Source organism: Lasioglossum baleicum, chromosome 4 (genome assembly GCF_051020765.1).
Source record: "Lasioglossum baleicum chromosome 4, iyLasBale1, whole genome shotgun sequence".
Taxonomy (NCBI): Eukaryota; Metazoa; Arthropoda; class Insecta; order Hymenoptera; family Halictidae; genus Lasioglossum; species Lasioglossum baleicum.
Window position 1 is genome coordinate 19224559 of NC_134932.1, and position 229316 is coordinate 19453874.

At 43.7% G+C, this 229316-nt stretch overlaps 1 protein-coding gene across 2 annotated transcripts; it reads right to left on the reverse strand.

Moving 5' to 3' along the window:
* Nucleotides 1-666: 666 nt before the first annotated feature.
* Knockout (Stork-head domain-containing protein knockout) lies at nucleotides 667-146731 on the reverse strand. 2 transcript variants are annotated; one of them, XM_076421948.1, is made up of 8 exons: nucleotides 145963-146731; nucleotides 81800-82054; nucleotides 61742-61937; nucleotides 10966-11421; nucleotides 6689-6895; nucleotides 6013-6176; nucleotides 5005-5478; nucleotides 667-4777 (listed from the first exon to the last, which is right to left on the reverse strand). In XM_076421948.1, the coding sequence occupies exons 2-8, from the start codon at nucleotides 81998-82000 to the stop codon at nucleotides 3635-3637; spliced, it is 2841 nt and encodes a 946-aa protein (XP_076278063.1). In that variant the 5' UTR covers nucleotides 82001-82054; nucleotides 145963-146731; the 3' UTR covers nucleotides 667-3634. The 2 variants fall into 2 exon arrangements, with proteins under 2 accessions (XP_076278063.1, XP_076278062.1); XM_076421947.1 differs by having other exon boundaries at nucleotides 6013-6197.
* Nucleotides 146732-229316: the final 82585 nt, after the last annotated feature.

Here is a 229316-nt window from a genome sequence, read left to right on the forward strand (position 1 = left end):
ACTCAAATGAAAATGCAGGGTGAAATCAAAAAAAATATATGAAAAATGCTACATCGATTCGACTACCACAATTCTACTTAGTAAATGTCTTCATTTTCTTGTGGAAAAGTGAGAGGAGAAATGAATTACAGTAAACTTATGATAAATGTTGTTAATTTATTCGAACTGATGTCTACCTTAGTAGCGCGTTATAACTAGTTGGGGCCTTGGGCAAAGTAGAATTTCCGGGCCCCTAACCCCAACTAGATAACTTTATGAGAATAACGTAGAATTTGAATCTTGGATCTTGGTTTGTGTTCGGGGCCCTCTTTTGCTTGGGGCCCCGGGCATTTGCCCAAGTTGCCCATAGGGTAACACGCCACTGGTCTACCTTCTGATAGATTCAATGTCTTTCTTCTATATTTTTTTAATTCATTTTCCGATCATTTTGTCTCAAAATAATCAATATCGAAGTTCTCCAATAGCAGTGCACTGATTAAACAATTAATAACCATATAGGGAAGTCGAATATTATCATAAACGTAGTCTAACTGACCTGTCTTTAACCTTCGGCGAGTGTTATCATCTCTAAAAACTATTTAATTTCTTTCAAATAATCAACGAACACTGAATTGTTCAGAGTTATAATTTACGAACTAAAGGTAATTATAAAGTGGGAAGTTATATAAAACCAAGGCGGGTAAAACTTTTTTCCATGTTTTTTTTATTATCATACGCTTTCGTTGTTATAATTATAATAGAGCAAGATTACACAATGATACTCTACAAGTTAGTCTTCGATAAGAAATAAGGGCGTAAAAGGCTCGTGTCCTTCCATTTTCGTAAAAAGTGGAAGACGTGGAGGTGTATTGAGATTGCTAATCGGTTAATCGGCAATACAATGTATGAAATGTACAAAGCAGGCACGACAAGCTGTGTCCAGGGGTCTCTCATAGCCTGCCGCCTTACGACTATATGTTTTTACTTTATTTTAAGGTTAATAATAATTATGATTCGAACGTTAGACGGAGAGTCCACGGTTTAACACTAGAACTACCAGAACAGGTCAAAAGCGACCCATTTCGAATTTCGTACATCTCAGTGACCAGAAACACAAGAGTTAATTTCATGAAGAAATGATGAAATAAATTCAATCTGCGCCAGCTACAACCAAAGTCGATCGAAATTTAAATCAGCGCGCTCTAGCAGTTCACAAAAGAAAACTCAAGCCAACTTTTAAACCACTTTGACTCGGTACTTCTAGCGTTAAGACGTTTTAAGTACTAACAACGGTTTTGGCACTTAGATTTACCATTGCACTAATCGATAAAATGGTACCGCTTATTATTCGGAAAGGGGAATGCACCTTTCTGTTTCGTGTCTCGAGAGTTCGCGTGCAACAAACGAAAGGCGGTCTGAATTATGCAGGCGCGCGCGCGTGCGAAGGGCGTTCGAAGGTCGTTCGAGATTTAAGGCCGACCTGTTTTTTATTACGAGCGACGATTTCGATCGAACACTTTTCATCAATTTCGTTGATCGCGTGTCGTCAGAGGTATATGTATAAACGCGTACTGTAAGTAAAAAATTTCTTTTCGAGGGTGATTTATAGAATGAATTTCGCTTTATATATAAAACTCACCCCTGTCATGGGGATGGTCGTTCGTGAAGAGAATACTCGTGGTACGCTTGATTTTCGATTTGTATTCTATATTGTGTACGCGTAGTCAATCACTATGCCTAAATTCTATCGTAAAAGTTGACTGCGCTACGCTTCCTTCCTACTTTGGCATATCGACCGAAACAAAATGTCGTCTGATTAATTATAGACGTTCGTCCTTGGGTAATGAGAGGTGGAGGTTGGGAAGGAGGTTGGAGGTGGGAGTCGTTGGAAACGAAAGAATGGTGCTTCTTTAAATTACCACTTTTTACACATCGTCCACGAAGACTCACGAGTCTTACGCTTTTTATCACTAATCTATGTCGACGCTAGAAAATTGGCAGTATTTGGATTCGCGCAAAATATTTTCATAATATTTTCTCTTTCTCTCTCTCTCACTCTCTTGCTCTCTCTCTCTCTCTCTCTCTCTCTCGCGTTCGATTAAGGCAATTGTCAGGCTATCGTACGTGAAGTATTGCTTTAGCAAATCGCTTTAGCTTCGTAAAGCGATGCAAAACTGGCAACGTCACGACGTTGTGGTACCCGTTTATAGACGATTTTTTAGAATGATAAATTAAAAGAGAAATTATCAGCGGACGAAATGCGACTCGCTCGATGCATTGCGTTTAGATAAATCAAAGATTTTCGAGTCGCGAGAGTTGATGCTTCCGGTGATTTTAGAGGATACTGCTCGAAATAATTGGATGATCGTGCGCCTTATGACGTGGACAAAATTCATGCGATGTCGGTGTGCGAATGAATTTTGAAACATTGATCCTTTCGTTCGGAATAAATTCTCAATCGTGTGTTTCTTTATTTTGTTATCGTTTATTTTGTATTGTTTTATTCAGCTTTTCTGAGATACAATTCAGTCACTCGAGTTCAAAGTGTAAATTTGGAAAATTGTACAGTTGTTTCAATTACACAGTGACAATGTTCTCGACTGATTCCTCGTGCACAGTCCTACAGAATCACTAGTTACATTTGTGTCTCGTGTTGGCGTCAAGACCAACGATATCTTCCATTTTGATTTCACATATTACACTATTTGCTTGTATCCTACATTAACTAATTGTAAGTTCTGACTATCGTTTAAAGGTTTCGGACTATTTATCTGAACACCACGGTTGCTGGTTTCACGCGAGACAGAAATATGCTTTTCTGGATCGAGAAAAAATATCTTCCGTACGTAGGTTAACGATCGAATTCCAATTACCATTAATACTTAGAATAGTATACGAAGTAATCTATGAGGCACCGTAGATTGAACATTCCGTGAGAAGGCTATCGTAAATATCAGGCAGTGTTTCATTTCCTTGTGGCGTCAATTCCTCGAGTTCTAGGCGAACTCTCCTCATCCCCCGAATTGTTCCGAGCAGTGCAGAAAATCATATTTCCCTTGAATATTCGTCGGAAGGTATCGAATCGCGTGCAAAACGTGTTACGGAATGCAACGACAATGCAACGATCGTGTTCGAACCTCGTACGCGACGGAAGTGTTTGTGTCGAAAGAAATGGGGCTGCTGGTTTTCGAATGCGTTGTCATCGGATTCCTGGATATGCTTTAAAACTTTAAACAACTATAGATAAGCTAACGAATACTTTCTGTGGAATGGCTGCCATTTATTTATACAATACTAACGAACGTTCAGCCGCGTAAGCATATAGATGATCATCAATGGAAGCACGGGCGGGCTGATTATCGATGCAGATCGTAAACGATGTGTGTCGAATTGCAAAAAGACTGTCGGGTGTAAATAGAACGCGTGTGACAGCGGATCGCACGTCGGGATACAACGAGCGTTTCTTTATTGGTAACTGTTTACAGTGCTCTCTATATGCTTAAGCAGTACAATCGTTCTCTCTGTATACTATTTAACACGTCTACCACGACGCGGCCGCACGAGATACGATCACGGATCGGATCCGTCCTGCTAAAGTTCAATCTTTCACTGTACGAGGTGCGCGAGAAACCGCTGGTCCGACGAGACAAAACCGTTAAACGAGTCCAAAATCGGTGTGAACGGTGACGTCGCAGTTGTTCGGCTTCTCGGCCGCTGCCGTGTTCACCTCGACCAAAGTGTCCACGCTGTTGATCGGGCAGCCTTTCAGGATCTTCTGCGCTGCCAGGCTGGTGAACTGCACCTGCATGTCGCTCAAGCTTGGGTACGTGTAGAGGTCGCCTCGACTGACCGTTTTCTCGAGGTTCGGTTCCGAGCCCTGCGGAGCTCTCTGCTTCGTCACTTCCAGGTTCTCGATGTAGACGTTGTTGAACGATCCCCCGAAACCGTCGAAAGATTTCGTGGGCGAGGGCGGGTTCGAGGCGATGTTGTTCTTGGAACCTGGGCGCAACAGGTTTCTGTAGCTGAGCGCGTCCTTGGACAACGAGAGACTCAGCTTCCGTGAGTTGTTCATGGCGTCGTTGGTGTTCTTCGTGTTCGACAGCGTTGTCGCTGGGTGCTCGTTCACCAGAGAGTTCTTGTCGATGTTGTTCGTCGAGCCGTCGATCAGGTGCGCCTGGCTGTTGTTCAGGCGGTTAGTTAGCTTCAGTTTGTTAGGCACTTCCTCTTCGGCTTTAGGCTTGTTCTCCTTGTCGGACTCGGACTGTAGCAGGCTCGGCTTCGATTCTTTGGACGCGTACAACGAGGACGGACGCTCGAGCTTGCTCGACTTGTTCAGCTTCTCGTCGTCTATCCTGGTTTTGTAGATCTTCTCGCCGAGCAGCTCCCGATCCTGCTTCTCCTTGCAGTCCTCTTTTTCAGCCACTTTCGTCTTCACTGTACCGTTCTCGAACGTGATCACCGACCTCATCGGCGAGTTGTTCTGTTGCACGTAGATTTTCGTGCCCGGGGATCCAGAGATGGTGGTCGTGCTGGTCGCGTTCGACGCCAGGGTCACGCTGTTCTGTATCGCCCGTTGGTCTTGCGACGGGCTCACCGGAGTCAGGTTCGTTGACACCTGCAGCGTGATCGAGTTCTGCGCTTCCTGAAGCGGAGTCAGCGAACCTTGCTGGACCACCTTCAATGGAGAAGATTTCGCTGGTAACGTGGACGTTTTCAATGGGGACGACGAGAGTTTACCGCTGGAAATCGACTTTCCACTGGAGTGGGACGAGTGGCCGGACGACGTCTTCTGCAAAACCTGTCGATATACAATTATTTAGTCGCCTTTCACTGGGTACTGTTTGCTAAAATCAATTCGTCGAGCACAACCTCGACTCTTTTATATTATACGTATCGCATTATTACATTTTTAACATTATAAACAATTTTGAATGCTGGACTGACATCAAACAAGCACGAATGGTACCTTGCTTTATTAATAAGACTGGTAACGTTCTGTGACCAATGCAGTTTGCAAGCTTTTACCTTGTGTTGCGGTGATCCATTCGACTTCGTGCCGCTGCCAATGGAATCATGGCTGGGTCGTCTAGAGTTCGATTGTCTCGTGCTAGATCGGCCTAGGGTGGCCGTTTTCGCAGGACTGGCATTCGTGGTTCGGACGGATCCAGAACTTCCGCCGCTTCGGCTGGGCGACGAGTTCGCAGAGTTCTTCCCGTTCTGCGTTTGATTGCGAGCTTGGTAGGACTCTTGGTTGCCGGTCGGTGGTAAAACCGACGCTCTGGAGGTGCATCTGCTCAGACTGGAGCACTTCGATCTCGGCAGAGTCGAGCAAGGCGATCGATGCCGTCTGGAACTTCGGGGCGTCGAGTTCGCCAACAAGCTGGAAGAGTCGCCGCTGGCTTGACGTCGATGTCGCCTAGGCAAAGTGGCGGATCGCACGGAACTCGAGTCGTCCCAAACTTGGAAACTGGCTTGTGACTGGTCCAGACCCTCCATCATCTGCAAAAACATTCCTTCATTGTGGAAATTGCTCTCTCGTCGTTCGAAAAAGTTGGTGGAACTTATGCGCTGTGCTGAGGGGATTGAGGGGTTCTTCTGGTTTAGAGCGTGAAAGTGGCTTATGGTAAAAATAAAGCAGAGATGCCATTAAGGTTTGTTGATATAGATGTATCCTTCTATAATATTCCAAAAGTGTGCAAATACCATAAATGCATAAAGATCGCGACATCCCCGATATAGAAATAATATCTCTCTTCAACTCGGTGAATTCAACAACTGGATAAAACTAATTGTTAACAGGTTTGTGGAAGCATAATTGCTGACGTAGCTACAAGCGAACGTTTCTAACTTATCGATCTGGCCGAGTACACTGCATAAATTCAATCCTAGCCTTTTCGGGCAGCTTGTTTATCTTCCTGCAGTAATTCCAGGGATTCAATTTAATCATCCGGTTTGCTTTCAATTCCCGACTGTTTGCAGAAAAAACACGTGTATGCTTTTCCGAGGGAACACGTCCGACTTTATCCAACTCACCGAAGGGCTGGCAGCTCTCGTTTGCGTGGCTACGCTGTGTAGGTGAACGACACGTGGGTTAAACCACTCGGTAGGAGGATACTGAGCGCTGAACGTGCCCATTAACGGTGCACCCTTCCTTCGTGTGCTGCGCCGGAACAGCCTGGAGAGCAGACCTATTTTCTCTGAAAAAATCCCAGAGAAACCTTGAGAAAAGACGGACCGATGTTGCATTTCGTTATGAGAGATCGGGAATCGAGGAAGGGCTTGCCAGCTAAGGGTGACTAAGAAGCTTCGTTGAGGTGTGGATGTTCGATCGTGTCAGCGAATCGTCTATCTTTTCGCCCGATCATCGGGGGCTCAGGATATCGGAAGAGCTATCGGCTGGAGTTTACCATTTCGGTGGTGAATGCGGGTGATGGCGGAGAAAGCATGGTTTAATGATTTGCTGGCCGCGAATAAAGATGCTTCCTATTGGCGCGAGAAGCATGATTAAACGACTCGAAGACGTTCAGCGTGGGAGTCTCGTCCATACTACAGCTACCCTGTCGAAGTGTTTTATTGTTTCACGCGATAGAGAATAAGTTTCTCTCCAAGCGGCCACAAGCTGGAAGCTTGGATCGGATTCGAAGGGATGGCTAACATATTTAAGTTGATCATCCATCACCAAAACAATCCCTTCCCCGACTCGACTCACTGGTTGGGCTATGCGGCGCACTGTCGGTGCTCGCGTATTCCGCACTCGATGAAGTGTCGCTTCTTTCTGGCCTTCGTGGCAAAGACCGTGAACTTCCACTTCTGTGCAAACGCCTGGCGGAACCCCAGAGCCGGAGAGAGTGTCGCCTTTCGAGGCGTCCTGGCATCGATCGACACCTCGCGAACAGGACCTTGTCATTCGGGTTACCTGAAAAGATCGGAATTCATGTCTGAATACGTATAACACATACAGATTCGGTCGTATGTATAAAACATTTGATACAGTATGCATAGAGGATGAAGTATATAGCATAACTAGTATCTACTGGTAAATACTTCAATACGCATGCGTAATACGTAATATTTACTGAAATCTTCAAGCAAATATCACTGTTATTTTGAGTCCGATGGTCGCGTATCTTACTTTCTCCTCGGTCATAATCATGACGTTGTTCATGCAAATTCGTACTCCGAAGGCTTACAAAAGCTTTAACACTAAACCCACTACTGCCGATCAAATGACCGGTTTTATATTTCTGATTTTACAATTATTGTAATTATAAAGTTGCTTACATAGAAATTGATTCCATAAATTTCTTTATCCAAGCACGTATTGTGATAAAGATGGCAGAAAATATAAATCAATAGAGCCTTGTGATTTTTATAAGCTAAAACATTTATATCGCTTTCAGTGTTAACATTCTGCTTCGCGTACTGATTTTCCGGCGTCGGAGTTGACAGTGCCGGGTTCGGAATTCGCATATCGCGGTTGGCTGTCAAGTCGTGGGCTCCCACCGGGTTCTCAAAAAGTGGAACACCCTCGTCCCTGATTTTCATCGTGGTACACAGCCAGAGGCGGTGGCGACGACCGAGTGGGTTACCAGCGTGAGAATCACTCGAGAAACGAGTCAGAGAAAAGTAGGAAGATTATATACGTGTGGCCCCCCACGTGATCCCAGCAGCGTGTGTAACGGTAGACAATGTCGTGACCAATAGCTAATATATCGGCTGTGCTAAACGCTTTCCAGGGATCGCCGAGTTGGCACGGTCTGTTCCCGCCGCTATATGTACCGATACTCGCGTGTACGTCCTCCATACACGTCCCGGTGTACGGAAAGAGGCGAGGTGTGCAAGGTGCCGGAGGTGTTTCCGTGTCAACGCGCCAGAAAATTCCAGTTTCAACAAGCGGCACCGAAACTTCGATCAACCAGCCGCTGCATTTAGGCTGCGCATGCAACTTCGTGCGCTCGCCGCGCTGCAAGAAATATAGGGACTCATTCGAACCCCGTGCTACCGATCTGCTCGCCGATAGCTTGTTCGTTGCGCATTGCAACGATCCTTGCAGTTTATAGTTTATAGTCGCCCGACGAACGCCACCGGTGGGCCACAGCTATTCTTCTTCTGTACAATTTTCAGCGTAAAACGAAAACATTTAAATCTTGTCTCTAGAATGCTCTAAGTGTCACAATGTCCGTTGACAATATTCTTTCGATAATTTACTGATTGACATTACCTGAATTCGCAAGCATTCTTGCTTAACATCCTTAGTGAGGATTAATACAAGAACAGTTTAATACGGTCGAATGATAATCGTTTATGGTGGATCAAATGGAAATGTGCGATATTCCCACGGTGTCTGAGCGCGGGCAAGCAACAAGCATCGCGGGGAAACAATGCCGAAATGGTTCACGGGCATGAATATAACATCGGAGAATTTATTAGAGTGTTCTCGAAGAAGCTGCATTTCTTGCATCGAGTATGCGCACGATGTGCATGCCTAGCACGCGAGCCAACAACGTGGCATCGTTCGGTGCAACATTGTGCCAACCGTCGCGACGGCGCGGCATGGCCCGGTGATACCGCAATGATATACGGGAACGTATTATCGTACAATGTTGAGATCGCGTTTACCATATCCCGGTTTGGGACGGTCCAGATAAAGAAAATTGCCGAGTTTCCTTCGCGTTGATGCGCGAGGGGCTCCATTTGAATTTCTAATTCGGGCCCGGCCCGGCCCGTCGTGGTGGCCGGAAGGGGCATAAATTCGCGGCCGCGGACGACAGAGCACTCTAAATGCCGAGATAACGCCGCGCAATTTAAATCGAATCGCGACAATTTTTCGAGTCGATCTGCCGCGGTGGAATGCACGGTCTTCCGGCGCTCGCTGCGTGGCTGCCAAGGACGACAACAACATAAACGCACCGGACTCGTCCATCGAGTTCGAGAGAAAAAGGCACCCGCGCGCGAGACCGGCTAGCGAACTCCTCCTGGACACTCGGAACCATTCCCGAACACGTGCCGAACGAGTCTGCTGCTCTGATCGACCAGTTTGTCCCCGGGGCGGGCTCCTACGGTTTTACGAGTCTCTCGTTTCCTGGCCGTCTTTTCGCGGGAGACCCGACAAGCAATCCCGCCGTATGTGCTCGACTCGAAAAACTTGGGCAAATGTCAACTGTTTAGTTTAAGCGGGTGCACTGGTTTTCCATTTTCGAAAAATCGATTTTCTTACATTTTCTTCAATCATACACTGAGGAGCAAAATTAAACCAACGAAACCATTGGTTGCAAACCAACGTCATCTCAATACACATAGATATCCAGCTTTCTGTTTTTTACCCAAAATAATATCAAAAACTCATAATTTCATCTTTGACTCATCCTCAAACTCTGTCTTATCCTCGACCTCTCTGAAACTTTACCTAGCCACGTCATCTTCAAAACTTTGACCTTACCATGCCAGCTCTTACAATTCCTAAACTTCCACCATTCAATTTAGAATCTTATATACGCCGTTTTCCCTCTACAGGGCAGATTTTCTGTTCTCCGACTGTCTTAGACTACTGCATATACAATTTATACTAAAAATGATTGTACTACGTACAATCTATTATATTGATATGTTATATTATACAGACTCCTCAGCTGAAGGATGCCACCTCCTCTATCTCCTCTATTTTTAATGAATCTTCTATTTTGAATAGAAGAACAATTTCTTTTGTCTGGTTATTTTTTCATAGTTTTTTCAAGCTCATCGTTATATTTTTTATCGGGAAAACTTCTTTTTTTTTATTCCATCTTATAGCGGTTGAAAAACTACATTTGAATATGCTTAAGTCATTAACAAGATGGAATAAAAAAAAAGTTGTCCCGATAAAAAATAACGATGACCTTGAACAAACTGAAAAATAACCGGACAAAAAAATTGTTCTTCTATGGTATTCCTCCTTCGATACCATTTAAATTATGCCAAAAATATTTTTTTTGTGCCATTTAAAATAAAGGAGATATTTAGGTGGCCTCCTTCAGCTGAGACACCCTGTACATTTACAAAAATATTGTACTGCGTACAATAGATTGTCAACATGTTTTCGATTATTCAGGAATACAACACATTTTTCAGAAAATCATTATACCTGTGTTGAATAAAACGGGCCAACAACATACTCAAGAAGAAAGGAGAGAATCTTCAATACATTACTAATTACTAGAATTGAGTCTAACAGAATGTGATTATGTAACACTTTTCACTCCGTCGAATTATCAGACCTTCAATGTATATTTATTTGCAGACAGATTGACTTGTAAATGTTAATCTACTTAATCAGAGTGTAATTGCTTGATAAAAAACGTGATTTTCAGTATCCACCGAGCGTAATCCTCAGTTGGCGCCCTGAATCTCGGTTCAATCTCTGAAAAGCAGAGTTGAGGAAAAAACAGGAGAAAACAGACTGTTCAAACTAAAGCTGCAGCCCCGAGTACCACCTGCATTTGCATCTTAACGCCTCGTATCTAAATTGCACATCGTTTCCGCGTTACTTCGTGGAAATAGTAACAGTGCTGGCGCGTCTAAAGTTCTCCGTAAATATCTGCGCAACTCCATCCCGAATATGGAGCAATCTGTGCAAGAAAATAATCGATAAAGATCGGCGAGCGACCAATTATTAAACTTTTACATTCAATTGTTTTCTAGAGAAAAATAAATTTGTAAATAATAAAAATTGTTTATGTTATAATTTTCATCCCTAATCCATTCATAATAAAAAAAATATTGGGTTGGCAAATAAGTTGGTTTGATTTTTGTGATTTATTCCACTCGAAAAAACCGAACGAACTTATTTGCCAACCCAATATATAATTTAACAATAAAATTTCAAGTATAAACTGAAAAGATGCTATAAATTCTTCCGCGAGCTTTTGTCCAGCTAGATTGGGAATTTTTCCCACGGTGCGTCTGCAGCTAAAATTTCTTAGAAAAAGATAGAGCGACCGTGGTCCTTACCTCCGCAAATGACGTCCGCCAGATTGGTCTGCACAGCTTGATGCGTGACATCGCCGTCCCTCAGGGTCAGCATCTCGCCGTGCACGAGCGCCATGGCCTCGTCGTTGGTCATCAGCATGCTACCCTGACCCCTGGACCCGCTCACTTCCCTGGAGCATCGCCTGGAGTTGCTGGAGTCGCGCCTGAGCCTCCTGGTCTCCGGTGTAACGACGAAATAGCCCTGGGACGTATGATAAATCTTCCGTTCCTGCATCAGCTTCGCGAGGGCGTCGTACACCAGCTCGCGGTTTGGTCTCTGCATCGCTGGAAAAGCGTTCCTCAGAGCGGATCGTAGCGTGTCCAAGGTCGCTGCTTGCCTCTGGGACGTCAGCTCCAGTATCGCCCAACAAAGAGCTTCCGGCAGCGGCGTGAATTGTCCCTGGGCAACCGGGGCGACCAGGCAATCCTCGATGTCCCCTGCAACAGGAACGAAAATTGTAGCCTCGCTGAATGATGGTTGCATCGAGTGACGACGTTGTGGGAATTATAAGGGGCAGACGGAATTAATGCCCGCGCCGTCGAGATTGCCGCAGTAGAAGAAATTGACGGTAGCTTCTGCATTCTATTATCCGTGACTGAGACCGAACAGCTCCCATCGTGGTCTCAGCGCGCAGAAAACAAAGCACGAAGGGCAATTCTGCTTCTCTGATTACCGGACCACGCCCTTCGAGCTTCTTGCCGAAGCTTTCTTTGATACTTGACAATTTAGCTGGGCAAATTCCAGGACATTGTAGCTTGATGCGAACAATCAGGATGCTGAATTTAGAAAATAGCCTAGAACATTGTTCTATTACCTCAAGTTTGAAACATTCACAACTGTAAAGTGCTTACAGCTCCAAGTAACCAACGACGGCTAAATGCAGAAGGTATTCCAGAAATGGGACAATTTCTCGAGATTGCAGAAGCGTGTCTAACGCTTGCAAAATGCCGAGCGAGACTCGCTAAATGTGTAACAAGGTGATCCGAAGGCCGCCGAGAGGGCCGGGAAGCGTAAAAATTGTGGAAAGCCCGAGCTAAGCCAAGATTCCGACGATTATGCAAATCGCGGGGCGAAGATCGGAGATACGATGGCCTTATTGGAGTTTCGAAGTTCTTGCGTTCATTGAAATTCACCCTGCACGTTCGCCCGGCAGAATGAAACCGTAATAGTAAAGCTGGCTGCCAGGAACCGGCGACATTCGAGCGACTGCCTTTCTAGCGTCAGCCGAGACGGTTCGGGTTTCCATGCATGTCTCGGCTACAAACAAAGTGTTTCATTAACGGGCACATGTAACGATCAGCCCCGCCGTCTAACGTAATATTTAAGGCGTTCTACCAGGAACAGGTTGCGTGGCGTTGCCTTTTGCGAAAATTATGCGGGATTAGCCGCCGTCCAAGTGTCCAAAGGTCACGGTTGCCGCGATATTCTCGAAATATCGATCCCCCTCGAGAAAAAAACGCCGCCACGGATTTCCAATATCTATGGAAATCGACGATCGAGACATTCTGTTCCAGCGCGGCGCTTTTATACCGTGTGAATTTTAATTTCAAATTTCTTTGGTTCCCGCCAGTACAGCTGCAGCAGGTTTATTTGGCGAGCCCTTTGTAACGGAGATATTGTTCTGTATAATCCCAAGACAGTTGGGCCGCTGAAACCTATTTACGGAGAGAGGATTCAACGCATCGAGTCACATTGAATCCTGTTTTCGATGGGACGGGCATACGAGGCCCGTGGCTAGGGCTGCCATCTGTAAAATCATTGATCTAGGACGGAGAGCATGAAAGTCCTGGACAGGCTCGTCGAAAATCCGAATAAAAGATGCAGGGTGGATGACGAAGCGTGATCAGCTTAGATTATCCTGCTGTTAGTGGCTCTAAAAGACTGAAGGCGACTTTGATAACTCTGGAAAAAAGGGTTGACGAAAAATTTGGTACAATCATTTTAAAGCTCTCCTTGAACCATGTTATTTTAGCTAAAACACCTTCCGATCGAACCACTAGCAGCAGAATAATCTAAGCTGATCACGTTTCGTGGTCCACCCTGTAGAATCAGAACAAACTCGAATATAGGCTTTATTAGAAGCGTTAACAATCAGCAAGTATTGGAAAACTAGAATCGTCACCGGATGTTGTAAAAATTATGAGAAATTCGGCGAAACCCGGAGAGATGACAGCCCCAATCGCCGCAAGTGCATTGCAGAGAATCTGCATCTGCGCTCGCATGTTCGACCGAATCTCGTGAATCCGTCATGGCCATGAAAGATGGAAAGTTAAGGGATTGCGTGGATCGTGCATCGTAAACGAGCGCTTTATAGTAAATGATTGAAATATCCATTTAAAGGAGACCTCTGCGGACACCAGTTTATGTAACGGAAGTAAAAGTAAGGCGTAAAAAATCCTTAAGTGGCCGAAGATAAAGTGAAAATCCACTTGAACCGTTAAGGGAGATCGGTTTATTGCTCTCCACGTTTCACCGTTTAACAGACGCCGATTGCCTTCTTACTGCACTTTGTTCGTTAATATTGTTATTTAATTCGACAATTCGTTGGACACGATCGTTTCAGTTTTCTCCAATTACAGCATTGCATTGCTTTATTTTGTAATAATGGGTTTTTAGAGCGGTGGCGAGAAATGCGCGGCACGAGAAACTGGACCTTGCGTAACTTTGGGAATATTCGGCTTTTGATTGCACTTCGTATATCTTTTTATAGTGATCTTTTATATCCCCAGATTTTTTTGTTTCGCTTGTAGTTTTATGCGATGCGTGGTAAAGAAACCAATTTGAGAAAATGCGGCACTATTTGGAACTCGAAAGATAATCCATATATCAAAGGGAAATAACTTCGACAACTTTCATTAGTCCACTAAGAATTGCTTATTTGACAAATGACGAACTATAAGTTCAAGGTAATAGAATATGTTCAAGTTAAAAGAATGTTCTTCATTTAAAAAGAAGAATTTTTTAGAAATATTAAATAGGTTCGGCGAGGTTCACAAAAAAATGAGTAATTTTTGAAATGAAAAAGTGTGTCGGCTTTGAGTACCGCGTTTTGCTAGACACCTAGTATACAGAAATGATACTGTTGCTTACATGTTGCGAGAGTCCCCGATGACAAGCCGCTCGCTTCACATTGTGCTCTCGTTGTCATTAAATATTCCCGTCACGGTGGAGCGGGTACCACGAGGAATTTCGGAGTCCCGCGGAGTCGCGGGCTTAGAATAATCCATAGTCTTTTCGTGGGCGTGGACCAGATGTATGAGAACGCGGGACCTTGGGGGTCCGAAAGTCACCTTAAAACGTGACAGGAAGCACAAAGAGAGTCGAATTTCGCCGCGAAAACCGATAGACGGTCTCCCTCCTTCGCGCTCTCTTTCTGGCGGCGTCGAAATTTTCGGTTTCCAGCCGGCTTAATTACCTCTCTCTCCTAGCGTGATTACGGATCATCGCTTGGTCGACGCTTAAGACGCTAATTAAGCATTGTTAACCGCGGCCAGATTTGCTCCGGTGTGCCAGTTTCCTCCTCGGAGCCGAGAAATTCGCTACTCCAGCTTTTACGCGTGGGAACACGCCGCGCGGTATGCAACGGGCTTTTGAAAAATGTGAATTGCATGTTCGCTGGACGCTCTGCAATTAGAATAATTGTAATGTTCTCTAATTTTCTCGACATCGGAACTCGCGCTATACGTGCAATTACGCGCGGTATTTAATTTGAAACACGATATATGAGATCGCGATTCATTAACGATGAATGCGCGGTAGGCTAATACACGGTAATCTATCGTTGATTGAAGAAAGTTGCACCGTGAACCTGTACTTCGAGGCGTGCGGAAGTATACGAAAGGAAATCTAATAAATTTATCCCCTCGCTAAATAGACGTTTCACATATTTCAATCAATAAAAGGCGGCAGTCTCGAATAACGATTCGAGTTACAAAACGATTGTCCACGCGATCATTGTAATTGCGATGATTCCGTATGATCGTTACGTAATTAGCGATTATTAACTCTTTGTCCCAACCATGTTCCATCGCGGGAGGGCAGCGCGGCTAACGACTTTCGCTTGCAATTAAAAGCGAATTGACTAGGCGAATTAGTGTAGCGGCTGGAAGTTAGCCAAATTATGTGTCATTTAGATTCGAACAGATTTTCGCGTCCAGCGATAATGAGAGAATAATGGACAAGCGTCGCGGGTAACACGAAGATCCTAGATGCAGCTCAGCAAGTTGTTGTTTAGTAATTACAAAGGGAATTATTTCGCAGCTCTGCGTTGACAGCCGCGACACAAAATATATCAAGAATTTCATAGCAATATTCAAGTTATCGTCCTACATCGTCCTGCATGCAATTTATTCGCCAGAGAATAGCACCTTGTTAAGGTATCATAGAATTGCGCAATATCCGCGCGGAACGACCCCGCGTAATTTTTTTACGCTTGGTGAATAAACCGATAATGGCACAGATGGCACGCGAAACCGTCGCCTCGAGATAGTGTTCGACGAGAGTTAACTATCAGTCCCGTATATCACACCCCCGTGACACAATAAACGTAAGTTGAATACTCTCATCCATTCACCCTCGTCCCGGGCCGCGTCGAATGTATTTTAATATATTTCACCCTCGTCTCTGGGAGCCATATGCGAATTTCGAAGGGCAGCTACGAAAGATATTGCGCTGACCCCCGACAGATATTGATCGGCTATTTCGCCTATGAAAAATCTACTCGGTTAATGTTGCACGAACCTATCATTCAACCAGTGAATTATCGTTTCCCGATCGTTCAGAAATTAATTATTTATACCGAGCCATTCGAGCGATTTTCTCCTGTGAGACATTCGGCATCATAGGCGGGAGACTTTCTAAATACAGTTCGTTTCGGTTCTCAATTTATTTACGAGATTTAATTGCGTGGTCGATTTTACACGCAACACGTTTTTTTCTGAATATTATTCTTATTTCTTACGTGGCAAACCGCTTCGGATATTTTTAGAAAACGTTTGGACAAGTGGAATGGGTGTTTATAGAATTGATTGTCTGGTGCGCTTTAACAAATTGCACAGTTTTAAGTATTGTAATGTCTGTAAGAACAAATATTTTAAAAATCCCATATTGTGAGCAATACATTCTTATTTGCAAATTAAAAAGAATTTTTCATTTTAGACTTTCGGTCAGCAACCGATGCTCCCTGCACGCGGTTTCAGAGTTAGTGAATAACTCTGCCATTTCGCAATGTTTCTAGATCAAAAACTTAGAGAATAACAGGAGAAACAGAGTTGTTCACTCAGCCATTACATAGAAAAGAATTCCACAAAAAGGTCGATCTCTCGAGGTCCGCCTAGGTGTACATCTTGAGAAAAGTGTACGCGGCGTTTCGTGTTAAAGCTAGCCTCCTTCTCCGGAGAAGGGTAAGCATAATTATGTAAATATGCCGGGAATACCGAGGGGAAGTGTAAAACGAGCCGCCCTTTCCTCTTGGCGGTGAATTTCGTATCGCGAACAGTAGGTTTGCGCATGGAAACGATCCGCCGCGCGCGGAATCGTGTCGCGTGAAACCTCAGAAGGTCGTGCTTTATAATTTGGTTAAACGCTCGCGGCAACAATGCATCTACCCTCCTGGAACAGGTCGACAGCCACGGATCACTGCCATTTCCGATGACGTTCTCTCTCTCTCTCGCCGTTCTAGTCCCCCAGTTCCTCTGAATCCTTGTTTGCGGACAGGCAGGAAGGAACAGAGCTGTAATTACGTGTCCGGCTACGCCAGAAAACGCCTACCGGTGGCTCTTGTTAAGGGGTTGTCGTAAATAGGCCAAACAGCCTCTCCGGCGGAATTACCGCGGAGGTCTAACGCAGAGTTCTTGCGCAGTCGTGTTCTCCACTCCTCGTGTTTGTTCATTAAAGCAGCGCCGCGGTTGTCCATTCCCTTCAATATCCCTCGAAACGAACACGGGAACCTGTTTGCGCTCCGGCATCCTCTGCCCCGACGCGCGACGCTTGTAATGCGTCGAATAATATTAGATTTTCAATTTCTACCGATGCCCAGACGTCTCGACGCCCTTAGCGGTTTTCGGCTCAATTATCGAGAAGAGATACGAGGGAAGATACTCCATCTGCGCGAACCAATCTCTCTGCGATGAAGGAAATTTCATTTGGGGATTCGAGGCTTTCACGTCCCAGCATCATGCTGACTCTATTAGCAGCTAGTTCTACTATACTAGACGCAAAATATTTTAAGAAGTAGGGAACTACAGGGAATTTTGCAGAGAACTAAAATCTGACTAGATTTTGGGTCGAAACATGGGTTTGCGGGCGGACGTTGTTTGTCCTTTTACGAGCATATTTTGAGCTGCAAAAAAGTTCATTTGATAGAGGAAGGTTCATCGCGCCGCGCTGTGCCAAAAAAGTCTTTCAGTGACAGAAAAATTGATTGGAATCTGCGGGTGTTCTCCCGATTTTTTCCCTACTTTGGACACTTATATTATTAGATATAGAGCGCGGTGCAGTTAACCTTCCTCTTTAGAATGAGCGCTCACCCAGCCCAAAATCTGCTGAAATAAAGACGAACAACGTCAGCCCACAAACCTATGTTTCGACCCAAAATCTAGTAAGGTTTTTGTTCCTATATAGCTCCTTCATTCGAGGACTTCCCTTTTAATTCTAATCTTCTTCTCTCTAACAATAAGAATTAAATTTTCAGCATTTGAACGAAACTTATATGAAACTGAAATTCCGTGATAAATGGGCGAGGTAAAAATGAAATGCTGAAGCAGATGCAGGAATGAGTCAGCAGACATAAGGGACGACAAATAATTGTTTAAGAATGCTTCAAACTAAAGGAGTAACACATTTTCCATATTTTGTGATTGGAACAGGTCTAGCATCCACCCCGTTTAGTATTCTCCCATCGTAAATCGTAGTTCCGAGCCTAAGCTGGTTTCGAAGGTGTTAAGGCGGACTGCGCGCGAAGTGCACGAACTCATTCTCAGCGAATTCGATCGCCGATTATGAGACCGTCGCGAGACTTTCTCATGGAATATTCATGGTCCGGCTCGTTTCAATGGAAAAGTTGGAAACGGTCGTTATATGAGGTCCAGTTGCCCACTTCCCTGGAATTTCTCCGCAGCCCACGGAGGGAGCTGCATACGTAATTATGCAAGGAGGTGGCCACCCACGCGCGCCTTTTAAGGAACCAGGCCGAGACGGGTCGAGGCGCGTACGGAGAGGTACTGGGAACAGTACCGACAGGTGCGCGAAACCTCGTCTTTACAGTCCATCAAAAGACACTGTCGCGAACCATTTCCCACCCCCGTTAACCATTTTCCACTCCGTCCATTAACCCTTCGCGATCCGAAATGTTTCCTCTCTTTTATCTCAGAACCTGCTACGTCGCACAGTGGGGTATTTGGCCCGAAAAGTCTGAAAAAAGTCGATTTCAAAATTTTGCGTAAAGTTAAAGATCTGAAAAATAAGGCTTCGGTCTTGTTTTTTTTATTTGTACACCCGTGAAGTACTCTGCTTCTCATCGAAAGTCAAGAGATTTTAATATATAGATTTTATTAAAACGTTACCTTCGTCCGTGTTCGAAATAACGGGGTTTTCAGTTTTTCAAGGTATTAGCTATTTTTGACACAATCCCGGTATCGATTGAGATATCACAATTTCCAAACGAGGTCTACGAAAAGACCTGTGGTGCTTCGGACTAGAAGATTTCCACTTTGCCAGACAGATCCAAAGGATTTTCTTACCGTAGTCGGCCCACAGCCAAGTTTGGAGTCTCCGCTTTCTATCACTTGACCCAGTGAAGACCGTAATGATAGTCTGGCGTACACAATGCGTTAACTTAGGTTAACTTACGGATTGGCGACGCCCTCGCCGAAACGCATTAGGACGAGACACAGAATAGGTGGCAAGTGGTTCTCTCGTTACACCGACGTAATTTATCGCGTTCCTCGGATTACCGGTCGCCCGCGGACCAATGGAATTATTTCAATGCGATCACGTCGAACGGAAACGTTTCCAGTCGAGGATAATGTATACGGTCCATTGAATAGTCCGCCTTTGGGGAACGAGATTTGTCACTGGAAAACTGTTTATTGCTGTATCACCGAGCGATTTCGCTCTCTTGTCGCCCCTGGCCTTTTCTCCTCTTGCAAATTGCTTCCACAGGCTCATTTATCACCCCTATGACTTGCTGCTACGTGGTTCGGAAACTTCTCGCGAATCTAATGGAATGTTTACCTTGACTAATTTGAATTTTCAGTGCTCGCGGACTCGAATTCCAACCCCTCCTCGGGCTCTGTACCCGCCCGGTCCAATTAAACAGTCGCAGCAATCTCTTTTAATACTTCGAATCTCGAAAGTATTTTACGTGTGGATGTATGTGGTGAGAATGAGAATGAAACATAATGAGTAGACTGCGGATCTCTATGCAAAATAACAAATGTTTCTATTGATTGCAAGACACAGGAGCCAAATAAAATTTTCATTCTTCTTTTGATTATATTGTTAAGGTGGGGGCCATAAATCTTTTTAATCCCACCACTGTTTTAAATTGAACGCACCCATTTTTGCCATAAATGCATAGAATCTAATAATGAGTGGGAGGCAAACATGTATGTAGCGAATTTGGTAGTGTGAAATAGAGAAATGAGTGTGCCCGAAGGAGCGTTTGTTTGAACATTCGTCAGTGGTTGATTGAAAATCGTTTGCGTTACATGTAATGTGACGATCCACTGTATACGTGCATTGTACCGTGTAATATGTTTTGCTAAATACATGGTTCGTTTATAAACATTGTAACCCACTGTTTGAACATTTTAATGCACCAACTCTCGTGCCTCCTCCTTCTTGGAAAATTGGGAAATAATTTCACACATCATTCTTGATAAAAATTGGAGAATACAGTAAAAATTGTGAGTAGTATTAAATTCTCTTTTCTTTATTAGTATTTTACAATACCATAATGGAGTTTACACCTTTTCCATAACTTTTGTCTATTGCTCGTCACACCATGCTACGTTTCGATGATGCTGAGGCGTTCCCGGCAGCAGCAAAGAATCTTTTCATCGCTCGTAGACGCGGCAACGTTCACTTGTCCTGGCACGGCTGGAGTAAGTTATAAAGTCGGGCCGGTAAAATACGATCGTCGAATTTATTCGGGCTTTTCGCCGGGTCGACTGAGGCGGACGCGAGAGTAGTACATACTCGGGTGTACGAGTCCTCTCCCCGCTCGCCGTCCCGTGAAATTTATTTGCGATCGGGAACAGTTTCGTGCGTGGAAGCGGTGTATACAAGCGTGCGGGCAGTAAATGGGCCCAACTAAGACCGCATAATGCCTGCGTGGGAGAGTCCAGTTTCGATCTCGTTTACGAGATCTTATCCAGCGCGGCGCGGTGCGGGGCGGCGCGGCAGGAAAAAGTGAGCACCGGGGATAACACACCGTGTGTCGTTGCAGCCTCGCGCGGAGGATCGCGGGCAAAGAAATCGAGAAACGCGGCGGGTTGCACAATATCGCGAGGGGCAGACACAGAATGAGGGGAGGGGAGATAGGCAAGGGCCCCTCTACTCGTGGCAACTCGATACGTCAGTTTCTGAGGCGTGGAACATCGTGTTCCTCGTGAGAATCTCGTCCCGGACGCGTTTTGAGCGCTTGGCCGGCATGTCGCGCGTGACGGGGCGCTTCGGATTCGTGTATTCGGGTTAGAACGCCGCGGTTCTTGCGTACGAAAAGAGAAGCAGACGCGCGGATAAGGTGGAAAAACGGTGTGTCTGTTTCTCGGTCGCTGACGTAACCGTGAAATTTATTATTACCGAGGGCACTTCTGCCTCGGCCGACGGCGAGGGAACGTATACAGGGAAATCGTTATTCGATATGTTCCGAGGAGAGCGCGTCGTTACATAAAATATCTATCGCCGAATTTCAATCGGTTTGCGTAACAGGCATAGAATCCCCGCGGATCTCTCGCGCGCTGGCTCTAAAGTTTATTGTTTTGTGGCAACGATAAAAGTCAGAGCTCTACGGTCTCGCTCCGCGGAGCCGTGGCCGGGATGAACACCTGCCAATCCGGTGGGCCTCGGCAGTCGGCTATTATTACCGGGTTTCTCATACCTTTCTATCATTCCGCGAGGCCTTTATTATAATATCGCGGACGGCCCACGTAGACGGGGCACTCGGTGCCCTGGTGCCGAGAGAGTAAGAGGCGGAGAGAGACCTCGGTATTCGGTCGATTCGCCCACGCGAGTCATCGTCGAGTATCACCGAGCTGAAAACAGAGTTAACAGAGACACCCCTGCGGTGGTTGCGCACTGTGCTCGCGATAGTACTCGCACTCGACTATGGTCGCGCCGCGCCGGTTCTCTCGAGCTAAGAGTATGTTAGTGATGGGCACTATCGACTAAATTCAACTATCGACTAGTTACTATTTAGTAACTACATACTATCGACTATTTAGTCGATAGTTTTCAGTCGACTGAATTGGCTTATTTGACTGAATTGCGTTATTGGTTCATGTTCATTGCTCTCCATATTCGATGGTTTTCATGACGCTCAGCTTTATTAGAGAGAGAGAGAGGTTCCTAAAATTAAAAATATTTAATGTTATTTTATATTTTACATTTGTCGTAGTAGAAATTAGTAATAAAATTAAATTAAGGTAAAAATTCCAAAATTATAATTAATCTAACCTTAAATGATTATGGTCTCCACTATGAAGTTGACCCAAATTTATATATATATATACATATATTTTAAATGTTGACATTTAAAAAGATCAATTGGTCTAAGTTTTTCGCTGAAAGTCTGTTTCTTCTTTCAGACATAATCTGTCCAGCCTTTGAAAATATTCTCTCCGAGGGTACAGAGGTTGCAGGAATACAAAGATATTTATCTGCTATCTCGAAAAGCTGTGGCATTGTGCAATTATATTTGTTCCAAAATGCGACTGGACAACTCTTAATGTTTTCATATGGTAAATCTATGTATTGACGGATGATGGTTGTTACATTTTCAATATGCGTAGATTGGTTATTTAACTGTGACACTTTTGATACAAAAAAGTTCCAAAATTCATTGTTTTGAGATGGTTCTTCTGCTATGGCTCTATTTGCATTCGTTTCATGACTACTGGCTGTTCTTGCCAAGGAACTTATTTCTTCTTTTAATATATTCTGTGCTGTCTGTGCAATCCTATTGTCTTCAAATACAGCTATTTTAAACCTTGGATCTAATAGTGTGGCTATTAAAGTAATATTATTCTGTTCGATGTAGTTAAATCTTATTTCAATATTATTTAAAATATTATTTTTTAAACGTAGTCCTGCTGTGGTTTCTGGTGTAATCATGTTTATAGCATTTTGAATTCCTCTTATTAAAGGAACAATTTTGGATGCTGTGGGATATTTTTCTGCTGATAAATCAGTTGTAACATATTCTAGTGGTTTCAATAACGGTATGATATCTTCTATGATTTCCCAGTGTTCAGCTGTAAGTGATGTGGGACTTCTGCTTAATGAAACTATGACAGCAGACAAAGGCACTTTTATTGCAAACAGTCTCTCCAGCATCACGAGGCAAGAATTCCAGCGTGTTGCTACATCTTTTTTTATCTTCAGTTCTGGTAAGCCCATTTGCTTTTGCATACTTCTTAATTTCTCTGCTGCTACAACACTTGTTTTAAAGTGCCCAACTAATGAACGGCAGATTTTTAATAAATTTATTATTTCAGTCACACCACTTATGGAATCGTTTACCACTAAATTTAACGTGTGTGCTGTACATGGCAAATGCATATAGCCTAAGTTACGTACAGCTCCTTTAATATTTGCACCATTATCTGTCACGACAGCACAAATTTTATTTGAGATTTGCCATTCCGATAAAATATCTTGAATACAGTGCGCAATATATTGACTTGTGTGGCTATTTGTTAAAAGATTAGTGGCTAATACGTTTGAGCGTAATTTATTTTCAATAAAATAATGTGCAGTGATCGTTAAAAAGGATTGCATATTTAAATTGGTCCAGATATCTGTCGTAATAGAAACATGACTTGTTTTTTTCAAGTTTTCTAAAATTATATTTTTAGTGTCAATGTATAATTGTGGTAAGATGGTCCGTCCCAGTGTTCTTCGACTGGGAAGTTTATATCGTGGTTCAAGCTCCTTAATTAACTCATTAAAGCCTTCGTCTTCTACAATAGTTAGCGGTTGCAAATCTTTACAAATCATGGCTGCCACCAGATTATTTAATTTTGTAATTTTTGTTTGTGATAGATCATTTGAAGTTGTCCTCAATGTTAGCTGCCTTAAATGAACCCGAGACCTCTGCACCATACCTGGTAAGTCTTCATTTTGGATTGCCAAATTTGCATTTGAAGTGAAAGCCACCGATGTAATTCCTTGTGCTTGCGTTGATGTTCCAGGTGTAGCACTTGCAAGTTGATCATCCACGTCTATCGACTCTGCTTCTTCGTGCACGCGACGATCGGCTTCCAGCACTGTGAAATGTTTGCGCTTCAAATGGTCACTTAAATTGGATGTGTTTTTTGCACTTTTGTATTCTCTTTTACATAAGCGACACACGGCACTCGTTGGTGTCTTTTGTTCAAAATATTGCCACACTATTGAGCGCTTTTGTTTATACATATTGTATTATATATACACTATGAAAACTTATGTATACTACTAAACACTATTTTAGAACTCAGAATGTTTCCTCAACACGAGTTTATTTAAGAGAAAACTTGGTGTACGACGCGAGACCAGAGACCAACGACTTGTGACTAAGTGACTCGTCAACGTATAGAAACTCCCGAGGAAAAGGAAAAAATGGAAGAGAGGTGGAAACCCGAATAGTGGGAGGAAAGTAAGGAGAAGAAATTAAGGATAGGAAAGTAAGGAAAATCTAGGAGAAGAGGAAAGACAGGTAAAGACACGTGGAAAGAAGCAATCGCGGAAGGATGCTATAAAAAACGGAAAGAGCAGAGGAAGGCAAGCAGGAGAGGATGTCGTAAAGAAAGGAAACGTTCGCCAGGGCCTGACCGTAAATCTCGAATAGGTTCGAGAGATACCTGGAAGAGACACAGGAGAGGCCGTGGATCTGGTCGCCACATGTATATCAGGACTGACCAGACCCGCGCAGAATGGACAACAATAGGAAAGGAATATGGCAAGGAAATAAGAAGTTTTCTAAAACAGCAGCGTAGGGCAGCGCCAAAAAAGCAGCCACAGTTCATTAAAATTATTCAGGGAGCAGTTTTAAAATTAAAAATGGTTTAAACTATTTGATTTCATAGAAAACCAAGCGTTCGCTTCCTTGCTTGCAAAAGTGTTCGCTGTTGCAGACGCGTTCAAATCTATTTCGTTACTGAACTCGAGTGGTTGAGAAAAATCTCAATCCTTAGCTAGAAAGCCGGTTTATATTGTCAAAGTTATAAGTATATTCACAGTGGTTTCACATCCAAGAAAAGTCGCACGTGAAGATTCTTTCGTTCCACAATATCATATTTCATACCATATAAGTTTTCCTATTTATTATAATTTGGAGAGACTATCTAAAAATATAGTACTTTACAATTTTATATTATTTATAAGTTTATAATTAAACATTAGTGAAACTAATGACTTGGTCGTCTGTGTTACACCTACATTAAATTTCTCAAAGCACTGTAATAATATTGTAAACGCTGGTCTAAAAATATTAGGTTTTATTAAATTTATTGATATGATTGATTTCTTCAATGGATCTATTGATTACTTTAAGAAATTCTTATGTAGGGCACTAAGAAATGTTTAATTTTAAGTTAATGTTTATCTATAATTTCCTCTATTGCGATTAATTTGTTAATACATGCTATGTTACTGTAATTTTTTTATATTTTTATTTGATTTAAGTCTATATATACATATTGGGTTTGTAGCGGCCACCGGCACGTACAATAAAACATTTGGCGTGCAAATGGTCGGGTCGGTTTACGAAGCAAGCGACAATGAAGCTATTTTTAGCGCGTGCAATTTAGATGTTTTATGATATGCATGTCTCGTTACTTAGAATCTTTCGTTGCCGGCCTAAAGGCCTCAATAGCACATAATAAACCCCCGAGTTTCCGAAGGGTCGCGCCGACCAAGATCCGATGGGCCCACACAAGGCCACGGTAAGTATGTATCTCGCGGGCCTGGAAGAAAAATCCGCTATACCTGATCTGTCGAATAAAGTTCCATTCCCACGAACTTGTACTATCATTATTTAGAATACAACAATCCTAGCTTCTTCAGATTTATACATGTATAATAAATAAATAAATAAATAATCCTTTTGGTGTTATCGATATTACATATAATATATAGGATAGGATAAATATAATAATAAAATATCAATTTTGTATTGAATGTAATAAATATTTTATTAACATAAATGAAATGCATAAATCATTCATATTTTCGGAGAATATTTGTAATAATTAATATTTAGTAGTACATACAACAATTGAATTCCGTCAATCTGGCAGTTTTCTCGAAATATCGAATTGTTTATAGGTATAAATTTGCCCGAGACTTCGTGACTTTTATCTTTTTCATGCGAAACACATAACCGAAATTTTAACTCATCAATTTGACTAAAAATCATCGAAAAATAACTAATCACCTGCTTGTTATTTTATCGGTTTTTTACCACTGTGTCAATTTGACACCGAGGGACGGATGGGGTTAATGAATTAATTAATTAATTTGATAATTCAATCAGAGAGGTAACCTCTGGTTTAGTTGGGTTTAGTAAAGCAGTATATATATATATATATATATCAGTGAAAGCAGTCGACTGAAAATAGTAACCTCTACCACTGCGAAATTCAGTCGTTCAGTAAAACAGTCGACTGAAAATAGTAACCCCTACCACTGCGAAATTACTAAAACTAGTCGACTGAAAATAGTAACCCCCACCACTGCGAAATTACTAAAACTAGTCGACTGAAAATAGTAACCCCCACCACTGCGAAATTCAGTCGATAGTTCAGTAAAACTAGTCGACTGAAAATAGTAACAGCTACTATCGACTAAATCGATAGTTTTTAGTCGATTGCGCCCATCACTAGAGTATGTATACTTATACATATGTAAACCCGGCATAAGCATAGGATATGCATAGGACGCAGTGTCCCAAGATAACGGGGTATCTGGTGCCCACAATTCACTTCACCAGATAGTTCAAAATGGTGGATAGCGATATAAAAGCGAGATATACAAGTATATTTCTTCATTATTTCGTAAACATTTTTAAAAATAGTACAAACTTGTTGCATGAAGAATTGTAAGGAACTTAATATCACATATATATTGTTCTTGCTATTCTTTTCTTGAAAATAAAGTATGTTGTGAAGAAATAGATATAGTATATAATAAAATTTAACTTTTTCCAAAGTATAATTGACAAAATGAGTTAGCCATATTTAAAATAATGAGAGTAAAGTAAAAATGAACGAGTAATAAAATAAAATGTATATTACGAGATTTTATTATGAGATACGACGACGATTCCCCTTCTCCCTCTATGTACACTTTAGCTTCGTGGTACTGCGACTTCTCAACAGACTATAGCACTTTGCCCACATCCGTCATCTGGTAGATGAAGTAATCTTGGAACACGGCGTGTTATCTGAAGCCGGGTCTACAAGTACATATGGCCTAAGCTCTCCAGCTATCGTGCGCGCACTACCGCACCGACCAGCGCGCGGCGAAAGAAAGATGGGGGCCGGGAACGAGCGCACTTCGAACTTCGAGACACACGGCCCCGGATCACTTCCGGTGTACTGGTACACGGTGCAGAACACGATGCATATATCCTTATCGCCGTGATCCATCGTGTCGAGGCCGGCCGACCTCCGCCGCTTTATGGGTCTGCCCATGGGAAATGGCAAAGACCACTTGCAAGGAATCACCTCGTAACAAGGCGACCTTTGAGTCCCGGCCTATCCTCTACCAGCCGGCGACGCTGTTCTATGCAAATCCAAAGGATGCTATTCCATACCCTCCCTCCCTCCTCCCACACATCCCACCCCGATCACTACCCGGCGACGGACAACCGCCCTCCTTTCTCTGTCTCTATTTCTTTCTTTCTTTCTTTCCTGCTTTCTTCCTTCCTTTCTTTCCGGGCTGCACCAGCCGTGATTCGCCTTTCCAATTTCGTCTCCGCGACAGGACTCACTTTGTGCCCATTGATCTCGTGCCAACGCGGATCCTGCAAGGGAATTTTTATTGCTCGCGAACGAGGCAGAGATGTGTGTGCGAGTCTACGCGCACAAGATTGAAGCAGCTCGCAAAGGACTTGATCGACGTGCAGGGAAAAAGCCGTCTTACTTATGAAAATTGTTAGCCGAAAGCCTAAATAATGAAATTCACGGCACGCTTTTTTTACACGCGTGCCATTTGTCATGTTGAAAAATCGCAAAAGATCAAAATGTCATAAAACTTATTCTGAATGGTAAAAAATTGGCTTTCATATTCCCCTGAAAAAAAGAAACGACTTTCCGAACGACATAATATATATTGTCAACACTGTATGTTACGAATAAAATACTAATTAACGGAATACAATAGTCAAATGCGTGGCCCGTTTATTTTAACGTTTAGAATTATACCTGCCGAGCTACACAACAATTTTTCTATAACAATACAGTGGTCGAAATTTCTATAAAGTCATCTTCTTTTTCATAGATATTGTTAAAATATCACCATTTTTGTTGATTTATCGTATCTGGTCTTGTGCCTTGTAGACACTCGGATAGAGGGACTGCGTACTCTAGACCGCTATGTTTACTATTTACTTTTTTAAAAATTTTTTTCTGTGTAATGCAGAACACAAGTGCGAAGTTTCTATAAGGTTACTTAGTGTTTCTCTGTATTCTGAGCAGAGAACTACGGAAAACTGCGAATAGTCTAAAAGTATCAATTAGTTTTAGAACTCACAGAAATCCTGTTTGTTATAATTTGATTCACGTGTATGAGAATGCCGAGAGGAAAAGTACTAACAAGTGAAGAAAAAGCATTTATTAAACAATTTAGGAGCGTATTTTGGTTTTGAACCTATTTCCTCGAGTCGTCTTCGAATCCTCCTCCACCTTCCGAAAAGAGGAACGAATGATACACAGTATTTCACCTCTCATGTGCATGAACTGTATTCGACGCGTAATCGCGTGGTCGGCAATCTGCCGAGTTCATTAGGAAAACGCTTTACCTTTCACTTCTGCTTGCGAGGAAATAATGTCTTTATGCAGGCAGTCTAGTATGGGCTATGTTTATGCGATCGGAGAACGTTAGCCATTTGGGGGTGGCCGGGATCTAAATGCGATTCGCGTGAAAGCGTGTTTAAGTTACGCCGCGAAGGGTTAGTATACTGTCGGTGCACGTCTCGAGAGTCGATAGGCCTTGTCGATGGATGTCTTAATAAATGTAGCTTTGGCGGAACACGATTTTATACAGCCGATCGATTAGAGATCAATGGATTTATCTGCGTTTCGTGCCGCAGCAATTAAACGATTTAAGGTAAACTCTGCCGTCTTTAAACCATCTGTTTCTTCTCCCACTACGTTTCTTGAGATATTGCTCACAGTTCGCGACTAATTTCGAAATGTTTCTCACCGTGTCGCACGTTTTAAAAAACAAGCTGAACGAACAGGGAAAGTTTGAGAAAAGCCAGAGGAAAGCTTCAAAGCTACCAAACAAGACAATCATTGTTGAGTTATTTTAAAAGTAAGTTTGATACTTTTCATACTTTTGACACCTTTCTTTATTAGTACAATGAAGATCATAGGAGCGTATGTACCAAACCACATAAAAAATAAGGTCATAGGAAGTTAGGACGTATTATGACATATGATTTTCTCCTCTTTCATTTTTTCCTATTTCTACTTAGAAAAGAGCAGTAACTTGTCTCAGATCCAAGAGTCACCATTTTTTTTCCTTTACGGGATACAAAGAGATCCCCCGCTCCCTTCACAATTCTTTTCTTTATTTTCACCTCGTCGTCTCTCTTATTCCTTCACTCCTGGACAGAGGACTCTCACACTCTCATCCTCTTCCATCCTTTCCTTTCTTTCTTCTTCTCTCATTCACACTTTCCATCCTGCTTTTCCTTTCTCTCTCTATCTGACTAACTGTCATCCATCACTCTCTCTCTCTCCGTTTCAGCTAATATCTTTTTTAACTTCTCCTGTATTTCTTCTTCTTCCCTGCATCTTCCCAACACATGCTCCCATGTTGAAGATCATTAGAGGGTTCGTCCACCGATTTCGCGACGGATGAAGACAGAAACAGCCTAAACAGGACGAAACGGAAGAAACCGTCGGAATGCGGCGAATCGGCTTCGGGATCAGGTCCGTACCCTTTCCCTTCGGGTGCTTTTGTGTAGAATTCTCTCGAGAAAGGCGCGGCTGGTGGCACCTCGGCCCGATGCGGACTACGTTTCTTGCTCATTGCGATCCGATTTATGTATTCCTGTCGGCAATCAATAGTCCGGCGAGTTAACAGCCGACCGTTTTGTTATCCGAGCGCGGAATGCAAATAGATTGCGTAAGAGGCACAAGTCAATCGCCCGGTGGAAGCACGTGTTTGTCCTGCGCACCACGGCGGCGCGGCGTAATAACCGTGTTGCCCGGAACGGTTGCTCGGTTTAATCGTTTAAACAGCTCCGAGTGAACTGTTTATTGCGAATTATGAGAGAAAAGGCCGCAAGGTCCCGAGGAAGTCTCCCGGAGCACACTTCCATTATCTCGAAACGTCGGTTCCTATAGCTGAGGAACGCGGTCGCATCGTCGCCGTTTAACAGCCGATTATAAATTATATCGTTGAGCCAACCGATCCATTTATAGCTCGTCAATGCTTTTTCCTCGGCCGAATTTGTTTATGGCTGCGTTGAGGATTCTGTGCACGCAAGAACGTAATGCATCTTGAACTCGTGGGACCATTACGCAAATCTTTGATGCCGACTGTAAATCTCAAAGTCGGAGAAGCAATCTACGATCCTAGCTTTCGTGGAATACGAATCTTCAACAGAAGGATCTGTTAGATCGTTAGGGTGGTCTGGCACCCCGAGGGAAACTCGCATACCCGCTTTGAACAGCTTTGCTCCGAGGATGGTCGTTCGCGGAGGCTGCTCAGCTTATGATTTCTCTAAAGGCTCCGAAGGGACTTTATTACTTAATAATTGAAAGTTTGTTGACGCAACAAGATTACCGGGCAGCCGGGCGGTAACAATGGAGGCGGCGCGAGGTTTCCCACAGGCTTCTCAAATTCGTTTGCCAATAGAGGCGGGTGAGAGAGCAGGAGAGCGAGTGATCGCGCACACACCGGTGGCTTGTGCAAATAGATATTGATTCGAGAACAATGGCTCGTTGAACGGGGCCCGGTTTGCACAGATGATTGGCACTTCTCGTGGAATTGTCTGATTGCTAGTCCATGTATCTTCGTGCCCGCACCGTCGTTGTCGTCGTCGTCGTCGGCGTCGTCGGCTGGCTTCCTGCGTGGACGGTCACGAGAGATGCTATCTCGGTGAAACATATCGAGGTACCCACGACCTTTCGAGAAATAAAATCGCATCGACGCGACGCGCGGCGCGACGGAAGAGGCCCGACCACCGCGCCAAGACAAAAAGACCTCTAGTTGTAAATTTCATGCAAATACTTGGCTTTCCGTGAATTCGTCAGCTTTCACCGTACGCTCGTGAAACTCGCGGGATCGCGAGACACAATGCCGGGTACACGCAGCTTCCCCCTGCAGCGAATTTTATGAAATCGTACACTGTTTCCTTCCGGTGTTCACGATCGCGAGACTCTCCTACGGTAGAACGGCGTGAGTCGAGTCGCAGCATGAGATAGTAATCGTCCCTTCCACGCTGGAACCGTTAGTTTATCATTTTTAGACGATCCTCAGGTCGAGTGTAAGTGCTCTGGGTCAGGTTACCCTGAAATTTCCTCTTAGCAGCGTGATATCAAACTTTCATATCGAACAGCTAGCTTCTAGGAACGATTCCGGACATTTTCCGGCGACTTCCGATGACGAAAATGTACATACGGTACATGAAACAGTGAAAATGTCAAAAGGGATAATGAGTAGGCCTCGGAACTTGATGCAAAATATATAAAAAAACTTTCTAAAAACCACGCGTATATTAAAATGCACTAAAGAGGAGAAAATAATCTTTTTAGACATTAGTGACTATAAATAAAAGCGTGGAACGCTAAACTATATTGACGTAATCTTCGTGGGCGCTCCACGCTTTTATTTATAGTCACTAATGTCTAAAGAAATTATTTTCTCCTTTTTAGTGCATTTTAATATAAGCGTAGTTATGTACATATTTTATTTTCTACTTTTTAGTCTTTTTAAAATGGAACGTAAGATGTAGTAATACTGGTATGAAATAGTAAGATATAGAAACGCAAGATATGGAAATACGCGAGATAGAATGAGGGGATGACTCCGAGGGACGTCTCTTGATGGAGCCCGAAATTGTCCGAAATGGAACTGAATGAACGGAACACCACACTGACTGGGCTCCTTCGGTGCGAAATGGGTCAGTGGATTGGGGATGAGTCGGAGTGGGAACGCGTAGTGGAGTAGGGAGCGCTGGCGCGCAGAGTGGGGATCGCTGAATGCGATGACGTACTACCGAGTGTCGCGCGACGATGTGTAACGGTTAATATTACAATTTTTTTTTCTAACGAACGCACAGTTTCTTTCAAAATTTATTTTTTAATATTGGATTGTCATCCAGTTCTAAGCTATGTTTAAAGTTTCAAGTCTCTAGCTCATCAGGAAATGGTTTAAAATTCGATTAAATACAACAACAACGACAACTCGGCAAGCTAATATAAGCATGGTAATAATATTATGTCGAACATAATAGGGGAACTTAACTATATGTTAAGAATGGTACACAATTGTTACTATGTATTCAGGATAAAGCTTACGAAACATGCTAATTTTTGTCCCACATTTTAGAATAGTCGATCACCGTGCATTTTGATCGAGAGTTGTCACAACGGTACTTAATTATTTTTCTGCCGTCTTCTAGAGCCACGGCAAGCTGCACGTGTTCGTGGAATATTCGGAAGGAACTACTGACCGACATCATCGTCTGAACGCGAACGGATCGCGCATCCCGGTCTGGAAGGTAGGTGACCTTTGAGTAACGACAGTCACGAGGAGTGATGGGAGTCGTGATGTTCCCCGAGAATTCTGCGATTGGATCCGGGTCGCGACAATGTGGCCAACGTACCGCGAGGACGATCTTCGCGTTCCTAATGATCCTCGGTTAAGGTCTCGAAGGTATCCGTCGGTTCAGGCGTGTTAGGCTATCTTTTCGAGCGGGAGCGGATCGTTAGGCTGCTATCCCCTCTTTCTCCTTCTCTTTCCATGGCTAATGGAGAAATTAGAATTTCACAGAGAGACCCGCTTCTTTTTTCATCTACCGAGAGATTGAGAAACCACTTCAAAGGATTTTTCGCCGCCCACGAGCCCCGAAACTAACCGGCCTGTCTACACTCCACAAAAATTCTATTAAGTTGGCCACGGTGTTTTTTGTCGCGCTGAATCTTAATTGTCCGTTTCTTCCAGCGTCTCGCCGCGGTTGATTGCTGGAAGTCACGCGCGGGAATCGTTAACCTCTTCAAGGATGTTGGATCGCGCGGATTAATCTCTTTCGAACGGATTTCGATAATATTAGATACTTTTCCTCCAGCAAATGTTTTGTAGATTTCAGTCTTAAATACTAAAGAAGATAGCAATTTATAAGCCTCCTGTAAGTCGTTACATTTAGTCGTTTGTAATTCTTCAGGTTGGACAAAGGAGCTTAAAATGGCGACGTTGAAATTCGTTTTAGGTCAGGCTCTAAGAACCATTCTGAAAAATTCGGTTTTCCTTGTTAGGATTCATCTTTTGTTCGATCTTAATCATAGCAGTATAAAACGCGGGTGTTCATGACCTGTCTTTTAATCTTTTAAAATTTATGAGGTGATTATTTTTCTTCTCCATTCTTGTGACGAATGATCTGCATCCACAAGCATCCACAAAAGAATAAGAATCTAGTGCAGACAAGTGTGCATTGAACAATTGACTGTTTCAATGCGAGATCGTTAATCTACGTAAGTGGGTCTAACAATTCGATCACCCACTGTATTTGCAACACAAGGGATCTTTCGTTGGTCCCGATTTTTCTGAAATAATTCATGACGATAGAATACACAATAGAACAGTGGTAACAATGTGTGGTGATTAAGGTCCGACTGTCCACTGTAAACGACGGTCTGTCTTTTCTTTCGGGAGTCGTTATTGCCACTGGCGAGCGTTCCCAAGCGATAGTGCGCGCGAGCGCTTATGTTAGGGAACGACAAGGGTAGCGGTGTGTATCGTGTGGACGAAAATTTATGGCGAGTCGAGGCGTAGGTCGTTTTAACTTCAAACTATCTCCTACGATCCGGACCGCTTACTTCTCATACCTGCCATTTTATGCACTCCCACATGGGGTTGTACGTGCCAGTTGCACAATTCATACCCCGTTCGCGATCGCGGGAATGAAAATGTCTCTGCGATTCGATGATACGGGCCCAGGTGTGCCTCGAATTAACAAATTTATGTACAACTTGTTGCTCCCCCTCTTTATCTATCCAGCGCGTAGCGTGCGCGAAACCGATCGCACGCTACCGATGAAAATATAATGCTCGTCTAATACCGTTCGGTCGGGTCGAAGCAAAATTTTCGCAAAGTTCAGAGGAATTACCGAGCGGTTTGGTCTTTTTAAACCCGTGAACCGGTTGTGTGGGATCAGAGCGACCCGCGGTGCACTTCCCAGGTATTGTGCTCGATTGTCTTTTAATACAGACGCTGATGGAAGAGGAAGGATGGAAGAGCTTGCCAAATTTTTTTCTGTGAAATAACATATAGCGACCTCCTTCTAATTATTTCGATCGTTGCGTCGACATCTGGTTTCGTGTACATACATAATTTAAAACCTTTCTTCCAACTCCTCCCTCCTCGTAAATCAATTCTATTAAAAGCCACTTTCAACTGTCTATAGACTCAGCAATATTTTCTTGAGATTCTAAGGATCTCTCTAAATTTTTATTACACCCTGCAAGCTACTTAAAAATTTCCCTATTTACAATAGCCTCATGCGATAAAGCGGCAGCCTGATTGTGAACGAAGAAAATTGTATTTATTAATGAATATACATATATGTACTTCGAACCTTAGTCCACACACCCAGGGGGTTAATTAAAACCGCGAGAGCATCTTTACCGTGCAGGTCCAGCTTGAGAGCTTCTAAAATAATCGGTTAACTCTCGAACAATCCCATTTCCGTGACATTAAGGGAAGCCGTGGCATCGGCGAGTCAGAAGAAGCGACCACTGAGAGCGAATACGGGTAACCGTAAATATTCCGATTTTTACGTTCGGAATTAACTCGAGACAAAGTGCATTGCTCGCGGGATGACCCGAGTCGGGAATAAATTGAACTCGGCCGTGATAGGTGGGTCAGCCAGGGCAGGAGTGTGGTACGGTAAAATTTAATTAAAACGAGCCACCCGATTCGCGTGATTTTTCGTCAGCCGGAACGAGGATACGGGAGAGGCCATGAGAATCGACTCCTAGCCTGGATTCCGCCGTCTGAGGTTGCGCCGCGTGTACCGGTACCATTAGCTCTTTCCGATAAGGGCGTAGCCGCCGATTCCTATGTATGTATATCTGATGCGGCTCGTTGCTGGAAATGGCGTCTCCTCGTTCGCCAAATACGTTTATTAGCTGCGACGAGATACCTTCTTCGTTCCCTCGTGAATATACCCGGGTTAGGCCCGATACCACCGCCTGTTACCCGCTGAACCTCACCCTTGCACACCTTTCTCTCATTTTATTTCATTCTACTCCATTCCCGTTTGTTGCTACACCATTTGCTATGCATTATTTATGCCTCTGTTCTATCTCCTTCTTTGCTTCTGTTCCTCTTCTTGTCATTTTCTCTTTGCGCTCATTACAGGCAATGCTAGTCATAAAGATGCCACTAATATTATTAGTGGACTGTGGATTTTCAAGCAAAGTAGGAATTGCCTGAATCAATTACACGATACAGCTACCTAGACAATTACTTCTTTTCTTAACAATTTTAATGAGTTGAAAGTACTACATCGTTTCTAAATTCTTTAAATACTTTCACTATTTTGTAATTGATGTACTCGTCTTTGTCGTGAATGTATCAAATCCGCAGTCTAATTATGTAGATGGAAATATGCAAATAGTGTAGCGATATTCTGAAACATTTTAGGATGTTTCTGAGTGTTTATAAAATATTTCGTATAAGAGAATTCTTGAAAACCGAAACCGATCAACACCTACATTTATTGATCTTTATTTCAATTGATCGGTAAATATTTCTACTGGTTGGGAGCGTGCTGAACCGTGCTTATCTCGACGTTCATTAACCTCACAAGCAACAGTACAAACATGATTCAGAGCCGACCTCATGCTAGTTTCATAAGTAGGCTGCATTTCGCACGAAGACGAAGAGGTGTAAAACGAGACGCTGATGATGACGAACCCGTCAAAAGGAGTAGATACTTAAGATAAACTGAACCGATTCAAGGAGTCGACCGATTGGAATCCCGTTCCACTTAAACTGCGACGGACTTAATCACGACGCGCGATTGATTACAAATAAAGTGGATTTAGATAATCTGACGGAATTCCAGGAAACCGGATTTTAGTCTACACTGAAATGAAACGAACATTCAACCAGTGGAGATTTTCGTTCACACATTTTATTCGATCCCTTCGACGACGATGTCCGAGTCTACTCTGACCCAGAGTATTAAAATCGTAATTGAATTAGTCGATTTCTGATGATTCACTTGAATGAATATGTATCTACAAGAAGTACGCTAATAAATGTGTTTAAAAAAAATTTATAATAAAGCTAATTTAAAGCGGATCTTTACTGATATAAGAAACGTGGGACGCGCAACTCGCCTACGGTGTGTTCATGCAACAAGGCCTGTTTAAGACAGTTCTGGGCCCCTTTGTGTCGGCTTACCGGCGCGCCGGTCAACCGATCACGATCGATCGTTTTCGATAATGCCGGTGGAATCGTATCGAGGCGAAAGGGATTGGGCCTCGGTGCCTTCGGAGATAGCCACCAATAAATTCCGACGGATTCGTATCGAGCCATGGTAACGCGGTCCCAGCGATAATTAGCGAGCCTTTTTTCCATCGCGATGAAGCATTGCAGATCGCGCGGCCAGAACGATCCCCTAACCGGACTCCCCGTCATTAGGAACGTTTTATTGCTTCGCTCGCTATTGTTTCCCGGGCAACAGGTTGCGGCAATCGCGAACGGATCGTTACCATTTTTCGCGCGATACACCCCGACCCTGGTTGAGTTATCGAATTCGAAATTATCGGACGATTTACTCCGCGCCGTGGGACCGCAATTATCATACGTTTTTCGCGCGTCCTCTCATTTATACGAGGGTCTGTTCGGCGTAAGGGTTTCTCATGATTAGATTACAGATTTCATGCATTCCTGAAGCAAATGTTCATACAAAACTGGGGAGACATTAAAAGAATTTTTTGCCATATTTTCTTATTTTATCTTTAGGCTGAAGAGAAAAAGAATATATTATAAGGAATTTAATCGTTTTTCACGTATCAAAATGTATCGTACACAGTTTCCTGAACAGTACATTTCAAAGTCTTATTTTTCGTAAATGCAATTACAGGCACTACAATTACAAGTACCATTTATGAAACTGTCGAGGCGATCTAAAATGTTTACAGCGCCGCAACATACTCGTATTTCGAAAATGAAAGATGCTGCAAAATCTTTGATATCGTTCACCTCGAACTGTTACACATGTTAAGAACGGTGCATGCAACGCAAAGTGATCTCGTTTCATTTAAGTACTCCATCGGCTCGGAACATGAAACGTTTAAGGTGTTACATATTTACTGAGAGTGCTTATTGTGCATGCAAGATAACGCTGGGTGGTCTCTTGTAGCGCCAGATATCGCCGATACAATCCATAAATTTCATCGACGATCTCGGCGTCGAAGGGAGCAGCGGAATAGCAACGTTGCCTCGTGGTACATCTAATTTATCAATCTTAAACCATCCGGATTTTCTTGATTTAATGATTTCCACTCATCAGCGACGCCGACCGCCGAGCCGGTCGTATTCTGTTTTAGGAAAACGTTTCTTCTCGCGTTTCCGTAAATTACCACGGAAAAGGTCAAACGCTACGGCGCATTATATAAGGTAAATTATGTACAAACGCGGAGTAGAGACGTTATATGGGCCGTGTTAGCCGGCCAGACGCGCGGAATTTCTCATTTGCAGTCGCGACGGTGTTTGCTCGCCGTACACGGTGCTGGATAGTTGCTAAATTTATGCTCCGGTTATCGCCATTAACGTATCAAGGATAACGCGGTCAACGACAGAACTGTGACCGAGATTAATAACCGCGGCCCCGTGTAAACGCGTGCCAACGATAACAGATCTTTCCATCGTGATCGCAACTTTGTTACGATCGCCTCGAAGGCGCCGGCGTGATCGATGCGATCGCCGGGGCAGGCGTTCCCATCGGAAAAGCCGCTCCAGGTCGCGATCCTGGCGAAACTTCGATAAATCGCTCGGCATTTTTGCCCGACCGAGAAACTACTATTAAAAAAATAGTATTTCACGTAAAGAGTACAATGCTGCAAATAGTTGGCATTTGTTTTGAAATATTCCGTTTACTCTACAAATCACCTTTTGCTTATTCGTTGAAGAGAATGTTTCTGACGTTCTAAAAGCATTCATACAAATTTTCTTGCAGAGAATCGCACTTAATAAAAACTGTATAAACTTCAAAGATAAATGCATTCACTGTGTACACAGACTAAACGTTTCCAGACAAAACGAGTGAAATATATGTTCTTGGACTTATCGGAATAATATGTCTGTACTCTGCGACACGTTGTTCAGCTCGCCACCAAATTGCCACTTCCGCAGTCTCGTATTTTGCACGCGTTTGAATAACCGAGTTGGCGTTATGCAAGTATTGCTATAATTTGCGAAACCGAGGGTTACTTGTGCTCGATCTAGGGTTCGAGATCGTCTCGAGCAGGCTGCAAGTATAGTCATTGCCATTATCGGCTAAATAGGTAGAATTCGAGAGCCGTGTAACGAGACGTGTCGAAAACTACACGAATTCGTGAGTGCACGTTGAACTTGATCCCATCTTCATCCGCGTCGAAACGATCGAAGCTGTCGGTCACGTCGCGACACCGCGCGGCCATTAACTGGAAACTAATACCCGGGGAAAGAATTCTTTCTCATTATACAATTCAATCCGTCGTCGATCGCGGAAAGTGAAATCGACATGGCCGAAGCAGGTTCGAGTTTCTGCGTGTGCAGATAGGCAACGGTCGCTGCTGCTGCTGCTGCTCCTGGATCCGTGCAACGATATGTGTCACCGTTATTAGGACCTATCCTATTCTAGGCGCCACGCCGGCAGAAAGTGTCGGGTAAAAAAGAATACTCGTTAGGTGAATCGTTCGATTTCGGCCGGGGCATTTTTGCGAGCTTTCACCGCGAACGAACGGTGCGCGCTCCTCCGGAGATTCAAATCGAAGATTCGCGATCGAAACGCCGGATTACGCCGGTAACAAGCCAATTCCCCTCCTACTGATCGTGAAGTGGTCTCACGTAGTAAATTGGACATTACAGAGTGGGCGATGACGCGCGTCATCAATCACATCCCGCGCATTCACGCGGCTGTCATGCTTTCTTGACATTAGCCTACATATGGCATTAATGGGGCTTCGCGGCGGAACGACCCGTTTTAACCAACCTTCTGCCACGCCCCTCGCCTCTATGGACAGGTTGGTACACGCCCGATGTAATTACGTCCCTTGTTGTGGTCACACCTAAGGAATTATTCGCGACGGGGCATTTCATTTGCGGATAATAGCAGCACGCAGCCCGATTCGTGTCAATGCTCCAAATTCTTAGCTGTCGTTCTCCTTTCGGGAATCGGTCGAAAATCGCCGTTGTTTTCGCCAACAACCCAGTAAAACAGTTGTGTAAATCTGCAGCGATCATTCGAGGTTCACTAGTTTCATTCTAAATCGCACTGGTCTTTTGCACGATCGTAGTCGTAGAGCCCCAAGCGAAGCGCCAGTCGTTTCAGCTGGAGAGTTCAACGCGTGGTTAGGTGATACGGTCTGTAATGATTAGACGAAACGCTGATTCTTACTGACACAAATTTTTTAAATTGCCTTTTTTCAAATTCTGAAGTCTGAAATCTAGAATAATTCCATTGTATATGATGATTTTCATTTTATGGATATGCAATTGATATAATACCTCTTATAATACTTATATACTTATATCATGAATAATGGTGAAGCAATTTTTAGTGGTGACTCTGAGTCACTACTCGCGTGCTAAGGGTTAATTATACGACAAAATTAGAATAAATTAGAAATACGATCGAATTTCGATATCTTCGGGTTAGCAATATTTTTACGGCTGGCTCGTGTTCTCGCGAAACCCGCGTGCGAGTTTGTCGCATAAAATTAGGCCGGATTTGAAGAAGCGCGCGGATTTCGTTACGAAACCACGCGGACACTTTTCTGCTCCACGTAACAGTCGAGTTAAAAATACGTTTCGTCGAGGCGCGCTATTTTTTCGCCTTGTTTTTCTCGTCCCTGCTGCTTCCCTCCTTTTTCTCTCGGCTCCTTTACTCCGAAACAAGCCACTCGATTTAAAGGACATCACACGGGTGAAAGCAAGACATGGAAATCCACTTCGAGGTGCCTTCTGTGCGCCACGAGTGCCGCCAAGAATGCTTCGCCGCGATCTTCAGACATTCAAGGACGCAACTATGCAAACAGGTGTTCGCTGGTAAAATAAGGAAAGTCTGTATGCGACCTTGCGAGTATCAGTCGAGTTTTCGTCGGTCCCGAAGCCTGCCGGAGGAAAGCGTGTTTCCTATCCGGTGCTGATACTTTCGAATTCGTTCTCTATTCTCTCCCACTACCGTCAGGATAATAGAAAACCACGGGTAGAACAATTTTTCATGAACATTGTAGGCGTGGGCAACTTTCGTCCGTGCTAATGGACGTAGATTGTACCAGCGCGAGCATCCGCTTTTCCTTTTTTTAGAGTGACACCTCTCATATAGACAGAGAAGACGGCTGGATGTTAATGCAAGGTCGATAATAGAGAATTGATGATAGAGACGTCTCAGAATATACTGCTTAATGCGAAGATTATGAGAAATGATGCTGTCGCCGTGGAGTTTAAAAATTTTCGCGAGAATGTGTATTCATTGCATACATTGAACATTGTATTGCGCACAGTGGAAACATTGCACAGAAACGTGGAAGCTGAAATGTCGCAGGACGCGACCAGGAATTGTTACGCAGTGAAATTGCAGTTCTGGATCTCGAATAACAGGTACCGCAGAGGAGATTAAGTAGCATTCTGTGTCAGGTATTCAACAATAGACAGCCGCGAATATTTCTCCAATAGATCATGATAAATCGCGTGCAGTAATTTTTAACGATCCGGTAGAACTTCATTCATCTAAGCCTGTCGAGAGAAGAAACAGGTTATTCATAATGCTTCGATGATTCTTGTCCCTCTGGCCATAAACTATCCGGCCGGTAATGTCTTCATGAATGTACGGCCAACGTAGTCGGTCGCCAGAGGATTCAGGTAAATCGAGTTCTACTTTTCGAGCGTATCATTTAAGCTCTAATATAACTTCGAATTTGCTTTCCACACTATTAAGATGATCGAACAACTTCCACAGGGACTGTTCGCAATGAAATGCAGAACTTCTACAGCGGTGTGGTAAAAATGCTCGATGATTCGTCGTATTTCTTGTATAATGTGTATCATCCTCCTAATTGCCAGGCGTTCTCGATCCTGTTTTACAGATTCACGAATTAATCCCCTAGGCGATGCGTTCACCGTGTAATTTTCTAAAATCCTGATGTATCGAGGATCAACGTGAACGGATCGAACGACGTGGCGGACGATGAAAGCGGTTTAACGGACAATGCGAGGAGAAAATCATAAACTATCGAGTCTATAGCTCGCTCGCTCGCCGAGTGAAATGCAGATAGTTTATCGACAATAACGTACAGGCGTTTAAAGCAATAAAATCCACGGAGACGAGTGAAGATCGAGAAGATCCACGAAGCAGATTCACCGCTGATCTATGGCCAGCCGTGAATCGATGACGCGGGGACGAGTCAAAGGCAATTGTGAGCCCGCGATTAAATCTTCGTAACCGATCGGACATTGTTTCGTGCACGATGACAAGCATCTGATCCGTGACTGGAGATTCCCTACGGAACAATGAAGTACATTAGAGATGCGGGATATCGTTTTAGGACACGTGTGATCTGTAATAGAGGTTAAACGGTTTTCGACCGGATTCGCGGAAACCGTGCGAATACATTATTGAACGAACGTGCAGATCCACTCCGACGATATTTGACTGCTTGAACATCTCGAGAGCATCACAAACAAAGGAGACGTTGGGCGTACGAATAAATTTCAGCCTCCATTTTCTTCTTATCGAATGTTGCTCACTAAACTATGTACAGTAAGAGAGACCGGGGCTAGAAGTTCCTGTGAGGTAAGTTGTTCCGATCATTATTTATAAAAAAGGCGAAGAACGAGCGATTCGTTTTCGTAAAGGCTCTTTGTCGTCCATATTTGTGGCGACCGCGGTAGCGTACCGTGTGTTTTTAACGAAGGCTTAGTTACAGTACCAAATAAGTAAATATAATATTATTCGATGCTTACTTTTTGGTCTGTTTCGATTATTTAATATCGATGTCACTTATTCTTATGGATCAAATGACATTTAGGAATATGTTGTAATGTTATAATTCTTCAAAATTGGAACTTATAGCCCCGGCTTCCCCTACTTCGATTTTTATAGGAGAGAATCAATTCACAAAGAATTCAATATCTTCGAAAATACTGAACATTTAAAAATACTGAACTATACACTATACACAATGAAGGTTGGACGTTTCGAGACGTATAGTTGAACTGTAATTACATTTCCGACGAGTATACTGAAATTATTGTCGCGTCTAGTTCTCCTCTATTTAATCCTACTCGCGTGCCGCGAAAGCAGCGATTATTCGATTATTCGTGTCGGGTGGAACAGTGTAATCGAATTTCCACGAGGCGCGCTTTTGAACGAGCGCGACGCACTTGATCCCATTCGTTGCTCGCGTTCTGAATTACAGAACAGGTTCAAAAGCGTACCAGGTGGACGGGGAGGGATAAGGGCAGGTGGGAGGAGTGCAATTATCCGGGCCGGTCGCACGAAAACGCCACGAACGTGGAAGGGACGAGGCCGATGAAAATTAAACGCGTTTAGTGCGATTTCCTCGTTTGGATCGCCGCCAAAAGCTGCCGAGCCTGGACACTGGCTTTCGGACTCGTGGTCCTCGTCGCTTGGACAATGTCATGGGAAAATAGGCAGAAAAAGAATCGAGACAACGTAGGATGCAGCCAGCGATACAAACGATTATTGGACACGGTTCTCTGGCTGCCCGATTGTCCAGTTAAACGGCTATTCTGGTGTAACAGATTCGGAAAACTAATTTTTCATTTTAATTGGTTGATTTGGGGATTATTCTAAAAAATTTGCAAAAAGCTTAAAAATACATCTGTCACGCGGCACACGACGAATTTAGAAACTCATCGAGAAGATCGGAAGATACGGATCGCGGATCCACGATCTAAATAGGGTATGCGTATCGCCTCGGGTGGTGCAGGTCAGTATCGGCGGACGAGAAGCAGAAGTTATACTGGCAGGCTTATGAATAACAAATATCCATTGCACCGCAAAGTCGTGCGGAATCGTATATAATATACGTGTGCGTGTGTACGCGCGCACACACGCGCATGTTTCAAGTATTCATGGGAACTGGATCGTTCGAGGTACGCGCGTCTTTCTCTTCGTACCTCCTCGAGAAATGTGTTTCCTTCTGGGCTGGGTATGGCACCGGGATTCCATTATTGACCCTTCGAAGGGGATGGCGCGGTTGTAAATTCGATCACCGATAGCCGGCAAAATGGTTTTGGGACCTTTAGCGCGGCAATAATATTGATAGAATTATTCGCGCGTCTCGCAATTTTATTTCTCTTTGATAGCTGTTGCGCGTGTAGCATAGGTTTCAGAGCTTGCGCACTTTTATTCGTACCGTACGCTGTTGGGTGCTCAGAAGCTTTTCTCTTTGCTCGTCTTTCATTTTCTTATTCTTACATACATTTTCACTGTTTTAACTTGATTAAACACAAATAATATCGCTTACCCTTTGTTTGAGATCGATATGAAATTTGACAAAAGAATATTAGTAAATTAAATTAAATGTGCTTGTTGTTGCTATAATTTTTATTAAATTTCATTAATATCGACATTTTCAGCATTGCGAAACATTTAGAACGTAATGTAGATGTATTAAATACCGATATGAGACAAGTCAGTGTTAACCAAATGAACTGTTAGTTCGGCTGCCCGGACCACTGTGAGGAGGATCGAATCGATTTGCCATTTCAGTGGAGGATTCCGCGAAGTTTGATCATGCCAATCGAAGAATGTCTGCCGGAATTGGATGGCATTGCGTCACGAATAATTGGTCCGATTCGACGGTGCGGTGGAAAGCTGTGTTTTCGCGTCCGCAGGAGCGTATCGCTCGTATTTGTTCCTGTACTGTTCCGCGGCACGCTCGATGCGCGGACGTGATTGCCCGACAATCAGAGCACCGTTAACGAGGGTACTGTTTTGGAAAATTTGTATGAATATCGGGCCGTGCCTTTTGAAAGCGTACTTTCACTCTCTCCAATTACGAATCCGCTGGAAACCTGAATCGGCGCATAGATCTTCAGTTTTCATCCAGCCTGTGTTTTCGCTTAAATACGCAAACATTTCCGTCCACTCGGACAACCGCGACCGGTATACTGGGTGGCGTTTATGATGCGAAATGAATTGGTTCTGGACACGTCCAGCCCGCAAAGACCCGCGACTATCCGGTAATGATAGATCACTCGATTTTCTAGTATAATTCATTTTAACTACCGGATGATTACACACGGAAAGACTGATTTATTGCATTGCCAAGCGCGATTTACGACCCCTCCTACGGTATTGTGCTCGAGCTGACTTTGAAGGGAAAATTCAGCTCTCGTGTTCCTGTTTCTTGCATCTCAATACTCATTCTCTTCAAGTCAAATCAAATAATTATCCCAAGGTTTATGTACTTCTTCCTGCTAATCCTCTTTGCCAGCATTACTACATTTTATGCACTATTTTCTTATATTACTTCACTCTTTAAGTTTTTATGAGAACAAGAAACCTGTAAAACTTGAATCATTTTTAGAGGATTGTTCAATCTAAAAACTAGCATCTACTAGCTCTTTGAATTCCAGTCCGGAGTGCGTCAAAAAAATATTACGAAATCCCTGAATAAAATCTTTACACTTCCGTGTCTAATGATTTTAATCGACGGTTTTTAATTCGAACAAAACCGGTCAAACTCATGATTTTATCCACGAACACCCTCACCTCCCTTGTTTTTCCGTTTAATTGCTTCAATCGATATTTTCCGGTGAAAGAACGACAAGAAAAGCACTCGCGATACCTATCGGCCGATTTTAACGATCTCTCCAGGTTTTTTGTTCGCGTGCTCGTTTGAATCGAAGTCCGGTCGTCCGAGGTGGCAGAAATCTGCATAGCAAGGAGTCCGCAACTATGCTGAAAATTCCCAGACACCCTATAGGCCGGTGCTCTGGACCGCAAGGCCGTCTATGCACGACACTCTGTGAAGATTGCCGATTCTCGTTAAGATGCAACGATAACAGTCAACGTGGTCTCGAAAGTAAACGGACGTTGTTATACTCGCGTAAGATAAACCAGCACTCTTTGCATCATGCTCCTCGACAAACGAGACTTTATCCTTCTCTTCTTATTAAGCGAGCACGGGCGACGTGCCCAGATTTCTGTCCAGCGCGCCGCTATTTATGTGTCTAACACAGCAAAAGTAAAAGGCCCATTTATTACAAATCTGTTTCGACCGGACGATAAACAATCGGGTGAAAACTTGAACCCAGCGAATAATTGACCGCGCGCCGTCGCGATTCCGAGATAAAACCATTTTGCTCGGCAGTTTTCGCGGACAAATTATTACTCTACCCGATTTTTCCGACGATCGCGAAAAGTGGAGCTCGGAAGTTCTAGTTTTCTCTCGGTGGTTCTGGCGAAGTTGCTTAACTAGTGGAATTTTCAGCGTGATTTAATAACCGAGTGGGAACTGTGAGAGACAGTACAACTTACGGGGCTACGTACCTCTAAACTGTTGAAAAACGAGAGAAATTCAACCATTCTTTACATAATTAACCCTTTGCAGTCGGAGCTATTTTAACTAAACAATTAAACATTTCTTCTGAACTAGAATAATTCCATTGTACATGATTTTTTTTCAATTTATGGATATCAAATTGTTATAATATCTCGTACCTCATTTCAACATCGTTATTTTTTACTGATTCTAGAAGAACATATTCTTAATTAAACTTATTGACTGATAACCGCGACCACGCTGTGCAACGTCTCACAGTATCCGTACGATTCTGAACGATAAATAAATTGACCGGCACAACAACGATAAATCAAGTTTCTACTTATATGGAGCCTAACTCTGTTTGATTTCAGTTTCCGCAGATTGATACGTAAAAGTGCACCGATTGCCGGTGAAAATCGCGGCTCCGTCGGAATGGCAATTTTCCCAAGGCAATAAAATATGATTTGCGCGACCGGTGACTTATGGTCATCGTTGTACACGCTCGCGGCAGCAACTGCATAGATGCATATTCAAACGGAGCCGATCGATCGGCACGATGTTCGCCGATAACCGAGAGTTTCCCTTTCGCGGACAGAATGCCGCTCGCTCTTCCTTTTTCTCGTGCTGTCGAACCGCGGGCCCTCTTCACTGTAATTTTCCACTCGTTTTCTCCGCGCGTCGGAGATCATTACCCGATGCCGATCGCGTCTGATCGAGCCTGGATTCCCAGGATTCCCGTGGATCTTAATCCCCCCAGATCAGCGCGACGCGGCGCGGCGGCCAGTAGATTTGTTTCGGCTCGCGGACGCGATCGAGAACGGTCTTAAATCGTCCGCGAGGATCGAGTTTCGCGACGTTCGAAGGCCGCTGATTGCGATTTATGTCACGCACAGAAATTTCGCGGCGCAAGCTCGATCCTGATACTCAATCCTGAATCAAGCTGATCGCGCGAGTCGACTCGCGCGATTGTGCTCGCCGGTGAACAAGATATGGAAAGGACAACCGTGTCCAAATGGAATTCCTAATATTTCCCGGGCAGGAAATTTCGCGACTGACAGGTGGAAAATAAGTGGCATTGTCGCTCCTAGTCCTAGGGCGTTACTCTTCGTTAAGAGTGACAGTGGGTGTTCGAGAGTTATGGCCGACAGCGGAGCCGACTAGAATATTCTGTTTCGTAGGCCGGCCCGAGAAAAAACGAGGAGGAAACGCATAGTCTTGACAAATGAATAGTCGGGAGGAATTCATTCCAGAGGTGGTCAACGTTATTGATTAATGGCACGCTCGAGGGAGTGGTTGACAGACCGAGTCTCTTATAAAACAAGTCGATTCCATCAGCATTGTAAAGAAAGCATCAGAATGTATTGGAAACTTTCGTTCGTTTGTTGCAGAAGTCGTCAATGGACGCGATGATTCACTTTCTACAGTGAAATGTGTGAACGTGCGTATTTATAAATATTTTAATATCCCCGTATTTCTTCCATTGAGGGAATTTATATTCTGAATTTTGTATCAGAAATTCGCACAGAATATAAATGTTTAAGCGAGAACGAGCGAAATTCGCGGTGGGCAACAACAGCGGGCAAACAGTCCGTGAGAAAGAGCTCATCCGTTGGAGTCTGTCGAGAGGCTTGAACCAGGCTGATTTACACTTATTATTAATCCAAATTGCGGGGTGAGAAAGTGGGCCGGCCCTTAAATTAGATTGTGGCAATAAAAGCCACCCTTCCGCGCGAGACGCGCCGCTGCACGCATACAAATCGTGTCGAGTGAAAAAAAAAATTGCGGAGATAAACCCCGCGCCGCGCCGTCTTTCTCCTGGTTGGTCATATCCGGCTTGTTTTTCTCTTTAACGAGGAGAGCGGCAATTATTCTTAATGAATGAACGACCGCAGCGACGTTCTCGGAGACGGTTAGACGAATTTAGTTTCCCCGACGCGATCGATCGACTCACAGACATCGACTCGCGATCGGAGTCTCTCTTTATCGATCCATCGATCGGTCCTACTGACCAGATGATACAATTAACGCCGGAGTTTTCTCTCGTCAGAACGATTTCCTTCGTGAACGCGACACCTTGACCCCAGCGATCAATCTCCGCGGCGCAGGGTGCCTATTAGGCTGCGTTTATAGTTCCTGACTCGCGTGCTTTTCGTCTCGCGTGCTTTTGGTCTCGCGAGACAGCGGGTCAGAAATTTCGAGCGGGGTCGACGGGCCCACTGTGCCCCCCGCTGTGCGTGGCACAAAAAAAGGTCTCCGAAGATATCCTACCGCCTTAAAGGAAAGCTATCGGTAGTTTACCTAAACGAACCGTGAAGCCGTAGAGACCTTTTTTCGTGCCTCGCACAGTGGGCCCGTCGACCCCGCTCGAAATTTATGACCCGCTTGTCTCGCGAGACCAAAAGCACGCGAGACGAAAAGCACGCGAGACAGGAACTATAAACGCAGCCTTAGAGGATTAGACGGCACCAGACGTCTCCGGTGGGCGTATTCTAAGGAGATCCAGGATTAATTTATTAGCCGATGCAATTATCCGTTGCTCAATGCAGCAGCCTTCGCGAGCAAATCATGCATACCCGCAGCTCTCAACGTGTCCTGGGCGCGCGCGTACGCGGTTCGCTAATGGCGATGTTGATTTAAGGCGGCAAGTTCGAACGATCTCGTCGAAAGCTGCCCGCTACCGGTCTTAAATAATCGTTTAATTGCGATCTTATTAAACGGCACTCGGCACGGCTCGGCAGCGAGCTGATCGCCGACGATGCGGCGCGGCGCGCCGGCTGTCGATGCCAGTCGAACCAATGGAACATTTCACCGTGGCAAATGATGGGAAATAAACTGACTCGGAATTACCGCGTACTGGAAATCCAAATATGGCCTGTTTAATTGAATTTTCTTCAGCGTACGTACAGCCCGTGCAGAACGCCTCGAACCAAACGCAACTGGAAATTGGTGATTGCAGCGAAAGACCTAGCTGGGATAGCTACCCGGTTTTACGAGGGAAATTTATAGCCGGTAGCAATTATATTGGTACCAATCAAAGAAAATAGTTCCTCAAGTTCAAGCAATTCATTTATGAACGTTTGATGCTTGATGAGTTCGTGTATAAACTTGTAATGATTGGTCGAGCTGTCCAAAACTTCCTCCTAGTAATGATACAATTAGATCCATAAAATAATGAATACACAATCTCTATTTTGTCATAGATATCAGAGTATTCTTTTTAATGTGAAATTATAGTAGACTTGAAAATTGTTTTACAAGAGATTGAATGTTTAACTCGACCCCGCAAAGGGCAAAGACTAACAAGAAACAGCGTTCAGCAGCAAAAGACTATAATTATTCTTTCCCTAAGACCTAAGCCAATCAGGTTGAATCTTCTTGACCTCGGAAACAAAAATTATAGTTTAATCAACGAGTTTCATTCTTCACATCAATGCTTCGCCAAATCCTGACAGGAGTCAAAGGTTCGAACCAATCTTTCACAAAGAAGCATATCTCCTTGATGGGATTGATAATCGCATAGCCGGTGTTCGTAACATCGTTTCATCATCATTACAAAATAAAATCCTCACGCGTATACTAGCCACGGAGTATTAACGCGTGTACACCTATTCATTAGAAAGATGACGCAGTTCGAGCGGAGAAAGTATTACGGAACATCTTCTTCGAGGAAACAAGTTCGAGTAAATACATAGTAGGGGTTGGTACCTGGAGAGATGGAGAGAGAGAGAGAGAGAGAGGGAGGGAGAGAGAAGGAGAGACAGAAATAGGCGCCACGGTTCCCTGTGCGTGGATAATCATACGTCGAAGCTTATTTCGATCAAGCGGACAGCGAAATCGTGAGACGATGGACCCTAGCGTGAGAGGCTGACCTTATGATTGCCCGTGGATCCAGCGATAGCCCAAGGGCCTTGACACAAAGATCCAGAGTCTTGATCACCCCTCGGTACATCTCCCTCTCGCTCCCTCCACGATATTACGTCGACGCCGCGCCGGCCGGGCCCCTTGTCTTAATGTTTTCTCCCGGCGACACTTCTTTCACGCGACCACTGCCGCCACGACCGATTACCGTAATCATTCTGCCGTAATACTTCTGCCAGCCAAGCACAACGAAGGGTATCCGCCGATACGATCCAAATAGACGGATAGAGTGGAGGGTCCGGCAAATCGAAGCGAAAGCAATCTCTTTGACGAAAAACCGGAAATAAGAGCGGTGGAGCAGGGTTGCAATCTCATTAGGGTAGCTCGAATTAGTACTTTCGTGACGCACTTTCTTCCTTATCTGAAGAGAATTGATGTTTCATTCTTTTCTGTAGAGCAAACGTATATGTAATAACGTTTAACCCTTGTGTAGCCAATGGGGTACCCGGGTACCCAGTTACTACATTTCTTTCAACAACTTGTTGACGTTTCTCTAAAAATATTAAAAAATTTCTCTTAATGTCCATTCTTTGCTCGCTAATATATTAATTTATAATCTTAAAATGAGAATTTGTGCTAACTATAATATATGTATAACTTCATTTACTAAATCTTTTGAATATATTTTTGAAGGTACACTTAATTCACAGTTTAATAAGTAAAATTGGAAATTCTAAAGAAATAAGTACTGACAATAGCAACTCTACCGGTGCTGGAGCGTTGACAGTGAACGTGTTAATTCCGGAGAAAATTCGCCGCCAAAGAGAAACGTGATGCGGGGGGGGGGGGACCTTTGTCCGTTCCGGAAATCATCGGACACCTGTAACGGCGAGATCTAAGTCGGCATTTAGCAACCTTTTACTCGCTCTCTCCCTCGGCGAGTTCGAAACCTAATCGTCGGCAGAATCCGCGCGCACGAGAGCGATCGAAGGGAGACATAATTTCTCATCAACACGCGAGGGGTATATCGCATGCACGGGCGAACGATCGCACGCAACCCGTGTGGTGTTTACAGAATTTAGAGGCGATTCGAAAGGGTTTTGCGTTCGGTAAGGCCCGTGCAGGGGGGGGGGGCTGACCTACCTGTGTATCGATTCTATCTCACTCTCTCTGAGAACAGATTTGGCATAAAACAAGACCGATATGAAAACGTTTCGCGTGCAACCCGCTCGCGTTTGACGCGCGTACAGCGCACGGCGTCAAGCATAGATCAGGAATTGCACGGGCCGAGAGCGTGCTCGCTTAGGCAAACGGTGGTTCACAATACGGCCGAGTTATGCAGATAGGGGGCCGTGGATCACTCGCGATCAGCGTGTATCAAATCGTTTCTAGCCGCGTATTTATTTGTTCTGCCACTCGCGAGGGGCCCCGTGGGACGCTCATGTAAATTGCCATTAGTGAGCCGCGCGCTGGCTACCCATAAGACTCTCGTGTACACACAAGCTGAAACAAGTCCCACGGTTCTCTCCCTATCTCTTTCTCTCCCTCTTTCTCTCTCTCGCTCCCTCTGCTGTTTGATTCTTCCGTCGGCACCAGCGTGCACACGAATAAAATAACAGAGCCCCAGCGGTCTCCGCGGAGTAGCTATCTATTTGCCGCTGGTGTAAATGTTTACGGGCCCGTCAGCCTGGCCCACGGCCTTTTCGAGTGACAACTTCCTGCCGGGTGGCAGCTGCTTTCTCACCGTACCGACCGGAGTGACAATTGAACTGATGACGGTGGGATGGTAGCGTGTTCTTTCTTGGTGTCTGGCTTCTGACGGATCATCTTCGGGCTAACGAGCCCCGCCGCGATACTCGATAGCTGATCCTGGGGTAGCTTACTCCGTTCGCAGCCGACAGTCTTCGATATTCTTTTCGGTAAATTCATTTCAGTCGATATGTGCACTGTGTTAGGTAAAAGACGTCCAGCTGAGATGGAAAAGCACTTTCGTTTCCAACATCCCAATGCTAAAAGTCGCCAAGATCTAGTTGTGATCGTCTTTCACCACCGCAAGCTATGATCCCAATAAACACGGATACCTCTTCTAATTCCCACACTGAGTACCCACTGAAACCCAGCTTATACAGCTCCGGGGACCCAGAAACACTTTCATCTGCAGCTCCATTGCTACATATCGCCAGAATCCTGCTTCGATCATCTTTCTCCGAATCCCCTAACCCGATCCAGCAAGCCTCGGGGGTATGATCTTCATAAATTACGGTGGATCATCTGACTTCTGAGCCGTAGCAGATACGTCTGCGGGGATCTCGAAACACTTTCGTTTCCGAGTCCGGATTGCTTAAAATGATCGGAATCCCGCATCGATCATCTTTCACCGAATCCCCTTGGCTTCATCCAGTTTGACGATCGACGTGTGTACGTACCTGCGAGCGCAGGTGAAAGCCGGAGGATGCTTTAATCGCCGGTATCGAACAAATTATCGCAAGAACGAGGCCCGGCAGGGGTGTATTTTTCTCTCGGACGATAATCCCGGTCGATCTAATTGCAACATGCACGGTTGCCAGCCACCGTTGATCCAGCTCGAAATGAGCCATGCGTACACAGGCGAAGGCGCAGCGGCGGTCGTTCTTTCCGGCACGGCGTATGAATTATCTCTGGTCTAACGAGCCCCCTTATCTGGCCGAGGTATTAACTTGTTCGCATTAGCATCTGGAATTCCCATTCGAGCGGTCCACGTGCCCGGGACCTCGAAACAAGTATCTATCGACGTTGTCAGGGACCCCAACGTTCCTACGAACGTACCATACTCGAGATACCTGTGCACAGGGTGGTCCACCTACAGGTAGCCACCTAAATATCTCCTCCAGTTGCGGTGATATAAAATATTATAAAACATACTTTCTACAGATTACTTCAAAATGTGTTTTTTTGATATTAAAAACAAGCTGGAGTTAGGATTGTGTCCGTTCTGTACATATATGTAGTGGGTCATTTGACGTTCTTTGATAAAATTGTGTTATTTATGATAATTTTGTAAATGATACTTTTACCAATCTATTCCTGACGTTTTTCTGACTGAAATGGTACCAAACACTATACAATTTGGATTATGTTTATTTCTTTAATCTACAATGTAGTCGAACCTCGTAAATATCCAAGGTTTCACATTCATACTGGTTAATGTAATTCCTCAGGTAATTCATCAATTTTGATTAACGATGTTCCGAATAAATGTGGTCCCATGGTTTTCTCGTCGATTTTTTAAGAGAACGGTGCGGCATGGTGCGTCGACGGTGATGGCGACAGCGATGGTGGACGCGTTCGCCGGAATGCGCTGATTCCGGGGCTCGTGGTGAAACGGAGCGGATCGCGTTCTCGCGAGAGCAATCGCCGGTATATCGCGGAGAGGCTCATAAACCACTTTCCAAGTCGTGCACCGCGGCTCATTGTTGCGCGATAACGGGGACCTCTTTCCAGATGTCCGACGCCGTGCGTCGTATGCTAATGCCGCCGCATGCCGTTGTCCTACCTCCCTCCGGGGATAAATTTATGGCGAATTGGAGGTTTTCCCCGTTTGGTTCCGGAAGCATGACCGGGCGTGAAAGTACAAGTGCGTTTGTCGCCCGCGAACGATAAAACTGATAATCGATCGACACTGATAGCGAAATTACAACCTTGCGCACAAGCGACGGAAAGCGGAAATACGAGCGAGGGCGGGTGGTCGCGTTACTGCAGTTCGATCGGACGGTGAGTGGTTACGGTTCTTTGGAAAATGGGAAATCGGTATGGTCATTTCCTTGTTTAGAGTCAATGTCCGGTCTTTTTTTTTCGTTAATAGACTTCTAATGATCTTTTATGCCAACACATAAAACACATGCACACAAGTTGATGTCGTGTCGCTCCCGGAATTGGAGGTCGTATCACGGCTGGGTTAACGGCGAACGAGGGTACGTGGTCTGTCCGGAAAGTATCCGACCTTCTGCTGTAGCGGGTGGAAGTATCATTCCTGGTTGATGTCAATGGTGTCCTCTTCAAAGTATTGTCCGTTAGAAGCCACAACTTCTTCTTGCGATCCTCCCATCTACGAAAACACTCTTTAAAATCATCTTTAGGGATAGCGAACAGCTGCCTTGTCGTATTCCGTTTTATTGCTTCTACGTCCGCAAATCATTGTCCATTGAGAGGTTTCTTCATTTTGGGGAACAACCAAAAGTCACAAGGAGATAGATCAGGACTGTACGGAGGATCATACCAATGGTTTCCGAACAAGAATGCCCAAGTTTCTGAATGCATATCCGATGTCCAACACGTTCGGCCATTATAATGCGCGACGCTCAATTGACTCGATGCTTACAAAACTGCGTATCATTTTCAAACGATGGCATGCAGAGATTTGTTGCATGTGCAGGCCACCTATTACAAGGTCGCCTCTAATATAAACATGCGCTGTCCGCCAAACTCCGGAGAACACGGTTCTTTATTATAATCTTGTATAATTACAAGATGGAAGACTTGACCTGCTGTCTCCAAGTCAGACTCGGCTGTGCTTGGAGTTCGTAGTGGTTCGTTAATCGAAACAGTTCAGATATTGTTGTGATCGCATAGAGATGAGGAAAGCTCGTAAGTAGGTGTGATCTTGGAAAATTGTATATAATTGATTGGAGGATGTGTTTTAAAAGGTGGTGGAAGTATTGGAAAATTAGGAAGAGTAGTAGTTCAGCATATGTTCGTCAGCTGCGTGTCCTTAGGGTTTGTCGAATATCCTAAATATGGTGGATACGCTATTTTTTGGCCGTGCCTTTCCCCCCTTAGCAGAAGGTTTTACTACGGAACACACAATTTGTCTTTAAACCGCAGAACGTTCTGAACAGCTTAATAGAATAATCGGCTGCTCCCCCAACAAAGTGTTCAAACATGAATTTTGAGAACGTACACACTCAGCTCCCCCAAGCTATATATTATTGGTCAGAGTAGATGATGCATGTATAACGAGAGAATATTATACTTGTACGGTGGAAGAGGCGATCCTCGGCAGACGTTTACGCATCGATACGTGACTCCGTAACGCTGATACAGCGGATCGTATGCTCGGAAGCGGGTCGACAGGGTGTTCAGTATCGGTAACGAGACGCTGGGAAATTAGATTCCCGTGAAGAGCACTCGAGGATTCGCCGAGCTCCAGAAAAATAACGATCCGCCGCGGGAACTTGCGTAAACGGTTGCGTAAAAGTGGGGCGTCGACTCGATCGACCGACACGGATATTCTAATTAAGGACAGATCGGCTCCGAGACGTTTCAATAAATCAGCCGGTAATCTCGCCGTGGCTTATCAATGAATAATGGCTACCGGCGGCCGACCTTTACCAGCTCGTTTCTTAATACGTCGCTTCAAAGTCGGATTATCAGCAGGCCACCTAAAACGTTCGATATATCGTCGATTGAACATTACGCGGCAGTTGTCGCGCTTACATTAATCCAGTGCAGTACCGGATTAATCAATTGGCCCGGAATGCTGGCGATGTCGCATGCTCCCCACTGATTTATTGCCCCCCCGTACTGTCCCCGCAGAATATCCTTACAGTGGCGAAATTTCCGATGTCTCCTAAATCAGAGGACTACGAAATGCCACGGAGTACTCGGCAGATCGATCGAGTCAACATCGTAGAGACACTATGCCAACTATTTGTCCTTTGGGTAAACTTTCGAATGAATAAAATGTACTAGTAAGATCTACTGAATTTGCGTTAGCACAAATATTATCAATTATCTGAATTCTCCGACTACATGCCATATGTAATCATTTCGTTTTGAATCGATCCATGTAGAAATAACCCACGTAATTTTCATTATCTTTCCTTGAAAAACATAATCGGGGTACTTCAAATACTCATAAATGTGTATGCAAATTCCTGATGCGAAAAGTTGAGTAGTTCTTCTGAAAAAATTCCTAAGTATTGTTAAAAAATGACACTAGAAACTGGGATACCTTCTTGAACTGGCGACTGAAAGGGTCGGCCCTGGTGGTCTTCCGTATCAGTTTCGCTGGCATTTGTGCAAGAGGGAGGGGTGCGGGGGAGTAGGAAGAATGGCGTTCCCGGCAAGGTTCATTGGGGACGTCCCTTTCGCTGTTCCATAGAAAGCGACACGAGGGTTGAGGTCTGGCACGAAAACGTGGGCCGCGATCGTCTCGTTCCTGCGTGCCTCTGACAGGACAGGTTCATGAGGCTGCTGGGGCCGAGTTACGCGGATATTTATCGGCGTGTTTATCGGTAGGTATATGCGGCGTGTTACGACTTGCGGCCGCGCCGATCGAACGCACCGGTCGCCGACGTTGTTAACGTTTCTATGATTAAACGGCCTTTGCGGAGGCTGGCATGAAACTTATGAAGTTACCAGTTAGGAAAGAAGTTTGCCTTGCCGTCAGAACGGCGCGGAGCGGCTGATAGAGCTGTCCGGGTAGTCGCTCGTGTAAAAATCTGCTTCGGCTGTGTGCCCGCGCTGAACGCTCGAGCGAGTCGAACCGACGACGAGACAATGCGGCCGCGATTTTTACGGGTTATTCAACCGATCAAGATACCCGGAGTTATTCGAACAGGTCGAATCTTTTTCGGGCCCGCCTAGAAATATTGCTCCAACTGTCCCGACCGGGCCGGTTGAAGCGTTCTACCGCCGGATAAATAGATAACAGATAGAGATAAGAAATGTGTTGTATAGGGGAGGGGAACATATGGGCGACATAACTGTCGTGTAATGGACTGGACTGAACGAGCTGGGTGTAATGGAGTAAATGGTCCAGATATAGCAGATAGAACCGATGACATGGGCGAAGCGGATCACATTCTGCGCAGGCTGCTACACACGATAAATCTTCCACGTGTGTATTGTGTGCCGTCTACCTACTTGTTCCCGAAATATTCGACAGAGGGGATTTTTGTCGTCGTCCAAGTCAGGTGTTTGCTTGTTAACTAGAATGTTCTCTTCTCCAGTGCACGGGTCAAGAGTATCCATTTTATTAAAAGTATTCATATTGCATAACAAACTACTCTAATCCAACCTTTTATTTTATAAACTCGCGACTGCTACGAATGCACGAACGTTTGCGGCTCGATCGTTACGCGAAAGATATACTGGACAGTGGAGAAGATTCCGATCCACGCGGGGTTAATTCGACGAATCAATGGGTACTTCATAAATTTCGTCCGCGGCACGGGGAGCAAAACGAATGGCACGCGTTCCTATAAAGCGCAATTTCTGTAACGAGCAACCGGCCGAGTCTTCCGACACGAAGATTGCGGATCTCGGTTTATTATCCCGGGGAGGCCATAGTTAGTATTGGCGCGTAATGCGTGTCCCTAATGCGTATATTCGAGGAAGCTTCGCCGGGGACGATGACTATCAACGCCGGGAAGGCATGCGACTACCAACCGCTGATCCTCGGGAGGTGACATAGTCACAGTCACCGTTGGAAACTGGGAAATAGAGAGATCGGATAAGCTTGCTGTCCACCGAGTAGACGACAGACCAATTATGTTGCCCGGCGTGAAACTCGCCTCGCGTTGTGCATTCTATGCTCGCATGCGCTCGCGGGGCCGGAGAAATCGCGACTATATCGAGGCATTACCATAATACAACGCTTCTGTTTCCACGGAAGCGCGAAAAAATCCGCGAAACACGCCGTGGAGCTCGCCAAGAACCGTATCAGAGGAGACGTAAATAATAGGCGATTGGTTCACGGGAGAAAATATTTCTCGGAATCATAGCGAGCGGCCGCCGCGTTTATGCTAATTCACATTCTTTTCGGCCGACCCGCTCGCACGGCTATCATTGCCGAGCTTTTTACTTCGACATACGTGGTTTCAAGAGCTTTCGTTTTTATCGTCTGCTATTCCCTCCTCGCTGCGAAATCTATAGTTTCATCCAGCTACCAGAGACTGTACGAAATCGTTTCAATTCTAAGGTCTTTATTGCCCGTTTACGTTATTTGTGGATATTCGTGTCAACGAATAGAGATCCTCCTTAACTCTGTTCAGAGAAATCATGAACATTGTGAGTGTATATTTTCTTGCGATCTACAGTGCTAGGTAAAATATTGAGACAATTTACGTATTAATATTTTTAAAGGTGTATCATCGCCAAAGTATATTGTTAAGAACAGGTAAAATGAAAAATGGCGGAATTTACGGTACACATCGTAAAAATGGTGTGTAACTTGTTCGAAACCACACTCACTAGAAATAATCGGATTGCTCTATCCTAAAATGATGTCCCCAGCCAATGAATCAAGCGTCCCACTAGGGGATAGCAGCCTAAAGTTTCGGCCCTAAAGTTCTAAGACGGAATTATCGGAAAAGTAATCGAGAAAAGGGGGACCGCGGAGCGTGTCGTTATCGTGGATCATTCAAGATGGGAATGTAAATGAGCCCGGGCGTTAGATTTCCGTTATCGACGGGATCCGCGGCAATAGCAGCGGGAGTGTTTAAATCGCGGTGTTGGTTTATCTCACGGTCCTTATCTTTACGCGGCTGCGGCTCTTGCTTTATCGGAACCAGTTCACTCGCGCCGCGGATAGACGATCTTGCACCCGCTTGCACTCGCCAGCTGCCGTCGTTGCTTGAACTTCGGAGGCACCAGTATTACAGAATGAAACCGACGATCGGTCGTCGTCCCCGACAGGGTTAAGTAAGGATGTCGACAAAGAAGAGTAGTAACTTAATCTCGTATGTCTCGAGCTAAGCCCCGGTCCCATATTTAGGATCGCACAGACACATCGCCTCCTTAATAATTCTCCGCCGCCTCATTTGCATTCTCCGTGTTCCAAATTCCACATTCCCCGGGCCACGGCGCTGCAATTACGCGTATCTCACCGGGACAGCATTCTGTCGTCTATCTGCTCCTCGCGCGCAATTCTTTCTCCACGGCCTTCTCGCGCGGTTGCATTCCACATTTCTTTCTCTCTCTATTTCTCTCTTTTCCCGTCTCTCCGCCAGCCTGTTCATCGGCATTCTTTTTACTCTGTTTCCACGTTTTTTAGACTCGCGGGCCCTGCTCGTATCTATACACGCCTACGCGTGACTATCTCGCATACCAGGCTTATGCAAATGCACGTGGGTATCCGCGCTCACCGCGCGGCGTAGGAGCTCGCTTAATATTATCCCCGGCCTCGTGTGACCTTATTTTTACGAGGCAGTTTTACAAACTTACGACCTGCTCGCCTCCCTTGCTTCGCGGAGCCCACCCCCGCGCTCCTTTTCGCCCCGCACGCCGAAAAAATAGGGGGACTCGCTTGGAAGACCGCCAGCCAACCGACCAAACGAATCTTCCGAACGATCAAACGCTTATCCGGACGACCGTGATCGTTTCATGTGAAATTCAAAACGCGCGCGCACCCCGTGAAAACCTACGCAGCTTTCCGACGCTCAGTAGTCCGTTTCTACATACGTATAAAATACGTGGAATTAATTCAAATATTTTCATGTCGTGAAATAGATTAAAACTAAGTCTTTTAAAAGCTAACATAATTTTTTTAATTTTTAAATCATTAAAAATCAAACTACTATTGATTTTATAACTTGTCTAAAATTGGCGGCTCTGAATAACCCGTTAGTGCAGGATCGAAAGGAAAATATCGACTGAGGGAGACGATTGGTAGAATCAAGGATTGTTTCGGTTCCCGTTCGTTCGCTAAATTAACCGATCAAGGTGTCAACTCCCCAATCCATGGCTTGAAATCGCGCCAATGGCCGGGGCGCGCGAGGAGCCAGAAGAAATTTATACGGAAGATCAGCCGGACAATCGATGGCCGACTATGGCTGGGACCTTATTAAATGCTCGAGTAACTTTGGAGCGCGACACGCGATCAATTTCAGGCTTACGTTGGCCAGCCAGTGGAATGACATTCTTATTACGGCTAGAAGAGGTGGTCGTACGGGAGTTTACGGGGGGTGAGAGAGCTCGATCCACGGGAATATTCGACGCGGGAACGCGGTAACGAACGAGGCCGCGAACAATGTACGAATAATTTTCTAAAGCCGCCTTTAGAAAGAAGTACCCCGCGAGAACAAGCTATCATTAATTATATGCTCGTGTCCAGGCATGTTGGAATGCATATACATTAGCATAAGACCGATACGCGAGATAGTCGCGTGTAGGTGTGTACAAGCGTCCAAGAGCATAAAGCCGGCTGGATTTTAGAAAAAGGACGGCAGAACGAAAAACGAGGAACGTAAGACTACGAACGGAGAGAGAGAGAGAGAGAACGAGGAACGGCGGAGAGAAAAAGAAGTAAGTGGAAGCAAGAGAGGGAAAAGCGATCCTGTAAGGAAAGCGTAGATACCACGGATGCTCTATAATCCAAGCAGATAAACGATGTAGAACGAACGAGGCTATCGTTACCATTTTTCTTCTTCAGTTGGCGAACTGGTGAACAGCAAAGGCGCGTGCAGGAACGCTTGCAGAATGCCCCGCTGCACGATCGAGCACGTTTATCAGCGTCTAAATTCTGCTGATAAAACGGAAATCTTAGCCAGCACGGGATAAGCTCGGGGAGTCCGATGACTACGGTTCCGGGCATTACCGTTACCATTGGCTCGAGTTTCATGGCAGCCGGAAAACCAAGGGCAGTGTAGGTTTTATAGGTGTTTTGATAACTGTTCAAGGCGCGCCGAACAAGCCGTAAAACTGCGACCGCTTTACAACGCTCGTCTACGGCGGCAACGCCGTTTTTCGTCGCGAAACTCGAACGCTGCCGACGAGGTGGTTAACGCGAGATTTTAGGAGCACAGTTTTCATGTCTTAAATGCGAAACATTTAGGACTCTCGAATGCAGAAAACTGCAAAAATGGAGTCGACGATTTTATATACGAAGAACGACCACAAAATTCAATTTTTGAGGGTTAAAAGACCAATTTTGTGTCGAATATTTAAACAAATGATTAAATCGCACACAATGAAACGCGGTCGGTTCAGCAGGGGGGAGAATAAAGACGGCCGTAGACGGGTCGGGTCGGGCTTATTAATTGCGCCGTTACGCCAATGCGGTTCGGGACTTGCGCATATTAGCATACGCTTGGTATGCGAGGTGCAGTGGTGCGTGGGTGTATATAGACACCGGGGAACGCGAGTCGGGAAAAATGGCAAAGGTGGCGAGGAATGCGAGAGGGGAGAGGAGGGAAAAAGCTTTGGATGAGGAACACAGCCCCGGAGGAAACGGTGACGATCGCGGTGGTAAAAACGCGCGCGACACCTTGCCGCGCCGATCGATGTATCGTTCGTGTTTCTATTATGCGCCCGGGATACGACGGTGGGGCCCGGCCGGTTTTATTCACGTTTCACAGCGGTGCGAGAGGCGGAACGACGACAGGTAACAATACTTGGTAGCGCGTTGGAAGCACGTAAGTGCATGGAAACGCGAGGTAACGCCGCCGAGAGCTCGAATGCTTCGGAAAGGAACGCGGTAAAGCAGCGGCGATAAAGCGAGAACCGTGGTTGCGTAAAGATAAAGCGGCCGATACGCGCGCCCGCTCCTCGATTTAAACGTACCAGCGCGGCGCGAGCATTCGTCCGCGCGAGAACTTAACGCCATGTCCAATTTGCATTATCATCGGCTTCCCCCCTTTAACGATCCGAGATACAACCGCGTGGCATGACAATTCCGTTTATTGCGCGCCTCTGCTCGTCTATGTCTGTCGTCCGTCTATGGTGCCGACACCGACACGTGGTCGTCACCCCCTCCAATTTTCATGACACTCGCGCAACATCACATGGATTTACTCTTAGCGTTGTTCGCACTCGCCGGGTGAAAATAACCCCACAAGATTGCATATCCTATTTGGTCCTTTATCTTGGAAACTATTAACCCCTTGTATAACATCGAGTCAGGCTCGTGATGAAGATTTGGAGCGGAACCAACTAAATACGTATGTATACGTATTTCATTCGTCTCCTTTAAACTGAAACAAAATTCTACTCTGTTGTCGGTATACAGGCTATACAGGGCTTCCAAGATCTCCATTTAATTTTATGCCGTTCGAAATTTAGCTTGGCTAAACGGAGACACGATAAGATGTCTCTCCCTTTTACTTAAAATAGTAATATTCGAAAGCTGCTCGAAAAATATACGATTCCTTGCGGAACAGTAAAAAAAGAATATACAACGAAATGGTCAAGTAGTGCACTGTGCCATTCGACCCCATATTACTACTCTATCGATTTACACGTTTAGTGCTGCTGCGTTTCATACTACAGTAGGGAGCTGCTGCCAAAACATACTTTATCGCTGGCACAGAGCACCGACAACGCCAGCCCACAATACAGCTCCAACAATACAAACTCGGATCATTCATTCGGACCCAGACAAACGACTGCTGCTCTAGCCAATTGACCTATTCAAGTCGTCGGATCGAATACTTTTTCCACGAGCCAAATATCTGAATGCAGCTACCGCCCACGGTAACAATTGTGTTTATACCGGTGTATCACGGGAGTTCTATCGACTGTGCAGTATACTCACCGAGACAGGTGATCGCATGATCGGCTGGCGGTCGTAGGACATTCCGAGCCCAGGCTGCCCTCAAGACCTCGAGGGCACAGGGTGGTCCTCCAACCATAAGCACGCCCGGTGACACGTGACCCTTGTACCTGAGTTGCCGGGTTGCGTCCACCAGTGCTGCGTTCCACCAGCATTTGGAGTTTGCCTCCAAGAAGCTCTGAAACAGCAGTCAATGGCAATTTTGTTAATAGTTTCATTTATGGTACTCTTCGTCGTCTTTGCCTTGCAGGAAGGAAAAATTATGTGATTAGGGGACTCTCGACGCCATAAAAAGTACTTTTAATTTCAGATAACGCAGTTTCATTGCTATTTGCAAGCAAAGCTTTCTGCACCTTGACACGTTCTCTAGGATAATAAGAAATCCATCGTCAATTCAGTAGTTCCGTCATCTGCTAAGTTTAGAAATCCAACAACCCCTTTATGGGCACATCTAACTTACATGTGATAATTTATTCTGAACGATGCGTCTTCTCAACGTTGCCGATTATGATGCGCTGCACTGCCTGTTTAACAGATTCGCTGTCATAAAATTAATTATGCGCATGTTATTTGAAGCGTGGCGTGACGGTCAGGCAGTGTATGGTTTTTATTTATTTTAAACATAGAAACCAATGGGACGAATGATTTTCACAAAATTGAGCTCTTTTTTATTTCTTATCCAATACCTTGGTTTGCAAATAATAACTTTGAAAGTCTTAGGAGGGAGTTCGTCACTTCTGTTAATCGTATCAGGTCCAATTACTACAACTTGGTCGCTTCATTGTTCCGTCTAGGCGTTGTTGATCATACCAACTGCAAGTGTGGCCATAAACTGGTGGACCTAGACCATGCTTTGTGGCAATATTGCTTATTCGACGCACTTAGAACTACACTAACTGATGATCTGCGCAGGATGGGGTTATGTTTTTTGTCAGTCTTTGCGTATTTTCACATTTTTGAAAGAATGCAACCTGCGCATATAGCCAGATATCCTAAACAATAATGTCATTCAAACTGTATTCTGCAGCACAATGTTGGGTAAGCTTACATAAAAAAAATTTCACAAACATTTTCGTTCATTCTTGCGGAACGTTAACGAGGACATTGGCGTCAATCGACCACAGTGAACGACCGACCGCCAATCGCTCCCAGAAGAACGATTCGGATGTTTTTCCCTGCAATTGCGCAACATATGGAGAACCATACGAATCCGCCACGAATTGTCGTCTACAGCGTCGTAACAATGATACATCCTCCATTATCGGGATGACGGTCGTAGAGGAGATAGAATCTTGGCGGGAGGATTCATCCTCTGAAATACGGTCGAGTCGGTAAGTGTTTACTGCCAGGGGGCTGCGTTTAGGTTCACCCTTCTCGTAACTCGCCGAGAAACTGTGCCACCCTCGCAATGTCTCCCCCGATATATCCCCGCGTGGTTACTGCCGGTATACAGAGGCGTGGACCCATCATGGGGACGGAATAAGCCAGACAGTGCTCATAAACGAATGGCCCCGTCGGATTTTCACCGACTATTCCCCGTCCCTGCTCTCGCTTTCCCCTTTCTTGCGACCGTTTCCGCTTCCCCGGATCCCTCTTCTTCACGGTAAGCCATGAAATTAGAGAGAAGTGTCCGCGCCGATTGGTCGATACGCGCCGCCGTGATTCATTGCTGCCTTTCTGCGGATCGAACAGTGCATTATACTCCTGCCCCCGTTCACAATGATCATATCCACTCGAGGTAGGAGAGGGCCCCAGCTGTAACTCACGCTGTTCTCCAAAGCTGTTCGCTCACCGGAATCGGGAAATATTGTTTGTTATTACCGTTGAAAGCATTATTGCCTGAGAGTTATTAATGATTTATGTAACTCGATAGAAAGCGGGCACCCTTGTGTAACGCATTACAGAGAACCAGAGAAAAAGTCCTATTGGAATTAAGTCCGGCAACTTCGAGAGAGGATCAGATAGTCCACGGTCTTTCCCGCATTTCTTCGTGATCGTCGATGGTAACGAGGGATTTGGGAGCTCTCGTTTTCGAGTTACATATCCTACCGTTCTTTCCTGGTAGCCGACCCGTCGCGTCGTCGCTTCGCCGCCGCCAACTTAATTGCAGTGCTGTTGATGGTTTCTTGTTTCATTCGAAAGTCCGCCCTGTTCTTCGCTTTCTTAATGACCGCTTCGCCGATGTTCGATTTGAGACGCGCGGCAGTTTGTTTTTCGAATAGTTCCGTTTCGAGCTAGCCTTTTTACCCTGTCCTGTAATATCGATCTCACGGCCAATTTGGCGGAGGCCGGCACAAAGCGATTTTACTTCCTCCCCGCGGTCCCTGTTCTCGCATTGAACACAGACCAGGCTGAAGAGCCCTCCGCGTGGTCTGGCTCGCTGCACCTGACAGGACATTTTTCACCTCCAGCCTCGATTGAAAACACTCAACCCCCGGGACACTCCTCACACAGGCAGGCGTCTCGAATAATTCCACCATGTATCGACCGTCGTGCCACTCGTGTTCACCGGCTGTGACTTTTTCGCTAATGGCACCGAATTTCGAGGGGGTCTGCTCGAATGCGGCACAGCTGGAAACGTTAGTATATGCATCACCTTTGCTGGCTTCGTAAATATTTTCCAACGACCTTCATCTTGCCGCCAAGAGGCATCTGTTAACACTAGAACTACCTCCACCTTTAAACAAGACTGACGTACATCCCTTTATAATAATAACAGGATTGAATTTATTCATATTTCATTAGTGTAGAATAATGTAGTTTAGCACGACATAAAATTGTACACAGAATGATAAGTGAGAAACTGATTCGAACCTAAAATAAAAACCGGAAAGTGTACATGTTTGTCACCTAGAAACTTTCGAACGGTAAACTCTGGGGACACGGAATGTGCCTCATTACGCCCGGCTAATCCAAATGAATGTGACTATTTCCAGCTCGTTATGGCCTTCCCTTCCGACGAGTTATGCGTTAATTAACGAGTTAATCTAAATTCCGGGTGCAGCCTTTGTGGCAAAGTTTTCGAATAAAAATGAATTTTGAAACGTTCCGAAGCAAAAGAGCGACGTTTTCACGAATCGTTGTCGCTCCAGCACATTTCCCTTTCGTTCAATCGACCGTAATAGCGGTCTCCCTATTTCGATTGCATTGTGTTTCACGGTTTTCGCGGCACGTTCACCTAAATATACAGCGTAGAAAGTATTTCAACGGGCGGTGGCAGCGTCCTGTTAACCGCAAGAAGCGTTTACTTTGGCGTCGGCGACGACGCAGCAGCCGTCGAGGCAGCGCTCACGTTTAGCCACGAAATCGCTTTCTTTCATGCGGCATGCTCAGCCGAGCAAGAAAAATGAGGTTTTGCCAGATCGGAAGATGCCTCGTTGCGAGCGAAAGGGATCCGGGAAGGGAATGACCTCGTGAAATCGATCTTGGCGCGCGGTTTGCTGATTATTTATCCAGTGAGGACACGAGCCAATAGCCGGGCACAAGAAACTTTATGCAATCGAACAAGTTTGCACTTCGCGAGGAGTGCGCTACATTGTTCTATCGACGCAAATTGAACAAACACCGGCTGGAAAAACCGTTCATGCATCGGTGACTGCGTCGGCATTACCGGAAACCACTTAGTTGAAACGTGTTTATTATCCCAATCGGTATTGCTTCTGGGTTTTGCTCGCCAATTTTCGAACGGGCAATTGCAATGCCAATTTTCGATCAAACTCTTTACGATACCGCCTCACTCCGTGACTTCTGCTAATCTATTTTCATTTACATTGTGCACAAGGATGCGTTCATTGCGACGGCTTTCGTTGTTCACATTTCCGTCAAACATAAAACTTTTTCTTAACTGCATTTCTCTCTAGATTACAGCCACAAGTGTTCTACTATGTGGTATTCGCATAGTGGTCGCTGTGGCTGGCTAAAATAATTCGTGATTAATTTACTACGAACGTAAGAATAACAATACATCAAGGCTTCTGCTAACCAATTTATCAACCTGTGCTCGTCAATAGGATCCTCTGCGCGCCGAACTGCACCGGTGCTTCTCCAACCCTGAGACCTAAACCCAAGGATTACAAAAGCGTGCATCCTTGAGTCCGCCTTGGCACGGATAAATCTGTTAAATCATCGCGTTAAGTAACGTCTTAATGAAAGGTGAAATGCCGGCGGTACCCTTTCACGGATTTTGTAACGGGGAAACGCTCTCTCGCTTTTCATTATTCCCTGATCGGATTGATTCGCGCACACAGGCGAGCATATCGTGTATCAAACGGAAGAATCGACTTACGGGAGCCGCGTAAATCATAGATAAGAATTCGTTGGGCGCGCGTAACCGCGATAGAAACGACTGTCTCGAGGAGTTTCACCGATCGAGAATCGCGTCTAAATGCAGCATTCGCTCCCGAACGAGGCGGCGCGGCGCGACGGAACGTTCACGGGCAAATTGTATCTCTCCGGTCGAACTAGAGCATCGAGCTCTCTCGGTTTTGTGCCTGTGCACTCGACCAGCGAAGAAATTCCCTTCCCCGCGTGCATCTCGAATCGGGACGATCACTGGACCACGGAGCACGAGCGAATTTTCAAATGCCGTCGGACGTTGACAAACGAATGAACTGCCTTTACGTGGACGGAATATTTCCGGTTTCCGCGGAGATTATGCGGACAACGATTCGCCCGCCTCCTTGGCAAGCCGAACCTTCGGAAACTAGAATTTCCCGGTTATCAAAATGACTGTTTACTACCATACACCGCTCGAAGTTTCTATAAAGTCGCCGTGCGTTTTGAGAATTTTCTTATAATCGAGTCGTTTAATGCAGAAGTGGTGCCAATATTTTTGTCTGTTTTGCTGAACACCGCATCTTGCCAGAGGAAAGTTTGTTACAATTAATTATCAGGATTTACGGCGTAACGACAAAACTTCGAAGGGAACGGTTGCTCCAAATCGCACGGCAGCGTTCCGCAGAAAGAAGGGGCGACCAGAAAGGGGCAGCAACCGCGTAAATTCATCAGGAGGCAAAAAAAGTGCCTGGAAACGGCGCATAAAGCCAGCAGGGATCATTGTAAACAGTACGTAAAGTCGATCGGCGTTCTTCGCGGCAGCCATTACTTACGATAACACCGGCCCCGAAAGCAACAGGAGCAAAAGGAAAACAGGGAGACGTAGAAACACTGGATCGTTCGAAATGGCTAAATGGTCGAAAGGCAGGCGAGGCACAGGGCGGCAGAAAGAGAAAGAGAGAGGGGAGAAAGAGCTTGGAATAGCGTTGCTAATCGGCTCGCTGTTCTCGGAGCACGTTACGTTCATATTGCTATATCCTTGCCGGCAATGAACTTGCGGCAATTCACTGTGCAGGGTATACGGTCGTTGGCTGCCCACTAATTATTATGCAATATGCTAGCCGTGCTCTCGCGAGCATGCTTATCCTTTTAGAGTCTCGGCTACGAGGCCGTAGAAACGTTCGGCGACGAGCCGAACAAATGAACACGCCGCGACGCGACGGGGAACGTCCCGTCGCCTGCCATTCGCGAATTATCTTCTCGTCGTCGTCCTCGAGGACTTTCCTCGGCGATTGACGGCCCTCGGACGTCCACGGAATGACGCAAAGGCTGCGGTCGACGAGGATAATAGGAAATCGTGAATAATCGATTCGACCGCGGATAACGCGGCATTCTTGCGCGCCTGGTCTCCCTAACGACGGAAACTTCGCTCGATCACCCGAACGACAAGAAAGCGACGGAATCGTCCACGACCGTACAGTAGAAAGTGTTCAGGCTTATTAGTTCGATCACTGAATCAGAAAGTCGACGCGTGTCCAACGCGATTTGCGCCTAGATCGCTGAAAATCGTTGGACGCTAATTCGTTTGTGTCTAGGTTTGGTTTGCGCACGTTTTTCAACGGTGAAGGTTAGCCTGGCATACCTAGCTTCTTTCGTCGCAGTAGTTCTTGTGGAATGTTGTACGGTCGAACTGAAGTCTGAAAATGCGACACTCGTTCGCGAAGATTAGCCTTGCAGACCTATGCAGCTTCAACATTTTTCTGGTGAATCTAAAGCAAAAACAAGCAGACCCTTGTTGTGTACTTCATTTCTTAATCACATCTGAATTTTTCCGGGCTTTATTTTAGCAACAATATTGTTATCTGACAGATCTATTTTTTACAACGTGAACCAAGTTTAGCTATGGATCATAGACTTCCAAAAATTACATATATGAATAATGAGTATTGTCAAAAACGCTTGGACACGGACCCGCCTGTTTGCTTTAGATTCACCAGGAAAAGTTTCATTAAAACCTACGACCCCACCACTGTGACCTCTCCTTGTTAGAATGAAACAATATGAGGTAAACGTCCGATACATCATCGGAACAAAGAGCTATGAGAAGAAGTAATAACGGAGAGAAGAAAGAGCTAACAACACGAGAACAGGGTTATTAAGATCAACGTGGAAGCATGCCGGTTCCCGATCCCGTCCGACCAAGGACAGCCATTTCTCCTTTAAAAAAGGAAACTCGAACGAAAATTAATCCATTTGTCGGCGCATTGTCGTCTGATAGTCTTCTAGATCTGACCGTCGTGAATTTTAATCAGTAGCCCCCCCGTCAGTGTCTGTGTGGGCACGCGGCTGGCGAACATAAATCACGATAACATAATTTATATGCTAATACCGCGCGAATGCGGGGCGCGTTCGCGCGAACGCAATGCAGGGCGGGGGATCTAACAGGGTGTAACTACGTGCCTGGTTACCGGGCATAGGCGTACACTTTTCTATTTTGCCCAGTCGAAAAATCTTGTCTCCGAAGCATTTACCGACTCATTCTTTTACTTACAGGACACGGTCAAATTTCCTTCGGTGCACCGAAATATGAATTCCTGAGTTTCAAAATTGCATTCGACTTGAATTCGCTGGTAGCAAATTATTCCACTCTGACAATTGAAACTTCTTTAATGTAGATGTGTTTACATTAAAAAATGTTATTTAATATTTTGCCGTTTATTTGATGAAAAAATGCTCGTACAAAAGGTCACACGATTCTGTATTGTTCAAAAAGATTTGGCACACAATTCAGTATCAATTTAACGAACTGATTTTATTAGTGAGATAACACGAGAGATCGAAGTCCGCAGGAAATTGAAACATCCGACTGTTCAGCAAGTGCCACAGCAAGTTCGATTCCCTCGACGGGAATCTCGAAACAGAAAAAAAGAGCGAGGAGTGGTTAAGTTACCAGGCGTGATAGCATAAACTGCAACCCGAAGAAGGACGCCAATGGTGTTCTCGGCCACGTCGTTCTATGTCATCGTAAAGTTGAAACTAGGGGGGCTGGATACCACGAGGGGCAGCAAATGCTATTCTGAAGGGATTGGGTGGCCAGGGAATCGAGGGAGAGGGAGGGGGTCGGGGGTAGGTAGAGGCCGGTCGATTTTTTCGCAATTAAATTGGCGAACAAATAAAGGAGGACGCGTCTTCGCGGTGAATGGGCATAAACGTGAATAAACGAGTCTTCTCTGCCTCTCGCGTGCATGCTCGATGAAATTCGCGTGCGCTCGCAATGCAGGACCGTTGATTTACAGAGTCGACGACGGTTACGGAACAGCCAGGAAGAATCTCCTTTAATATCCACGGCGTTTCGAGCGTTCTGGATCACTCCAAGAGCAGAACCGGAGGGGAACCGGGCAGTGCAGATCGTTTGATAAAGAGAATACGTTCGCGTACGACCATAGGCGCACAATCCTAAACGGGCAGTCCGATTTACACAAAAATTCGCGAATCTTCAAGAATTAAACTAGTCTTTATGGAAATCAATATTTTCGTAGATAATTTTTTAACAACTAGGGTGAGCAGAAATGTAATTTTGTCGATCAGAAAATTTTTTATGACGAAAGCAAAGTGAAAACCTTATTAAGGGGATATTCAACTCCGCATAAGTCCGCAATTTATAACTGAAGGGGTTGAACGAATCTTTTCGAAACTGTAGTGCTATGTTACCATGCTATTGAAATAGCACTATCTTTTTTAGCCCAAAAAATTTTTGGAGAGTATTTTCGAAGGCTTATTGTGTCAGTGTACGAAAAGAAACATCGATTTTTTCCACCCACTACTTTCGACCACGCTTCAGGGCGACACACCGATTGCTCAACTGTTCCCGGCGACCACTTCTCTCTCTTTCTCACTCTTTCCTGCTGATGCTCTTTTTCTCCTAATTAATATCTGATTATACGAAGCCACCCGTCCGATCTGTTCGTTCTCCTACTCGTTTTTCCTCGGCCGTGTAACGGTCGGATCGGAGATCGGGATGTTACGCCAGTGCACGCGCGGAGCCTCGTCGAGCATTCTAGAGCAGAAATTACGAGCATGAGCGGCGCATTAAGAAGCACACTCGGAACGGCGCGAGGTGATTAATGCGCTCGGAAATTGGATGTTTGACGAGGAGATTTGCTGCCAATTACCGGCTGCTTTTTTATTCCGCCGATGATCGAGCGCTGATCGAGGATTGCCCGGGCGCTTCTTTCCTTTTCGGAGCTACTTTACTCGGAGGGACTTTTCGGGGCGAGAAGTTACGAGTTTTCTCGAGCGAAACTGCAGTATATACCTATTCCAGTCGACTTCCTGTTGCCGGTGAGATTGCGGCATCGGGTACTTGTAAAACTTGATTTCTGAAGCTGGCAATGAGTTTTCATTCAAATGAACCGTGGAGGCTGAGTCGTGCGGGCTCGTGTTAGCAGTCGACTGCGGTTGACCAATAGTTCGCTCACGGATTTCGTTTCTCTACACGGTGCATGTGGGTGGCGCTAAAGCCTGGAGATTTATCTAGTCGACTCTGTATGCAACTGTTTTGGGTCACCATTTTTGGAGACAACGGCATGCGTGTCTCCAGAGCGGGTAATTCGTTTGCATTGAAAAGGTTCCGAAACTAACTGTTCAAAACTGTTATGTAGATCTATTCTGACGGAAACAGTCGTAAAGAATCGAACTAATGTTACAACTGTTACGAATGATATCGGTTTCCATTTCAGTTCTGTTATTTTGCTTCGTCAAAGAACATGTACAAAGACTGCTCGATGAGATCGAAATATGCAGTTCATTAGCAAGCTATTTTTCAAAGAGATCACAGTGTTTTCCAAATCACCGACATTATTCCGATTCTCCATAACTGTTTTCAATCCCTGGTTCGTAGATTCATCGGAACTTATGCTGCTGCAGGACCATCGATCCATAAATTCAAATGCTCGAACATTTCTGGGTCAAACATCTCGATCATAAAGTGATGCGAGCGTCTTTGCACCATCCGTCAACCTTTTTACACTTATTAACTGAATTTCTGAAAGTTGGAGAACTCTAGAAACTACTCGGCACGTCCACTCTACGAAACCGGTTTGAGTTTCTTTACGATATTATAATTTTATTGTCAATTTCAATACATTACGGTGACGCCACGGACGTTTGTACCGTTTTCTAGACTTTCGAAAACTGAAGTAACGGAGAATTTTATTTTCTGAAGAAATATATCGGCAACGAACTTATTTGTATAATGTTATATATCATAGAAAACTTTAAGCAACTTTCTTCTTTCATGCGCTGAAACCGATTCTGCGAATAATTGGTACTATCAAAAATAGTATTGCGAAAACTGGGTTGCATGGTACATGTGCTCAGAAGAATTTGTTTTCTTATATTTGTGTGCTGAATCCATCGCTAATGATATGTCCATATATTATAAGACCCTCTGTGGATACAGAGATTGCCCTAGATCTTTGAAAACGTTCTCGGAAAGGAAGAAAATGTAAAGTTCAACGATTCTTAACCTTTTAGTGCACGTTCTTAAAAACCAGCGAAACAGTTGACAGGTTAAGTTGTTGGACGAAGATTTTCTCGACGGTATCATCCTCGTGGAAGTATCATGTTCGAGGTGCCCGACAAGCATGACCGATAGAAAATGTTTGTAATCAAATATCGGCACGGCAGTTCTGTTCGAAAGAAGTGAATGTAACAAACTGGTATCCTTGGTTACGCTGCGGTTATGGGCGGAGAAGGCCGGGCACAAAGCATGGTGTTTTTGCGGCGCGGAGTTCGTGGCAGAAATCGCCATGCGGATGGAAAGTGTCCGCTCGATTGCTGCACCGGGCATCTTCAAGGTAACGCGATCAACGTATCGTAATAACAGTCATTTAAGGAACAGAATCGGCCGGTGAGCAAGGCAAACAATGTTTGCGCCGCGCAAGGACGTATCCGGGAAGCGAATTAGCTCCTAATTAGGAATCACGCGCCGGTACCCAACGGGCTGTCCGTTTTATGGTAACCGGGATACGCTCGGGACGTCGTCGCCGTCGTTATGTAAATGTTGGTAACAACTGTCGAGGATTTTATGCGCCGTCAGGAACCAAATCGTCGCCAATGTACATGTCTGCGTCCACCGGCCGTTCGCCGGTCGGCTCGCAGTTGTCTCCGAGGTAACACGACGAAGCGTAATAACGGTAACTCGGAGGGGAACGTCTTGCAATTTGCATTTCTTTGGGGCCCGAAGCTCAGGAAGTGTCGCATATGCGCTTATTATCGCCGTCGCCTAGAATCGCTGCGCTCGATGCACGCGACGTGACTTTTTCGAATCGAGTGTACGCTGTTTAACTGTAGTCTCGCTGGCTACATTGATTTGTAACAGGTTCGGTAATTATGCGGAATGAGATTCACCGCGCCGATTTCAATGAAATATGCTGCGACGGTCGACGTCCCGGCCAGGTTTGCTTCCGTGTGTTGCTGTGCTTTATTCTTCTCATAGACCAAACTACATAAATGCCTTTTGTGCGAATGTTGAATGTACTTTGGTCTTTCGATCCGGATAGTATTTTCATCTCCTATAGAATCAGAACGTGAATCATGAAGTCGAGAAGTTATTTTCAGCTTCTCTTCCCGGCGAATATTGTGCAAGAAGCAGTACGCGACGATAGACGAGTTTAGAGACAGCGGAGATGATAGAAGAACATACTGTTCGACCTTGCTTACAAATTGCATTCAATCTTATGATGTAAACACCTGTACGCACTTAACATCGTATAAGGTGTTTGCATAGGTCATCCTGTATGCAAATGAGTGCCTGCAATGGTCTCGTCTTTGGTCTTCCTGTTCCACATCATTAATAATTATTTTCTTTATGGCATCGTAGACCGTAAAGATAGAGACGCCTAGCGGCTGAACAAGTCGCAGACTCGGTTGTAAAAACGAGATTAAAGCGGACATAATATTTCTTCCATTAATCACTTCATAAAATCATGTGCATGTAACGGTTCGATAAATTTTAATGAACTGTTTATTTTATTTGCAGCTTGATATAGCTTTTAACTACTTTTAACTACTGTATCGGTGTAACAGACACCATTGAGTGTCCATCTAAAACCCATCCTGCGAGTCATACCTTATCAGTTGTAACAACACCGATCAATACGAAACTAATTACTCTTAGGCTTAGCTGCAACTATTTTCAACACTACATACTTAGGTTGTTTCTACGTGCGACTTAGCGAATACTAAACCTGACTGATGTGTGCAGGATTGGAAAAAGAAAAATGAGAAAATTGTAACACGACCTTGATATGACCTTGAATTTAAACACGTTATTACATCCGCACAATTTTGTATTTCTCCTACTTGTTATTGTTATAAACGTATAAACGTTGCACGTGGTTCCCCAAGTCATGGTGTCACAAAGGCTTCAGAGTTTCAAGCCCGCAAAGAAAATTATGGCGGAAACGCGTATACCACTAAGCCATTCTCGCGACAAATGCTTAGGGATGTAGAATACTCGGAGCCGAACAATTTCAGCGGTAAACGCGGAGCCGCACTCGAAAAAATTCTCGGTAGACAATACATATAACTTGTTCGGTCAATTTCCGCGCGATATTTCTGCGCGAGGACAAAGCGTGTGCAAAGCAGCTAGATACATATGCTCTATTGTATTCACCGGCGCGGCTCGGCGGCTCGGAGCATTGTTGCTCGGAGACTGACAGGCATACCGGTCCCTCGGAGGTTATGGGGTTCACAGCGTATCAGCCTGAACGGATCCTAAACCGCCGCCGGCTAGTCCTTCCCTCGGTAATCCACCGTAAGCGACCGAAGGAGTTCCTTCGCCTTGAAGAGGGCGTCCCCTTATCTTTATGCATATTTCACGGTGTTTCGCGTCGAGCGAATGCTCGCGCGGAAACGAGGAACTCGGCCGCGTGTACGCCGCATCTTTACGACTCCGTGGACCTTCCTGGAGAGATGCAGCCAGCATCAGTGCACCGGCGTGCCAGTGCAGCGCAGCGCAGCACACGTGCACACGCGAGTGCAACCGCGAGGAACGCGTCGTCGTCCGGTCCCCCCGGCTTTGAACACCGGCGACGTCATATACACACGCGTCCCGACCGGCAATACCTTGCTGCACCGGTTCCCGGGAATACTATTTCCGCGATCGACCAGGAACCAGGGGACTCTGCTGCGGCCTAACGAGCTCCATTCTCCGGGAAATTATCGGCTTATCGAGATCCTCCTCTGGTTCCATTTTGATTGTTTGCGACCGCTTTTGTGAAACCCGAACACCAACGACGTGCACGGACAGTGCTAATAGTTCGTAAATCGACATATCATAAAATTGGCTGAGAGTGGTCCATGTGCAAAACGGTTTCGCTTTGCCTTGCAGAATCGCAGCCTAAAATATTTACTTCAGTTGCTCGAGCAGCCCGTATTCTTTTTCCTCTCCTTTTCCTGCAGATAATATGTCTGTTAATCTGATTAAGAAAGATAATACACGGGTAGCCGGTGGGTCGGATCAACGCACCATAAACGTCAGACTAATTAGAGTCGCGGTAGAGGCCGCTGTAGCTACAGCCGGCGTTATCGTTTCGCAATGCACGAGGCCGCTTTATTTATTGCCGCGGTTAATTGTTGTTCGCCACAATTGACTCGGTGATACCATCGACATCGAGCGATCTAGCCGCGCGCACGCGGCGACGCACACCTTTGAAACTCGTTCTCGGCTTCTCTCCGGTAAAACAACAGCCGTTTCTCTCCTTGGAATATTATCGACGATACTCCAGACGCGTTTAGATAAACATCGCCCCGAATTAATTACGCGTTCCCCTCGGCGACTCCCGGAATCGCTCACTTTGCCGAACTTAGGAACGATAATAATTAGCGGCGGGCGCGATCGCTCGGCCGGGATTAGGCACGGATTAGTTCCGTTTCGCATCGGAACGAATTCACCCGGCCGGCGGAATTAAAAAGGAGAGCGTATTATAATTAGCAATATCTGTGAAACGGTCTAATATGAAATTAAACCTGTTCCGCGGAGTGAAAGCGCGACACACGAGCGCGACGGCACGGTCTGCGATAGATTTTACTGAAACGCGACGAGTGCCGGCGAACTGGTTTAAAGGCATTGAAAACGCTAAAATATGAGGCTGTACATTTTTTCTTCTCCGCCTATTCAATTTATTACGTACAATAATCAAGTCTAATGAACATTGGTTTTTGTAAAGATCAATTTAATTTCAGAAAGATACGCTCTAGCCGCGGATAGTGAACGACCTTCTGTTCTCGGACAAACGAAGCTTTATTGCCTATAGAAAACCTCGTTGTAGGTAAGTGGACTGCGAGTTTTATGTACTTATTGTGCACTCGATTGTCCAACGCTCACTGTTATTCGAAATTTAATGACATATTTAGACTCGGTCCATAAATTGCATTTTAATAAATTCCAGCTCTGTAATTTTACTCGTAAAAAAATCCACACTTGACCGAAAAATTCGCAATCTGGTTGCCTGCGAATGTTAACACGTTCGCTACCATAGACGTCCTTAGTCGCTTAGTAAGAGTCCCGTTATGTGCTCGGAATTTCTCTGTCAAGAACATGGTCGGTAGCGATTGTGTTTAAACACTTATCGAACGTAACACGACTCTATAAAATTACTACTCAATATTTAGGTTCCGATGACAATAAAAATTGCATACACTGAATCAAAACAAATGTATAGGATAGAAAGAGTTCTTCAACTTTGTAAATCTCATAAAGATCATTCAATCTACAAATCCAAAAGCAGCTACGAAGATATAAGCGCTGACAGACGCGCAGTTAGGTGCTCCATCTTGCAGATACAATCTACTTAATGCATGCCAGACAATTAACTACATTGCAAACATTGTCTTCTTCTTGTGTAAACACTCGACTTATATTATTGAAACATCAAACTAGTCATGTTAGTGGCAACGTATTACAAGAGAAAATACCGGGCTCGGCGACATAAAGCAAAGATCACAATCTAGGTATAGTTTGTATAAGGGGTGAACGGTTCGGTCGGGGTCGCCGTAATCAAGATGACTTTTCGCGATCGATACCGTGGCAAAGTTTATCTCGAGTCTTGCGAAGACATCTCTTCGTCTCCCGACGGTTTCCAAACCTGTGACCTTTCGAACGGCAAAAATTCGATTCCTGCAATAAATTCGAACAGGCAGATTTAAGCCGAGGAAGAGAGCGTACGGGAACGAAACAAATTGTGTTTCGAGCGGTTGCATAAAGATGCGCCGAACAATGCGCTCCCGTCCGATTATGAACACGTTGAATTTCAGCGCATAAACAAGAAACGGGCTCGCTCCATTCCGCCGCGGGAGTGAAATCTCGGATCGTTTTATTGCGGATATTATGCCAGGAGCACACATATTTGCAATACATTTTCCGCTTCAACGTGAAACACGATCTTGAAACGGGGATCAGTACGACGAGCGCAGTGTGCATCGTTTGGAAGCACCGCGGAATCGTATTACCCCGTGCACCGGCGAGTCTTATGCGGAAATGGATTGTAAATAGAGATAAGATCATCGATTAATATAAATATTACAGTCGTACCAGCGGGATGGTATCCGCTTCGAACCGGAGATTTAAATATTCAGAAATTGCAGTCAACATAAGCTATTTCTTAGTTCTATCGCATTTCCATTTTCTGACCCGAGCAAACTATTTTGTAGACAAGAATTTTTAATTTTTTCTCAACCTCTCTTGTCTCAAATTTGCGGTTCAATCATCGGCGGAATGATCGTTGGAAACTCGCTTGAACGCCATATCCAGCGATTCAGTAGGAAAATTGATCGAATCATTTTTACTGCGACGAACTGTTCGAAGATTGGACGTCACAGAATTGATGGGACTGGTAATGGCGCTTTCCAGTGACACGAATATTTCGCACCAATCCAGTAATTTTTCGCCAGGCATTTCACTTGATTTAATCAAATACTTTCTACGATCTGCACTAGAAATCGTGTAAATTTATGAATCGACCAGTAATATCTACGCGAAGCCGTGCTTCGAACGACTTCGCTCGCGGAAAAAGAAAAGGCGCGACGTCGAGCTCGTGCACAACTTAATTACGCCGCTAGTATTCGTTATCGATCTATGCAAATTCACCGATATCTCTAATCCCGCACTTCCGGTGGGGAAATGCGAGCGACCGAGCGATAACCGCCCAGATCCTTGAACCAAACCGCTATTGTCTATGCGTGTTATGATAACATTTGTTAACCGTTGTTTTCAGTTAACCTGCACTGGGAAAGGAAATGCTCGAATCCCGAAATCGATCAAATCTCGCATTGAGACGTATTTAGTCAGTCAGAAAAGTCCGATAGACTTTGTTCAGAAGTGGTCTAAACAACTTTAATTTTTTCAGGAATTTAGAAAAATACCGAAATTTCAAGTACAGTAAATATTCGATGGACGCAAGTGCCTCGGGGAGGTTCGTTTGCATAGTTCGTAGAGAGACACCATTTTTTTGTGCTTCAAAGATCGACCCGAACGTAGAAAAGGACAGCGCGTGTAAAGAGAGGCCGCGCGCGGCCGAAGCGCAGCAAAAAATAGCGTTCCGATGAGACCGCATCGTGCAATAAAAGAAACTTGTTTGTTTTTACGATTGGATTAGTAGTGGCTCACACCGATATATTTACCTGTCCCGGGATCAGATTGCGCGAAATGTTTACACTGTGTGCTCGGCGACCGAGGCAGCTCGAGCTTCGCGGCCCTTACGGCATTACCCCGCAGTGGAGGGGATATTTTTTTTGCATGCAACGTGTAACACCTTCTTGCGTCCATAGAATATTTACTGTATGCATATAAATGACATAAATCTATAAGAGAAGTAATAGAAACCACAGGAAATTACATTACTGATTAAAAACGCCACGGTTCATAAAAACGAGCGAAGCACTATTTAACCTAAAAGCACGAGGTGAATTAATGAATGGGTACTTGCGTTTATGACTCTAATTACAGCCATAACAGACAGCGAGAACACCCGAAGCGATAGAAATCCTATAAATAGCATGAAAATGTTTCGCAAATTCCCCGCCGCAAAAAGAAATGGAAAACTGGAGAACGGTTTTACGATCCAGTGTTTTCGAAATGTCTGGTATGTTTTAATGAAACTGGCTAATAAAAAGCGCATTCGTTAAGCCAGTTTTACGAGCTCCATGGTGTCCGTTGTGTTCATAGATTACGTTACGCGTGTCGATAGGTGTGCCAGTTATGTTGGATCCTACATGAAAGTAACATTTTCTATTCGAGTCATTGTTGCTCCCTCGAACCAGCCTCGGAACTCATTAGACGCGCCGCGTATGTACACTGCAATTACGCAAGAGTACGGCACAGCCTATTATGCATGCGAGATGCGCTTCAGATCACATTCCACGGTGTGCGTCGCATATGAAATCAGCCATTGAACCGTGGACAGAAAGAACGCCGGTTCCGACAAAGTTCTAGCCACTTAAAGCTCCGACGTGTGCACTGTACTAATAGATCGCCGGTAATTGGACGGTAAATTCGCGTTTCGTGAAATTCCGCGATAGAGTATCCTTGACCGAGTAGCCTTTGGAGAGACCGTGTTCTTTGGGCAATTGCGACAGCTGGTCCTTGGCGGTTGCTGTACCTTCGAAAACTTTTTCGGCAATTACACCGTGACCGTTGCTTGAATATCAATTCTATATTCGGCGTCCGGTCGGGATCTAACGGAATCTTTACGCTTTTGGCCTTGAAGGCCTTCAGAACTCAGGCTAGAATCACGAACTGTAGAATTATAATGAAACACAATTCATTTTTAAAGCTTGCAATCTACTATCATCGGACGACAACTGTAAAATCAGTTTGCTGGGCGCAAAATCCTCTGTTAAAAAAGCCATCATTAATTTTTGGAAGACCCAGAGCTCTTAACGATTAAGAGCACCCAAACTGTAATACTGTAATAATACACTGTAAAAAATACACTGTAAGTAAATAATAAAGGAACAATCTATTTGTTCGTGCAATTCCAAACAGAGAGTTTCACTGCCGACTAGTCGAGGCTCGTAATTTTTTTTCGTTTTATATTCGCCGTTCAAGACTTTTCATGGAAGCTATCCTAGCCGTTCCTCTTCGTCGGAAAATGGCTCCGTCGGTTTCGGTCAAAAGGCGAAAACCAGCATTCCGACTTTCACCCTCTAAAGAAGTTCCCAACCCCTGGAATCCTTTAAAGCCCGTGGAGTTTCTTCGAAGTATTTCGCCAACCCTAAATTCCAGCGGGATCAATACATACAAAGAGTTCCCCGACCGGCTGAGAGATTTTCATCCGAGCAGGTGTTAAAGCGAGGTCATAGAACAGGTTGAAAAAGTGGCGGGCTATCATGCTCGGTTGCGAAAGAACGCTATTGTAGGCGATTCAGCTGGCCCTTTTCCGCGCAAGCTACCGTTACCGACTCTTTTCCGAAGTCCGTGACGCGTACTCCGGTTAACTTTCCCCCTTCGGGGTGCTCCACCCCTAACGAGAGCTCATTGAAAGTGAAGGGCACTCTCCCATAGAAAGGCACGTTCCAATTTCATTTCCCTTGGTGACGCGAGCTTTGACTACCCCGCATTGATCATTTAGGAAAACGACGAGAGACGTTCGGGTAATTAACTTCTTCAAGGACGAACCCTTCATGAATGGGCGGAGATCGTTTTCAATACTGGTGGATTTATATCAACATTTTAGTTACTCTTTTATGGAACGTTTGCCAAAAATTCAATGAAATTATTTTTAAAACATATGGCATATACCAATAAATAAAAATAAAGAAAGTTACATTGATATCTTACACCGTTATGTTTTTATTTAAATCTAAACAATTTCAATTTATATTGAACTTCCATTATTGGAGATTCCATAATTTGGAACTCCTTTATCCAACACACAATATTATTGTAAATCATTAATTAAACCTACCGAGCCTCAAAAGTACCTGGTAAATACGTGTTCCCTTATATAAACGACAAGATTGATTTTGTTTAGACTTCGGGCGGCTCCTATTCTAATACTTGCTCAACTAAAAATATCTATGCAATCGTTTTTATTATTTCAATAATTGTAAAACCTAAATAATCTGGAACAGGTCATTTTTGACCGGTAATGGTATGATTAATGTTAAATAAAATTTGCTTACCAATGAGTAGAAGTAGAGAATATGTAGATTGAAATGAAGTCCGCGATACAAATAGAAATACGTTCCCGGGTCTCGAAATGACAGGTTTGAAGCCTTCACCCCGGATTACACAGCGAGCCACGTAATCTCAATTGCCGATGGGTTAATCACATTTCTCGAGAAAGGCGTTTTTCACTTATTACACGAGGGCAGGGGTAATATTGAATAGAATTCCTGGAAACGGCGACAGGAACGGCGAAGCAGAAACGTGTCCCTTCGTCCACCGGTCGCCCGCTCGTTTTTACAACTCAGCGTTTCCGAAGTAAGATTGGCGTTGATTGGATGCACCGTTACGCCGGAATGAGACAATATGAATTACGAGCAATTTCGCGAGGCCACCTTGTCCGAGGGATAGGACGAAGTAACAAGTTAAGTGGCGGATGTTCCGCAGTCGCGCCATCTCTTCGACGTGTCGTGAGATTTCTTTTCTTCTCCGGCTTTTAATTTCGCGAGAGACGCCAGGTGACGCATTGTTGAGTTCAGAAATGCCTCATAAGTGGGAAAGCCGAACTTACCGCCTCAGTGTCACGTTCTTAACATCGAAATTTCAATCCTCACCGAAAAGTTGACTGGCTTTTCTCAAGTGTTCGAACTTTTCTAATATACGTGTGTTGTAGTATTGTAATACAAGTTAGGGCTGAGCTTTCACTCAAGGGTAGTAATGACGTACAAAATCATCAACAGTGATTTATCACAGTGATCGCGGGATCACGATCACGGTCGTGGTTAACTTCATTCACGTTGTGATTTCCTAATCTATTTAGGGTGAATTTGCTCATTGTCACCCTAATTCGTCATCTCGATTGAATTAGTTCTTTTTTTAAATACATCAATTAGTTTACATAAAAATATCTGCATAATGATGTGAATTTAAAATTACGTTACGTTTTCAGTACATAACGTAGATTTACTTCATTTAATGACAAAAATAAAATTATTCAACCGTCTTTTCCGTGCCTTATTTTAGTATTTAAAAAAATTAATTCTTTCTATCGATTTCTCGAGAAAATGCAACTGATAGTTTGAGAAACGTGTTACAAATCTAATGAACTTGATAAAAATGCGATGTAACTCGCAATTTTGTACAGCTTATGTCTCTGTGACTTGCGCGAAGAACATTTATGCTCTCTCCGCCAATCGGAAGCGATCATGAAAATTACGAATAACTGTGAAAAAACACCATGAGTTCATGTCCTCCGTACTCAGGGGGCCAAAATTTTCAACTTTTCTGAATGTAATATACAATTCGACGAAAAAAATGATACAACTTTAAAATTTAGTGCGCGGAATCCAAGTTTTAGTGTCCGGAGTGCGGAGTTCACTCGTTTAAAAGTTGTACACAAGTAAAGCAGCTCAATTTCAAGCACGTTTGACAGGCTAGAACGCTGACATATTGGTTTCCAGACATACATAGAAGCGGGTATGATGTGACCGGATCTACATACATATTAGGTCTGGGCTGGGTCTTGGATACCTCGCACTAGAATTTAAAGTTTTATCATTTTTTCTTCGAAAATAATGCAGTGCACGTTGACTCACCTGAAACAAATTGTAACCTTTATCGTACATCCACATCTCGTCGGCTGGATGCTCCTTGGGACTCTCCCGTTGTCCAGCGTTCAGAACCTGTGGAGGCGGGCCTCTAGTCAACTGAATCGCCAGGGACCTTTGTAGGAGCAAGAGGCATCGGGAGGGTCCCGAGCCCCCGGGGCCCGTTCCGTCTCCCAAGATCGAGGCCATTTTTTTCGGCCCGCTGCTAACGATTCCGACGACTCGGCGGTGGCATCACTGGTTCTGGAAAACAGGAAACGAACGTGTTGTAATATTTCTTGCCTCACCCCACTTTGCTCGCTTCTTTCTCCCGTTCGGTTTTTAGCGGCCCGATTTAGTCACCCGTATTCGACACGGTCCACTATCTTCGAGCATCGCACACGGTCTGGCTTAGGTCTGACTCTTATAGTCAATTTTTGACGTGATGGGTTTATTTCCGACTATTTCTGATTTCTTCGAAACTAAAACACACACGACTATTTTTGATCGACGTAAACAAAAACAAAAACAACTGAAGACTTCGATACTCAGTGCTAGATAAATCTTGTTCGTCAAAGCAAGTATCACAGTAATCAACATATTCTGTCAACAAACTCTGGGTTCCTGATTGCATTACAGTGGAAATTGAATTTTTTTATCGTTCACCTTCCTCATTTACCAGACTATAAAATTAAAATCCTAGGTATCATTTATAAAAACCGATGCTAAAAAGAGTTTCCTCTGTCAGCTTAACTGCACCTCAAGATTTATTAAATTTCTTGCATTCGTGTGTTTCATTCCAAGGTGCGAAAAAATCCGTGGTATAGTAGAAAACCTGCGTTATGACAAAGTCCGAAGAAACGTAGACGTCGGAGTGGCCCGAGGGAAAACTTTTTCCGAAAGAAACCCCGTTCCGCTGATGCAATCATGCTCCCCCGGCACATAATTCTCGGCAGGGAACGTGTTCCGCGTTCGCCACGCAGCCTTTTCTCGGGACATGTCTCTCTCGCCGCGTGGATTTTCGTGGATGAAATTCCTCGAGGCCGTTGATGACCAAGAGGGCGGGCGTAAATCAATTAGGCGGCCTGGCGCAGTAGTTGATACAATAAAGAGAGACGTGACGGCCGCCTTATGGCCCCACAGGAAATGAGGGACGATAAGGAGGGTGTATCGAACGTGTCTCGAAGACGACCGGCGTTTCCGCGTCGTCTTGGAAACTTTCTTCGAGATCGTACATCGATTCCTATGACGTTCGGATCTCTAAAGATCTGCGCGATTTTCTCCGCAGAAATGACGTCACCGCATTGTAATTACGGCGACCTTGTTTACAGTCGTATTAATCGAATCGTGTTTAACTCGATGGTTTAACGATCGATGAGTTTCCCGCAGAGACGAGGAAGAACTCCAGACATATCTAGGCCTTGCGTGCCGTTTCACAGCAAGGCTATATTAACTCTGCATCGCTCATGCGAGAAATATTCACGTTTATGTTTAATAACTGTAAGTACACACCCAACCATTCTTTTAGAGTTATGAAAAATTTGTTTGTAATGTTTTCACGGAGGTTTCAATTTATAACGTTTTTTGGGAAAAACGGGTCTTACGTTTCTCGTTTGTTACATCACGTAAAAATATCTTACTCATGTTTTGTAATTTATAGGGGTTGCTAGGGTTCTGCTGCGTAGCGAGTATAAAAATGGGATGCTAAGAGAGGTGATCAGACGAGACACTAAAAAGGGAAAATGGCGATGCAAAATAGCGATTCAAGGTTTATTCCGACCACTGTTGGTCGGTCCAGACGACGTGCTCGTGCGCGAAACTTTTGCGAGCCGGGATAACGGTACGGTGAACTCGCCGCGTTATCTTTCCGCTACGTAATCGCGGATAAGCGTTATCGCGGGAAAACTCGAACGTGCAAAAGAGCCGATAACGGAGACCTTCGAAACGCAGCTTGGGCGATTACAATGGACATGGTAATGAAGGGGGAAATTTAGTGGGATTAACCTGTATAGCTGAGTTGCAACTTTCAATTCCATTGTAGATAGTTTAAAAGCCTTTTCCTACTTTATATAAGAGCATTGCTTAGCGTTCAGCCAGCCGAGATAAATGCGATTAAACTACCTACCCGTTATATTGTAGAGTACATCTGTGGTTGTTTGTAATTAAATACCTTGATGTTCTTCGCTCTACTTTATTAATCTATGCAACTACACAGACTCGCATATACTGTGAACAGAGTGTGCAACTGCGTGTATGGTGTAATATAGAGACTGTTCAAGATTATATTTATCTTTGTACAAATTAAATATTATGCGTTGGAGCTTCCGTGTCTACAAAGAATATCATGCTTCAGGAAACTGAACATGTGGCTCTCTAAGACTTTAAGGATAGCTGGGATGATAATATTCTTCGTGGACACAGTTTCCCAAAGAAGATGCCAAACAAAATTGTTAGATTACGTTACTCAGGCTGACTGGTTTGTTTAGGATTAAAGTTGCAATTGCTGCTGGGGATCTATTAAAAAGTTCTTAGCCATGGGCCGTAGATATTCACAAAATTATAAAACAGTCACCGGTAGATAACGTGTAAGAAACGGTGTTCTAGCTACTTATGGTGCTAAATAGCTGGCTGTTTGGTTAGATAAGTCCGGGTTTAATAGGTCCTGCGTCAGACATGACCCGGCGCGAATGTGTTGAGAAAATGAAAGGCCTCGTTAAATTTTGATAGTCGGGTCGACGTATTGATTCTTGGTGAATATTAGGTGGGACGTCGTGATAGCGTGAGGATCGCGAACGTTGAATCGCTTCCGGGCGTGCCAGGGTACACAGTTCTAAAACGCCTGTAGCCCTTTCCCGAGAAACTGGGCGGCCGTAAATTTGGCACGAAAGCCGTGGCAATTACGGTCGCATCGAATTGCGAGGCCTGGAAGGAATCAACGAAGTAATCTCGCGCCTTTGGCTGGGTCCCAAGACGCAGTCGATCCAGACTATTCTCTTCTGATATAGTGTTGCAGTTTGGCCTGCGCCGAAGAAATTGGGGTGTCGTCGACGGGATCCCTTGCCGAATATTTTCCTCGACCGAGAACTTTTCGTTGTTTCCACCGAGTCGGATCAAATTCGACCATGTTGCCGATGAACTTTCCGACGTCTCCGTACGTAGACGTCAACGACGTTACAGTATTTTCCTCGACGTCGGACAAGTTTCGCATGGCGCCGCGAGTTCTTCTTCCAAGCTCAGAATCCACGGACAATCTTGAAATCTGATTGGAGTGTAAATTTTTATGAACACTTCGTGTTTCAATACCTCTCTTTATTTACTCCAGCTCGTACGATGCCCGTATCTTTCATCGAGGATTTTATCTGATCGCGAGATGGAAAGTTTAATGGACCGTGATAGAGCATTTTATTGCACGGAATCCGCAGTCCACCGACAGCTATTCCGAATTACGGAGTTTTCTTTAACAATTTTCGGAGATTGATAGATGTCTAATAGAGTGTTAAATAGAGCACGTTTGAAAGTCAGTGTTTTAGCTGGTCGAACTGGTCGGACTGGCTCCGACAAACCAACGGCGACTTTTCGTACGAGAATAAAATTATCCACGATAAAAGGGAAAATGTCTGTCTAGGTTTGTAAATGTTAAACATAGAAGCAGCAAAAGCAAATTACCAGGCTCTCCATAAGAACCGTTTAATGCACACCTTGCGATCAATCTTAAATGAAATTAACATTCGGACAACTACCGAAGTGTTGTCAATAATTCTGTCCCCTTCGTTCGAGGAAGCCTGTATAACCCGTTCAATCTCTACTTTTCCGCGGTAGTGGGGATGTCAGGAAAAAAAAAGTGTACAGTAGTTCCTAATGGAACAATAATGTAATTTTCTCAGCATTCAATTAACGAACCGTTCATCATATTTCATTATCGCGACGATCTTGAGAACGAACAAAACTTTTCTCTCTCGAGCAGCGGGATCTGAATGGTAGAAACGCGTGGGCGCGATCGCGGGGATAGACACGCGATCCATGCTTAAAATTGTTCCGTTACGATTCTTTTTTCTCCGGCCATACAGTCGCTTAATTTCCGTCGTTCCGTCTTGTACTAGATCAACGGCTGCAAAACCTCCCGATCAAGGAAAAAAGAACAAGATCACGGATCGAACCGAGGGAAAAAAATCATTACAGAACTTCCTCCGCGTGACTCATCGGCGCATATGTAATATGTACGCTTTCCTCGCGCGTTTAATGGCACGTTTATGCTGGAGATTGCAAACAGCTCGTGAATCGTACAAGGATCACTTCTCGTTTTGTCGGGTTACCCGCCATTGGTGATTACAGTAATTTGATAAATGCACTGCGGATCTCTGTTGAATTTACAGCTAGCAAAAATCAGCATTGGACAGTTACATCCAAAATTCAATAGTGTTTAATATCACTGGTCTTATCACTTATTGGTCGTTTAAAAAAGTGTTATTAGTAGATTCCGGATGTTATGCATTCACGTTTCTCAAAAATTTTCAAAAAAGAAATCATTTGTTAAGTACATATTACTGTTCCGTTGTTCGTCTAAAAAAGTCAGGTATTATTATAGAAGATGAAAGTGTATCTGTGTATTATAGTTTTTTTGAACCAGCAAGTTCAGGAACACGACAGTTAAGTTTATTGGAACGAGACAGCTTGAAAATGAGTTGGGCCATGTAATCGGATCATCGGATCGCACGAGTTCGCAATAACACGGTGATTAAACAACGTGACGAAGTTTGACCGAGATCCGACTTGATTTCGACTCGAATCGTTGATGGACTCGCGAACGCTATGACCGATCGGATTTGTTTCACGAAACCCGAATAATCGCCACTTATAAAAACTGTGCAATCTGTGCATGCGTGTCTAGATACACGTGGCGGAGCGATCACTTGCGAAAGAAGACAAAAAATTCTAATCCAGTTGGTCGTGATTCTATTAGGCTCCTTTTCAATTGTTAAATTATATTATGGGGACGTGGATTTCTTTTCGTGTTGAGATCATGATAGTATCTGAATAATACATAATTTATACTTGTAAGAAACCAAGACCTATTTTGTGTGACGTTCCTTGATGTGTCATAGAATCAGCTTCAGTGTGTTATTCCCAGCTTATCAAAATGATTTAAGTAAGAAAGAAATTTCTGATTGGCGCCGGTTCATTGTTATCGATACAGACAATTTTTATTTTGCATAGAAATCCGCAGTTTAATAATCACATGTGCCACAGCCACGCAAGGGTGCAAAAGATTGAACAGTGGCGATACTAGTGACGAAAACAAATGGTTCAATTGTAAAAAATATTGTTGAAATAATCAGCAGAGAAAGGAGTTTGGATATGCGTGCATATTTGCATGGCCGATGTCACTGACTCCGTTTCACCTCGTGCCGATTTAAAGAACGGAAGACATCCGGTCTCGGTCCGCGCAGGATAGACTTCCTGCGGCGTGAGTCACCGGCGTGTCTTTACATCATGACGGATCTCATTAACTTGCCGTCAGTCATGCCGACTCCGTTCAAACCGCACGTCCCTGGGACCGGCCATCTAGATCTGCCGATGGATCGATTCCAGAAGCGTTCGTCGATCTTTCCAGTTCGAACCAATTTCGTCTGGCTCGCGCGGGCCCGACACGTGTCGAGTGAAAGCGTCGTCCGACGAATGCGTTATTTTCGTCGCGAAATCATGCTTCGTTCGCTCGATCGTTCTTCCTCGTGATCGAGCTACCCAGAAATTCTCAGGTAGATTTCGCAACGAAGGAAAGGGATACGCAAAATTCCAAAAACTGGTTCTTCGAACCTAGTTGAGAATTTTATGCAAACAATTCTACATACAAATCGGTAGTCAAGTGACTATAATCTCCTTCGCATTTCGTTCATCTGCACTTAAAGCGCAATAAAGACGTATTGTTATTATTATTCGAAAGTACTTTCCACCCCGGTACGGAACTTATCTCATCCAGAAGTATCAAAGAGAAGATTGGATGTCGCGGAAGGGAACGTATTTCGCGAGCAGATTTTTCTCCCCGCATTTTTCTTCGCGGGCTCCGGAAATCTTATCGGCATATATAACTCCCCATCGATACATTTACTTCCCCGAACTTGGGGCACGAGCTCTTCCTCTAGCCACGGTTCGGTCTCCGTTTCCACGGGGCTTCGTTCACAATGGACCGATTTAAATGCATTCCTTATGCCAGTAACGCGCCTTTCCCGAAGGGTACCTCGTCCTATCGCGGAAATAACCGATTGCTTCATTTCGCGGAAAACTTCGAATCGAACTCATCCAATATATCTCATCCCCGCTTATCTCGATTTTGGGAGATCAGGAAAATGTATTGACCATATCTTTTCACACAATTGGTCACCAGAGCATTGCACAGAAAAATTCAGAGACTCGGTAGATCATCTTCTAATTTCATCGCGTTCTTAATCAGAGTGATCTTCAATTATGGGCAGTTACAAAAACGAATAAAACTGGCACAACAAAACTGTTGCCTCTATGCTATTGCTCACTATGATACAACAAAGTGAAAGAATTATAAGAAGAAACTAAACTGTTACAGCGACGGGATGAAAAATTATAAAAATTGTCACACAGGCTACCTGAGACCACATTTGCGCAAGAACCAAGACCCATTTTTCGCAGAACAATCTAAACTTTTTTTTCGAGTCTGAGCTTGTTAAAAGGTCCACTAATAATGGCACTGAATATACCAGAAACAAGTTCTGAACCGGGTATAATGTAACTTTCTGCATGAATCACTGCGGGTCTCCCGCTACTGCATGGTCAGCCGTGGTCCCAGGGTTAACGTGAGTAGAATAGAAAGATCGACGCGCAACAAACGCTGCGATATCAAATCGCCACGAGCCCGACCGCGTTTCGAATCGAATTCTGCCCGTTCCAGAAAATCGCGGAATCCGCTCGATCGTGCGAACACTTCTTCATCGTCTTCTCTCGTTTTGCTCGTTTTCACGCGTTCGACGTTCCCGCAGCGCCGCGCCGATCCGTTCCATCCCGGCACGATGAACTTGCAATTAATTGCGGGGTAATAACGGTACGATCGGGGTCTCACGAGCTCCACATTCGTGTATCGTGGGTGGGTTCGGGATCGCTTCTGGTGTTGTGTCATGGTACGGTGAAAAAGTAGGCCGCACGGTTCATCTTCTACGGGCGAGCCACGGTACGGCTTGGGAAAGGTGAGGATGGATCGCCGCGGCCAGATAACGCAAGGCAATTTCTTTCTTATTTGTTCGACGGAAAAATTGAACACGATAATTACTCCTTTAATTGCTGGCTGCGCACGAACGCCATCCCCGTGTTTTTTAGTGCCAGCTCGTCACGCAGCTCGGGCCCCGCGCGTTCCGCATAATTGTTCTTCAAGGACGCACCGGTGCATCCTGCGTGCATTATTCGGTGCCGCGCATTGTTATTAAAATTGTCTGCCGTGATCCGCCGATGGCGGAGTTTTGTTGCCAGCGAATATCGGCTTGCTGATTCGTTAAATGCGCTTTCTGCACTTGATATTCAACACTAATTTGACAATGTATAATTTTGTGATCGTAACAAACACAACACTGTGAAATTACCAGCTCCGAACGATGCATTTATAATGCAAATGGCTAGCTGAAATGAGAAACTGTAAGAACGTTGAAGGACTTTAAAAATATCCATCAATAAATTTGCATAACTTCCGTTTCTTAGAATTAATCCAGACAATTTTTATTCCGCACACACATCCGCAGTCTAGTAATAAATAGACTGCATCCTCTATGCAGAATTGAAAGTCGATCTTCGCTCGACACAAGCGACACGCGATATCCTCTAGCTACATATATTCCAAGACGCAGTATTTGAATTCCCAGCCGACGGATCTTTCGAATGGAAAAGATGAAAATGGAATTTTTTGTCGAAACGTCATCCGGTTTCGTTCTGGATTCGTTCAACCTCCTCCGTCTCTTTCGGTGCTTGTTTTTTTCTTCTTTTAATTAGAACCTGTATGGTATATTTGACGAATATCGCCCCGGGGCGAATTCGATCGTGATTATACACCGGACCGGTGCTTCGTTATATAATTACACCGTGGTAGATTCGGATTTGAGCCACGGCTGCAACAAACCGCCGCTATCTGCATGCGCATACAGTTCGACTGCAGGAGGCGCACGCGGTGCAACTTTTATCCTCTTAGGTGGATACACGTCCCGCTGTATACATACTACGACTTATCAGACTTCATTGCTGGCCCCCGTAGTGCTTACAATGAAGTCACGTTGAATCGATGAATGCAGCGCAGACTGGCGTCGTCGTCCGTCCGTTCGTTATCGTGCTCGATTTAATAAATCACGAAAGCGCCGCCGGATTAAATGCATCTGCTCGCAACAATAATGCTGTTGCTACCCTTCGGGACCGTTCTCGTTGCCATGAAATATCGTGTGTACCCTTTCGTCCTTTCTGTGACTAACAGTATGCCCGTTCTCTTTCGCTTGTACTCGGTACACAAAGCATGCATTTTTCAAACATTAGGGGACGGAAGATTCAGGGCATGTGCTCGGAGACCTTCGTGATTTTTATCGTTATAATAATAACAATTACCCAATACATTTGGGTAATATTCCTTGTTAGTGTCTACTACTATCTCGTATAATGCGCTTCTACGCGAGCTTCGCAAGGACGTTTATTTGGATTAATCATTGAACTAAAATGGAGTTCGAAGGAGGTCGAAAATTCGATTGTCGAGCGTCTCTGGCCCACTGATCGATCGTGTCCGTTATACGGTCTACAAGGAACGGAGTGCTTTCTAGACTGTCTGGACGATGCACCATGCACCGCACCGATCCGTTCTTCGAGCGCCGGTGCTACATCAAAGGTCTCGTGGCCGCGGCTAATGTATGCACAACGCACAACTCCCTGGCTGCGTCCCGCGAGAATGCGATTCGACACCGTCCGGCCAGATGGACGAATAACGACAGAGTGGCAAATTGATGTTACGACGAATCGAAAGCGCGCGGTGATTTATCCCCTCGTAAAAATGACGAGTGTACAAATAGCCTGACGTTGTTCCGTGTACCATACGAGAACACGTTCCGGCCGGGGCACTATGAAATGTTCGAATCAATCAACCTGTACGGGTACATATATGGTTTCTATTTGAAACCTCTAATATACAGAATGTAGCGAAAATCACGGTTGTAAGCGAGGATCACAGGTGGCTGCGCGAAATAAATCGAAAACGTATTTACGACCTATCGGGATGCATTGCGCCGCGCCGGACCCGGCCAGTTTATATTTCTCCGGATTCTTTTTTTCCCGCTCTTTGACATCGGAGCGGAGTTGCCTGCGAAACGATGACGAAGTGTTGTTCTAATCAATCAAACTATACTGATACATGTATGTATATGGTTTCTGTTGTAAAATCCTCGTACACCGAATGCGGCGGGGAATCGTGGTGCAAGCGAAATAGCAGGTGCTTGCACGTGTGAAAATAAATTGAAAATGCGTTGCGGTGTATCGGGAAATATTGCTTCGACCAGTTTATTTCGTGTTTGGTTCGCGCGGATGAGGCATGGTGTTGCTTTCGAAACGATGATTGAAGACCCAGTGTCAGTGTTAGGTAATAAATAAATTTATTTAAATAAAAATTTAAATACCAAGTTATTTGTTATTTGAATATTCAAATAAAAAGCAAAAATAATTATTTATTACTTGAGAAAGTCTAAATGAATTATTTAAAATAATAAAGTTAATTGTTATTTACAAATACAATTTCAATTATTATTTGTATTGCAAATAATAAATTAAATTGTATTTTTTTATAGGCAGCTGGGCCCTCCGGACGGGCCCAACCACTGGCGGTATACCTGAAAAGGTTCCTATAGCTCATAGCAGACAAAAAACGCGCACGTGTTCATTGTATATGCAAAATACAGGAAATAAGAGAAGACCAAAAACTATTTATTTGATTTCCACCTCAATCCAAATCATAAATAATAAATAGATCATTTTTGGAATTATTTAAATTACTTTTATTTAAATAAAAAGTTTAGTTATTATTTGCAATTAAAATCACACGTTTATTTATTATTCAAAATAAAATTTGCCCAAAACACTACCCAATGTCGTGGTGTATGTTTGAACGATTTGCATCATCTTTCCGACAATGGTAGACATTTAATTAATAAAATCATAGTGCACCATTATTGTTAATCATACCGTTCGTGATTTGTTAAATCGACGCCGCGCGCTAGCTCCGGTTTCTATCTAGCACTCAGCGATTCACCGGATGGAACGTTGATATTGTGAGCGTCGTCGTCGACGGAGCCACGGAGAGCTGTCCGCTCCCTTCGGACGGCAACGGGGGAAAAGCCGCACCGCATGCGGTCCGCTGCGATAGCATTGCCGCGGACGCAAACCGCGCATACGTATACATAATGAATAGCGCGCGGTATTATTTTCTGCGGAGCGTGGATAAGGTTATGAATACGTAGCGCCGCGAGCAGATATAACTCTCGCGAGTACGTATCCATCGGGGACCACCCAGGTCCGCGCGTTAAAACCTTGCCAGCAGCTGCCCATTCGTCCCCTACTGCTCGTAGGGTACCTACGCTCGGCGAGAGAACCAGAGGAGCCCGAGAACACGTCTCCCCCCTCGCTCTCCGTTTTCTTATGGTCACCCTCGGAACGTCGATCTCTTGTCTTCGATTCTTCGCTGCATCCTCCCTTCCCCCCCTCTCTAGCAAAAGATCACGCCCTCAGTTACGTAAGAATAATAGAGGAGAGTTGCCTAATATGCGCAGGTTTTTCTTTAATTGATCATGGATTCTATGTAAATTAAAGAAAATTTGGAAATTTTGGATTTATTGATTCTAAATGATGTTTTGGGTGACTTACAGTTCCACGAGTCTTCAGATTAGATTTTTATGTATTGTTAAATAACCAAAACCTTGCGATCTCCCCAAATTGGGAACAGGGTGTCTGTAATATTTACATATAATTTTCATGGCTCAACTACCTTTGTAAGAAAAATCTGTTAGCACAACGTCTTAGAAACCTATTCTTTTGTTCACGTTGGAACCACTATACGATGTAGCAGGTGCCTGTTTTGTCTTCATAGTCTTCGCTCTGTCTTCGTGCAGCGTGAAGGCAAGTTCTTTTGAGACTTTCGGTTTCAAGAGAGCTGGTTTATCATGCACCGTTGGAATTCGTTGTTTCTCTGCACGCAAGAAATGCTCCTCGATCGATGGTGGAGTCTGCGCCAGGTCCGCAAGTAGGTTTTGGTAGGATTCAGGCACTCGCCCAAAAACTGTTACATTGAACACTGGGAAGGCAACAAGTACTCTTTGTTCCGAGAAGGACTTGCACTGCCGTCGCTGTCAACGCTCTGGGGCTCATGACGCCAGAGGAAGAAGAGATTCCTGATCGTGCAAGTTCACTTTCAATTGCAACAGTTAGCTATTGATGTTGCTCTCTCTTTTTGTAGTGTCCTGAGTAGGCGTGGTCCTGAGCTGGAGCAGTGCTCCACGGACCAATCTGTACTTTAACACTGTCTATCGCGTCTTACGCATTGCTTGATGGTTTCTAGATTTTCAAAAAATATTGTTAGTGGACTTTTAAAATGAATTACATATGCCCTTTTTGATACAACGTGAGTCTGACGTGATTACATTGGAGTAGACAGCTGTTCTGATCCTTGCCGGTTTCATCTCGGCTTCCAAGATAATTTGAAACATTAATGAGAACTTGTTTAGACTTCTTCGTACTTTATAAAGTTCTGATTATTTCTTTGGAAATGTCTGTAAAATTTCGTTTACACCAAGATTAATTTACACATAAGTGGACTAGGTTTAATTTGCGATTTTCATTGCCGGGTAATATTTCCAGTTAATATCTCGTCCACTTATTAATATATATTGATTATTCCGAACTCAGATAAGTTTCTGTCAATTTCCGCTGTCAGCATTCTTCCTTTGCTGTCTCTTAATGCGCACGATATATCCGCTTCCGGGGCACAACAAAAGCACCGTGAAACCACACGTTTCGCACCCGCCTATGAGAATAATTTCACACCTATCGGCATCGTTTAGCATCGCCGCGAGAGGAACAGTAAGAATTCCTATTTATTACGCGCCTTCTTGCAGTCTAATTTGCACTTGTCGGTGCTATCGGCGCCATTCCGCCAGGAACTATTCAATTAATGTGGCTTTACACTTTCCGGTCCGACACTTTCGAGGCACACGTATCTCCCGTGCGAAAGCAAAATTCGAATTTATGCTCGTCACTCGTCCACACTGTCTCTTTTTATACTTTCCCGACCGGTGTCTCAATCAGATTTTCAGCAGTTGTACTAAAAGGAAGTTTAGAAATTACCTGTTACATTATAATTTGAAACGAAATTCTTAGATCACGTTAATGGAAGTCCGAATGAAAAATCGAGCGAAAATGGCTCGACATGGAACGCGTTAAAAGACCCAGTGTCAGACAAAGATGGTCTTCTACATGCAAAACAAATTCTTACATAAGCGTACCACTTCTCTTATTTGCTATTTCGTAACCTCCGTACAGCTGTAGAAATGTATGCAACAATCTCAAGGAAAGAGCACAAGAGCTTCTCAGAAGTTTGTAGCAAATTATCAATTTCACAGCAAATTAAGTGTACCTTACATAAAAACGTGTTCCATTTAAACTGTTACTAGGTCGCATAAAACAGCACACATTGCTTCGATATCTGTTTCAAACCTTATTTTTCCCACGGCCGAGTCGACTATGGAAACAAAGAATAATATTTGCGCTGTCCCCGTTGCTAGATCTTCAGTTCCGTTGACTTTCCTTGATGATCCTCGACCACCGGTATCGGTTTCCTGTTCCTTTCGAGGAGCTTGGAATTGCTCTCGCGAAACGTACAAGCCGGTGGACAAGCACTGCGTCGCGTCGGGCCGCATAATTCCATTCCCCTTGAAATTGCTTCGGATTGTCTGCTGAAATGATCGTCCTCGCCGGTGAAATAGAGCGCCGCGTTATCGTTACTCTTACTACATGCATTATGCATTTACTTTCATTTCATTTGGTGTTTTATTTATCCTTAACGCTTTTGCGGGCAACAGTGCCACACGGCACCGGGGCTCTCTTTAACGATATTCGCATGGGAAAGCTAGCCGGCCATTAAAACCGCGATGGTTGATAATTATAAAACACCGATACACGGGATCAATTATCATTCGAATCGCGTCCGTACGTACACCGTAAACTGTATTCCCGTTTTATTAATCTTTAGACTGCCAACGTGATGCTGTACAGAGTCACTTTAAACCGATTTATGTACAAATATTCGGGAAAAAATATTGTGTTTTTAGTGGAAAAATGCGGGCAATCATAAAGTTAACACTTGTCACCTGGCAACGTTCACGTAGAAATTGCCACGGGTTCCCATCGAATTTTACATAGGCCACAGACGATGACGCGGCGCTAATAGACGTCGAAAATCCTTCACAATTTACGGACAACCGCGAATGATTAACACAAAAGTGGCTATCGTTCGCGATACTCTTCTAATAGAAATCGGCGATTCTCTGATTTTCACGTTCCTCGGATTACGTAAACGTAGACGAGCCGCAAATGGTAACGCAGAAAACTGTTGCGAAAGAAAAAATCATATCTATCTGCTCGAATTGTGTTTGCTGCTTTAAAAGATAAACTATTCTTTCTCAAACACGATCGAATTATTAACACTAAACCTACCGAACCTTAAAAGTTACTGGTACATGTTCCCTTATAAACGTGACAAGATTGATTTTATTCAGACTGTGTGCGGCTCCTGTTTTTCTACTAAAGATATCTATATAATCATTTTTATTTTAGTCTCTTATTTTATTTTAGAATTTTAATGTGATTTCATACCGCAATTGAATTTAGTACAGCTAGATCGTGTAAACGCTAGGTTTACGGAGAGCTAACAGTGACTACTTTAAATTACTTTACGAAGATAACAAGAAAAGAAAAATTTCTCAGAACTCAAACGCTGATAGCAGATCTCGTGGAGTTAAGCACCGCGGTGTTTCCTTCATTCTTATTTCGCTATCTGCGGGACCCGTCCGCAGAATCGCGCCAGCATTTTGTTCGACAGAGGCGATACTATTATTACTATCTATAAAAATGCGAAGGGAGTAACAGCTGGCAAACCTGGCGCAACAACAGGCCAGCAAACGCGAACAACTACTATCGCCGGGTAAAGCAGAACGTGCAGTCACCCTACCTATCAATCTCCCGCGGTGGGAAACGTTCGCGAGCCTCGGAGAAAAGTTTCCAGATGCATCGTAAACGATTTTCGCAGTATCATCGATACTCCAGGCGCAGAAAACCTGTTCGTTTCGCGTCGGGCAACACGCGAATCCTGGTTCCGGGCGAACCGTGTTGTGCACGCATGCGAGGGATACACACATATGTGTAGGACTATATGTGTTGCAGCGAGCAAGCCGGGCTCGCCGGAGAAAAATTTCTGGAAGTCAGGATCCGAGGTCACGAGGGGATACCCACGGTACCCGAGGCCTTCGTATCTCCATAATGACAAGCAACGGTAAAACGACGGATGACGAGGATGACGCCGTGAGGAGCTGATGCATTCTCGACTAAAGGATGTCAATTGCGCCGGAGCCGCTAGCGCACGGGTCACTGACGGGATAATGCCGCTCAACAGTATAAATTGCACCGTACGTGAACATTATTGAAATCGTGGGAGAGAGAGAGAGAGAGGAAGAGAGAAAAAGGTCCGGTGGGGTCGGTCGAGTCTGTCGCGACCGCGGGAAACTGCTCGTTTTGTCCAAACAACTGGAGGACAAGCTGAATGCCTCCTATCGACTCGTTCCCTCGACCCCGAGTCTCGTTTCGATGTGGAACTGTGACACAGATTTCCATCTCTATCACATTTCCCATTGCGGTTTTCGTTCGGCTTTGCGTGTGATTTTTTCCGGAATTTCTCCATCGCGGCATTTCCGATAGCAAGCTGGTTTTCGAAAATTTTTTGAAAGAACATGATGTCGAGTATTACATTCGATGAATATACCCAAATTTTGTTAAGCAATGTTCATCGCTTTATTCGAAGTCACTTCTATGTCATCTGACATAGAAAAGGCGAAAGGTTTCTTTTTTAAATCGTCCAGCTTTCTGTATTCCATTTCTGCATACCTTTTTCAATGATGGAAGTACTTATGTGATTTTCCGAAGCTTTAACGTTCTCTTTATGCTAGCTCACGAGCCTCCATTGCCGTTTCTCGCAGAAAACAAATTAATGACAACTAATTTGCGTGTAGGACCACGTTAAGCGGGATTTTATTTCCTAGAAAAATGGATAGTGAAGGAACCGTATAGGAAATAACACGAACTTTCCAGATGCGGGTTGGTTCAAAGTTTCCGAGAAGTATTCTATAAATTACTGGCGAAGTAGGAATCCAGAGAGAATGGTGTTCGTAAGAATACCTCGAGGTTCGGTTAATTATGAGATATTTAATATTTATGTATTCATCGACAACCGAGCTTACCGCAAACGAGTCAATGAACAGCTAATAAGGCTTGAAATGAATTCTGTTATTCTAGCGGGGTATTACAGTTGCCGTATTTATCACTCGCGAATGCGTCAAATTCTTATTTGCAGTTCATGCGATTCATAAAAAGATTATGGCGAATTGTAAATTCAGCACGAGCGAGCTTTCCATTGACAAAGAAAAGGAGGTTTAGTGTTAATGAAACACGCACACCATTCACCGGGCGACAAGAAGCGCATAAAAACATAGATCGGTGTCAGGCGTGCCGTTGGTCAGGCATTGTTGCATAAATTAGAACCGCGTGTCGCGGGCTTGTCCATTGTGCGATCCGCGGAATGACATCGATCGATTCTCACGCGTCTACTAGAGGATCAATACTGAGATCGATCCTGAGGCCGAACAAGAGCAAGGATCGCGTGTGAGCCAGCCTCAATTCGGTCGTTACGGCGGCGTTGAGTTATGGAACTGGGTCTTGATCGGCGATAGGCAAACGTAGCGGTACTACCGTAGTGCATATTATAAATCGCCGGTAACACACGCTACAATGTTACCCGCTAATTGCCTGGTTATTACCATAAAATTAATTCCGTTCGGCATTCTGTCCAAGAGTTTTCAGCAGAATCGGGCAAGATCGTATACCGCCGACTTTGTCGGACATCGAGCTGTATACATACCGAGATAGTATCGCTTCTACAATCGCGTCAGATGATATCTTATGGTTAGCTTCTCTCGTGAAAAGTCTGAACAATCGATCTTCGGGAAGAAAATTTTTCTGCTATTTTTACGCACTGTGTTTCACCGAAAGCTGTACCTCGGAAAGCAGGCTGACGCAATTTGTGGAGAAACGAATATAATCATCTTTAATAATAATTGGACTGCGTATGTGTTTATACACAATAAAAATTTACATGTTTCTTTTCTTAATAAGACCTATTCGCGAAAATGGCAGTGTCCATTTGATCCGACGGAGGGATAGAAGATTCTGAAACATTTGTAAGTACCTATACTTGACATTCGTATTTTATAATGTAGGATTAATATTCTTATGTGTAACAATGGATATAAGGTATTCTTTCACATTTTGCAACTTCAATGATTCGAATGGGCAGGGAGACGATCACTTCTTTTCGGTACGGGCCTATCGACGAATGTCCCTTTAAATTTCGTTTGGTTTGTCTGTTTGGGTGGTTTCCAACACAATAAAATTTTGCAAAAACTTTAACAACTTATATCTCAATAATTATGTGTTTGCGACACACGGCTTCTTTCAAACTTTTTCTCTTCTGACTGAAGAGGCCTATTCACGATCAATCATGTTGCGCAACAAGACCTATTTTTTGCACAACAAACGGGTTGCGCAACAATGTGTACTGTGAATGTTGCACTTTTGTCAGACGAGTCTCATCACTATGGAGTGAAAAACTGAACGATTGCTCAACTAAATGTTGCATATTATGATTCATGGTGAATCGGCCCCTTGAGTGGAAGGTGTCGATGTAAAAAACAACTTTAACAACAATTTTCTTTGTTGTACACAATTTTACGGAAAGTTTCTCTTACAAATGTCCACCGATCCAGAGGTGTAGATTCATCCCTAGAACGGATGACCATTACTTTTTATACACCCTGTACAATAACGAGTTGGTATCGTAACGAAGATCCCATGCAGACTCTACTAAATATAAATGGTATCCAGGTGTCTTTCGGATCGAAATAAAATTTTATTATTTATTTATTGGACCAGCAGGAAATTATTAAGAATAAAAAAGTTCTGATCATTCTAGCTATGAGGGAAATAATTCTGCAACTGTAGTTATTTGACCTGTCTTTGGACGAGCGTCAAGACATTACTTGAAACACCACTAGAACATCGTTAGCTAGTTTAACGATCGCGATGTTGTTGCGAATTATTAGATATAATAAACGTCGCGACGCGTGAATTCAGTGGAATGCAACAGTCGTGGATACAACAACGTGCAGGATGCGGGGCGCGGAATGTCGTCCGAGGGAGAAAGAGAGAGAGAGAGAGAGAGAGAAAATAAAAATGGGCCAAGCGTTTCAGAAAAAGAAAGATAAATCAACGATGCATCGGGGATCGTTAACGAGAGAAATGGTCCGCGAAGGAAACGCGGTAATGCCAGTGAGATCGTTTTATGTACGGGTGATTCTGTGATAGAAAATGTCATCCGTGTAGATCAGGTTCTGCGAGTTGCTAACGAACAAACGTAAATCGAGGAATATGAAGCAGAAACGTATCCTAGCCGAAGGATGTCAACTGCAGTCGAGTGTGACTACCGGTTGACGGGAGAGTAACACTAGCCAGCAGGATAAATTGCACCGGACATAACGAGAGACGAGGTCCTTGGCGTTGATGGTGCAACGTTCCTCGTTCTTTGAACTCCGACACCGAATGATGGAGATGGAGAATAACACGGAGATATCAAAACCAACCCTCGCTACTTATCCATACTTTCACTATTATGGATGTACGCTACAGTTTTAAATTATGCTGACAGGTGACATTTTTTGAGAATCGAAATATACCGAATTTGTGTCCTTTATATTACTCGAACTGGTGGACTGAAATACTAAAAGCTTGTACTTATTTTTCTATTCGTCCAAAGATGTGTATTTCAGGAATTGATCTGCAGAAACTGTCCGTATCGAAGTTGCATAACGTTCCACAGAATCGACAGAATAATTATGTAAATATCACAGACACGTATTCGAACGCGTGTTTTTATTTGCACACCATTAAAAATCCGTCTAGCGTTATATAACATCAGCTCAGTATCACTGTATCTTTATGAAAGCAGCACGTGTCTCGATACTTGAAACGTATCCTCGGATGTATTCCGACCTTTATACATCGATTTAACCCTTCGATGGTACCGCCTTTACTCGTCAGACTACGAAGTGTCATATTGGGGCTTTTCTAAAATTCCATAATATTTTACTCAAACAGTTTAATGTAATTTAAACAGAAATACGGTTGCAGGCATTAGTGTTTTTTGGAATTTGATAAAAACGATAAAGCAAACAGTGAAAAACCGTGAACAGAAAAGAGAACCTAGGATACCCTTCCAGAGTGAAAATGAAAACTTCGAATTCGAGGTGTTCGGTACCCGAAGGGACGGTTTCAGTATAAATGGTTGCGCGCTTCAAAATGGCGTATCGGCGTCCAATTCCGCGGCGGCGAAAGGGTTAAAGGCAACATTAATTCGAATGCAAGAGGCATCGCGATAATTGCTAATACTCTCGCCCAGCGATTCCGCAGATTAAGGACAGGCCCGGAATGCAATTTTGCAAACTCGAACGACAGACAGAGACTAATTATGGCAGACACCTGCAGGCAAATTAAGACTGGAAGGAAAGTACCGACGGAAACTCGATGCAACGGACGACACGGGACGGCAAGACAGAAATTTACGAGGGTTCTCGTGCGAGCGGTTACCGAGACGCGTTTCTGAGAAATTAAAGGCTTCGTTTTTCTCGCCGTGTGGCACACGGCGGCCGCGCGGCGAACGGAAACCGGTAGTGGAGAGCCGCAGAGAAGCGTCGAACGCGGAAACGAGGGAGTCATTAGTTTATCATCGTGCAACCGCCGGGAATAATAAGTGTCACGAAGAAGAAAGCTCTCCGGCGCTGTTGCGCGCGGGTCGGAGTTCATCGGCGGCGGATCTTTAAAATATCTAGAATCGTGAACACGAGGCCGCGTGCATTATTAATTGCGGGAGCGCGAGACGCGTGTGCACGACGATCATTACGCGCGGCATCAACCCGCGGCCGCAGTCGCTCGCTTCTTCCTCCGTTTCCTTGGCGATTAATCGATGCACCGCAGCCGCCAAGGCTAATTATAGGCGCGTGGATCATTATCGACGTGTCGTACTCGTCATGGTCCTTCGACTACGACAGCCGATCCGACGGAAACACCGGTCGCCATTCATTTTCACTTTCCACCGAACGCCGCCGTTATTGAGTTTCAAATAATCCAACTCGCCGAGACCCGCCTCACTCCAGTGTAGAAGTAGCTATTTTTCACATTTAGTCAAAAAACAAAGCTATTCATAGATATTGCAATTACAAGCGTCGACCAGTCGTTTATCCTATTCTATACACTTTTTTATAGGAAATGAGATAAAACAAAAAAAATTATTTGAATGCATAGAAAGTTGTTTCCGATCGTTTACCTATGAGGAAAGACCATTAACACTTTGCTTTGCAACCTAAATTGCGGTTTTCATCCACAGCTAGCTTGCGCTGTTAGAAACACTGCGCGCCGCGCCGGCTCGGTGACTTGAACGCGTGGCAACGCGATGCGTACACTGTGTATTATCTTCCAAGCTTCAAGTTTCATCAGTATTTTTATGACGCTTATTATCGCACTCGGATTTACAGTTTAATCTTGTCACAAAGTTACACTGTCCTTATTCGAAGCGAGTAAATTTAAAAATCAAAATAGGAAAAGGAACGGTATATTATTATCGAGGCAGTGATGTATGGATGAAACATGAATTTTCACATTTCGTATCGTGAATAGAACTATCCTGGAGTACGAAACGATTACGATCTGCGTTCCGAGCTGTACGTGTTTAATCTCAGCCTTGATAATTCAATTTTACCTCTGGCGGGCCTTGTGTCAAGAATTAATAATACCAATCTCTCCATTAAGCCTCTAACCCTGTTCCAATTTCTCTTGATGACTTCCGTTATGTGGCTTCATGGAGCTCGGGCACCTTGTTCGAGGCGGCGGTATCTCAAAAAATGAGGTAGAACAGATCCGTTCTCGTTCTCATGGGTTCAATCCTATCCCACGCGCCGTGGCAGTGCCTTCAGCTGTCTTTAACGACGCTTCTGCTAATCAATCTCGTTTCGAGAGAAAAAAAATATATATATTCAATTACTTCGCTCTGTTCATAACGCACAATGCATACCTGGCATGTTATATAATGGGGGGCCCCGCCGCTTTATTCGCCGTGGGTGTGCGGCTATTATTGTGTACACCGTCAATTGTACCGGGCAAGAAGTTCTAGGCAGATCCCGTGAGGTTATCAGTCTCGTTGCTCCTTGTCGCCGGCTCGAGAGCTCCAAGGTGGGAGATAGATCGAGTCTTGAAAGTTTGATTTTTCTGCCGCGGTGAGTGGCGGAGAGGAAAGTGACGGTCGTAGGAGGAAAACAATCTGGCCAAGCGTGTGTTCTCGTTCCAAAGGGACCAGCGAGACGCGTTCCTCTCCACGGCTCGCGATCATTAATATCCTGCGGTTCGTGAGTAGTCGCTACGCTCGTTAAATCATTTACTCAATTACCGTAACCGGACCTGAACTGCACTTGCTCCCTGCTTCGAAATTCTCTCGCTGCGAACTGCGGAATTCCACCAACCCTGCCAGCAAGTATTCGATACTTCGACCGGCAGAAATATAATACACAAAATTGTATGTGCCACGTTTTGAAAGTTTAAGGGTATAGGAAAAATTTAACTGATGTTGGATTTTAAAAATGGATACCTATCGAATATTCTCCTTCAATTCTGTACTATACGTATGTAGATGCCATCAAATTGTCGGTATCCACCTTCCGACATTATAACCACGATTTTATCTCACCCGGAACCCGGTTCTTAGCGTTGCGAATCCAAAGAGTTTCCACCGCATTTTTTCCCACAATTCTATTTGTTCCGACATCACGCGGACGCGAAACAAGGGAAGGCAAATTGGGATTGTCATGCACCAATACTTGACCGAATCGCATCGGTATATAGGGAACACGCGCGGACGCTGATCAGAATTGGTATAGCGGTAATTACTAAATTTATCCCGGTTCGAGAAAATCACCGGCGATTAAACAGCATTGTGCGGGGTCCGTAATAACGTCACGTAACACAACGAATCCTAGAAGGGGGCCTTTTCCTCTCGCGCCCGAGCGAACTTGCTGGTTTTCAGGGAGAAGAAAGTGCTCGTAGGAGGAAAACGGTGCCCGTTTCACGGAGCACGCGTGATCGTACAAAACGAACAACGGGTCTTTGTTATACGTCGACCTAGGAGATCATTAATATCGCTGGCTCATGGACCAGGTAGTGCTTATGCAGCGACTAGACCAATTACCGTTAGTTGTTCACTGCCGTTGGAAAATGATTTATCGTGGATTGTCCCGGGCTTGTTGAAATTTATAGATCGAGTCTCGTTTCTTCCCCCGGAAAATGATCCAATGACTGTCTCCGACAACCTTCGTGTTTTCATCGAGCACGGCACGCTGCTCGGACCGGGCTCGTTCGCGTCGATTACTTGCTGTCCTCGAAATGAGTTCATTATTCCGAGACCAACTTGCTTTCAGGCTGTAGATACACCGTAGTTGTTGGTCGCAATTAATTTGTTTCAGCTCGACAAATTCTGACTGATATTTCGATCAACTGAATGGAAATTTAACCTCATCATTCTTAACATTGTTTAACCATTTTTTCCATGATTGACGCCGTAAATTCTTCACTTTGCTTAATCCATTTAAATTTCCATTAACTAGTATAATATCATCAACAAAAAACGTACTCTATTTTCACTCTTTTCCGAAAACGGAAACTAACTAGAAGACTCTCAGCTGATAGTTTCTCGCTGAGGGAGAAATTGTCCATTTGCGAGCTTCAACTTACTGTTTGCTCTCCGAGAGTTTTTCGTGCACCCCTCCGCTAGCACTTTCAATACCGTGTACACTGACGAATTCTATTCTCGAGTAACAGATGGACACGTACCATTAGGCTACTGTACCCTATCGGTCGAAAACCAAGAGAAAAGCGTAAGAGAAGCGGCCGGGACCGATTTCCCCAGTTAACGCGGACGCTTCGAGTCCGTCGAGCACGATTAACGCCCGGCCGTGTAATATTCGTCGACGAGATTTCTACCGGTTGACTGTTGTCTGACGTGCGGTTGGCCTCTCTTGTAACCTTATAGCCGAGACACCGGCGTGTACACGCACGTCCGACAGAGAGGCCGACTCGGCAGCCGGACGCTCGATGCAGACGAACGACAAAGATTAGAGGGGAAACAGGCTCGCAAGACGAGTGAAAAGATATCGCTGGTGAAAACGGCGGCCAACTGCGGCTTTCCGTCGTCCTTCCCCCGTAATCGATCATATAAACGTCGATGACATACGCTGGAACACTTCGAGACTACGCCCGATATTAATCGTTCCGAGGGAACGAGTTGCGTTTATTGCGGACAACTTCATCGTTGTTGCTACATTGATGCTCAATCGTTAATCTCGGAACGTGTGTAGAACATCGATTTTGTTGTTGTGACGCAAACAGACGTGTAGTTTATTATTCCTTTTTATCGGCTTATTTTTACGTGTGGAATCATCCCCTGCCCGATTGTACCGCCCGTCCGGTCACACCCTTACTTTTTATTAGAAGAATATCGATCTTTTGTAACATCATGTAATCTTTTGCAATGAAAGAATTTTCTTATTACAGTTCTGTAATTTTCTCAACTCCAGCATTTTTCGCACCCCAGTATTATAACTTTGAGGTCACATCTTCTATTTACATTTTCCAAGTCACGTTTCATTTTATTGCTCCACCACCTGTTTCTAACCAAAGAACTTCCTTGTAATGTTGTAATGATCTCAACTCCAGCATTCTGCACGTCACACGCTATTATTCAGATCCGAGAAAATTGAATGTTATACAGAGTTAACAGGTCTCGATGTACAGTTTACCATAAATAACAATCTTTCACTTACAGCAGAGGTAAAACTAATTAAGCAAGATCGCTCATGATTAGACACTCGCCTCTCGCAGCTAAATGCCTGATATTAAAGGAACGGAAATTCGAAAAACGAGAAAGCAGAAAGGAAGAGAAACCTGAAATCTCCACGATGACGGATTATTATTGATATTAACAGATTACGACGGTGATCACAAGTAACGGCGAGCTAATTGTAAAAATTCCGAGTCGTAACCGTGAACACAAATCTCTCGCCGGCTGTGTAATTAAATCGCCGAAATCGACCGTAAATAACATTCCGGTCGATTCCACGAGAAGCCCCGACCATAATTATGTATCTTGGTTTCGACTCGAGCACGAAAAGAAGAAAAAAGAGAACGTGCTGGGAAAGAAGGGATCTCCTCGTATTTCGCAAGGCGTTGCGTTCCGCTGCGTCTCATTCCGTTCCGTTCCGTTCCGGGCGGTGCGGATCAATTCATTCGTTAACTGGACGCGAGCCGCGATACGGATCGCTCGGGCGCATGTCAAATGTTTACAAATCTGACACGTCCATTCATTACATCCGCCCACGCTGTGCATTGCCATACAGCGAACCGGCTGTGCTCACAAACGCGGCCTTATTGCTTCTTCGGGCGGCCGCGGTTTGGCGCGCGTTCCTTTCGGATTAAAGGGCCTCTCGCTCCTACACGGCCAAAAAGTAGCCCCGCGAATTTTTTGCGAAGGAACTATTAGAGTTATCAAAGCGAAACTTGGCACGATTATTATTTCTACGTTGCTGTGTACACTTAATTTTCTAAATTATCATTATTTGCTAAAATACAGTGCTAAATACTTTTTTTCAATGACCTACTTTAGGTTTGGTATTTTCGCCCACTGTGCACAGGCAAATAGGTTCGAACTTTGATTGATTGAATTCGAACTCTCTATAAGTACTTCGAAAAACAGAAATAGTACTCCTAAGTATACTCGTACCTATGCCAGACAGTTTCGAACCTTTTACAAGTACATACTTAGGTAAACGGAAATAATACTTGCAAGTATATTCGAATCTTGGTCGATTAGATTCGAAACTTTTATGAATATCGTACCGGAAATTCTCTGATTTTTCGAATCATTATTTCTTTTATCTTTAAAATCCTCTAATGTATAATTTAATTCAACGTGTATAACTATAATTTCATAATTTATCGGAAATATTATTCTTAAATAATTACGAATTTAATAAACAAAGTGCTTAAAACTTACTAATGCGGTTCTGATTTCCAAGATCCAAGAAGTTACTTGTAAGTGTCTTTTCGAAATTTGTAAGTATTCATTCCGATGTTCGATATCAGTTTGTATAAAATGAATACATACTTTTCAAATATAATCATTGAAACATTATTGATTTTAAGTAGTAATCGAAACTCATGAAATGAAACTTCGTTATTGAAATTGACTCGGATTCGTGAGTACATATTGATCTTGATCCCATCCCTACTGGTTTTGACTCCAAATCGCCGGTTAGCAAAGTTTTAACATTTTTAAGACAATCATAAATAGCAATGCAAAGTTGACTCGAGTTCTAACGATTGAAACCCGAAATAATTCGGTCCAGCTAGCGCCAAGAATAATCGAACCATCGAGGAACGAGCCGAACGACTCGCAAAAACCGTGCCCCGCTTGAACGCGCCGATGATCCGATCCTCGGTTCTGAATAGGTCCAGCCATTCAATTATGTAGAGCTGCTGTTTAGCGCAGCCGTTCAAAGAAAAGATAACGAGCTCTGTTCCCTCTCAGCTTCTTCTTGTCCGGTCGTAGGCGCCGCGAGTCGACCGTTTCGCGGGCTTTTCACCGCGGATCGGCTTTTTACCACGCTTAACAGCGTCTAGGCTCCTGGGTTAGCAGTAGCGCGCAAGTATCGGATTGTTCTTTGCTCGCCACGGCACCAGGAAATTTGTATTCAATGTGTCCGCGTCGAGAATCGGAATAGGAACGACGTATACGCCTGCTCGACTTCTTCTGCCAGTGGGGATTGAGGTTTCAGGGAGAAAGAAAACGGGTTCAAGATATAGCTTGCCGGCGCGGAGGAAATTGGAGGCTCTTCGAGACCCTAAGGACGTAACAAGGTGCTTCTGCGGAAAGGAATTCTAAAGACATCGGGAACAATATAGCTGTGCTAACCGTGCGCATTTCTGAACTGACTACAGTTTCCTCTCGAGGACTAGATCCTTAATTGTGAAACATTTTATGTTTAATTTCACTTGGAAGTCTCAAGACAGTCTTACAGTCTCGAATCTTCTGAAACTCTCTTGACACTAACGTAAGTGGCGTAGATTGTAGCAGCACTTCTTTGTTCTCTTGACGAAATGAACGTTAATGTATAATTTATATTTAGAATCAATTTTTTTAATGGCTTAACATCATTGCACTTTCCAGAATAAATGTATACTATTTTATCAGACTATATTTATATTTCGCGGGATTAATTGTTTTGGCAAATGAGCGGATCGTATATTCCACCTAATGTCTTAATTTATAGCTCATCCAAGCCGAATGTGATGTGCACCGTACTATAAGAACAAGATCAATGTGTGCTCAAGAAATTCATTTCTGTACTATTTATACTGGCAGATAAGATCTAAACAGACTTTCTATGGTTAATAAGATGATATCAAATCCTTCCTAAAACGGCTCTCGAAGGAATACCGTCTGAATTTCATTGAAACAACTATTCTTCATGTTCAGATGAAATCCTTGCTAATAGAAGATCTCCTTGTAAAACATACCTCACAGAAATAATTTCATTAAAACAGATTACGAACGAGACCCCAACCGAATAGATGCATTCCCCGCTGATGAGTCTAATTACACTACTTTCGGCTACAGTGAAACTAGAACAGAGAATCCTCCATTACTCCGAAACAAAATTTCGCTGAGCAACCTCTTACATAAATCATTCTCATACTTTCCTTTATCGTCGCGGCAGTATGCTATCTTGGAAGTGTAAACGAAATAGGTGAATTTGATGTAATTGGTCAGAAACCAAGATTTTTATAGAGATCATTAATCATTAAGTCAGGTTTTTGTACCAACTTAAATAAACTTGTGCGTGCTGAAATGAAGAAAAATATAGTAAGCTACAGATTTGTACGCATTTGTAGATCACGAAGAAGTATGAAGAAAGGAACTCAAATTTTGTTTATCTCCAGTTTTGTGGTGCTTCATTACAAACATTGAATTTTGCACACAAATCCTCAGTTTACGGATAAGACTCACCAACAGAACTGCTAGTCTACGGTTTCTATGAGATGTCGATAGAGACGGGCTCTTACCTGTAACAAAAAATAAACGAACAATTATAAATTTTATATTTTAATTAAATCATGGGAGATCTATAATAGACGCAAGATTGGGTCAGAATTTATATTTTACGCACAGATTCAAATGAATTTAAGTGATAAATCAGATTTTAGGAATAGATATAGAACTGGGGGCCACATTACTTCCTCTGGTTACGACATACAAAAACGTAGGTTCGTCGTGGCACGATTTTTTCCCGTAGGACCTGTTGCTATGTATTCACGTAGGATCGAAGTTGATTGCTAAGAGCGATCGAGTCGAATGACCGTTCCCCAGAAGGGCAGGGCCAATAGTCGGCGATCAGGGACGGGTCGGCAATAAATTGAAACTGGAGGCATAGCCGTTCGACGGTGGTTCTCAGCTGGACGGTGGTCTCGGCCGACCTAGAAGAGCGCTCTTCCCGGAAGAGGAGATCGGAAAGACGCCGCCCGAAAGAAAATCTCGAAGGTGGATACGCGTGCGTGGATATTGCATCGCTGGAGGGGTCTGAACGTGGCTGATCATAGGATAATGGTCGTGAGAAGTTGAGCAATGAAAGACGAACGGCCAAGATAGGTCTCTCCTGGTTGCGATGTGTGGAATGTCACGAGAGCCACCACGAAGATTACAAGCGTCGAAACGGAACGTTGCGGGGCACGGCATTGAAATAAAGGGATAACGGTAGCCAGGATATTATGTGGGCCCGACATGCTGGTCCGGTGTTTAATATCGGGCCGGATTCGCAGCCAGAACACGAGAGGCGAAACGCAAAAACAGCCGGGAACGACTACGGGATTGTGTAAACGGTACCAGCCATACGTCGGTTTCGATTATTCTATGGACTGTTAATTACTTTCTCCCTCGCGATATGAAAGTGTAACCATTCCTGCCTCGACTTTTCTACTGTACGTGTATCGTGCGGTTTGTTAACTCTTTGCAGTCACACTCATTAGCACGTCGCTCGACATTGGAAACAATGTCACCGATTTTTCGAACGTCTACCGTGGTCTGTTTTCTGCGAGAATAGACTGACGATAGCTGCTCATGCGAGTAATAGGAGTGGAGTAGATTAATATAATCCTCGATATGTTTTAGGCATCTTCTATTAATGACAAACAGTTGACAATATTATTTAATCTATTTAATCACCTAAAAATTGGAAATTACCTATCAGTGCGTTTAATATTTGCTAATGCATTCCGGATGAATTGTTTTTTATAAAGATTATTCTCACGTGCACCTCCTGTCGGCCTAAATTCATCTTGAAAAATGCGGGATCGCTCGAGGATTCCGGGTCTAGTTATTACTTTAGAGCCGGCGGGTTTCCGGTGACCACGTGTTCATACCCGAAGGGTTAACTGTAGTTCTACGCTAGACGGTACATGCTGAAACTTTACCGTGAATGAACGTCATATGTGGAGTAGAACGACAGACATTGTTCAGATCCGAGAAGTGTGCATACACACTTGGCGCGCAACGTTGCTACGAATGAAAGCAGAGGTAGAATAGCAAGACAAAGGTTGACCCTTTGTGTTCGCGTGTCTGTCCTCGGTTGCCTGAAATCAGCGACACTCGCATTGTCGATCTACAATGGCTTGGCATCTGCTTCCAAGCGCATTGTGAGGAAAGCAAGTATTTTCTGCAGCGGATGCACCGATGATGACAGCGAACGTGACAAAGTATAATTAACAAGCGCAACCTCTTCAGAGAAGTGCGAATAAAATTAATTATTCCGAATAAAATTCGCAAAATTAATTATTAATCGCTTCCTATCATTTGACGTTTTACATGATTTAAAATTATGATTTAAAAATATACGGAATATATTCATAGATATGCAAAATGTCTTATAATTTTGTCCGACATCGTGCTTCGTGACACTGTGCGTCGTGGGTGACGAACAGGAATCTTTGACATCTGGCTCGGTCACGGCTGAGAGCGGAGAAAAACCGGTGAGGGGCCTGGCTCTCAGAGATATCTGCCGCTTCTTGCTTAGGCTATCGTTGCGAATATAGGGAGGTGAACTCGTCTCGCCTTTGGGCATCGATCTCGGCGGAGGAGAATCACCGAGAGAGCTTCCCTCCCGTATCAGCCGTTTCGTCTCCTCGCGCGGCCATTATCCTACGATCGACCACACCCGGGCCCTCCAGCGAAATCCGTCGTGGAATCGCAAGCGTGTACATCTTCCTCCGGAATTCCTCTTTCGGCCTGGCATCGCCACCTTTCGCCCCCATACCGCTGCCCCTACGATCGAACCCTGTTTCGAGATGCCTGTTTCCGCGTGTGTTTTGTATCCAGCCTTTGTTCCCCTTGCCCTGTGAGAAGCGGAGTCTTCTCGCTCGTCCAGGAACGTTTATTGTTGCAAGTTCTTTATGAGAAAAGTTTCGACACGTTCACGCGAGAACGGATCCCGTATTGTTCACCCTACCGAGGCAGACACAACAGACTCTGGATTAATCGTTTGTACTGCTTCGCGAAATTGGAAGTTGATCGATGTTCCTAATTGCGCGACTACAAACTACGCTTCGTCTAATCTCGAGTATGATACTTGAGAGCTTCGATGCAGCTGAGCTCGAGCTTTCTGCATGTTTATGCGAATATCGATGTTCTAAAACTGATGCTCAGGAAATGATTAGTGCCCGAGCAACGATCGCGAACGATCGATCCCCGATAGGATCGATATCGGTCGATGGAAGTTTCGAAGGCTACATGGGCCCCGGGTCGAGCCGCCTTGATCTCGATAGCGTGAACCGTGATCCATGAGACCGACCGGCAACAACAATGACTAATTAAATATCAATTAAATGGACCGGCACCGGTCGGAACAATGCTGTCTTTATCCCGGGTATTAGGGTCGTTATCGAGAAAGCAGGAAGCCGTTGCGAATAGAATTCGTGAAAGTGTTTGGCCTCGGCAGCGTCTTCGTTCCGCGAGTCTACCAAAGTGACGGGGGATAGCGCAAGAAACTGTGAAAACCGTGGGAAGATGCGAGAGCATCCTCGTTTCTCGGAAAAGCCAGCCGAAGCTCGTTTTTCCGACGAAAATCGAAGATGAACGCGCGGCTCGTAAACACCGGGTAAAAGCGGATACCGATCAACGTTCTTACGTACATGGTGTTTATTACGGCGTATCACGAGCGGACATTTACTGGTAATGTTGTTAAAACCGTTTTCAAAGTTAACGGAAAAATTACAGTGGGTGTGCAGCCAATTAAACAACCTCCAGACTCCTTCGAAATGCTGGATCAAAGTGGATAATGACTTAATTTTCTGCACTGTACTTTAAATCAGTTGTGACTTCAAAGTGCACGAAGTCAACACTACTCTTCCATACTTGTTACCCTAAAATCAGTGTGATTCGCCGTTCTTCAACAGTCTACTTCCGGTATACGACTGCAGTAGAACCTTCTCGACAGCTAAACCGCATCGACGTAACAAAAGCCGAACGTTCATTGTCGGAATCAGTTTCGTTGAACTGTTGTTAGAAACGTCGCACGCGCGGAGAATCGCCGCTAGTCGAAGATGACCATGACTTTCTCGACACCCTGTGCGGGCATCGGTTGGAGAAAACACTTGGCGGCGAGGGGATCGTTCGTAGCGTCACCTCTTAGCGTCAATCATTGTGCCACTCACCGGCACCGAGTCGAATCAAAGAAGCTCCTAACACCGTTTACTCGATAACGTAGGTGTCACGAGCCTAGCGCGGTGGTTTTGCGTCGAGACGAGAGTGACTATGCGGGAGCGTCGAACGTTTCTGCCTTATAAGCCGATCGAGGAACGAGGAAGCCGCGAGGAATGGATCCTGGAGCCGAGGGGAAAGGCAAGGATAACCTTTTGATCCTCGCTCGGGGTGCCGGCCGCGGCAGGTGTCGGTCGGTTGACATTTAACCGTTTAACGCTCGTTGGGTGGGCATCGAGATAACGCATCCCGAAGAAGAATCGGATGGCTCACGGCGCGGCGTTCGAAGACGGCTCACGGTACATTGGAAACCTCGGTTATGGTTCGTTTAGCCTCAATAGTAGAGAGTTATTGGATCCTTCGAGCAGTCACGTTAATAGTCTCGAACCGTCGAACGACTCTATCGGTCGGCAGGCGCTGCTCGATCGGCTTGTGTACCTCTTCCGGCAGCAGTCCTCTCTACTTTCAGCGAAATGCTGTAACACCGATCTCGGAACCTGACCGGCAAAGGCGCAGGATCGACGAGCGCGTTTCCACCGGTGTGTCTAGACTGGCAGGTAACAAATAGCGACCCGCCACTGACAATAGTAGGCTGCCAGCGTCGTCGCCGAGTCATAGAGCACCGCTTAATGGAGTCACCTCGGAGTCGTGCGGAATCGTTTCCTGGACCGAGCCCATTCACGGCTGCTCTGCCATTGATACTGAAAAACCGAGGTTCCTGCCAGAAATCCTGAAAAAGTACCGCGCCGCCGAGGATTTCCGTTAACATTGGTCGACATTGTCCGGCCCGCATTGTTCTCGACAATGGCGTGGCAGGTAGTCTTCGAGGTTGCGGATCCAGAGGCGTACTTTCTAGCTGTCTCCGTAGACACGCGACCGTGCCGCCGCGCCGCTGCTGGTACGTGTCCAGCTGCCGGACGACGCGTGCCTAAATGCAGGAAGGAAAGTAGGAGCTCGATAGAACCTCCTGTTCTGTTCTGTTCTCTTCTGGGGCCGTTCGATTGAAAATTGGCCGACATCTTGCGCAGCTACGATCTTAACCGGAATCCGTAGCGTTGTGCTTTCCATTGGATTCAAACATCCCGAAATCCAATGATTCCATCCTTGACTTACTCTTCCACAAACTTTGTCTCACCCTCATTTTGTCTCCTTGCCGTATCATTATTAGATACTGCTCTAGCCTAGATAATATTCAGGATTTAGTTGAAGATGACTAGTTTCAAAATTGTTTCTATCTTTCGCACACAGTGGTATCTCATTTATCCGGCTCAAACGAGACCAGGGCCGATCCGGAAAATTCATTAACAACATAAATAACACAAGCATTTTATATGTATACTTTCACAACAATATTGGTATTACGAAGCAAAAGACATGCCCTATGACGAAACGAGACGACAGTTTCCGAAGTAATCGATGAGCCAGATGAAATCGATCGGTTTTCAGGAGCAACGCGCAGCGTGAACGTCTCGAATGTACAATACCTTGCATATGCAACGACGTAGCTCGAGACCTTCCAACCGACCCTCCAAATGATCGATCGACTTCAGCACACGTGTTACGCACTTGACACCAGAGCACCGTATCTGCGACTGCAGTAATTGGATGCTAGGTTGATTCATGTGACTGGGACAAACAGCTAGAACTAGTTGAGAATGTATGCACGATGTCGAATTAACTTTCATTCGAGAATGAGACGAACATTAAGAAGCCACTGTAATTAGATTTTTACTAAATTTATTCGGCGTCTCGATGCGTATGAAGTATCCGCGCTCTGCTAGACAGCGAATCATTTATATCCCCAGCTGTCTAATTTCTTGAGCAACGCAAGATCGGGGACACGTCTGTCTTTGTGTCCTCATCGGCGGCGTAAAAGCCCGAAGAAGACGTATCCGAGAGAGCCACGTGGGAAGAAGTTCTATAGGACTTAATTAAATTCCATCGTTGAATCGCCCTAATAAACGTCACATTGATCCCCGATAGCTGGCCAGAGGTCGAGGATGAAAGCGCCGCGGCGCGGCTCAGTATCCGATCCCGAAGCCCGTCCGATTAATTGCCATGCGTGCGGCAGTATCGCGATGAAACATGAAATCGCATTCGTAACGAGCTGTCGAAGCAGTCAAAGTGCAATCAAAAACAGACAGGTCGCTTGCTCCAGAGGATCGCGTTGCCAGCAGCCTGTCGAGAATCGACGCAACGCGCCGCATCGGCCAAATCCGAATCACGGTGAGAGAAATTAATGGACTTAATCAACGAGCCGCCGAAGGTAATCGACCGATCTCGCGGGTATGGAACAATGTTGAATCACCAACGACGATCGAGAACGACTATCCTTGATCCAAATACGAATAAAATCGGGTTCATTGAGTCTAACGGCCTTGGACGGTGGCACGCGCAACATCAACGGAGGAAATTCTTCCGACATGTTACTTTCGTTGGCCGGGTAAAGTGGAGCTTGAGTCGTTAGTCCGTTAACGCTGTCCATGTAAATTACGTAGATTACATGTTCTCGCTGGCTATCTTTCATTGCATAATTGCTCGTCTAGCTCTCCTTATTATACACTCTTTTTGCGAGTGTCAGATTGCACGATTTACTCGAATAATTGTTTCACCAATACATAAGACTCGGTGTTTGTTCAGGCGGTGAAATTCAATTGAAATCTTACCGTGTCCCTTTTTTTAGTAAAATTTTTGGAAAATGAAATTGTGTCACTTTTAGAGAATCACATATCTCACCGCCTTAACACGAATGTCAGCAACTCAATTTTTTTATGCGACTATTTTTTAGGTGCGTATGAGGGTTAATGGAAGACCCTCGTAAAAAGCGCATCGTTGATCGGAGGTAGCGAAAATGTTGGTCCACGGTGGCCCGACGATTCTTTATGGAGTACTGTTCGGCTAAGTGGCACAACAGACTTCGGCCCGGCGTAAATTTCGCGTTAACGTTCTCCCCGTTGTCCCGTATTGTCGCCACACCTCGACCCGCTCGCGAAAAAGAAACGTGCGCGCCTCGCGCCGGTGTAAAAAGAAGGATAATTAACGACGACTGTGCAATTCTTCGACCAAAAATGGCCGGCGTGGTGTAACATTGCTCGCGGTTACATAAAGCGTCTCCCGAGCCCCCGTAAAAGGATCGCGTCGATTTAAATGAAAAGGATTCACGGGAGAGACGAGCCGCGCGCCGCGCTCGTATTACAATTTATCCGAACGCAATAATAAAGATAATGTCGTAACCGCGGCAGTAAACGCGAAACCGTGAAAGCAATAAACTACGGTGACGAGGGGAGCAAGAGAGACGGGGCGTTTTGCACGGTGTTTTCGTTACAGATACAGAAACTCGTAAAATGCACGGTCGCTTGCGCGCAAACTTCCGTTGGATTATGATTTATTAAACTGGCCCGGCACGCTAAACGGCTGGTCTGCTGTAAGTAAATAAACGGCGTCCGGTTGATGAGACTGTTGTGCCACTGGCCTCTTGCTTTTCGACTCGTTCGTCGTCTTTTTATCGAAATGGGACAACGAAATAGTCGAGCGACGAACGAGGAATCCGTGGATCTTAACGCATTATTTACCGACAATTATTCCACAATTTTTAAAAGTCTACGAGTAGTGGCTAAAGATTTCTTAATGGATCCTCTAATAATTTCGTTTGGAATTGTAATGTAAAAAGAGACTTTCAAGTTTCTTCTTGGTACGGCACAATTATTAAAATTCCTATTAATAGGATTCCTGTAGGTAAAATTTATATTTTTTGTATGGCTATATTTATTTTAATGCTTGAATATTGATTACAAACGAATCACATTTTATTTCATCTAAAAAGAAAGGCATAACATTCATATTTGTTAGACTTCATCACGAGTCTGACTCGTTAAAATACGGCAAGGGGTTAATTGGGTCCATTTTTAGACAATCCTGTCTGCCGTAAACGCATGAAATTCGCAGTTTGAACGGTAAAGCTATGTCCACACTGAAGCAAGATCGAGCAACTTTTTGTCGCGTCTAGTTGCCCTGTTCTTGGTCTATTCGGTAGAAAAAGAAGAAGGTAGCAAGATGGGACAAAAAGTTGCTCGATATTCCTTCAGTGTGGACATTGCTTTACACGAGTCGCTGTGATCGCGTGATTCGCTCGAAATGGGACACCCTGTATATACAGCGAGTTACTTGGTCCCGCGAGGTCGTCGTCAGCCGAAGAGAGAGAAGGAGAGAGCTGGTTGAGAACCTTCGAGATTCAGGTTCTACCCGGAGCGACCCGACGGAGCGGAGAGTCTTGGGTGGCACGAGAGTGCGGTGGTCGCGCCCTATGCTAACCCAACCTAACACGGCCCAAGATATTGGCTCTTCTTGGCTAGATTCTCACCGCTCGAAACCGCATCGGTTGTACCTTGTTTCCGTAAGATCGTGTGGTATCTACGAGCGGGTCCCGCACGGTCCGAGCCGACTCTCGGACACCCGCGGCTACTTATGGGGTCTAATCTCGATGATCGCAGGCCCTACCCGGTCGATCCACGAAGTTAGGATAGGTTCGGAGATGGCAGGTAGACAGAGGGGCCGTTTTTAGAAAGGATGCCCGCATCCAGTTAGAATATCTATTTAGAGACTGGAGGGGCCGTTTCGGGCTCGAACAACTTTGATGCTCCCGCTAGCTTGCCACCATTGTGAAGAAGTTTCGGTTTCCGGTGACCTTGGCTTTGCGACCGCACTGCCATACCGCCGACCGTCCCTTTTGGGCGTGAATAATAGCCCCGTACATCTGGTAGCCATTTCGTCGATCAGTATCCAGCCGAAGTTTAAAGCGTTCTCAGTTCTCACAGTTCCGAAAGAAGAGTCTTCGAAGAACTGTGGCGTCTCCGGTGACGGTAGTAAATAGCCTCTGCCATTGTAGGTTTCGGAATGCTCCATAGGTGTGAAGCGGCGAGAAACTTTGGAAAGTTATTTCAGTCAGGTTTATACACGTTCACTGACCGGTCTTCCAACCTCACACTTCGGGAACATCATGACTTCTTTAAGGAACAGCAATCGAATTCTCCTCTAACACTTGCGCGACCGTATATGAGAGATAATATCTGTTGAAGAACAATATTCAGTTCGCGACGTTGGAAAACTATCGAAAAGACTTTTATTTTTGGTCATGTGAAATAAGACATGGTTCAAGAGGATCCGCGACTGAACCTGTCTGTGATTTCACAAATCGAATAAAGTCCGTGAAGGTTTTGCCGGTCACTCGCTCCGTTCCGAAAGCTCGATCGCCGGGAACGATCGCGGCGTTCCGTGGAGAATCGATTCGCCGATTAATCGATTTTCAACGGCTTCATTCGCGGCCTTAGAGGAGGTCGAAAGGTGAACCTTAGGACAGTCGTGAGAGCATAGTTTCCGCGAGATAAGGTGGGACGAGGAGGCAAAAGCATGCAGGCGGCGGGCAGCGCAGCGTCTCGTATAGATGCACGATGAAGCTCCTCCAAGCAGATCTTTGATCTTGCACGATCCACCGACCTAATTAATGGTATGCGGGTCAGTCGCGGCAATAATTGAGGGAACCGGATGCAGCTGAGCGTCTGCGCACAGTATTATCGTTCAAATATCTCCGGCTCGTTATAAATTCATTGAGTTCTCGTGACAGTGCAAGAAGTGCATTCTGATGATGATTTACTCGCTTCGGATAGGGTTCGACGGCGAGTCGTTGCCGAGTGTTTAATATCTTTGCTAATGAATCGGCGAGAAAATGATAGGGTGGAGGGGCTTAATAAGCGTTATTAAGCGTTTTCTATGGAATACGCGTTGCCACACCCGGAGGATCGATTTTCTTCGACTCTCTGTCTCACGGTTCACTTTCGGCTTTTACGTGGCTCGTAGGTATTAAACTGATTCTTGTGAAAATGATTTAACACATTGATCTCAATGGTAAGTCGGTGTGGAACACGCTTGCAAGATGTTGCAACGCTTGGGAAGCCATTTTATTTTACTCGTGAGCATTAAATCTGCAGCCAATAAATTCTCCAGCGACATTAAACTTTTAGATCTTCTGTAATGTGTAATTACATCCGTTTCGATAAATGAACTCCGAGTATTCAAAAGTATTGAGTAATGAAACAAATCGATTCATTCGATGCATTATATTTACTCAGGTATGTTTATTAATTCTGTACAACAAACGCGAGAAAGTAAGGAAAGAACGGTGTTAGTAGTTTCTAAAGACGCATTCCTCGTGCACGAAAGTTGGAGGAAGGGATCGCGCGACCAAGAAAAATGCAAAAAGAAGATCGCGAACCCGGGGCCGAAGATTGGGCCGATAAACTCTCGTCGTGGACGCGGCCACCGGTAACGAGTTATGAAATGCAATTTGCATGCAACCGAGATTCGGGTGGATCGACGGAGCTTGGAGAAACTGGGCAGCCGCGGAACTCGGTCCAAAACCAGTCCTGAACTGGATTCTCCAGAATTCGGGGCCACGGTCTGCCCTCCGAAACGGATCCGCTTTCGATCATCCTCGATCATCGAAATTGGCACGTCAAGATAAAAGAACGCGGAAGAGGTGCGGCGACCCTGCTCGCAAGTTCCACGTGGCCGGCGCAGTTCGTTCAGAAATCGATTGCTATTGTCTAAAGTCTACAGAATAAATGTGGATTTCCTTTTTTGAAAATTGTAGCAAGTCGAAAATAATATAAAAACCACATTTAATACTTCTGGTGTCTTTATAGTTTTATGTTCGACCAGTCCATTTGTAAATACATAAATGTGTATTCAATAAAAAATGCGACTACATCAAAAATTAAATTACGATTTACTGTAGATTGGTCGGCAATCGTTCCGATTCTATGGTACTCGTTGAAAGAGCAAATGCTTGATTAACACAGTGTAAAAAATTAATTCTGACATTAGGACCTCCAGTTAGCGTGAAGCAGAGAGGTCAGACATCAATTCGCATCATGCGAGGAGCTCCCCGACGAAATGGCTCGGCTAAGTGCTCAAAGAGTTGCCTCCGCGGGCCAATTAACCCTGAACAATTAACCCCCATCAATTCAATGAAAACACAAACGGAGAAAACGCGGAGTAAGAATCGTCCCGCATGAGAAGTGCTTAACCGGCGTCGAGTGGAGAGCGGAGGGTCCATTGTGAGGCGGGCAACTGAACTCGCGATTGCTCACTGTAGGCGCAGCGTTAACTCAATTAATTTCACGGGAGACGGGGTCCGAAGGCAAAACAACGTTCGCGGAGGATTTTCCAGGAAATCTGGGGGCAAAGTGCTTCCGGTTGTCCCTTTATCGCAGATCGTTGCGGTGCAGTACTGCTTGCACAAATTTTCACAGCTTAGGATCCAGAAGTCGAATTCTTACGTTACAGGATAGCGTCCCTCTTCCAGAAATCGACTCGAGCTTAACACTACAAAGCAAGAGAATAGATACTGTAAAAATGGTACAGTAAAAAATAAACGTGTGATTGTCTTGCCTTTCCAAATGTGGTACCGGCGGATTGTTGAGATTCTTGCGATTGCAATAATACGTATGTTGTTTACATTAAGTTTATAAATCTAGTCCTATGTATGTCGTGTTTGAACTCATTTTAATAAGAAAAATCTCAACAATCTACAGGTATTACGTTTGAGAAGGTAAGATTAAAAAGTCTGAATTTGAAATGGTTTCTGTTCGACGTGCGTCTATCTCTTCTCCTCTAGTATTTTATTCTCACTGGTTGTCTACTGGAACAGACCCCATGGTGAGGTCGAGGCACCATATGATGGGGGAAGAATGGGGATGGGTCGTGTAAATTTAAGCGTTACAGATTCAGTCTTCAAACGAGCACTACTGTAATCCACGACCGGGAAGAGCAAGCCTGAAAACGCGGCTTGACGTGTTGTGACCTCTTGTGGCCTTCGATTGTCGATTTATCGTGTACGATTCCGCTCCCTTATTCATTGTCGTTTTCCATCGTGGCAATCGCGCCGGTCCGATCCGGAAGAGATTCGAAAATCGACCGGCAGACCAGCGGCGGCGAGATCCGGATGAAATCGCCTACCGGATCGCTTAAAGAGACACAATGGAGACGTGGACGAAGTACGTGCACGCATGAGGAATGACAAGGGGGAAAACAAACTGGTGGTTGTCCGCTGGTACGCCGGAGAGACCGTAATGGCCGCCCGCGACAAAGCCTGTTCTCGCAATCAAGTTTATATGGGAGCTTGTCGTTGCGTAAAGGAGTAGGAAACACTCGGAACGGGGATATTTGAATGGGAGGACGGGGAACGCGCGCGTTTAAAGGACTCGGTTTACCGTTCCGTAAACTCGGGGACTTTTTGTTGGCAAAGCCGCGGCTACTGTCACCCTCTGAATGCTGCAGTGGACAAATTCCTACAAGAACGCTATAATTAAACTTCGGATCTTTGGGCGGAATAAAAATTGTCTGCCTCAATTGTGAGAGACTGGAATCAGATGGACATTTCATTCTTACTTTACTAATTTTAACAAGCTGGAAATAATAGATTGGTGTTCTTTGTGTAGATATGTATGGCTTGTAGAGCCTGAATCCAATAATCAAGTAGTTGTACGTTTTGAATGTGTGGATATAGTGGTTAGAATGAGAAAGAAACATAATGATGTGTGAAGTAAATTTGGGTGAACGAAATAATGAAATGAGTGTGCATGAGGGAGCGTTTTGTTTGGAAAATTTGTAAAGTTTCTGTTACACGTAATATGTTTTGTTAAATATATGGTTTATAAACATTAATAATACCATCCACTGCTTGCACATTCTTAGGGGGTTTGACTATAATAACGAATCTAAAAGCATAAAAAAATGAAACAACTTCCTTCAGTATGAAAAAATAATTTAATACTGTAATTAAAAAAAGTTTCTTGTATTTTTACGATCCAAAATGGCGACTCCGCCGCTTATACTATCTTGAGGAACGTGATATCATCGGAGCTGTATAAAAAATGGGTAATTCATAAGGATTAGAGGAGCATTAAAGTTAATGACTATAAATAACAGTTCCTAAAGATTTCGTCTCATTATTGGGGCATATCTGTGATCGTTAAAAGACGCGAGACGCCCAAGTTCGCGGCCATAACAATTTCTGCAGAAAATTTGTTTCGGATCGATTCCAAGGATCTCTGCCATCGCGGAAAACATTTGAAAAAGAAGAAATTTTTCGAGCCGCGTCATTGTAGTAGCGAGCGATCGATAGTAACATTTTAGCGTCAATGCGGAGCCCGCGACGAGTTAATATGCACTTTCAACGAGCTTCCCGCGCGTTTTTGCGGGAAACTGAAAGTCAAATCGCTTACTTAAATACACTGGCATTAAAAGAAGAGAAGCCGGGGGCTGCCTAATGAATAGGTAGTTCTGCAAATTACAGACGATTTCGTGAAATCGATGACTGTGCAGGAAATAACAGGATGAACGTGCAGGCCACTTTGTCTCCGTCCCGTAGACCGCGGAAAAAATCATAATGACATTTTGATAGACGAGTACGCGTTCGCACGGCGAATATTCGCGTTATAATTACGTATTTAATTCCGTGGCGGGACGTGGAACGACGCGAGCTGAAAGGAAGGTGAGAACGATGACTCCAGTCCTGCACAATGATGCCCGCCAGACGCCTGTCAATTACCACTATTTTTTCCAAGGGAAATGATATCTCGCACAGTTTTACATCTCTCGCTCGACTTTGTTCTCGGGCTCCGCGCGCGCGCATCTCAATTCCCTCCGGCCGCATAAATCATCTTTCATTATTAACATTGTTTGCGTGTCACTCGGGGATGCGAGATCAGACACTTTTCCTTTCGCATGCTCAAAGAGAGAAGTAAAAGTGAACGCACGTTGCTCTAACGAGCTGCGAATCGCGTTCCAGATCGATGAAAATGATGCTCGGGGAACCCCGGGAATAACTCACGGAAAAGGAACAAAGTCGAAACTGAAATTGCTAATTCGATTGATTCGGCGACTCGCCTTGGAGTAATGAACAGGATTCTCCTTTTTTTTTCACCGATTAAAGACAAGAAACTAATTGCCTATGCGTTTCATTCAAACTCGAAGTAATGCAATTGTATCGCATTTAATCGTCGCCCGCGTTACACGCAATTATCAATTAATTAACAGAAAGTGTTACACGGTTGCTCGCGTGGCTAACAAACTGCCGCAATTAAAATAATCAACAAGTGAGGTATACGATATGCCGAGGACCTTCAAGGCTAGCCAGTTTCTATTAATAATCGCCACATTCGGATGCAGGACGCATCCACGTGGAAAATATCGCGTCTCCGGTGTGTACACCGAGCGAAATAGCGATTATTTTTAGATGAACAACGAGCGGGAACCACTTTTCCCAACACGTTTACAAAATTTTCAACCGAGAACCTGCCCCCGCGGTGCGACCAGAATAAATGTGTAAACGTTTGCTCATCCTCGACGGGTAAACAGAGAGGAAATATTTATGCGACGAGTAACAGGAACGATTCAATTATAAATCCTCGTCTCGGGCCGCGGATGAACACCGAGAGCCCCGTTTATGCGAATCAATGAAAAATGCATCGGAAAGTCCGGGGCAATATGCGTCCGCTGAAAATCCCCGGCACAGGTCGAATATGAAAGGGTCGAGGGTCGCTTTAAGCCCCCGGAGATTCATGCCGGGAATCGAATGTGGACACAGCCACGTTCTCGCGCGCCACTGTCCATGATCCTGCGCGATTCGTGCCGTTACTCTCATTTTTCTTCCCACACGCGTGCCGTTGTTACTCTTCCTTTTCGCCGGGGAACGCTCTCTTCTGCCTTCCCCGCAGCGAAACGCCGCGCTATTCGAATTATTTTCGTTAGCCGACGAATGTATTCGTCGTTTCCGCTCTGCATAATGGGCCAAAACCAAAAGAAAGCTAATTATGCAGTATTGATTACAAACAGAACGACTTTAGAGTTGTAGAATTCTGGTATTACTTATTTGCTACAGCGAGAAATTGTCTTTATAAAAGTACCCTTACGGAGGGTATTTCACTAAGAAATTTAAACTGTGTCAGTTGATTTTGAATGTGATTTTAATCATTTTTTGGAAACCTTTCTCAAAGTTTAAATTGTTATAAATATCAAGACATTCGTGTATGTATTAAACAATGCTTAGGAGCTATATAATTACATAATGAAAACATGCCTATTAATATGTATAAAATATTCAATCAGACTTGTTATACTCAGTCATTATTCACAATATTGTTTACATTATTAAATATGGTGGTGTCTAATCAATTACCACACATTTAAGTATTGTATGAGATATTATATCAATTTTATATGTATCCATAAAATGAACGAAATGTTTCATTTTAAAGTTAAAGTAGCTCCGACTGCAAAGGGTTAATTTCACTTGGGATTTCAGAAGTTTGTCTTCAGAACACTTGACTTTCGGCCAGTAAAGGCGGGTTCCCAGACCAGTGTGTGCTGTATGAGCAGCGTTGTACACTGGAAACAATAGCTGTGGGCCCGAAAAGTTGCTCCGTGCAACCGCAATGTCATCGAAACCGAGGTCTCTGTTCACCGTTAGCTCGTCGCTGCGCTGGCCGCGTGCAGGTGCACACGTGCACGAGCGTGCCGTGCAGTGCCGTTGACAAGCTTGAATATTATCTGTTCGCGTGTACATAGGCGAACGGCATGGCATGGCATGGCAACGTTCATGGGGATCGCGCGGCGACGGGGTCCGCCTATGGGAAAATTCTGCCGTGGTTCCCGTGACACCGCGAGCAGACGCAGGGCGGTCCCGGCAGGACCGTTAGGAGGCTTCAAGGATATCCTGTGTCGCGTGCAAGCGAGCCGCGTGAATTACCTTAGGCCCGAGACCATGCCCGATGCCCAGGACGAGAAAGGATCGTCAAGGATTACCGGTAGTCAATGGCCGACGCTCTTTGTCGACCGGTTCCAGTGGCTCCTCGCCATCCAGAAAATCGCTCGATGCGTTCGATTGCTTTTGCTGCCAGAAACACTCTCGACACCCTCAACAACCTTCAGACAGCTCCCTCCTCTCTTTACAGTCTCCCATAATCAAAAATTTTAAAATACTCTTCAAATAGGTCGACAAGGTAAAACCCAGCCGAACTTTCACTCAGAGGACCAAAAATTTGCAACTTTTCTGAATAGAATGTTATACAATTCTACAGGAAGATGATAATTTGTAACTTCTAGTACGAGGAATCCAAGTTTCGGTGTGCGAAGTTCACTCGTTTAAAAGTTTAAAACATAGGAACGGATCCGCTAGGTCTTGATTACGTTTGGGTTAGGTCTTACATTCCTCGCACTAGAATTTAAAGTTTTATCATTTTTTCGTCGAATTGTATAATATTATATCCAAAAAAGTTGAAAATGTTTGGTCCCCTGAGTGAAAGTTTAACCTAAAACTCTCTTAATAAGACAAACGAGGGTCTTATTCGAGCTCCGACAGAACGCCGTAAAATACCTGCACTTAAAAATGCTTCCGAATGAAAGGAGCGGTGCAACGTGCAGTCTTAATATAGAAAAGTTATGCGATTTCGTATTGTTCGACGTGTGTCTGGAGCTGATCAAGAAACTATTCAGGTCTCGTTACGCGTCCGAAGTATTGTCATTAGCCGGCAGGAGATACCGCCTAATCGAGCGGGAAAATGTTTAAGCAAGAGTTACCTCGTGGCGCACTGTAAAACATGCCGGCGTTTATTATCGCATTAAATGGCTTGTAAGTTGCATGGAGAAAATGAGAATGTTACTATTCGCACCGTTCTAGTCACTTTTTTCGCGGTGTCATCCATTCAGCGCAACGAACGAATTAATGCAGTCGCGGCGGTAGCCACTCGGTTAATCGCCGACTTAATTGAGTTTATTACCACCGATGAAGAAAATCGTACGGTTGTGCAATATTTTTCTTCGTTTCCACGTGCAACTTCACGGTGTGCTGCTCCCAATTCGGGATAATAAAAAACACGAGAGTTTTACTGACGCATTAACGAGCATCCACTAATGAAACCGATACCGCGGCTCCGTTCGCGTAATGCGGTTATTTTGCAATTATAACTGTAAGAATTAACGGTACTCCTCGAACGTCTGTTCATATTTACAGAGATTCACGCGGGATTTGTCCGACAGTTCCCCGGGAAAATCGATTTTCTGCATTTCCGGTGGAAATTGTTTGCGACTCGAGCTAACTCGTTCATTTCTCCAGGAAACTAATAACGAAGATCAATGGCTGCATCTACTTAATTAACGGATGTTAATTACAATTGTAGCTAACGTCAATACAAATTCAATGACCTACTTCACTATGGCTTTAAGTATTCAAATAATGCTACAATATTTTTGTCATTCCCCCCCCCCCCCCCGACAATCTGGCAAAAAACTGTTTCGAGCGACAGTTAATCGATAGGGCTCAGGTAATTTTCTTAATCTCGAGATAGGCCCGAGTATCCGGGTAGTTACTTACACTAGTCGCGAAGGAGTTTTTGAGATCCTCCGCATTGAAAGCTCTAGTACGCGGACGCGGCGGGTAAATACATGGTCTGCGCCTTTGACCGAAAGCGTACATAATTCATACGACGAATTCATACGCGGCGGTAATTGCTCAACTTCCGTCTATTCCGGATCGTTAACGCAACTCCTGCAGCGGGCCGTTGCCCGATCCGCGTGCCCGACTAATTATATCCAGGATTCGACAGGATGGCTTTTTGCCGCAAAACGGTAATATACCCGCAGCTCGGCGGGCTCGGTGCTCCGCGGCGCGTAACACTCTGACCTTTGGAGAGCCGCAGAGCATGGGCGCAATAGCGATAGAGAAAAACTAGTTCGGATATACGCAACCGTGTCAAGTAGAAAAGCCGCAATGCGACGGTTATGACGTCATTGCTGAAAAGAGCTGCGTGCCTGCCGGCGGAGCACCCGATCACGAGATACACGCTATTCGCCCCGGTTTTTGCGGACTAGATACTCGCGAGCTGATTAGCCGATGCTTATCTAATAACGCCTGCAGGCTACTTTTACCCGAGTGCCAACCGATCGTCGGAAAGAAATGCCGTGCGAGACCGCCATTCTGATCGTAAAACGCTAGAAAACCGATGCGTTTCGCCGCTGCGCTGTAACGAGACCTTGAAACGGCCGCTTCCCACCTCGTTCGAGAACCTCGCGAAGTATGCATCTGCTTAATAGGCAAATAAATCTCCCGTCGCATAATCCTACGTTTCAAACCGTTCCATAGGGTTTTCGAGTATTTACTGGTGCCGGCGCCTTAGGACACATTGTTCGCTGCAGCTACACTGCACGACTAAATTATAAGACACTTTACATATGCGTACACAGTCAGTCAAAAATTGTTTATTCGAGATGTGAGAACCCTAGTAGCATTTATAGTTGGCAGTTTGTTGGGCATTCGTTGCAATATTCGGTGGCAAACCGTTAGAAATGTCGCTTATTTATGAAGGTGGGCCAACGATCATGGCATACGTCACTATAATACGAACGGCCAACTGGACCCGCAAACATATCATTCTGAATGTATAAAAAGTCCACTATAAAAATCATCATTGGAATCATTATGTTTCTTCCTCGTTCTCACCACACATAATTCACTTCATACATTTTGCTTCTCACTGATTATGTTTTTTCCTCATTTTCACCAAACATATCCGTACACAACCAACTCCCAACCGTTGGTCACTGTTGGCCGACCGTAAATGCTACTAGGGAAGGAGTAGTTTACTGGCTGATGTATACAACTTCGAGAAAATGGGAGGACTTATGATATTAAATAGCATAGCAGCGGCGATTAATTATTAAGAAGAATATAGTTCAGGACTGGAGTTCGACGCAATTAAATTTCGTGTTTGCTTGTTTTTGGAAAGGCACGGAATAGTCGTGAATGTTCGACCGGGGGTAAGAGGAGAGTCGCCTACGATTCGCTGGAAAAAAGTTACCTTAAAAATACCAAGGTAAAAAGCGGCGGAAGTCCCCCGACACTATTATACGCGCCGTCCAGCAGGATCTCGAATTCCGTTTTGCCAAGGAGAAAGCATGAAATTCGAGAGCCCCCCACGATACTCTCACAGAACGTGGGTGTTCGGCCGTACGTCGAAACAAATTACGAACCGCGCCCGCAAATCTGCTCCTTGCTCTTGCTTTTCAATGGGAAACCGGACTTCCGAACCGAAGGCGTCGCCATTATGCAGCAAACTCGCGTTCCGCAGACGAAAACTTGTGCGGAGGGTTAAACCCAATTTCGAAGCCACGCATGAAAGCTGAAGTTCGCGAAGAAACGAAATTCGACTTAGAGACAGAGTTCCGTTCTGTAAATAACAAAGAAATGTATTCAGCAGAGCAGAATGCAGCCAGCGGATGAATATAAAATTATGTTCATCCGACGAACGGGATAAACACGATTAGATCCGCACACGGTTTCGATCTCACGCGTATTAGTCGCAAACTCGTCGATCGGCGCGGCTCGGCCAGGAATAAAAGAACTAGGGGACGTAAATCCGCTCGTGAAACCGCCTGCGCAGCGCCGATCGTCCGGGGATGGATGATTTGTGGGCAGATCTTGGCATCGGTTCTCGTAGAAAGTCAGGAACCATTTATAACCTCGCCGGATAGAAAATCCGCGGACGGTTATTCCGCCGAGTCAATCGGTTTTCGCGTTTCGCGGAACGTCCAATCACCGTCGATCGGTTCGCGCTTCGAGGACGAGTCACGGCTACGATCCGCTCGAGTCGACTCGACGCGTCGCTGTCCCAAATCAGGATTCAGCAGCTCAGAATTAATAAGTACAGGATGCTCGGTAGCTGGCTGTACGTAAAATTTAACCAAGTGTAATTAATGTTTAAATATTCGTCAGATACACGAAGAAAATGCAAAAACAAGCAAAAATCGTTTTCTCGAAAGTTCAGAACCGGGATACGCCGTTAGGGGGCCTTGAAAGGTGAACAACAGCAGCGGCCGCCGCGCCACGCCGGATGAAAAATTTATTATATTTCCCATGAGCTGGTAACAGAGTTGTACGACACACGTTCGCCGACTTTCACGCAGCGTCGTCGCCATCGATCATGCGTGGCCGGATGGAACTGTTTGCGTAGCATTTTACAAGGCCCACGCTCTATTCTGAATGTCCGCGGGCTCGTGGATGGAAAGTGCGTGAAACGTGTTTTCGCGGACGCACCGGGACGGGACGCGCTCGCCGATCAAGACCGGAGATAAACAGTGTTCCCTTGATTAAATTTCCACCTGGTCTCCGACGGTTTTCCATTAAGAGGAAAACCGTTGCAGTGCGTTGCGACGGGGCGACCGCACTCATTTCTCACGGGGTCGACGAAACGTATTAGTACACTTTGCCCCCGCAGTCCGACAGCGACTATAAATCACAGGTAACGACGACGCAACGGAGATTCCGTTTTACGGTCGAAAGTAACCCGCCCGATGATTCCAGCCTGCGGAAAACGCGCGACATAAACCCGGAGTCCGATGAGTAGGAATCTTCGGGGATCTGTTTTTAGAGAAGTTAACGTCGCATAAATTATCTAAATCGCGCCGGGCATTCGTGTGTAATTCCAAGAGAAACGCACGGATATTTTCTCTTGTTCGATTATAGCGTGTTACTGATTTAATAGACGGCCATTTCGAATAGAAGGAAATGGTGGTAGTCAAGCCTGTAACAACTTAAATAGGTTGTTCGAGATGTTTGAATAGATTGAAAATGATAAAACAGGTACTTATGTTTGACGTGTGGTTATAATCGTGGTGAAATATTTGAAAAGAAAATCATGTAAAAAGGTTGCAACCTATTAGTGTTTGATTGAAATTAATCCGGCTCGGCAATGTGCTTTGTCAATTTTCTTTTTTAATATTCTTCGTGTTCCGATGAGGCTCCAAAATCGTTTCACGCACGTTCTACGTGACAATCGAGACCCGAAGAAGCGACGAAACAATTTTCTAGCACGGCGAACAAGAGGCGGACAAGCGGACAAAAATGCTCGTGAAAGGCAATTTTCGCGCGAAATTATTTCCACCGAAGAGTCCGTTAAACTCGTTTCAACGCAAAAGGAAGGCACCGGTGGCACGCGATCGCGAGAGAAGCTTTGAGGACATCGACTCGGAAACAAATCGACTATCATACCTCCTTACTTTCTATGAGAGCCGTGTGCCTAACCGGTAAATTATGTGCCGGTGTGGCAGCAAAACGGCTCTGCCCGAATGATCACACCTAATCGTGCTGGTATAAATCCACCTAGAATAAGGAGAAACGATAAAACAAGGGTGTAAACCAGAACATTCCGATCGAATGCTGTCAATTTCTGAAATTAATCACAATCTTATTGTTCGAAAATTACAAAATACCGTTCGCAACTAAAGTTTTAATGTTTCGATGAAAAGGATGTGACAAAGATGATGCGAAGACGATCGATCATTTAAAGATGTCACGTTCAGCAATCTCTCTCCTTTATCCAATTAATCATTAGTTTCTGCTCTCGATACATCTATTTATTAGATTCGCTCTGGATCAATAAGGACAACCTTATTCACAGCAGTGACCTCTTTTGCAGCCGTTTCATACCTCGTCGCTATAATTTTCAAAGAAAATGGAGATTTCCACGGATTGTTTTCTTTCTCCGACTTTCCACCTTCTCCTCGTTGCGCGTCTTTGAATCCATTACGCTGGATTGACAAGTAGATACTGTCTTATTAAAATGATTAAAAGAAAAATACATTTTTCTGTAACGTCCACTTCTCATAGCCGATTTAGGAAATTTTTATTTTGCATAAAGATCCGTAGTCTAGTGATAAGCATTGGACACGAGAAAGACATACGAAGCAACAACTAATTACTACAGCGAACAACGAGTTCAGTTACATTTCAAAGAATACCGTAGAAAGACACACTGCAGCCTGTTTCTTCGGAATTCAATTGGTAAAAGGGAAAATCTTGATTTCTCGCAAAGATCCACGGGCTACCGGTGATCATGACAAAAAATATAAAACACAGGAGCAACAGAGACGATGACTATCTTCGGATCTCGACCTCCAAAAACACCAATCTCTCCCACCACGAGAATCTGCACAATTGAACCATACCCACTGCTCCTGCAGCCATGAAAATCCTGGTTCAAAAGGTTATCGCCGCGTTCACTTTCTTCGTAGAGAATACTTTGCGCTGAAAGGTTTTCATCGAGCCGGCGACCGACGCGACGGCAGCCGCGCAGGATGATTTACGTAATTCTTCGGCCACAATTTTCATACGGGCGACGAGAAGAATCGGTTTCGCGGGACGACGACGCGACGGTGCAAGAGTTCGGCCACCGGGCCGTAAATTTGCAACATCGATTTCCTGATTGTCGCGCCGCCGTTCACTGGCCACGTTATTTATACGTAATTCCGCGGGATTTACAGCCACCTCCGGCCTTGTTCATCGCGATCGCGCCAGACGCGAAAGACGCGCGACTCGACGCAGTTCGAGAGTTTCATTTGTACACAGAAACATATTCAACGGAGTACATTTAACCATCGAGTAAAGTATCATTTGAATGTAACAAATTTAATTGAATCATTGCGTTTTTGAAGGACATTTCGGAGGTCCACTTAAGGGTTAAGGGAGTAGATCACCTTGACTATCTAAAAATCTGTTTTCGGAAATTTTTTTCGAGGATAATGGATAAGAGAAAAATTCTAGTTTCTGTAGTGTGATGTATACCTTATAAATTTATTCTCCATTTTCTCAGAGCAAAATATTAAAAGATGGCAGAGTTATTCGATATTTTTGAAACGGCCTGTTATTAATACGTCAACGAATGACCGTCAGTTTTTGCAAAAAGTGAACCATTGAAAATTAAACATTTTTTTGAGATGTAGCGTAGGATTGGAAAATTCCTAAAAATTGGTACGAAAATGGCATTGGAAACATGGGGAGATAAATTGGTACTGGAGAAACAAGGTTAAACATTCGCCATTTTAGGGGCTGGGATGATAATACCGTTTGCATCGTAATGACTAGATTGCGAAACGATAGACAAAATTATAGTGGAAGATACAGAAGCAAAATAGGCATTGGTTTCCTGTCTCGAGCATTGCATTAAAAACAGAAGAACAGCTTTCTTCAGATTTTCTCAGGGTTTTCTCTATTTTATGTTTTACGTGCTCACAGTTCTCGCGGATCCATCGAATCCGCAGACTGGTAACAGTAAACATAAAGATGTTTATATTCTCTTATTCTTCAGTAGTAAGCTGAATTCTTACAGAATGATGAAACATTTTATCGATTAAAAATAAGAGCTAATGGGCACGAGTTATATCTTTTTACCATGATAAAATAAAGTGCCAATGCAGATATTCAACGTAATTTAGAGTTAAACGATGATATCTCGTAATTCCATAGGAGAATCGTTCGACGTTGCGTGTTTCCCAATTTCTGAAAATTACGATGTGTTTATCGCGTGATCAAATTAATTCCGTTTCTCGTTGTTTCAGCACTTTCCATAGAAATCGATCGGGATCAAATTAACTTTGGGTAATAGAGCATCGTTGACGTCCTCGAAATTGAATTTCCTTCGAAGTCTGGAGATCCAGACCGTAGTGAAATGAACAGTGGACAACGATTAGGTTATCAAATTAATTACCGTTCGCCTTCTTTCTGCACTTTCCATAGAAATCAGTTAAGCTGAAATGAACTTTAGGTAATGGAGCATTGGCTCGTTGACGTCTTCGAAATTGAATTTCCTTCGAGACCGCGATGCAGACCGTAGTGAAATGAAAAGTGGGCGACGATTAGGTTATTACGTTATTACCAGCGGCGCAGAAGATTGTAGGTGGATGAAGGAACGATTCAGAAGCCTTTTGCTCTGCTATGGCACCGCGGGTAACGAGCATCGTGCCCCGACTTATACACATGAATTCTAATGAAATACGTGATCGATCCCAGAGAAACTCGAGAAGCCGATACCGTGCACGCTTTTGACTGGAACTTTCAGTCCGTCCGATCACGTACCGGTGCCCCATTTTTTAATCATACTTTTGCGTGTCTTCATACAAAACGGTTATTAAATTCCTCTAGTACTTGCAAAAATACGAAAGTTAACACCGATACATTCATTACATCCCACGACCAGGTTTCTTTTTCGTTGAGCGAGGAGTGAAACCGAAGACAACCCAGTAAACAATCACCGCTGTTCACAATAAATAAATAATTCTGTTACTTCACCGACGTGATACATATTTCTCTAAAGAAGATTAATTAAAAATATTAACCAGAATGTCCACGCGTCCCTTTAGTTTCTTGCGATTCTGCTTTAATAGGAAAAGAAACATGTTTTCCAAAATCTGTCATATGTATTATATAATATAAACCATACAGAAGTTTCGCAGTGTATCAAACATTTAAATAATTTCACACCTGGACATATTGGTCCCTTGAATAATAATTCTGCAGTAATCATACCCAAAGACCAAGAATCTACTTTTAAACTGCTAACGCCAGAACCCAGAAATACTTCAGGCGCTGTGTACTTTGAATAACCTATGATTCTGCTTTAATAAACACATAAATAATGGTTCAATTTTGCCCCTCGGTGTAAATCATTCGTACGTAATGAAGGAAAATCCGAAACTCATTTCCGCATTGAAGTGGCATTGCTGATGCGATTTCAATGGTTTTCCGCGCGGCGATACAGCCGATAGAAGAAATTTCTCATCGCTCCAGGCTGGAGTTTCACCCGCTCATATTATCGACGACCGTTCCCGATTTTCTTCGATACCCGAGTCACCGTTTCCTCCTAGTACCTCGGAAAACGACCGCGTATCGATTAATCATCGAACTTTGCCAATCGTTTAGCGATCGCCCTCTCCGGTCTGTCCCGCGAAACACACGACAAATATCTTTAACGAAGTATTCCGCTTCGAGGCAGTCCCATTCTTATCGGGGGGAGAAGTTCTTCGCAGCGGGGAAACTTTCGTTGCTCGGAGGCCGAAGAATGTTTCAACTCTCTCGACAATCGCCGCAGATACACAGAACTTTGGAATCGTTTCTGGAACAAAATGAATTTGAAAGCGACGCGTCCGATCAACTCCCACGAACAACTGCGAAACTGGCACGGGATTCTCGATGAAACGCGACCAACCACCCGGAAACTTGGAGCAATCGGATGTTAGGCGAGTCTGATGCGGGCAAATGTACCGAGAACTTTACATCGGAGGTAATTAAACCTATGGAAAGTTGAACTTCTACTCCCGGAACTGAAAAGAACTTCTGTCGACGGAAGTTGCTTGCATCTTGTTGGGAACCAAGTATTCGGAACAATTTTGGTATCTGCTTAACCCCTTGCACTATAACGTGACGAATAATACAAATATATTCGTCATTATTCGTTATTAATACAATTCTATAACGAATCCAACGATCTGCATTGTTATATACTTAAACTTCCAATGTAGTGCTAAAATCTTAATGAACTGCTAGATCGGCCGTCCGGACTACTGTGCGGTCGCTCCGAAATAGGATCTGTTCCTGGCGCGACCTCTCTAATTAGAGACGAACACTTTCCACACTAGGATGAACTATCGAACGCACAATTCCCGGCATCGTTATCGTGATATCGCAGGAGGTCGGACCGTGCGCGTCTCGTTGGGAGGAGAACGATCGAGAGGACACACGGCGACGAGAGAAGCGAGGAGAGAAGAAGGAGAGAGAGTTCCTCGACCCATTCTCGATCGTAACGAGGCTAATGGGAGAACGATCGTCGGTCGGCTTTTCGAAGTGGCGACCCGGTAATTTCTCCTACGCTCGATTCCGCGGGAAAAACAAGACCGGCTGCAGGAAGAGGAACGATCGAAGCTCTGGTACGCGGCGGAGCGGCGTCGTCGGCTTCCTCCGATACATAACCGCCGGGAGACATTATTGGCCCGATATGGCTAAGGCAGACGCGACGAAGAAACCTGGACGAGCCAGAAACAGGCTGCTAGAAACCAGAAGGATCGGCGACGACACAAGGCTATGGCGGACTTTATTCATCAAGTATGAAATTTTTAACACACCTCGCAGATGTTCCAAATCGCCGGAACTTGGCTAAAATCTCAAAAGTAAAATTTTTGTTGGAGGTACACAATTTCAAGTCAGTTGGTCCACTTAGAACTAGCGGTTTACCGGTTTTTATAAAAGCAAAGTAATTTATTCAATGAAATCAAAATTTTAAAGATCAAATGCATGATACCGAGTGTTTCTCCCATATCCTAAACTTCGGTACAATGAATGTGAGCACAAAGATTTATTTCCAAATCTAGGCAAATACCTGGGCAAATTTACTGGGCGTGATAGTAAACGTGTCGAAGATTCAACTATGAATTTTACTTATTTATTTGACAAGTACACTTATACTTAAAGAAAATGCAAAGAAAATGGTATTTTAGAAAATGAAAAACCAGAACACCCGCTTAAGGAGGCGGCGTAAACAAAATCTTGCAGATAAATTTTCGCCAGGTGCAGCTGAGGCCCGTCTTAGCTCGAGCCGGCATCCAGCCGGCGCGGATTTTCTAAACCGATTAGAAATAATTGCGTTGGCGCGAGCCTCTCCGATTGGAAAACCAATGCTCGGGTCCCACTGGGACGGAAGCACGGCTCGGACCGGTGTTTCTTTATTAATCGCTCGGGCCCCGCTAATTATCTCCACTCGCGCAGCCTCGCGGCACCGAGCGCACCACACCATGCGCTTTTCCCCGCTCCGGCACCGCGTCTTATTAACGATCCAGCGGTCGGCCGTTTTTGCGCCACGACTCCGTTATTACACACGCTAAAACGCAGGCATACATTAACCTTCTGCTCGGGAAATGAATCGTGACGGAATCTGTTAGTCAGAAAGAGAGAGAGAGACAGAGAACGCGCGAGAAAGAGCGGACAAGCTCCTCCGCGCGCAGCTTTCTAGGATGTCGCCGGTGTCCTTTTACCGCTTGTCGATATTCACCCTCTAAACGCGTACATCCGCTGGTCCTCGGGATAATTTGTTGCGCCGGATGTGTCAGTTGCAACGCCGACGATTTTTCTCCGCTCGAGACAGCTCTGTTTTGGAGCTTGATTTTTGTGAGCGATCAGGTTTTTTGGCTCGGTGACAGTGAGAGGGGTCCTGGCGGTAGCTTTCTAGGAGGTTCTCCACGATTTCTTCTTGAATGGATGTTTATGCTTACGATTTCTATTAGGTTGTTGTATATGAAATGTCCAATTTTAAATAGTATGCTTTAATCAATTTTTTAAATAATACTGACATTCGTCCTCGAAGGATTAGGATTCTGTATAAATTGTTGTGTGTGTTTTGCAACACTTGTGTAAGTTCGCGCGGCGTACAACTCGAAAAAGGAGCAGCAAAGACACTGCGTCGTTATAATTTTCCACTTTGCCCGGGGTGATTAATTGGCGAATATCTAGGTGGCTTGAACAAATGACGAGACTAAGGGAGTCCCGTGTACACCTCGTTTCTCAAGAGCGTACAGCGGACTGTTTGTGCGCTCATAATAGGCATCCGAGAGACGTCGCTTGTTATCGAGTGAGAGGTGAAATCAAGGGCCAAACCGTAGCCGGTTCATGTAGAACGAAAGAACTCGGCATCGATTACGATCGGCGAGGATGCTCCTTAATTGGACGCCGGGATGCGATGTTTCGGCACGCGGATTTTCTAAACCGATTAGAAGTAATTGCGCCGACAGGCTGCCCCCGGGGCTGGAAAACCACCATTCCGAATGGCTTTTTACGCCGGCCGCGTTTTATTAATCACCGTCGCCGTCAATCTACCGAAGAGAAAATCGTTTCGGACGCAATCGTTCCGCGAATTCTACCGACCACATCCTCCTTTATGCAACCCGTCCACGAAGCACAGATTGCATCCTCGGACAATTGATCCGCACAGTACCTAATTATCCTCCATTCGTCGACCATGTTCATTAGATTTGTGTTTAAATGGAATTCATCGATCCCAGATAACGAATCAACGCTGACAGGAAGCGGAGAGGACATGCCAGTGACATCAAGGTCACGCTGTTGCATACTCTGATAGAATTGAAACTGTTACAGTTGTGTTGTGTAATTTAAATAATGACAGAGAGCTGATTTATCAACAACCATTTGGAGAAATATTAATAGACTGCGGATTTCATGCACTTATAATAAAATTGGGTAAAAGTGCTACTTAAAATAAAAAAATGTTCAAATTTGAGAACATCAATACAATATTCTCATTTTTTATTAAAGTTATTAAAGAAAGAAAGCTATTTGGCTCCTGTCTTATACAATAAATAAAAGATTTCAAGCAGTCAAATAATCCTCCTTTAGTAGACGATAATCTCGGAGATGACCTGTTTGATTAAAGGAATGCTTACCATAGTGTGAAGGGGTTTAATGAAGAAATTAGAGGTTAAGTTAAAAACTACGTTAAAAGCCTCATCTTTCAAAACATTAAAGAGTGAGAAGTGTAAGAGAGAGTGGCAGTAGCCTATAATTAAATCTTGTGTAGAAAAACAGCCAGTTCCGAAGATTTGCCTAGTAAATCTTCAGTCGCGAACTCCTCTGTGAGACTAATGATTGTATAACCATCTTGCCACTTATGTACCAAATTTGGTGACTACAAGGTTATTAACCAATCAGCGTTAATGATCGTTTACCAGGGCTAGAGTAGCAGCGTTTCAGATATCGCGTGTTTACAGAAAAAAATCGTATCTCACCTATCGCAGCCTTGGCGGTGCAGCCTTGACTTAAAATTTCGCCGCAGTGATCGAGTTGCGTCATGATCCGTGACTCACACTGGAATATTTTATTAGATGGCCGACGTGACGAGCTGACCGACAGGTGTTGGAAATGTCTTTATATGGGTACGTTATTCTAATAAACTACATTTTACACCGTATATACTTTATTAGCATTATAAAGATGTTGTTCCAAATAACGACACGGTGTGTCCGCGTATCCTGTATTTAATCTATGTGTAAATAGTAAAAGTGAAAGCTGTGCAATGTTGCGATCTGCTCAGGGTAGCTGATTAATACTTAACATAATAAGACTAAAGTAAAAATGAACGACTAATAAAATAAAATATATATTAGAGTTACAGCTTCCATAAATATTTATACAGAATGAGATGCGGCGATGATTCCCCTTTCCCCTCTAACACTTTAGCTTCGCGGATACTGCGACTTCTCAACAGACTATAGCACTTTGCCCACAACCGTCCTCTGATAGACGATGTAATCTCGGAACAATTTATAATGTATGTGGTCTAAGCATGGAACGATACGAACGAGCTTGAAAGTGTAACGTACCGCGAGAACCAGGTCGAACGTGGAAATCGCGGTTTTTCAGCGGTCACCTCTATCTTTTTCCTGGCAGATTTATCGCGGCCGGGAGCGTCACGTTCGCGAATGATGAATACGGGAATGACAAGGAGGTGGGGGATAAAACGCGCGCAGGCCCGAGCGCGATGTTCGGCTACCTTGTTAGCAGACATTGAACTTCCTTTCACTGGGGTAATTGAATTAATTGCGGACGATTACGAGGTTTTGCTTTGTGTTTACTGTTTTTCCAACGTCCGCTAATTTCCGTTCGCCTTTCTCCCGCGGACCCTTAAAATCCGACCTTCGCGGGAAACTTTCTTGTTAGCCAGCGCGCTGGGACTTTCTTTCGCTCGACGATCGAACCAATTTTCAGCAATTTAGCCGGTTCGGTCCACGATCGCGGCCTTCTCGCGTCTCGAAGTCTCGTTGCATGCCGATACGAATAATTGCGATGCAACGAAGCTGTGCTTCGCGTTCGTTAAACTTCCTTTTACGATGTAATGGGCTTGGTTCCGAGCTGTTTTATTATATTATGTATATGGTCTTCAATTACGAACTGTTAATACTTTCCCTACCTTTTTGTTAATTCTGATTAGCATTTAAAGGAAAGTGGCCGAACGAAATCGTGCTGTTTCGAAAAATCAGATAAACCACCATGGATCGTAGACTTTACACAGTCATAGACTATCGCTATAAAAAGGCAACCAAGGTCCAAGAAAATGCCAGCCATAAATGCGACTAGAGAGCATGACCCTTTACGTGAAAAATGAGTGAAATTGACACGGGGAACGGATGGGGATTACCGTGGGAAATTGGAATGGTGAAAAACGGCCGTTTCATTTGCAACAGTCTAATGCCAGGATCGACAAAAGCTGTGTAACTGTAATTGCCGATACAAGTCGCGAGTCCCTTGAGCGGTCAGCTGTGGCTGACCAAGAGACGAGAGCTCTGTTTCCGTTAGCGAGCTCGGAGAAAGAGAGAGAAAAAAGAACCTGGTGTCTATCGAGGGGATCACAGTTGCATGACGTAGATGCAGGCTCGTAAAAAGGGAGAAGCCCGATCGCGAAGGTCGATCAGCGTGTGGAAACCCAACCTCAGGCTCCCCGTTCAGTTCCATGGCAGACAGATCTCGCGTTCACGCCCGAGTTCACGCGGTTTTTGTCTCCTCCCTGCCCATGCCATCCCCGTCGCGAACGAGCACGACGGCTCTGTTGCGGCGCGGCGTAACCGGTAAACCCCGGATTAACTTACTTTCAGCCGATCTTGCAGCGAGAGAAGCTGAATTACAAGCAACCGTCTCCGGTGCCCTTAAGGATCGTTGTAAACACCGCCTAAACGGTGATCCGTGTTCGCCGCGTAAAAGGCATAAACGACGCTGGTGAACGCGAACCGTAATTTTCCCTGCTACCGGCGCGGCGCGCGATGCTTCGCGGCATCAAGCGTTTTCTACGCTCGTTGGTTGATCCTTTTCGTCTATTGCTAACGATCGGCTACCGCCGGGACCGAGACCGTCGATCTCCTACAAGAGCCGGGTCGACTGGGAGGAGCCTCTTAACATGCGAATCCACGTGGAAACGGTGTTCGGTGAACTACCGTTCCGAATTGACGTTAATTATCGCTGGAACAAGGTTAACGTCCGATCGCCGACGCTGCTGCCCGACCTTATCCATCGTGTCGGTAACGTGAGAGGTCTGACAATGAATTTCGCAAACTTGTTACTACCAAAAGATCTTTACAAACACATTCCTATTTTTTTTTTTGCTTTGAACACCGGAAAACATAGTGGCTCGAGCCTAGACAACAAAATAAGACATAAAGGTTCACGAACCAGGTGATCACTCTTGATCAAACAATCCAATTGCCCATTAAAAAACATGTCGACTGCGTTCGAACGAAAAAGATAGCGCACACGTGACTGGGAGTGCATTTGCGTTAGAATTGAATAATTCACACAAGTCAAGTGATACGAATGCAGAATCAGTGTATCGTTTTAAATTCGCATCAATCATCGTCCAGGCGAGTAACACCTGACCTGAAACATTGACACGTCGAAGACTCTTCCCATCATCTGCCACGTTCAATGCGCCGCTGAAACGATTCCCACGTGTCGTGAACCGCTCTGCACAATGGCAGAAATCCATAAAAACGTTTGAGCAGAGGGAAGCATAGAATACTCGCTAGTCTTCCCATGGGTCGTTGGCTGCACGGGCACGTTTTGACCGTGAACGCGTTGCGCAAACGCGAGGAAAAGTTACGCCACCCGCGACGCGATCTATCATTTGCATTCCTCTTCCGCGTGGCGCGGATGAGTCGTCGATTAGGCTGAAGATTGCAGGGTAGTCGAGAGCGTGTTCGGTGTTCCGCTGCTGCCGTTTCAGAATGGCCACGTACTCCTTCAACACCGATCACAACATCCGTGGGACATTAACCCATCGTTTCGCCGTGAAATCGTTCCGAGACGACGCCAATTAGTTTCACCTGCCTTCAATTTTCTGCCCTTACGTCGGCTACGCAGCCTCAACTGTCCGCCATTATCCGCACGATGGCTCAGAGTCGCGAAACTTCGCAGGAAAATCATTTCAACCCCCTTTTACCCTTATGTAGCCAACCAAAATGTATAGATTATATTAAACTTTTAGTATTTAACATATTGGTACAAATTCTAATGTCAAGACTATAAGTTAATATATTAGCGAACAAAGAACGGATATTTCTAGAGGAACATTAACAGATTGTTGAAAGAAATGCAGTAAATGGATACCCGATTGACTCCACAAGGGTTAAGCTCTGTGAACATTTGGTTACACATTCTGGAAAGTCCAAACCATATCAGGGCATGCTATAAATAAGAAAAGTTCATCTCAAACTATCGTTTGGCTAGCTAGCAGTTAATTGAAGAGAGGAAAAGTAGATTGGGCCACTTTCCTGTAAGAAGGGACGCGATCGGGCTTAATTACTGGCGACGCTCGATCTTAATAACCCCCGTCCTCCGTTCTCTCGCTACCAGGACACGACCCGAAGGTAGATTGCGTTTAATTACTGTTATGACGCCCACCAGCGTGGAACAATGTAAATAGGTTTCAAATGGAGACCAGCTCCGCGCGAAATGACGCATTCTTCAGCTAGAGAACCATCGCGGCTAGAATGTTGCTCCTTGTTGCATTGTCTACGATGAATGATGATACGAGGAAATTGCAGATTCAAGAACATCCTCGAACAAACGTTCAGTATTTATTTCTGCTCATTGCTGAAGCCCTTTCGTGGTTAATACGTAATCTGCTGCAATTACCAACATTTGAAGTGAAATGTCTTGAATTTTTGACAATGTCCCAAGTGCATTGTTTGCATTGTATTCGCAGCAGAAAGCATAACGAAATTTTTAGCTTCATTAGAAATTGATGATATTCTTAATTGAATAGAATAATTTCTACGCGAATCTAGGCGAGACACCTCTATGCATTTCTTTACCATGGTTTCACTGTAACACGGTCAGGGGATAGGAAATTCTCTCGGCGTTATAATGTAATTATTGTTATATTGTAATAATGCGACGTTAGAAAGGGGAGATGCATTATTTAACATTAATGTAGAAATACGTTTGACTAATTAGCGATGGGTCCTCTTCGCAGGTATTTTTTACCACGTTTTTATTATCGTCATACTTCAACCACATGTATCGCAAGCATAGTTCATTTATTTTTATGTATACGACCAAATTGAGCGGCGCTGGTCCATGAGACCGTCATTCATAACGCGGTCCCACCTCTGAACTTCCTCCAGGTTACGAGTCTTTCAACTAACTCGTCGGAGGATAATTCCGCAGCGCATACCGAGGTCGAAGTTGCCGGAGCCCGGGGATTCGTGGCTCGTGCAGAAAAAGAGGCCGTTCACCTCTCCCGAAGAAGCTGACCCGACCGGCTCTTTCAACGCAGCGAGAATACGCAAAACGATTCGCGCTTCGGATCGTGATCGATTGACCCTTTGCACCGGTACGATACGTCCCCAGTCAACATCAGATTCTATTTAAGTAACGTTCACCGTAGAGCCGGCTTCGTTATTTCATAGCATGTCAATTGAATATAAATTTGAACGATCGCGCGTGCACTTTCTTCACTCGGCTGCCCCGGTCTTCTTGGAATCTTCACCGACGAATAGCTCGGCAACTAGTTGGAGGATTGATACCCATACTCCTTCATTCATACACACCCACACACTTCATTTCTTGCAGCTATCGAGCTCGATATAATTAGTAGAAAATTAGCAGCAATCAAGGAGCTGTCTTGCGAAGTACACTTTAAATAGAACACTTGAATTGTTCAGGCTTTATTGGAAACAAGATTGAAAAAATACTCGGACAAGTTAAGGAATATCCTGCAGCTCTTTCAAGTTCAATATAACTAGTAGAAAAGTTATTAAAATTAACAGCAATGAAGGAACTGTCTTGCGAAGTACACTTGAACTGTTCAGGATTTGTTGGGAAAGAAATTGAAAAATTAAGTTAAGTAACACTAAAATGTTTATAAAAGCCCCGTTGTCTGTCGATAAACGAAGCTGACACGCACGCGAGAATTCGTGTATTTCGTTAACTTGATTACAAGCTGTTGAAACGCGGAGTTCTGCCGATTCCTCTCCGGTTTTAATTCGACCGGGACCTTTTATCCTTTCGTCGGTAGTCGCACGAAGAATTCGCGTGCAATCCAGCACAGAGAACGCATATGTGGGTCGCACACGAAGTCAGTCATTAAACCAATCGAACGTTGAAGCGTCGATGGGACCGGTACAAGCTTTACGAGCGATCCTCGGATCGATTCTTAACTTGACTAATTGAAAATGTAGTTCTGCACCCGCATTGCTTTTCACGGCTGATCCATTCGATCCGCTCGCAAATGGTTGATGCGTTAACCATCCAGCTGCGCATCGTTCCACTTTTCTTCGAGCGATAACTCTGCCAGCATTCGATCTCATCACATGCCACCCGTTATTAACTAACCCCGAGAACACGGAAATGGGAAACTTCTTAGTGTACTAGGATTGGTAATTTAGTTTCAATTTATCCAGAAGACGAATCTCTCGCAGTGCTTTGTAAATACAACTCCATTAGAAATCCTCAGCCAACTAAGTTGTTTGCGCAGAACAGAAAGCAATGCTTCGGACAATATGTCATCGTTTTGTCCGAGCGTCAAGCTCGCTAACGTTTGCACAATTTATTTGTGTACTACCCTTAGTATTGATTATAGTTATTAGACAGGTGCCACGTCTCTTACAAGTGAATAATGTGACGTTCAACGCTCTTGGGATCTAGCTAATCCCCTCAATTATTCAAGTCCATTCAGTAGCTACATCCTTTCAAAAACATCGCTTTTCGGAACTCATTACATTAATATTTTAATTTGCTTTTATATTTGATACCGATCTATAAAATGTATTTTCTAAATTTTCAATATTGGTCCACATAAAAAGAAAGTTGTGAAAAGCACGTTTCTTCAAATTTTTTCCTATACATCCTTTACTAAACTAATTACTCTAATTTTTCAAAGTATCCAGTCTTGGTATTATTTTAACTCGAAAATGAAACATTTCTTCCGACCTAGAATAATTCCATTCTATATGATTTTTTTCATTTTACGGATATGAAATTGATATAATACCTTATACAATACTTAAGTATTTAGTAATTCGTTAGATACCAACATATTTAATAATGTACCTCTGAGTGACCATTCGCGTGCTTGGGTTAAAAATTGTTTTTTCTTTCAAATAGTGCCCGAATATTACTCTGTGAGTTGCTGCAATAGTCTTAAAAAACGCCGTCCATTCCAAGTGCCTTTCAAAAGGTGTTCTATTAAGAAAGTTTCAAAAGAACACTCTGAGCGCAGCCCCGATGCCGGGCACTGTACACGCTCTCTCACTCTCTCTCTCGCCCCCCTATCTAACAGTTAATAAATTATTCATCGGTTCACGCCGAATGTTTGGCCAGCGAAATGGGTAGTTCGGGTCATTAGCATCATTACGTCACGGTCGCAGACAGTCTCCGGAATGGCCGAGGTTCTCGTTACGAGCGGACCATAGGTCGTCATCGCGAGCCTCGCGTAATTCACGAGAAGTCAATTGAATCGCGTCGCTCTTAGAACGAGGATCGGCGTGATCCTGACCGTGCTACTCGAACGATAATGGGAAGATGAAAGATCACGCCGGCAATTTTCCCTACTCCGTAATGCACTTAGAATGATTTATTACGGCCAATCCAGCGAGACCCTCTCGTTTTTGCCTCGCGGAACCGTCGCGCCGAAGACGCCAGCGGAAACCGCTCCCGCGAATTTCGAACGACGAAAAGCTGCGACGCGGTGTGGATTAACTTCGCGCCTTCGTTTCACCAAATTATCGAGAAAGTTAATTAAGAAACTCCGCCGTGAGGCAGATGCGAAACGAAAGCTACTGTGCTGATGTTACAGGGCGCACCGGGAAGCGCGGACGTTAATTGCGGGACAAATCCAGACGAAATACTGCGTTGATAACGAAAACGACTGTCCCGGTTGCAGCTTCTTTCGAGTGGCAAGAGTTTATTGAATCAGAACGATCAGACGTCGAATATCTCGGAGATTCAAGAAATATTTGTCCGTAGAAAATGGCGACTTTATGCGGCTTCGAGGAAAATAGACGAATGGCCATAACTTGGAAACTGGATTCGATAAAATGACTATTTAAGAGCATTCTATTAGTGCGTTGATCGCCGCAGATTTCACTCTCGGAGTCATATCCACACACTATGGTGCATCCTGTACAAATAAAGGAACAATTAACGTCCCGATATCGATCTCCGGAGCTCGTACAGATCCTGCGTTCTTCGTGCATTCTTAACGAACCAAGGAACGAGATCCTGTGCAGTGGTTTCCTTATTTTGTTCGAGCGTTCCCACGGGCGAAACAACAGACTCATTTTGCACACGTTTGTTTCCAACTTGAATCTCGAACAGCACGAACCGTACAGTTAAATACGAACCGATTCGTAGACTCGTTTAAGAAACATGATTTAGAAACCGGAGTTTCGTTCTTCAGAAATTCATAGAATCTGTTCGTACTTGTCTACTGACTTTATTTGCAAGGAAAATACTCGTCACGCGATTTATAATCACTAATCGTCGGAGAAACGTCACTCCGAAAATGTCTACTGTAAACTTTTCATTTAGATATTCTGCAACTTGATGCTTTAAGTCCTGAACTATGATTTTTGCTTTTGATGCCTTTTTTTTATTCAAGATGTAAAAAGACATCGAAATTCCCATATACAATTGTTTTATTTGAATTATTTGTTTGCAACTCTAGGGGTCAAATTCGGTTGAAAATCAAAATTGGAGCAGAGTTGATGCACGGCATGAATTTCTTGGAAACGATGCTTTAAACTACCTTCAGGACTCAAAGTAATGTATTATCATGAATGAACATTTATGCCTGAATGACTGTAATAAATATCCATGGGGAACGCGTTGTTTGAACGTAATGAACAGAGCTCATACCGCAAAGGCAGAATTCAGGCGCCCGTGCTTATTACCATATTTATTCGTATCAAGTATTTCCGAAGCACGGTCACGTAGCAATTGGGGTACTCTAAACCCTAAGCCCGGTGTCATTCAATTCACTTTACAGTTAGCAGGTTCGTGACCACGCAAAAGGCCACCGGTGAAATTATGCCCGCAGATATTCCGGTGGATAATTCAGCCATCCCTATTCCAGACTATTCCGGACACGCGACAATACACTGCCCGAAATTTCTATAGTCATCTTCATCGATCGTGTTATCTGTTTCTCGGCCTGTTTCGCACAATTTATAAGAAAATGTCTCTTTCGCATAAAAATTCACAGTAATTGCAAGGAGTCGAATAATCCTCTAAAAGATCTGTAGCTCTGACTCGCGTTTCTTTGTCTTACGATGATAATCTCGAAGATGACCTCCTTGATTAGAGGAATGTTTGCCATGGTGCGAAAGGGTTTAATGGAGAAATTAGAGGATAAATTAAAAACGATGTTAAAAGCCTCATCTTCGAGGCGCTGAGGAGTGAATAGTGCAGGAGAGAGTAGCTGTAGTCTATAATTAAATCCTGTGTAGAAGAACAGGTTGGGCGGTTTCGAAGGTTTGCCTAGTAAAACTTTAGTTGGAGATGCTTCTGGAAGACTGATAATTGTACAATCATTTTTGCTACTTTTGGGAGGTGGTCGTAGGCGTCGTAGCCTGTTAATTTCATCGCCCTGATGCGACGTCCATCCGGCTGCCGCATCACGCGTGATCCTCGGGATCCTCGGCGCGTTCACTTTCCAACCCCTTGTTCATGCGGTCGTGCACGCGTCAACCCCATGCGGAGCGTCAGCGCGCGATAATAGGAGGATGAAGAATCACTGGGTGGTAATTTGCTGGGTGGACGGTCAGGTGGATCGCGTAGATTGATCGTGGTCCCGACGAGGAAAGCGAAGAAAAACGTTGGGGGGAGGAACGGACAAGGGTGGCTGAGCTTCGAGAAACGAAAACGAGAGTAAGAGCAAGGAAGCGCGTGCACGCGCATTGCGACGCTCTCGGCTCTGACCGCTCTTGACCCTGGCTCGTCCCTGTCAGCCCCGAGGAATTTACCGTGCGAACAACTCACCTGGCCACCGATGCAGGTCCAGGCTGCGGCCGTTCGTCCGAGAGCACAAGCACAAATCCCAGGCAGTCCGAAATATCCAGTAAAAGGGTGTGTGTGAAAGGGTCCGTGGTTCAGCCGAGTAGGAGGAGCACCCGAACCGCCACGTCACCGGAGGAACGAGTTTTCACTTTTATACGGAGTCCCGCACGCGTCTCCTCTTTCTTCACCGCGTATCACAGTTTCTTCGGACAACGAGACGACCTCCTCGCGACGCGGACGACGGCCAGGAAGAAGAAGAAGAAGAAAAAGAAAAAGAAGACGAAGAAGAGAAGGAGGAAAAGGAAGAGAGGAGGAGGTGGAGGTGGTGGAGAGAAGAAGGAAGAGGGGAAGGTGGAGGACAACTACGACGACGAAGTAGAAGAGGTAGCAACAGCAGCAGCAGCAGCCACCTTACCCGGCGTGGGTAAGGAAATAAGAAACACTGGAGGAACACAAGCCGATCACCGATCACGTCTAGGAAGAACCGGCCAAAAGAGAGGCGAGGAGGAGTACCTAGGGGGTGAGAGGGAGACAGAGAACGGGTTTCACGAGATCGACGATCCTCTCTCCCGATCCTCGCGCGTCTTCTCTCCGAGGAATCGGTTCCTGGATCGATCCGGCCGCTTGTATGTACTCCACTTGGCGATCTTCCTTTATCCAGAAAGTAGCCGGTGCGGTGCAGCGCGGCGTTGTGCGCGCCTCTGAATGTTTCAGGCTCGGTGGTTCAACGGCGAACGAAATCGGAGCTGTGAACACGGTATCCGTGGGGTATCAGTGTCGCACACGACGCTGGCGAAGGATCCACGAGCAGGAGCGTCCGGCCAGATCAACCGAGCGTACGGTGAGCCTAGTTGTCGCGGTAGACGGGGCGACAGGTGCAGCAGCTGCAGCTGGCACGGTCGTCGGCTTCATACTGAAGGGGCGCCTCGATGCCGCCGGCTCGCCGATGCTACACGAGAAACTGGCTCTACCACTGGCGACGGCACCGAAAACTCGGAGCCAGCACAGCTTCTACGCTCGCTCTACGCTTGCTCTCCGCCGCTGTCGTCGCGTCAGCCCCCCTCCCTCCCCCGCCCCTTCTCTGCTCAACCGATAGACCTAGTGGTGGGGGCAGGGGCGCACCGTCGGCTATAGTCCGCAGCCCGCAGACCCCATTCCCCTTAATCCCCCACCCGTTTGCCCGAAACCCTCTCCACCCCGCCGAACGTTCACACAGTTGTCCTATCCGCACACCGACTCCCTACCTCCACTGATTCATTCCCGCGCCGCGCCGCACCGCTCGCAGTCGCGAGTCCTCGTGTGTTCCTCCGGCTCACCGACACACGGGGCTCTCTCGCGCGCTCCCTGATATTCTAGCCACTCCGTAGCCGGTCCTCGATGGATGCTGGGCGAGTTCCACGCGTTCCGGTAGGTCGGTGCCATGCCATGATGCCGCGCCGCGCCGCCAGCAGGAGAACCGGACCGGCCGCAAAAACGATTGCGTTTCGAGATGAGGGAGAACTGCTTCGGGGCTATCGTCGCCACCGCACCGCCTGGAAAAATGAATCGCACCAAGAGCACCGCTCGCTCGCCGAACCGGCAACTTTCGCGACGCGATGCCCCCGACGATTTTTGGCAGATCAACGAGCCGCTCGCGACCAGCCGACCGCCTTTCTTCGCCCTTGGTCGAGCGTTGCCCGAGAATTCAGGGAACCGATGAGCTGATCCGATGAGCGTTCTTCTTCTGTTCATTCTGTAGCCTGTCTCTCTCTCTCTCAAAAACGCGGCCGCAAATCCCCATAATAGAGACTTCTACAATAAGATAATTAATGCGTAACTATTAATAATAAAACTATTTGTGGAATTAGATGATATTTGACTATCTTACTACTACGTTTCGATTTACCATTTCGGTAGAGATGAATATTACATACAAATATAGTATTAAACCCCTTCCCCCCTTGGAAATAGTTGCACAAAAGATTCTCGGGTGATATTTCACCCAATTTTCACTCTCCACTTCAATCCGAGTGGTGACTCAGAGTCATCATTAAAAATTGCTGTACCATTATCCAAAATATTTTTCACATTATTTTAAATATGTTGGTAGCAAATCAATTACTACACATTGAAGTATTGTACGAGATATTATATCAATATCATATCCGTAAAATGAAAAAATCGTACACAATGGAATTATCCTAGGTCGGAAGAAATGTTTAATTTTCGAGTTAAAATAGCTCCAACTGCAAAAGTTGTTTTATTCATTAATTTTATTAAATCCAATCATTGAATTACTAAAACGACGCTGCGGTCCAGTGTGGTAGACGATGGTCCGGCAAGGAAAGGATTTGCTCCTCTCCTAAGCCACGCGAACGAGATGGAAAGCGCAGTATAAAAAGAACCAACGTGTCGACAGCTGTTTCCATCAACGCTAACAGAGCACATGGTCGAACCCTCCAAACCAAATCGTCCATTCTCGCAATCACCGTGGAAGATTGTGTGGGTGGGATTTTCAGCGGGGTCGAACGGTAGGGAGGATCGTGAGTTATGCAGGGTCGAAGAGATCTCCCCTAACGTTCGCCGGGAGATAATCATAGAATCAAAGCTGTCCCGAAACTTACCATCCCCGACTGAAATCTGTCCAATGAAAGTATCAACGGACGCATTCGTCGGATTCCTGGTTATTTACAGTGGAACTTCGATAGCTCGCACGCGGATCTCGTTGTTTGTAATCCGTCAGCGCATGCCAGGGATGATCGCTTGCAGCCTCGTGTAAACAAAATGGAAGCGATAGTACTGTCAGAGGATCGGCTTTTGATTTTTTCTGGTGGAACCATAGCATAACTGATTTGTTATGACGTTGGCGCTTTCGCTGCTACTAAAATTTCATTTTCCTGCTCCAAACGCATAGTCTGCGTTCCATAAAATACTTCGTTGTTCATAATGTAAATACATAATTGAAACTTGTACAGTGTTGATCATCTTCTTCGTCAAAATGTTTCATTAAATTGCTACGTGATCTCGGACAATACAGTACACAAAATTGGTTTGTCTATTTTCAAGTAAATCGTGAGATTACGGACATCGCATATCTGTGACGATGGTAGCGAAGGTGTTCGCTTGAATACTCTGTCTGCTCGGATCCTCGATGTTTGAGGATCTCCAGAATTAGTTCCTGAGGCCTGAGGGTTCTCAAACTCGGTTCCTCGGTCGTGTATCTCGTTTGTAAATACCCAGATAAGCGATTGAACCGAAGCGCATTTCGTGCAACTATTGAGGCTGTACCGCTCATCGGTATCCCCTCCCGCTGCGAAAACCCATCGATTGCGAAACGCGGAGGTATTTCTGCCGGCCTATAAATTCGAGCTAGCCCCGGCGACGCGGGAATAATAATGTCACTGATAAAATACCAAAGACTGAAGCCGGAGTAACCGTACTTCATTCAAGGCGTTAGCGTCTGACGAAGGTATTCGCCGGGAGGTAGACAGGGTGGCCGGCGAAGGTAGCAGAGAGGTGCGGGACGGGTACAGACGGAAAAAGAGGTTCAACCGGAGAAAGAGAAAGAGAAGAGGCGCAGGAGCAAGAGGAAAAGAGAGAGGGAGAGAGAGAGAGAAAGAGAGAAAGAAAGAAAGAGGTAGGTACACCTGAGAGAACAAAATGATCCCCTGCGCGAGGCCGGAGGAATTTATAACTTTCGCACTCGGCGATACCGGCCGCGTCGCTTATCGGCAGCATTGCACTTGTTTTGCCTGGCTATCGGCGTAAAGATCGGAAAACGTCCCGCGTCGCGGGCAATTTCACGATTGGCCGGGTATTCGCGTGTTATGCCCGGCTAGAGAGGTTGGACCCGGCGGAGAAACACGAGAGAGCCGTTCCCCAAGCCCGACTCGGAACGACTTTCCTTCAAATCGCCGTGCCGCGCCGCGCCGGGACGTTTTACGTGCCGTCGACTGACATTTACAATGAAATCCCGGCCGGCCCGAAGCTGGTTACCATTTCGCCTGAATGACATCGTCGCGGGATCGACGACGGCGACGGTGACCCGCCGCAGAAACCTGTTTCCATCGACTGCGCCCGCGTTGGCCCGCCACGAATCCGCGCGAGCGGACGAGCTCTCGAACGCCCATGATCATCTCGCATACTGCAGAGTGGACCGGGAGCTCCCAAAAAAACTGGTCAAAAACCAAGATTAATTCAAGTGTAAGACTGGCTGATAATAATTTATCCGTAATTATACAATAAGGATGGATCACGCCCACAGCTTGCTACATAAATCAATAACATTTGACGGTAAAATCGATATTATACGATTCATATCACACTCTTCTCTCTTTCTTAAATCACGTTTCACAACCAAATTCACACACACGCGTACACATACTATTTCTTACGAAAGAACCGAGATCAAAATTCAAAATCGCATATTCAGTAAGGTTGCTATATTTGATTAAATTAAAAAGTAAAATTCTCTGCTGGAGATGTCCACAGTTTATTATTTTTTAGTAGTCTCAGAACCTGCCACGAGGAGGTTAGAGTGCGGTTGCAGGCTCCGTAATTACCATTGCTGGTATTTAGGTGAGCTTTATTACAGCGACCGTTGCCTCTCACTGCACAGATATTAAAAAATGCAAATGAGTTTCGTTGTAACTCATGATCACTTCATTTCTGAAGGTTCACGCTTCAGTTCAAGCTCATCTAAATATTTAAAAGCTAGAAGATTCGCATTGTTACTTTCTTCACCTTCCTCTGCATTCGTCACTTCACTATCGCTGCAGTGAGTATGAGAAATAGTATAGCTACTCGCATTTATTCAACAGTGGTGTTGATTTATTTCAGGAACAGATAACTTCATCGTCAAGTCTGAATTGAGATTTAGAGTATTATAATATCCGATGTGACCATTAATCTACGAAATATATTATATCTGCCAACGTTATTACAAAACTTCTTTTTCATCTGAATGTAACCAAGTGTGTACCTGTTAGTTATTTTTAGCTGCTTCGCGATTATATCATGTGTTAAAAATTGCCTGATATCCGTTGGCATTCGATCGCAGCGTAAGGTGACTCGACGACCGTGTTGCGTTGCTAAAAAAGAATCCGTGTCCGCGCAGTGCATTTTAATTGCCCGAGATTAGTATGTGAACTGCTCGACTTCCTGCCCGTGAACGGGTCGCGATGCGCTTTAAACCGGAAACAATGCTCAAGATACTGGAGGCAGAGGACGAAGATTGAATTTCGCGGACTATGTAATGATCGGTTTACGGAAATGTGTTGTCATCTGCGACAATATTAAGTAATATCATACCAAATACTCGCATTCTCTAAAAATAGCGTAACAGTGTTAATTCCAATATTCAAGGTCCTGCGTATCAGCATTCGCAGATGTAAGAAATTAAACATTTTAACATTTTTAACACGTTGAACACTGCACGAATTTTAATTCCTTTCAACTGTTTGTTTCATAGAAGCGATCAGTGTTATTAATAATAATGATTAGTTACTTGATAATGAAGTTTTCACCTTATACCAGAACCCAGTTCATTTTGAGGAATTAATTTTGTGACAATTACTTACAAGCAATTGAAGTCAACGTGTTAATTGAACTAATTTCTTCGTTAAACATTTTACTGTACAGTCCACGGCCCCTGTGTAAAAGACGATGTCACCCTCTTCATTTTCAACAAAACGTTCCATTTTATCGAGTTCTACACAACAGAGTACTCTGTGCTACAGTAAAATGCAGAGTTCAATGGAAATATCGATGTAGCTCGGAATCATTATCCGGGAGCGGTGTAAGCCAACGAATCCTTTCTAAAGTGAAGCCTATTTACCTACACGAAATACGTAAAACTCTATTATCATAAAGTCACGTCGTGGCCTAATGAACCGAGCCTCGGATTTAATCGAACGAACCAGGGAGCTGTAACTTCAGAAGAAAGTACAAGCGGGTCGCGGGAGGGCATGAAACTCTTTTACGAGAGTATTTAGTAAAGTAGCTATTCGCAAACAATTCTCGGCAAACAGTTCCTGGAGTAAGTTTCTACGGTACATGCTACGGAGCGTCTAGCCCAGGGGTTTCCTGGCGATTTCTCGCTTGACGTAAGGTCACGAGAGAGCGATTAAAGAGCGAAACGGCGAGCGCGGGTGCTCGGATATGGCAAAACCGGGGAAACTGTGTGAAATCGGGATCACTGGAATTTGAATCGATCCGCATCCTGCCAAACGGAGGAAACTCCGTGCAGCGGTCGATTAGTCTCGAAAATCGGACGAAAATAGGAAAACGGATTTCTAAGTTGAATATTTTCCATAATTTAAGGCTAATGAAATTTAAATATCCGAGTAGATGCACGGTTTTTCATCGGTCGGGATAAGCTTGCAAAATGGAGGCAGGCGCGCCCCATTTCTCACGCGTTTCTGGAACGGCGTTTAATTACCGAGAGAGATAATGTATTATTCACCGGCGCAGCAGCATCGCAACAGATTCCTCAAATATTTGAAAGCTGTTCGTCGCTCTCGTATTTCCGTGTCAGGGCTGCGACGATTAATAGGACAGCGCTGTTTGCTCAGGTGCCACCTAAGCGTCGCGGCTGGCCAAATTTTTCTCGTCGGCAAACAAACGAACCCCGCGGACCGATATCGTGGAAAATTTATTGGCGTCGCGACGTTTATTTTCGCCGGGACCTAGCCGGCGAAAAATTTACCGCACGAACTCGTCGACGCTGAATCCCCGACCCGTTCCAGCCACTTTGCATTCCTACGTGATTTTTGCTTCTGCTTCTTGTTCATCGAGCCAAGTTACACGGCGATCAGGATCGTTTTGAGAAACATGTTTTTCTGATACTCGAATTCAGCAACGAAGTGTTACTTGGCGCATGGAAAATGTTTCTGTACTACCTTATAACAGAAGAGGTGGTATAATGAAAATATTTACAATAAATTAAATACTTCAAAAATCAATTGTCAGTATTCGAAGTTCGAAAAGGATCGACTGTAAAAAATGACCTGCAGACTTTTCTTATTTCTCTCGGCTCTGAATTTTGCGTGTTTCACCAATCAAACGAATTACCGACTGGAATAATGCGAGCGTCGCAGAGGTATGACGAATGTTTCCGGAAACTGAGAAAACTGCCACAACAAGCGTCCATTCCTGGCTCCCGTTACATTCCACGTGACTTGGAATACCAGTCTGCGCGCAGCTTTGCAATTGTAATATTGTATGGCGAAGAAGAAGCGAAGCGGATAATGGTACAAAGAGCTCGGCCCCCCGAACGGCTAAATTTGCGAGGCTAATCTTCCGAAATATTCTTGCGTTCTCTTAATTGGAGAAGTTCGGTCGTACGGGTATTCGGTAACCTTTGCAGTGCTGTCTCTTTTATGGTTGTCGCAGATCCCGCGGACTCGGCTGTGGGTACGGGCCTACAGGAACCGAGAACGTTTTCGCACGTTCTCCTGGCGCAATTCCACGGACGGAAGTTCTATGTCGCGAGACACGTGTAACGCGCCATAAATGCGGAAAATTTAATTCGTTCAGCCCGAACGAACGACTTTATGTGAATAGAACGGCTGCGGGACGAGGCTGCGCGCGAGGCCTTATTTACCGGACGCTACGGCTGGAACGCTGAGACTCCGTGGAAAAATTAGCATAAGCCGCCGCGCCGGAGAAACACCGAGAACTCGTAATGCTGTTATAGCACTCCTTGGCTGGTGGCAAGGAAACTGTACGTTTTCGTGTCTGCCACTCGTTTTTCAAGGACCGCTGTTATCCAACGGCCAGACTCCAAGAGCTCTTGCACTCCGTTTAGCACACGCCTTGATATCCAGGGTAGTTCCGGTAGTTTGTACCAGAGACGCCAGATTAAGACTTGTCTCCTCACTCTACCTTCCCCTTCTACGACGCTATTCCCCCACGCTTTCGCTTAGACCATACTTATATAGACCCGGCTTCAGATAACATGCCGTGTTCCTAAAAATTGTCTGCCGTTGCCTTCTGTGAACAACTGCTCCTGAAAGATTGCAGACGTGTCTGAAATTTGACAACTTTTCGATCAGGTGCACGTCATCGCAGCTAATTTTTCTTTAGCATGTTAGGAAGGAAATGAAAGGAACGCTTATAAGAAGGACTCGTTCAATTTACAAACTGCCTGTGATTTTTCTTCGAAACAAAAAAGTACATATTGCTTTCCATTTCCGTGCGACACTGAAGTTCGTATTTTCCACGAGTCGCATGTTTGGTGCATTTCGTTAGTTCTTACCAGGCATAAAAAGAGCAAAAAACAAGTATTCCCAGTAATAAGCAGTCCCTTCAAAATCACGATTGCAATACCTGAGAAAAATGATTTTTATCCAGCTAGATTGAGCGTGTTTCCGACTGTGCGGCATATAGCACGTGGGATTCTCCTGCCTCCAGCAATTTCGAGAGGGCCCGCAGCGTACCTCGTCCCCATACCTGTAGACTTTGGAATAGCTCGCAGCATGTCATCGCAGCTACCGTATGTCATCACCGTCGCGAGCCGATCCTCGCCTCGGCGACGCTTCCACAAGATCCCGATACGTGTCATCCCCACCGTGTATCCGTCGTTCCTCGAGTATTTGCGTTCGGCTGGCATCGATGGAATCTTCAAATGCGCTCCTAATGCACGGATACATAAAGTGGCCGGCGTTGTTACGGGGTCAAACGAGATACCGTTGCCTCTGTTAACTTAACCCGTGGCCCTCTTGCGCAAACCATCCGTGTCTCATACGAGACCGGCCGCCTGCGCTTTCCTAATAGGAGCTTTTTTTCCCCTCGTTCCTCTCTATTCGTACGATCCTCAAACTGGGACAAGCCGGCGCGGCGTCGCCGATTGCATTCTATCTTGATACCGGCGACCACTTATCGAACGACTTATGCAGAGAGGTCACGAACGACCGTCGAGGGATCTCCGTAATGATCTCGTAAGCAGGGGGATTCACTATAGGCGAGCCAAGAGCCGTTCGTCGTCGAGGCGGCCCACTATTTCCTCTGCTCCGCGCGCGACAATGAAAACGCGGAGACGTTCCGCAAGTTTCCTTACGCTCAAATCGAGGTAAATGGATCGCTGTCCGAGATGCGGGAACGAAAATCTCTCCGATGCGTCAGCGACAGGAGACAGAAAGCGGAGATGGGATCTAGAGTGGCGCAAGCTTCGATCTGACTCGATCAATTCGAACGCTTCGCTAGTTTGCTAGTGTTTGTTCTATGCAAAATAGAAATTATCTGCATTCATTGCAACGTGCAGGAACTACATTCATTTATTTTCTTAATTATTCTAATCGGTTCGAACTAATGCAATATTTTTTAGTTCTTTAAATATTTCTGTTGCATTTGATCTACTCATTCTTGTCATACATGCATGAAATACCTTGAAATTTGCAGTTACCACTTTTCAGACATTTTTTTTAGAAGATCCGTTAAAATCCACCAATATTTACCACACCTTGTAATCATATACATATACAGAGTGTCTCAGCTGAAGGAGGCCACCTAAATATCTCCTTTATTTTGAATGGCACAAAAGATATTTATGGCATAATTCAAATGGTATCGAAGAAGGAATATCATAGAAAAACAATTTCTTTTGTCCGGTTATTTTTTCAGAGTTTTTTCAAAGTCATCGTTATGTTTTTATGGAAAAAACTTTTTTTTATTCCATCTTATAAGAAGCCGCTATAGCGGCTGAAAAAATACATTTGAATATGCTTAAGTCATTAACAAGATGGAATGAAAAGATCCGTTATACTTTTTACATTAGGATTTTACACACACGTTTACAGGTATTTGAGGTACATGCATTTTTTTTATCGAATATGTGTTTTGAAATAACGTAAAATTCCAAACGCCTTTCGTACGCACGTTCCGGAACACTTATACTAAAAAAAGATGTACAAAAAAATAATCGATTTTTTCACTTCTAAGGTTGAGAATTTCTCCTCGAATGCGGATCTACCTGAAAGTACCCAAACAATTCTGAGATCGGAGAAAACAATACCTAGCCAAGAGATAATTGGGAGACTAACAATAAGTAGAAAACAAAAGTCATACATATTTACGCCGATCCTCGTGGTACCGGCGGAATCGGGTTCACCAGCAGTGACACTCCTTTCACCTAACCTCGTCTCCTGCTCGCCAGCTTCACTTTTACTTGGTCCCTCTGTTTTCTTGGTCTCTTACGATCGTTTAAAATGAAGTGGTCTAATGATAGTGATTCCGCGCGGTGATCGTAAAGGAAAAAGGGACGTTGATTCGAAGTTCGCGGGGACCAGGTTCTACGGTGCGCGCATGCATAGTAGTGCATCTTCGAGCGGCGCGGTGGAATGACGCCGACGTGACAGGACGCCGACGACGTTACCCGGGAAAAATAGAGGAGGGTATAATTGATAAATCGGAAGATGAAGATGCGAGACTCGAGGGTATTTTATATTCGCTTCCTAACAGGTACGCGTTGCGCGGATTCGCTAGAACGGTCGAGCAACCGGTGATTAATGTCACGATCGAAGAAAAACCGGGGAACCAGCGCGGCGCACGGTGGGGCTCCGCTCGGTTCGGCTCGGCTCAGCTCGGCGTGGCCCGATGATACAGAAACGAGGAGATAAATTACCATTTTCAGCGTCATGAGCTTCCACGGTACTTTAATTATCAACGAAAGTCTCGGGACGGAGCGGCTTCCTTAACCAGCACGTAATACGCGGTCTCGTGCGCCCTACAGCCCTCGTCCAAGGCTAACAAGGATATTTACATAATTATTATAATAATCCGCCGCGCGTTTAATGAACGATCTATGGCGCCGCGGCAGTGGGGACGTCCCGCAGCATCACGGTGAATCGCGGGACGCTCGAAGACGAACTCACTTCGCACTCCGGTCTGCGATATTCAAGAGGTTTATCAAATTAGATAGTAAAAAGTTGCTCGGCGGCGAACAGCCATGGTAAATATCATTAATGCAGTGTTTATAGGGATCGCCGCTCGGCGGAGCTAATGAGTATACGACGCTGGGAATGCCGATGCGAAATCGGCTGAGTAAATTACTGTTTTCATTTTTACCAGCAGGTAGTTCCAAAAGTTCGTTTCGTTTTCGATCAACGAACACGATGTGACTACCACCTAGTTTCGTGAGAGTGCAAATTGCACAGCCATCCCGGCGAGAACTAACGAGACGGAAGACACGAACGGAAGTATAAATTGTCTGCCGAAGTATTTTTTGGTGTCAGTCTTTGTTCGCGGGGAACAACTGACTTGTCACTCGGCGGACACATTTGTCGAACACGGCGCGGCGAGGTCCGGTTGCCGAGAAGCGGCGAGAAACAAGCGATTAAACGGGAGATGCGATCTCGGACTGGGAATAATTAACAATGAAACGAGCACGGCGCGGCGCGGCGCGGCGGATCGAAAGGCACGAGCGACGGCTGATCGACCGCGAGCGGATTTCGCAATACAGCTTGTCAACTAAAGCGAACGTATTAGACGCGGCCTCTGTTTCTTACGCAAGAGCGGATTGTTCGATACACACCGTGTACATAGATCCAGTCCGTGTTGCGTTTATTTAATCGGAGTGCGTTGACTTGGCCCCAGGCTCGTGTCTCCACGCTCGAGCGAGCCTCCCCATTCGTTTGTACCTTTCCGCCGCGGTCGCGTGCTTGCAAATTTCCTCGCGCGAGCACACGCGCCGCTAAACCGCGCACTGTGCTTTTCGGCTTCACGGCCGAGCGTCCGCGAATTTTCTGCGGGACGCGTCGCGTCGCCGACGTTCGCGGTTCCCAGCGCGTCGAACAGAACGTCGAGCGGAAACCAGCGGACGCGGCAATTTTTCGAAATGGACGAGTCGACGATATCGATCGTGCCGATGATTGATGAAGCTCGCGATATAGCACCGCTGCGATTTATTCGCCGCGCTGATCAGCAGTCTGCTCTCTTCCCTAATTTCAATTCCAAGGAAATTGGACACGTGGGGTATTTACTTATTTAATCAATTACGAACTATAAGTCTAAAGTAGCAGAATGCTCTTCATTTCGAAACACAAATTTTTTTAGAGATATTAAACAGTAATTTTTCGATCGAAAATCATATTTACGAAAATGTTCATTTTTAAATGCTTGTTCTAATTATAATTTTCATGAAATATCATTAATATCGACATTTTCGGCATTGCTAAACATTCAGAAAGCAATGTACATGCATTAAATACCTACTGATATTTGACAAGTCATTTTTTAACAAATGAACTGCTAGATCGGCCGCCCGGACCACTGTGCAACGGGTCGTTTTGCCATGGTTTCGGAGCCACCGTATATAGGTTCGTCCGTTCCGCGACGTCTAAGTAGATCGTATCTGAAAAAGACACATTGATGTGCTCCGAAGTGGATTCGCGGCGCAACGAATGCACTTATCGCGTCGGTAATAAAACGGCCGTGTATTTCGCAATCAGGTAACCCGTTCCATCCTGGAAATGAAACGGACTCGTATGCTAATCCGGCACGGTAGGATGTGTTCCACGGGCAAATGGGGAACCGAGCGTGCCGGTCGCGACGAGCAGTTTTAAACGGATAATTAATTGTTAATAATAATGTGACCAGTCGCGCTGGATGTGGCGACCGTTAGACACGATAAAGAGGATAAATCAAACGGCGCATTCCGGCGGCGCGGCGTCTCGCGGTTTCTCGTCGATTTTTCAGGCTTAGCCGTGAACTCGGTGCGCCTCTGGCACAGTCGAAACACGCGGACATTTACGTAATATATGACCCGAGCTGGGATAACAGTCCTCGTCGACTGAATAATTGAGTAACACACTGTCGGCCTCGCGCGTCCCAAAACTCTTCGGGCTCTTCAGAAATGTATACTCCGCTCGGCCCGGCTCAATAACGCTGAATAAACAATACGCGCTTGATAATAAAGAGATAATACGCGGGCATTACCGGTTAACTGTGTGGAACAGATTGGAGCACCTTCGCCTCCGATGAAGTAATGCCTATTCATTTTCATAACGTTCTAACTGGGCAACGTATCGTTAACCCTTTCAGCGCACACTCAAATGAGAAAGTACAGTTATAGGTGTAGATATTAATTCGTGAAGAGACAACTCTGTGTGATAAGCGTAATAATGTGATTACAACAATGTGCGTGTTTATTTTAGTAATAATTGTTCTATAATCGTTGTTAAAAATGTTGTATTTCTAACTGTTAGAATTATGTACCGTTAATATTAGTTGGAAGTGTTTGTTGCTAGTTATAAGTGTTTGTTGTAACGTAAGAAGGAGGACGATCTTCTGCCAGGCTGGTCGAACTGTAATAGTTTATAATCTATGACTGTTGCCAAGACATTCAAGGCAAGGCATGTTAACGAACAGAAGACAGTAAACTGACTGTAAACTGAGCAACAGGCACATATATTAAACGATCAAACAAACTTACCTGTACATGAAGTTCGATCGTAATTACATGAATAGCCTCGTTCGAAGAGATTATGGATGTAGTCCCCCTTTCGCCCCCCTAGGATTCACAGCATCTTTAGAGTGATAACAAAAATCACCGGCCTCTCGCTCTCACTGCGCTTTCAGTGCGTACGGCCTGTGCATATTTTTAGTTTATATATTATAGATAAAACCAAAGATGAATAAAACATATATATATAACAAAGAATGAGGAGTTATAATTATTGTAATTATAAATTTTTAATCCGTCAAAAGAGAAATTCGCCAATTATTTGAGCCGCTTAATATACATAGAAACGCTACACCACACCTCGGGGTTTAATCAAATAATTAGTTATCAATCTCTCATTATCCAATGATTAACTACTTTGGATTAAACGACTCATTTACAATGATTAATGAGAAAAATGGCGTTGAGTCTTCTCACGATAGAATTTATTACCCGCGTGAGTGTCAGAAATTAACGTTCTGCGCTAAATTGTATGCTCATACTTGAAACATAATTTTTCAACAGCTTTTTTTGTGAAAGTAGTAATATAAATTAAAATGGCCTAGCTCGGCGTACGTACGGCTAATTAACGACCACTTTGTCATAGTAATGTGTCATTACGCCGGACACGTTATTTGTGTAACTGTAAAATCATCGGTGCATCCTCAGTATCACAAATACCTCAACCTCCTGGAGTTCCAATCAATATTCATGCGCGTACCGTCGCGTCGTCTAGACGTTTAATATGTTTTTCAGTAAACGTCATCAAGTGTGTACAATCGCTAGCAGATTCGTTACTTGTGCCATTCGAAACGAGAATGTTCAAGTTACAAGGTAATTAGGGGGAAGATGGGAAATGTGAAAAGACATTTAACAACCATAACTGGGAATTTACCGGTAAATGTTGCCACAATCTTATCTGAGAGTTCATTTGTTATGGCAAGTATGCCGCAACGTCCATAAAATTTTTTGCTGACGCTATTCGCGTAAGTTTACATAAGCATTGTAAAGGCATCTCGCCTCAATGCAGTGGGAGAAGATGTCAGATGTTATATAAGAAGAATTGTCAGTTTTCGGGTTAACATTTCGTTTTTGTTCATTTGACAGTTAAAGTGCCTTAACCGGAATATGATGACTCGGTTAACTTCACTTTTATCCTACCTATCCAGCATATGGGACAGCTTAATAAAAATATTTCAGGCAAAAAGATAATTGTTATCGTACGACGCTCGTCTATTTCTGTTGTAACTCCCGTTCCTCAATTTACGCGCATATCCGTTCCACGTGGATTTCATTTACGCGAATAAAAAAACGTGTAAATTGAATCTATAAACTTGATAAGGTTCCAGAGGCCACACTACTCCTAATGTTTTCCTTCCTTTCCGCCTAAATTTAGGTAAATTGAGGTAAATTTACCGCGTAAGACAAATACTCGCGTAAAAAAGTGCCGCGTAAATTGAGGGACGGGTGCATATGGATCTGTCTGGTGAGAGCCAAAATATATGAAGTTAATTTGATTGAACGAGATAAAAAAATGAGTGTGCACGAGGGAGCGTTTTGTTTGGAAAATTTAGTAGTCCTTAGGTGGACTTTAATGCTTAGTTTGTGTTACACGTAATATCTTTGGTTAAATATATCGTTTGTTTATTAATGTTGATAATGTGCGATCCACTGCTTGAAAAGTAACACAGCTATACAGAAAATAAAAATCGAATATTCGCCGTAAAATTCAAGTTAAAGCGGCGGCATTGAAGTTCCGAACGGTAGAGTGTTTCACGCTTTCGGCAATTTTCTGGGACAGCGGTATGAATGGGCAAAAAAATGTAGGAGATTGTGCGGCGAGAAAGCCAGCCGATCAGAAGAAGACGGGAAGAGGAACCGTGCAAGAGTTCTGCCCAGCCCGAAATCAGACCGGCTGAATCACGGCGGTCCATTTATGGTCGAGGTACGAAATTAATATCGGCGGCCATTCAGCGTCGCAACAATTTCGCCCGTGGAAAAAACTCGATTTTTAGCGTGCTCGGCAATTATTCATTAAACTGACCCGGTGAACCAGAATTAGGTCTCTCTCCCTCGTTAACTGGAAGCGATCATGTTAGGGTAATTGTTCCAGTAGTTATACAAATGCTCATACAAATATGTACATGACTTTACAATCTACAATACAAATCTTTTATCTGATAACAAATAGTCTAAAAAAGTTTTGCTAGTGGAAGAAGCATTTTGGTCGAGGAGGACTACATTGTTTAAAGATTTGAAGCGATACACGCAAGACAACTAAACACCGCTGCCAGCGAACAGCAACGTTCCCAAAAATGGCTGGCGACCGTTAAGGTCCGCGACCCCGGCGACGAATCTTCGGGGCGAATCGTGAATATCTGTGCGAGGCTCCCATCGAAAGTTCTTACATATGACTTTTCAATGATTTAACCATGGAACCTCGTATCCCCGCAATTTCCTTACAAAATCGCAGTAGAAAGTCTTCACAGCACAATTACTAAGGAATATAGTTTATCTATTGGGTGATACTTGGAAATTATAATGAATAGGATGTGTATAAACGCATTCATTGATTTTCTTGAAAACTCCACTTTACTAACTCCACTTACGCTTTCAATTAACAAGTCAACACATAATAATACCCTCTTACATTGAAAAACAACTTCATCCGACTCGTCAATGCTTATTTAAATCTGTGTACACATGAATGTAAATATTATAGGTAATATGGCATTTATCACAACAATTTGATGCTGATCAATTGTTAGCTAAAGGATGACAAATACGATTACATCGTTGGCGTTTATTTCAGTCTTCTAAGTAGCAGACACAACCCATCATACTTTGAATTCTTGAACTTAATTTTTCAATTACGACGATCTCTCGTACACAGACGCTTTATCGAACATGTTCAAGTCAATTCTTCGCTTTTCGAGCGATATTGCCGGGGCAACGAAAGCCTCTGAGAGAGTGCCAATAGAAAAGCCATAAGCTTCGTTTCGACCAATTACTCGTCTACAAGTTTACGGCTGCCAAACCGGCGAGATCGATTTCATCGGGCACATGGTCTTTAATCGGTTTGTTTCTCTTAATCGCGTTCCCGGCCGCAAAAACTAGCGTCACAAGCACGTGGCGCTCGAGTTTCGACGCGTAATTCGTTTCAAGCGAGTTGACACCTCGTAACGCGGCGTGTCGGCTACGTTGTTGCGAGCTATCGATACACCAGGAACTCACCGGCGGACGTTGAGGCATGACAGAAGTAATTGAACGCGACGTATAAGATTTATGGGTTGCGAGATCGCCAAGAAATTCGCTAATAATCGTCCGCCAAGAATGGAGTCGTTTGCGTAAATATCGGCGGCGTTGCTGTCGGGAGATCGACCAATTAACCGGCCACGATACGCGTACACTGCTACCAGTACCTTTTGATTCTTCTTCTTTCTTCTTCTTCGTCTTTTCTTGCAAACGTCGTGTCGTCACACTTGGCCGTCCACCGTCGATAACGGCCGCTAATTGGCGTTAATAGTAATTCGAGCCAAAAATAAAAACCAGTTCCGAGCCGATGATCCGTTAGTCGGTCTTCATGCGATTTTCAACCGCGTTGCGAAATTGCGAAGCCGACTTCTCCGCGACACGTTCATGAAACCCTTTCTTCAACAAGTTCACTCTCGAGCACTTGTCCCAGAAAAAGGGAACGGCACTTGCAGTCGATCGTTGGGTTCGTCTTGCGACCATGTAAAGAAATACAGGGTAGGGTTGAAATTTTACACAGTATGTTTTTTCTTGATGCCGCATGCCGTGCCGAATGAACCATCGGCCATATAATCTGGCTCAAGGGCACCTTTGACCATCTTATTCGGCTGTTGAATAATTCTACATAGAGGTACCTTTATAATAATCATAAATTAAAAATATTAGAAATAACCCTTTATAAACATGGTGCAAAAAAATCGATAGACGTACGTTGTTATTCCTTTTGTAACATTCGAGAGGTGTCATCCTGACTCGGCCCGAGGACAATCGACGCTGTCGACGGGCATTATCTCGAGGTCGAAGGTTGAAGACGTTCCCGAAGCGGCTATCAGCTTGGCTATCGGGCTGAACTTTCTTGTTCGAGGTGTGCACCCAGCTCGCAGAGGGATCGACCCTGTCGGCGTATAATGCTCCGACCTAAATCCTATTGTCAACGGTGTGTTCGAGCACCGCTCCTCTCGAACGAGTTAAAAGATAGCAACAGAGACTATAACACGGCGCGGCGATCTAGGTACAACGAACGCAGAAGGAAACACTTGTTCTCCATTGTTCGTCGATGGCACCTCGCTGAGGTAGGATCGGCCGTGGTTCGAGACTATCAACCGTGCTGCCTCAATACGCGGCTCCACGTAGAGAAGCCGCGAAGGTCGCTCTTAAAGCGAGCCGCGACTTGTGTATCGCGTCGTGACGCGTGTCGCCGGACGTCTGAATGCCATGGGACGCGATTATGCTCTCGGCCGTTTTGTCATTCGCGAAAATAGACGACTGAATGGACGAGGGAAAAAGCCGGCGCGACGCCGCCACTTCAATGCTCGAAAACAACGCCCCTGTTACTCCCCCCGTCTTTCTTCGGGCCGTCATTGAAGATCGTTTCGACGGCTCCGGTGAAAAATGAGGAATCTTTGACGGGAAGGTCGCGTTTTTGAAGAGATCACGATGTTTTTCTATACGCCGAGGCCACGCAGCTGTCGTGACACAGTTCTTTCATCGTTTTTACGTCTCCATTCGCACGCGTCCTTTGTCAGAATTTATTTGACACCTCGCAGCCTTGCGAGTCCCTGTTTCTTGCTACGGAGGATCGTTGCACGACCTGTTAAGGAGTTACATACCTCCCATATTTTTAAAGAAGTGTAACCATTTTAAACATTCATTTTTTTACCTGGCTTCTTTTGTACAGTTTAGCGTAAAATTGGAAAAATATATGTATTACATAAAATCTCGCGGAAATGTATCTGGTACCGCAAACGGTACTTTGCAGAAATGGCTTTAGTAAAATGGCTGTCATGTCCTTGTAGTTTAAGCTAACTCATTCATTTTTTAATCAAATACTACGTAAATATCGTATAATCAAATGTACATATCGACTTCTTAATCAAACTTGGACTATTAAGTAATAAACATTGGATGTTGTTACTGAAGTATTTGTTTTCGGGTATTTTTTAACACTCAAGATCGGCGAGTACATACTGCGAATATTTATGGCAGTACAAAATATTATAAGCCAAGCTGTGGAAAGAGGAGTTAACATTCTCACTGTATATAAAAAGTTGACGAATGAAAAATATGTTCCAAATTTTTTAAGTATCGTATAAGTACTTACCTTTTAAAAATCAATAAAATTTCACAAATACTTTTGCAAACAAATTTTTTCTTTCATGTTGCTCCAAAAATGTGTGGGTTCCAATTACCCCATGTACACGGTTAACATCAGAATAGCAGTACACAGAGAGTAGGTTAATCGGAGTTAGGTGTGCCAACAACGCGAACAGTGAGAATAACAGAAAAAATTTAGCTGCGTTTCTACCTAGCTCAAATCGTGACGCATTATGATACCATTCAACTTCGCAACACCGAGTACCTACGAACGTTTCTGCAACCATGTAACAGATGACCGACCCGATTCGAATCGACACTTTCGTTCCTGCGTACGAAAGCGATCATGGCACAGCAACATTATCCGCCCCGATTCGAAAAGGCGAGGAATTTTCGTCGCGTGCTCGTATTGCCTCAGCTATGTATCATTATTTGTCGGGTGATTATGGTCGTTCGAACTGTCGGCTCTTTGGCTTGGGACGACAGGTCGAGTTGCACAACAGGCTTTTCCACCTGAAGAAAAACGATCGGTGGAAGTATGTATTCGAATTTACGAACGTTCTACAGTAGAACCTCCCTCGTTGCACGAGAATCAATCCCGAGAATCGAGAGATATACATATGGTGGGGTAATGCTACAGTCAGAACCCGAGTGACGTCACGAAAATATAATGTAGCAGTTTTTACAAATTGCTGAAAGTCCACTTTTGTAACAATCAATTATTTGTCGAATATAAAGTTTAATATCGACCAGAAAAATATTATTTGTGAATAATACCAGCTTCCTTGATCTAACAGTTTTCAAAGTACAATAAACCTCAATAATATTCGGACACTTTTAAAAAGGCTGTAACTTTTTTAATATCAGACGATACGACTTGGATTGTTTTGAAAAGTTGGAGATGTTTGAACGTCTAACGGTATCACAATGCAAATCACTCAATTTCTCAATAGAAAATTGATTACATTTTTGTTGCTCGTAATGGTTTCGACCAGTCATTCCAGTTTCGCGTGCATTATCGCAGCGAATCATATCTATGTTCAAAAACCTGAAAGAAGATTGCTCAAGAACATCGATACTTTTTTTCAAAACCGGAACCATAAACGTTTTTGCCGCGCGAGAGGAATGCAATATTCTTGACACGATGATGTGTCTCCTGTATGCTCTAGACTCTAGACAAACAGCAAATGTGCTTATAGCTATCATTAAGTAGAATGATTGCCGATGGTAATAGTCTGGTATCATGCAACGTTGCTTCTTGTTTTTGAGAACTGTGTTACGGATGAATTCAGTTCAAATAATAAAAACAGAAGCGTCTAGAACGCGGTGTCAAGCATCTTCCCGAGGATTGAAAATGCGGTTGTCTTCATCGAAGAGAAAAGTTTTCAGCGAAAATGGCCTTTAAACGGTTTCGAGATTCGACAGGCTTCCTCGCGCAAGAAAGCAGGAATAAAATCATAGTTATTAAGCCGACGAAACGAATGGTTCTCCGCCGTGGCCACAACTGCATTTGCCTTTCCGGTCTTTCACCTTTCAAGTTACATCGAAAATCTAATGCATCATTCTACTAGCATTTAGCAAAAGATGAAAGTCAGATAAAGTACACGAGGCCGCGAATGGAAAAACTACGTGTCCATTAAAACCGAAAAATGTTGAACTGTGATGCAATCTTAATCCGCGAGCATTAATGAGCGCGCAATTATCACAGTGAACCACAGTAATATTTGGACACTTTTAAAAGGAGGATAACTTTTTTAATATACATATACACACAAATTATATGTCGCGAACACCATAGCGCGATTCTACACCCCCGATTTAGTCGACAATGACATAAGGAACCCCTCGCAAAATTGACCTTGAATAAGAAAAACAAGGTAAAAAAACCAATTTTTTTAAGATTAAAAATCTTAAATCTTAAAAGAAAAAACTGGTATAAAAATTTTAAAACTCTTAATCCCCTTAATAGTATCTGTGATCCTTAGGGTAGGGTATAGATCAATTAGGGATCCCCCCTTTTTTGGTTTTTTACCTTGTTTTTCACGTTCAAGGTCAATTTTGCGGGGGGTTTCTTACGTCATTTTCGACTAAATCGGGAGTGTAGAATCGCGCTATGATGTCCACGACATATAATTTTGTGACACCCTGTATAACCGGGCAGGGGGCGATACTACATGTAAAATTAAGTCGAAAAAAAGGAATAACATTTTTTTGTTTGACGTTTCGTTTTCGAGAAAATCGAGTTTGAAAATGCAGTGAATACACGTGGTACATATTGCATAGGAATCGTCCGACGCGTCTGACCATGATCAACCAATTCTACTTTGTGCATATACATACGCGATCCTGGCAGAACTTTAAACTCGATTTTCTCGAAAACGAAGTGTCAAACGAAAAAATGTTATTCCTTCTCTTCGACTTATTTTTACATGTAGTATCACCCCCTGCTCGGTTGTATCACCCGTCCGGCCACACCCTGTATATACAGGGTGTCCCAAAAATGTCCGAGTTCCTTGGAAGGGTTGCTGAGGTTCCTGAGATCATTTGAATTAATTTTCATTTGCAAAAGTATCCGCCGCGGCTTTGTTAAGGATTTATTTAGCAAGGGTATTACGCGTGTCAAACGATGGGGTGGTCAGACAAAAAACAGGACGCGAGAGGGACCGCTGTAAGACCAGATTTATGGCAACCACGTGGCAAAACATCATCTGTCCTTCGTTTAGAAAGTTCCTCAAGGGAGATATAGGACAATGGAGACTCATAAACGCCACGCGTACCTGACATTCCTATCTCTCGCTGGGTAGACAGATTTTTTTCGAACAATTACCTATCGACACTGCGTATCAATCTGCAGGAAAACCGAAACACCTGAGTGCCATAAATTCTAGTCTTATAGCGGCACCTCTCGTGTCCTGCTTTTTGTATGACTATCTCTTAATTTAGTTTGACAATTCATAATACTCCTCTAAACTCTTCAGAAAAATCTTGTGTAAAATCAGTGTCGTGCGAACCGCGGTAGAGAGAACATCTCTAAAGACGTGTCAATTCGAAGCTCGCGGTTGTTATCTACCAGCAGCTGTGCAGTGCGTTGACTTCATAGTACATACGTCCTTTGGCTTTCGGCAGTGTCGTACACCTGAAGTCAGCTCTGCAGTTCGTCTCCGAATGGTCCAGTGACACACATCTGGAGTAAACTTTACTTTACCGGACTCAAAATTTGTGCCTTTGAAGTTGTGTATGAAGTTTCGATCCTGAAGGACTGATGGTTCAGGAGTTATGCTTGTTTAAAGTTGAGCAATCTGCAGTGTTTTTGACAGGTAAAGGCGCCGTCATATCGGTTTGTAGTGACGACTGCGAGCCGCTTACCGAGCAGAACCGTCGGTCCTTGCCGCCACCCACGCCCCCCGACCTAATCACCAACCAACTCATTAATTATTCTGCTCGGTAAGCGCCGTGCGACCGTCACTACAAATCAATATGGCGGCGCCCTTACCTGTCAAAAACACTGCAGATTGCTCGACTTGAAACAAGTATAACTCCTGAACCATTGATCCTACAGGATCGAAACTTCGATCTGCAGCCGCCCCGGGTACAAATCTACTGGATTAAAGCAGCAACTGCATTTACGACTGAATAAGTGAATTTTTAATTAAATCAATTTCTGCTCCTTCTCTTGTTCACTGCTTCACCGCGGTGCGACACCAGCGCTGCGCTCTGTGAAACGTGCCTCCGAGCCGGACTCTCGCCGCCATGGCGCGCCATCGGCCGTCGTGGCCGCGCTCTGTTTGGTCCGTGTTTTTAGTTAACAACTCCTTAACAAAGCCGAGATTGATATTTTTACGAAGGAAAATGTCGCTTCAAATAACCTCAGAAACCGCCCCTTTCAAAGAACTCAAACATGTCAGGTGCACCATGTAGACATCGGCACCCTTGCGATAAAAGTGACAAAATTGAAAAACCCCGATTTTTGAGCTATTACCTGTTGAAGTAGTTAAAGGATTTTGAGCTATTAATGTTTTTCACGTTCCAGTCAGTGTATGCTTAAATGTACAATATCCTATTATGTTAGAAACAGAGTTTCTCGTTGTTTCTGAAAAACGTAGTTTTTTGGCTTGTGTCACATTTGCCGCAAGGGTCCGATATAATATACAGAGCACCTCCTTGACGAGTTGCTGAACGAGTGACATTTCGTCTTTTCGCGAAAGAGCGACGAAAGGGGACGCGGAACGAAGAAGAGATTGAAGAGACACGGCACAAATACTTCACCCGAGTCTCGAGCAAATCTCGCTGTCGTCGGGTTAAAGCTTCGTTCGTCCTTTTTCCGCTTGGGAACGCTCGCGAGGAGTCCGATACACAGACGCGTATACGCGGCGGCCTTATTCGGCTTATTTGGCGTGGACAGTCGCAGGTGCCGCAGGAAATCGACGGGAAAGGGGTCGACCGGAAAGAGAAACTGTGAGCTAATCGCATCGAGAAAAGGGGGCCTGGTCGTGGAGCTCGCGTATGGTCATTAGCAGTCATAGTTGCTCGAACGGTTCTTTTAAAACGCCTCTTTCCGAGGCCACTCATAGATACCAACTGTCCCTGGCTTCCGGGTGCGCGCACGGTGCATCTCTTCAAATGATAATTCATTGCGCCTAAAAAATGCGCATGCTTCTGAAAATTTACATCTTTACGAATTAACATACATAGGTTGTTCCTTGCTGCTCTTCTATCGCACCTTACGCTATTGAATCAGTTATGTTTAGACAGCGGATTTTACGAATTTATGACAAAAATGAGTAAGTGTAATTTAAAACAGTAAAAACATTAGAAGAATTGAAACATATTATTATATTACTTTCAATGTATTAAACATATTAAGAATAAAAATGATTTCCTACTCCACTCCAGTTTTTTGCAATTCTGGTAGACAATTTTTATTTTGCGTATAGATTCGCTGTCTAGTCATGTCCCAGTTAGTAAAGCAAAGATGTGCGTATTTGATTCTATTATCTATTAACACGCTCAGAGGCTCATGGTCGATACGTGGATCATGATTTTTAAATAAAACATCACTAAGGCACACGCAGTTTAGGACAACGATACATAATTCTTCAACGAAAACATTTTCGTTTCCCCGCGCCTAATCAAACCAAGAAGCCATTTTACAACGAGTTCGTTACAGCTGTTAGTAACCTTATATTTAATCATGTTTTACACATTGACAGGTGTACACTTAAACGTATAGAGCAGCATCAATCAAGTCATACCCTCGCCAGCCGACGTTTCAATCGTGACCAGTCTGCTCATGTAAGATGTGTAGATAATTTTAGAAACACTTTAAGACGAATGCAATATGCGGTTGAAACCTGGAAGAAGTATCAATTGCGAAAATCCTGGTTCTGGAGGCCCTCGAGCGTCTTCGTTCGTAATCTCTCTCGAACGGAACGCTTGGGAAAAGGTTCCTGCCCCATCCATATACCCGAAATATTCGCAGACGAAGCGATTGCAGATATTCGCAATCAACATTCCCGGATCGTTATATATTTCGAGCTCTATAATTAAGAGAAATATTTGCATAATAAAAAGAGCACCGCCGCGCAGGGTACGCTTAATTCGATCCCGCGGTGAGAGGATACCGGATTCTTCACTCTCTTATTTAGGGCCTCCCGGTACTGTTAAGCACACACAAGCTTTATCCTTGCGCGCCAGCCCGGTGGCTCAATTAAAATAAATACTTCGACTTTAATATTGAACCCAACAACTTGTCAAACTGCATAATAATACGAACGGGAGTTAATTATGCTCGACTCGTGCAAGTCTGTCTGGCGAATGCAAACAGGATCCACAAAATTGAAAATAATAAGTAGCAGCCACTATAAAGAGAAACGCACACACGTGTGCACTTGCTTAATTGCAGTGACCTGAAAACTGTTACGATTTCATATTATTTATTTTTTAGATTCTATTTCTTTAGATTCCCTAGAAAGTTTAAGTCATTTTTCTAGTGTGAATATATAATATTAATTCTGTTAAATTATGTTAATCGATCTTCAAATTACGCATATCCAACGATGTTATAAATGTATAAAATTCGCAGTTTAGTTGTGAACATTGCTGATTAATCACGATTAGTAAATTAGGTTCGACCTAGGCTCCTCTTTCCTGCATCCGAAAATTTGTAAATTCAAATTGACGAGTTCCTAATTTGTTAATTCGCAATTATTATGGACAGCTATTCAATAAAACATAACAATATACTATTTGCAACTCCTTAGAATGATTAAAAAAAGAAATACCCTTATATTTGGCTCCTGCCTCTTACAATTGATACAGACAATTTTTACTTTTGCATAAAAATCCGCAGTCTACTCATAACACATAAGTTGACGAGTTTTTGAAGACGTACTATTTCAAGAGAATACAGTAAAACAAACTCGATATTTATAGTTGATCCTGTTAATAAGTATCTTCATAGTCGAATATGCTGTAATCATCTCTATCCGGGAACGTTCCAGTCCGTTAATTAATTCTTCGCCATTAGCGGTGTAAAATGAAAAATCGCTAGCACGAGATACAGAAAATGAAAGTATCGGTAACACGTACAAAAGAAAACCCGGGGATTTACGTCCACTTAAGAAAGCACACACGTTTCTCCGGAATTTCGCGACAAGATCCGCAACGGAAGATCCTTTTCTCTAAATCACGCTTTCTTTTCCAAACGGAACGAGCAGTCGCGCCGCAGAACCTCCAGAGACGAACGGGAGCAGGAAATCACTGTCTTCTTCTGATCAAGGCCGCGTACTTGAGTAGCATTTCCGGTGTGCCGAACGCTTCGTTAGAGGATCACCTTTCTTTTTACTTTCGTGCTTCCAGTTTCTTTGCTGAAGCCCGCGATTTTTATCCTTGGCCCTCAGACGTCGAGCCGCCGCGGTGGCGCTTTCTCGGAATATCTAATGTTTCGGGATCGCCGATTTCTAAGCCTGTTTAAATGATAAAAACAACGTACTTTCTATTTATTTTATTTTTCTATTAAAACGTCTCGCGCGCTCCTGCCGATCCTCGTACCGACATTTAGATCGCTATGCCTCGGCCCCTTTCCAGATTTACATATGTGGAATCGTACTGCAAAACAAATCCTGTCCATTCGACTACCTCTTCCCGTTTTAGCAGAATTTTAAAATAGCTTCGTCGATTTTTTCACAAAAATCTAATTTAATATCCTTCCTCTACGTTGCACAACATTAAATCTTGATAATGATCCAGGTGTACGAAATCGCATTAGATTTTGATAGTAGAATGTTAATTTAGCCAGGAAATATAAAAATGATTGAAAAATATAATGCACAATGTATTACAAATATTACAATATATACAGTTAGGAGCGCAAAACTAATCACACACACACTTTAAATCAGAATAACTTTTTTATGAATGAACCAAACGACTTCAATTTCTCTGTAAGGCTAGAAGAATTAGTTTAGTAAATGACGTCTAAAAGGTATGTTGAAAAACTCTTAAAATAATGTTGAAATAGTTTTGACCCGCTGGATTGGCATTTTCACTGTGCTTTGGTACCATAAAACTGTTTATGCCCCAGATAATTGGTAATGGCACTTACATCTCTAAAAGACTTTACAGAAATCCGCAGGAAATCCCCATAAAACTGTATTCTTTTAAACCCCATCATGAATTGGAATTATTCATGTGGAATGAAGGATTTTATTCGCTATGTGCACATATAAAAGCAAGTGAATTTCATGCTTCCTCACAGTTCCACGCTACATACTTATTATGCCTTTCCGCTGTCTAAAGAGTAGATTGCATGTCTTACGAATATGCGCAGGCTTTCAAAGAACGACAAAACCCAAGATTCAATAGAATTCAATAGCTTTCGGTTATTTTTTGCCCGTGAAACTATTATTACAGGAAACTGCCACTTAGCTTCGCTCTCCTGAAGTTTGTCTGTCAAAATGGGGATTTGCATAGGCAACTGCGGCTCGGACACGAAATGTCATAATTCGACGTCGGAGGCAGCCAGGTGTTGCCTGCAAAAAGACGTAACTGTCCGTCAACGGCCGCGGATCTGTTAATAAACTCACTTTCGAGGCAAGCGTGGAGCATAGTCCCTGCTATCCTTCAATTTCACTGGCTAATCAACTCGCATGAATCGAGCGGAGTTGCTACAGGGTCGGACAAAATAGTAGAACGTTTATTACATTTGAATATTTTTTATGCGTCCTATACAGTCCGTAAAAAGTTGCACTTGCACTTGATTTTAATTTGTCCGTTACGAAAATGTTCTCCGTTGTAGACTTCGTGTTGCAAACTTCGAAATCGATTTCTTCTTCATTTTCTCAACTGTAAATACATAAGCCGATCGGAAATGAGTTAAATAACGAGAATCTGAACACGGGTCTAAATGTATTTTATCGAGTTCGCAGAAAGTTTCTAGCTCAAAGTCCCAAATGGGTTACGAACAGAAGGGTTAATTGTGCGAAATGTTCGAGTATACGAAACGTCCAGCATGTATTCCGGCAGTGTAAAATCCTTCGGAAGCTCGGTCACGGTTCTGTCTGTCAGATCGGTAGGCAGGAAAGCTCATGGCCTGTTCTGCTACATATTGCACGTTCATCGGTCGCTTTCTAAACTGCAGCGCGCGGATGAAGCGGCGCTAATGAAGCTATCTCTCCGCGCGGAGGCAACGAGCGACGTTTGTGTAAAAGTTAGTTAAACTCGCTCTTACGTGCAAGCGAGCCCCATGGTAATTAAGAGACGAGGTCACCTACATCGACAGAGGGACGCCCGTGTCAGGGAAATGTCGGGCAAGCAGACGTTTGTGTTCAGATTAGACGAATTTCATTTAGTCAAGCTTTACAATACTGATTCCTTATAGAAAGCGTTTCCTTAATGCGTTTAGTTCTTTGTTACTTTGTTTCGTGCCAGGAAGAAAGACTCAAAGCTCCTCTTGCGCTCCAATAGCAACATTAATAAATTGTTAGTATCTTTGAAGTCCCGTTCGAAACTGCCAGCTAGGGATGGGATCAAGTACCTCGCAAACAGGTTCGGACTTTGATTGATTGAATTCGAACTCTCTATAAGTACTTCGAAAAACAGAAATAGTATTCCTAAGTATACTCGAACCTATGCCAGACAGTTTCGAACCTTTTACAAGTACTTTGGTAAACGGAAATAATACTTGCAAGTATATTCGAATCTTGGTCGAACCACGATTCGAAAATTTTATGAATATCGTACCGGAAATTCTCGGATTTTTCTAATCATTATTTTTTTTACCTTTAAAATGAATTGTCCTCTAATGTACAATTTAATTCAACATGTATAATTATCATTTCATAATCTATCGGAAATATTATTCTTAAATAGTTACGAATTTAATAAAGAAAGTGCTTAAAACCTATTATGCAGTTCTGATTTCCAAGACTCGAGTATTACTTGTGAATGATTCGATTTCTTTCAACATCGAAGTACTTATAAGTATCTTTTCGAAACTTGTAAGTACTCATTCCGAGGTTCGATATCAGTTTGTATGAAATTAATACTTTTCAAATAGAATCATGGAAACATTATTGCTTTTAAGTGATAATCGAAACCCATGAAATGAAACTTGGTAATTAAAATTGACTCGGATTCGTGAATACATATTGAACTTGATCCCATCCTTACTGCCAGCAGCTTAACATTTGCTTTTCGCGGCTCTGTCATTTCTCGCCACGGTCCGCGAGCGTTTTCGAATCGCTATTCGAAATTCTGCTGAAGCTCCGGGCGCGTGACAATCGATCCCGCCAAAGTTCCTGGAGCGCTCCCTGGCTCGCAGCGCGAACACCGGGACTTTCTAATTTGGATTTCATCGCTAGCCGAGCCGAGGCCGCGTGTCCTCCCGCCGTTTCCCACGTTGAAATCTCTCTGCGCTTCCTTGTATGAAGTCCGATCACCAGAACGCCGATGTTTATGCAAATCTACGGATATGTATTTATGGAGTAGTTCATGGGAAAGGAGCCGAGCGGACGCGCGCCAACCGATTCGCTAATTAATCGCGATTTTCCGCGATCGTAACCACTACGGAGGAATTTAGGAAAGTTTTTGAACTGTCAGAAAATCAATTTTTCTCTGCATTTTTTTTTTAATAAACTAGACTTGTAGACTCGCAGCAAAAAGCCGAAGTCGTCTGGACCATTTTGTTAAAAAAATTATTCCGATTTAACCTTTTAATTGTGTGACAAAATTATACAGGAGGTCCGATTTGAAGTGAGTCACTCGAGTATCTGTGAAGTTATTGATGATATCGAAAAATGTTTCATACAAAAGATATGTAGCTTCGAGGGAAACATAATTCTACTTTAATGGTTCTTTTGTAGATCGAGGAATAGGGAGCATTTCTACGTTTTTAGTGGAACATTTTCATAGTTCATTATTCTTCATAAAAAATAATAAATCTCCGTGGTTAAAAAGTCAATTATGAACACTAACGACGACCAATGTCTTCTGAACTAATGGTTTCTTGAGACTAACGAACTATATCGATTGTTATGTTGAAAAATACATGGTTCCACTAAAAAAATTGAAAGTGACCTTCATGTCTACTCGTTTCTTCTGTAAAATAGATAATAATAAAACGTCTCAAAACATTAGGGAACACGAACGAATTTGATAAGCAGTACGTCAGGTGTTCTCTTTGCATATTAATTAAGGAAAAACGCCGTTAAACGCGCGGAAGAGATAAACATCTCCAGGATTGAAGAAGAATAATTTTCCAGTAAATTAACGATAAGTTTTGTTGAAGAAATGCACTCAACTAATTTCCACGCCCAACACAAAGGGGAGAGATGTGGTGGGAATGAATCAGGAGTTTGAAGGGTGATATTATCATAACTGATAACTAGACTGCGGGGATCTCTATGCATTTATGAAAAAATTTGTTGGGTGGAGTATGAAACAGTAAAAGATTAGACGAATTTAAGAATATTGTAATATTGTTTTTAATGTAACAAAAGTCATTAGGGGATAAAATCAATTTTTGTTTTACTTCTGCTTCCCATAATCAATGCAGAACATATTTGAAAGGGTGGATGGATAAAGGTGTCAAGTAACAAATTGTTTATTTTCTGTAAGAGTTTTTAGCGAGGTATGTTGTCCTTTTTTGATGAATGAAGATAATAACACAAATCAATTACAAATATATATATTTTTATGGTTAATCTCTAATACAAAGAAGGATAATAATTATCTTCATTCATCAAAAAAGGACAACATATTTTGTTAAAAACTCGTTTGCAAAAAACAAACTTTACACCTTTATCCATCCACCCCTTCATTTATTTAGCATAAAGATCCGCAGTCTACTGATAACCTGTTCGATTTGGATCTCAACTAATTAGATCATACGTGTTTGAATACACGTAACTCGATAAACGTTCGCCAATCATTTTCGTTTAACCGTGGTCTTAATGAAAGCGAACGACTTGTCGCAGCTATAATTACAAATTGAGCGTACGTGGGGTGAGAGTCGACACCTTAAAAGGAGACCCGCGTTAATATTCGTCAGAATGAACTTGCCGAATTGCTTAATTCCGAAGAACCGGACCTCATGCAAACGAAAACATTTGTCATTTCATTGCGCGATAAGATACGCGTTAACAAAATGCGACCGGTGTTTTCCAGTTTTCGACGGTCCCCAAAGACACGGCGGCGGCGGCGGCTATCGTGCGGAATAAAAATTACGGCCCGTTGCCGGCCCGGTTTCGCGAGTATGTACATTCTCGGCGAGGCGAGCGAGGGAGGCGAATTCTCAAAACACGGTTGCGAAAGCGGCGCTCGTTCTCGTAAAAGTGAGAGTCTCAGGATGGTCGTTAGTGATATAATCCGTAGTCATCGACGGCCCGTTGTCACAGGAACACGAATATCATGGAAAAATGCCAGCCGGACAACTGGCGTTACGTGTTTCCCGACTGGAAAGCGCGAGTTACGTTTTAATTGCATACGAGACCGTTGCTGGTAATAGCCGGGACACAGCGGATGTACAGGGTGCGCGATAAACGTGGACATAAATTTAATAGACGTCAAAATATGCTACCATGAAGGGGATTATATAAACAGATGTTCCTTCGCGTGTTTATCTCCCACGTTACGTTCAAGAAAGCATTATAACTGTTTAGCCAATTACAACTAGACTGCGGATTTTTATGCATTTATGAAGACTGTGTGAAAAATATCAAAAAATCTAAGAATATTGTCATGAAATGAATTTTTATTCAACTATTGCTTCCCACAATCAGTGCAGAGTAGGTATTTTTATTTTGCATGAAGATCTGCAATCCAATTATAACGTCGGATCTTTATGGAAAATAAAAATGATTTACCTGAATGGCAAAAATCTGGAGTGAAATTGAGATTTATTTCCTTTCTTAATATGTTTAATAAGTTGAAAATAATACAACAGTATTTTTCAATTCATCTAATGTTTTCACTGTTTGAAATTACTTGATCAATTGATCCATTCAGAACGTTTTGTCCAGTTATTCGAAACTCACATATGTGTGCGTCATCCGGTGGGAATATGTTAAAATAAAGGCATGAAAGTAGAGTTATTTTTAAAATACACCCAGTGCACGTTATCTGCAAATGTCATCGTACTCTGGCAACAGGAATGCCGTCGGACTAACGCGCAACGACGACTTCCCGCATTTGCTCCGCATTGTCAAAACGATCGCATCGTCGCGAGAGTCCGCGCGATTCTGGCGCCGTCAAAAATCGGCAGCGCGATCAAGGGTTAATTAGAAAGTCCGATTGCATCGGCGCGGGTCTGGAAGATAGCCTGGAAGTGTACAATTAGAAGGAAATAAATTTCGAGTCTCTCCGGGTTTCACCTCGCCAAGTTTTAATACTTTCTCTGGAAACTGATGCGAATGATTGACGGCGGACGATTGAAAAGTGTGCAACGTTGAAAAATTACACAAGCACGCGCCGCGCCAGGTAAAACGTTCCGCGAACATTTCGACAATCCCGCGGACTTCCGAGGCGATTCCTCGACCAGTCGATTTCCTGACGACTTCCTCTCGAAAGACGAGCATTATGTTCGGACCGATACAAAACGATCGACATCATTTATTAAACGTCCTGGTCCGAGAGAAATATTTCTGCGAGCTTTTTCAGGAATCCTATTCATTCAAACTCTATTCCTGTCGCGGGATTCGCTTCCTGTCTTCTTTTTCTTCATCTCCGTTTCGCTTCTTATGCCGTACACAACGATCCCGATTCGCCGATAGAAAACGACACAGTCGGATCACGTCTAACAATCGGAATCCCGCTGGCAAATAGATGAGCTCGCTGAAACCGAAGGAATTTCAAATCTTCACGGCCCCGGCGCGACGAGGTGTCCTGATAGACGAAGCTCTCCGGGGTCGTGACAGTAGGTCGCGTGTGTAAAAATAAATTAATGTAAATACTAGATTTCTCATGCATAATGTTTTAGTGCTACTAAACTTTTACTCGGTATTACAAATACGGTCCAGTTCACAGTCGGGTATTGTAAATTAGTTATAAATCTTGAGTCTGTGCAAATCTCTCGGAAAGAAACAAAATCGTCAATGAAGTTTTATGATCGTAAATAAACTTACAGAATGATTGATTATGTTCAAATATTAATAACTATACTAATTTCGATGATAACGAAATGAAATCTGTGCGAAAGTGCTCTGTATACCCTTTTGAAAAACTACTGCGATATAAGAATTTACACAATTTCCTTAAAACACTTGGAAATCGCTAATGAATGAACGTTGTTTCAGAGACTGTTTAAGAACGCAAGCGTGCGATAAGATCTGTCGACTTTCAATGAAGTAGAGTCGGGCAGCAAAAATTTTACAACTTGCGCAGAATTTTGAAATCGACTTATTTCCGACTTTTCGGGTCAAATACTGTGCCAAGAACCGATGAAAAATATAGAGCGCCTCTTACGGCAGACGTTTAGCAAGGACGCGAGCAAACACGCGGTGAAGCCGCGCTGGTAAATTAAACTGCTCTCGCCCGCGTTTACGCCTTCCAGGAGGTGATCGCTCTTTCTTAGAGGTGTCGGAGCGGCTGCGAGAGCCGCGAGCTAGTCCTTTTTCCCTCAATAATAATAGTGTACGTTCACTCGCTCGGATCAATCGGTCTCCAGCCTGGATTTGCTTGTCTATCACGTTCACGGCGACTCAGACGGAAATTGTTTTGCGCCGCTGACCACCATTCGTATGCGCCGCGATTTCATTGACGCGTTTGCCAACCTCTGTCACGGTGTAAAACCGATCGAGCAACTTGTATTTAATCCGCAATTAGCGCTGGATAAATAGAAAATGATTCACATGTGGTTACACTGTTCACCAACGATCTGTTCTCATTCAACGTTCTCTTTATTTTGCAACATTAGCTTGTGCACCCATGATTATGACTAGATTGCGAATTTTTATGCGAAATGAAAATTGTCTGCATCAACTGTAAGACATGAGAGTCGTTTAGAAATTTCGTTCTTTTATCGTTTATCTTGACAAGTACAAATACAAATAGTACATTCTTGAATTCTTTTAATTCTTCTATCGTTTTAACCCTTTGCAGTCGGAGCTATCTTAACTTTGTATGATTTATTACCACGTTTTTATTAGCTTTTTCTTTACTACGTTTTTATTAACTCGCTTTCTTGTCTGTCTGTTTGCTGTTCGGTACAAATTTTGCAATTGATTTTAAACTAACTTCCCGATGAGCTAGAGACTTGAAACCTTAAACATAGCTCAGAACTGGATGACAATGCAATATTAACTACTAAAAAGCAAAATTTTAATATACCACATTTTTAAGACGGACTAAACAGTATAAAATAATTTTTCCTGGCTCCATACAGATTCCTAACCCCATACAGATAGTCTTGAAAATTTGTGTTTGTGAATTTTTAATAGCTATGGAAATACTTGTAAGATTTAAAACGAAAAACGTGGGGTACAAGATAATAGTAAGGAGTGTAGAGAGTAGCTGCCGTTGAGAAAACTCACACAACAGTTCATACCATTTGCAGTGCAATAAAATTGTTAGTGACTTAGGTGAACTATTCATCAATTATCTATGTATTGCATGCGTACCACGTTTATAGTTTTAAATCTTACAGGTATTTTCATAGCTATTAAAAATTCACAATCACAAATTATCAAGACTATCTGTATGGGGTTAGGAATCTGTATGGAGCTAGAAAAATTATTTTATACTTTTTAGTCCGTCTTAAAAACATGGGGTATATTAAAGATTTTTTCTTATTTAAATAATTTATGAACATGAAATTGATATAATACCTCATACAATACTTAAATGTTTCGTAATTGATTAGATACCAATATATTGAATAATGTAAACAATATTTTGAATAATGGTACATCAATTTTTAGTGGTGCCTCTGAGAGTCACTACTCGCGTGCTAAGGATTGAATTCCACCAATTCGTTTTTTTGATGAATGCATAAAATCTAATTGCGTGCATTCGTATCTTCAAAGAGGCATTCTGGTTTTGGATTTTCAAAAAATTAATCTTTTCTGCATTTTCTACCAGTATGTGCTCTTCAACGTGTGTAGAACACAATCAGAATCTTGATTCCGAGTCTGACTCCATGTGATAGTACAAGGGGTTAAACCAGCCCGATAAAATCCATCGTCGCGTCGTTTCCGAGCTACGATCTCCAAAAATCCCTAGCGCGAGGTGAATCAGCTGATCCCCGTTACGCGACAATCGCCAAAGGCTCGAATTTACGATACACCCGAGGTACCGCTAGTTTTCAGGAACATCTCCACGGAAATCTCACGAAGTCGTTGGGGACACATCGGCGCGTTACCTGTTTGCCACGCAATACACACGCGCGCGCCTCCGTAATTGTACGGAAGGTGAGGAAAGGAAAAAATGAAAAAAAAGTCCGGCAGCAACCGTGCGACATTCTGAGTGAGCCTAAGCGAGGGACGAGCCTCGCTAACGATACCGACCTATCGACGAAGGTGGATGGTTCGACCTTTCGTCCAGGTGACAGCGCGAGGCCCCGGGGTACGGCCCGTTTAATCGTGAAAATAATAAACGAGGGGAAAGTCCGGACGAGTTATCCCTCTGCACGATTATGTCCCGGCTCTGTGCCTTCTGACTCCCACGTTATATGGCGGCGAGGATTCGCTTCGGCTGTAATTTACGGCCGTTTGACATTATCCCGTGGCCCTTGCAGGCGTGACCCCTGTGTTCACCGGCGGCTACGCTGTCACCGTGCCAACGACGTCCGTTAGATCGGCCTAGGGACCCTAGACTGGGTGGGAACGACACACCAGGCTCGAGCTTCCAGTCGGCTTCGGAAGAATACAATGGAACTTACTTCTGACAGCGAGGAGCTCTACTCTCCCAGCCAAAAAGATAGCACGCGTGTGCTCGGCGACAATGTGCAATTCCACGTTTTTAGAAGTTCTTCAAAACAGATTTTTTCTTACAACAAATAACTTACGATTTATTTGAGGTCTTCACGTTACGAGACACTCTGTATAATCTCAGAATAATTACACCGACAGAGCCTTGATCGACCCCTTTCGGCAAGGGTAAACAGCCACACCACATGTCACCAAAAATGAGACGGTGACAGCAATACGACTGCAAGTAATCTCAGCAACAATGGATTCCGGTAGCATAGGTGGAATGTAAATGCAAGCTTTCTGGTTACCACACACGCTCCATAGCCCGAAGAACGTGTGCGAACCAGGACGTCAAATATTTACCGTGTCACGGCAATTTGTGTCCCCTGCAATTACGAATGCCTGGTGATTCGACCGGTGTCGTTCGGCGCGGCTGTGTGCTCGCTAGGCGTGAAGGTGAAAAAAATCACGGGTTGAAACAAAGGGAGGCGCACCGAGGAGCCTCGGCACGGTTAGCAGTTTCGCCGGAGCTACCAGCGAAACTGGAGATCCGCCTGTTGGAAACGGGGCCCGGCACGTATGCCATTTCGTATCTGGATGCACGATCTGCGTACCTCGTAGCGCCGACGTGGCGATGAAGTTACACGTGGGATACGGGCCTACGAGGAGGCACGTACTTGTCCCGGAGAATATGTGCTAGAGCATAATCGCGAAACGACATTACCCGACGGTTGCATTCCATGGAGGGCGACGGGCCCAATTCTTGGTACAGCGCCGCCGGTACCTGAAATGCATTCCACCGAGGACGTCGGGTTCCAGCCGCGTGTACGTCAGCGACACTACCGGACGAGAAAAAAGACCGATATGGGAAGGGCGTGTGCGCTTACAGGATCAAGGAACGCGGCTGACAGAGATCGAGAGCCAACGCTGCTGCTGCGGCTGCTGCTGCCTCGAGAATAAACTCTTTCATTCCGGGATTCGAAACTTTCTCGGTCGATCCCCCCGACGACGCCGGGATTCTTTGAATATTTCCTATTTGATTCGCTCTCCTTGCGATAACTTTGTAGTCGCGAGGGATAAGATTCAATAACGGTCCCGCGATTGAACGTCGTCCTTCCTACGGCATTTTTCGTCCCTTCGCTTTCGAAACGCTCGTCGTATAACCTCGTGTAGGCACAAGTATTCTCTATAAAGTTACCATCATTCCTGCAGATAATTTTAAGACATTTCCCCTGTTTCTCTGTTTCTATATTCTATTGATATTCAGATACATAGAATGTGCTGTCACCTCTGTTATCGTCACATTTTGCGTCCGCTTCAAATTATTTCTTGGGAATATTATAGTCTCCCATAACAGATACCATGTATCCTAGACATGACAAGAAAATAGAATCACCTTGTCATGAATGAATGCAATGGTACTTAGCAAGATCGTTTCACGTTTCTTCACACATCACTGATACTGAACTTGCAAACTTCCTCTTTCTCAACATTCAATGAAAAATAAAAGATCGAGCTGTATGTAAAATTCGATACTTTACTCCTAAATAATGATTTAGAAGAAGTTGTTACATTATGTGTGACTTTTGATCTGTTTACTGAGAAGTTTGGCGAGAAGATTTTGACAAATAATTTATGGAAATATCTTGTATTATGAATAGTATAAAGCAAAGTTGTTGCATTATTATTAATTTGTGACTTTTGATCTGTTTACTGAGAAGTTTGGCGAGTAGATTCTGACAAATAATTTATGGAAATATTTTGTATTATGAATAATATAAAGCAAAGTTGTTGCATTATATTAATTTTGAAAATGTTTTAATCCTAGATGAAACTGTGTGCCTTTTGATCTGTTTACCGAGAAGTTTGACGATGAGATTCTGACAAATAATTTATGGAAATATTTCGTGTTATGAATAGTACAAAGCAAGATACGTGAATTTTACAATTTGTTCAAAATCTTCCTGACATGAATGACATCACAAACAGCTTCGCGGGTCTGTTCAACTCCCAGCCACTCCTAGGTCGACCTCAGCGCGCGTCGCGCCGGGAGAAATCTAAGCAGTTTTTCAGGAAAATCAATTACTTCATTTCCAGACATCCATCGGCTTTCACCGCGACCCAGGCTCGCGTTCGCTAAAATAAACCGATTACCTAACGGATTTGCATCATTTGACCTAAACGAGACCTTGCCCGATACATTAGCCGGAGACACACGCTCGGACTAAACTTGCTCGGCTACGAAATTTTGCAACCCGTTCGTTTCACAATGACAATCGTAAATGGCGAGCGTGTCCGATGTCAACGAGAACGGCCAGGCTAATTACCATCTCTCCGCCAAAATCGCGCGTCGCATTAGGAGCTCGGGTCTCTCGCGGCGCGCGAAAGCGATGCCACGGCTAATTGGATTTTACTAATTAGCTTTCTCCTTTGTACAATTAAGCCGGGCGTTTTTCTTCTTTTTTTTTACGGGGGCCTCGAAGACGGAAGTCGAGGAGTGTTTCACTCGGACCAGTGCGCCGTCGAATGGCACAGCGCGGCATTTGTTTACCGGGGGTCGATCTTCGCCACGTTTCTGCTTGTGTTCGATCGTGCTGATTGCTCGGAGGCGTGCTTGATTAGTGCGAGCGGCCACGGAAATTTTTACTCGGTGCAAGAATGGCAGTGGAAACGCCACGGAGAGAATTCGAACCGCTTGTACATCCGTCGAACCTTCAAATTAATTAAGTGCCACGAGATAATGCTACAAATACACAGAGGAAATCAACCGTTTCGAACTGTTATATAAACATTCTGATCAAAGCAGCTACGAGCAAGCGAAATAGCTGCTTCCTTCTATAATTTTAACAAGTTGAAAATGATACGTCGGTATACTTGGTGATAGTGTATTTGCACTTTTCTCCTTAAACGTTGACAAACAGTTTGCTTTTAGAGATGCACGATGTAACTTCGACTACTAATATCAGGCGTTCAAACAATAATTGTATATTTATTAACGAACTTCGTTTAGAAGGAGAAAGTGATGTCCCACAAGAAAGGCAAAGGCTGGAACAGTCTAAACGAAAACCGAAAGTTTCAAGTGTGGCTGACAATTGCACATTACACATTTGTAAGCATCAAAGAGACACACACTGACCGAGACTTTCACTACGTGACCATTTTTATGTGCACGTATCCTCGTTTCAAATAATACTGATGCTCAATAAAGAAATAAAGGCAGATAAGATTAAACGAGAAACGAAAATCTAAAATATTGCTGGCATAACGCGTTCAGCAACGTCAAAGAGAACACAATCAAAAAATGATTTTATTGCTGGTCTTTGTAAGATAATTTTCTTACCGAAAGAAGCAATTCGTAGTTAGTCAATGGACGAAAACACGATCCCAGTCCGACCATATTTCTTTTCCGTTCCACGAGGAAGATCCCTCGGGATTCGAAATTAATATGGACAATTTGGTCGGAGCACGCCTGTGCCGGTTCCGGAGACCTCTGTAATCAATTAACTTTGCCCTTAAGGGGCTCGCCTCTTAATTTGCCCGCGTTCCTTAAAGGGGATTCCAATTTGAGCCGGCGGTGACTCGCGCAATTTATAAACGACGGATAATTGCGAGTACTTTGTATCGATGGGTGGTCTTGTTCTCCGGCGAAACCAAAATAAATACATTTTTCACCGCGCTCGCGCCAATTTCATTTCCCCCGTGATTCCGGATCGGTTAAGTGGAGTAATCCATTTACGTTCGGTTATGAGCACACTGGGAAACGCGGGCGAGCCTGTGCTCGTTGAGCTGTTTGAACGGGCTCAATTTTATTGTAGCGTTCGCGTGCATTTGCTAATAACTGCGTCAACTATCCCGGATTGAACGAGGCGAATAATTTAGGGGAGAGTCGTAAAGTTACCGGCCTCAGCTAGATCTCGTTTCTACTGTTGGGTGAGTGCACTATCGATCTCCATCGTTTCTCCAACCGAATGAATACTACAGTCCAGAGCAATATATACCGACGATGTTTATTTCCTTCAGCGTTCACCAGAACTTTAAGACGTTTATCATTTCCGCTGATATTGCGTACGATGAAAGCGATTTTTCATAGCTGATTCCTTATTTTTCAGATAACTAAAAATAGAAAGAAACTCATCGATCCTTTCGTGACCCAGATCACTGCGGATTTAATAATTATTTATGCGTTGACTACGAGCTCGTGCAATCACGCGAGGATTTCACAGTGACGTCGACGGTTACGCGCATTTCCGGTTCTCCGCGATCGAGGATGATCCCGCTCGATCAATAGATACGCCGCGATTCTAACCAGCAATTATACGCGCACCCAGTAAAAAAGAATCTGCGGCGCGACTCGTTCCCGTAACGGCGGTGTTTTTGCCGCTGCGGATCCCTCGACAGACGTCTTGATGACTTTCTTGTAACGTGGCACAACACCTTGACGTCCGGCCACGTTGAAAAACAGTTTGCGCGAAAATCATTTCTTGCACGCCCCCCGGTTGTTGGTGAGGTTGGTAATTATTTCGGAAATTGTGTCGTTCCTGGGAGACCCGCGCACTTTTTCCACGCCGTCTGTTAATCGGTTCTCTCTTTCACGTTTATGTAAGTCCGAAAGACGAGCTGCGAACTGTGTTTTTGGCGAACATAGCAGTCACGGTCGAACATGTGATTCCGGAGATTCTTGTACCAACGTTTCACACCTGTCGACAGTATTGTTATATTTATATTTACGATCACTAATGTCTAAAAAAATTATTTTCTCAAAATAAGATTGATCGTTTGTAGCCTCCAACTGGGGTATTCAATACAGAAAACAATTTTTTATGCCATTAGAGTAATTACACGTTTACATTACAGTTTTCATTGGGAATATGACATACTTTGAGAAACAAGTTTACGACGATTTATCAGAGAATATGGTTTCTACAATAATATTTTATGATATTATGTATCTTAATGATCAGATTGTCTTATCGAGCAAGAAAACGTTGAGGTAAGCACAAAACACACTGCAGGGAATATTTTATTCATAGAACCTCACACAATAACAAATGGTAAAAAAGGTATACATATGTTACGCGTTTAATATTCAGTAGATGCAGTAAATATGTATACTTCCAGTAGCGTACACGTGTCGAAGATCGTGCAATCGAATGCTGCATAATTTTCTATTTTTAACACGTGTCTTCGACTTGTGCATAATCGTTTGTTATTACTAGACTGCGGATCTTTATGCATTTATGGCGTATGAAAAATTTCAAACAATATTAGAACACGAAATTCAACAGAATCTGGTACGGCTTTTACCAATTTTGCATCTACAAAGGCCATTGTCACTTATAATAAGATTCTATTTGATTCCAGTTTCTCTCTTAAAGTTGATCTACAAAAATGAAAAATTGCATAAACATCCGCAGTCTAGTTATTACACACCGAAACAACCGAAGAAAAACGTACTGCGTTTAAATTGAATGCTAGCAGAAATATAGGACATAGAAAAAGACGTGCGACAGAAAAAAATCATGAATCAGAATATCTATGCGCATACACAATACTGTTTATCATACGAAATGGATTCAGGTAGTCATCTTTATACATATATGTATACCCACTTGAAAAGCTTCTGCAATGTAAGAATTTACACAATCTCCTGAAAACACTTGAAAATCGCTAATGAATGAACGTTGTTCATTCTCTTAAAATCTCTTGACTTTCGATGAAGTAGTGGTGTACAAATAAAGAAAGATGCTTCTCTGTTTCTCAGACCTTTAACTACGTCGGACAGCAAAATTTTGAACCGACATTTTTTTCTCACTTTTCGGCTCAACTACCCAACTGTGCACCGGAAGAATCGCGAGTTTTCGAATTACAGTCGACTCTTCGTGTGAATTTTTCGCAAGGTCCGTGCGTTTTTGCACTTTCTCGCGTGCGGTGAATCGGCCGCCGGGAAACATCTTGGCAAAACTGCGGAATATCGTAGCAATGACCGAGCAGAACGCGAAATTGCAGCCTCACGGCCTTCCCCCGTGCCGCCTATAATTATTGTTCCGGCTGTGAAAAGAACTGGTGTATATTCGTCCACTATCCATCCGACTAATTTGCCTCGGCGCTACCACTTATTGTTAGGCCGGCACTTTCTCTCTCTCGCGTCTATTTACGTACGCGTTTGCGACCTGTTCCTCTCGTCGTTTTTAATTCCCTCGCGCCGGTTTCTTCGCCGTCTACACACGCTGAGAAATGGAAAACGCGGTCAAAGTATAATTTGTATTTAATCGCGCGACCCGAATTGCGACGTAATGGAAGAAGGATCGCGTGTCTGCGCGTTGCGAACCTGTGCGCGCCGTTCAAATTGGTAATTTGATTTAATTAAACATCGATCTGCGCAGAATGTCTGACGAAACAATTACAATCGTGGAAAGCGCAGGTACCCGAGATGAATCTCAATGGAATTTGTTATTCCGACGGACCTCCTAAATTGGATCATCTGTTAATCAGCCGATTGTTCTGTGTAGAAATCTGTGCTAACATACGGGTCGTTATTTTATTTACCTGTTAATATATCTGTAATTAGATTTCTACGCTATTGTTAACGAATAAAATTTAATGAAGAGCTCGACGGGAATCTCATCCAATTAATGGAGGAATAAATGTTTTACAAGGAAGGATGTTCCTTTGAAATTTTCATAAAAGATTTGATATCTGTAATGAAGTCGCCGCATTACTTTGATCGATGCTTTTAGCATGATCAGGACCGAAAGAATATGTTTTCTAAAACAATCGAGGAAACATATTCTTTTGGCCTGTTACACGCCATTGAAACTGGTTCTTAACAACAGGTTGTGAGTAAGTTGCCGGCGGCGTTTTGCTGATACAATCTGCACAGATCGCTGTTTCCTCCGCGATATATGTATGTACTAGTAGTGGTTCGTTAAAGTTTCGAATAAGCTGAACGAGTGAAATTATCACCCGAAGACAATGGTTTCTCTATTCTCACCGGTCTGCTAGATTTTTCCGTAATCGGTATAATCTCTAAAACAGACGAGCAAAAACTGGGGCTCGGGTTTTCCTTATAAAATGAATGAAACCGATCCCGATTGAAACGATCCAGCACGAAACCGAAAAGCGTGCGAAACGTTACAACTAATTGTAGAAACAATGAACGGTGCCAGCCGTAGCATTGAAAGCGGTGAGAGCAGTCGTTAAATTAGCGAGGAAGAGCTGTAAAATTAGCAAGGCCTTATGGTAGCGGGAAAGTTACAAAATGCCGGCTCGGGCGTATCTATATTAACGAATCTTTGAAGCGTTAATAACATTAGAAAGGATGCGTGTTATCGGATAATTCGATAAACTAAGCGTAGTCGGATGCAGTTACGCTCCTTGACAAGTATGCTACGAGCTGTGTTTACGAAAATATGTACTTCTAAACTTCTCGTTGCTTTCTAAATTTTGTTTGGAAAAAGAATAATTAATCTTTAGTAAGAGGAATTATCCCTTAAAACTCGAACTAAAAATTGCTGTACCATTATTGACAATATTGTTTACATTATAAAATACATTGGTATCTAATCAATTACTACACATTTAAGTGTTGTATGAGGTATTATGTCACTTTCATATCCATAAAATGAGAAAAATTGCTCCGACTGCAAAGGGTTAATATGTATACGATTCGAATAAAATATATTTCTATTAACAATGGAATTAAATAGAAAAAATTTTTTTATACAGGGTGTGGCCGGACGGGTGGTACAACCGAGCAGAGGGTGATACTGTATGTAAAAATACGTCGAAAAAAAGGAATAACAATTTTTTGTTTGACGCTTCGTTTTCGAGAAAATCGAGTTTGAAAATGCAACGAATACACGTGCCATGGCATAGGAATCGTTTGACGCGTCTGACCATGATCAACCAATTCTACTTTGTGCATATACTAAAGCACGCGAACCTGGCGGAACTTTAAATTCGATTTCCTCGAAAACGAAGCGTCAAACGAAAAAATGTTATTCCTTTTTTTCGACTTCTTTTTACATGTAGCATCAGCCGCTGCTCGGTTGTACCACCCGTCCGGCCACACCCTGTATAATTGAAGTCATCAACGTTTCAATAAGATTTTATAGCTTACTTTATACGCATTTTTCGAAAAGTTTCGCTTACAATATGTTGAGAGAAAAGTTCAGAAAACATTTTCGCATACTTTCTGTTACATAATTAAAAAAATGAGAAATGTATGAAATTGCCCCGGTGCCGCCTCCATAGTTGATTGCGAATAGACTGTCCGGAACGCGAGATGGCAAAGGGTTAAACCAATTGCCGGTGCGACAGCGAGGCTGGTGACATTTTCTGGAAATGACCCCACCGGATGCGCCATTCCCCACGCAATCACGATAATGTGCCCTCGCCATGGAGCGAAACGGCGGCGTTCCATGGAAACGATCAGTCGCGACGATACGACAAGAAGCCGGTTACCTCATGCAGGAAGTTCAAGGTGGAACTGGAAGTGGACGCGGACGCGGACGCGGCCACGGAGGTCGCGAAAGCACGTCGTTAAAAGCAACGCTCGTAAAGCGACTTTGTCACCCGTTTGGTACCCGGGCACGGGGGGCATCGCCCCCCTGTTTCTCGTCGTGCTTCCCTCCTTGTCTCTCCGGAGCCGTTTCCCGCGGATTCGATGAGCGGATTCCGCCGAGAGGAGCGAGGAGCAAGCGAGCGTGTGCCTCCGTAACGCTCGAGGAACGCCGCCACGTAAATGAATGGAACCCGTTCACACAGAAAGAGGAAGCGAGAGACGGGAATGAGAGGGACGACTACCAATGCCAAGGTTGCCCACAATTACATTCACGTGAAAACGTGCATTACGTTCAACTGAAAACGACGATGATTCGGCGATGCTCCACGCTCCGCCGCCATTTTGGTACCCGGGACGGGCGACGCTTTCGGGCCTCCAGACCGTAGTCCGGGCGGCCGATTTAGCAGCTCATTTGGTAAACATTACTTGTCTCATATCAGTATTTAACCCTTTGCACTCGGAGATATTTTAACTCGAAAATTAAACATTTCTTCCAACCAAGAATATTTCCATAATAATATTCCCATTCTCTATGATTTCTTAAATTTGATGGATACGAAATTGGTGAATACTCCATACAATACCTCTAGATGTTTAGTAATTATTAATATTTAATAACGTAAACAATATTTTGAATAATGGTACAGCAACTTTTAGTGGCGCCTCAGAGTCGCCATTCGAGTGCTAAGGGTTAATGTACCTACATTATACTTTCTAAATGTTTAGCAGTGCCGAAAATGTCGATATTAATGAAATTTAATAATAATTATAACCAGAACAAAGGATTTAACGATGAATATTTTGTAAATATGATTTTCGAACGAAAAAATTACTAATTTTCTAAAAGCATATTTTTTTAAATGAAGAGCGTTTTTTTACCTTAAATGCATATCTCAAATTTAGAATTACAGCTCGTCATTTATTAAACAAGTAATTCTTAATGGACTAATGAGAATTGTCCATTGGAAGTTGTTAAAAATTCTACGCTACGTTTTACATAATATCTCCTGATCTGAGAATAAAAAGAATTTTTCTTTCTAGACGTTGTGCTCATTCTTGACGTAACATACTGGAAAGTCAATGAAACTTTAAGAATGTACCAAGCAGTTGTATATAAACTCGTTCTACTACAGGTACATAAATTAATATTTGTCCTTGATTATGAAGGTGACGTAAGTGAAAAATCAAGAAAACATTGAATTTATCATTGTGTTTTGTAAAAGTATATTTATAGACGCTGAGTTAATGAGACGCGATGATGTTCAGAGGAAGGTGTTGATGTTCAGGATGATTCAGTTGCTGCGACCAATCGTAAATATTTTCGGGAAAGTTTTGTCACGGCGTTGGGAAGCTATTGGCACTCGACGAGGACTTGCAAGTTGCAACAGTCGTGGGAGCCAAGTCTACCGTCCTCCCTTTCTATTTGCACGTGTGCAATCTTGAAATCTCAAGACCACCTGGCAGTATTGCAACAATTAAGTCAATATGCATGCTCGGATAAGTATCTACACATTATTTATAATAGAATATTAACCTTTGTGGATACATGTCTACGGACCGCAGTCCTACTATTTTTACCTTTCTGTAACCGCGAATAATTTTTAAAGGCATTATCACAGTGGAACCTCGACATAACGATCTTAATAAACCAACCTTTCCCATAGGAAGTAATGTACAAATGATTAATCTGTTCTCATGTAAAAAAAACTACTATTGATATTATACCTACATTAATGGGGTTGTAAAATAATTTAAAACTCTAAAGATAATTAAAAATTGAGATTTTATTATAGATTTTTAAATTTAAACTCTGCTTAATGCTAAAATACAAAAAGAAACACTCGATCGACTGATCATTTTCTTTCACCTCTTCATGTTGTGTCTTCGCTGGCTTCGCTATCATACGCCGACCTCACCAGTAATTCCATTACTGATCCTTACTTGCGTGATCTCTCAGTCAGTTAATACATCAACTCTAAATATAATTTATTATTAAATTAATTTTTCCTCTAAGATAATTATTAAAAAGAAAAAAGAAAAAAATTCACACAAAATATAATTTATGTCGTATACCGAACAGAAGTCGTATACCAAACAAACTTTTTCACATCCATACAGGATGTATTCCGAATTGGACGTACTCCGACGCAGACGTATACCGAGGTTCTACTGTATTCTGAAAAAATTTCAAACAAATTGTTACTAAACACAATACACAGATATACAGCGTGTCCCAAAAATGTTGTACTTCCTTAAAAGGGATGATGCCTGAGGTCATTCAAAGTACTTAATATTTTTTATTGAAAACAGTAGGGTGGTTATCATCCACTGTAACGGTTCTATCAACTGGAGTATTCGCGGCATTCGACTGGACTGAATGAGACATTCGATCCGTATAAAATATACACACGAAACGAGTGTCGTTGCGTCTGTCGCGGTGACAGTTACACTAATTGTGAGCATAGGTCAATCAGTCGGTATACACGTCCAATCAGCAACGATTGACGCGTGTAAATCATATTGATGGCTGCGATTGCTTTCTCGCGACGCGTCGCGGTACAAGGCGGCGCTCGCGAAAAAATGTCGTCCGCTAAGGAGCAGTCGACACCTATGGTCATCCGGTCGAACAAAGGGGGTACAGTCGTTACGTTCGATTCCGCGTCGTGAAGCTTCATTCCGTTTATCGGTTTTCATCCGGCAGTAAGTCAGAAGCGGCGTTCGCGACAGGCATTTAATACCATCGCGTCTTTGGAGCGCGACGTCCGCGTTCCCCGCCGCTTTCCATGCATATCCTTTTATCTGAACCCGAAGCCACGAGACGGTCGAAGCCTCTCTCGAGAACGTTGCATCCTCGTTGCACTCGGATAGAACGCCGGGCCGAGGGAGCGTGCCGATTTAATGGGACGAAGGTGAATTCTAAATGGGCAGTAAAACCGATTCCAATTACCATCTGATAAATCAAGACGCGCGTTTAACGTCATTAACAGCGGCTTTTTCACGCTTGATATCATTAGCATGGACTACGGGGAGAGAAGCCGGACCAGAGAAAGGTGACCAAACCGTTCGCAGTCCATGTTTCTTTTTCTAGCGTTTCATTCCGTTTTATTTTTTTGTCCCGAGTACATCGGGATCGAGCCGTAAATTCACGTTATTGTCGCAATTACACGCCATTTGTCAAATTATTTTATCGTCGCCGCTTTCTCTGAGACCGGAAACGTCCGGGCAGCGGCGTTTCAACCCGAACACGACCTTGACTCGGCCGAGTCGATTAAACGCCGACTAATTAGCCGGCTGAATCTTGCCCCGGCTGCTCGGACCAGTCTGTACCGGCTTTCGCGGGTCAAGCCGAGGTGTACGACGAGAGCGTGCTTCTATTCTGTGGGAAATCGACGCGCCGGAAGTTTCGTATTCAGCCTAGCGTGCATCACCGCCGGCCTCCCCTTTTATTATAACAAGCCCGGTGCGACTTGTTACTGCCTTATCCGGTCTATCGTCTACAGGTGGCATCCCGAGGTTCGTTTACCTGCCTCTGCTCTCCGACCAGAGACGTTGCCTAAAAGTTCCAGCCCACAGTCCGTGTCGCGCGCGTTCATATAACTTCGCGGCGACCGGCGACCCAGGAAACACCGAGTCCCCGGTTCCGTTTCCGTGCACCGTGAAATTTTTCATTCTTCGAGCGGAGATACGGGACGAGATACCGTACCGCACGCATGGCTTATTGGTCTAGGTCTTGAACTTGGGCTCCCTCGTTTGGAACAGGTGCATTGTTCTCTTAGCTCGCTTCTTCGTCTGCTCAGCGAACGCTTCGTTAAGCTTTTCGAACGGTCGACAAGCTGAAATTAAAACGTTCCTTGTGCATTTAACGGCCAGTTTAGAATTTTCACTCTGGTTCTACGCAAGATCGAGGTACACTAAAAGTACGCAATTCTAATTGGAAGAAACTCTCTGTGCACACTAACCTAATTGCAACCTGACTATTTTACTATAAATTAGACCTGTGACGGGTGGAATTAGAGTACAGCTTCGTAGTTTTCCCCGAGCAGAAACCTAACAGAAAGTGATAAAAAGGTGGAGAGTGTCCAGGCGAGATTTTATGTTGATTCGAATATTTCGTTCTACGAAAGAATGCCTTCAATAGCAGTGTACACGCGACGATGAGCGATGTGAACATTCTTATCGGGGGAAATCGTGAATGGGGGATGATGGCGAGAGATTGCCGCGGTCGCACAGTGAGTGGTGCATTCTCTGCCATGCAGATGTATCTGTTTCTTCTCAGGCTGAGTCACGCGCTCTTCGTTTCAGTCAGAATTCAAAGGGACGCCATCAAAACAATGGCGGTCATGCAGATTCAGGATCCGTTTAATGAAACTTGGCTTGCTCGTGGCGGCTTACTATTTCACCGATTCAATCTCACTGGCGTATTAGTTAAGGCACGTGTCCATCGCAGAGTTTCTGTCGATAGTTGCTCTCGAGAGTACTCTCAATTTGCGTGTCCATTGAGAGTACCATTTGAGAGTACTTCAGAAATTTTTTCTCTCGGAGATTGACGTGAAAGTCGACTCTCAGGAAGTCCTCTCAGGTATGTGGTTATTTGAATTTAATGCGTTAATTTGGATAGTTATAAGTAGACTGCGGATCTTTATGCATTTATAGGAAAATTGAGTAGATGAAATTCAAAATTGTTGGAATATTTTCAAAATTCAAGATGTCGATATGTGATTTCTCCTCTATTCAAATCATTAAGGGAAGAAACAACTAGTTTCTATTCCTTGCAGTCGATGCAGATGATTTTTACTTTGCATAAAGGTTCACAGTCTAGTTATAAGAATACTCGTGAACAGAATGGATGCGTCAAAGTTTGCTGCAATTGTTGCATTGTACTTAACAGAAAATAAGAAATATTCCAAAAAGAGAAAATGCTGGAACAATATTATGCTATGAAACAATACTACTGGAGTCTAATTTCTATGTATATTTAACAATATATTATAATAATAATTTGGTGTGGATATACAAATATTTTTAAATTGAGGATTCTCCGAGTTCTGCTCCATTATATTCTCGTACTTCCAAACTCAAAATGTACTAACTGAGAAATGATCGACAGAGCACGCGTGTGCTATCTTTTCGGCTGGGGAGTGTGGAGTATAAACGTCACCATGAAAAAAGTGTGCATCTCGGTGGAAAATGATTCACCGTAAACATTCTCGAACGCTCATTGTTCCTCGGCCGCCATGTTGGCGGACGCTGAGAGAAACTTTGAGTCATCGTACACGCGCGCGCAATGGCGAGCGTGCAACACGAAATTTCCGGCGCGTTCCCATGTGGCGAGTGGGTTCATCGGGATGTCACATCGAGATGTCCGAGCACCGTGAGACCTCGCGAGGACGAAGAATGGAGCCCGGCAGGCCGCGCGAGTAGCATCGCGAACCAAGAACCGTGGAAACGGTCGAAATGTCGTTTTGAATAACGAGACGATATCGAAGTGCCGTGGGGGCCCGTAACGCCACGAACGAAACGATGCACGCCCGATAAATCCCGCTAATGCCGACGATTAATCTCGGACGCGACCGGCCAGCCTGTCTTCCGGAATGGATACCGGCGTCACGAGAATCCGTTTCTTTTCCACCGAAAGCTTGGCCCAACTTTCCACGGTGTTCTCCTTGAATAGAACGAGATAATTCGCATTATGGTTCCACCAAAATTATTGCATCATTCCAACATAAAATTCATGCGGAATCGCTGCGAAATTCAATCGAGTTTTACGATGAATTTTACGATTGTTGGGGATAGACTTATGGGTGGGGGTGTAATTCTATGGATATACGACTTGTATTGTGTATTTGTTGTATTATAGTACAAATTTTCCTCTTCACTTTTTCTTTTTAAAAATTTCTACTGACACGTATAATATTTTATAATTTAATATTGTTATAAGGAATGTGCAGATTGGATCTTAAAGGATCTTATCAACCATATCGTGCTTCAAACATTCTTCCCGAACACGCGTCTACCCATACGATGCCACAGGTATACTGATATTTAACCGGAAGGTAAAGTTGCGCGTGGCGTACCTAATAACCGAGTAAAATGGACATAACTCAATCCTTGAAATTTTAAATAGAAAGCAAAGCGCTCGAGAATGAGTCTTTCGGCCGTATGTTTACACAACGTTCCAGCGCAATAAAGTCCATTTCAATCCTTCAGGGAAGGAAACTGGCGGAGCCAACGAAAAATCCGACCGATCATTTCGAGTACTCGCGGCGAAGCGGCTTCACCTTTCCAACGCGCCCGACTCATTAATCTCATTGCCAACGAATTACCGTGAAATTCACTGAAAGTAAACGCTGCCAGCATTGCCGACTACGACTGTTGGAGCTCGCATGGGCAGCAGCTGCGAAAGTCGTCAAAGAATTATGAACGTCCAGCGGTAGAACGCGTTCGATTCCCGTCGCTTTCTAGAAGTTCGAAGTTTAAATTCGACGCTTGATTCCCGCGGTTACTTCATGCACGTTGCCAAGATGTAGGGATGGGATCAAGAACGGACTTGCACAACACTTAAGCCCATCTCTACCGTGAAAATTGCCCCGAGTAGGTGTGGCTTAGTGGCCCCAACTTGAGGGAAGCTAGAGCAGTGCCTGAAGAAGCGATGTATACTCTCGCTTGGCTAGTATTCGACCGAACTTGCGCAAGCACTTGAGCCCAACTTTTACCTTGAAAATCACCTCGAGTAGGCGTGGCTTCGTGATCCCAACTTGGACGGATCTAGATCAGTGCTTCACAGACCAATCTATGCTCCCGCTCATCAAAGACTCTTCCAATTCATTTGTCTAATATTCGAATGAACTAGTGCAGCACTTGAGCCCATCCTCTGCCTGCAAATTACCTCGAATAGGCGTGGCTTCATGATCCCAACTTGGGCGGACCTATATCAGTGCTTCGCAGATCAATCTATGATCCCGCTTATCAAAGACGCTTTCAATTCATCTGTCTAATATTAGAATGAACTTGTGCAGCACTTGAGCCCAACCTCTGCCTTGAAAATCGCCCCGAGGAGGCGTGGCTTTGTGGCCCCAAGTTTAGTGAGGTTTACAACCGCTTACCAAAGAAGATACTGCTGGTTATTATTCGACCGAACTTGCGCACCGCTTATGCCCATCTCTACCCAGGGACACGTTCAACACCTCTGACTCTTTCTTTCTTCCTCCTTTCGATTGAAAGAACGCAATTACCGCGGTGCTCGGCAAAGCTTATCGTGCAGCGATGCGACCTTTTCAAGGCGGTGAAACCGGCACTGGCTGAGACCCAGATAAGAGCCGCGATGTAACAATTTCATGCGAAGGAGAAAAACGACTCGCGTTCGCTCGCTCGGCCACGGTGAAAGGTCCGGTGTCGCTAATGGGAAACTCGCCTCGCGGCGCGCGAAACGAGAAGAGCCAACGACGAGCGGATTTTCCGTCGATCGAAGCGGATCGGCGCGGTCAATTGCGGAGATCGCTCGAAAATAAAGCGCGTTCGTTAACGCTCCTCCATTTTTTTCTCCACCGGTTACCGTCTTCGTCCTCGCTCGTTGGAACGCGTCCCTTTCCCCTGTCGGTTTACGTAATTACTTTCACTGCGATCTTCGTTTGCCTGCGCTTCTTCTAACGTTAATCGGTCGGTCGCGTGTTTCCTATTGTCCGCGCGGCGGGCTTCGCTCGCGGAGCGTGTCGGTCGCGTGCTCCCTCCGAATTACTCGTTTTACGCGTTCCCAGCGTCGTTAAACGCCTCTCTCGCGATTGTCGCCAGATCCCTCTAATTTATTCACCAAGCACCGACAAGATGTCCACTGTCGGTTCCGCTGGTTGTAAACATCCTCGGAACCATACACTCGTACAAGCCGCACTCACAACATCCGGAGACTTTGTTCTAAACTATGCATTTTATCGTTAACACGTTCACTACTACCGTCGTGCATACAGGGCACATTGTTTAGAATTTAGAAATTCTGCTGTTACGCGTACCGTTGAAGCGGAATTGGCTGACGCGTCTAGTCATGACCAACCAGAGTTGGGCAAAAATTTAATCAACGATTGACGATTAAATTTCTACTTCAATCGTTAATCGTAATTAACAATTAATCTCCTACTTTAGTCGTTAATTGCGATTAACGATTGCATTCCTTTCAATTGTAATCGTCAATCGGATAATTGATTAATGATTAACTGCTGAAATTTCGAAATGAAATATAGAATCAAAACTGTATGAATACTGAAAAAAATGTAAACTTGAGTTTAGGTGTATTGTTATTTGGTCTATAATACAAACTCTGTTTACGTGTTTTTATGGTTTTTTCGATGATTTCTTTTTTTCATCGCCGATTGACGATTAACTTCATCAATCGATTGAATCAGTCTCCGATTTTTCAATGATTTCCTCTTTCAATCACCCTTGACGATTAACATCATCAATCGATTGAATCAATCGTCGATTTTTCAATGATTACCTTTTTTAATCGTACACATTAATCAATCAATCTTGATTAATATTTTAATCGATTAATGCTCAACTCTGTGACCAACCTAGGTACTTAATTTCTCGCGAACGCTAGGAGACGCCCATCCGTCCAACTTTAAAACTATTTTTTTTTAATTGCAGCGTCAACCGACAAGAAGGTCCACTGTTTTAGAACGCGTAGAAGAAACGGACAACATAACCTTGATATCGTTAAACTATGATGAACGATACTTTGAAATCAAACAAGTCAGGTATACATATCTATGTTACTATAATACGACAGTTCGAACGGGAAAGTAGTACTACAAAATGCGTAATAATGAAATTGATAATCGATCGTCTTAAACTTTTGTCCGCTACTGTATATATGCATACGCAACTAGCGACGGAAATCCTCGTTTTCCTGCTTAAACCGTATCGTTGATTTGCGGCGCGTAGTCAAGGCCGCGGAAGGATTCAGCGAAGAAATTATATTTGAAACGTGTTACGCGTAGCTCGCCACAGGTGCCACGATATTTAATTTTAGCACGGTAGGCGTTATCCTTGACTAGCCGCGCGCATGCCGCTTGAAAGGTGTGTCTACACACAGGTAGGTTTCGCAGGCGATCGCTAAACGTATTCCAAACATTCCACCGTGTCTCATTAAGGCGTTCGACGGGAATAATGGGAAAACGTCCCGCGAGCACGTTCGGGAAATTTATGCAATACGTTACTCGTTAACGGTCGGCACGGTATTGAAACATTTACGTGCGGCGACCGTTCGAAAAATCGCCGAGTGAATGAGGTGTAAATAGAAAAGCTTGCCGCGGATCAGTGGAAACCTCATTTACCCTCCGCTAACGAGACTTCTGGAGCGATAATACGATTTTTAACGCGTCACGCTCGTTGCTTTTTATCGAGCGAACCGTTTCCATTGAAAGTGACGTAACACGCTCGCGTTCCCATGCGTTTAAAAACGCGAAACACACGTCCGCCACGGTCAAGGAGGTGTCCCTGAACAGTCGACGGTTTCCACCCCGAGCGTAAAACCGCGGAGGAAGGTTACGAAACAATCATTAATCACGCGAAACTATAAAACAGCTATTCGGTGGATCGTAACACAATAGAGATCCGACGGTAAATCATAAAGTGCAATGTCGTAAACGTCCGTCACCGAAGACGGATTAATCGTCCACGGATTCGAGCGTGGAGAGAAACAGAGATATCTGATCGATCTCCAGTCGCTGCGCCGCGCCGCGCCGCAGCCGTGTTTTTCAGTCTTGAGAAACAGCCAGCCGCTGAAGTATTTACAGCACGAACGTTGACGTTTAATTGCTCCATTTACACAGTTTCTGCTATAAACAAAGCCGTTGGGAACCGACCGCCGGAAACGAGGAACGAAGTTGCATCGGGGAACGCGGGCCAGGCAGAATAAGTTTGAAATTTATTTAAATTGAACCGCCAACGCGGCTAAATTACAACACGAGTGGGGTACCAGCGCAACGGTTTATCGCGGGCATCGCGGATTTCTACAATGGCCGGCCTCCTTATATTAGGAAAGCGGCGGGTAACGATCTTTTCCCGGTTTACACGTCCTGGGGCCGAGGTGTGGATACGGATACCGATTGCGGGGGCGGGACAAGGTGGGAGGGGGCCTGGCGAAGGTAGGGTGAACGCGACACGAGCGTAACTCGTCCGTTGTAAACGGCGCATTAGTGAAAGTGGCGCGGCCGATTACACCGATAACACGCCGCTGCAGCGCTGGCTCGAACGGACGTACCCGCTAAGGCCGATGCTTTATTGGTGCGATCGCCTCCACGATACTTTCCTCTTGTTCCCCGGTGACCTTCCACGGCCGATCGACGAGAGCCGCTCTTTTCTGGGGGACCTCTTATCGAGAGATCGCCGCCGCCGAGCTGCTCTCTCGCGACGGGACAACGCGTGAGGTTACGCACCTGGTTACGGTGAAACTCGGGTGGGTCACTGTTTCGACAACGCACCAAGAGCTGCAGTGGCTCGGCTTTGGTCAAATGTCATTCAGAATGACGCATAAATTCAGTTGTTTGGTATTCTAGAATAACGCTAATCAATTTACTCGTTATTATTAGATACGTGCAATTTAGAGCAGTGGACACATTTAAAAAAATTTAAGAACCTCAACGTAGTCGTTTTAGTTTAAAAAATAATTAAAACAAGAAAGAAATTTTGATTTAGCCGCCTCTGTGTCTTGGAATCGACACAGACATTTTGTATTTTGTGTGTGAATAAAGATTCGCAGTATAGTTGTTATTTATTCCAGTATATTCTAGTATATACTTCTACCAGTGACTTCTTCATCTTCCACAGTGAATAACGACTATAATTTTAATATCAATGTAGTACAAAAAATTATGAACGTAGATAATGTTTGTAGATAATCTTAGAAAACGTAAAAGAAAAACACACTTCCATAATGTACGTTCGAATGGAAATCCTCAAAAATGGAGATACTCTCAATGATTTCTTACAATAATCATATATTATACGTACTTAAAATCGTTATTTCCTGTGCTGACTGTGCACACATAAGTGTCAATGGTCGACAGAATCGCCATAATAGGCAAATTTGACGAAGGACATTCATTATAATCTTCGTTATTGCGTACATTAGCCACGTCGATTATAAGTGTCTCATTCCGGCGACGTGCCGTGGGGTGTATTTAATATTCACGATTAAAATGAAAATCTTTATTATCCGTGGATATTCCTCGACGATACCGATTTTTGTAGATGGCGGGCGCGATTTTCTGAAACGCTCTCGAAGCAGACGACTCATGTCCGTAAGGCCCGTTTCTAATCCTCTTATAGTCAGACGAGCCGATCCGCACGCCGATATCATACATCGCCGGCGTTTTTAATAAGCGAATAATTACGAGGTAAACACGGAACAGAGGACTGGAAAGTTAGTTACCGAGCTTGATCCTATAGAAAGGCGATTTTACTTTCAACCGAACGTAATTATTGATTTTTGGTTAGTTACGCAGGCATCCTGCGCCGCGGAGAGAACAATCGCGCATTCAACGCTGTTTATGCGTATTCGAAGATTAAAATCGGGATACCCGAGTCGGACATAGCTAATCCGTGGATCCTCCGGTTCGATTACACTCCGTTCGACTTTGTGCGTTTCGAGGTGATTCGATTGAGCTTTGTTCGGCCGTTTCAGTGCCCGCGACTTAGACAATCGTTCTCAGGGCCGGCATAAAATCCCGAGTGAAACGAACTGTTATAATTTTCATTTCTAATCCATTCATAATAAAAGAAAACATGTTTTAACAATAAAATTTTAAGTATGAAATTCAAAGATGCTATAGATTCTTTCACGAGACCTTTGTCTAGCTAGATTGGGCATTTCCCCCACTGTGCGTCGGTAAATCAGCTTGCCGACCGTTACGATGCATCCGAATCTGTAAAACCTGAAATTTCTATTTGAACTACTTTAATAGAGTTGTCCGGCGAAAGAAATCGTTTCATCCTGTGGGCATCTGGCCGGCCGTAAACACCGCGAGAGACGCGTTAATAAACAATTTAGCACGGACCGTTATAAGACGCAATTACAGGGCACCGGTTTCCTGAAAAAAGGCAACGAGCGGCGAGACGAGCATCGAGAAAGCAATATCGGCACCGTGTAATTACGCTTTTTACCCGGCGAACTCTTTTCTGAGGTGACGAAAGTGAGTCGAACTGAATGGGGAAATCGGGGATCCGCAATGATCCTCACGAGAGATCGTTGCATAAAAGGAGAAAGAGAGGGCGTAGCCCACGGATCGCCACGTAAGAAAGGATGCTCCTCCGGCGCGGTGTCCCTGAAGAATCGCCGGACACGGATTAAAGAATTTTCTCGTCTCCGAGTCCCGGCAAGAAAACGCCGTTTCGCGGTGTTACGTCATTACCGATGGCGACGACGATCTTGAAGGAAATGCAATCGGTATGCAAATATTGTTCGACGCCGACGGTTGCGTAACATTATTTAACATCCTCCAGACTCGCGTACAGTTATCGTAACGGTCGAAACGTTTTTACGAAAATTTACGACCCAATTCAAAGACGCGTTTGTCCGGGTACGGCCATATCAGGCCCCGTGACACACACGTTGTCCGCGTGAATCCCCTTCGCGTTGATCCTCACCGACACTAGGGCTGCCAGCTGCGAAATCACTAGGACTTTGTCTACGACACACGTGGCAAGAAATCCTGACCGAAAGTAATATTTTTAAATTGTATTATTACTACTCCAAAGTGGTAATAGGGTGACCTGTCCAGTGAATGAACATAATTCGTATTAAACGAAAGAGTAACATTGATAATGCCCTCTTCGTCTGTAAATCGATTACATAAACTGAAATCTTCAGAATTTGGACTTGCTCCACTACAATTCTCAACCTCCCAGTATTTTTATACCTACCGTAAATTATTCGAATAAATTGCATTATTACTACTCCAAAATGGTAATAGGGTGACCTGTCCAGTGAATGAACATAATACGTATTAAACGAAAGAATAACATTTATAATGCCTCTTCGTCTGTAAATAAATTACATCAACTGAAAACTTCAGAATTTGGACTTGCTCCACTACAATTCTCAGCCTGCCAGTATTTTTATACCTCTGGTAAATTATTCGAATAAATTGCGTTATTACAGTATCCTGTCCAGTGAATGAACATAATTCGTATTGAACGAAAAAAAATATATATACCATTTATACATAATATGCCCTCTTCGTCTGTACATCAATGACATGAACTGAAATCTTGAGAATTTGGACTTGCACCAGTACAGTTCTCAGCCTGCCAGTTGGAGCCTAACTCTCGTCACTGGTCCCAGAGAGTCACGAGCGTGAATCGTCGAGGAACACGGGCCGCGCGTATATCCTCCTGTTTCAAAACTCACGACGTCTCCCGTGTCCTACGTAACACCGTGAAATATCTCAGGCAAGAACAATCACCTCGGAACTCGCGTTTAATTTAAAGCAACAGCGGGCGCAAGTAGGACGTTGCAGAGAGTCGGTCCAACAATAGAATCGCGAAGGGTCGAGTTCAATCGGCGTTGCATTTCCGTTTCGCAGCGAGCGAATGGTAAAAGGCGGTTGTGTCGTCGCGCAACACGCTGACGCAGTGTGTCATCGTCGTATCCCCGTCGCGTCGCCTGAAAGCCCAGCATTGTTTCATTAAAAACAACGTTGCAATCCGTCGTGAGCGTGATTCTGGTCGAGGCTGCCGTGGATCTCCTCCTTTTCGCAACGAGAGCCTCTTGCACGTGACACTGCACACCCATCCGCACCTTCTCGTCTTGATAACCTGTGATACACTGCCAAAACGTCGGCTACTGTTGAACTGTTGCTGCGTAAGACAAAAAGACAGACCATTACTGTGCGCATTAGACGGCACGACCGAAATGAAAACTTCTATGGCGATTGCACACCTGTTTGTTTCTCGCTCGCTCGACTAAACTCGGCATCCCCGAGTCTACCCGAATAGCGTTTTACCTCGGTGCGTGACGGATCAGACTCAGTCACTGCCCAGCAATCGTGTACGCGGTGCGCCTTTTCACATCAAAAATGAATCGATGTCTAAGAAATGTTATTCTAGACAAGGATAGCAGGACGACCGCCAGATGTGTCCGTGGTGGGTCTTACAGTCAGACCCTCTACGCTGCAAGTAACAGTACAGTAAATCCTCTATTAACGCAAAAGCCTCGGTGAGGTTCATTTGCAAAGTTCGTAGACGGACACTATATTTTGAGCTCCAAAGGCCGAGCCGAACGTAGAGAAGGACAGCGCGTATAATGAGAGACCCCCCGCGCGCGCGACTCTCCGCGTCTCTTTCTTTCCCATACACTGTCCTTCCTTGCGCCCGAAACGTTCATCGTCAATTAAACTACTAAATACGGTTGAAATTATATCGTGTTTGGTCTTATTATAATCAGAAAAATTCCACAAATATATTGGTGAAAGTTTCATAAAAAAATAAGTAATAATAAAAAAGATTAAATATTGGTGTTACAGTATGAGGACGCACGGGCTTTTGAACTGTGCCGACGACTGCTACTCTCCGCGTCGCATTAGTAGTGATTCACACCGATATTCCCGAGCCGAGATCAGATGTACTACAGTGGAGGGGATATTTCTTTTGCGTTTATCGTGTACGGCCTTTTTGCGTTTATAAAGGATTTACTTTATAAGCACTGTTGTACAGATAAGTGGACTCCATTGAAATCATACAATAATATAAATAATAACGAACGTAATTATTTGAACCCCTTGCCCTACAATATCGTATCGGACTCGTGATGAAGATACTGAACAGAGTCAAATAAATATGTATGTTATTAATTTTCTTTAAACCGAGATGAAATCCTATTTTGGTTTCGTTAATGTATAGTTATTGGAGGACATGTAGGCATACAATAGATATACATTTTCTCCTTGTTTAGGAAATAACGAACTACAAAGGAAGATCTAATTACTGAAACCGTAAAATAAATCGTAGGGCGAGGGGTTAATATGTGGTCCACTAAAGAAGTTCATTCGAGCCCATGCTGGCACTTCTACAACTTTAGTAATTGTGAAAGAAAACATGAGTAACAGTCATCATTCTGACTGTAGTTCCTAGGTCAAGGAAGGTGAAGAGTATAAATTCGTTCCACTTCGATGATTGTAACAAAGTAACGAAAGATGTAATACAATCGTGACCACGTAGCGACGATTATCTTCGAGTCGAGTTCAAGGAGAGCCTCCGGTTACTCTTCCGATTACATGTCCGTTCCCATGGGATTGACGAGAGAAAGGTGCGAAACGCCGCGAACGGAACAGTTTTTCAGTCGCGGGATCGATTGGACTGATTACAGAAGCCTTCGCCGGAATTTCTCCCGGTGAAATTAATCTATCGGAATCGTTTGACGGGTCCGACAATGGGACCGACTGTTCCATGACTAGCGAAACTGACTATACGCCGATTAATTCGTGCCGGTTTTATACTGATAGCTTAATGGTCGAACGGTACGTATCGGTTAGGCGACGTGTGTAGACTTATGTGTGAAATCGAACGTGCAACAGTAATTTCGATAGTTTATTTACCATGTCCGTATTGACGTGGCACACTTCGGACGTAATTATTGCAATTATTATCATCGAATGTAGAGAGTTCGCGATTCTCATGATTGGACGTTTTTTCAGGTCGTTAATTTCGGCAAGTGTCGGTAATCCTGCTGTTATGAATGGATGTTTGTAAGTTTCTAGTCTATTCTCACCGTGACAGCGATTTCTCCAACGAAATTCTCTTGCGTCGAGGAGACGGGATTACATTTAAAATCGTTTCTATGGTGCTTTTAATCGTGAATCATCTTGACATTTATAACGTAACAGGAAGTTGCGAATCTATTTCTGGCCAGCTAATCCGCCATTCGGATTTAAACAAGACACCATATTCTAATATTCTAGATAGAATACATTCACGTGTATCGTCTAATCTTGAAATCTTCGTTGACGTCGTAAACACTATCGATCTTCAATAAAAACACGGATATTGAAGCCGGCCATCACAGCACGGATTACTTCTCGCGAAACTCTCGACGTGTAATTGGCCACGAAGGTTCTAAATAATATATTAAAATGTTAATCGCGTTTTGAAGCGGCCGCGCGCTAACCAGCCATCATAGGATACAGTTGTTGAAAGCGATTTTGTGCGGACGGTAAACGCGCGCGCTGACAGCCCCATCTAATTACACGCGTACGCGCGATACCGGGTATATAGAGACAGCCATTTGCTAGTATAAATTACACCTGCTGCCGTTTAATTTTATCGATTCGAACGGCCTTTTGCGTGATCTTTTCCCTGCAAAGGGCGACCACAACAACGACCTCCTAACCCCGCTAAATATTATTATTGTGGCGTCCACCGCAAACGACGGCCTTTTTGTTGAATCCTGTGCTCCGCATCTGACTCTTCAGATTCTCCTCCATTCTATTTAAAGATGCGCACAAGTCTAACATAATGATCGAGGCTGCTGTTTGAATCATTATCAAGGAACGGAAAAAAATGAGTTTCACTGTGCGCGACACAAAAGCGCGAACACAATCAAATTACAAAACGACGCGGAGATTCATTCTGGAGTGGTGCGTGGCCGCAAGAAAAATACGTGAGAATCGTCGACAAGAGGCACGCGATGCGATGCCACGACAAAGGGATCCTCACGGGCGTCTCGAGTGAAAGTTTCATCGTCGTGAAAATGATACGGGCCACGGTACGGTGAACAGGGTGGGGTAACCCATTAATTCTCTTGGATTCGCGAAAACGAACAGTCATTCCGCTGAAAACTCGTCTCGAGGAGGGGTTTGCACAATCAAATTGATGTTTGCACGGATCTCCAGCCGGGCATCTCGATCCAACGGGTTCCGAGTGCTTAAAACGCGGGGATAGTTTCATTAACTAACGCTAAAAAACCCATTCAGACGAGATGGACGAACGGTTACTATTCGGAGTCGCTTCTATGTAAAATCATTTTTTAATCTAGTCAAATTGTTCTCATTTTTCATTAAACTGAAGAAATAAATTTTTATGGTGAGGCGTAAAAACATTAAGAGACCCACATCTCCAGTAATGAACGCAGCATTTTGAGGTTACATACAATAACGAGGTTAAACCGATTGAATGATTACCAGAAAGTATAACGAGAACAAAGGAGCGAGAGAGTCTTTCTCGATCCCACGAACGCAACCCATTCACAAGAGGATTAAACAAACACACCTTCGAGTTTATGGTATTTTCATTATCCTCCACTTTATTTACCGGCAGCCTCTTAATGTGAGGTCACTGATTGTGTTACAGTGAGGAGTTAAGAAATCTGCTTTCAAATAAGAATCTCAAAAGAAATGATGGTTAAAATTGGCAATGCTATTGGAAACCTCGTGAATCGTAAATCATGAAAAATTGTGAAATAATCGCCGGTGAGTAACGCGTGAAAACCGAAGGTAGTATTTAAGAGGTTCCCTTCCAAAGATCCGCATAACTGTCACACCGAACGACAAATTCCCCGAGTGACATGAACGAAAGTCGCAGTCCGAACGGTGTCAGCTGCGTTTCTCACGCGGAATAGCCTCCGGAAGGCGAAAGATAGAACAGGAGGCCGAGTCACCTTGGCGGCGCTTAGAAATCCGAGAAAGAGCTCCAAGGTGAGGTGCCGGTGCGGCGGTCTATGCGAATCGGTCGTGGGCTTCATCGACAGCACCTCCGCCGTCTGTCGTCGATTTTCCCAACGCCCCGCGTTCGGTGACCATGTAAAGGAACGTCCGTTATGCGAATGAGACCGCGAATACCGCGGATTGTGACTCGGCATCGCGCGCTGCTGAGAATTAGCTTTCCAGCTGGACAAGGAACTATGTTCGCTTTATCTGTGGAATTCACTGGAGTGGTTGAGGTGAACGTACACTTCAAGCACACGTGTGCTATCTCTAATTTCTCAGTGACAATGTACAATTTTGTGGTTGTAACAACTAAGGATATTGCCAGCTCAAGAAATTTACTACATACATATTTTATAGTACAGGGTGTATAAAAAGTAATGGTAATCCGTCCGAGTGGTGTATCTGCACCTCTGTATCGGTGGTACAACAAAGAAAATTGTTGTTAAAGTTTGTTTTTACATCAACACCTTCTAGTCGTCGAGAAGAGGAAAAGTTGGCCATTTGTTTTGCGACATATGATTCCTTTCAAACTTTTTCTCTTCCCGATGAGTAGGCGTTGATGTAAACAAAACTTTAACAACAATTTTCTTCGTTGTACATAATTTTACAGCAAGTTTCTTTTAGATCTTCTTGTAGATTCAACCCTAGGACGGACGACCATTACTTTTTATACACCCTGTACACGCACTTGTGTGTAAACCGTGTAAAGGGATTTCATGTGATTTTGACTTGGTTTTATTCGGACCATCGTGCGTTACGTCGGCTGGTTTGTGCGTGCACGCGTGCCTGCACCGCACGGTGTGATGGTGTCCGCGTGGGCTAACACTTGTTGCGTCGCTGGGTATCGCGGTGTACCGGGACCATTGTGCCCGGGGCTACCTTCACCCATTTCAGTGCCACCTACATGATATTACGCACCGTGCATCGACGCGGCCGCTCTCGCACGCCCATAAGAACCGCGACAACGCTTGCCGATGAATTACGCCTGCGGTCGTCGCGACGCGACGCGACGCAACGGGGGGATACCGCCGCAGATGACTCACCCCGCAGCCAGGACCATTTTCGAGCATCGCGACCGTACGCAGGACCATTCTTGATTCGAGGGTTCAGCGAACCCGAATCACGACCCCGGAATAACGTACCTTCCTTCTCTCTGGGTGGTCCTCTCGATACTTTTATCCGCTTTATTAACATGTTCACTGTCGAATCACAGCCATCAAAAAATTGGGACATTGGAAAAGTTTTATACGTTTCTAACAGATGGTGTTAGTCCTGTAATAGTGGAATTGCATTAAACAACAAAGATGTTGAATATTGAATATTATCATTACAGCGGAATCGCGTTCGGAAACAGACTGTTAATAAATAAATCGCAGCGTAATCGGCAAGAGGATGGTAGAAAACGTTCAATGACATTGAAGGAACTTAAAATCTTTTTTAAAAAATGTTTTTTCTGTCCGTGACCTTGAATAATTCTAGTCATTGAATTCGTAATGAAAGGGACCATCATTGCAAGTGTTTAAAAAAGGGCGGTGATTCATGAGCGTAATCATGTGCTGTTGTACAAATTTCGAATATACACCACTCGTTAATTTATCTACTCATTTTTGCCATGCATAAAATCGGCAGTCTAGTAATTCAAAATAAAATTTTACTGAAAAACTGGATTTACCAAATAGGATTTAAATTCTGAAACTCCTAAGGGGAATGTTTCCCTAGTCTATTAGTGACAAAGTATTAAAAGCGTGTTAATTCTCTCGTCCAGAAGACGTCGAGTGATTCACTGTGAGAATAGCAGAACAATTGTTTTTGCCCGAGCAAAGATATTGGATTTCAAGAAAAAGCGTCGGAGATAAATGATTCTTCACGCAGATGAGTTGCTCAATCCGCGGGCTCGGTCATTCGAGGGTTAACGGAGACCTTTTCTTATTAGTATTATCAGCGGTAATCGCAAGAACCATTTCTCACGCGACTCACCACGATCGCATCCCGACAATTTTGTGAGGCGGAACGTCCGGCGCCGCACGCCGGTCGATTATTATCCGACGGATAGTGCAAATCCAGCATAATCCAGCGGAGCCTAAGTACGGGAACATAGTGGTGAAAATAGCGTTGAGGAGAGCGGTGAGGTGGTTTTTATTTCTATGTGCAGCGCTATTCTCTCGTCACCGCTCCACTATAAACTGTCGCATTTAATTATGTCGGTTTGATTTTGCCGTGATATTTACTTCGCCGCTGTCCTCGATCTTCACCGCTCCACTGTACCCTAATGCACGTGAGCGGGCCAAGGTAATTGCAACCGTACCCTCGGAGCGGATTAACGCGGAACATCGTCTCGCTGGTTTCTTTCCGCGGAGCGTTTAGACAGCGATAAATCTCGGGACGGGTCCGCGACGGGCCCCGAACGTGTAACGTGGGTAGTGAAATGAATTGCGCTCAACGATCACAGCATTATCTGGTATGTCTGGCGCGGTTTGTGTTTATATTCGCGGGGCTGCGGCGAAGAAAGAATCCTGGAACGATTAAATCGGGGATCCCGTGGGCCGCGACCGAGATAAACGGCTCGGACGAAAATAGAGTCGCCGTGGAAACACCTGGATCACCATTAGCGGCGGTACGCTCTATAAATAAGTCGCCGCTCGGCAAGCTAATTTGTCACTTGCCGCGAAATTCCGCGGGGCCCCCTTTTATCGGGGCCCCTCGTACGCCCGTGTTTTCGTGCCCGCGGTATCGCGACAACGAAAATAAAGAATGTCTCGCGGCGAACAACTTTCGCGAATATGTGTGCGCGCCAGACACTCCCTGTAACTTCGCTCCGAAGACCGATGTTGTAGGTGATTTCTAGTGTGCTCGAACTCGGAGAATTCGCATTTTTACCGCGCCACCGCCGCTGCAGAGAGAATGTTTTTAACACGGAACTGGCCGGCCATCTATCTGCGCCGAGAAGGGCGGATAGCAGTCCAATCGTGACACGCATTGCAATTTTTTCTAAGAGCACACACCACTCCACGGAATACGGTGACGAAAGGGTCTACAAGATAAACATGTGCATCTCTAGCCCTTCGTTTAACGGTGATATACGGGTGAAAAGATTACTCTCTTTACCTCTATTATCTCAGTTATTACTAGACTACGGATTTTATGCATTTATAACGGGAATGAATAGATCAAATACAAAATTGAAAAAATATTAAAACAATTTATAGAGTACTATTACATTATTTCCGACTTTCTAAGACGATTAAAAGAGAAAATATACATTTTTACTACCCTTCAGTTTCTTACAATTGAATTATTGAATTATTATAGTTATTGCTTAAAATATTTAGACGAAATCAAAGCGAAAAAGGAGCTACAGACTATCTTCATGTGGAACATTTTTCCAGAAAAAGAAAATTTATTTTTCACGGTTGGTTTTCGCTAACAACCCTGTGTGTGACCACCTTTCAAAGATCGGGAACAATATTTTCTCTTAATATACACGGTGTCTCAGCTGAAGGAGGCCACCTAAACATCTCCTTTATTTTTAATGGCACAAAAAATGTTTATGACATAATTTCAATGGTATCGAAGGAGGAATATTTTCTGTCCGCTTATTTTTTCATAGTTTTTTCAAGGTCATCGTTATTTTTTATCGGGAAAACTTTTTTTATTCCATCTTGTAGAGCGGCTGAAAAAATACATCTGCATATGCTCATGTCATTACCTTCATTCGTTGCTGTGGCTTGTATCGTAATCCTAATATTATCTTACAATTGTATCACATTTTTTGGTACTCAAGGTCACCTGAAGGTAATGACTTAAACATATTCAGATGTATTTTTTCAGCCGCTACAAGATGGAATAAAAAAAATGAGTTTTCCTGATAAAAAATAACGATGACATTGAAAAAACTATAAAAAAATTGTTACTCTATGATATTCCTCCTTCGACACCATTTAAATTATGCCATAAATATTTTTTGTGCCATTAAAAATAAAGGAGATATTTATGCGATGTATATCCGATTTCGATGATGCTTGGATATGTTATACATCTCAACATTTTGTACAATTTTTTCCATTGCGTATTAGCGGCGGTCTTGCTTAATTTCCGAGATATTTGCGAAAAACTATCAGTACGAGACTCTCACGCATTCAGAAAACGCGATTATATATTAGCGTGGTGTTTTATAGGCAACTGTCAAAGTAAAAGAATAAAAATCGCGTTCCTCGAATGCTGCGGTCGTTCTGTATTAATACATTCCGAAATTTAAATGCAGTCGGCGGCTCTTCCTGAGAACCACTTCTTCTTGCTAGAAGCTTCGAGGAAGTCTTATTGAAATCCCGCGGGATTTGGTACAAACATTGGGCGCAGATTCGATGAATATATTTGCGAGTAAAAATTGTTTTTCGGTGCTGCTGGCACCCGATGACAAGAAATTCGTCTGCGCTGTCGTTGATATTAGAATAATTAAAGTGTGACCAGAAGTTTTTTTAAATGCATACTCTGGTGGACAAACGTTAACTTTACGTTGCACAACTGGGGTATGGTAAACTTGGTAATTAAATATAGATCTTGCATTGGTAACAGTTTTTAAATATTATTCTGGGTAATATTTTTATTCTGTTGATTAAATTGCTATTTCAGTAAGTACTCAATTTGTGGCAAGTAAACTAAATGAATGCATTGGGGATATTTGAAGGATTAATGTGTCTACACGAAATATCATCAAAAGTGGGTTCTCAAAAATTATTAATTAGAGCAGTCAACGGCTCTAAGTATCGTCAATTATATATAGCTATAAAAATCGTGCGTTGTCCGAGGGTTAAACACGTTATAAGAGTCAAAGAAAGTTAAAGTCGGGCGAAATTTTTCAGTGTTCTTATCGATGCTTTCAATAAATTGGATAGAAAATGGTATTGTATTGACCTCTATCGAGTTTAGGAATTTTCTAATTGCTTCCTAAGAAAATAGCAATAGCATTAGCAAGTCGATTGAACAGTAATTCGCTCAACGAGTTCGTTGCACCTTCGAGCCCACAGAGCAAGTCCAGATTCGGCAGTGCGAATCGGTAACTGGCGCCAAATCATGCAAAAAGTCTCCGACACGCCGGCGCAGGTTTGGTAAAGTATTTTTAAAACTTGTCTGACTACCTGAGACGCAACCCGGCCCATCCTGGAATACCGATTCGGCGAACGCTTCGGCCCGTACGTTCGCCATCTTAGAAAATCTTAGCCTTGAAACACCTCGAACCATTAATCGAAGGAAATCTAACGTGTGTTCAAATCGCGATAATTTTAGTTCACCAAATTTCATCAGTGCCTTCAGAACTGAATTGAATTTCAATTTTTCAAAACTATCTTGTTGTTTGATATTTGTTTATTCGTTTATAATTTTTCTTGGAGATTTAATCTGATTACAAACATTGTAATAAAATTTACATTTTATTCCTTGAGATCCATTCATTGTATAAAACATAAATGAATAAAATCCGTAATTTATTAAGAATTAATGTAGCGTTTATGCAATATTGCATCGATATTCTTTTTCCGGACAATTTACTGAAATCCGTTCTTAAAAAAAGATTACCGTCATATAAAGAAACTCTGTAATAAAAATTTATTTACGAAAAAGGGGATTTGCTTAATCATTTTGTCGTCGTCGTTTTTTGCGTCTTTGTCGTCATTATTTTATCGTTTGGTGCTTAATAAGGCTTTGTGTTTGATTAATAAATGTTAAATCCAGAAGTTATGTATGTATATACTAAGAAATATACAATTCCAAATTGTGAAATTGACTGCGTAATCCGTGGAGTGAACGAAATCGACTTAACATTTCAGAACAAGAGAAAACTTCTCAGCTCGTTATGTCCAAAGAAAGTTTTACGAAGTTGAGTCGAAGGACAAAGCGTTAACGAGGCCTTCGGTACAAAGGAGATATTTAATTTTTACCTAAAATCGAGCTGCAAAATTTCGTCAGGAACGAAGCTTCACGAGGATTCGCTTGATGGATAATGAAATTCCTTTACGACGTTCCATAAAAGTAATGACCGGACGAAAGTGTTACACGGGCGGACACGAGAGGCCTCCGAAAGACTGTTAAACGTGGAAACTGAATTGAAACGCACCCACCGAAGTGGCAAAGCAGAATCACGATCAAATCATTCTATGTACCACTATTTTCCATGGAAGACTGAGCACATAAATAAATTACGATGAGCTATAGTGATAAACGAACAAGCGGCCCACGAAGCGACTTGATGCTTCAATATCAATCATTATAATTAGACTGCGGATCTTTATGCAGAATAAAAATTGTCTGCATCGATTGCAAGAAATAGAAGCCAAATTGAATGTTATTTCTTATTTTCTATTCCTTTTATTTTTCAACACTTTTAAATTTCATCCTCAATTTTATTATGAATGCATAAAGATCCGCAGTCTAATTACAATGACTAGTAAATAATGAGTGAATACTCTTAAATTCTTCCAATCTTTTACTGTATCAAATCGTAGCTGCTCATTTTACCACGCTTATATTAGCATGCCGAGTTGTCGATGTTGTCGTTGTTGTTGTATGCGTCAAATCTTGTAATCGAATTTTAAATCACTTCCCGAAGAGCTAGAGACTTGAAACTTTAAACATAGCTCAGAACTGAATGACAATGCAATATTAAAAAGCAAATGTAAAAAAAACTGCGTCAAGGGGAAAAAAAATTAAATATTAACCGTCATACTTCATCGCGCGACACTCGGTAGCAGGCTTGCCATATTCCGCGCAGAACCAGGCCCCTTACCACTGTGCCCCTCGCCACGGTACTACGCTGAGCCCGCCCCACTCTTCCCACTAACACTGACGCGAACCGCTAACTTTGCGTTCCATTTAAAAAAGACTAAAAAGTAGAAAATAACAAAATATATAAAAAAAACTTTTTAAAAACCACGCTTATATTAAAATGCACCAGAAAGGAGAAAATAATTTTTTTAGGCATTAGAGTGACTATAAATAAAAGCGTGGAGCGCCCACGAACATTACGTCAATATAGTTTAGCGCTTGACGCTTTTATTTCTAGTCACCAATGCCTAAAAAAATTATTTCCTCCTTTTTAGTGTATTTTAACATATGTAAGCGTGGACTTTAAAAAGTTCTTTTCTTATGAATGCATAAACTCCTCAGTCGAATTCCAATATATCGAATTGAGAAATTGATGCAATCATTTCCTATGGAACGGTCTTCATCAACACTTTTAAAATAAGAAATCTGAAACCGGTCGTTTCAAATGACCTCCGAACCCACAAACGACAAACGTGTCTCGTTTGTGCAAGATAATGTTTGTCAAAATTTGTAATCTCGTCGGAGCGCAGAGCATTTTGGCGCGTTTTGTACCAGGACTCTGACTAAATTCTGTCGGAAAGCGATAACCTTATTATTGTCAATTTCCGGCGGTGATCGGTGACGAGCGTCGCCGAATTTATTGAAGCCGTCCCGATAAGCGTGAAATCCCCTCGGTCGAATCGTCGATCGCTGCGCAGTGTTTTCGAAGGGTCGCATGGCCGGCCATCGTAAACCGTATCGCCTCGTAAAGAGACTTTTACGGAACACCGTAAATATGACCGTGCACACTTGCCTGTGCTTCTTCGGGATTACTTAACGACCGAGCCGTTCATCCTTTATCGTGGCTCGTGTGTTCGCGAATTTCACGCGAGCTGCGCTCAAAGACGTTGCGCAAATACAACGAGGGCATCGACGTTCGACGCGAAACAAGCTGTTAAGAGGGATAACCGCGGAGACGGCATTGAAAGGGGACACTGTTTAGATAGCGACACTTTGCGGACACTCGATCGATCCTGTATCTTCTTGGAATATGATTGTCTCCTACGTGAGCGGATCGAGGCCGGAGTGTCTTCTGAAACTTTCCGAACGTTGAGTGCTGGAGAAGATACATATATGTATGTACATTTGTACATATAGCGGAGAACAACGGGGTGGGTGTTGTCGCTGCTATTTCGAGCAGTTCAGGGAGCGAGGACCATTCCATTGAAGTGTGTTTGCACGTCAGGCTGGATGAAATATTCTCTTTTCCGGTTTCAGTCCAATACTGGAAACGCTTTACGAAGAATAATGAAATAACCCTTTGCAGTCAGAGCTATTTTAACTCGAAAATTAAACGTTTCTTCCGATCAAGAATAATTCCATTGTAAATGATTTTGTTCATTTTGTGAATATGAAATTGATATAATACCTCATACAATACTTAAATCCTCGCATCCGAAAAGCATACAACAAACACTATTGAATTCCTTAAAGGAATCAACCACCTAAACAAAATCTAAAAACACCATAGAAGTGCGTCGTTAATGACATAGATGCGACGTTAAATCTTAAAATAAGAAAAAAGAAAGAATACTTAAATGTGTAACAATATTGAATAGATACCAACATATTTAATAATGTAAGCAATATTGTGAATAATCGTGCAGCGATTTTTAGTGGTGAGTCTGAGTCACGTCTAATTTTTTGACAGCCAGTATCAAGTTTAACCTCGAAGAACAGACTGAATGGATCTAGCTATGGCTACCATAACCAAACCAAAGCTTCAATCCACCATCCAAGGGTTAAAGGAGAGATGTCGTTGTGCGAAAAAATATTTATGGTTCTGGTCCAAAGAAACGGACTGTAGTCAACTTTTGCAAGAACATTGGAAGTTTCAGCAACTCGCCCAGACCCCGTTGAACTCCTTTGTTCACTTAATTTTTCCTCAGGACGTATTCAATCTCTGCTCGTGGCAATTCAACGACTAATTGATGACTTCCGGTAGCCAGGTCGTCGTGGCATTGACAAGCGAATCCCTCATAGCTGATCAATAGCACAACCCCATTGTTCTAGCTTGCGATTGAACTGGTGGATCGTGCGCGATTGATGAAGATGTAGAGCATTCTTCGAGATTTCAATTGGCCTGCTTCGATTCCGATAGCATTGTCTATCATGATATACCAGAAGCAATATCTACAACGATCTAGTTTGTTCAGATCGCGGCTAGAGGCATGCAGGCTACCGCAATGCATCATTCCAGGCCGGGTGGAAAGGGCGGGGACGTCTTCCTTCTACGCAGAGACATCTTAGACGCAGACGTCGCCGGGCCATTCACAGACACGCCGGGATCAATATGAGGAAGTTCCAGGACCACGAAAATCCACGGGCCGTTCCGCGGAACTGCCGACGTGCCCTTCTCCCTCCACGCCCTTTTCCCCCCGTTGCTTTTTCGGCCGTCGCCGGGCTCAAAGGAATGGCACCACCCCTAAAGAACGGGGGGTGGCTCGTACACGACGAGAAATCCTGAAGAGGAGTTCCACGATTTCGGAGTTCCAGACTCAATTTCGATGAGTTACGGTCCACGAAGGGCGGGCGTAATGGATAGGGAGAAAAACGAAAAGATAGGGGAAAGTACGGAGAATAATTTTCATCGAAAATCTCGGGTGAAATCTTCTCTTTTGATGAAGTTTACAGAATGTGTAATTGACACGAATCTACAATACGTATTTTAAAAATTATCAATATCAGTCCACATAAAAAAGTTGTAAACAACTTCTACTAATTTGTCTGTAATTCCGACAAATTGTAATTATTTCAAAAATTTTTCGCGTCTGGTCCGACGTTAGAAAAGTGTAATTCACTGTGTACGCAAATTTTTCTAATATTGTCAATCGTTTATGTCTCTCCTCTAATGTAAAACCACCCACCCTGTAAGTTCCAAAAAATTCGTAAAAATTGCTAGAAGTCGTTTGTGGCGACTTCTCCCGTTAAGGTTGATTGTACGTCTTCGGGTAGAACGTTCGATCTTCGTTCAGTATGTCGATCGCGATCCCAGCGGCGTATACGGGAAATATAATCGGTTTTCACTCCACTTTCTCGCGGCGGTGAAAAATAGGAATCGGCTAGACAGCGACGTGGAATTTCGTCCCGCGGCTTCCCAGTTCGCTGAAGCAGCTCGCGGATTCGCCGATAGGCATCTTCGCGGTGCAGTGAAGTCACCTCGTTCGGTTTCACGGGCGAGGAACACGCGGACTAGCGAGAGACGTTGTCGCTCGCGGAGGAAAAGCGTCGCTCTGGCTGCTCGCTTCGAGCCATATACGGATTTAGCCTAATTTCTGCCGCGTCTCGCAACGAGCCCGAAGCCACCTCGAGGAATTTCTCGGCGATTTTGCAACGGGCCACTCGCCTGCCTGCGTATTTATCTCCTCGCGAGCGAACGAGCGAGCGATTTCGTTGCTTGGCGCTCGTCGACGAACTTCACTTCCAAGTGGGCCACTAGAGTTCTTTCTTTATTGTACAACGTCTCGGATGCCGTAGCCATTCTTCAACCTTTCGTTGGTCACGTCGGATTTGGCAGATCCCGGTTATCCTTAAACGTTCGTAACGTTGTTATTTCAATCGTGAAAATTTTACACCGTCGACTGTGTTTATGAAAAAGTGTTATTATTATTATTATATTTATTATAAACGGACCGTAGTCCTTTTACACAAATGTTTACCATCGAATAAAAAAGAATTAACATAAATTAACTAGTAGGAACATGCACAAAAACTGTTGGAATACAAGTATGGTATTGTCAGATAATCGTGCGTAATTTTCTTCTGAATGTGTGTAACGACCCAATAAAAAAATCAATACTATTATATAGTGTTAGAATTTGCAATAATGCGATTTATAGGATTTATTAATCCATATGTGGATTTGGATTTAAGGGAGTAGACTCGTTTCCAGGATTGCAAGGATGCGGGATTCGCCTTCTTTCTCTCAATAATACAAACACGGGGGTTTTCACTAGTCAAAAACGCTAGATAAAAGATCGATCTAGGGCGCTATCTGCCGCAAAAGTCCTATTTTTTTGGTTACGAAGCGTAATTTGCATTATTCGGCAGAATGTAGCTATGAAAATATCCACATGCGCAGTTGTATGCTTCCGAACAGTGCAAATTACGCCTCGTAAACGTAAAAATAGGACTTTTGAGGGAGATAGCGCCCTAGATCGATCTTTTATCTAGCATTTTTGACTAGTGAAAAACCCCGTGTTTGTATTATCGAGAAATGAGAAGGTGAATCCCGCATCCTTGCAATCCTGGAAAAAGGAGTCTACCTCTGTTTGAAATCCTGCTCTTGATCTCAAAACAGGTTCAGGTACGTAGAAATTGATTTGCATAAGGAGAGAGGGACTCTCTATTATTATTAATCAAATTTAAAATGAAGTTCTGGTCTGATACTATTCTTCGAGCAGACAATGTTTCCAGGTTGACTGTGTTTAATATTGTAGAGTAATCATGATCAAAGATTGACATAGGATTATTTATCTTATATGAACAAAACCTGAGAAACTTATGCTGCACTCTCTCAAGCATGATTTTGTATTTAAAGCTTTTCGGAGACCATTATGTAACTGTTATACAAAAGTGTAACTATTCTTTTACAATGGATCCCTTGTAATTCCTCCCGTTCTTTCTACAGGCATTCCTCAAAGTTATGAACAATGTAAAACCACAGCCAATTGAAATTTTTATTAATTAGACACGCTACTTGAGAAAATCTCGGCGGTGTAGCGACAAGGCAATCGTGGTCTACCGCTAACCGCTTCGCTTCGCCGCTAGATGTTTTTCGCTTCGCAAATTTATAGGTACCGCGATTTATGGCACCCATTACTCCTATCTTGTAGAGTTTACTACTTCGTTCCCCCGTGAAAAAGGAATTCCGGCTGCAGCGAGGAATTCTTTTCTGATCGTAATACTGTCTCGACAGTATTACTTCACGCCGAAATTTCAATTCTGTTGTATCACCATTTATTTATGTTTAACAAACACCTAACACGGAACTTTATACACTACTCGGAAATATCTGCACAAACGATTGTAGGATAATACTTCGTCCAGTATCATTTGTCACTTTAAATCAACAACTCCTGCTTCATCTATAAATGAACCATTTTGAAAAATACAATTTTGCAACACGGACAGAAACAAATTTAGAAACAGAAGATGATCTCTCACAAAAATCCACATGATCAAACAGTCCTTTGCACACACGTTTACCCATTGAAAATATTATTTCGTTTGTAAATTCTAAAGTTTATCGAACGAGAAAGCTTCTCATTTTTTTTTGTTACTCGTGACTCTTTACATAGATATAAAATACATCTGCTCGTACTCGAGTTATGGGTGCATAACGAATAGACAAACACGAGCAATATGAGCGAGGGGGTGACATTTTCAGGGGGTCCACTATGAATTTCACTATCGTCTGCTTCTGTATGTACTTTCCAGTAAGTTGATAGTTGCGATACACGCACACGACGCCACTGTTGTTGATAGCCGACGCATGAAATTTGATACTTTCTGCATCTGTCGAGCAATAAGAAAGAGGATCCCCATCCATTCGACATGATAAATTAGATGCGGAACGGAGCACGTCTCGCGACGTGACAATTGGGAACGAAACTCATACGAATCGATATGTGGTGGTAACAAATTCAAGGGTGGTGTCAAGAGTGCTTTCGACAACGCAAATATGGTTGTGCTGAATCTAGAAAGTTTACGTGACCTCGACTCCAGCCATATTAAACAAAGTTGAACCCCTTGCGCTATGATTTTCTTCACGTCTACAATAATTACAATTTCTGTGTCTACATATTCGCTAATGGTTAAACATAGACATTCATTTCTGTATATATTTATTAGATTTTGTATACGTTACAGATTTGATTTGTACTTCTTTCATCCTCAAACTTCTTTTTATTCGCAATCATGTTGTTTATAATTTCGTGGAAGGAAAAGAAGTTTGACACTGTTTGTATCTCTATATTTTCACTAATGATTAAACATAGACATTCATTTCCGTATTTTGTATTCGTTACAGATCTGACTCGTACTTCTTCCATCCTCAAACTTCTTTTTATTCGCAATCGTGTCGTTCATAATTTTGTGGAAGAAGAAGATTGACACTGTTTGTATCTCTACATCTTCATTAATGGTTAAACATAGACATTCATTTCCGTATACATATATTTATTAGATTTTGTATTTGTTACAGATCTGAGATTTTACTTCTTTCATCCTCAAACTTTTTTTTATTCGCAATCGTGTTGTTCATATAATAATTTCGTGGAAGAAAAAGAAGTTTGACACTGTTTGTACCTCTACATCTTCACTAATGATTAACCATAGACATTTATTTCCGTACATATTTATTAGGTTTTGTATTCGTTACAGATCTGGCTCGTACTTCTTTCATCCTCGAACTTTTTTTCATTCGCAATCGAGGTTGAATTCCATTAAACTCCAAGAGCGGCCACAATGGCGGCATATTCAAAGCAATTTCAATTTCAGCGGACAATCGTTTCGCATCCGTTCGCTGATCGTTCGTCGCGACACAATCGCCCTTCGAAAAGCTCTGGACCTCTGAACTTATCGGTTGACCCGTCCCGTTCGTTTGCAATCAGTTTTGAACTTTGTCGGGGAAACGCCAATCGAAACAAAATGGTGACTCTCGCGGGGACAGTTCGAACTCAGAAAGTCAATTCCAGTGTGTGTGAGCCGCCGCTTAAAGGTAAAACTCGTGACTAGGATTGGTGGACCAGTAATGATCGAAGCCCGTGTTCCCGTCTCATCGGAAAGATTTCCAATAAGGATCGCGGCGTTAATAAATGGCCACGGGACTCGTGGCAACGAGCACGGCGAATCAAGCCGGTGATTTTGCAAATTCCGCGGCGCGGACGCGACGTGAATCGTCGATTGAAAATTGTGCAATTTCGATTCGTTTCGTTCGGTGAACGTCTGCGGGCAGCGCCGCCTTGCGTTTCCTGTAATTTCCCGATCGAGGCCGTTTATTGGAAAATGGCGTAATATTGGAAAACGAGATCTGAAAATGCACGAGCGTTACTGTGCGGGAGAGAAAAACTGTCGGCAATTGACTCGATTATTATCCTCGTTCCCGTGGCTAACATCTTCGATCCTCTCTGATCCGTGCACGTGGAAATTATCCTAAGGCGTATTCTCTAGCGCTCGATGTTGTTAGCTTAAAACGTTGCCATGTAACGTAATCATTTTCACTAAAACGTATCCGTTTATCTGGAGAAAGTCGAATCCACTGGAATGTGATTAACTGTGGGAAATGTCTAAATGAGTCTAAAACAATTTACATTTTTACTGCATCAGTGTATTGCATTTTTTTTAATTTTATGTACAGCGAGCCACGAAAGTATTCGATCGCCCTTTAAAACAGAATAACTTTTTTATAATTGTACCAAACGACCTGATTTTTTTATAATCGATTAGAAGCATTGGTTTATAAAATGATGAGCAGAAAAGATTTTCCAAAAATTATTATTTACAAGATTACATGCAAAAATAAAAAAGGCATCTTATAGAACTTATTTGGGCCCTTAATGAAAATTTAAAATATATATTTTGTAGATCTGTAGTACTTACACACATGCTTAAAATTGCATCGAAATCGATTAACATACACACGAGCCACAAGCGGTTAAAAATGGTAAAAATCAGTTTCTGCTTAAAAATCCACAGAATCTTACATCTTTCGATGCGTGTCGTTTTTTCCTGCATCAACCGATTTCGATGAAATTTTCAGCATGTGTATAACTAACATAGTTCTACAGAACATACATTTTAAATTTTCATTAAGGACTCAAATAAAAGAAGTTTTAAAAAATGCCTTTTTTATTTTTGCATGTAACCTTGTAAATTATAATTTTTGGAAAATCTTTTTTGCATATCATTTCATAAATAAATGCTTCTAATTGATTATAAAAAATCAGGTCGCTTGGTACAATTATAAAAAAGTTATTCTGTTTTAAAGGGCGTTCGAATACTTTCATAGCTCACTGTAAATTTCTCTTTCTCATTTCCCAAAGCTTCAGAAATTTAAATAAAGCAATGAAATCAGAATATTATAGCAAGATAGATAAACTAGAGTTACAGCACGATAATAAATCTGAAAGGTAATTTCAATTATGGTTGAAAATACCGATCCTTAAAAACTACCAACTTTGAACTTGCGTATCTCCGACAGAAGTACGTATTAAATATTGGTTGTAACAAAAAAGTGCTGGGGCTCTTTATAAATAAAGTATCACTTCACAGATGTTTAAATTATGAAAAAAAATGTTTTACTTAGGCAACGATTTCGATCGAACTCGTCGCTGTGCGCCGCCGCCGCGGTTTCGCAACGTTTCTGAACCGAGAGGTACGAAGGGTTGCGAACGCAGGTGTCGCTGACGCGTGATGAATTCCGTTTCATCGCGGATCAATCGGCTCGGTTGCTCGCAAAATTATGCCGCGAGCGTGCTAGTGCGCGCGAGCGTGAGCGCTATCCGCGGCGTACGTATGAGATTTCTCGGGAAAGTAAAGAATCTAGAGTAATTGGCTGCGTCGGGGCAAGGAGAGCAAGTTTTTCATTCTTTCGGGGTATATCTATTACCGGCGAGCGTCGTTAATCCCTTTGCTTACGGGACAACAACGGTTACGTGATTTATTATGGAAGTATTTATACTGGGTTTCATAATCCGTGGTTGTAAGGGCACCATTTCGAAATTGCTGATTTTTATCCTGTTACAGTTCGTACCCTACATTAGGATTTTCACTTTTGCACTAACATAATTCATACTAATCAATCGACTGCGGATCTTTATGCAAAATAAAAATCGTCTGCGTCGATTGCAAGAAGTAGAAACCAAATTGGGTGTTAATTCTTTCCTTAATAATTTTTAGAGAGGAGAAATCATATATTGACATCTTCAATTTTGAATTTCATCTTCTCAATTTTCCTAATTATCAATACGAATAGCAGAGGGACATAGATCTGAATAGCTTCGTAAATAAATAAATAATAGGGTTATGCAAACCAATTCTTCGCTGTCAGGTTGTATGAATTCTATGTACTTATTACAAAAAGACTAGGTACAATTTAACACTAAACCTACCATTGCCGGTCCAATGACCGGTCTTACATTTTTAATATTATAATTATTGAAATTATGACGTTGCTTACGTGGAAAATGATTCGATAAATTTCTTTAAACAAACGCGCATTGCAATAAAAATTGTACGAAATCTAGATAAATAGATCCTTGTCATTTTTATCAGCTAAAACACATTTTGATCGCTTTCAGTGATCGGTAGTTTTAGTGTCAAAACAGTAAGAACATTAGAAGTGTTTAAGAATTCTGTTATATTATTTTTATCCCATTTTGAACATATTCAGAAAGAAAATAAATTTCTGTTTCACTCCAGTTCGTTGTAATTTGGGGAGAACATTTTTATGTTGCATACAGCTCGGCTCTCTAATTATTACTAATCAGTACGTCCATGTGACATTCTTCATTTTGTATACATGTTATACATAATATATTACATATTGCCATTTGCTATGAAAGTGATACAATAAGACATATGATCCATAGTAGTAATTACATATTACATAATAAAGATTAACCCTCATCCGTCCCTCATTTCACGAACTGAATCTGTCCCTTAATAAAATGTCCCTTGATAACAAGGTAAACAATTATTTTTCGATGTTTTTTTATTCAAATTGATAAGTTAATATTAACATCTCTGGTTTTTCGGTTATGGGTTCTTCATTGAAAAAATAAAAATCACCAAGCTTCGACCAAACTTACCTACAAATAACAGAACAATGTAACTTATTTCGGGAAAACTGTGTCAAATTGACACGAGGGATGGATGAGGGTTAATAATTAATATTACATAATACAGATAATAGAGACACTAGGCCATATCCAGGCTATATGAAAAAATATTTAAGACTCTCTTAAAAAATAACAGAAAGACGAATTCAATGGTGGCTGAAAAAGAACAGAATCGATCAAGGCGCGCAACGTCGCGGACGTCACCAGAGGTCCCTTACGAAGATTAAAGAGTTCTTTTGTAAACGTGACCAACACAAAAGGTTGCAACGTGCAGTCAGACCTATGACAATACCATTGCACACTTTTGCGTGACCATAAAACGACTACGGCGATTATAGACGAGGTTAGATCGCAACGGTGTCAGGCGTTCAATGGTAACGAATTCATTTTGTTTTGATCAATTCCACGGGGGGTGAGTTACAAATGGCGTAGTCCCCAAGCTCTAATCGGTTCTAGTACCCTATTTATTTAGGCGAACGGTGTTTCTCCTTGTTATATTACGTCGCGTCGGATCCAACAAATGACAGCGTTCCGACCTTTCTTCTTCGATCCGCTCTCACTATCGTTTCCAGCACGTTCTCGGTTTGTCAAGCAGTGCTCTACGACTCCCTTCTACTACCTCTTACGGTTAGAAATGAAAATGAAAGCTCGTTACTGTGCGTGAAGTAATCATGATAAGGATCGTCCCTATTACGCAAAGTATGTATAACCTCCAAATAACGTTTAAACGAATTTCGAAATAGAGTTCAAAAGTGGAACATTACGATTAGTGTGTTAACCCCTATAATGTCGAGTAGGACTAGTGGTCAAGATTTCGATCAAAATTTATGAAACACGTACGTTATTGACACTTTGCAATCGGAGTTATTTTAACTCGAAAATTAAACATTTCTTCTAACCTAGAATAATTCCATTCTATATGAGTTTTTTCTGTTTATGGATATAAAATTGTTATAATACCTCATACAATACTTAAATGTTTAGTAATTGATTAGATACCAATATATTAAATTATGTAAGCAATATTTTGAATTATGGTACAGCAATTTTTAGTGGTGACTCTGAGTCACCACTCGATTGCTAAGGGTTAGGGATGGGATCAAGTTCAATATGTACCAACCAAGTTTAATTTCATGGGTTTCAATTACTACTTAAAAGCAATAATGTTTCAATGATTATATAATACTTGAATAGTATTCATTTTATACAAACTGAGTTCGAATCTCGGAATGAGCACTTACAAGTTTCGAAAAGATACTTATAAGTACTTCGACGTTGAAAGGAATCGAATCTTTCACAAGTAGTACTCGAATCTTGGAAATCAGAAGTGCATAGTAGGTTTTAAGTACTTTCTTTATTAAATTCTTAACTACATACATATTTAAGAATAATATTTCATTTACAATACTTGGTTTTATCCTATTTCCTTTTTTATCCATGATATTTCCTGCTTTTGAAAGCACTCTTTCTGAAGATACAGAAGTGGCCATTATACAAAGATAATCACGTGCAATTTTTGATAAAATGAGGTACTTCATTGAATTTTTACGCCAAAATAACAACGGATCTTCTTTGCGTTCTAAATATTGTGATTTTAGATCATTTTTCACTTCTAACACAGCAGACGGTAAAAAAATAATGATTAGAAAAATTGGAGAATTCCTGGTATGATATTCATAAAACTTTCGAACCTGTTCGACCAAGATTCGAATATACTTGCAAGTATTATTTCCGTTTACAAAAGTACTTGTAAAAGGTTCGAAACTGTCTGGCATAGGTTGGAGTATACTTTGGAGTACTATTTTTGTTTTTCGGAGTACTTATAGAGAGTTCGAATTCAATCAATCAAAGTTCGAACCTGTTTTCGACGTACTTGATCCCATCCCTACTACGAGTTACTTGCCTTCAACTGTGATAGAAATCTAGTTTTTCGCCTCGATATTTAGCAGAAAATATTGATCAAATTTCGAAAGAAAGAGCAACTTCAATCTTTCACTCCGTTTTATAGCAGAAAAGAGACTTCAAAAAACACAGTGTAGTATCTCGGATCGCATTAGCAGGATAAGAGCCGAACTGGGAAACCAAAAGTGGCTAGGATCGTTGACGATATATCAATTTCTAACCCCGGGCTTGCGTCACCGTCGAGCACTCTCGAATGATCTAATTTCTACGCACCGCGTACGCAGCATCCATCGTCGTTGGAAAGCTCGGGGAACCGCCAAGGAACCGGCATCGTGTTTCCATGTTACGAGAGGCCGTTCCTAAGTCAACGTGAATAACGATTTCAATTACCCGCATCGTTTCCCCCGTGTTATCGTGTGTTGTTGCTCGTTCGCGGAAGCGGGTTTCGTGTGTTGTCCGGGGGCCTTATTACTCTCGTTACAAGCATCGCGTTCGATTCAAGGCCGTGGGATCGGGACAGTTCGTTCAGCCACCGACCTTGCCGCACTTTCGAGTCTAGCAACCGCGATGGGGACCGGAGTCCTCTCGAAACGTTTCCTAGCGCGACCAATATCACGGGAAAGAAGGAACACCTCTCACCTTTTGCTGTGCGCCGCAGGTATCCGATCCGCGACGTCGCTCTCGGATAGCCCAGATGACGAAGGTGACCTAAAATTCACGCGAGCATACCGGAATCCATCCTCAGGTGAACAAGAACGCCAGTTCGCCACGGACACCTGTGAACTGGGTCGCCGATGACCCCTCCCGACAATGTCGAATGGTTGTTTCGTTCAACGTTTATAGGTATCGTATACATATACAGGGTAAGTCACCTAAGACAAGCCGCCTGAATAACTTCTACATTTTTTAAGATAGAAAGGAATAGGAATTTTTGAGATAGAAATGTTTCGGACGTTTCAAATGTTTCAGAAATGTTTCAAAAATTGTTTGGGGAGTGCACATAACTTTTTTTTAGGTAGGGGTGCTTAGGAGATTTAAAAGTCAACCAAGTTTTTTTTTAATGGAACCACATATTTCTGAACTCCTACGTTTGTAGCCCTTCGCGACACAATTTCAATGAAGTCGCTCAAAGGGTTGCTTGTAATCTAAAAAAATAAATTATTTTCTACCCTTAATCCTCTCTCTCTCACAATTGTGTAAAGAAATATGTGAAATGTAGGAGGAAAGTTCGAGTATTTTCGTTTTCTTCGTTATCTTAATATCTTAATTAACAACCGAGAAAAAAATGATAATGTTAAGGGTGTTTACCCGTATATTATACTTAAATGAGGGGTTAGCGATTGAAAATTGCGGGGGATTATCTTTCAACCTAATACGTACATTGGTTTGCACACGATGGGCCATGCTTATCCTGCTTTAGTCTTCAGCGTTTCGGCGAAGTTTGTTTACGTTTACATTCGCTGAGTGACACAATGTGAGTAGTAAACAGTTTGATTACATTAATAAAACTGAGGATATATCACTACGTAAGCATTCACATTGAATCTATATTTTTGAAATTGTCTCGTGGTTCCGTTTAACAAAGCTAGGTTGATCTTCAAATCTCCTTAGCACCTTTATATAACTTTTGTCTGAAACATTTCTTCCTGTCTCAAAAAATGTAGAAGTTATCCAGGTGGCTTGTCTTAGATGGCTCACCCTGTATAAGGCACTATGTACAGTGTAATCGGTAACTAGTTTTCAACCGAAAAGGGGGGATTCTACATTAAAAAACAAGTTCGAAAATCGAGTTTGAATCGAGACACAACAGTTCTACCGTGTGGTAGAGAACTAGTTACTGTATTAGTGCAACCATACGTTCCTTTCGCTGAGCCTCTTCTACGCAGGATCCTCCGAGTCCCCTAGACGTTCTCCGCTACACTTTCGCCCGCTTCTCACCGCTGCTGGAAAAATGGAATAGGGTGTGCTACGTTTTGAGATGTTGAACGGAGTGGGTCACAGGTCGTCACGTTCGTTAAATACTCGTGACACCACAATTGCGAGACAGGACCAATGGACGATGACGCGCCATTTTCCAAAAGGGAAGGGCGACGATGGTGTCCGTGATGGGAACGAGGTTTAGATATCAAGATCCTCGTTAAGAAGAACGCCTATGATTGCGACGATAAAATGATTGGTGACTCTCAGGCTCGCTATAGAAGCCGTTAAGGCTATCACAGATATCATACAAGTTCAGCTGCTCTCAACGTATTCAGAAAACTTCATGACCCACTCACCGATCCTATTGGGTTAGCAAGAAAGGAAATTTCGGTATTTTAATGTGAAATAATTCACATCAAAAGATGAAATTCAATCAATAAAATGTTTTCTGATTTATTCTTTTCTGCAAAAGATCATCGAACAAAATGGAAAATATCTTATTCATTAAAGTTCATTGCTTGAATAAAAAATTGGATTCTATTTCACATTAAAATACCGAAATTACTTTCTCACCAACCCAATATATAATTTTTTCCAATTTCTTGTTAGGATGCAGTTGATATAAATAATCGTGAAAGTATATCGATAATTTTGCGTATACAGTGTTCCCGCGATTGTTGTGAGAGCCTCGGGGGTATCAATTCTCAGAAAACGAAATTGTACTACGTTTTCTTACGTATGCCGAATATTTCTTGGATAACTTTTCCAAATGTAAACGACGATCCTGGGTAAACAACATACCTGAACATGATACATCGAGTATCATAAAACCCCAATTTAAACACCCCATATACCTTAATTTCTTTGTAGCGCGATCGACCATCCAAGGGGGAACCCCCTAGTAGTGAGAATAAAAAAGTCACATCATCCGCATACCCGAAAGTCACATCAATCGCGGGAACACTGTATACCTACGTGGAAGATTTTAGAATCGCAAGGATGTCTCTGTTCGTAAATCAACGAATAAACGATCTTCTGATGATCGAGTAAAGACTGCGAATGTAGGGTCTGTTCCTGTTGTTAGTATTGAACATTATGGGAAAAAGTTAGTCATTGGTTAGTGAGCAGACTACGGATCGTTATGTAAAATAAAAATTACCTGTATCAATTGCGAGGGATAGGAGTTACATAGAAATTGTGTGTGATTTCTACTCTTAATAATTTTAATAGGTTGTAAATAATTTACCAATGATATTACATTCAGCTAATGTTTCTTCTACAATAGTTTGTGTTATGCCTATTCATGAGGAATTAAGTAAAAGCTCTATGTGTACAATGATTGAATATATACTAAATACAGTTAGTTCACCAAACACATCTTGTAAATTTTCGTTA

Coding starts and splice junctions, on each gene's coding strand:
- Knockout (XM_076421947.1), bottom strand. CDS start 82,000: ATGGCCTCGATCTTGGGAGACGGAACGGGCCCCGGGGGCTCGGGACCC. Junction 11,422..61,741: donor TCATGCGATCACCTGTCTCG/GTGAGTATACTG, acceptor TTCCTGTTGCAG/GGGACATCGAGGATTGCCTG. Junction 6,198..6,688: donor TGCGCCGCATAGCCCAACCA/GTGAGTCGAGTC, acceptor TCTTTTCTCAAG/GTTTCTCTGGGATTTTTTCA.